A 288,358-nucleotide genomic window follows, 5' to 3' on the forward strand; every position below is an offset into this window, starting at 1 on the left:
TTTCTGAAAATTCTTAGTTTTTTGCTTTCTCTAACAGTTATCGTAAAAACCTTGGAGAAATCCTTTGACTAGGAAGAGCTGAGTGGAGTCTGGGCACCCTGCTGTCCCTTTCCTGTGTACTCTTCCATCCTGAGTCCTCAACGGTACTCATCCTTGTCTTCCTGCCATCCCATCGTAGACACTGGGGAGTCTGGACCTGCTGTTTCCTGTGAGGTCTCCATGCTAACATAGGTTAAAGGCTTCAAAATTCCATACAAAAGGAAAATGCCGGGTCTTTTTATTTGTCTTACCATAATGGATTTTTTTTCATCTTCATGTTTCTTTGTGTCTAAACTCTTCCTTCTCCTCCTCTTCCTCTTCTTGGATATAGTCTTTTGAATGGCAGCTTGTGGAGTTATTTATGCTAAGAGGTTTCTTCTCTACCAAGCACTCAGATGAAATTAGAAATCAGACAAGTTTGCTTCACCAAGCAGCTACTTTACCTCGCTTCTAATTAGCAACATGACATGTATTTTGCAGAGATTTGTTAAGTCAGAAAGGGAAAGAAAACATTTCAAAAAGCCATTCATGAACTTTTTCTCCAACACCTTCAACCGGGTTAATTTGTAGTAATGTTTTTCAGCTTCAGTTAATTTGCACAAAGGCACATCAGTTGTCATTTGTACTAATGAGATGCTATTCATAGCAGCCTGTTTTTATTCACACTTTTCACAATGTGCAGTTATGTATTTGCTTTGTGTTTATTTGATTAGCATTTGTCTCTGTTACTAAATTATTAAAGCCTCTGTTGAGGGCCATGCCTGTTCATCTCGGTAAACCTAGTATGTACTAAAGCCTAGGGTGCAGCACGTCCATGCAATTTATGAAGTGCATCCCCCCCAATCACTTCTGCTCTTTATGCACATTTTCAGTTAAGAGTCTATTATTTACATAATTATTGGATGTAATTTTGTAGCTTTTGCATTAAATATTTTAAGACATATAGCTATTTATCTGTATGATTTGTTTGCTCACTTTTTTGTTTTATTTTGTTTTTTAAAGACATGATGCCACTGCACACCCAGCCTTCAACTCTGTAGCCATGCTAACTCAAGATTTTCTGATCACTGCTTCCCAAATACTGTGATTACAGGCGTGTACCACAATGCCTAGTCATGTGGGGTTTTCCATGCTTTTTTTTTTTTTTTAAATTAGCAGATAGGTGCTGGGGACTGAACCCAGGATTTTGCATTCTAGGTAAGTGCTACAGAGTTAAACTACATCTCCAGCCCTGAGGTCTTGCTATTGAGATCAGCCTAGTCAGTAATTATTTGACTTTGAAAAATATCAACTAGATGTTTTAGCAGTTAGTTTCCTCAATGGTAAAACAGTCCAAAGACCCCTTTTCTAATCGCTCCTTCTGATCCCCTCCAAAGCAAATGGCGAACCTTCAAGGGACTTGTGGTATAAAAGTCATTGATATAAAATGGGTTAACAATGGTGGCTTACCCTGTGGCTACCCTCATTGCATCAATGAAGGTCTGTTAAAAAGGAGAACTGGGCTATGCGATGAAATCCAGGTTCACCTCTGATTTAAAAAGGAGCTGTAGCTCTCATTTTCCACCAAAGATGAAGAAACTCTTCTTGCAAAGACATTAAATCCTGGTGGAAGGATGGCTGAGCAGCTGAGTGAGAAGAGCGAGAACTCAGACAAGATGCTCCAACGCCCGCTGCAACAAAGCAGACGGTGGTGGTTTGGGAGCATTTTGGAAGGAGATAAATACATCAGCAAAGATATAATAAAGAGTTGCTTCTCAATGATTGATAAAATAATTACAATCATTAATAAAGGCCCCAAACTCTAAAGAACAATCCTGTCTTAGAAGACCGGAAGGACAAATAGCAAAGCACCTCCAGCTCTGCTGACGTGTAACAAGGAAGCCTCGTTTATGTGTATGCTCACAGTTTGTTTAATCCTTTCATTCAATTATTCTGTTATCTTAGTATATGACAGCATTGTCAGCATCAAAATTCATTTCAGTAATTTTTCCAAATATTTCTCTTTCAATGAAAAATTCCCGAGATTGAAACGAAAGCTTCTAAGTGCTGCTATTTGGGATACCTGGATAGGAGGACTTCACTTCACCGCCACAACCAAGGCTTTCAAAACTTGCACCAATGAAACCCTTTCCCACATAGGTTATTTCTCCAGGTGACTTCCATATTCTTTCTTTTCAAAAAGAAACAGAAATTACTGTATCAATGCTGAGCACTCTTAGATTAGAGTCTTTTACTAAGAGAAACCCCACTCATAATGTTTGGAGAGAAAAAAAATCCCCTTTTTCCAATAAGAAAAACAGCTAGAAAATTCTCTGCCTTTATATTTATGTATTGATGTGAGTCCAGCTACAGAAGATGTCAATGGGACACAATGACTCATGTTCACTAATTACCAATTAAAGCAGGACAGTTTATTACCTCTCAAACGATGGTTATGATGAGTTGAGAATAAATGCCAAGGAAGTAAAAAATATAGAGACACAGTTGCCATTGTGAATTATTCAGAGCTCAGGACCAACAAGTTATTGCTACTTGATGCTTTTGTAAATCCTCTCTAACACAACTCCATTAATTTGAAGTTTGGGGTGGTTTGAAGTCTGGGTTAGGATTTATTCTTCTATTCGTTTTGAATACGAGGTTTGAAAGACAAGGAAGTGTTTGAACAATGAGAATAATTTAGAGAGCCTGGGCTCTTTGCTGCCTTCCTTTATTAATAAATAACAAACGCCGTCATTGTCTTTTTAATCAAAGTAAAGAAGAAAATGGAGAAACGTCTTTTCAACCATGAAGCAGAAATAAAACAATGGCACGAACACCATGCAGAAGGAGAGAAGAGAGGAAGAAGAGAGCAAGATCAAAGAAGTGGTCTTTGATCACAAGAGAGAAGTGCTGACCCATGACTATAGATGTGCTGGTAAATGTTTAACAATTACAACCTTTGCTGACTTTGGTGCTGTAGTTTCCTGTGTATTGGATGATTTCAAGCTATCAGTTCAACGTTATTGAGTGGATAACACAAAAACTAAACACAGCACACATAACCCCAGTGACATAGGTCATAGTGGATGCTATTTCAACAGTAAAATACTAAAAACCCAAGGATGCATGAAAGATATTAAGATGTGGTAAATTGAAGCATTTTTAAAATTCATCGAGTGGTATTGTTTTACATTTATGACATTTAATTTAAGAAATACAGTTGTTTTAAACTATTTTTAAATTAAAAAATTTATAGTAATGATTGTGCTTCACACATTGTGAATCTGAAGTCTGAACTGTATCATAGTACAAAAGAGAAATTAACAAGACACATTACAATTTCTAATTCCTAATCTTACCATTCTTTTGTTTTCTTTATGTGTTGTGCATGTAGGTTAAAGTGTCATTTCAGGAGCTTTGACCCACATCCCTGGAGATAGGATCTCTCATTGGCCTGGACCTCACCAGTATGCTAGGCTAGCTAGCTGGCCAGTGAAGTACAGGGATTTGACTGTTTATCTCTCCCCAGCACTGGGATTATAGGTGCATGTCACCATGGTTGGCTTTTTATTAGGTTCTAGGGATTGAATTCAGGTCCTCATGCTTGTAAGGCAATCTGTCTCCCCCACCCAAGAACCTTTGCATTCTTAAAGGACACTGAATGCAGTATCAGAACTTCATAGTTTTTATTACATCATTTGAGCCAAATCTGAACCAAGAACCTTGCATTGGTGCTTTCTTTACCTTTCTCCTCTAGTGTTGAGGAACAAGTTTCTTATGTTGAGGAATTTAACCTGCTGGGAACCTTACAAAAGCTTTAAAGAAGTTGCTTCCCACTAACGCTTATTTCCATCCGTGTTTGCTTGCTGGGGTGTGTTCTATTTGGACAACTGGTTCTGTTTATTTTGTGTTGTTAATCCTCCCCATATAAGCTTCATTCTCTGTGTTAGTACTCTGTGCACCTCTCTTTCAGATTATATCGAGCAAGAGTTTGTCTTCAGAATCTTGAATAAAAAGAAGAGGAATACGTGATAGCTAGGGTACCAAAGAGGTGCCCCCACATGTATCACTGGAAAAACTTGTAGTATATTCATGTGTTGAGAGTAAAGAACCAGCACGTGGAAATGGAAGAGGAGCTGTTTGGGTTGAAGGGGCCCTAGTTCACTCACTGAAGTCTAACAGATTTTGAAAATCAAGATTAAGAGCAAATTTTGGAATTGATCTAGGTTTGTGGGGTCCTTTGTAGAGCCCATGGAACAGAAGAAAAGGGTTGTGAGGGGTGTGAAGGGTATGTGAGGGGCCTGACAGTGATCCAAATAGTGGACCATAGGCATTTGGGCTTGAGATAAGACAAGCAAGAATGAATCACTACGGGTTGTGGGAAAGAAAAGCAGGAACAGCTGGGAATAAGTAAAGGGAAGAAACACAGTCTGTGGAAGGCGAGTAGGATGTTGCTAGAGCACAGAGTTCTTAAGATTTCTGAGGAATCAGGTTATTGTCTTGAGAGTTGTTAGCTGAAGTGGAATCAGGATAAATTTCATGGAAAATGAGGTGAAATCATTGGATTTCTATGTCAGGGAGGTCATCTGCAGGATAAAGATGAGGAGCGTAGCATCCACCGATTACGTTTGCTGTGTTTCAACAGAAAGTTGGATTAGACCCTGAGTAAAACTTACCTAGTCCTAGAATTAGGTTAAATAGAAGAGGGTATTTTCAAGAAGACTGTTCATTTTCTTCGGGATTTTTATCTGCTCGCCGTGGCTTTTAAGAGAACATGAAGCAACTGGAGCTGCAGAGGCTCTAGCGTTAAGAAAGCAGCCCAGAGGCCCTGAGACACAGAGCACATGGAGGGCACCATCCTTGCTGTGCACGAATCCTCCCTTTAATGTCTGTACAGTCAGGGAAAATGATGTGTGTGTGTGTGTGTGTGTGTGTGTGTGTGTGTGTGTGTGTGTGTTGCATGTAGTTGTTCTTTATGTGTATGTGTACATACACATGTGGGTACACATCATTTGTGTCTGTGTATGTGTGGAGGCTAACAGTTGACTTTGCATGTCTTAATTGTTTTTTACTGTTTTTTCGTTTGTTTGTTTTTGTTTTTGAGACAAGATCCTGGAACTCATTAACTAGGTTAAATTGATGGGTCATTGAATTTAAAGATTAATTTCATTTATCTCCACTCCCATCCAGAGCTGGGTAACAGGCATAACTATGCCTAGGTTATAAGTGGGTGTTAGTGGTCCAAACTCAGGAACTCATGGTTTGTTTAAAAGCTTAAATGAGCCAGGCGGCGGTGGTGCATGCCTTTAATCCCAGCAGAGGCAGATGGATCTCTATGAGTTTGAGGCCAGCCTGGGCTACAGAGTGAGTTCCAGGATAGGCTCCAAAGCTACACAGAGAAACCCTGTCTTGAAAAACCAGAAAAAAGAAAAAGCTTAAGTGCATGTGTAGTGTATAGTTTATGTATGTGTGTACCTGTCTGTGCAGGTGTGTATGAATGTTGTGGGGGGGTGGGTAAGATGCGGATGCCAGGTGTCTTTCTCTATCATTTTCCAACTTACCTTCTGAAACAGGGGATCTCACTGAGTGAACCTTGAGCTGACCAATTTCAAAAGACAAGCTGGCCTGTGAGCTCCAAGAATCCTCGTTTCTGCTTCCTTGGTGCTAAGATTATAGGTGTGGACAAACACTTTAATGACTGAATCATTTACCCAGCCCCAAGTTCATTAATTTAAAACAATGTCTGTGTTTCAGTGATGGCTGATAAAACTACTCAAATTTCAGTAGTCAGCTTTTATGAGCTGGGAGCTCACTTATCCCTACTGGATCCTGGATTCACTCTTCTTCCAAAGTTTAACTTCTAGAATAAAGCAAAATATCCAACTAAGTTTGGAAGAATAAAAAAAAATCAGAGATTAATCTCTCATTATCTAGATAAAAATCAAGATGATTATAGACTTGTATAGAAAAACCCTGAATTCAGAATGACACCGTAAAAGACATGGTTTTGAGAGCAAAAAGCAGCCGTGCTGGAAGTAGCCAGAATGGCTTTATCCACCACATGATACTTTCTTGTCATATCCACAAGCTCTGTGTGACCAGATGGGGTGAGGAGAAAATGTTGAGAAAAGGCCCAAACTCAATGTTGTGACAGGGAACCTGGCTTTCATCAAGAGTGTTACTATAAAACCTACAAGACCAGATGGTGAGGCTCAGTTGCTTGTTAAGAATGTTTGCTGACTTGCCAGGACAAAATATACCACGCAGCCAGCATAGTGTGAAGGGCCAGTGTGTAGGCCAGAAGTCCTGTCCCAATACTACTGTGGATATTTAGATGAGCTTTGAAACACAGATAGTCAAACAGAAACACCATAAGAGGATTACAAGAATCCTGAGCTGGAACTGGACTTTCAAAACTGTTACTAAACAAATCCATTTTCTGTCTAAGTACCCTGCCTCAATCATTTCATCATAGTAGCAGAAAACGATCGAGCACAGTGGGTAACTTTCTTAACATTGCAAAGGTTGTCTTTCTTCATTTGCAAACAGAATAAACTTGGTCATTAAATTTTGAGTTAACTAAAGGGTTACTTGAATAATACTAATTGCCAGGTTTGAGATTTTCTTTTCTCTCTCAATCATTGGAATAGGGGCAGGAAGCCAAGGAAGACTTACTGAAAAGAAGTTACAATTTTGAGGCTCCTCTGATTCCTAACAATGGCTACATTTGTTCTGTTTGCAAATGAAGAAAGTCTACCTTTGCAAGGTTGAGAGTTATCAGTTGTTATTAGATCCTTTTCTGCCACTATAATTGAATATTTGAACCAGGATACCCAGAAAGAAAAGACATTTCTTTAGTTCACTGTTTTGAAGATTAAAAGTCCAAATATGGTACTGACTCCAGAAATAGGGCCCCTGGACAAATCATTCCACTGTGTGGTATTACAGCAGGAAAGATACCACAAAGCAGAAGATGGAGACAAAGTATAGGGAAGTGGCCAAGCTTGCCATCTTCTGCTAGGTCCTTCCAGTCCTAACCATCCCCACATGGGCCCCAAACTTCCAACCCATGAAGTCTTGGGCCAAAAAAAACACATCAAAACTGTAGAGAGAACTCTGTGGCATTGTCAGAACGCCTGTTACTCCACTCAAACTCAAATTACTTAATTCTGGAACATGCTGTCTTGTCTAAAGTGGCTGGCTGCTTTCATACATTATGATTTATTTCATTGTATTTCCTGTTTTCTTGCAAGATTATGAGCGTCATGAAAGAAGAGATCATATCTGCATTGTGATACAATTAGCAACAAGTGCTCTTAACTGCTGAGCCATCTTCCAAGTCTCAGCATTTGCATACATTTTTATTTTCATTTATCCATTGATTTTCTTATATCTTCTTTTCTCATGCTGTCTGTATAGTAAGGCTGACCTCATGGAATGACTTGGAAATGCTGCTGCCTTATCTAGTTTTGTGAAAGACTTGTATAATTTCAACACTATTTCTTCTTTAAATTTTCAATACAATATGCCAGTACCACTATGTTAACCTTGAAATTATTGTTTGAGAATGTTTTTAGTTAAGAATTCAAGTGTTGTACCCTTATTTAGGAATTTTGAAGATTGATGAGCAGTTAGGAATTTCTACTGAATACCTATTGCCGTCAGTTGTATTATCTCTCTTGCTTGATAATGTGGCAAATTACCATGGTTGACTTTTGCATCTTATGCCAAATTTGGTGACCTAAAGCAAACCAAATTTGGTTGTGTGTATTATCTTTTTCAACTATTACAAATTTGTTTGATCATATTTTGGTAAGGAGTTTGTATTTTGGCTCACAAGGAAGAGTGGGCTGTCTTATATTTTTGTAATCACTCACTGTAGCCTTGGTGTTGGGATTATACTGGCACCCTGATACGATGAGAAAGACAGCAGCTTTTCTGAAAGACAATCATGGCAGAGTCTAGCTCAGTCGGTAGAGCATGAGACCCTTAATCTCAGGGTCGTGGGTTCGAGCCCCATGTTGGGCACCAGTTGTAGCACGAACCTTAAAAGTTCTTATTAATAAAACCAAACGCATGGCCAGTTTTTGGGGTGAATGCTGGAATATCAGAGAAACAGAACAAGCCACAGCCACCTCACCTTGCCAATTCCTCAGCTGATCCTGTTTCCTCAGACTGGAAGTCTCTGTGTCCTTATCCAAATAGATCTCAGCTGAACTTCTCCTAAAGGCCTAAAAGCTTAACCAGCCCTAGTTTTTGGTTCTCACGCCCTTAATATTTCTGCTTTCTGCCATCACTTCTTGGGATTAAGGGTGTGAGTCATCATGCCTGGCTGTTTCCAGTGTGGCTTTAAACTCACAGAGATCCGGATGGATCTCTGCCTCCCAAGTGGATAGGATTAAAGGCGTGTGTGCCACCATTTTCTGGCCTCTATATCTAGTGACTGTTCTGTTCTCTGACCCCAGATAAGTTTATTTGGGTACACAATATTTTGGGGAACTGCCCCGGCCAGCAGGGTCTTCAACGGGGACCTAAAGGGAGGGCGGGCAAATGAGAGGGACAAGAGACACAAAGAATGAGAGCAAGACAGGATGTCTGATCAAGCTCCAAAATTTTATTTTTCTCTCAAGGCATACATAGGTAGGCAAAGGGGGTTGCAAGCAGGAAGGGACTTAATTATGGGCTGTTCGGCCAGCAGGAAAGTTGCTCTGAAGGTTATCTATCTACCCTTGTCTAACTGCCTAATTGCTTAACTGCAGCTCATTCACTTGATATCTGAGAAGAGGTTCTGGTATCTGTGGGAAGAGGTTCTGGTGCTATGGAGACTTAAACAAGGCCTAGATCTAAGAAAAGAGGAGAGAAGCCTAAATATGGCAGCATGTGTGTTAAAGGTCGCTTAGGCTTACGGCTCCGGTCAGGGAACACAATATCACCACAGCTAAATCTTGGGCTTTTGCAAGGCAGGAGTTTTGAAACATAGACTAGTCTGACTGCTGTGTTGTTTACTGGGAGTCTCCTTTGTGGCAAGCCCTGAATGTCTGCCTCTTCCCACAATTAGAAATCCTTCTGAGTCTCTTAGGTATTGGGGCTGCTTTCCTCTTGGTTTCTGTATTTCTTGGTGCATTGATGTGGTCTCAATCTCTGGGGCACTGCACACAAATCAAGAAAGCTTGCTAGCTCAATGCTGGGTCACAGGCGAGATTCACTTCTACACTTTGCTATCTCTGGGGTCTCAGTCCTTCACACCCTCACTGATGCTTTATGCATAATGTTCTTGAAGTGACATCAGGTGTCCTTGTAATTCTTGGTGGAGGCACTAGTGTAACATAACCCCTTTGGTCATATGTGCAGGTCAATAATGTCCAAAGTTATCTTCATGAGGAAATAATTTAATGGCAACCATAAAGCAATCTATTCTATATCAGATTCACAAACAAGTTGGAGGTGACTCATTCATGAATTCTATACAAGAATTCTTGAAGGAGTTGACATGCCATTGTGGGTGTGTGTAGGGGGATGTTTTACAAGGTCCTGCCCCTAGCTGAAGAGGTAAAGGCAATCAATGCCTTCTGAGAGAGAGAGAGAGAGAGAGAGAGAGAGAGAGAGAGAGAGAGAGAGAGAGAGAGAATCAATGTTCTTGGAGGATGAACCCTCTGATAGGTTATCCAGTTCCAAGTTGGTAGCCTAAACACAAGTACATACAAGCAATATGAAATGGACTCAGTAGAACATGTGTTGTGTGTGTTGTGTGTGTGTGTGTGTGCACATGCTCATGCAGGTGTGTAACAATAATCACTAAAGAAGAAGTGGTTGTGAAATTGAGAAGGAGTTGTAGAAGGGCAGCTTGGAAATTATGTAATGATGGTATTCATGTCTGATACTCTCAAAAAGAAAAAAAAATAAATTCTTGAAGGAGTCTAGAGACACTGTTGAGCCCTGAAACCAGTCCTGTGAAATCTAACTCTAGGCTGATCTGTCCTGAGAAAAGCCCCTAAAGCAGTGGTTCTCAAACTGTGGGTCACAACCCCCTGGGGGGTCACATATCAGATATCCTGCATATCAGATATTTACATTACGACTCATAACAGTAGCAAAATTCCAGTTATGAAGTAGCAAGGAAAATAGTTGTATGTCTGGGGATCACTACAACATGAGGAACTGTAGTAAGGGGTCACAGTATTAGGAAGGCTGAGAACCACTGGAATAGAGTAATTAACCTAATTTGATTGGATTTCTATTCCTAGCACTTAAATGCAACGCCAGTGTGATTGCGAAGAGGCAAACTTGTTGATGAATGCTAAAATCATGACAAGATGTTTGAGTTTAAAAAACAAAACAGGATAAATCAACTAATACATCTTTACATTCTAGAGACAAGTAGCAATGAAACAATTTACCAATAGACATAAGACAATAAATGTATAACCAGATTCAAAAATATTTAAGTCCATGCAGTAATGACAGATATCAGGCAAGGATTTGATGTTGATGAGATGTTATCCTCTAATTTTATTTAAATCAATTGCAAATAACCTTGTTACTTTGCTTGTGTTTAGAAGCCAAATAAGATACTGACTGGGCTGTGGATCAGATTTAGATTGATTCTTCTTTTTTAGAGGCGGAAATTGAAGATTTGAAAAAAAAAGGAGCAGCTATATTTGAGTACTACTTTTTCAACAGTAAAATAATTATTAAAATCAGATTTTTGAAAGCACCAAAGATAGCAGAGCTATCCCGTTGTATTTGCTGTTACATATAAAACAGATGCACACAGGGTACCAAATCTCTGCTTTTCTCTGCTATAATAAATCACTTTGAATTATAAATCTCAAATATTGAGGACCAGAGGAGAAACCACCTTTATCCATAACCTCTCTGCCATACCCTCCAGCAAAGCATATGAGAGATGCTAACATTAGGGATTAGCCAGTTGTCCTCCATATCCCAGCTTGGTTGTCTTCAGCATGCGATCTGTCATACCCTCTGTTTTATTCATTGCTAATGGCCTGAAGTTTTGCATGTAAAGAAAAAGCATTATTTTGTTTGAGATCTAGGATTCAGATCGAATAAAGCCATGTATATTGTACATTCTAGTTAATTCAATTTTTACACAAATAGGCTGGTCTGAAATTCAGCTGATAGCATGATCAACATACAAGAGTACTCCTAAGAAAATGGGAGTCACATCTTTTCAGTCTTATGGGTAACAGCTTTTAAACCAGGGTGTTTCAAAGAAGCAATAATAATAAGATAGACCAGCACATTATTAATATCTTAAACAGTAATGTGTGTGTTCTTGTTTTTTATTTTTTGTTAATTTCATACATGCATACAGTGTGTTTAGATCACATCCATCTGCTCCACTTCCTTCCTTCCACTCCTCCCCCACACACATCCCCACATTGCCTTCTCAAGTTAATGTCTTCTTTGTTTTTTATAACCCAGTGATTCCAATTATATTGCCCAAACGTGCCTGGGTATAGAGCTATTGACTGGCTGTAGAGCATGAGCAACCTACCATGGAGTCACATTCCTGAAGAAAATGGACTTTCCCTCCACTGCAACTATCAGCTGCAAATAGTTCCTTGGCCATGGTGGACACTCATGAGTATTTCCTCCATCCATATTGGAGTGTCAATCTTGTGCATGGCTTGATTTTTGTGCAGTCTTGTTCAGGCAACCACAGCTGCTGTGAGGTGATGAATGCATGGGCTCTGGGATGTCCAGAAGACCTTGTTTCACAGTTTTCCTCTTCTATTTCTGACTCCTTTTTCTCTGATGTTCTGTGAGCCTTGAGGGAAGGGGTGTGGTATATATATGTCCCACTTAGGATTAAACATTCTATAATCATTTGCACTTCTCTGTACTTTGAACAATTGATAACTGTTATTCACTGCAAAAAAAGAAGCATCTCTAATGAAGGCTGAGAACTGAACTAATCTATAGGTATAGAGATATGTATTTAGAAGGCAGTTCAATACTATGTCCATTTAGCAAAATAATAGTAGTAGATTCTCTTTTAGCACCTATGACTCCCCAGCGCCCAGCCTAGGATTCATGATCAGGTTTATGTACCAGGCATGAATTCATTCCTATAGAGTGGGCCTTAGACTCAATCAGAAAGTTGTTACTTTTTAACATCAGTGCAGTATTCCACTAATGGGCGAATCTTACTAAGCTGGTTGTTACCACAGCTTGCAAGGTTTACCACTGGATAAGTATACTGATGACTTTTCTCCCCAAGCAGCCTCCATAGTACCTTCTAACACCATGAAATGAGGGATGAAGATTTCAAGACAGTATCAGGTTGATTTCTTCAAATTCTATGACCAAAATGTGTAGTGTCTTCAGCAATCAGAGTTTGCCATTATGCCCTTGGTTCTTTAAGTTGTGGTGAAGTTGCATTTACCCAACTACACTTGTGCATGGAGTCACATCATTGTCATCTTGTCAAGAACAGATTGCAACCAAGGAATGATTATCCATAGTGTATAGTAATGGTGGAGTGGGTTTGGGTTAATGATATTGGATATTCTTTAGCTTAGATAGCTATGCATCAGAGAATGGGTAATTTCTGCTTCAATCCTTCTGCCAAGCTGGGAGTACTGGTGGTACAAGTAGAGGCTGAAGTCATGCTACCTGGTACTCAATCATCACCAAAGACAGTCATGACACTAGCTAAGAACTCGCATTTGTTACATAATCTCCTGAGATCAGATGAAATTGGTTGTGTCAGGGTAGTTAGTATACAGTCACAGACCACATTAAGTCTCAGCTTTCAGTTTTTAAAGGAGTTGGTTGGAAGGATGGTGTGAGTTCTAATGACTCTTCCGCAGTGATTGTCTAGTCACCCATAGGTCTGGAAATTGTGACTCTACTGAGAAAACATCCTTTAAACATTTAATTTATACTAATTTAGGATTGAGACACTGAGACAAAAAATGCTACAGATGCTTTCTGTAGCATGTCAGGATGTGTTCTTGTTAAACAAACATTGACTTTGCCTATGCCCACTGGAGATGGGCTTTGAGAGTGTAAAGACTCTGCACCACGTCCAGTTCACTCTTTCTGCTTCATGCTTGAGGTTCTTGGAGCTCTCAGCTTTCTGTTCCTGCCACCATGACCTCTTGTCGCCATCACAGACTCTGATCCTTCTGCAACTGTAAGCTGAAATAAACACTCTATTAACTTGCCTTTGGTCATGGTGTTTTATCACAGCAACAGAAAAGCAGACTAGTACAATTAGCTCCTCTTTAAGGGCCATCAATCACTTATCTGACCCAACATGAACACCACTTGGATCAGCTCAGATTCTAAGCCCTGCCCAGATATGTTAACCAGGCCATTATCAACCCTTAGTCCTGTAAATCAGGTTTTGTGTTTGAATTTTGTTGTACAGAAGTTAATATAGTAGATTATACAACCCAGTGGACAAAAATGTTATGTTCTAAAAAATAATTTTAATATAATATAAAAATATCACATGCTTAAATATATTTATGACATGATAAAAATTTAGTTTAGACTAGTTAAGACTAAATTATTTTAATTCCCTCAGTAATTCCATCATGCTACTTTCTATGAATTATATCTGAAGAAATTAAGATTCAGAGAAGGTTTGCTACTTGCCTGAAATCACCTCAGTAGAATAGGTAAAGCTATGTTTCAAATCTAGTAATTCTGAGTTTGGATCCAAACTCTGTGTTCATCTTACCTGTTATTCTCCTGTATGACAAGCATAAGTATCTTAGTTATTATGTGTTGAATTGAATTTTACATCCAACCTCTTAGAGAAACTCAGTGAGGCAATGGACAGGCTGAAAAACCAGGTATGCAGTAGCTGTTTGAAACAGTACACTAAATCTCTCCAAATCTGTCTTTTATTTTTCCTGTTTAAAATTGCAAATAAAAAGATTAATTTTAGAGCTCCATTGGTAAATACACTAAGAAAAACAATTCAAATTTATATTAAGCATGAGTACAATATCTTAACAAAATAACATTTTAAAAGATCATAGATAGTTAATTTATCTACTCAAAATATTTAATAAATTTGAAGTAAGAAAATGAATCTTAATTTTTTATTAAAGTAATAATTCTGAAGAAATTTTATGAAAAGAATCTGGCAACTAATAATTCATTCTGATGTTCTTAAATAAGTCTTCCCTACTGTTCAGACAAATAAACAACAAACAAAAAACAGCCCTAAACACCTAAATCTGTTTATGATACAACAACTAGCCTTCTTGTCCAAAAAGAATTTTGATCAAGCTGGGGGTCATTGAAAACATTTTAGAAGATAGCTTTTAAGGAAGCTGAATCAGAGACAAAGGAGATTTAATCAATAGACTGTCTGTAAATGTATCATATTAGGCTCTCTCTGAGTAATTAGCAAAAATTTAAATTTTGGATCAAGTTTTGAAGGAACACATAATAGGAGTCAACTGGTTATGTAAAACCTAATGCAATAATCTGAAATGAGAAGTTCTTATGGTCAAATAACCAAAATTCTATGACATCTCCATATTGGATTTTGTCTACAAATGGCATGTCTCTGTTGTAGCGAATGTTTGTCTTTTAGAATATATTCTTTCTCTGTGTGTATCTCTTTCTCTCTCTCTTTCTATCTCTCTGTCTTTCTGTCTGCCTCTGTCCCCACATCCCCCAATCTCTCTGGCCGGGCAATTATTCTACAGGTAAACTACTCTTCCCTAAGTCCCAGAATATTCTCTTTACTCCTCAACATGCCTTAAAGCCTTCCATCAGGATGGCTACCTCCTATTTGTAAATATTTATAAATTCAATCTCACGTTTTGCCAGTTAAGCCAGTGCTTAAGTAAAACACAGCACCTGTGTACGGATGTTACATAATTGAGTATAAAGCCTAGTGAATAAGATTGTTTACATTTTCTCTGCCATTCTACCAGAGCAGCTTACCAATGTAAGGATTTTAAAAAATCCTTTAAAGTTATGGATTAAAATAGACTCATCATGTGTAATAATTGATTAGTGTCCTTTGACTGTCTTGGGTGATTCATTGGAAGGCCAGATGGGGTTTTCTCATGTGAGCTGATCAGCATCTTGCTGAAGATGGGAGGAACGCCTTGTCAGACTGCCCTTTGGAGTTCTTTCTGTCTAGTGTGCAGTCTTGTGAACTCCAGACTGCTTGAGATCTCCAGCCTCCTACTGTCTCCTTGGCTCCGGTAGACTCCCAGGTTGGATTTTTTTCTTCTTGAATTTTATAAAATGTTACCTAGGATCTAAACTAGGGCAATTGTGAGAATCACCTAATTTGTTTTTTTCTCCTATGGATCACTGTCCTGTGCAATCTCTGTTTTGGGTGATACTTGTTGCTCTTTCTTGGCCCTGAGAACGATGTAATTGAGTGAATAATTTGCACTATTGTTATTGTCCATAGCAACACTGATAACAGAACGTGTATTTTAAAAACAAGACATTTTCTTGTTTCTCTGAAGCCGTAATTAAACCAACAGATGACATTTTAGAATTTCAAAATTGCATTGTATAGAGCAGAGAAAATGTATAATTGATAATTATGCTCAAAGTGATGTGTAATTTAGGATTTTTGTAGTTTTAGTTCTCTTCAAACTTAAAAGTTGCAAATATGGGCAAATTTTACAAGTTGGCTTTATTTAACATATGTTCCTAGAGAAACTTTCTATATGAAAATGAATCTTTGCCTGTAATAAATGTGACTACTACTACTACTAAGAGAGAAAGAAGAATGTTTTCCTCAGCCAGGACAATGGAGTTTCTATAGGACTTACATCTCTAAGGGCTTCTATAGGACTTACATCTATAGCTTCATCTTCTTAAGGCTAATTAAGATAATGCTTATAGATTATATGTCCAGCATTGTTGCTACTTAGAAGAAGCAAACTTAGCTTTGTCATCCACCCAGAAAGCATGATTTGTAAAGAGCATACACTGGCCAATTCCATTATCACTGTGCTATTTCTGCCTCTCTGAGGCTCATGACAGAATCTTGATTTCTTAGAGAGATTTTTATAAATTAATAGCCAAGTATCAACTTTTAGAAGCCAGAAAACAAGCAAGGGGCACACACACACGTGCATGAGCATGCTCGCAAACATGAAAGATCTTAAGCGGGGAAGTGGGGTTGGTAGGGCACAGGGAATACGATATGGGGAGGGCTTAAGGTATCTAGAACAGAGAATGGAATTGAAAGGAGACAACTAACACTAAGGAGCTTTAAAAAATATAGAAACCTACTGTTTTATAAACTCAGGAACTCAAACAGGACTGGAACCTGGAGGCAGGAGCTGATGCAGAGGCCATGGAGCAGTGCTGTTTACTGGGTTGCTCCTCATGGCTTGCTCAGCTTGCTTTCTTATAGAACCGGGGACCACCAGCCCAGGGATGGCACCACCAACAATGGGCTGGGCTCTCTCCTATCGATCATTAATTAAGAAAACACCATACAGGCCTGCCTAAGAGATGATCTCAGGGAGGCATTTTCTTATTTGAGGTTCCCTCCTCTCAGATGACTTTAGCTTGTGTCAAGTTGACATAGACCTCTCCAGCACAGGTACCCTACCCAGACGGTTAGTGTTCCTCCTAGAAGCCATAAATTATAAAATGAAGATCCCAGTGCCAGGTGTGGGATCTTGTTCACCAGGGAAGTCACAGAGACCTCCAAAACAGTACAGGTTCTTGGTTGCTTACCAGACCTTGATGGAACGATCTTGTTGAGGAAGACACCACAGACTTTAGTTGTGCAACATGGAGAAATTAAGCTGATGTTGAACTAGAAGTTTGTTTCATTGTGCCAGAAGGTGATATGCAGGCTGCTCAGGGAGAAAAGTCATCAGTACACTTACACAGTGTGAGCTACAATAATGACCAACCAGGAAAGTTATGCTCATCGATGCACTAGTGGTATGAGTATCATGTGGATAACCTAACAATTTCAAAAAGTGAATTAAAGGTCTACTTCAGAGGAGGCAACTCTTGGCCAGGAGTCTGAGGCTAGTGAGGGGTTCAAAAGCCCAAGGGGAGAACCTACTAGTATTATTTTGCTAAGTGAACACAATATTGAGCTGTCTTCTAAATACTGATCTCTCTACCCATAGATTAGTTCAGCTCCCAGTCCTCATCGGAGAAGCATCTTTTCACAGTGGGCAGTAGTTAATAGAGAGATTCAGAATTGGTCAAAGGTCAGAGGGTAAGTGACAGTGGAGTGCTCACCCTTGAATAGGTATCTATATACCTTCCATGCCAAGGGTCAGGGAGCATCATGGGAGAGGCGGCAGAAAGTCTGTAAAGCCTCGAGGTCACCAAGCACTGCTGCAAACCAAAGCCTTGCGCTCAGGAACCCACAGCAGCGGTTGCTTCCTGAACAGAACTTGCACCTTCCAGCATGGGAGAGGGACACAGGGCTGCACCCCTAGATGAGTGGAGACTCAGGGGGCAGTAGTGAGTTTTCTTGAGTATGTAGTTCCTAGTAGGTTACACATGCTCCAGCAGATGATACCACATCCTTCCATATGTATGCAGCATTAATAAGAATAAGGGCTTGAAACAGAGATAGAGATAGGCATTGGAGGGGTGTGGAGGGACTGAATGTGATCACAACCCATTGTTTCTACCTATAAAATCTGAAATAATAAATACAAAAGTCAATTAAGGAAACAGTGGGTCACTTGTTTCCTTGTAGGAAATGGAGCACAACCTGGAGTTCAACACACTGGGGGTGGGGGTGGGGGTCCATTCTTACTAATCCCCATCGTCTTCCTAAGGAATGAATACTTTGAAGATTCACCCATGGATTTCTCTTTAAAACCGTCAGTATCTTGACATGCTTCTGACCGATCCATTCTCATTATTTGATATTCTTGGTAGAAAATTGCATCTTTGGCTGCAATTAACAGAAACTATAGCTTTCTTGAAGGAAATGGTATGTAGTCACGGAATGTGTCATGGCAAGCCACACCTAGGCAGGAAATTTCAACCAGGGAATAAGAAACCATAAAGGCTAGTGCTTCTGGACCCCTCTCTGCCTACCATAAGCATTCTTCATCTGCACTGACCTCCTTTCCCTCTAAGTAATCATTGAGAGGAAATTAGCACTCCAAAAAGCAATTTGCATGTGATAGGTTGAATAAAGGTAAGTCCCCAAATCTAATTCAGAATTCCCAAAGGACAGAAGATGAGTGGCCAATTTGTTCTGTTCATTAATGGTTCAAAGGAAAGATGAAATTGATATGTAGAAACCATCCCTGTGAATTAGTGTTTCACCATTTTAAACCCACATTAATTGCTCCAAAAGTGGCTGAATGATGCTTGTTGGGATGCCAAAGAAAGAAGCACTGATACCACAAAGATCAAGTCAGAGCATTGACTAAGGGAGTTTACATATCCTTGTGGTATGCAGTGGGAGGAGAGGGTTGCTCTACTTCGTTCTGTCTTAAGGAAGACAGACAAGAAAGGGGTTTACAGGATGCTTTAAGGAATTTGATTCAAGGCCAGGACTAGTTTCTTTCAGTGTTTTCCTCAAGACCCAGATACCTTTATTAACTGTTGGGAATGATGAAGGTCACAATTTGAGCTCAAACCTGATGGGGGAAAAATTGCAGATGGCCAAGTCAGAGAGTTGATCAAGACATTCTGTGCTTTTCGTGCTTTTCAGGAAGGATACAGAAGGTAGGTAGAGGAAACTAAGGCACCCCACAGTTAACATCTACACAAGGAACAGTTTCTAAAGAAGAGAAAAATCATTGTGAAATATGTGTATATCTGAGTGGAGACGTATTAATAGAAAGGGGAAATTGTATGACCAGTTTGAAATTTAAATCACAATATTGCTGTGCAATAAGAACAAAAATTCAGTGTGGTTCAAGGGCTTGGGATGCCAGACGTGGCAGGCTTTAGACTGTGTTTCATCCTCCAGAAGGCCCAGCCTACCCCACTTGGTGCCCCACTGCAGAGGAACTTTTGTGGGCCCGCACAGCTGGTTTTTGTGTTCAACAGTGATTTCCCAATCTTGGATTTAAATGTCATGACATAAAGCTTTTTTCCTTCCTCAAGAATGTTTTGCTTCTGTGAAAATAATTTTAATGACAATTGCATATTTCAAACCAAACTTTGTTTTTTGATTGGCTGAGCTTTATACGTAAGATCAATTTCTTCAAAGTGCCAAAGGACAACCAGCTCGTTGATGTAAGTGGGCAAAGGAACAATTGTGGCCAAATTTACTAACAAGTGGAAGGTTCTGGTGGTGATCCTTCATCTCCAAGTGTAACTCAGCTGCATTTCATGTCCAAAGGAGCTGGACTTTCTTTCCACCATTTAAATAATAGCTTTCATCTTTGTCATAACTATACAGAGGTTAATACTTTAGTCTTTATTATTTATTTTGCCTTCCTCTTGAATGACAGTCAGAGCGCAGGATTTAAGTGTAAGGCAAAGCCTATGCTGGCTCCCCATGGGAGTCCCTACCCTTTTGGAGGAGGGATTGGAAGGTGGGTCAAGGGGGAAAGGCAAATTTCTAAATGGTCTTAGTAAATAAAAAACACAGGAGTGAAAGCCTTACAGAGATCAGGGAAATAAGGAAAGCCACCAGCCAACCTTACCTCACCAACTATGCGAGCTACTTCCTGCCTTACCCACGCCTTTATTGCCTTGCTGTTCTGCCTTCTCATTGGCTATTTTAGCCCAGCTACCTCACTTCCTTGTCACTGCCTGTCTGTACGGACCTCCAGGTCTCTATGGTTGGTACTGGGATTAAAGGCGTGTGTCACCACACTTGGCTCTGTTCCCTAGTATGGCCTTGAACATACAGAGACCCTGCCTGATAAGTGATCAGATTAAGGGCGTGTGCTGACTGACTTCTTGTTTACTTAAAATGGCTGGCCTTTCCCCCTTGATCTCTAGGCAAGCTTTATTAAAGCACAATAAAATATCACCACATTTCAGCACAAATAAAATATCACCACAGGCTAGGGAGGGGGAGGGGGAGGAGGGATGAGAGGGGAATCTGTGAATAAAAAAAATGTCTTAAATACAAACAATTTTTAAAACGTTTAAGGCAAAGCTTATATTAAGAATATAGAGGCCAAAACAGTGTCTTCCAGACACAACAACATTAATGCACATGAACTCACAGGGACTATGGCGGTGCACACCAGACCCATACAGGTTCAAACCAGATGGGGTCTCAGCACTGAGAGGGAGAAGTGGATATGAACTCCTACCTATAACTAACAGGCTATTTCCAATTGATACCCACTGGTAAAGGAAAAATCGGTCAATGGAGTGCCATTGGGTCCATTAACCACATTTCAAGGCCAGTTTCACAATCAGGAGTAGCTAGCCAGCATAAAGAGAACTCTGTGGTATTTTTATAGATTTTTTTTTTTGTCTCACTTTTCTTTGTTTGAGAATTTTCCTTTTTGTATTACTGGTTTTTTTGCTTGCTTATTTTGATTTCTGTTTTTGTGTTTTTTTTTTTAATGTGTGTTTCTTTTTTTGTTTGTTTTTTAAAGACAGAGAAAGAACAGAGAGTTGTATGAATAGAGAAGTGCGGAAGATCTGGGAGCAATTGGGGGAGGAGAAAAATGTATTGTGTGGAAAAAATTAATAATAGAAAAGAATATAGAGATTATCAATACAGTAAATCCTCAGACCACTCCCACACGTCTTTGGCTACCCGAAGCTGTGTCCCTTCATTCTGCTCTTTCTTCTGTGGATAGTATTAACTGTCGAATGTCCAACACACCTCTTCCTTTCTGGATGAAGTTTCCCCTCCTCTGCCTCTTCCTCTCCCCTCCCTCCCTTTTCCCTCCCTTTCTCCCTCATCATTTTTTCCTACCTCTCCCTTTGCCTCCCTCTCTCCCCTCTTTACTCCTCTTCCTCTCTATTTTCTTTCTCTCTCTCATTAAACAGATTTTAAATCTAGAGACATGTTGAATGAATGTAGCCACAGCTGTACATTTATGGTAAAAATATATTAAATGTTCATGGGTTTTAAGTTCAGTAATAAAGAACTGGACTCTGGGTCACTCTTGTAGATGAGAAATTATATCTTAAAAGCTTTAAAAAATAAGAACATAATAAATTGATGCTGCCTTTGGGGGATTTTGCTCTAATGGACTTGAAAAAAATAACTCTTCAATTTAAAAGCCATTAAACATTTGATGAGATTTAAAAATGATATTCAATCAAGCATAGTTCTTAATGGAGAAGACAAATGGTAAAATATTTAGTTTGTTAAGAGTGAACTAAATACAGAAGTTACTTTACTTTCCATTCCTCGATATATTTATGCATTTATAGAGAGAGACTCATGTTTGTTCCATCGATTCGAATAATGGTGTTTGGGGCTGTTGACATTAATCTTTACTTACAAGTTCTATTTTTCAAGTCAGGCTCAATGTCATTAAAAACTTCGTAGTTGTCCCAATTTGGAGTCCACAAACTTGTAAGAAATCCTTGGTTTTGTGAAATAATAGTGCTGTTTGTCCATAATAATTAAGACATTTCTGACAGATAGCCAGCAACAAGCCCCTTAGTACACAGTCTGAGAATTTAAGGCACTGGTTGCTTTCAGTCTGTACTAACTTGGGACGTTCCCATTTCCTAACTATCTTACTTTCTTTTCCTAATATCTTTCATATGTAGCTCCTATTACAGGTAGGGACAGCATCAGCTCATCACAGGGTGCTATTGGCATGATAATGTGACAAGTTGTCATTAATCCATGATGCCTCCTAAGGATTGAAACTTATTTGGCATCTCTGCCTCTGGCAATAACATTGTGGCAATAAAAGCTTCCTGTACACATTTCCAAATGTCCTTTGGGGAGCAAGACACTCCCAGATGGAGATGGAAGTCTCTGAGGAGGGAGAACTAATTTTTACAAATGTGTCGGCTGGTTAACCACTTACAGGTAGATGGTTTCTAGAGCATTCGTAAATTACAGCCAGGTTTACTCCCCTCCCCGCCCCCTGCAAAGTAATTCAGGCTAATTCTTCTACCACAACCTTGCTATAACCTTTATAGCACAAACAGAATGTCTTTCACAATCTTTTTTTTTTTTTTTTTTTTGAGACAGGGTTTCTTTCACAATCTTAAGGTCTGGGCAAATGAAATCAGGGCACACACACACACACACACACACACACACACACACACACGCACGTGCATGTGCATGGACATCAGCTTTTTTTGGTGCTGCCTAAATTTCTTCAGAAAAAGGATACACTGTAAATTTTTGAGTTGCTGAGTTATAAATACACAAAACTCTTAGGCTTCCTCATTCAGTAAATACAGAATTGTTTAAAACAAAAGAAATCATAATAAAAATAAAACACGCTACTACTTCTCTCATCTTAAGGGACAGTCCCATGTAGAAACCGGGTGAATACAGAGAATAGGAGGAAAACAGAATGACCTAAGGGAAAATATAAGCACGTTAGCTCAACAAGGCTGTATTCCAACTAGTAGTGGAAAAAGCTGCCTGCAAAGGTTTACTTTTAAAATGTGAAAATGAATTTTCTGTTCATCTTTCAGACATCATTACCTAGAAGTTATGTAACAAAAATATGAAAGAAATTACAGACTTATGAACCATAAAATATAGTCTATAGTGTTTAGTAACTTTCTAGTAAAATTTTTTTACAGATTTCTCAAGGAACCCAACTCTTACACACGTGCCTACAGATAAAATAATAAGAAGAAAGCATTGGAAAACTTACCATTAACTATGGTTTAAAGAAATATGGCCAGATACCTCATCAGAGCAATATCAGGAAAATCGTTAATAATGATATGAAAATAATAAGTGATATGTCCAAACTGTCGGTAAAATTACTGTTTGAGCATATCACCTATTAATTATTTTCACCTATTAATGGTATAGGCTGCAAAGCAAATTAGTTTTCCTCACTCCCCGAATATCATTCCTTCAACAAGACAGATTTCTCCAATGTACATGATTCTTTATTCATGGTCAGGAGATTTATGGATTACTTTTCACTTTGAGTAAAGTGTTTTTATCTTGTCTTAGCTAAAACCTTTGGGGGCTTTTGCCTTGTCTTTTTGTGTCTTGTTTTGTCCTGGTTGTCTGAAGTCTCTTGGAGGCCTGCTCTTTTCTGAAGATGAAACAGAGAGAGAGTGGATCTCGGGGAGAGGGGAGGTTGTAGAATTCTGGGAAGAGGGGAGGGAGGGTAAACTGTGGCCAGGATATATTGTATGAGAGAAGAATCAATTTTCAATGAAAACTTAAAACAGTTACTGTGATATTATGTACTGGAACACGTAGCTCACTATGATTTATAGTTGTGGCAAGATTAAACTATGAAGTCATCAATGAGACTGCCAAATGTCTCAAATGGAAACCAAGGGGTGGGATAGGAGGGTATCTCATGGTACTGGCTTCCCAACGTTTACCATAGGAGGAAACGACAAGTCTCAAAGTGACCAAAGGAATAAGTGACCATGTACTGGGGACTTCTGGTCTGAGAGTCCCACTGTCTCCATTGACAAGGATAAGTCAAAACTTCCAGTGAAGTTGGTTGCCATTTATTTGTTGATTTGAAGGTTATCTAACTCATAAAAAAAAAAAAACCCAAATCCACATTTTAAATGGCATAGATATAAAGTTTACTTTTTTGAGGTTATTTGACTTTCTTAAAGTTTAAACTGAAGGGAATCTCAGGCAGGGCTTGCTTTTGGAGCTCTCTTACTATGATGAGCCCTTGAGTCACTACCATGGTTCTCCTCCTTCTGTCTTCCGGGTTGGTTCTCTCTAAACACTAGTGAGATGTTCAGGGTCTGTCCACAAGTGAAAACATCCTTACTTAAAAATTTTCTTTATTTTTTTTTGAGATTATAATATGATTACATCATATTCTGCTCCCTTTCCTCCTTCCAAACCTCTCCCACACCCCTCCTTGTTCTTTTTCAGATTCATGACCTATTTTTTTCATTAACTGTTACATACATATTTGTGCATATTTTAGAACATGAAATATGAAATGCTAGCAAATATTCCTTAATTTATTCTTTGGTAATAAATGTTTGCCTCTTTTTGTGGCATTGAATTAAGATAACATAATCCTAAACTCATGAAAATATTCTTTGGGGGGGATCCAACGAATTGGCAAGTCACTCTTCTGGGTACATTCATGTGTTTTCATAGAGGCTACCTTGAGTCAGGGCACGTAAGCTAAGCTCAGATACAGATATCATCTACTCTAGAGACAACTCAGATGTTTCTATGATCTTAACCAATGCATCACTAGGAAATAATACAAAACACTGGTTTTCTTTTTTTTTTTTTTTTGGTTTTTCGAGACAGGGTTTCTCTGTGTAGCTTTGCGCCTTTCCTGGAACTCACTTGGTAGCCCAGGCTGGCCTCGAACTCACAGAGATCCGCCTGCCTCTGCCTCCCGAGTGCTGGGATTAAAGGCGTGCGCCACCACCGCCCGGCCAAAACACTGGTTTTCTTTTATGCTGTTTGAATTTGAAATTATGGAGGAGGGGTTAAGGAAAAGCATTCAGAGCAACAAAAAGCAGAGTATTCATTTCTCTTTCATAACATGAACCAGAACCAAATAGCTGGAAGCTTATTTTGAATCTGAGGCAGATAATGTATCCTATAACCAGCTATTTTTTCTCTGCAGTGTATGTTCAATGAAGATAAGTCCTGTGAATAATTATCTGACTCCATAAAATCCATTAGGCCAGAGTCCAATAGGTACCACAGCTGTGCTAGGGCCCAGATAATAGAGAGCAAAGAGAGTTTGGAGCTTCTCCCATCATCTGTCTCTACCACGAATGCGCAGTGAAGAAAAGAAGACCTAAAATGAGGTATTCTCAGCTTCTCTGGGTCAGCCAGGAGACCACCAGGTCACAGGAACCAATAGGAGTCATATAAGAAAAAGACCACTAGGACCTTTCTAGGTTGTATATCATCAGTGCTCCTAACCACTGAGCCACCTCTCCATCCCCTTTCTCCAATTCTTTTAAAATGCATTTTAAATTAAAATATAGTTATATCACTTTCCCATCCCCTTTCCTCTCCACAACCCCTCCAAAGACCTCTTCTTCTAACTCCTTTCATGACCCCTTCTCATTCTTTCATTGATAACATCTTTTCCTTTGATTATCATTGTTATGTGTGTGTATGTATGCATGTATGTGTATATGTGTGTGTGTGTATGTGTGTAAGCATGCACAAATACATAAATACAACCTGCTGACATGGTTTTTGTTAGTTGAATATATATTGTTTCAGGGATGACCACCTTGTATTGGATAACCAACTATGGGCTTCATGCCTAGGAGAAGCTAATTCTCCCTTTCCCAGGAGTCATTATTTGCCTGTAGTTCTCTGTCCAGTGGTGAAACACCATGAAATTTTCTCTCTTCCTTGTTAACATGTCCATTGTTAGCACCATTGTTCTGGTCTTGTTAATTCTGCTATTTCTAGAACAGACTGTTTCAGAGCTGACTTCCTGGTATTCTGGATCTTACTCTTCTGGGCCTTCTGTCATGTTCCCTGAGCTGTGACAGAGGTACATCCATTGAGGCTGAACTCCCCACAATCCATTGATCTCTGTATTGTGTCAAGTTCTTGCTTTTTCTGATGGTCTCCATTTGCTGTGAAGAGAAACATATATAGATCTTTTATTTTTATAGTATATATTCTGATTATGGCTTCCTCATCCACAGCTTCTCCCAGACCCACCCCACCCCACCCCATACTCACCCAAATCCACACCCTTTTTTGGCCCTTCTCAGAAAACAAACAGGCATCTAAAAAAAGAAAAAAAAAGTCTGTTTTGTTTTGGGGGAATGTTTGTATTATCCTGATCAGCCATTTGAAAGGAGTTTTCTCATGCCTGGTACTGGGGTTTTTGTGAGCTTGTGGTTCTGGTGGTTTGTTTGTCTGTGGTTCTTGTAGAAAGCATCGTGTTGTGTATAATTTTATATTTTTTGTATAATCTCTTGTCTGCTTCCCATCTCTTCTTCGGAGTACTGGAATTACAGACACTTTGCTGCTTATCCATCTTGTCCATGGGCTCTGCTGATTCAAACTACGGTCCTTATTCTTTTATCGACCGAACCACCCACCTCTCCATTCTCTGTTCATCTTTTGACTTGATTATGGCCAAGCAGATTCTCTACTCAGACGTTTGTCTTTTGGGATATGCTCTTGCTTTCCAATGCAGTACTGTACACTGGATCAAGTGATTGTGTGGACACACAGTTACTTCTGGCTGTAAGGCAAGCCATAACAAGGACAGATAACAGCTTAGCACAAATGTTAACTTAAGTTTTCGAAGAAGTGTGCATCGCAGAGGGCTATGGAGAGATGGAGAGGAGAAAGACACGTGCTGCAATGTGATATTTACCCCCTCAGGATACTCAGGACATGCTTGCCGAGTACTTCCACATAAGCTGTGGCTGTGCATGTACTAGAAAAGATTAATAAAACATCACAACACTTGTTTTCTTGCTCACAGTACAGTGTTTGATGCCTCGCCCATACTGTTCTTCGCTTCTGTTTGCCCTGGTCACTGAAGGGCAGGAAGAGTGGGCATGACCAAAAGTCTGTAGGAGTCCAGTCGTGTTTGTGAGGGCCTCTATGATGGTGGACGTAGCAGCATTGTCCCATTCATTTCCCTCCAAAGAGCTGAGACCTACAATTACGTCTTTAGAATAATACTAGAAGTTCTTTTTTATTTTCTTCCACAGTTTAATAGAAATGGATAAAACAAGCAATGAGTAATAACTAAATGAAGGAAAACCACAATAACAACAAGGCTTTATCATCTGAGGCTCAGAGTGAAGTTTTATTTCTTTCTCTTATGGTGGATGCGATATAAAGGTGCTGAAAACAGCATGGGTACCTTCCCTGGTTAAGACATTAGCTAGATACAACCTGTCTGACTGCCCTTCACTGTATGGCAGAGGTCTACACACCCCATGTTCCAAACTTCAGTGATGGTTAGTCCCTAGCAGTTTAGTTCTTATTACCTTTAACTCTATTGAAAAGACTATCTAGGGATGCTGTACCTATAAGGAAAAAATTTACAACACAGTTCTCAGATCCCCTGAAGTTTTCATTATTTTTAGTCTATTCTTCTGTAATACATATTTTAATGCAAATCACCTCTTGTACGCTGGTAGTTCGGGGGATGATGTTAGCATAACCTATGAGACAGGTTGAGCAAAATGCAATTTTTCTTATTGGCTAAGTTTCTACAATTTAAAAAATAAAACTTTAGTGATATTTTCAGTAACATTTTAAAGAAAATTGGAAGTCTCTACTCAAGACTTGGTAAATGGCCTCATGAGCCATCAAATGGCACTCAGTGTGCTACCTTACCTAAAGAAACCCAAAGTGAAGGTTAGGGCCTGCAAAGACATTTCTCTGCATTGAAAAAAATAACAACAATTAAAAAAAGCCAACTCCAGTCATATTTCTACTTTGGATATAACTGGACCATATGAAGGAGGCTGTTTTAGGCCTACAATGCCAAAATGAAAGCCTTAGTTCAGGGTTGTAGGAGACAGACTCAGATGTGTTCAGATTCTAGGGTCAATGCGGATTGAATTCTGCTACTCTGAGCTTGGGATTGTTGGTTTTGTTAGTGCCTTGGTCAAAAAGAGGGTCATGATTTTGGGTTTAGTGTATGATTTGGCAAAATGTGAAACTCCATCTATCTGTTATGATACGGCAGAAATATCCCTGCCTAATACTGTCCTTGAACATCTGGATGACACTAAGTGCCACACACTTTCTCCTGAACATTTATACACATTAATTTATTGAATCCTCAGGACAACAATGAGGTTGGTTCTGCTACCATCTGTTTTGTTTTTACAAGTAAGGAAATGGAGGTCCTAACAGAATAAGTAAACAGTAGATTAATACTTTGAGAGGAAGTGAACTGGGCAACTGGGTGGTAGAGGGAGGTCCTCTCTCTTAATTTATGTCCAGAAAAGAGAAAACTTGAGAGTCTACTGAGAAACAGAATCTTATTAGAATGAGGCTACCGTGCAGATGATAGCACACAACCTTCCTGGTAAGAACTGCTACTTAAACTTTGCCATGTATGTTTATATGTCTAACCAATTTACTTTTCAACTCATTTGGGATACTTTTTCCTCTTTTCAAGCTTTTAATTAAGTCATTAATAGATTTTCCATTTGAAGCGATTCTGGGTGTGATGGTCTATAGTGTCTGCATAGATTCATGTCACTAACCTGATTATTCTGCTCACTTGGAGTTGGTTATTGGTAACCAGTTTTTTACCCTCTCCCTTCCTCTCTCCCATTTCTTTTCCTAGATTAGATTGCCTATTAAGATTAGTTGTTCACCAAGTCCAGGCCAAGAATGAAGATATGAAGACCCCATGTACCTCTCATGTACATTTTGGAAAGGCTTAGCTGTTTACTTCTCTATTGGTGAAATCATTCCATATAGAAAAACGGGAGCAGATGGATTTTTCATGTGAAGAGGCATTGCTTGTGAGCTGTCTCCAGCACAGACCCCAGGCACCATCAGAATGCAGCAGGTGGCATTATCCTCAGCTGCCTTTGTGTGAATCTGAAGACTAGTGGAAACTATTCTTGCCTTCATAATGAGTTCATAATGCAGCAAAGCAATCTAGGAGCTTACCATGTCACCCTTCACCCTCTTATTGTATTTTGGGGCTCTGGAAGGAGACTTCAGCATTGAGTTAGCATTTTATTTGAAATCTCATAATGAAGAGAGCATGTCTGAAATACTGGAAAATAATACTTGAGAGTTTATAAAGGAAGAAAAAGCTCATTGCTTTTTATAATTCTCTATTCTTCATTTATAACAAAAACACTTTTCTGATTCTTGTAATTTTTTTGATGCTTAGTGCTGAAAGTAATAGCCCTTATTTTAGAGCAAAATTGGATTTCAATGCTTTCTATTAGATGCAGATCAGTTTTTAGCAAGTGCAATTTAGTAAGACTGGGATTTATTTACTAAATTAGGACATTTGGATATGAGATTCTGGGCTTTCACAATTTAAATAATTTATATATACTAAAATTTAAAATAAAATATATGCATATCAATGTTCAGTATGTATAGAAGACATACTAATATAGAAAGCTCAGAGAATTCACAGTAGGCATAGTAATCAGCTAAAATAGCCATTGGTTGATTGATTCTGTAGGTAACAAGTTTTCTCTGACAGATTAGATAAGTGTCTATCCAAATCAAGTGAGGCCAAAGCTCCAGTAAATATTTGAGAACCCAGTCTATAAATGAAAATCTAATCAGAAGTTTTTGACTAAGAAAGGACATCTTAAATATCTATAGATAAAGTTTGTCATGATCATCAAATTGTTTTGTGATTGCAGAAACAGCCTCCACAGAAGCCCACCTAGATAGATCACAGATATGCCCAAGTCTATTATGAAAAGGAATGCAGGACGCTTCTTTTTGCAGGAATCCCACTTTTGGCTTCTGTGAACCGCACTACATAGAAGAAGGTAATGTTTCTGTTGGAATTCAGAAACCTGACGCTTGGTGGACTGAGACTGGAGAAGATTATTCTGCTTGCATGTGAAACCCAAAAGTGTTCTCCCCTAGTGAGGAAAGAAGGCTTCCAGATAGCTGAACCACTACATGAAAAAGACAGCTTGTTATGAGAGGGCCTGCTACAGTAGCCTTGAAAGTAGCCTTTATCCCCAAGACTTTATCCCATCCTGGTAGCTATACCTTGGTCAGAAGGCGAAGCCTAATGTCTCAGAGGCTGAAATAAGATCCAGCAGGCTGTTGCTTGACTAGCCCTCTACTACATAAATCCTCCTAGTTTTGTGCTCCTTCTCTCTCTCCTCTCTCTCTCTCTCTCTCTCTCTCTCTCTCTCTCTCTCTCTCTTCTCTCTCTCTCTCTCTTCAGATGTGTTTGTGATGTTTTTTTCTCAACTCAGCCCTAAAATATTGATTTTCCTCATGACTCTGTTCTTAGTCTCTTACTGTCTTTGGTCTTCAAATATTCCTGAGGCAATCTTACTCATTTGAATGGCTTTAAGGAACATCTCTGGTTCTTGTAAGCACAAAAGCCAAATTCAATTGAACGGAGAATCTACCCCTCAGTGTCTAAAGGAAAGCCACCTTCAGTGTGCAAAAGCAAGCTCTTCCTGTTCTGTCCCGTGTCTTCTCAACCTCTAGTCTTCCCAGACACAGAACATGGCATTGATTATTATCAAATGATCCCAATAAAAGATTCAGAAGGAATGTTCCCTGGAATTCCTGCTCCAATGTACTCTCTATGATGCAACTATTTATGGCATCAAATCATATATTTTGTGTTTTAAAAAAAGCTTTCAATGACTTTCCTATATCATTGTAATGAAGTCCACCTCTGTAACATGGTTTGTGTTCTTCCTCCATGATTTAATGGCCTCACAGTCAGATGAGAAGGACCCCTTTGTTGCTTGAGCATAGGTCCTGTTAAAGCACTGTTAGAACCTGGTGAAGGCACCATTAGTGCAAATGATAATCGTTTTAGGTTGTCATCAAAAACACTTCATCAGCTGTTCATTGTCTGTAAATATGCAAAGGTTCTGGGTAATGGGGCAATCTGACTCCCTAATTTTAGAAGCTTGATGCTCTGGCTGTCTTGCACAAAAGCACTACAGTCAAGTGGCCTGTTGGACTAACCTCATCCAAAACTGACTGTCAGGAATAGTACTCAGACATGTTGAGGAAACAACATGACAGTCGCTGCTGATCGTCCCTGATCCTCAATACAAGTCTCAGTGACTGTTCCCTGACCCTGAACCATTTCCTCCAAAGCTAGAAGGGGCAAAATTTTCCTTTGTGGTCTCCAGAGGGACTGCTCTGACAGGTGCTAAGAGGCAAGGATCAAATTGGTCTAGAACACAGATCTCATTGTCTGTGACCCATGCTAAGAGGCAAAGCCATGGTGCTGCTTCTTGCGCTATGTAAGACGATTGTTCAGGCTTACTTTTGAGTTATCTGGGAGAAGAGGCATACTGTTTCTCCTGGTGTTGTAAAACCAGTCTCTATAAATGGCTTCTTCCAAGTGGTCTTTACTTGCTTTAATAAGTGTGGCTTTGAGCTAGTAACATGAAGGAAGAAGCAGCAGCAGTTTCAGGGGCAGCGGAATGTCCATGGTAGGAAGAGTGATGGCTTAGCAGCAGAAGGCAGGCAGAGATATGAAAGGAGGAAGGCGGCCAGATGTTAGGCACCTGGAGAAGCAACAGAAGGACACTTTGAGAATGCCCTGGGGAGAAAGAAATAAATGGATGGCAAGCAAAGAAGAGAGCTGAAGCTGAAGAAAGCTAGAAGGAAGGAGCCAGAGATAATAATCCTCAGGCTCTGGTCTCCAAAAGAGTTCCAGAAAGCTGTCAAGTCTTTCTAGCCAAGGGTCTCAGATACCAGGCCAAAAGTTGTAATACTGACTGGTGTTGAGGCCCAAGAAATACCTTAGGTACGGCCCCCATAGACTCATGTGTTTGAATGTTTGACCCATAGGGAGTGGCACTATTAGGAGATGTGGCCTTGTGGGAGGAAGTGTGTCACTGTGGGGGTGGGCTTTGAGACCTTCTATGTTCAAGTTACTCCCAGTGTGACACACAATCACCTGCTGTCTGCAGATCAAGATGTAGAACACTCAGCTACCTCTTCATGTCTGCCTGTGTGCCGCCGTGTTTCCACCAGTGATGATAGTGGACTAAACCTCTGAAACTGTAAGCCAGTCCCAATTAAATGTTTTCCTTTATAAGAATGTTCTCGGTCATGGTGTCTCTTCACAGCAACAGAAACCCTAACTAAGACAAAGTCTCCAACAAACTCTGCCAGAACCAAGAAATGATTTCCATGATATCTCCCAAAGGGATATAATAATGGAAATCTGAAAGATGTGTGCATTGGTTAGACCTCTATTACCCGTCCATTAGCTAATATGTACTTGACAAACAGTTGGGCAAGAGGGACAAGACAGCCATTCTGAGAAGACAGAGATGAGCACGAAGGCCAAGTTGATGCTTTCTAATTTTATTATTATAAAATCACAGTGCCTTTTATGATCTAGAATTAGTAATTGTAATACCAATCAGGAGACACCAATATAGTGATCATATCCACAAAAAGAGTAGGGATGATTTTAAAAGTATCAATTTATATTAGAAAGCTTCCTTGAACAAAGGAAAGTCATAGTGCCTCTCTGACCTCTTGCAGCAGAGACAGATTGGTTCGCCCAGCTGTGTAGTGCTGACTATTGTCTTTTATTCATTTATTTAGTTTTGGTTTTTCGACAGGATTTCTCTGTGTAGCTTTGCACCTTTCCTGGATCTTGCTCTGTCGACCAGGCTGGCCTCGAACTCACAAAGATCCGCCTGCCTCTGCCTCCCGAGTGCTGGGATTAAAGGCACGTGCCACCACTGCCCAGCTGACTATGTCTTTTGACATTGTTTCCCTAATGGCAGCCAGCTTTGGCCAAGGTCACACATTTATCAGAGCATCTTGTTCAACTGACTGGTTGACTTGAGGTTGTCATTGTCTGGGCCACTTGACCCAATTCTTATAGGTGTCCGGTAAAATTAGGAGATGTTCATAGTCTTGGCTGAGGCCTTGCTTGAACACACCAGCAGATGTGTTCTTCCTCTGTCCGTCCTGGCTTGCTCCTCTCACTCAGCAGGCTTAAGTGCTAGGACCACCTTACACTTCATGTACACTAATCTTCCTTTCAGTTTCTGTAACTCGAATCCAAAGTTCTAGATGGTCAATCTGAGAGATCAAATATGGCTTATTCAGTGCCATGGGGGAAGAAGTAATGTTAGGGATGGAGGTAAGCACTGGAATGTGTGAGAGGAGATAGATTGACTCAGAAAGTTTAGCTTTCCCTCAGTGGAAATGTTTAACTCACTTGGATGACCCGTGGGTCCTATGAGAAAAAAGCTCTCCTTTGCCCTCCAATACTTTACCACTTTTTCATAAGTACTTTATCATTCAAGGCTTTTTCAGAGCAGGGGCAGACATTGGTTCTCACTAATTACCACAAAATCTTTACTCTCTGCTTAACGTCTAGGGCATCCTGAGAGTTTGCTGATAAGTTTTAAGTAATAATAATTTAATATTGATAAACAAAATGAAGTTGTTGCTTTTTTTAAAAAAAATTGGCTTCTGCCTGTGCATGCCTTTAAATTTATCCCTCAGCCTGGTTCTTCCATGTTACAACTTTTTAAAAAAATCAAATTTGATATTGAGATGTTATTAAAAACACTTTAAAGTCTGGGTAGATATATAATCCCTGTATTTTCTATATCATATTTTTACTTAGCTGTCTATGCATTTGCACTTAGTAAACCCATTGTGATTCAGAAAGCGAGTGCACAAAAGCCTACTTGTCCCAAGGGCTGACCAGACTGCTGGAGTTTGAAATATTATCATTATTGGAAACAAGTCTACCCAGTGTGCTTTTGCTCTTTGTTATGTTTTATTGTGTTTACATCCTTTACAAATTGGCAGTCAATTTAGGAGCTAATTAGACTAATGTTTCTTAATTAGAATACTTGATTAATAACAAAAACTCATATTTATACTCACCATGTAACAGGAAACCTAGAGCGCTATAGTCGTATTTAGTCTGAAAGTGCTTAACAGTAAAGTAAAATCGTATGGGATGTGGTCACTCATGCCAGCCCACTGAGCCTTCCTCGACAGTTTACGACCATGGCCCATTTCTGTTGCTGTTGGGATTGCTTTAGTTGGTCAGTGGCATGGTGAGTTTGCTTCTCACTCACTCGATAGGAGGAGAGAAGCTCAAAGAACCAAGAAACACATCAAAGTAGGATGGATTAACTAAACATACCCTAGTTACTTGGAGAAGAGGAGGCAGAGAGTGCCTATAAACATTCAAATAAGAGTCTAGATTGCGAGTGGATAGGGAGGCTGGCGAGAGGACTCAATGGAGAAAGGTGCTTGCTGCCCCGCTGCCTGATGACCTCAGTTTGATCTCTGGCGACCACATAGAGCTGACATCTGCAGATTGTTCTCTTGTCCTCTGATGTCCACACCTATGCAGGATTTGCAGGACACACACACACACACACACACACACACGCGCGCGCGCACACACACACTTGTGCACACACATGTACCTACACATGCACACACAAATAAATAAGCAAAAAAAAAAAAAAATTAAAGAATGGACATGAACAAGTTTCTCATTCTGTGCGGAACAGGGAGCTGCCAGGAGGGACCAAATTAGAAACTTGTCTCTCTTGCACATTGACTGAGTACCCACGCTGACTTCTGGCAGGGTGCTGTCCCTGCGGCCCCCTGTAGTCAACACTGGAGACTCTCCTGGAAACTGGCCATCGCTGGCCTAAGGCTGGTGCTGGCAGAGGAGTAGACGGGAGAAAGCCTGTGCAGTCCTGGTACCTGCGCCTGCGGCAAACTAAGCCAGTTTTCTGGCTTGGATTTTAAACGATTATTTCAATATATTGGGAGTGCGAACGCTCGTATGCTGCTTCACTGAGTTATGTTTTCCAAACAATCTGCCTAAAAATCTTGGCATTTAAATAAGAGATTGCCTGAAGGAATATAACTCTATGCTCCTGTTGATAGCACGTTTAGCAAAATTATCTGTGGAGAATGGAACTTTACTCATCCTCCCAAAAGATCAGTGCCATACCCGAACTGTTGTGAATGACCAGACTTCTGTTTTTCTGTATTCATTTATACAATGCAACGAAAACCATACACGTCTCCCCTGTGTACTTCCCCCTGAGGCAAGGCTCCTCACAGCTGAGCTATCCCCACTGCATCTCACAGGAAGGGAGGGGAGACCAGGAGGGACAGGCAATGAGTGGGCACATGATGGTGTCAAGAGGCCAGGGCCTCTGCCTAGATTAGGGGCCTGTGGAGCCAGTACAGCTATACATTCATTTATCAGGTTTTTAAATTAAAAAATGCTGTTTGAAGGACGTGGTGACTGGCAACACATTGCTATGGTTTGAAAATATGCCTTACCAGTAATTATTTTATGCACGTAGGGAACACAATTTGGATGCATCCAGTTCTGCCATTTGTTAGATATGATAGAAATCCATGATTTGATGCCAATTAACTTAACACATATGTAACCATGTCCCAGCTTCCTGAGTTCTGCACCTTTGAAATAAGCAACCATGGAACTATATTGATTTATTTACAAGTAAAATTGTTTTTGTAAACACTCATAGATTTCATTGGGCTTTGGTGTTTTTGTTGGACACAGAGAAAAGTCCTTCAACTAAGGAAGACAAAGTTGATTTAGGATTTCAATGTGAGCAATGAAAGCCACAGATCTGTCTTGTATTATTCATATCTAAAATGCAATACCACTTAAACAACAGATCACATAAAATCCAGTGACTATATTGCAAAAAGCACTTTAAGGGGTATCAAAAATCAAGTAGCTGAAATATTTTAATGTAAATAAACTGTCAGAAAGTACAGGGGTGCTGTGCTGGGAGTGGAAGTCACTGTACTGGCAGGCCAGAGCAGCTTCAGGGGCAAAATTTCAGTCTGGTTTTCATGGAAGACAAAACCAGAACAGCAAAGGGCACCTCTCTCTCTCTCTCTCTCTCTCTCTCTCTCTCTCTCTCTCTCTCTCTCTCTCTCTCTCTCTCTCCTTCCTTCCCTTCCTCCCTCTCTCTTCCTCTCCCTCCCTCTTCCTCTCCCTCTCTCCCTCTTCCTGTCTCTCCTCCCCTCCCTCCCTTTCTCTTTCTCTGTGTATGTGTGTATACATGTGTAAGTTCTCTTCTGCTACAAACTCTATTAAAACAAAAGAACACAAACGCCAAACAACTTAAGATGTATATCTTTAAAAGGCAGAAATTGCTGCATACAATGGGCAAACCCCAAATAAATGATTTAAGTGAAGAAGAAGCTAGCTCTCTCTCATAACAAAGAAGGTTCAATTAGAGAATTTCTCAATTGTTTGGGCAAATATTTAATGTGTTATTAGAGTCCCAGGATCCTATATTCTCATGCCCTGTCTTCAAGGCTTGTAAAGACTAGATCCAGTCTGAGCTACCTTGTTTTCCAGGGTGTCTATTGAATGGCAGGCATCACATCTGAGTTTTAGGCCCTGAGTAAGAAGAGGGAAAGCACAAAAGTGATTTGTCCTTTCTAGCGGAACAAACTTTTCAGAAGTCTCATGCAACACTCACGCATGCGCATCTGTCTTTTATTTTTGCTTGGAACTAAGTCATGTGACTATATCATGTAAGGATGCAGGGCTGATCACGGAGAAACATAGTGGTTTTCTGGGTAGCAATTTACACCTCGAAAAATATTTGACAAAAACTGATAGTCTCTGTTTTAGACAGGGAATAAAGAAATGGACAATGTCTTCACTGACAATTTTACAGATAATTCAGTATGGCTTTTGCAGAAATACATTATTATAAGCAAGAAAAGGACGTGTTGTGCTCATAAAATATTGGCAAATGTTCATTACATTAGCCTAGGTCTCAGGATTTCTTCAAGAGAGTAAAGGTCGTAGCTCCAGAGAATTCAATAGGTATTTCATAGCAGGGACCGACCTATTTTTTAAATATGTTAAATTTCTAATTAAGAAACTATAAAAGTATTTTTAAATCAAATTAAATTTTTTTATTTGAGTGACTTAAATGATGCATAATATTATTTTTCTTTGACCACCCAACAGACAATAACTACACAAAATGGTTGGTTGTTTCTCTATAACTTAGTTATGGAAAAAGGCTTTGCAAATATTTAATGTAGACACCAGAAGTAATTTTAGGTCTAACACAGATTGATTTGAGTGCCGTTCCTTGAACTGGAAGACCATAGTTATTTCCAAGGTCTCCAGGGGACCTTGTATTTTCATGTTCACCTCTGTCTTTGGGCACCTGCTTCTACCAGTTGGATTTTTATATATCTTGTTCTTTGTCCATACAATATGGATCCTGAGATGGGGCTTGAATGCTTTTATATTAGTGTGAATGAACTATATCACATATATATGAGCAGATTTTAAGAGTTGATAGTGTTAGGATGAAAAGTCACGTAGCCACCAAACTTCTGAGTATGTTTTCTTGAGAATATCATTCCCATTTATGCTCACATTAATCCTTACTAACCACAAAACAACCTTGCTGGCTTCTCTGAATTCGAATACAGTGTGATGAAGCTGTCCCTGTCCCTAACCTCCTTGATATACTCATAATGCAATAACGCACAGTAGGCTCACTGCTATGATCTCATGTGCATACTGTGACTGCATTTGGTTGTCTCTGGTCTATGGTTTGCTTTTAGGATTGTAACAGTGAAAGCTAAAGAGTTTGGCAAGATGAAATGAAATGATAAATATAAAAAAACCCAAAATACTGTGTCTGCAAAATCTGTGAATGGCAGTCTTTAATAATGGCTAGGCATTATCATTGCACAACCTTCAACTGATATACTTTTTCTCACTGAGAAAAATACTCCTCCAGAGTAGAATGGTTTTAATTTAAATACAGAAGCATCCAGAATAGGAATTTAGGGGATGAGGTTAAGATAAGGATAGGCAATTGGGTTCTTCTTGGAGGTAGGTCAGTTCTTGTAACTGTGAAGTGGAAGGCTGAGGCTGGTCATGCAGGTGAGTGCTGAGTGCCAAACAGTGGTCAATGAATCCTACAGAAGAAAGACGTCATCTTCTCTTCTCAAATGTCAAACCCTCACCGAGCTAATTGGTCATAGTTTACACTGAGTTTCACAGCCTATCTGAGCAGTAAAACTGTGGGCACACCCCATATCCTGTATCCATCTGTCCTTTTGTTCTTCACCTTATTGTCTTCATCATTTTTTCCTTATCCAGACCTTCTTTTCTCCCTTTAGAAACTGTAAACCTGTTTAAACCTTTTATATTAATTGATCATGATTGGAGAACTGTAGTAATTACCTGTTCCTTAGGAACTATTACTTGCATTGGATAGATGATCATTTTCAGCTTTAAGAGCAGACAAACAATATTTGTCTGGACCTTCATATTTTGTTGTACTGAATGGATTTTCATTTTAAGAATACCATCCTTCTTAAATTATGCACACAAACCTGAATATTTTGCCCACCAGGCCATCTATGTTTGCCTCCATATAACTTTTCAAGTTAGTAAACAACCACCCCTCCACGATTTACTGTATGCCAGACACTGGGACAGATGCCTCCGATTAAATAAGACTCGGTTCCCTCCCTCAAGGAACACGTAGTACATCTGGAGAAGCAGCCCATAAAACTCACAAGACACAATGGAAATAATGGTCTAAAACATGTACAAATTCCCTGTGGCCTGTTCTCTTAAAGGGCTTGAAAGGTACATGCTCAGGCACAGGTAAGCAATGTTGCCCCTGATTTCTGAGTAGCTGTCTAAATTCTAGTGAAAGACATCTCATAATGCTTTTCAGAAGAAAGGCAGCAGTAAAATCATTGGTGATACTTCTCTGAATCCCATTAAAAAGCAATATTTTCTATGCTTTGAAGATTATTATAGTGCATTTTTGTCGCATATTCTAGATTCACTATATGACACTTATTCAAAATAGAGCAGTATCACTTTGAAGCAAAGCATTCCTTCCCTGATAATGATGACTAATGTTTCATTTAAAATGTCATTTCAGATGTAAGAGTCAAATTCCTGGACTCAAAGAGGCAAAGGTAACAGGACTTTCTGTAAAAGCACATGAGTGCAGAAAAATGAGAATTCCCTGTTTTTTTGTTTTTGTTTTTGTTTTTCCTATGAAGGAGGAGACAATTTCTTTGGTTTCTCACTGGTAGCCTGGCAAGAGAAATAGATTATATGGCCTTGAGAGGTCCTTAGTCCTTCCCCAGAAGAATAAAACACCCTTTTTATTGTAACCTTGGGAATGTGTGAAAGAAGGTGACCTCCTTTGCCCTCAAGAATATCTATCCCTGTACTTGAAATATTCACATACCCTGTAACCTCAGCTAAGATCACATGTTAGTGTGGAGAAAGCACGTAAGGATTGAAAAAGGTTTCATATTATTTTTATGTCTATTTGCATTTTAACTTATTCAGAAATATCAATTTCCTTCTCCGTGGAAAAGCAGATGCAAGAGCAGAATATAGGGGGAAAGTCATTGTTTGTATATGACCTGCAGGGTCTCCAAAACTGTGCTTCTCTGACTTGTTGACAAAAGCAGCTTCCCAGAGCCTGTGAACAACTTTGAGGATAAGACAAGAGGAAGTAAAGTGGGGATGTGATGTGTAGCAAGCAGAGGACTACGAGCATTTGCCATGTTGATAATAATGGGGGTGGTGAGGTGAAATGACCTGTAGAAGAGAATACTGACTTGACAGGATGGGAAATGACTGAGAAATTGGAGACCCATGTCATAGAAGAGAGTTAGGTCAATGAAAATGCTTGAAGTTAATAGACCTCTTAGGTTTTTTTTTTTTTTAAAGAAATTTGTAGTCTTTAATGTACGTGTTTAAATCAATAATATATTTGTGTTTCAAGTGTTTAAAAGGCTCATAAAGACACAGCATGAAAATGTTCCTTCCATCACTGTTCTCAGCCACTTAACCACAATCCCAGGAACAGCTGATGTCACAAGTTCTTGTGTATTCTTCCAGATATATTTTAAGCATATAATATGTCTACGACTGTTCTCTTTCTTTAACTATATGGAGGAGTTCCCAAGCCTGTGTTAACATGTTTATCATTAAGCCAACTGACAATGCCATGCTTTCCCAGTGCAGGTAGCTCAGACCATGAGAATTGGTCAAAATGTCAATGTCCTTTTTTGAAAGATGGAAAGGAAAATAGATCAATGCATGCAGTTGCTCAGATAAAGGTCATTATTGTTATTTGCATTGTATAAATGTTCCACAATTGCCCCCATCTCAAATTACTGGTCATACATTAAAATAATGGAGGCATACTGAATAAGAGGGTAAAAATTCAGTAGTAATATGATCTCAGTAAAGAATATCCCTTAGAGATACATTAGTTTTACACTTTATTACATAGAGTTGTTGCATTATTGGATGGTATTCAATTTTGAACTTTCAGGAAATTATTTTCAAAGTTGAGTTGAAAAGTAAACAAGTAGCCTTTAACTATTGATTTCTTATTACTAAGTCTATGGCATAGCCTGTCTCTCATTTACATTATAATGTGTCAAGGTGAAAAACTGCTTATTTTTCTGTTTAATGCTTAGAATATAATACTCTATAGACATGTGCTGAACAAATGAATTGTCTTATAAATAAATCACCCAGATCATCAATTATTGGTTTAATTCTCATATCTCACAACAGTAACTATTTCCATTTGAGCTCTGATTAAAATAAAGAGCTGGCATAATAATTCAGGTCCTAGAATTGTTGTCTCAACAGTGCATGACTCTGAGGTGGCAGTCTTAGGTGGGTTTTGTTAGGCTAAAGTTTAATGCAAACAAGTCATGAGCCTGAAGTTTTTTTTCTACTTTTAATTGCCCTACCTTCATTTTACAGAACAAACATCTACATATCCAGAAAAGAAAAAATGAAACAAGAGATTCACCAATTTAAGCCATTTTAAGACACAATGCTTTAACTCCATGGAGGTGGCATCTCCAATGTGCTTGTATTAGAGGGTTTGAGATGTATTAATTAATTGACCTTAAACGACGAGTCAATAAGCATAGCTCACATACTCAGCAAACAATGTGAGCATTTACAAATTAAAACAAGCTTCTGAAGAATTGTTCCTTAAGCACTATGGTTTCTGGGTTAGGGAAAAGAGAACAACATGCCTTGCTTTGTTATCAGGAGACTTTTATATTTGACATTATAAAGCAAGAGAAGCAAATGGCTTAAAAGGGTGAAAAGCCAATCTACCATGATGGATGACATTTGGAAGCTGATGTTATCATTTGCAATTTAAAATTCAGAAATGATAAAGCACAATCAAAGGGTCTTATTGAAATGTATGCATTTATCTGGGAAAACTAGACAGAGGGCTTTGAATTTGAAAGTTTATTCCTGCCCATTTCCACTCATATTTTATAAAATGTTTCTACATTCTACACACACAAAATGTATGTCCACTTTAAGAATATAAACAAGATTGCACACCTCTAGCCCACCAAAACAAAAGAGAGAGGGGGTCCAAATTAACAGAATCAGAAGCAAACAGGAAACATTACAAAAGATACCAAGAAAAATCAGAATACTGTAATGAATTCTCTAAAAACATGTATTCCATTAAGGTGGAAAATCTGAAAGAAGTAGATGACTTTCTAGATTCAGCCAAGCCACCAAAATTAAACCAAGAAAATATTAATACCTAAAGATACCCATAATAAATTGAAATAGTAATATAAAGTCTTCTAGCTAAAAAAAAAAATTCAGGACCAAATAGATTGACAGCAGAATTCTACCACTTTCAAAGAAGATCTACAGCCAGTCCTTCTTTAACTATTCAAAAGAAAGAAAGGAAGGAAGAAGGAAGGGAGGAAGGAAGGAAGGAAGGAAAGAAGGAAGGAAGGGGGAGGGAGAGGAGGGGGGAAGGGAAAAGGAGGGAGGGAGGGAGAGAAGCACTCCAAAGCTCTTTCTATGAAGCCAGTATCCCTGTAATACCAAAACAAGGTAAAGATACACAGAAAAGAAAACTACAGGCCAATATCCTTGATGAATATAGATTTTAAAATGCTCAAGAAAATGCTTGCAAACAGAATACAGACATACATAAAAAAAGATTTACACCATGACCAAGTTGGCTTTATCCCTAAAATGCAGGGATGGTTCAACATACACCAGTCAACAAACTCAATAAACCACAAAATGGACTTAAAAACAAAAATCTCATGATCATTTCAACAGATATCAAAAAAGCCTTTGGGGGGAAAAAACCTCAATGTCTTCATGATAACAGTTCTAGAGAAAGTGAGACTAGAGGAAACATGCTTCAACATAATAAAAGCTATAAATGAGAAACCCACAGCTAACATCATCCTATAGAAAAACTTAAAGCAATTTCCCCTAACTCAGGAATGAGACAGAAAAATCTATTAATCTCACTCATTTCCAATACTGCGCTCAAAGCACTAGCTAGAGCAATAAAGCAAGAGAAGATTAGAAGGATACAAAGAAGGAGGAAGAAATCACACTATCCTTTTTTTCAGATGGCATAACTATACATTAGAGATCCCCAAAATTCTACCAGAAAACATCTAGAAATTATGAACAGTTTTAGCACCATGGAAGGATAAAATATCAGCTATCAAGAATCAATAGGTCTTCTACACACCAACAAAAACATACAGAGAAGGGAGACATGGATACACTTTCTTTATTCAGTGTCCTCAAAGAAAATAAAATCTCTAGGAATAAAGTTAAGCAAGGAAGTGAATGACCTCTACAATGAAACTTTAAACTTCTAAGGAAATGGAGAAAGATACTAGAAAATGGAATGGCATCCCATGCTTAATGTTGATGGAATTAATATTGTGAAAATAATTATTTTACTGAAAGCTATTTATAGATTCAATGCAATCCCGATAAAATCCCCATCTCATTCTTCACAAAATAGAAGAAAAAACCTATTCTAGTATTCATTTAGAAACACAAAAGGTTCCGGATACAACAAACAATCCTGGGAGAAAGAAACAGTGTTGGAGGGCTTGCCATTCTAGACCTTAAGCTATATTGGGCAGAGTAACAACAAAGTGAGTAAGATAACAAGGATGTCTGAAACAGTTCTAAGGAATCACACTATTAACTAACTACCTAAAAACACCTATAATGTATGTACATCTATTAATGTACATATTATATGCATACATGCTATAGATAAAGTATACATATAGTAAATGAAATATGTATATTAATATACATATATTAAATGATAATTTCCTAACAAGGTGACAGTGTTCTCACTGAGAGTCAAAGACCATCTAATAAGAACCCAAACAGCAGGCATGAGAATTCTTTTGAGTCGTTGGTCAGGATGGTTCAAGAAACTATCAAAGCCATTTTCTGACCTTTCTACCATGGTTGAGATTTCTTGAGCATGCATCATGTGATTCTCTCTGTTGGTCATTTGTTTGCTCTATTCCTAATTAAAAATTGAGAAAAGTGAAAGAGGGGAGAAGTTGACCAATGGACACTAAGTGCTAATGTGCTATTGCCTAGTAGAATAACTTTTAATAAGTATTGTACTTAAAAATCTAGACAAAAGTATATTTGATATTGTCACCATGAAATAGTGATAGATATGGCTAAGTTTACTCTGATGTGACCATTACACAACATGTACATTTATTTAAATACAAGATGCTGCCCATTAATATATATAATGTTGTTTTAACCCATCAGCTAAAAATCAAAATAACATTGAAAATGAAATAAAAAGCAGAATATCAGAGGGCTTTGTTCTCCTGGTGTCATCCCTTCTGGCTCTTATAATGTGTCTGCCTCCTCTTCTTGTGGGCTCCCTGAGCTCTGAAGGGAGGGAATTTATGGAGACATCATGTCTGGCTGTGGGTCTCTGTATTTGTTTCCATCTGCTGCAGGAGGAAGCTGCCTGATGATGGCTGAGCAAGGTACTGATCAATGTCATTAGCAGAATGTCATTAGAAATCCTTTTATTGCTGTATTGTTTTTGGTTTTGTTTTTTAGAACAATAGTATTTGGGTTTACCCTAGGTCCCTGGGATACACAGTCTCAGGTTCTTGGTCACCTAAACAGTATTGGTTATGAGTTCCATTTCATGGAGTGGGCCTTAAGTCAAATTAGATGTTGGTTGGTTACTCTCACAAATTTCGTTCCACCTTTGCTGTAGCGTATCTTGCAGGCAGAACACCAGGGTAAATCAAAGGTTTTGTAGCTGGATTGGTGTTTATGTTTCTCATATTGTAGCCTTCAGAGTACCTTTCAAAACCAAAGAGACTAGAACATAGAGGTGAGCGTTCTATGTAGGCAGAAGCTTGGCCTACTCATGTTCAATGAATTGTGTAGATGTTGTCTTCATCCATGGGGCACCACTGTCAATTTTTCGAGAGCAATGTATTGTCTTGGCAACCTTCTGGGTTGTTTGTGAATTTCCATGGGACCCCTTTTCTCAACAACTCGATTGGATGTAACCCAGTACCAGTACTGGAAACTTTGTTTGGTAACAAGAGATGGCCACTTGGGACTCCAACTCCCCCATTATTTGGTGACTTCATTAGGATCATTTTTATATTTTTTAAGAAGTTTTCACTGCACTAGATTTCCATACCACCTCTCAAATGCCCCTCTATTCTAACTGTCTCTACCCACATTCCAGTCCCCTCCACTCCAATCCTCCTGTAAAATCTATTTTCCCCTTCCACAGAGATCCATGTGACCTTCTAGTCCAGTGTTTCTCAATCTTCCTAATGCTGAGGCCTTTTAATACAGTTCTCATGTTATGGTGATCCCCTAACCATAAAATTATTTTTGTTGCTCCTTCATAACTGCAATTTTGCTCTTGTTAATGTGGTGGTTTTAAAAGGTATGGCTCCATTAGGTTCATGTGCTTGAATGCTTGGCCCATAGGGAATGGTACTATAAGGTATGACCTTGTTGGAGTAGGTGTGGCCTTGTTGGAGGAAGTGCGTCACTGTAGGGGTGGGCTTTGAGGTCTTATATGCTCAAGCTAGGCCTAGTATTGCAGTCTCTTGCTGCCTGTGGTTCATGATGTAGCACTCGCAGCTCCTTCTCCAGCACCATGCCTGTCTGCATGCTGTCATGCTTCTTGCCATGATGATAATGGGCTAAACTTCTGAAACTGTAAGCCAGCTCTAATGAAATGTTTTCCCCTATAAGAGTTGCCATGGTCATGATGTCTCTTCATAGCAGTAAAATCCTAACTAAGACAATTATGAATAACAATGTAAATATTTTTGGAGATAGAAGTTTGACAAAAAATAGGAATGCACAGCTTGAGAACCACTGCCTTATTTCCTTCCTCTGTACCACCTAACCTCTCGAGGTCTATGAATTATTGTTTGGTTGTCCTTTGCTTAATGACTAATGTCCACCTATAAGTGAATACATATGATATTTATCTTCATAGTTTTGGGTTTCCTCATTCAGGATGATTTTTTTCCTAGTCCCATCCATTTGACTGCAAATTTCATGATGTCATTTGAACAGTTGAGTAATACTCCATTGTGTAAATGGACCACACTTTCTTTATTCATTCTTTTGTTGAGGGACATCTAAGTTGTTCCCATTTCCGGCTATGGTGAACAGAGCAGCATGAACTCTCAGAGACTGAAGCAGCAAGGACAGGGCCTGCACACTGCATCAGGTCTTCTGTGTGTATTTATGGTTTTCAGCTTAGTGTTTTTAATGGGGCTCCTGAGTGTGTGAATGAGTTGGTCTCCGATTCTTAGTCTTTCTCTTAGGCTCTTTTCCTTCTGTTTGTTTGCCTTGTCTAACATCAATGTGATGGTTTTTGTTTTACATTATTACACTTGTTTTGTTTTGTTGTCATCTAGTAGAAGCCTGTTCTTTTCTAACAGAGGATAGAAAGAGCAGATCTGGATGGGAAGGAAGGTGGAGAGGAACTGGGAGGAGCAGAGAGAGATAAAACTAATCAGTATATATTATGAGAGAAGACTCTATTTTCAATAAAAGGGGAAAATAAAAATTTAAAAGTAACATTAATCACATGAAAGTAAATGAAAATACGCTCAGTATATACTGGGGATTCTGCTGTGGGTCAGTAAATATATCATGCTATGTGGTTATACATAAGTCTTCTGGAAAGGGACCCTATCTGGTGATGCCAAGAGATATTTTCAGTAAAATCTTATCAGAATATACCCAGTTTTATTTCTTCATAAATAAACTCTTTGCCTACTTCTGACCATTCTCTTCACTTTTTGTGAAGGAATCTAGGACTGTTCAGGGAAACATAATAGGCATCAGTTCTTGGGGGATTTATTAAGGCAACTCCATGTAGTTAAAAGGGAGGTTTATTTTATTTTGGGGTAACTTACAAGTAAGGGGATAGATTACAGGATCCAGGAGAGGTGAAGTGCAGTCCAGCAGTGTTCTCTGGATAACTCTGCTCGGTTTATCATCTAGCATCCAGGATCACCAGGAACCAAGAGTGCTGGCACATCCAGATCTCAGGTTTTAAGGGCTCCTGTCTCTGCCCCGCCTCAGGGGAGGTCATAGGCATGACAGTTACCAGAAGCCTCGCTGGGGGTAGTACTTCCAGGTCAAAGCTGGAACAGCTACCCACTACAATCAACAGTGTTGGGTTTATGTCTTTCCTGGTCTGGATTTGACAAATTGACAATTCTAGTCTTTTGTGAAAGATTGGATTGCACTGTGCTCTTTGTTCAGCTTTCTTGTAGTTACTCTCAGATGAACAGAGCAAAATATTCTCTTTCTTCCTTCTTTACAAATGCTGCAAGAAAAAGCACCCAGTGATTTGTACGATTGGCAACTGCAACCATTGCTCTGGGCAGATTGAAAAAAAAATATGAAGAAAGAAAAAAATCCTCTTGTTCTCCTTAACATAATCCAGAAGTGGTTGTTCACCTGCCTTACGGTCAGGGCATGGATTTCTCTGCTACTCTGTGATCTAATTCAGAACAGAAACAGCTGCTGTATTTCAAATGATTTATAAAAAATAACTGATTGCAGTAGATACCATCTGACATCAGTGGAATCATCAATAAGCAGTTACCAGTCTACTCAGTTAAAGACATTTCACCTCAATGTACAGATACATAAATCCTTAATTCCTTCTTCCTTCCTTCTTTCCTTCCTTCTTTCTTTCCTTCCTTCTTTCCTTCCTTCCTTCTTTCCTTCATTCCTTCCTTCCTTCGTTCCTTCCTTCCTTCGTTCCTTCCTTCCTTTCCAGAAACTATCATCATTCCCTATTGGACAGTAATTATCAACAGTCATTTAGCAAACACATGGATGTGGCCAATGTTTAAATTCTTCTGACTAATCCCTGATAAATAATCCTGTGCAAGAGACTAGCTATCTTTTAAAAAAGATTCCTCTTCTGTGGCTATGGTAGACAAGGACTTTTGAAGAGACCTCATGAACATTCTCAGGAGAATCTTGTAGAATTTCCCAACCCACAGACTAGCTCTTACTCTATTGGTTTCCAATGACAGGCTTTTGCCTTGAAACTTCTAGAAATGATTGATGCAGGAAGCTACAAGACTGAATAGTAAACAACATGAGGCTGAATCTTCTTTAAAATTTGTTGAAGAAATTGGAGCTCATTTATAGAGGCAGATATGAACATTAAACTATCAGATGGGAGACTTGAGGGTACAGTTCAGTTGACAGTGTGTTTACATAGTGTCCTACTTAGGATTTCTATTGCTAGGAAGAGACACTATGACCACAGCAGCTCTCATAAAGAAAAACATCTAATTGTGGTGGCTTGCTTACAGTTCAGAGCTTTAGTCCATTATTGTCATGGCGGGAAGCAAGGCAGCATGTAGGCAAACATGGTGCTGGAGCTGAAAGTCCTTACAACTTGATCCTAAGGCAACAAGAAGTGAACTGTCTCACTGAGCATGGCTTGAGAATATATGAGACATCAAAGCCCACCTCCATAGTGGAACACTTTCTCCAAGACCACACCTACTCCAACAAGGCCACTTTCTAATAGTGCTACTCCCTTGTGGACCATTTTCTCTCAAACCACCACACCTAGCATGTGCAAAATCCTGGGTTCAATCCCTAGGACCACGTAAAACAGAGCATAGTGGTAAATACCGGTAATTCTAGCATTGATGACAAGTTACAGCTCAGGTTGGACTATATGAAACATGGTCATCTATCTTTCATCTATCTATCTATTTATCTATCTTTCTTTCTATCTATCTGTCTATCTATCTATCTATCTATCTATCTATTCTCTATAATCAATCAATCTTCTATTTCTCCATAATCTATCAATCTATCTTCTATTTCTCTATACTCTATCTATCTATCTATCTATCTATCTATCTATCTATCTATCTATCTATCTATCTATCTATCATCTGTCTATCTATCCACCTATCATTTATCTATCTATCATCTATCTATATATCTATCTGTATTTTAGAAGTCATTCAAGGCCTGAATTGCAAGTCTTCAAAGTCTACTATCACATTTTTATAAAATGTTCCTGGCCCTTTCCTCCAGATAGAGTATCATTTCCATTCATTGGGATCATACTGAGCTTTGCCATTCTGCCCATGACTTTGAAGGAATCTTAGTGCATCACTTTGGTATCAGACTCCTTTCCTTTCTATTCAGACTATAGGTTTTTTCACCTTAACAAAAGAATGCCTTCTTGACTGTTGTTCACAAGTGTCCACTCCATGTTTCATTATACCTGGTTTTAATCCTAATAAAATAAAAATCTGGTTGTGTGAGCCTCTTGCCTGACAATCACCAATGTCTTGCTGTGCAAGAAGTCTCCCATCCCATGTTCCTTAACCAGGTTAGCTCATCTATATACTAGCAAGAGGCCAATTGACAAGTATGCATATCTTGTTTATATCTGCATTTACAGGATACAGTACAGAATCTGATAAATAGTGGCACTAAATTAAATATTAATTCAACAAATGAATGATAGTCTAGTTATTAATTGAGACTGATTTTTCTGACAGCAAGTGAAGCTTTGGGCAGCACATCACTCTTTTTAGTAAAATTTCTTTTTTTTAAAACTTCTCTTCACAGTAGGAAGCCATGTGTATATGGCAAGATAAACTCTGCTGCTGGCCACTTAAGATAAGAGGAGATCTTGTGATGCTGAACTTGTGTTAGTTAATTGCCCAGGAGAAGTTGGACTTTGTTCTTTTGTTTAAGTGGGTCAATAGATTTGTTTATACTGTGGTGAAGATACACATTTGTAGTTAATCACTGAAAGCTATCATCAAGCAACTGCTAACGGAAAACAGAGCAATCAGATTAAATCAATAAGGATGACTAAGAGCAATTGCAGGAAGAGGTGACATTGACTTTATGTTGCGTGACCTGTTTCAGGCCACTGTATCTTTGGTTTAAATATATTTGCTGTAACCATGCTGTGATTGGTACTTTGGGACTCCTATAAATAGAATAGCTTTCCATGCTCCATCCATCCTTTCCCTCCTTTCTTTCCTTTCTTATTTCGTTCCTCCCTTTAACGTTTTATTTTAATGCAAAGACCATGAGCTTTGAAGTCATGTGGTTGGTCCTGGGTTTTAGTCTTACATACAGTGTATGGATAAAATCACTAGGCTTTCATCATGTCTTGGCAGGGCTTGCTCAGTCTCCTGCAAGGCTGTCAAGTTGGATGAGTATTAGTATCTTTCTTATGTGCCATACCATCATGTTCCTTTTACCTACTTCCTGGATTCTTTTGTCCTGGTTTTCTGATCTATAAGACCTGTAGAGGCTTACTTTAATTTCTAGTTTATCAAACAGATAGAATATTAAATTGCATGTTATCCAGAATTATATTATTCAGATAAATGTAAATATTTCTTAAATATCTCAGTGATTAGTAAAATACCAATGTTTCTAATTTTATTATGAAGAGTCTATTTCCATTGACTGGAGTTTAGAATCTTTCTTTACTATGTCACATGTGTACAGCTAATTATTTTCTAGTTAGATATTGTGGTCTTAACTTAGCAGAGTTCATCTAGAATTATGCTGAGCCAAAATAGAGATGTAATTGTGGTTGGAAAGGAGGTAAATGGCAAAGATAATAAAGCCATTGATAATGTAATCTAATGAGAAGATGTGTTCTCAAAGATCCTGGGTGAATAACACTTTTCTGATTAGTTATATGTAAGGTTTATAACTTATAATTCCTGATCCTCAATTTTTCGACTTATACTATTGAATACATGTCAAGCCAGATATTTTTATTCAAATGAGGTATGCATGTGTAAAGTTTCTTCTAAGAGAGAAAAGCATTCTAGATAAATAAATAAAATTTCATTTTTGTAATTTACTTTATTGATCTGGCTCACTAAATCTTAATGGAAATAATTACAAGGACTGTCAACAAGCTCACACTTGGTTCTGATCTCTTCCAGATGTTGACATTAGGGCTCCTGTGAGTTAGACAGTGACAAAAGAAAAAGCTCCTGACACAAGGTTCACAGTGAAATGGAATGCGGAAACAGTCAGGTGTAAGAAAAAAATAATTATATAAATAAATAAAAATTTTTATATATAAATATTTGACAAATGACTATGACATAAAGAAAACAGAAGAACATGAAAGGTATTCACTATAGGTTATATTCTTCTTGTCTTATTATCAGAAACAGAAGACATAAAAATAAATGGCAAACAAGCATATGATTAGAGAAAGATAATTTAAGTAAACATATTATGAATAAGGTTTTGATTAAAATAATTTATATAGTGATGTTTTCAATCTTATTTAAAGATTAAAAAACTTTTAAGTAGGATAAACACTGAAGATCATTATTATTGCTCAGGTGGGTCAATGAGACACAAAAAGTGGTTCTGTCTAGGTGTACTGTAACACAGAGCTCATCTTTTGTATCTCTTAAAGTATAACATTTGAGAAAGTGGCAAAAAAGAGAAATGGATATCAATTGCATGCCCATTCTAATCGAGAAGTCTATACAGAAGCATAATAAAGCAGTTGCGAAGAAAAGGCTGTTTGAGAAGAGTAAGCTAATCACATTGTCTAATAGTTGCACAAAACTGAATGTTTTTTATGTTGTTCAGTTCTTGTATTTGTTACATTGTCAGCATTATGAGAGCAGTACGCTCCAAATGGGTGCTTGCACAGTAGTAATTTGAAATACAGTTTTCATTGTTCTAGCTTTAAGTCATAGAACAACTAGCACACTGAATGGTAGATGTACTCATCAAAAGGATGAATGAGAATATATTATTATTTTGATTTTGTATACTTTCGTCTCTCCTAATCCATGTCTACCTTGAGTCCCAGAGTGTGACCTAGTGTGCAAGCAGGGTCTTTGCAGGTGTAGTTAGTTAAGATGAAGTCATCCTCCATAAGAATAGACCAATGACGTCTACGAAAGAGAGAGGACACAGATATAAATATGGAGAAAGATGAGTTAAAGATGCAACAGAGGACCACTGTTATGTCAAGAAGCCATGGAATGCTGGGAATTGCATGGGACAGGTTCTTCCTCAGAGCCTACTCAGGGAATCAACCCTGCCAAAATCTTACATATTCATCATATTTTATTATGGGACAAACACCTACGAGAATCAATTTAGAAGAGAGAGGCTTGTTTTGGATAACTGATTCAGAAGTTAATCAGTCCACAGTCAGACAGTTCATTGGGCACTTGTGATAAGGGAGAGAATCATGGAGGAGGGAGTTGCACAGCATAACTACTTACCTCATGGAGGTCCGATGGAGGAAGGGGAAGGTTAGGAGTGAGGGAGAGGGAAGAGAGGAAAGGGAGGGAGGGAGGAGGGGAGAGAGAAAGAGAAACAGACACACAGAGAGACAGGCATAAGATTTATCCTTCCATGATATTTTTAATGACATATTTCCTCCAAATAGGCTCAGATTCTAAATTTCACATTTCTCTCCCTCAAACAGTGCTATTAACTCAGAAAAAAGACTTTTGAACATGAACCCATGGAGGACACTTCTGCACAAGCTATAAGATCTGGATTTCAGACTTACAGTATCCAGATCTGTGAGATGGTAGATGGATGGCTTTCAGCTGCTTAGCTACTTGCAGAAGCATAGGAAGTCAATGAGCAGTTGCTGAACCACATCCAGGAATCTCATGGTTAATAGGACACAAATCACTTCTATGTTCATTATCTACTGTTACATCTTATGTTTTTTAGGATTAATTTTAAAACTCATTTTTGGGTGCTACAATCTCATTTGGATGACCCTTTCTGTATTATTTCATAAATTGCACTTGCTGAAGTGGAAGCCAAAATGGAAATATAGTCAGGGGTGGAGCTTTTAAATTGATAACACCTAACCTATGTTTAAAAAAATATTTTAAAGAAGATATCCTACTGAAAATTTTAGAGCATACCTGAACATAAATACTCACACCCCACTTTATCTACCTTGTAAGTTAGATACACTTCATATCAGGTAACAACTATATTTGGCTCAGTTAATGATTTCAACAGTGACCTAAGAAGTTGGCCAGTGACGTTGGGATGTTTTATTACCATTAATGAAGGAGATATGTTTGCTGCTATCACAGCTTTACTATTTTCCTTGTGTAAAACCATTAATTTGGCATTATTAGCCTCTTCTGGAAATAGTTTTTCTGAATTGTCTATCCCTTCCAACAGATCCAATGCAATAGAGGCTGGAGAAGTACCTGCCTCTCTGCAAGCTCAGCTTTTAAAGGCAAAAACCACAAGGTTACATCATTTATGGGTGCTAGTATGGGTACAATTCTGATTGGCTCGCTTCTAGGGACTTTCTAGAAATCATAGCTTAATTTTACTTCTAAGGGGGTGGTTATCCACCACCATTTCTCATTGGCTGCCCCCAGGTGGGGACATTTCTATGGTCAGTTACCCTGGAAACCAGGGTTGGAACATTCTTTGGTCAAACAGTTACCTAGGGAACCAGGGAGAGGACATTCCATAGTCTGGCAGTCATTACCTTGTGACTACCTTGTGACTCTGTACTTTTACATTTCCTGGTTTCTGGAATCTGGACTGACTGGTTTCAGTAACTCATGGCCAATTCCAGTAACTCATGGCCTGTATCTAAAAGGAGAAATCTTAGGCCTTAGTTTTAGGGTGAAAGCATTTTGGTCTTATTTCTAAGATGGCTCATTTTCATCTCACACTGAGAATTTGGTGTCTGAATACATCCTGTACCAGCTCCTGGGGGACTGCTCTCCCTTACGCTGTCTCTGCCCTGTACCTAATACAATGTAAAATCTACACCAATAAGTATTACATAATCCTGTCTAGAGAATTACAACAAGAGAAAAAAGGTCTGCCTAGATGTATTTTTTTTTTCATATATTTTTATTCTGCAGGTGTTTTAACCCAAGAATGCCTGAACCCACTGATGGCAGAACTACAGGTACTGGAACCAGCAGCTGTGGCAGGCTGGCTGTTCTTATACGCTGTACAAGTTTGGAAAATTAGATTTGAGCCCCAATGAGACCAATGATACTCCATTCTGTTTTTAAGATGAAACCATTACAGGGAAATTTCGTCATTCATGATGACTCTGTATGAAAAGATTTTCTATCCGTGCAGCCGGGGTTGAGGGAAAAACGGACAGGAAAAAAAAAAAAAAATCAAGTCTCCATGATACCATCCGAGGCTTCAGCTGCAGGTATAGCCAAAACAGCCTCTCTTTTTGGTTCCTATTAGCTTGAAAAGCAACCCCTCACTCTCTCTAGCCTAAATTAGTTTGAGTTGAGTTGTCTCACTTGGAAACAGAACAGGTTAAAATCAGCTCAGAATGAGAAAATAAAATGGCCATTCATGGGGCTGGAATGGCAAACGGATGCAGATAAAGCCAGCTCTGGAAAGTCGGGAGAATGTAACCACAGGGCACACTACAGCATCAATGTGTCATAGTAACCCCTTCTTTCATGAGAGTGGTTGTCTGAAATCCTATCAGCATGAATAAACAGCTCCTCTTCTTGCAGGAGGATTGAAGTCGCTTTGACCTAGCAAAGCAGCTCAATTCACAGCCCAGGAGCCAAGCTTGCAATGTAGACATTATGCATGCAACATCCCACAGCTGCCTTCTTTGTGATGTGGCCAGAAGCAGATATCGGCCCCCTTGACCTGGTCCTTCTTTGCTTTGAGTCTACTTTGTTTCATTTATTCTGCAATCTCCTTTTATAACAGCTTCTCTTTTCATTTGATGAGATGACTCAGGCTTCACTTCACAAAGTGTTCTCTCTCTCTCTACAGAATGGGTGCATTTGATTTCACCCAAGTTCAATTTGTTACTAGTTGTATCTGGTTGACTAGCATGGGAAACCAAAGGGGTATAATGATTATGTTCCTCTTCCCCATTTTAATTTCTCCATTCAAATTCATTTCATAATTAGTGGTCTGGCCATTTATTCATCTCAAAGTTTATCTGATGGGGAATTTGAACTTTAAAGCAAATGTAAAGCTAGGCTCCATAGCATAGCTACCCAGAGATGGATGTCTGGAAAAATTGGTTGCCACAGCTGGTATCTTCTGTATCAGTGGGAGCTTTTTAGAATTGGAGTCTAAGAATGAATTACTAGCTTGGCTAATTGAAATTTACATTTAATTAGGATCACTAGGGAAGCACATGTACAACAAAATTTGAGCTGCATTTTCTGGCTCATCCCCGAGGTTTCCATGGGGCTCCTTGGAGAACTTAGAGGGTAGGCCCATTAGCCCTTCCCTTATGAAAGCCAGCCTTCAGTATACTGTGTTTTATTCCACTTTCCTGTAATTCTCCCTTTAAAGTAAAATATACCACGTGAACAACTGCTATATTAAATAAAATAATATTTCATTGTGAATGAGCTTATCAGACTTTGCATAGGATATTGAGCTGTTTTTGAGTGAGACTGAACAAAGAAGACTCTCACTAAGGAAAAGATAGGAACTGGAACAGAGTTCCCTACTCAATGTCGTCTTTTGCTCATCTTTACTGAGAAAGATTCTGTCTGGAGCCATTGCTTTGGTGACACACATCTAGAGTCCTAAAATACGTCTAAACAATAGAATCAAGAAGTAGGCTTCTTGGAGGTTAGTTTGCATAAGAACCAAGGGGCTCAACAAAATAATGCCTTGAGAGGAGGAAAAGCGAAGCTGATAATTTTCATGAAGAAAATAATGTTTTCACACACACAAAAATAGTGTTTTGGTGCACAAAGTGTGATGGCAATAGAACAGCATGGTGGCTGCTATTAGAATTCTTTTTTTACTACGTTGTCGTGTGTGTGTGTGTGTGTGTGTGTGTGTGTGTGTGTGTGTGTGGGCACAGGGGTGCCATGATGTATATGTGGAAATCAGAGGATGACTTGGGGGAGCTGTCTTTCCCTTTTCCCTCTACCATTTGGGTCCTGGAGATCAAATGCATGTCCTCCACCTTGGTGACATTCACCTTTGTTAGCCATCTCGCTTGCCCATGTCCTGTAGAGAGAAAGACAAAAACATAAAGAAATAACTATCTAAAAACAAAATGTGCTGTCTCTCTAGTCTTGGATAATTATTAAGATGTAAGGGTCCTGAAGCCCCTTCATTATGGTATCATATAAAAGGGGAAGAGTCTCATCTGGCCACAGACTACCCACCCATGTGACAAATGTTCTCCTGTACTTTCCTGTTGATGCCTAGCTGGGTATAGGTAATGTCCACTAACAAGTTTATGGGCTTTGGTGTGAAGGAGTGGAGACAGGAGGCTTGAGAGGTCATCAAGACATAAAAGTCACCAGCAGCCAGTAGCCTACAGTGGCCATGAGGCTTCTATTAAACACAAAGGAAATACCATGAACTCCTATGGTAAGAACAGGGAGTTTTGTGTAGAAGCAGGAGTTGGTAGGATTGTAGTTTACATATCAATGCAGCCTCATTTGTATCCACAGGAAAGTGAGGGACAGAGAATTTTTAACAAGAAATTTTCTTGTAATTCAAAATTATGATCTCCTCCCCATTCTTTCTTACTGTTTCCAATAGAGATGCATTGTAAGTCAAGTAAACTTGGATGAGTAATCTTCACAAAAGTTTATAATGAATGTCACAGTTAAGAAATGGGGTTTTTGTACACTTCGAACAGTACCATTCAATAAATATATTTAATCTGAAATTACCCCTAAATTCTCAGTATTCCTAAAAAGGAACAAGACAAGAAGGCAACTGCCTTCCTCTTTTTCAACCCCCACTGCCACCCAAGAGCTCTTAGCTCATGTGTGGTCTTTATATGGCATTTGTCTGGGTTTGATTAAGTCACAAATAAACAATTTCATTTTAATTGTTATCAAAGGTATTTAATGCCTTTGTATCCTGGGAATATAAACATAGTGAAATTGTGATTTTAATTTGCAATGCTTACATCAAAGAATTTTTTTTGTTGTTCTTGCTTAACATGAAAGATCATTATTTAATAATATTTAAACAGTTATGTTGAAGCAAAGGTTTTGTAAATTGTTTCTTAATGAAACTCCAGGTTCTCAGACTCCATGTTCCAATGAGGAAAATTTCCTTATTTTATAGAGTCCAAAAATTCTACAGGGGTTCATAAAAAAATTCAACATCAGGGTTCTTAACCACCTCTCTCTGCCTCTTACTTAGAGCACTAAGTCATACTTTCTGGAATTCAGTCATTTTACTGTGAGCCACTTTTGCCTAATAAATCCATATATCTCCAGGAAAATTTTTAACCATGGGATTGAAAACCATAAGTGATAGCAGATATCCCATTGCACTAGGCATGTCTTGTTATCTAATTCTGTGGCTATTATTAGGGATCCTTACAAAGGGCATACTTGAACTTCAAGTTCAAAGCTAATGTTAAAATCTGCTACCGTTCCATAACACATCTTTCCACCTAAAAGAAAGTACCAGCCCTGACTCCAGATGATGTTTTTATTGCTTTGACCCCAGTCAGCACCTTATTTTGAGCCTTGAGAAGAAGTAGGTATGGTTCTTATTTGATGGGTCTCCTGACAAAAGTATAGAAGTCCAATTGGTATCATATTGGTAATGGATCAGGTCCTGTGCATTGAAAGCAGCTTCACTTGAAGTTGAAAAGTGAGGAGAAAGGAAGGGCCAAGTGCAGAGGGAGGACAGGAGTAAAGGAGTGTAAGGGGAAGAGGAGTCTAAGGGGTAGAGGAGGACAAGGTAGAGGAGGACAAGATAGAGGAGGACAAGGATAGAGGAGGACAAGATAGAGGAGGACAAGAGTAAAGGAGTGTAAGGGGAAGAGGAGGACAAGGGTAGAGGAGGACAAGGTAGAGGAGCACAAGGGTAGATGAGGGGAATGCCAGAGAAAGGAAAGTTGTAGAGGGGACCAGGGGAAGGGGGTGCACTAGGCTAGGGGAAGGAAGCGGTGCAGAGGAAGGAGAAGGGATAAGGGAGAACCCGGGTTATTGGACGGAAAAGGAGTAGAGGAAGGATGACGGGCAGAGGAAGGCCAAGGTATGGGAGGGCAGAGTAGAGGACAAAGGGTCGTTGAGGGCAAGGTGTGGAGCACGTTCTGCTTCTCCTTTAGAGTTCCCGAGCCTGGCTGTCACAGCGGCTGAGCTTGTACCGTTGTGATCAGGAGCTGCTCTTACTTCCTGTTGCCACAACTGACTTATTCCTATTATATTTATTTGGGAAATGAATAATAAAAATTAAGAATCAAGAAAGATAGCTTCTTTCTGGGCTCTCAGGAATATAAACCTATGTTTAACATTTTACTCTTTAGAAATACTACTTAGAAAAGGTCATTGAGCATGTCTGTTTATTTGCTTCTTTAGGGAGCAAAATCATGTCACTTGTTAGATCTTGTGAGAATCTATCAAATATGCACTTTATCAAGTTCTCTAAGGAACATTTTAGAAATGCTTTTGCTTTGCTTAGTGGGAGCCTGTCACGTAGTAGGATAAATATGCGCCGAACAAAGATGTTGAAATGTTCTGCCGAGGAAGCATAGCTGTAATCATGGTCAAAGACTATTTATAGAACACTTATACTTCCTAAATACAGAGATCATTGCAACTTCATAAGTAGAGATCTTCTGATGTCATGAACCTATGACATATACAACAACCTATGACATATACAGTCGTGGGTGCTGTCCTGGGTGGGTTTTGTTAACTTGACATAAACCAGAGTTATCTGAGAAGAGAAACATTAATTAAGAACCTGTCTCTGGAATCTAGTGTGGTGGCGCACGCCTTTAATATCAGCCCTCTGGGAGGCAGAGACAGGCAGACCTCTATGAGTTTGAGGCTAATCTGGTTTTCATAGTGAGTTCCAGGCCAGCCAAGCCTACACAGTGAGACCTTGTCTCAAAGATAACAACCACAACAAGAAAGCAAACAAACACAAGAAAATGCCTCCATCAGATTTGTTTGTAGTCATATCTGTGGGGCATTTCCTTGATTAATGACTGACATGGAAAAGCCCATCTCACTCTATAAGGTGACACCTTTGGCCAGGCTCCTAAGTGGTATAAAAAAAGCAAGCTGAGCAAGCCATAGAGAGAAAGCTAGTAAGTATCTTTTCTCCATGGTTTCAGCCTTGATGTCAATTTCTGCCTCCCGGTTCCTATCTTGAGTTCCTGCCCTGACTTCATTCAGCTGTGGATTGTGACCTGGGAGTTATAAGACGAAGGAAATTCTTTCCTCTCCAAGTTCCTTTTGGCCATGGTGCTTTTCACAGCAATAAAAACCGAACGAAAACCAGTGGATTTATAAAGTTAATTTTCACCTACATTTGTTTGTCAGATGCCTTTACAGAACTATTATAGCATTCAGATTTTTCTTAGTAAAGCATGATTTGAACCTCCCAATAATTAGGAATATTTGGTGAAACACAAAGGTAGCTCCATTTCTCAAATGAATGTCTCATGGACCATATAGAGTGGGAGCTCATCTGGTTATTTCCCTCACCTTAAGTTTTTAGTTTGAGATGCTTTGTAATATCAACAAGTTACATTAATATATTATGTGTTGATATTTACTGTATGAGGGATGATATCAAAAGATAGTTACATTCAACATTAAGACCTTTAACATAATCAAAGCGTGTGATGTTTTTTCTTTATTAGCACAAAAACATTTTTTTTTTGGTTAAGAAGATCCTGTTGTGATGATACTTGGGTTTTTTTTTAAAGATGTTCTGAATCATATTTAACTTGAGAGATCTATTTGGTTGCTTATAATGAAGCATGGATGAATATAAATTGGGAAAAAAAATAAACGAAACTGGTACCAGGACTTTATTAAGCAACTTCACTAGCTACAAATAAACTTTTTTTTACATTAAGAACACAATTTTATATATAAAAATCACATCTTCTATACAGACTATAGGCATGGATTTTCACAACCACACATTTACTAAAGTATTAATGAACAGATCCTAAAAAGAGAAGGCACAGGTCTGACTCCCTCTGGTGAATTCCTGGGATCCATGAAGGAAACATCACCAGCTCTACACATTCTCTTTCTCCAAAAATGAAGCAAGTCAACACAAATACATACAGGCAGCAATCATGAGATGGAAACATATTATGGAATTTGGTTTTCCTATTTTTCTCATCAGAATTTCCAGAGAGGAGGTAGCTATTAGGAATTTTCCAGAACTCCATCCATGCTCAGACTATGACAGACTCTGTGTTGGAAAGACTGGGTATTTATTTAGGAATACCGGAATGGTTGTAGTCTTTGAAAGCTGATTTAGGAACCACACTTAGATCTCATAGCTCATATTCTAGGTTTTTCAGTTTCAGTTCCTGAAAACCAACTTATCAATACAATCTGCTTCAGCAACTGTCTCTGGCATGGGCTTTACCCCAGAGACCACTTTCTGTCCCCAGCATCATCCTCCAATATGGGAAGAAGCCCTCAGGACTAGACGGTATTTACCTTACATTCTTTTCTCCCTCACTAAAGAGTTCCTTTCATCAAATATTCTACAGTGACATAGATGACTACTTGTAATTCATAAAATAATTTTAAGGTGTTAATGATAGGGAGTGGGATGATGGGTTTATTTGATTCCTCTTTCAAAGGAAAAGACACTGAATTTTAGAACAGCTCTGGTCTTGAGTTAGAAGGCACTCCCACTTTCCAAGAGAAGTTTTGAAGGTGTGCCATGTTTTTGGTTGTCTCAACAACTGGGTGATACTATTTCCAGAAATAATCAGTAGAATTTAGTCCTCCAGCATGCAATTATAGGAAAAAATTGAATTTGGTAGCATTCACCTAATGAAGATATTTGTTTGGTTTTTCAAATGACTTTTGGAATGTTTCTTGAAAAGCATCTGTAGACTTAGTGTGAAACAGTATTTTCTTCATAAAGGGACCTAAACTACAGATTTTATAAGTAGTCTTAGTATAGGACAGTGATCTCAGAGCTCACAGCAGCCCAACTGAAAAAGATTGGGAGGAATCATGTATAATATTGCCAGAATAAATGAAGCAATGTAGAACATATCCATTTAAAATTTAAAATCCTTAGGTAAATAAGAATTTTAGTGTAAGCATTTCTGATGAACTAGATAGGAAACTCAATAACATGTATCTGAGATATGAATTTCACTGCTATTCTATATTTTACTTGGCAACTGTAATCATTAAAAAGAAATAATCAAGAATGGAAGAAATTAGGAAACAATGTTCATAAATAGAGTCTAATCCTAAAATAGATTATAATTTTGTTTCTAATCTGACCACCATTGTAGACTGGTTGGGAGTTTCCTGTTGCACATGGAGAAGAGAAAAAGATGAGTGTTGTTACTGGTTTTGCTGAGAAGCAAACCATATTGGAATCACCTTTTGCCAATGGAGCTTCTGTGATTCTTATAGATCCAGGCAGTCCATCTTATTTCATATTATCTAAACTTCAAAAGCGTGGGTTAGAGAAATAACTTTCCATAGAAATCTTACCTTTAAAGTAGAAATGACCTACCATTACAAAATACTGTGTTGGAATTTCAGCACTGAAAATAATGAATGGAAATAATAAATGTGAATTTAGTCTTCCAGTGAATAAAGAAGTTGGTAAACTAGGTGATATCTGATACTTTCAAATAGTATAACCGATGAACAAGCTGGGAAGTAGAGTTGTGAGAACTCAGTGACTTTCTAAAGCATATAATCCATAAGATTGCTTAAGTGACATTTTTAGAAGAAATATGATTTCCGCTAAAAATTTAAATCCAAATTGGAGCAACTAAATCATGCTAAAACAAAGCAAAGCAAAAAAAAAAAATGACAATGAGCTAAGGCTAGTCATGATGTGCCCTTTTTCTTTAGGATAAGTTTGATGTTTAAGAAGATACAATATAATTACACATACCACTGACAATTTTGACTCATACAGATGTATGATCAGAATTAAGAACTACAAAATTGTATCACAATTAAAATAAAAGTTACACAATTTGCAATTAACACCTGTTACAAATTCTATAGAATATTTTATTATCATCATTGCGAAAACAAACAATTTGGAACGTTATTTTAAACTGTACATTACACAGGAGCCACCAGTAAGTTATGGCAAATAGAGCATTCACACCATGGTTTCACTGAAAACTAGTGTAAAAGACTAAAATATAGCAAAATAAAATGCTTTAGAGATTTTATTTAGCGTCTCCTGAGGGACAGACACTATGTGTTATTTTCTCTTAGCTGTTCAGGATGCAAGCACTTGACCTACTCATCTCCTCTTTGGTTGACCAACCAAAGAAAAGTTCGAAGATTGTGTTGCTAAATATTTGTAAAATGGAACTAAAAACTAACAAAAACATGCATTTCCTGAGACTTCCAATTCTCTAGTCTGTAATTCTAACAGGTAGGAACATGGACAGGTGGCATCGCCAAAAAACACCTCAGAACTTTAGAAGACTCAAATAGCTTTGAGTGAAGATGTGTATACGTTCAAACATATATATTCAAATTCATATTCGATCATGTCTCTTGAGGGTAACTGACAGTATAAATAGAGAGCACTACTGCTGGGTGATTCTAGTTTCTGCTGGTCTCACTTCTTATTGGTTTTATAATGATTTTTCTCCCCTTAAACATTCAAATACTTGATCTATATTCAAACCTAATAACAGAGGAAAGATTGATTTCAAGAGTTTAAAACTGCAATAAAACAAGTTTGGCTGATTGGTTGCAACTTCGACTGTGTGTGTGTGTGTGTGTGTGTGTGTGTGTGAGAGAGAGAGAGAGAGAGAGAGAGAGAGAGAGAGAGAGAGAGAGAGAGAGAGAGAGAGACTGAGAGAGAGAGAGAAGAAAAGAGAAGAAGAGAAGAGAGAGAGTGACTCTGTGTGTATGTGTCTTGCCACATATTTTACACTCGGATACATTCTCTGTTGGGTGGTGTTCTGTGAAATGTGAGTTTTCCCTATATGGTAACATTGAGGTTACCATACAGAATTTCCTAAGGCTTTTAAAGGATGCCTCCTCATTCTCTGTGCTCCCATGACTGTGTAGTAAGAAGGAGACATAACTGGTAATGGCAGAAGTATTTGCTATATTGGTCCTTCAGAGTAACTTACAGGAAAACAAACGTAAAAATGATTTTATTGAGTATTTTCACTCATTCCTCTCACTCCTTGGATTTACTGCCATGGGTTGAGTAAGACTTGGATTTTAGATTTTTTTTTTTTTGCTTTGTGGGACTTGTAACATAAAGTTGTCTTAAAGTGCCAGTGAAACAAAAAGTGCAGCAAGACATAGCTACACTGGAAGCCTGTGTGTAGCCCTTGTGCTCCCTGGTCTCTAGAAAGACAAAGCAGAACAAAAAGCCTGATTGGATTGCATACCATCACTTATCTATGAAAGACCCACAGTCTGCTCCATGAATGTGCTTGATAGCAGGGCCAATGACCAGAAGACAGCCAAAGGCACCTTATCTCTACTTCTCTTTCCCGGAAATCCCTTCTAGTGACCTCTCTCATGGTTTATTTCTATCTTAGTCCTTCTTAGAAGTTAAGGCAAGTCCATTTATCTCAGTGCCTACTACCTAGGAACTAACTGTATATCTACATGGAAATCCTAAGTTCAGATTGAAAGTACCTTTTCTCTAACAAAGTTCTGTGTTGATATCATTAATGGCAAAATCCACAAAACAAACAAACAAACAAACAAACCCCCCTTTCCTAGTTAAGAAATTTCAGTCTAATGCTTCATTATGTTAATTCTTCCCAGTACCCACATAACAAATATCACAAAGTTGGCTATGTGCGTACACTGCAGGAAAGCATCCAAATTTAAGAAAATACAACACAGTTAGTTCTACATTGCATCCATTTTTTTGTTAACAGATTAAGATTCTCTTTTTGTCATATTATAAGCTAAACAATTGTGTCAACGCAACTGTGCTTGGTTATAGATGCTCATGAGGCATCAAAATTGGGGAGTCAGAGAACGAACTGATTCCAAAAGCAGTTTTATAGAGTATAATGTCAATAATCGACTAGAAAGAGTTCCTATTTATCTGCACAAGAAGATCAAGTGAAATAGATAATAGACTTGCAAAGGATAAAGGGGGAAGTATACTTTGTGAATATTAAGTCCTAAGCTGTAATGTTTTTATAAAAATATTTTATATGATGAACTACTTCATTTTCAAATGTTTTGTAACATTTCCCATACATTGCTAAAGGATGTTATTTTTATTTTATTATTCCGATTTTTGAGATAGGATCTCACTATGTAGCCCAGGACAACCTTGAGCTCAAAGTATAGCCCAGGCTACTCTTGAAGAAGTATTGATTCTCCTTCTTCTCAAGTTCTGGGATTATGGGCACATACTACCATACCTGGCTCTTGGATTCATTTTTAAATTAAATTATTTACTAATATCAGTGCTTTTATTTGAAGACAATTATCCTATGTTTTCATATAATGTGTGTATTTGTGTATATCAGTATCAGCTTGCTTGAACCAGAGTATGTGTGACAAAATACACACACAACTGGAATTATAAACATATCTGCTGTACACATAGGCATGTTACTTATTCTAAAAAGAGACCACATTTTTCACAAACATTCTATTGAGTGTAGACTTTTTTTTCCACTCTGTAGTTGTTAGAAAGTGCTGTTTTCTGATAAAGAGTAATTATTCTTTGAATCAACTCTTGGTTATTTACAATATTGAGAAATAAACTTTAAATCAATTCCTTATCTATGTCAAAGAAACTAACTCATTTGTCTTCCATTCAAATTAATTAAAAGCCAAGGGAGTGCTTTCATTTCTCCAGGAGTTTGATATGCATGGAAATGCATTGTCCCAGGAAACTATTAAGGTTTGATTATTTCTATATGTGAAGATAATATAATTCATAATTTTAGGAACTTAAGAAATTGTATAGATTTTTGCAAATCCCTCACATTATTCCTGTAAAACAAAGAGAAGGGGGAGTTGTGCCCTTTGAAGATTGTTTTTGGAGTTGTCAAATACTACTAGACACAGGAGGATACAACAAAGTGTGTTAACATTGTTATTACCAAAAGTGATACCACAGAAACTTTGTACGAAACTTCAGACCATTGGCCTTTTTCTCACCTCAAGCAGGATGGAACTTGGACTGCTGACTGTAGATGAGTCTGTAGAGATCATACATATTGAAAGAATTTGTAAAGGAACTTTAGGGATTATGGATATAGTCTCAAAAACATTATTTGGACTCCCTCTGCATTCTTTCATTTTCTTCTAAGGTATAAACACAAATAAAGCTTCCTTAGAACTTTTTTCATAATCTGGGTTTTAGAATTATGCATTGGAATCCCAATTTTATAGGAGAGTCTCATGTTCTTTCTTTTGGTTATTTAAGAAAAATTAAAATTATTAAGAGAAATTTTTATAGATTTAAAATTTTTTTTCAGATTAACACACAACTGTAGCTTGACATTTGCAGGGCATTATTATTCCAGACTGTTGAATTAAAATAGTAGCTGTCTCTGCATACAGTCTTCTTCTTCTTGTCTTCTTCTTTTTAAAATATAGAGTTGATGCTCATAGTCCTTCCAAAAATCGTTTTGTACGATAGTCCTAGCTGCCTCACACAGAAATACTCTGAAACATCATTGTTTCCATAGAACACAAAAATCACTAATGACTGCCAATATTACTGATACAGGGAAACTGATTTGATGCATATTTTCTATGACCAAGAATTAGCTATGATCACTCAATTGCAGATGACTATGGAATATTTTATCAAGTCTCACAAAACACATTTCAGTACAACAATGTAATACACATTATGTCGGGCATTCAATCGCTTTGAGACCCGTATAGCATCTATTAGAAAGAGCGAGCAAGAGAGAGGGAGTGGAAAGGGTAGAGGGTATAAATAGTATAGGAGCCCGAGGTTGAAACTAGAAAATGCAATCAAGTAAACACTCATGAGTCACATATCACAAACATTAATCTTGAAAAACAAAATTCACTGTTCTTTTCTATTCCTAACACTAGTAGTAGATTTTGCTCACCAAATGGGAAATGACATATTTATAGTAATGCAGAATATGGTTACAATCACTGAAGACATGGTTTACCCTCTTTTCCCACTCACTACCAGCCCTAATTCCTTCAGAGGCTCAGCAGAATAGGAAAATCAGAGGGTGTATTTGATAATACGTCTAATACAATGAGGCTTCTCTATCTTACTCATGGACACACCAAAGAGTAATATCAAGTGTTGGCTTCTCCTTCATCAAAGACATAGTTGAGTTTTATGACAGTGCTGATAAAATCACCAAGTTCTACAAAATCAGCAGTGACAATATTGATGCCACTCTCTCCCGGCTTCTGGGTGCGGACCCACTGCATCATGGCAGGAAGCGCTCTGAGAAAGGAAACAAAAAGAGAAGTTAAATAAGGCATGGTGCATCATTCAAGGTCGATGGCTGTTGCATCATTCAAGTTCGATGGCTGTCCAATTTACTAACTTAAATATCTCAAATACTAGCACAGGTGGTAGAAAATGATCAAATCAACTACAGTGAATTCTTGAGTCCTTTAAAATTTTATTCGTGTGTGTGTGTGTGTGTGTGTGTGTGTGTGTGTGTGTGTATGCATATGCATATGCATACATCACAGTGTACTTGTGGAGGTCAGAGGATAACTTGTAGGAATTAGCTTCCCTCCTTCCACAGTGTAAGTGCCAAGGATGAGACACAGGTTCCTTGACAGCTAGTGCTTTTACCTGTTGTGCCGTTTTCCTGACCCTGAGTTCTTTTTTTGTTTGTTTGTTTGTTTTGATTTTCGTTTTTTTCCAGACAGAGTTTCTCTGTGTAGTTTTGGTGCCTGTCCTGGATCTCGCTCTGTAGACCAGGCTGGCCTCTAATTCGCAGAGATCCGCCTGGCTGCCTCCTGAGTGCTAAGATTCAAGGCGTGTGCCACCACCACCTGGCAACCCTGAGTTCTTAACTTGTGTATATAATTTGAATAAGAGATCTTTACCATATTGGTTTATATTGGACTCTTCAGCTTTGGAGCTCTAAGAAACTGTTCTAGTTTACAGTGGATCTTGAATTTCTCCTCTGGTTTTACACGCTATAATTTCCTACCTTACAGAGCTATGGGATGATGAGGTGAGAAATGAACACTTGTACTTAACAAATATTTATTATATATCCATTGTTTTTGGGAAATGCATTGAGTTGTTGTAAATACCCACAAAACAAATGTCTCTGCCTTTAAAAAGTTCATGGTGTGGTGATAAGCAGGTGAGCAAGAAGAAAGTTCCAATATACAGTATATAGTATAATCAATATATAGTATAATCAATGCCCTTCCAACCCATTCACTGAGCACTTAGTACTTACAAGTTCCCATTGTAAGCACTTGAAACATTCAAGAGAACAAAAGAGAAAAATCTCAGCTTAGATAGGGTCAACTAGTTGGCTCAGCAGTTAAGAGTGCTTGTAGCCAAGTCTGATGAGCTAGGTTTGGTCCTTGGGACCCACATGGGGGAAGGCAAGAACTGACTCCTGAATATTGTTCTCTGACATGTGCACTGTGGTGTACATATCATCTCTTGAACACATATGTAACAAATAAACAAATTAATATAGGAAAATGTAAGATTATATTCTAATAAACAAAAACATACAACAAATGATAAACTTAAGTAAATTACATAGTTTGATGAGAGGAAACAGATGCTATAAAATAAAAAAGAAATGAAGATACAGTATAAAGCTGAGAAAGGGCAGTTTATTAGACCTCACTGGTGAGGGGATATTTGTGAAAAAAATTTCTTTAAACAAAAGTTAGTCACATGGCTATGTAGAAAAAGCATCCTAGCTACTGACCCGCCCGAAAGGAGCAGGCTAACTAAACTTGGAAAGGAAATAGGAGAATGGTTAAAGATAAAGTGAGGATTGTGAGAGAAGAGTGGTGTTTCCTGCAAGGAATGGGTATCAGTTACTTCACATAACACTGTGACAAAATAATGGCAAAAGCAGTTGGAGGTTTTCTTTCCTAGTGGAGAAGACAAGACAGTGGGGGAATGGAAAGCTGGTCACATCGGGTCCGCAGTCAGGAAGCAGAGACAGGTAAGTGCTGGTGCTCATCGAGATATCCTGCTCATTTCATCCTTTGTGTCCCTGCTAGATACCCAGGAACATATTTCGGGTGAGTCTTTCTTCCTCAGTTAAACTTCTCCAGAAAAGTCACACAGAAATACCCAAAGGTTTGACTCCTAGGTTGTTCTAAAATCCAGTCAAATTGACAATGAGGAATGACTATCAAAAGTCCACCCGTGTCAACCTGATACCAAAATACAATAGTTTTCTTTAAATTATTTTTTTATTGTTTTTGAGATTATAATATAATTACAACAACTACGACCAATCAAAATGTGATGTTGTAGAGCTCAGTTCCAGTGGATACATCTATAAAACAACTCTGGTACCCAAGGCTCAGGGATCTTTGTGGAAGTAGGGGCAGGAAGATTGTAAAAGGCTGAAGATCAGTGCGTTAGCTGTGAGATTGTTCATCTTAGGACTGTCAGAAACCACACCCATAAAGTCTCACCAACATGACTGCCTAAACATGAGCTGAACAATGATAATAAGCATGCTAAAGTAGATGGGAGAAAGCCCCTAAGGCCTCAACACTACACTAAGAACTACATCATTTTTAAATTACTAAATTCCACCCCTCTTCTCTATGGGCTCAGAGACATTTCATAATTTTAAACATGTTCAATCTAACTTCAAAATTCCCATATTTTTAACAGGCAGGATCAATACCACTCAAAGCCAAATGTCTCTTCTGGGATTCAAAACCATCTCTTAACTGAGCACTCTGGAAAAAAAATGTAAACAAGTAAGTTATATTCTTCCAATATTCAATGTCACAAAGTAAGCATTCCTATTAAAAATGGATGGACAGGAGAATAACAAAGAAAGACCTGCCCAAAGCAAACACAAAATCCAACAGAGTAAACACCAAATCTAGCTACTCTGTCAAACATCTGAAGTGTGCGGTGTCACCAAAGGTCTTGCAGACTAACCTGTCTGGCACCTGGAATACATGTAGCCTTCCCTGGACCCTGTTCCACTCCGTGATTTCTTTGGCAGATATCCTACAGTCCTGGCATCTCCAACATCAGGAGTTATCCATTGTGACTTAGACGTCAAAGCAGCTTCTTCCAACAAACTCTCAAGACCTCTTTGTGGAAAATCGAATTTTGTCACAGATTTTTGGAGCCTTAGCAGCTTCCTGGAGCTTCCTTTCCAACCTCCATTCCCCATACTTTTTGCATTTTGAATGCCTGTAAAATCATCACTCCGTGAATGATGCTGCCAGATTCTACTGCCGGGTCAAGATGTAGTCTGGCCCTTTTACCATAGGTGTAAGGGTCTCTGGACACTTTAGTGGCTGAACTTTGGGGAAAACAAATTCCTAAATGGTTGTTTTGGAGCAGAGAATCCCTTTGTTGGTGTGGCTAATTGAGTCTCTCTCTTCCCAAATGAAGGTTCTTTTCTTTCTGACATTTGTTTGTTTGAAATCTGAGGCCTTGGTTGGTTGGTATCTTGCTCTCAAGGCAACTCTCCATTCTCCCATTCAAAACTCAAGTTTTCTCTTTGTTTGCTTCCCTTCCTACTGTAAAACTAGGTAAGCTCAGTGAGCAATAGCCACGCCACAGCCTGAAAGCCATGTTGTTAGGAAACATCTCCCTCGGTGGTGGTAAAATCAAAAGCACACAGATGCACATACCAGAAGTCAACTTGTGCCTCTGCAGCAACTGACCTTCAAAAATGGCATGAAGAACATGAGTTGGAGAAAAGATGGGCTTTAAAATAAGTGGTTCTAGAAACTGGGTCTTTATAAACAGAAGAATGAAGTCAGATCTCTATCTCTCCACAGTTATATAAAAATTAGGAGGAGCTGGATTAAAAATGCAAATATAACTTGTAACTATGAGACTACTAGAATAAAATATAGTTGGAGCACATCAAGACATTAGAATACAGGGCTTTCAGAAATGAGATCATATCTTTCCTTTTTTACAAGTGAAAACAGAAAAATGAGACTAAACAAAACTTAAAAGCTCTTCACAGCTAAGAAAACAGTCAACAGAGCAAAGACAACCTGCAGAACAGGAGAATATGCTTGTGCAGTGTATAATTAACGGTTGATTAATATCCAAATTACATAAAGAGCTGAGACTACTCAGTAGAGAAAGCAAATAAAGTATCACTCAACAAATAATCTAATCTAAAAGTAGACATTTTCTCAAAAGAAAATGTAAATAGCTGGCTTATGTATATGAAGTTTGCAGTATCATCTGCTGTTAAGAAGATGCAGATCATAACAAAAATAAAATCACTTTAGTTAGATTAGCTGTTATCCAAACGAGGTGGGCTTAGGGATGATCTCTGTGGTAGTATGTTTAGAATATGTGAAACACTGTGATCAGCGTACACACACACACACACACACACACACAAGATAAAAAATGATTGTGAGGATACAGGTACAAGGAAATCCTTGCACATTTTGGATCATAAATTAACAGAGCCATTGTAGAAAGCAATAGATATTTTCCTAAAAAATTAGAAATAGAATAAAAAATATATAATTGTATAGCCAAGGCAATAAAATAAGTGTATCAAAATAACATCTGTACTTACATGTTAAAACTCCACCATTAAGAAAAGTCAACAAATAGTAACAACTTAATGTCTATCCACAGATGAATAGATGTACTTAAAGGAATATTATCCAGCCGTAAAATGAATAAAGTGCTGGTATTTGCAACAACATGGATGGAACTGGAGATTGCTACATTAGATGAGCCAGAAACAAACAAAAAAAAGACAAATATCATGTGAATTCACTTACATGTGGAATCTAAAAAGTTTTGCCTCTTAGAAGTTGGGAGTAGACTGGTGGTTACAATGCCTAGGAAAAATTCAAAACTGAGATTATGAAGAAAGGTTGGTAAACAGGTTGGTAGTGAGATAGAAGTCCTGTGTTCTCGGAACACACAGAGAAAAGTAAGACAAAAACTTGTCTTTAAACAAATGGTGATGATAACATACTATATATTTGTAGAAGAAGCTGGAATAAGTTATGTTGAATGTTTTTCCCTACAAAAGAAGGATCAGTGTTTGAGGAGATCAATGTATTTGCCCTGGTTTGAACATTACACACTATGCCTATAATGAAATATCAGCTGGTGGTCCATAATTATGTATAAGCATGCATCAATTAAGAAAAAAATGATGAGCTCTTAGGATAATCAAGACAGAAACAATGTATCCTGCTTTGGAATAGCAGCAATGTGTCTTTGAACTAGTGACAAACGACAGTTTGTGTGGGATTAGATGTAGACAGGAGAAAGAGGTCATGGATTATACTAGATTCCTAACAAAATTTAGATGTGTAGATGCTATTTACTATCTTGAAAGATCAGGATGATGTCTTTCTGTCACAAGAGTTAAGTTCAGAGTCAGATACCAATGTGACTGCAGAATGCATGAATTGAGACCTCAAGTAGTCATTAACAAAAGCTCTGATAATGGGCACAGACACCAGACTGAGCATCATTTGGTGAGGATGCCATGTGTTGATACTTCTCCAGATACTGGAAAACATATCCATACAACTGAATCCATTGGAGCAAACTTTAATGAATAGCCTTTGGCTACAGTAAGGCTTTGGACCATACCTTAAAATTCTGATACATATTCCTTAATCTCTGCATCATCCCATTAGAAACCCATCAAGATGGATACAGTTGCTTCTCAAAGGCTCTCAGAGGCTCACTGCCTCCAAAAACAGACCAGTAGGTGGGGAAATTTGTTTCACACAACAACAGTTACAAAAGGTTTTCACCTTAACCACTCTGGATCTCTGGAACAAAGACACATGAGCATTTTTGCTCATTGGAAAGGCACTGTGCTGATGTGTGTGTGGCCCCTCAGATTTGGACCCCATCAGTCTCTTTTGGATTACCTGAAGCAGATGAAGTGTCCCTGCTGTGAATACAGCATCACCCTTGCATTTTACAAAAGGCAAACACACACACACACACACACACACACACACACACACATGCATATGTGTATATATCTGGGGAAGGATGTCATGAGCAGAGTGTATTTCTCAGGAGAATCCTTCCTCAACAGCTAACTCACCTACAGAGGAGAGAGGAAGAGTAAGCAACCAATGCCAAATCCAGTGTTGACTATGTTTACCTAACTGTGGAGATTGTTCCCCAGATGTTGGGTACCAGGTCACCGGAGGCTAATGAGCACCCAACTATCCATCTTGGAACCATGACCATTGCAGACAGCCTCAGACGCCCTCACTACTCTGTGATTAACTTCTTAGTGCCTGAATTTAGACCTAATTGTTACCCCTATGGAGAGAGGCCAGAAAACACAAGACAGCTCTTTTCCTTTTTTGGAAATGTATAATAGATCGCTTTGTGGATTAATGGAACATTTTTTTGGAATAGCTTATAGTCCTCAAATGAAATACAAGTATTACATTGGAAATATTATTTTGCCAAGTTATGAGCATATTTCTGTTTTCTATGCATACATACTTTCTAACAGTCAATATGATACCAAAACCAAAACAAACAATTATGCCAAGTTGACTCTCAAATAGACAGTTGTGAGTAGTTATGTTAAGGCCCAGCACACTTGATTAAACTGGCAAATAGCACTGAACATTTATATGGAGTGGTGTTTCTCTTATGATTGCTCTTCTAGGTCCTAACTGATTAACTTTTCCTGTTTCCTTCCTCCTTGGTGACATTTTAATATCACAGACAGAATGTCTATTTATTTATCTGTCTGTGTTCATACTATTTATATATTTATGATATATAAATATATAAAAGTAAAAAAAGTTGTAATTTGCTTCATCAGGAATCAATTTTTGCCCCTTGGAGGTAATATTGCCATAGAGAGTGTACAATGTACAGCTAAGTGATAAGTAGACAGGTTTACTTAGCATCAAAGAGGTAGTTAGAATGAACCAACAAGTCTCTTCTGGCAGAAATAAAATAGCAACGTTGAATAGCATTGGGTTTTGTTAGTTAAGAGATGTAGTAAGAAGCCAGTCCAGGCTCCTAAACAACTGAAATTTGTTTCTCATAGTCTGGGGTCTGGAAGGGTGTGCTGGCAGTTTTGGTGGCTAGCAGGGACTCATTCCTTCAGAGAACTTTCGGGCTTCTGATTAAATTTTTTTTTTTTTCTGTTACGAAGAATTCTTACATTCTCTGCTTCATTACTTAGTCAATTCACTCATCTTTTAGATGAAAGTTTAGATGACATTTCTTCAAAACAGTAGTCAGAAGTGAATGTGTCTACACATTTAATCGGCAACAAGTGCCTGCCCCCGTAACGAAATTGCCAGCAATCTGAGCCATGAAGACTGTTTTCACACTGCAGCATTCCTGGCGCCTGGCATAGGGTCTGGCATGAACTGAGCAGTCAATAGGCATTTGATAAACTTGCAAACAAAAGATCTGCTTCTGAAGTATAGGCAGAACACAGCCCATGAAGTCACCGTTCAGTTCCCTAGTGGGTACTGTCACGAGTACTAGTTCTGATTCATTGCTCTTTTGGGGGAATAAAAGTATTGCTGAGAAAATTATTGAAGAATTTTGCAGTTTCTCTTCTTAGCAAGTCTTGCATGTGGATTTTCTAACTGATCAATCAACTTTAAGTGCCTTCCCCCATCTACAGGAAGTGCCAAGTGATTCTGGGTGACAGCGAAGGTTGTAGTCATCACCTTCCCTTTAAGAATGATGCATATTGCTTCCTGAGACTTAGAGGCCGGCCCCCAGCTCCCATCTTGCCCAGGACTTCCCTTCTGAAGCACAGGTGAGTGCCCTAGCTTGCCCCCAACCCCATCCCTGGGCACCAGCCGCTCTGGGGAAGACTTGCCCAACTTGGCCCCAGGTTCTGGTCACAGGGCAGGTTCCCTTCTAGCCCCACCGGGAAGGATCCCCTTCTCCAAGACCCCTGGCAGACCCTGCAGTCTCCACGCCCTGCCCCCACCCCCATCTGCCTGAGCCCCAAGCTTCTTCCTGAGACTTAGAGGCCGGCCCCCAGCTCCCAGCTCCCATCTTGCCCCGGACTTCCCTTCTGAAGCACAGGTGAGTCCCCTAACTTGCCCCCAACCCCATCCCTGGGCACCAGCCACTCGGGAAGACCTGTCCAACTTGGCCCCAGGTTCTGGTCACCGGGCAAGTTCCCTTCTAGCCCCACTGGGAAGGATCCCCTTCTCCAAGACCCCTGACAGACCCTGCAGTCTCCACGCCCTGACCCCACACCCATCCACTCTAGCCCCAAGCCTCTTCTTGAGACTTAGAGGCTGGCCCCCAGCTCCCATCTTGCCCCGGATTTCCCATCTGGAGGAGAGAGAGAGAGAGAGAGAGAGAGAGAGAGAGAGAGAGAGAGAAGAGCACCCATCCTCCCCCGGACTTCCCTTCTGAACAAGAGCTTCCATCCTGCCCCGGACTTCCAATTTGGACAAGAGAGCTCCCATCTGGACAAGAGAGAGAGACTTCCTGAATCTGTCAGCTCTGTCTGAACCAAGTGTGCGGATAAGGCCAAGAACGAACCACAAGGAGATGGGCAGACGTCAAGGCAGAAACACATACAACAAAATGAATAGCAATACACCATCACCAGGCCCTAGCCCTCCTCCAACACCTAGACCTGAACATCAGAAATTGGAAGAAGCAGAAGAAAATAGCCTTATGAATGTCATCATGAAGAAGCTAGAGGCTCGTGTAGAGGAAAAGACAAAAAAAATGTGAAGAACGCTGTAAACAACTAGAGGAAAGGGCAAACAAATTAGAAGAAATCAAAAAAGTCCTGGAAGAGAACAATAAAATACTGAAAGAAAATCAAGAAAAATCAATGAAACAAATGAAGGAAACAGTCCAAGACCTGAAAAGGGAAATAGAAAAAATGAAGAAGACACAAACAGAGGGAATGCTGGAAATAGAAAATCTGAGAAAACGATTGGGAACTTCAGATGCAAGTATAATCAACAGAATGCAAGAGATGGAAGAGAGAATCTCTAGCGTTGAAGATACAATAGAAGAAATAGATTCATCAGTCAAAGAAAACACTAAAGTCAACAAAGTCATGAACCAAAATGTCCAAGAAATTTGGGACACCATGAAAAGACCAAACCTACGAATAATAGGGGTAGAAGAAGGAGAAGAATACCAACTCAAGGGCACAGAAAATATATTCAACAAGATCATAGAAGAAAACTTTCCCAACTTAAAGAAGGAAATGCCTATGAAGATACAGGAAACCTATAGAACACCAAACAGACTAGACCCCCAAAAAAGTCCCCTCGCCACATAATAATTAAACAATTAAACATACAGAACAAAGAAAGAATATTAAGAGCAGCAAAGGAAAAAGGCCAAGTGACATATAAAGGCAAACCTATCAGAATAAGACCCGATTTCTCAATGGAGACTTTGAAAGCCAGAAGGTCCTGGACAGATGTAATGCAGACACTAAGAGACCATGGATGTCAGCCTAGACTAATATACCCAGCAAAACTTTCAATCATCATAGATGGAGTGAACAAGACATTCCATGACAAAACCAGATTTAAACAATATTTATCCACAAACCCAGCCCTACAGAAAGCACTAGAAGGAAAATTCCAACCTAAGGAAGTCAGATACACCCTTGAAAACACAGGCAATAGATAAAGCCACAGCAGTAAACCCCAACGAAGAAAAGTACACACACATCACCACCAAAAAATAACAGGAATGAACAATCACTGGACATTAATATCCCTCAATATCAATGGACTTAATTCACCTATAAAAAGACATAGGCTTACAGAATGGATACGAAAGCAGGACCCATCTTTCTGCTGCATACAAGAAACACATCTCAAATTCAAAGATAGACACTACCTAAAAATAAAAGGCTGGGAAAAGACTTTCCAATCAAACGGTCTTAAGAAACAAGCGAGTGTAGCCATCCTGATATCCAGCAAAATAGACTTCAAACTAAAATCAATCAAAAGAGATCAAGAAGGGCATTACATACTCATCACAGGAAAGATCCACCAAGATGAAGTCTCAATTCTGAACATTTATGCCCCAAACACAAGGACACCCACATATGTAAAAGAAACATTATTAAAGCTTAAATCACATATAAAACCCCACACATTAATAGTGGGAGACCTCAACACCCCACTTTCACCACTGGACAGATCCCCCAAATCGAAACTTAACAGAGAAATAAAGGACTTAATTGATGTCATGACTCAAATGGACTTAATCGACATCTACAGAACATTCCATCTTAACAAAAAAGAATATACCTTCTTCTCAGCACCCCATGGAACCTTCTCTAAAATCGACCACATACTTGGTCACAAAACAAATCTAAACAGATACAAAACAATTGGAATAACCTCCTGTGTTCTATCAGACCACCATGGTCTAAAGTTGGATTTCAACAACAACAAAAACTGCAGAAAACCTACAATCTCATGGAAACTGAACAATATCCAACTGAATCACCAATGGGTTAAGGAAGAAATAAAGAAAGAAATTAAAGACTTCCTAGAGATCAACGAAAATGAAGACACCACATATCCAAACCTATGGGACACTATGAAAGCAGTACTAAGAGGGAAATTCATAGCACTAAACGCCCACATAAATAAGCTGGAGAAATCTCACACTAGTGACTTAACAGCACACCTGAAAGTTCTAGAACAGGAAGAAGCAAAGTCTCCCAGGAAAAATAGATGCCAGGAAATTATCAAAGTGAGAGCTGAAATCAATAAAATAGAAACAAAGAGAACAATACAAAAAATTAATGAAACAAAGAGTTGTTTCTTTGAGAAAATCAACAAGATAGACAAGCCCTTATCCAAACTAACCAAAAGACAGAGAGAGAGCATCCAAATCAACAAAATCAGAAATGAAAAGGGGGACATAACAACAGACATTGAGGAAATCGAGAGAATCATCAGGTCATACTTCAAAAACCTCTATTCCACAAAACTGGAAAACCTAAAAGAAATGGATACCACATACCTAAATTAAATCAAGACCAGATAAACTATTTAAATAGTCCAATAACCCCTAATGAAATAGAAACAGTCATTAAAAGTCTCCCAACCAAAAAAAGCCCAGGACCAGATGGTTTCAGTGCAGAATTCTACCAGATCTTCAAAGAAGAGTTAATACCAATACTCTCTAAATTGTTCCATACAATAGAAACAGAAGGAACATTACCAAACTCCTTCTATGAGGCTACAATTACCCTGATTCCCAAACCAAACAAGGATACAACAAAGAAAGAGAACTACAGACCGATCTCCCTCATGAACATTGATGCCAAAATACTCAATAAAATACTGGCAAACAGACTCCAAGAACACATCAAAACAATTATCCACCATGATCAAGTAGGATTCATTCCAGGGATGCAAGGATGGTTCAACATATGAAAGTCTGTCAATGTGATACACCATATAAACAAACTCAAAGAAAAAAACCACATGATCATCTCACTAGATGCTGAAAAGGCATTTGACAAAATCCAACACCCCTTCATGATAAAGGTCTTGGAGCGATCAGGAATACAGGGAACATACCTAAACATAATAAAGGCAATTTACAGCAAGCCAACAGCCAACATCAAATTAAATGGAGAGAAACTCAAAGCAATTCCACTAAAATCAGGAATGAGGCAAGGCTGTCCGCTCTCCCCATACTTATTCAATATAGTACTTGAAGTTCTAGCCAGAGCAATAAGACAACATAAGGAGATTAAGGGGATACAAATTGGAAAGGAAGAAGTCAAGCTTTCCCTATTTGCAGATGACATGATAGTATACTTGAGCAACCCCAAAGATTCCACCAAGGAACTGATACAACTTATAAACACCTTCAGCAACATAGCAGGATACAAGATCAACTCAAAAAAATCAGTAGCCATCCTATATACAATGGACAAAGAAGCTGAGAAGGAAATCAGAGATACATCACCCTTTACTATAGCCACAAATGACATAAAATACCTTGGGGTAACACTAACCAAGCAAGTGAAGGACCTATATGACAAGAACTTTAAGTCCCTGGAAAAAGAAATTGAAGAAGATGTCAGAAAATGGAAAGATCTCTCATGCTCATGGATAGGCAGAACTAACATAGTAAAAATGGCAATCTTACCAAAAGCAATCTACAGATTCAATGCAATCCCCATCAAAATACCAACACAATTCTTCACAGACCTGGAAAGAATAATACTCAACTTCATATGGAAAAACAAAAAACCCAGGATAGCCAAAAGAATCCTGTACAATAAAACAACCTCTGGAGGCATCACGATCCCTGACTTCAAGCTGTACTATAGAGCTACAGTAATAAAAACAGCTTGGTACTGGCATAAAAACCGACATGTGGACCAATGGAATTGAATTGAAGACCCTGACATTAATCCGCACACCTATGAACAAATAATTTTTGACAAAGAAGCCAAAAGTGCACAATGGAAAAAAGAAAGCATCTTCAACAAATGGTGCTGGCAAAACTGGATATCAACATGTAGAAGGCTGCAAATAGATCCACATCTATCACCGTGCACAAAACTTAAGTCCAAGTGGATCAAGGACCTCAACATAAATCCAGCTACTCTGAACCTGCTAGAAGAGAAAGTAGGAAGTAGTCTTGAACACATTGGCATAGGAGACCACTTTCTAAATAGAACACCAGTAGCACAGACACTGAGAGAAACAATCAATCAATGGGACCTCTTGAAACTGAGAAGCTTTTGTAGGGCAAAGGATACGGTCAACAAAGCAAAGCGACAGCCTACAGAATGGGAAAAGATATTCACCAATCCCACATCTGACAGAGGACTGATATCCAGAATATATAAGGAACTCAAGAAATTAGACATCAAAATGCCCAACAGTCCAATTAAGAAATGGGCTATAGAACTAAACGGAGAATTCTCAACAGAGGAAACTCAAATGGCTGAAAGACATTTAAGGAATTGCTCAGCATCCCTAATCATCAGGGAAATGCAAATCAAAACAACTCTGAGATACCACCTTACGCCTGTCAGAATGACTAAGATCAAAAAACACTGAAGACACCTTATGCTGGAGAGGATGTGGAGCTAGGGGAAGTCTCCTCCACTGCTGGTGGGAATGCAAGCTTGTACAACCACTTTGGAAATCAATATGGCGCTTTCTTAGAAAATTGGGAATCCATCTCCCCCAAGATCCAGCTATACCACTCTTGGGCATATACCCACGGAATGCTCAACCACACCACAAGAGCACTTGTTCAGCTATGTTCATATCAGCATTGTTTGTAATAGCCAGAACATGGAAACAACCTAGATGCCCTTCAACTGAAGAATGGATAAACAAAATGTGGTACATATACACAATGGAATACTACTCAGCAGAGAAAAACAATGACATCATGAGGTTTGCAGACAAATGGATGGATCTAGAAAAAATCATCCTGAGTGAGGTATCCCAGACTCAGAAAGACAAACATGGTATGTACTCACTCATAACAGGATACTAGATGTGGAACAAGGATGACTGGACTGCTACTCACAACACCAGGCAGGCTACCTGGAAAACAGGACCCCAAGAAAGACACAGGGATCGCCCAATGACAGAGAAATGGAATGAGATCTACATGAACAGCCTGGACATGAGTGGGGGTAGTGAAGGGCGAGGGTCGAGGGAAAGAGAGCTTGGGTGAGTGGGAGATCCCAGCTGGATCAACAACAGAGATGGAGAACAAGGAATAGGAGACCATGGTAAATGAAGACCACATGAGAATAGGAAGAAACAAAGTGCTAGAGAGGCCCACAGAAATCCACAAAGATACCCCCACAACAGACTGCTGGCAATGGTCGAGAGACAGTCCGAACTGACCTACTCTGGTGATGGGATGGCCAAACACCCTAATTGTCGTGCTAGAAACCTCATCCAACTACTGAGGGATCTGGATGCAGAGATCCATGACTAGGCCCCAGGTGGATCTCTGGGAGTCCAATTAGCGAGAATGAGGAGGGTTTATATGAGAGAATTGTTGAGACTAAGGTCGGATAAAGCACAGAGACAAATAGCCAAACAAACGGAAACACATGAAATATGAACCAATGGCTGAGGGGTCACCAACTGGATCAGGCCCTCTGAGTGGGTGAGACAGTTGATTGGCCTGATCTCTTTGGGAGGCATCCAGGCAGTGGGACCGGGTCCTGTGCTCATTGCATGAGTCAGCTGTTTGAAACCTGGGGCCTATGCAGGGTCCCTTGGCTCAGCCTGGGAGGAGGGGACTGGACCTACCTGGACTGAGTCCACTAGGTTGATCTCAGTCTGTGGGGAAGGCTTTGCCCTGGAGGAGATTGGAATGGGGGGCGGGCTAGGGGGAAGGTGAGGGGGGCAGGAGGGGGGAGAACAAGGGAATCTGTGGCTGATATGTAGAGCTTAATTGCATTGCAAAATAAAAATTTAAAAAAAATTAAAGTTAAAAAAAAAAGAATGATGCATATTAATTGCACCTGCCAATTTTTCAAATTTATTTAACATACTCATTATACTTACTAGTTATCAGCCTTTCTGTTTAACTAGAATTTAATTCATTAGAAATGTACTAGGAGTCCACATTGAACTCATATTCAAGGATGCATGCATGTGTGTATGGTACACTTTCACAACTCTATTTTATACATGGTACTTCCATTATTCCTCTAAACTACTGCATTTTGTGACTATGAATAAATAACGATATCATTATAGCTAATAAACTAATTGTGCCTTTTGTAAATTTTATTTGAATGTTTCAGCAATGTTTCCTTTACTGGATGACAACAGTTCCCCAAGACAATGCACTGATTTTTATAGGAATCTTCAGTGCACTTGAGATATGATTTGCTGAGAACACTGAACATGTCAGGGACTTGTTGCTATCTGCTGGCATCAGCCTCTCCTGATAGCTAGAGGCCTTGTCCCTCAGCAGAGTTCAAAACAATGCCAGGTTTCCTTCTCTTCATTAAAATTAAGTCTAAAAAATTTTAAATGTGACTTCCTGTCAACTTGGCCAGTTCTAAAGGTTTGGCGATTTCATTTCAAACATAAAGAACAAAAAGATAAAGCAAAAGAGACTCTTGGCCTGAAGGCTGGCACTTTGTGCATGGAAGCACATGGTGGTCCCAACAGGGGCTTTATGTCTCAGGTTACACAAGGGTGGGCCTTCAAAATAACTCCAGGTAAACAGGTAAATCTGATAAATCATAAAATCCACAAACTCAGCCTGATGCGCATGTGCGCGCACACACCACACACACACACACACACACACACACACACACACATGCACACATGCACACACATGCATACAGATGGCCAGAAGCAGCATATCTGATTAAAGCTTGATAAAAATAACTGATTTAAATTATTTCCCTAAAATTGCACTCTGAGAAAAATTGTATAGTATAAGCATGGCTCTTTCCTTCCAATCCATTCACTGAGCACCTAGTACTTACATGTTCCCATGGTAAGTAAGCACATGAAACATTCATGATAACAAGTGTCAGCTAGTGGACTCCACAGTTACAAGTGCTTGTGGCCATATCTGATGACCTAAGTTTGATCCTTGTCCTGTTAAAGACTATCATCTCAACTGGAGAGATAGAGAAAGGAGAGAGAGGGGAGAAAGAGGGGAGTACTACAATTGTATTTCTGGTCCCAATTAACCTCAGTTGTAAAATAGAAGTGATAGTACACTGAGTTTTGCATACACTCATACCCTCCCAGGATGAGGCCCTTGACAGGGCACCTCAGATGCAGTTCAGGGTTGTTAACACCACTTAGCCACAACAGATGTGTTCTGAGCCCTGCAAGATACAGGCAAAAAGCTACAGCCACACTAGAGACGGGTGGGGGGTAGTGGTGGGGGGATGGAGTGTTGGGGTTGGGGTGGGGCACAGGAATTAATCAAATGTCAACCTTCTCCAAAAGGTATGAGCAGCTTAAGATTTCCAAGGGGAAGTCTCCAAGTCTTTGGAAGTTTAAGAGCTATTTCTAAACTGATCCCCATGCTCAGAAAGTAGCTAGCTTAGTTCTGTGTTTGTGTTGTTTGTTTAACAGAAAGCAACGAAATCGAAGCAACATACGATACGCCATCCATTTCCCTTGATGATGGCAACAGCAGCCCATGTTGTTGTAGCTAGGAAAACTGTTAAAAATCCATTTTCAATTAAAATAAGATCACATAAAGTACAAGAAAAATGAGAGTTCAGAAAATGTACTGTGTCCTCAGGCTCATTGCTCACTCCCAGAAAAGCGTTTCAGAATGAGTCACAGCCTGGAGAGGAGATAGAATGTGAGCACAGCCAGCCCTCTGATGGGGCCTCCTGGTGTGCAAGAACTCTTGTGTCTGTTAATTTTTCAAGGGAATGAAGCAAGCAAGAAAGCTTTACCAATTCTAAACAAAGAGCCCTTTCAATATATTAATAAGATTAGATGGCCAGAAGACAGACAATAGTTTTTCTTTCAATTGTAGAACCTCAATATAACGAACAGTTCTGCGTGGGATCAAGTGTTCTCAATTCACACCCTCTTCTTCGATACTAGCAGCCCCCAACTCAATGCCACTGCGCTGCACCAGGAATTTGAACTCTCAGTCTGTCTCTAAACACTCCAGTCCAATCTGCCCAGAGGTAGTGAGTGGAACTGATCACCTTATCACAGTGTTTTGTGTATTATACTCTGTACATCTCAATGTTCCTGGCATACCCTTTTAAAGATGAGCATGATTACTAAATCCATATCAGGTGTTCAACTGAAAAAAAGCCATACATATCCCTTAATGGTATCTATTACTAGAAACCTACCCAAGGCTACTGAAGTCATGGATCTTGAAGGAGCACCTGTAACTGCCACTTTGCTAAGCCAGCAGAATCCATAAATACACTCTAAATATCTGTCTTTATACCCACAGATGTCTGTAGTCCTCATCCCCTCATCAAGGAAACTTTTCTTTGCAAATCCACTGTAGCTAGAGTTTTCCTGCCTGGCCCACAGTCAGGACAAATCTCTCTCACCTGCCAGTCCCACAGCCGCTTAGACCCAACCAAGTAAACACAGAGACTTATATTGCTTACAAACTGTATGGTCGTGGCAGGCTTCTTGCTAACTGTTTTTACAGCTTAAATTAATCCATTTCTATAAATCTATACCTTGCCACGTGGCTCATGGCTTACTGGCATCTTCACATACTGTTTGTCATCGAGGCAGCTGGCAGTGTCTCTGATTCAGCCTTCCACTTCCCAGCTTTATTCTCTTCCTTGTCCCTCCTATACTTCCTGCCTAGCCACTGGCCAATCAGTGTTTTATTTATTGACCAATCAGAGCAACACATTTGACATACAGACCATCCCACAGCGATCCACAACAAATCAAAACGGACTGTAGAGGAGCCCAGTCCCAGTGGATACATCTACGACACAACTTCTGTCCCTCAGGCTCAGGGATCATTGCAGCAGAGAGTGCAGAAAAACATGTAAGAGCCAGAGGATCAGGGGAGTTTGCTGTGAGACTGTGTTCTAGTAATCAACTTGACTGCTAAAGAGGAGGTGAACAAGTACAACAACAGTAGACACACTAGTGTGGATGGAGGAAAGCCCAGGATGGCTCAGCCCTAGACAAAGAACTACGAGTAACAAAGAGATGCTGAGAGTGGGAGAAAAAAGTCTTCCTCAGGGAGGAGGGCACCAACTGCTTGTTCAATACCAAATGGACCGTCCTGAGAACACACCTACAAGTGACATTCTAGAGACTGGACAGGTAATATATAAGAATTTACAAGTATATACATATGCATACATGCATGTAACAACAAATAATGGAAAATGAGGCCATGAATTTGGTAGAGAGCAAAGAGTGACTTGTGGGAGGGTTGGGAAGGAGGCACGGGGAGGGGAAAATGATGTAATTATATTGTCTCAAAAAATTAAAAAGTAACAAAGAAATCAACTTTCTAAAATTTCACATTCCTCAGAGAAAATGCTAACAGGCAGAAATGAACACAAGCCAAATTTAATTTGATCATAATAACCCAGGTGCTAATGAGTTAGTGTGTCTGGGGGCCCATGCAGTCACGGAAGATCCTAAAGGTGATTTCCTTAGCCTTCTCTCTTCTAGTAAGTGACACCTGCAGATGAAAAGGATCGAATGAAGTCATCTTTTCTGAAAGAAAATAATATCCACCAAGTGTTTATTTATAATTTCCTCTTGACAACAGTCTTAGAAAATTGCCCTTAGAAAACAGTCCAGGAGATAAAATTTTAACTCAGTTTAAGTTAGAAAACTATTTTATGTTGTGTGATTTGTTGTCTATATATTAGGAAATTATGCTGCCAGACACTTCTTAAATTGACCAATTTTTCATTTTCAGCAACACAGACATTCTTAAGGTCTATAATAATATGTGACAAGTATGTCAAACCATAGAGGTGCCATATCTGTGCCTTATTTGGTAACACATTTGCCTTCTTCCTGTATATTACCTCATTACCACATTCGGAAATATGATAAAGACTGCCTCGTTTAAAAATACCTTAATGCAGTTATAATCGCCGACTACAATCTCTACAAAATTTTTTCCTAAGTTTACTTCTGTGGGGGAAATGCCTCATGAGAAATGAGAAGATATTCCCAAGACAAAAAGTTTCACTGGTCAAATTTTCATTAGTTTAGGAAGTGTTGAAGCTCCTTTAATATCTGAAACACACACAACAATGCATGAAGCCTATTATTATATTAGAGATATTTAGATATTCTGTAGAACTTATTTTCATGTCTTCATATAGTGTTCCCCAAACTTACATGATCCAAGAGCATTCCTCCATCTTCCACTTCTAACACATCACTAACACGCTTGTACATATGTACACAGACACACAGACACACACACACTCATAAGCCAGCACTAGGCACCTAAACAATACTGTATTTTTGTATTCCTGGTCAGCATTATTTTCAAGGGCTTGAGATCACCATATATTTCAGGATCTTTGGATCTGTACAGCTGATTGAATCTGGCCTTCTTACTTTTGGATCACTCCTACTCTTGGAAGGTTCTTTTTGACAATTAAATAATCCAACGTGGGTTTACACAGAACAAGTCTATTCTTCTTTAACATGGTATTCTTTTAAATTCTGAAATTTAGTATCGCTTATTTCTATCAAATATAACTTTCCTATACTGTTCTAAAACCCCACAATATCCTTTCTGTAAGTAAATCTGAGAACATGCTCTGTCCATCCTTCTGACTATTCCACTTTATCTATAGTTCCTCAAAATGGTACATAAGCTGATCCAGTTGTCTCCCAGGGATGTAGAAAATAGCAAGGTGTTTCCGTCTTCACTCTGTCCTCTTATTACTCACAATGGGACATTTAACTTCCAAATATACACCTGAGGCAGAAAGTTGTTTGGTGTGTACTCTGTTCAGTATAAATTAGTCTTACTCTTTTGAAACATGGCTTGTCGCACTTTTTTAACATTAAAGTTACACTTGAACAGTTCCATCGTGTACATTCTAGATGATGATTACCCAGGTTTCTTATTTCTCCATAGTGTTGCATGGTTCTCAATGCCCTATAAATAAAGATTCAAGCCCCCATTACCTTCATTTAACACTCAACATTTCTCAATCATTCCATTGCTATTTTTCTCCTGTCAGTATAATTTCTCATGAGCACCCAAGGCTGGTTTTAGCTGCAATGAGAGGGAAGCATAGAAAGTAAGCAACTCCACTCTTTGGAGAGTCAACATAAGCCTTCTACCTTATGACTTCTTCTAGCTCATCCAAGCAGAACTGTAAGAAAAGCCATCAGTGGGAGCCTAAGGCTATGAGTGCTTAAAAACTGGAGAACAGTAATGGATTAGGAATACAGAAATTGTAACCCATGGACAGCGTCTCCAGCTGTTAGTAGTGATGGTGTGTCAGAGGGTAATAGCCACCCAGCTAAGCATCCCTTGGCTGCTTTTGAGTGTTGATGCCAGTGAACAAAGAGAAATGGTGTAATTATCATTTTTTTCTACAAAAACTGGAATCACACGTTTATTTTAATATTTGGTTATAGAACTATCCAGTTGCTTGGTTGAGTCTATACTTATCAAATACAGAAACCGGGTTTACAAGGTGCTGTAAAGACCATAATGTTGTCTTTCTTCAGGCTGCTGCTCACTTCAGCCTTAATGAAATCGTTAATTAAGAATCTATTGATTCCATTTCTTCCTACATAGATTATGCTATGAAATGGAAACATTTGGACAATGTGAGTGTGTTTCAGGGAAGTGTTTGACATTGTGGTCCTAAAAGAACTTTTGATTAATTAATTTCATTTAATTTTACTTCCTAAATTAAGTCTTTTCCCCCAAAACTGATGTATAATGCTATGGAAATGACTGTAAAAGAAAAGGTAAAGTAAATTATGTTGCATAACAAACCATACTCAATCCTAGGTAATTTAAGAGAAGATTTTCAGGGAAAGGTCTTTAGACATTGTTGGATTGATTGTGGACAGAAGGAAGACACTGACTACAGATAGAACCAGAGGAATTTAGGAGGAGTCCATGGCAATTCCAGGACACACATTCCTAACAAGACTAACAACATAGTTATTTAGGTTTCTCCTGCTCTTTTTCTCAAATAATTTTTTATTTAAAAAAATATTTTCTTTTTTTTTACATACCAACCCCTGTTCCCCTTCCTCCCCTTCTTCCGTTCCCCCTCTACCTCTCACTATCCAACCCCCATCTCCTCTGCATAGAGGGTGAGGCCTCCCTTGGGTAATCAACACAGGCTGGCATACCAAGTTGGGGACAGACCTACCCCCTCTCCACTGCATCAAGGCTGAGTAAGGCATAGTACCATAGGGAATAGGCTCTAAAAAGCCAGTTTGTGTACACAGGATAAGTTGTGGTCCTATTGCCAGGGGACTCACAAACACATCAAACCACACAACTTTCACCCATTTTCAGAGGGCTTTGTGTGGTCCCATGAAGGCTCCCCAGCTGCCAGTCCAGAGTCCATGAGCTCCCACTAGCTTGGGTCAGCTGTTTCTGTGGTTTTTCCCATCATGATTCTGACCTCCTTGCTCCTATAATCCTTCTTCCCTCACTTCAACTGAACTCCAGGATCTTGGCCAAGTGTTTGGTTGTGGGTCTCTGCATCGGCTTTCATCAGTCATTGGATGTAGGTTCTATGATGACAGTTAGGGTAGATACCAATCTCAGTGCAGGGGAAGACTAGTTCAAGAACCCTCTCCACCATTGCTATGAGTCTTAGTTGGGGGCAGTCTTGTGATTCCCTGGGGTTTTACCTAGCTGCAAATTTCTCCCCATTCCCTTAATGGTATTTTCTGTCAATATATCTTTTTCATTGCTCCGTCTCTCCGTCTCTCCTCCCAACTTGGCCATCTGGAGCCCTCATGTTCCCACCTCCCATCCTCTCTCCTCTATTCCTCACTCCCAGTTTACCCAGGAGGTCTTAACCCTTTCTTCTTTCTAGGACAATCCATGTGTGTCCCTCTTAGTGTCCTACTCTTTACCTAGCTTCTCTGGGGTTGTAGATTGTAGCCTGGTTATCCTTTGCTTTGCGTCTAATATTCACTTATGAGTGATTACATACCATATTTGTCTTTTTGAGTCTGTGTTACCTCACTCAGGATGATTTTTTTCTAGTTCTGTCCATTTGCCTACAAATTTCATGATGACGTTTTGTTTTGTTTTTACTTTTGCGTCATACTTCATTGTGTATATGTACCACATTTTCTTTATTCATTCCTCAGCTGAAGGGCATCTAGGTTGTTCTCACTTTTTTGCTATTATGAATAATTCTGCTGTGAACATCGTTGAGCAAATGTCCTTGTGGTGTGGCCGAGCATCTTTTGGGTATATGCCCAGGAGTAGTACTGCTGGGTCTTGAGGTGGGTTGATTTCCAATTTTCTGAGATAACGCCATACTGATTTCCAGAGTGGCTGTACAAGACTGCATTCCCACCAGCAGTGGAGAAGTGCTCTCCTTTCTCCACATCCTCTCTAATATAAGCTGTCATCAGTGTTTTTGATCTTAGCCATTCTGACAGGTGTAAGATGATATCTCAGAGGCCAGGCAGTGGTGGGGCACACATCTTTAATCCTAGCACTTGGGAGGCAGAGCCAGGCAGGCAGATCTCTGTGAGTTTGAGGCCAGTCTGGTCTATAGAGCGAGAGCCAGGAAAAGCACCAAAACTTTAATAAGAAACCCTGTCTCAAAAAACAAAAAACAAAAAACAAACAAACAAAAAGATCGTATCTCAGAGTTATGATGATAAATATCAATCTATTTCCATTGTTCTATGTGTAGATATCCAGTTATGCCAGCACCATTTATTGAAGATGCTTTCTTTTTTCCATTATATAATTTTGGCTTCTTTGTCAAAAATCAGGTGTCTGTAAGTGTGTGGATTAATGCCAGGGTCTTTGATTTGACTGCATTGATCAACATGTCTGTTTTTATGCCAATATCAAGCTGTTTTTTTATTACTATAGCTCTATAGTAGAGCTTGAAGTCAGGTATAGTGAGTGATAGATGCATCTGGAAGTCCCTCTATTGTACAGGACTATTTTGGCTATCCTGGGTCTTTTGTTTTTCCATATTGAGTTGTTTTTGGTTCCATATTGTTCTTTTACGGTGTGTGAAGAATTGCATTGGACTTTTGATGGGGATTGCATTGAACCTGTAGATTGCTTTTGGTAAGACTGCCATTTTTACAATGTTGATCCTACCTATCTAAGAACATGGGGGAACTTCCCATTTTCTGATATCTTCTTCCATTTCTTTCTTCAAAGACTTAAAATTCTTGTCATACAGGTTCTTCACTTGTAGTGGGTAGCCATTCCAGCTTTGATCTGGAATTTCCAACCCCCCATTGAGACTTCGGCAACTGTCACGCCTACAAGGCGGTGCCAAGGGAGGCGCCTGGGAACCCGAGATCTGGATCGGCGAGCGCTCGCTCAGTTCCAGGACCCTGGATGGTGGAGGTGGGCCAAGCAGAGCTCCAGAGAACACCGCTGGACTGCGATACACCTTCCCCAGACCCCGCAACCTACCTATCCCTTAATTTGTAAGTTACGCCATTAAATAAATCTCCTTTTAACTACGTGGAGTGGCCTTAATAATTTCACCAATATTCACTTTTACTTATTTGTGGCTATTGTAAAGGATGATGTTTCTCTGATTTTTTTTCTCAGCCTATTTGTCACTTGTATATAGGAGGGCTACTGATTTTTTTTAGTTAATCTTGTATCATGCCACATTACTGAAAGTGTTTATTAGCTGTAGGAGTTCCTTGGTAGAATTATTGGGGTCACTTATGTATACTATCATATTGTCTGCAAACAGTGAAAGTTTGACTTTTTCCTTGCCAATTTGTATCCCTTTGATCTTCTTTTGTTGTCTTATTGCTCTAGCTAGAACTTTGAGTACTATATTGAATAGATATGGGGAGAGTGGACTTGTTCCTGGTTTTAGTGGAATCGCTTTGAGTTTTTCCCCATTTAGTTTGATGTTGGCTGTTGGCTTGCTGTATATTACCTTTATTATGTTTAGGTATCCCTGATCTCTCCAAGACCTTTATCATGAAGGGGTGCTGGATTTTGTTAAAGGCTTTTATAGCATCTGATGAGATAATGATGTTTTTTTCTTTTAGTTTATTTATATGGTGGATTACATTGAAAGATTTTCATATGTTGTTCATATGGTCAAAGAACCATCCCTGCATCTCTGGGATGAAGCCTTCTTGATCATGGTGGATGATTGTTTTTGATGTATTCTTGGATTTGGTTTGCTAGTATTTTATTGAGAATTTTTGCATCAATGTTCTTGAGGGAAATTGGTCGGTAATTCTTTTTCCTAGTTGCATATTTATGTGGTTTGGGTATCATGGTAACTATAGCCACGTAAAAAAGAGTTTGGCAATGTTCCTTCTGTTTCTATTGTTTGGAACAATTTCAGGAGTATTGATATTAGCTCTTCTTTTAAATTCTGGTAGAATTCTGTACTGAAACCATCTGGCCCTGGGCTTTTTTTTTTTTTTTTTTTTGATTGGGAGACTTTTGATGACTGCTTTTATTTCCTTAAGGGTTATAGTTCTATTTAAATTGTTTATCTTGTCTGAGTTTAATTTTGACATGTGTCACCTATTCAAAAAATTGTCCATTTCTTTTACATTTTCCAATTTTGTGGAGTATAGGTTTTTGAAGTATTATCTATTGATTCTCTGAATTTCCTCAGTGTCTGTTATGTCCCCCTTTTCATTTCTGATTTTGTTAATTTGTATATCCTCTCTCTACTTTTTGGTTAGTTTGGATAAGAGTTTGTCTATCTTGTTGATTTTCTTAAAGAACCAGCTCTTTGTTTCATTGATTCTTTGTATTGTTCTCTTTGTTTCTATTTCATTGATTTCAGCCCTCAGTTTGATTATTTCCTGTCGTCTACTCCTCCTGGGTGAGTTTGCTTTTTGTTCTAGAGCTTTCAGTTGTGCTGTTAAGTCACTAGTGTGAGATTTCTCCAACTTCTTTATGTGGGCATTTAGTGCTATGAATTTTCCTCTTAGCACTGCTTTCATAGCATCCCATAAGTTTGGGTATGTGGTATATTCATTTGCATTGATCTCTAGGAAGTCTTTAATTTCTTTCTTTATTTCTTCTTTGACCCAGTGGTGATTCAATTAAGCACTATTCAGTTTCCATGAGTTTGTAGGCTTTCTAAATTTTGTGTTGTTGTTGAATTCTAACTTTAAGCCATGGTGGTCCAATAAGATACAGAGGGTTGTTCCTATTTTTTTTTTTTTTGTATCTGTTGAGATTTGTTTTGTTACTGAGTATGTGGTCAATTTTGGAGAAGGTTCCATGGAGTGCTGAAAAGAATGTATATTCTTTTGTGTTTGGGTGAAATATTCTATAGATATCTGTTAGGTCCATTCGAGTCATAACATCTATTAGTTCCCTTATTTCTCTGTTAAGTTACTGTCTGGTAGTCTTGTTCAGTGGTGAGAGAGGGGTGTTGAAGTCTCCCACTATAAATGTGTGGGTTTGATGTATGATTTGAGCTTTAGTAATGATTCTTTTACAAATGTAGGTGCCCTTGTATTTGGGGTATAAATGTTCAGAGTTGAGATTGCCTCTTGAGGGATTTTTCCTGTGATGAATATGAAATGCCCTTCTTCATCTTGAAGTCTATTTTGTTAGATATTAGGATAGCTACACCAGCTTGTTTCTTAAGTCCATTTGATTGGAAAGTTTTTTCCCATCCCTTTACTCTGAGGTAGTGTCTGTCTTTGAGGTAGAGGTGTGTTTTTTGTATGTAGCAGAAGGATGGATCCTGTTTTTGTATCCATTGAGTCTTTTTTATAAGCAAATCGAGTCCATTGATATTAAGGGATATTAATGACGAATGATTGTTAATTCCTTTCATTTTTTTGGTAGTAGTAGTAGTAGTGTGTGTGTGTGTGTGCTTTTCCCTTCTTTGGGGTTTGCCTGTGTTTTGTGGATGCAGCCAACTTCCTTGGGTTGGAGTTTTCTTTACAGTACTTTCTGTAGGGCTGGATTTGTGGATATGTGATGTTTAAATCTGATTTTGTCATGGAATATTTTATTTTCTCCATCTACGGTGATTAAAAGCTTTGCTCAATATAGTGGTCTGGGCTGGATCCGTGGTCTCTTAGTATCTGCAGCACATCTATCCAGGACTTTCTGGCTTTCAGAGTTTCCACTGAGAAGCCAGGTGTAATTCTAATAAGTCTGCCTGTATATGTTACTGGACTTTTTCCTTTGCTGCTCTTAATATTCTTTCTTTATTCTGTACGTTTTCGTGTTTTGACTATTATGTGGTGAGGGGACTTTTTTTGTGGTTCAGTCTATTTGGTGTTCTGTATGCTTCTTGTACCTTCATAGGCATGTCTTTCTTTAGGTTGGGAAAGTTTTCTTGTATAATTTTGTTGAATATATTTTCTATGCCTTTGAGCTGGAATTATTCTTCTTCTATCCCTATTATTCTTAGGTTTGGTTTTTTCATGGTGTCCCAGGTTTCTTGGATGTTTTGTGTTAAGAATTTGCTGGATTTAATATTTTCTTTGACTGATGAATCTATTTCCTCTTTCTTATCCTCAATGCCTGAGATTCTCTCTCCCATCTCTTGTATATGTTGGTTATGCTTGCCTCTGTGGTTTCTTTTCGTTTACTCAGATTTTTCCTTTTCCTGAATTTCCTCAGTTTGTGTTTTCTCTATTGCCTCTGTTTCAATTATGAAATCTTGAACTATTTCCTTCGCCTGTTTGATTGTTTTTTTCTTGGGTGTCTTGACTTTCTTTAAGAGATTTCTTGATTTTGTCCATTTTTTTGTTTGTCTTTTTCTTCATTTCTTTAAAGGAATTTTCATTTCCTCTTTTAGGGCTTCTATCATCTTCATAAAAGTTGTTTTTAAGGTCTTCTTCTTCTTGGTCATCTGCTTTGGGATGTTCAGGTCTTGCTGTTGTTGGATCACTAGGTTCTGGTGGTACCACATTGCTCTTTATGTTGTTTAATGCATTCTTACACTGCCGTGTACCCATTTCTTCCTTTAATCCGAACACATTGGCCTCCAGGTCACTCTTCCTCCAATCGGTGCAGGTGGGGCCTCTGGTTCCCGTGGTTGCTCTTCTTCCCAATCAGTCCAGGAGGGGGCAGATGGCTCCGGTGGTCACTGTTGCCAATCCATGCAGGGTGGGTATATGGCTCTGGTCTCCTGTTCTTTTTCAACTTTTAGTTTGAAAATACAGTAAAGTATTTCTGGTTGTGTGTTTATGCATTGTATGTGTACATTACAGACATGGTGTACAGGTTTGGGAGCTTTAACTTCCAAAATTCTGAGAGTCATACCCTGAATTTCATCAACTGCATTCACTGTTTTTGGTTCTATTCTCATGGTCCTGCTTCCAGCAATACCATTCTGATACAATCAGGAGCTTTCTTACTGAGGGAATGAGGAGAAAGAATAGCATTCAGCATTATTCACCATATAACACGTAAATTTTAAACACGTGTTTTCTTAGCATTCTAAGATCAGTTAACACGATATTATGAAAGGTTCTAGTTAAATAACTTATGATGAAATTGCAAAATTATCTTAGGAAAAAAAATCACCATATACTGGTTTCATTCATTAACATGAACTGTAAAAAACAGCTTGTTTTGTTTTAGACTGAAAAAAACACGCTTAAAACTCCAGTTTAGACTAGAAGATTTTCTTTCAAGAGCCGGTGTTCACGTTTGAAAAGCACTCACCAACGGAGGTGGGTAAGATAACAGTACTGGTGGCCGCCACTGTCTTTGTAGGCTTCTCAGAATCAGTTGCTCATCACCTGATCAGATCTGCCCTTGGAAAGGCCAGACCAGGGGGCTCTTCTTCCAAGGCATTAGGTTTCTCTGACAGGAAACTGTTTTAAGAGATTCTGCTATTTTCAAGGGAAGGGATTAATAAATACTTTCAAAGTAAAAGTTAAAGCCAGCATGATGGAACCTAAATAATTGTGTTGCTAATTTTATTAGGAACTCCTAACCCACTGGACACCATTAAGTAGAAATCATTTGAAAATACCCTCAAGTGTGTGGCTTTTTTAGATACTAATTATAGAATGTATTTTATAGCTGGTCTTATTCCTGGCATTCAGTTCCATTTTCGGAGATAAAAGGCTTTGAAACAATAATAAAAAGACAAGAAATCTTTATTAATGCTATGCTAAAATAAAGTGCTCTAAATAAATATAAAATATGTTGCTGACAAAACCTCTAGCTGGTTCTTACTGTTTCAGATGACAAATGATGCTTCATAATGCTGATTTACTTGTCTTAGTCACATTAATGCCTTTGGAGCTAGCTAAATTAGGAAAAAACAAAAACAAAAGCCACCATCAGTAGGATATACAAAATTGACTTAAGAATTCTGGATACTTGACTTGAAACTTGGCTGTTCATTATCAGGCTACTCAAGTAATACAAAACCACCAATATCTGAAAGGGAACATGGTTGTTCTTGACTAGGCAAAGACAGGTTTGAAACCAAGACTGTGAGTCTGCTTGAATTGTGTCTGCAGCTCATGGAAGCCTTTCTGTGCAACATGCAGAATGGAAATTCTTCGCTCTAGCCTAGTGTTACGAGGAAGTGAAGTCTTAATTGTGATGGTTAACTCACTTGAAAATTGTAAAGCACCTACAAATTTGATACACGTAGTTTTATTACCTGGGATTATGAAAACTGGAAAATGCTTCTGCCTGTAAACTGTCTCTTTCACTTATAAATGGGTTGGATTGCAATTGGATTTTGTTATTGATTTTACTCACTCTGTCTGATTATGCATTAAGAGGCCATGAAAAATGGTAGAGGAAATAGTCAAGGTCATAGTTAAGGTCATAGTTAGAAAGTTTTCATTATTCTTTTTGTATTTGGTGGATTCTCCCTCATGTTGTTAAAAATATAAATGAAGATAGGGATATCTAGTTCATATTTCACCTACAGGCTGTAAACTAGTTCAGTACATGCTAAGGTGCCAAATAACTACTGGGTTGCAAAGGTATTGTTAGACATAGTCATGTTCTCTCTCTCTCTTATTATTTTGCTGTTTCTCTTTTGTTTGTGGACACAGGGTCTCACTATGTAGCCCTAGCTGGCCTAGAACTCGATACTGCAGGTAGACCAGGCAAACCTCAAACTTTTAGAGTTCCTCCTGTGCTCCTGCCCAGGTACCCAGTGCTAGGATTACAGGCATGTGATGTGCTACTAAATCTGGCTCCACCATATATTTTTGTTCAAGATACGGGTTCACAAATGCTCTTCAATGTGGAGTTTCCGCCATCCACAAGAACACCTTATTTCAGCTACTGAAGTAAGTCTAGTGCACACTTGCCACTTCATCTGTCTCTTCAAACAAAAATCCAGGGGAGCTGGATAAGGATTTCCTTCCGGAATGAGTGCATGGACAGCATGTACTATTCCACAGAGTCTTCCACTGACTTGAGCTACAGTCATAATGGCTCAGGTAGATTAGCACACTTTAGAATCCTTTTAGCTCCCAATGCCACAGTTTCCATTCAATCTTGGTGGGAGAAATGAGCTGTGTTAGTTAGTAGGGACTCTGCTATAGGTGCTGAAGTTTGAGCCTACAAGAGAATGTGGAATAAAATACTAATGTTTCTAGTTTCAATTTGAAAGATTGAATGCTTCTCAGGAAAATAGTGTTGGTTACAGTATTTAAAAAGAAACTACTCTTTTAAAACACGTACTAAAAATGGTACAGGAAATTTGGGCCCCAAAGCTGTTGGAGTGAAAAGGTAGGTTGATGGAGATGAATGTTCACAAACTATGTTTTCTTGGATTTGTAATCAGTAAATATCTTTCAAACTAAAATGAGATGTCTAGAATGCTTTGTAAATTTAATGTGGATACTCTATTGCAAGCTTCAAGATCTCATTATTTATCTTGGTTTATTATTACAATATGTTCAATCAATAAGACTATTAGAGAAAGAAATTTCCAATAGAAACAAAACCTCCAAATGCAGCATAAATATGAATGCAAGTCAATAAGATGATTCATTCCAAATACAACCATGTAAGAATTTTTAATGTACTTTTTTATTTTGATAATCTGAAATTTTTTACTTATATTAAGAATATTAACCAATGGTATTTCCTTTTATTATCATTTTTAAAATGATGTAGGAAGGATAATGTTTAGACAAAAGGAAAGGTGATCAATGGGTATCCTGGAAACCTATATGTTCTCAAAACTTGGAAACCAGCAACTTCAAATTTCAGTACTTACCTGAATATAAGCATAGAATAACCACACTTTCTGTTTACTAGAAGAATGTGGTAGTTTAATGATAACTACCACACCATGCCTGTCAAAGGTGTTACAATGTCACATGAGCTACAGTATTCTCAGAACTCACCCCAGCTACCTTCATTCTTGCTTGTTTTGGGACCATACTCATTTTCTAGGCTGCTAAATATACAGTGACAGAAAGAAAATTCTATATATCACAATGAGAACAGAAAGTTGGACTAGAAACATTAAAATCATGCCTCTTTCTTTAAATGAAAGCACTGTCCTTTTTCAGACAGCTTGAAGATTTTATGATTATTTGAAATCTAGTTGTTTTGCTTCAAAAATGTCTGTTACATAAACAGAAAAAAATCAATCCAAGTACAAACCAAATATCTCCATGTACCCGACAAATATTTTGAAAATGATGGCCAAAGGAAAATCAGTTGTTTATATACAAAGCAAGTCTCTCTTTGGGGGTAAAATAAATGGCCAACTCAATTCTAAAGTTAAGTCAAGGTTTATAGTCCCAACAGGAGGTTTCATGATGTACCACCACAAAAATTACTAAACTCAGTTTGAATCCGCATCCTAAGTTTTGGATTGAAATAATTTAAAACTGTCACATAGTGTCTAGACGGAGAACATTTTTAGTTGCAATGAAAATTCAATATGCTTTAACCTGGAGAAAATAAAACATGGTGTCAGCTAACGGTGAATGCTGACATTTTTCTGATCCTAATGAAAATGTTGTTATGTTTCTATGTCGAGACACAGCCATATTAAAACATTTCTCCCTAAAGCTCAACCATTATATTTGCTATTCACCGGGCAAATGTTTTCATGAATTGTGTGATTTACTTAAGCTAAATTCAACAATCTGTTTGCTTGAAAAGACTTTGTTTTCCATCTTAGGCATCTACTTCACTTTTAGATAAGCAAGAAAAACTATATTACCGTGGTTACAATACATAATATAGTTTGCCTTCATGTATTTGCTGTAGGTTTTAAATGCAATCAGTGATTCTCCATTTGTTGTAAAACATTATCTTAAACCTAATAAAAAATTTTCGTAAACTGATCTCCAGAATTAACGGGAATGTTTTAAAGGAATGATTTCAGATAGACTTCTAAAACATGGATGATAAATTGTCTAGTAACCATAGACAGACACAAAAGGGAAAGAGATAACCTGCCCAATATTGTATTGGCATAGTTGATCAAAAGACTAAGTGCCAAGTCAACCAGAAGAAATACAATGTATTTCTAGAAAAAAACAAACATGCTCAATAATTAAAGTTTCTGATTTTGTGAACTCTTATTCAAATAAAAGAAAGACATTTTACAAGTTTCTGTCACTTTTTCTACAGCAAAGCAAAAATTTAAATTTCAAATGACCAAGTCATCAATTAAAGAAATATTAGATGCCAGAATGAAAATTCATTTTCATCTATCATTTAGGGGAGCAGATATTCTACAGGTTTTATATGTAGAATAATTGTTAACTTAGGATTGTAATTTTAATTCACTGCTGTGCCTAGAAATTATTTTAGATATGAAACAAGAAAAAGCAGCTGATGCCTGTGACTGTCATCAATTGACAACATATCATTTATGTACATGGAATTCACAGTGATGGCTAAAAAGATAAAATTTATAAATTTCTACTGGAAGTGTCTTCATTCAAATCTTCAACCTTTTAGAAAAAGTTTCCTAAGATGTACGGAGTAAGCCATGCTTTTAAAAATCTTAATTCTCTTTTCCTTCAGATAATTGATTACTGTATCTATACTGCATTACATTAATATAGTGGATAATTCATTGGTTCAATACATGCAAAGTGCCCACCGGCTTTGGCACTGACTATAAGGAGTTAAAGGTGCATCCAAGTAGACTGTTGTCTGTCCTTGCATAACTCACAATCTGGTGGCCTCTGTGTGCAGCACTCACAAAATATTCAGACACTTAAGGTAGTCATTATGAATTGCAGTGGTAGGCACAGAAGAAGGCTAAATAGCTTGGTGAGATTTTATATCAGGGTGATTTTTAAACCACTGAGTTCAAAAAGGCTACTGATTTGGGGGGTATTTTCCTTTCTATGTTTGAAGAGCAGAGGCAAGTCAACACTGGATTTTTTTTTTTCTCAAAATGAGATGTTTTGTGTATGTGGACGCTTTCCTTGAGAGCCTCTAATTTGCATCATTGCCTAGATCTGTTTACTAGTATGATGGTGGAACTTGAGAGCGAAGCTGTTTAGAGAGCATCTGTCCAGACTTTTACATGTGGAAACTGATCACGGCATTGAATTAGAAGCTTCCCGCTGTATGGTTTTCACCCAGCAGTAGAGTTACAATCCTGCCCAGGAGGCATTCTTCTTGACTGTGTCGCACAGGGGCCATTTTGCCTAATGTTAGCTACTGCAATGCAATAAAGCAGTAGCTGAAAGGGCAACATGACAGGAAGTCCTACAGAATAGTCATGCAGTCACAGCTGCACTCTGAATGCAATCTCTTATTCTGCTCAAGCCACTGGCATCATTATGCGTTTGGCCAAATGAGTTTTCACTATGTTATGCAAACATACATACTTACGTATATACATACACGCATAGTATTTTTTCCAAATTAGTAAAGCTGCAAACTTTAAAAGATTTTTACTTAAATCCTACTAACACCCATATTTATTTTTTGCTTTGTATTTATTTTACTCAGTATAAACAAATGGATATTTTAATAAGCTATTTTTAAGGTAATTTTAAGTGTAAAGAAAAATTATATAGTACAGAGAGTGTCCATATATCCCTTCATTGGTTTTTCTAGAAGTACCATCTTCCATCAATATGGTACATTTCATACTTTGATAAGTCCATCACTGTTCATTATCATTAACTGAAGTCCGTGATTTACATCAGATTCTGTTCTGTGTTAAACAGTTCTATGGGTTTTGTCAAATACACAGTGCCCTGAATCTGTTATTATTTTATCATTGTTTCACTGTCCTCAAACTGCTTTGTTCTCCCCTACTCATCTCTCATGCCTTACACCACTGCCAACCATCAGTCTTTTACCGTCTCTGTAATGTATAATATGTGTTCTATATGATAGACATGTGCATAATATAAAATTTATCATATTATTTTTAAGTGATGAGCCCAGCAGCATTAAGTATATTCAAGTTTTTCTGTGGCTAGTGCCACTGTCTATAGTAGTTTTTTTTAATATTTAAAAATTAATTTTTTCAATTAAAAAATAATACTGAGGAGATGGCTTAAGATTAAAGTGTTTATCACACAGCACGAAGATTGGAGTTTGAACCTAAATTCTGGGTGGCTGTGGTGGCACACATTTAATGCCAGCACTTGGAAGAAGGAGATATGGAAGTCTCAGAGCATGCTAACTGGTTGGACTAGCCCTATCAGTGAGTTCTGGGTTCATTTGGGAGACCCTGCCTAAATAAGTAAGGTGGAGAGTGATTGAGGACATCTCCTATTGTCAACTTCCACACACGTACACATACATGTGCATGTATGCCCCACACATTTTACCACACATGGAAAACACACACACACACACACACACACATGCACACAAATAAACAAGAACAATAAATAAAATTTGAATGCGATATAATGAGAAGTATATACTATGTAACCTTTTTAGCATGGCTTGCTTCACTTATCAATGTGCATTTAAAATTTCTTAGTGCCTGTTTGTAGCACATTGATGTTTATCATTAAGTAATCTTCCATTATGTGGATGTAATAGTTTATCCACAAGCCCCAGAAGGATGCCCTGTTGATCTGTTTGCTTTTATGTTTTGGCAGTTAAGAATAAACCTTCCATTAGACAAATTCACATAGATTCTGCATGGACTTATACTTCCTCTTATTTTGGTAAATATTCGAAGTGTATCTGGTAAGTCTAATATCAAAATGACTGTTCTATTTTACATCTCTGGCAGGAGAGAATAAGGGTTTTTGGTAGAACATTTAGTTTCGTCCAAGTTTTGGACTTTAGCCATTCTGACCTAGTATATCTTGTTTTAATAAATATTTTATAACTCTCCAGATTAAAATGCTGGAGAGATAGAACAACAAAAATGGCTTAGAAAAAGACACCTTTTCATCTAGTAAGATGATCTTTAGCTCATCACTGAAAATGCTTGTTGTCTGCTAGAATTGTTCTGCTCTGGAAATGGGCTAAATCAGCTCATAGTTCTGCAGAAACTTCTGACTCCCAGGCAAAGGACGGCTTTTCCAACGTCTGAAGTCTTACAGCCTCCTACCACCTTGTGTATTCCTCTTCCCTCCTTCCCTTCCTTCCTTTCTCCCTTCTCTTTCTTCGTTTCATTTTTCTTCCCTGGTATCTTCACATCTTATGTCACAGAAATGACAAAAAAATGTATTTAAGTAGGAAACCATAAAATAAATGCTTGTAGTTGCTTGCAGAACTGATGTGTGGTTCTGTAGTTAATTTATGAGGTAGCATGCTTTCTGCACCTATGATGACAAAGGAGTTTTCAGCTATGACAACATGTATTTTCTGGAAAATGTATCACCACCCCCAGCCGATGCAATGCTGTATATATTAGGTGACTGATAGTCTCTAAAATGCATGTGAATTGAATAAAAAGGCACAAAGAAATCTATAGTTGACCTATGAATGGCAAAGAAGAGAGTCTTCCCTTGAAATCGAAGAGAATAAGCCATGTCTTTTAGAGAAAACATGGAAATACCAAGCTACAGAAAGTCTTCCAAGGGTCATGAAAAGTTAGAGGACCTAAGAATATCGGATAATGGCCATGTATCCAAAAATTAGCTCTGCTCATTCAGTATCAGGATCTGAAATACATCAAAATTACCAGCTGACTATAATGAGACTTACTCATTTGACAAGCTCTGCCAGCCAACAGGAGGTACCAGAAGTTTACACCATTATGTTATGTTTTTGTTATATTGCAATATGCTATTACCTGGATACAGCTCCCTCTTGATCAAGCTTTAAAAACCATCAACCTGGTATTGGCTCTCCTCTCCTGTCTTGATGACCCTGATTCTTTCATTTCTTTAGTCTGTGCTTTATGCTTATTCACTGAAAATGAAAGGTATGTATTTAATTTCAGCCTAGTGATTATCAGAATTAAGGTATGTATAAGAGAGCCCTGTTTATTGGAACACCCCCAACTTCTGTTTATGGAATCACCCCACTCATCCAAGGTTATGTACATTTCTGGTATTTGTTTGACCATCTTTTTTCCACCTGTACTTCTTCCCATTTTATTTATTTATTCATTCATTTGTTTATTTATTTATTCATTCATTCATTCATTTTTTTCATGATACAAAGATATAAAAGCAGGGAACATAATTTTAAAATATCGAACCCTAGCTCCATCTTGCTAAGGATTCTATACATTTTCATGGGATTCTTTCTTCTTAGAGCTTGAGATGAATTCTCAGAAAAAAGAAGTTTCCAAGATATAGAGGAATTAGGCAGCTTAAAATATTGTAAAACCATGCTTTAGAGAATAAAATGGGGGGTGATATAGGCATATAACATGAATTAGAGAACTCAGGTTGTTTCTATCCATAAATAGGGTTAAGGACATTTTCCTGGGGGTATTACTCATCCTGGAACAGTTGGTGTGAGCAAGGGCCCAAAGAGCTCCATGAAGCAGAACATTTGTCTTCCTAAAAAACTTATCTGCATATCTTGCACAATTATAAACATGCTACCAAATCTTTCACTTTGTGAATTCCTTTATAGAGCTTTGTTGCTATTTATTTGGTTTGTTTGTATAATTTGGGACTGATAATATAACATGTTTTTTTGTCTATTTTTTTAGGTACAAAGCTCTATTAAAAATTAAAAAAATTTACAATGAACAAAATTCAGTAAACTATATTTTAAAATATTACTTGTGCCAATGATTTGGAAATACATTAAATGGGCTTATGGTATGTTTTATAACTATCAAAGAAGTCCCAAATCCTTAGAACAGATTTTTTTTTAATAAATCTTGTTCTAACCATTAGATTTTTTTAATTTTCTAGGAAAAAATCAGTGGAAGGTACTCAACATAAGGAACCACATGACACATGCTAGAAGTTGCAAATGCAAGGAAGGGTCTGGAGATGACTTGGGGTACAGTGCCAGAGGCACATATTTCATAACACAGGGCAGAAGCTGTAAAGCCAGTGGAAGCTGCAGAACCCAGTAGAAGCTGAAGGACTTATACCAGATAAGGCATCCAGGAGCTAGGAGTTCTATAGTACTCAGATGAAGCTGTGGACTCAAGGAAGATATCAGTGCTAATGAAGGGTAAGGTGCCCAGGCATATGGTTTCCACAAGTGGCAGAAGCTGAAAACCCCCAAGGGTGTGTGTGTGTGCTGGAGCTGACCTAGGGTAGGTTGTCCAGATATACAGAATCCCAGAACAGGGTAGGAAGGCTGTCGAAACAGGTATTGGGTTAGAGCTAAACAGTAGTGTGTTTGGACACAGACAGCCACACCAACTGTATGTAGTACAGGTAAGGAAAAGCCAGGAGTGTGCTGACCCTTGGATGATGCATGTTACTGCAGATGATGGTGAACTCTCAGAGGGGGATGATAAAACTTGCAGCATTAAATACACGTCCCACAGAACAAATGACAGTTCAGCCCTACAACAACTTAATCCTCTCCTAAACATTGGAAACACCTTCACCAAAAGAAGAAAGGTGACTTAAATTAAAAAAGAAAGAAAGAAAGAAAGAAAAACTCAGCCAATAAACTACAAATACACAAATCCTAGCAAAGAAACAAAACAACACAGAAAACCAGGACATCATGTCTAATCCCAAAATTGCTAATCTTGTAGTAATAGATGTTGACGAGAACAGCTTGGAAGAGCTTCCAAACAAATAATTCAGGATATATTTGTGTTCAAACAACTCAGAGAAGTCATGGTGTACAAGAGTACAAGAGCAAAGAGTCTAATAGAATTCAAGAGATGAAATAGAATTCAATAAAGACACTGAGTTGAAAAAGAAAATCCAAACTGAAAAGATGCTGGAAGTGAAAGACTCAATAAGCTAAATGCAAAGCTCAGTGGAAGTTCTCACCAATGGAATGGAGCATGTGGAGAACTGGTTTCAGGCCTCAAAGAAATTTGATCATTTAGAGAAGGTCAATGACATTTTTTTTTTTTTTAAAGAACAGAATAGAGGCCAACTTGGGAACACCATGACAATAAGAAGTTTGTGTGTATTTGTACATTTGGTTGCATTTTTTAAATTTTAATTATGTGTATGTGTGCATATTTATATGTTTATTTTTCTAAGTGTGTGTGTGTGTGTGTGTGTGTGTGTGTGTGTGTGTGTGTGTGTGTGTGTGTTTGGGTATGTGTATGTGGATGCAGGTATCTGCTGAGGCCAGAGGTGTCAGATATCCTTTCCTGGAGCTGGAGTTTCAAGTAACTGTGAGCCTCTTGACATGGGTGCTGGGGATCAAACTTGGGTCCTCCAGAAAAGTAGTCTTAAATATATATGTACTTAAATAGATACATATATATTTTAAAAATACATTTTAAATGTCAGACTAAAAGGTGACAGGATCTCTAGGATGCTGTAACCCATTGTTTCAGTGGTGCATACACCTTTCCTGGTTACTGCTCCCCACATGTTGCCATTCTGTAGCCATGTGATTTTATTAGCACCACACTGCCCATTCTACTGGGCAGTGTTTATCTTCTCATTGCAGAACAAAACATCTGACAAAACCAACTTAAGGAGAGAAGGTTCAGTTTTGTCTCATGGTTAGAGTGGGGTAGAGTCCATCCAGGAGGGTATGGTGACAGGGGCAGAAGGCCACTTGTCACATTGTGTCCAGTCAGAAGACAGAGACTGAAAAGTGCAGTGGGCTGGAGAGATGGCTCAGAGGTTAAGAGCACTGACTGTTCTTCCAGAGGTCCTGAGTTCGATTCCCAGCAACCACATGGTGGCTCACAACCATCTGTAACGAGATCTTGTGCCCTCTTCTGGCCTGCAGTCATACATGCTGTATACGAAATAAATAAATAAATCTTTAAAAAAAAAAAAAAGAAAAGAAAAGTGCAGTGCTCTGCTAACTTCTTCCAAGCTCAGGCACGAGTGCGGGCCCAGGCTCAAGCCCCAAACACTGGACTTAACTGCTTTCGCACACTCCTCTGTGAGACTGTTGGCTCTTTGGCTTCTCCCTTCTACCAGTGGGTCATGGCTTTCTCTGGGCCCCTCCTCAGGCTTTTGACACACCATCATCTGAACTGTCACTGTCAGCAGATTTGGTGAGTCAATTGGGATTTCTTAAAGGTAGAAATTAGTTAAAACAGAGTTTTTTTTCCCCACATTAAAAAATAATGGGAAACATTATTACAATGGAAGGAGTTTGGTCTCTGATTGATAATATGATTGATGGTCTGAAAATGGAACAATTAATGAAAGGATAATTAACTTGAATGGAATTGATGTAATGTCAATTATAAACATTATTGATTTGATCGTTTTTATTTTATCTCTAAAAAAAGTTGATTTGTGTGAGTGCCAAGTTGGTTGATATGAGTGTCAAGATACAAGTCTTAGAAAAACTTATTAAAACAGATCGTAGAGATATTCAGACCCAGACAGAGGAATTTAAAGGAGAACCAATCTCAGCATTGTATTATAAGGTTACATAGAAACAGCCTGAGGCTTTCAAATAGTCAACCTTAACTTATCCAGTAACCTTACATGAACTTGCAAATGATAGATATCTGCAAGACTGTAAGAGCTGAATGGACTCCTGTGCAAATGTTAGATTTAAGGAAATTCAAAGAAGCAATAGTCTCATGTGGTATGCCTTCACCTTTTGTGAAGAAGATATTAAACTCATGATCAACTTGTAATAGAATTATCCCTCATGACTGGAGAGATTTGGTTACAGCAGTCTTAGAGGCTAGTCCCTAATTACAATGGAGGACCTGGTGGAAGAATGAGGCTAAGACCATTTAACAACAAAGTAGGGCTAGAGGTATGGAAATTTCCCTAGATCAACTTCTTGGAGTGGGTGATTTATGCTGATACACAAAGACAATCTTTATAAGGATGACCATACCCTAGCTTCATGCTGCAAAGCAGCATTAAATGCTTGGGACAGAATTGAAGAAGTAGGAAAGAAAATTGAATCATTTATTAAAGTTATACAGGGCCCAAAAGAAACCTTCACTGATTTCTTACAAAGACTGACTTCAGCAGTAAATCGATGGATACCAGATTCTGAAGCTAGACAAGTAATAATTGAATCTCTGGCTTTTGAAAATGCTAATACACAATGCAAAAGGGCAATTAGGCCATTAAAGGCAAGATCAGCACCCTTGGAGGAATGGATCTGAGATACAGTCAGTATTGAATCTCATGACCATGATGATGCTTGGATAGGAGAGGTGATTTCCAGAGGCTTGAAGAAAAAGAGCAATGTCAAATATTTCAATTGTTGTAAACAATGTCACCTAAAAAGGGACTGTAAACAGGGCATTCCCAGAGACAATGTTTTTTCAAGGAATGATTCCAATAGAACACCCCTCCCTTCTGGATTATACAGAAGATGTAGCAAAGGCGAACACTGAACTAATGAATGTAGGTCAACAAGGGATAGACAAGGTAATCCCTTGTCTTTTGCCTTTGGAAAATGCTGTGAGGGACCTCTCACAGGCTCCCATGTCAAATTCCATTCAGTCTTTTTCTGTCATCATGGAAGAAACTCCCTCCCAGAGAAATTAAAGAACATAATGCCTATTGTAAAAAACCATACTGCTCTGGATGATAAAACAGCTATAGAAGAGAACAAAAAGGAGAAACCATGAATCAAAATTGATAAAGATTAGATTTGAAAACTCCCCAAAATCAGGGTTGTGGAAGGGTTTTGTTTTTGTCTTTTCAGGAAAGTAAAAACAACCATCTTGAGGAATTTAAAGACCTTTGGACAAATAAGCATTCAAAGAAGAAGGGAGAACTGCCTGGAAATAATTACCAATATAAGAAATATCTGACTTAATGCAATATCTGAAGTCTCCAAAAAGATGATGGCATCTTACAATGATGATTACACATGGACTATGATAATGCCACTAAGCTGACAAACACTACCTAAAGATCAGCTTTGAACTACAAATTGTTCAGAACAATTTCAAGATGACTAGCTGAGATGATCTAGCCTCACAGACTACTCTATCCATGACTTGAGACAAACCCTGCACTTTCCCATTATATAGAGGCTGAACAACAAATGATACAGCTCTCTCTCCCAGGACTTGACAATTAACCCAAAATTTTTTCAGGATCCTCTAAAGATGCTGTCACCCCTAGACAGTAGGAAGTAATTTTAAGAACATGACGCTCACATTCCCAGAGGTGGGGTGGGTGGTTTTTGGTCATTAAATGAATTATAGACATTTGTCATTGTTTTGGTTGGTTGATTACAAGTTGTTATTGGTAATGGTCAGGAAAAAAACTAAACAAAGGAGATTAGATTCAGGGTTCTTGTTTGAAAAAAAAGAAAAAGATAAAGAAAAAAAGAGGATAAGATATGATAAGGTAAAAGGTAGATTATTGAATCTACTCTAAAAAGGAAAAAGGAAGAATATGGATATGATAAGATAAAAAGATAGATTATTGAAATTACTTTTAAAAAGCAACTACTGATTTTAAATATTTTATATTGGATTGGATTTTTGTATATTGTATACAAATTGCATACATTGCTATTGTTGAGATTATTTTTGTTGGAACACACTGTATAAACATTTCTACTCTTGTTCAAGGTATTGTTTGTACCTATACAGTTCATTTAACAATGTAATAAAAATTACTAGTTCTTGAAAGTTATTATTACAAACTATTTAGGATAAAAAATGCAGGTTACTAGTTAGTCATCTATTACAATCAAACTTGTAGTCATGTTAGTTATGTTTTCAAGGTAAAACAGAGATATATTTTAGATAGACAGGTTATCTTCAAACACTTCAGAGATCTACAGAATTTAATAACATAGATTTTTTTTTATGACAATGAGACATGTCTGCTCCTGGCAGCACCAATCTACTTCATAGAAGATGATGGGCACCGAAGAAACTCCATATGGAGTTTACTTTCTTTGTGGCAAAAGTTAGCTACTGGGCAAGAAATCACCCTTACCTCAACTGCTGACAGTATGCTGTCCAAAGTGGACAAGCAGGACACAAAAGAAAGGACCATCAAACTTTGCCATGACACAGTAGAACAGCCCTTCAAAAAATCCTGCTTCACAGATTATAGAATATGCAACAATAGGGTTCAATGCATTTCCAAGTCTCAGCTATGCCCTATTGTAGACTTGATAAAATAAGAGAGTTCAGACTCATTCACAAGAGGAGTCACATAGTGAAAGGAACTATGAGCCTGAGAAGCCAAGGGCCTCAATTCTAGGTCTAGTTCTACAGAACTACTTTCTGGTTTCTGATCCTCGACTTTTATAGTTCATAATTATTCTATTAGTGTGATTATGATCCTTTGCAGCTCTTAAGACCCATGGTTCTCGTAGTACTGGACTTATAGATTGTTTCTTTTCCCATCTAATGCATGACATTTCTTATTTATTATTCTGATGAGCAAGAAATATTAAATGATAATAACAGTACCAACTATATATTTTAATGACAAATGGACTTAACTAAGATGCTAAGTTGTAGTTTGTATTATTTGTCAATTAATTTATGCCACTCAACTTCTTTGCTTTACTTTTCTGCTTTGAAATATATGACAGATGATGTGTATTCATTTTTTGAGGAAATGTTTGAAAAAAGATACAAAATTAATTACAATATTCATGGTGATCATTTAATTTAAGATCTAGGTCATTGGAGCTTACTAATGTATTGTAGCTTTAACACATGTGGTAATATGGCCTGTTGTTACCTGCTGCTTTTCGTGGCTCTGAATTATCCCTCCAAACCCTATTCTCCAGCTTGGCAGCATTAGGAGGTTGAAGGTGATATAACAATTCAAAGTAAGGTTTGTAAAAGGAAGTTAAGCAATTGGGGGCATATTGAGACCCCCTCTGTGTACATGTGTGTGTTTATGTGTAAAGATGTGTGTGAGCATGTGTGTGCATGCATGCATGTATGTAGAGGGTAGTTATGTGTGCATGTGTGTGAGTATATGTGTATGTGTGTATGTGTGTGTGTGTGTGTGTGTGTGTGTGTGTGTGTGTGTGCTTCCTAACTGTCATTAAGTGAGCAGCTTTGCTCTACCATGTGCCCTATGCCATGATGTTATGTTTCAACTTTAGTCCAAGATCAATGGACCCAAACTTCCTTATAAATTGATAGTCCCAGGTGCATTATTACAGTTCACAGAGAACTGACACACCAACACTGGCCAGATCCAAAAATTTTAATGAGCTTTGCTTATAGTAAAACTACTCATAATATGGACAATATCTACCAGCACTCTCTCCCTGTGGCCATGCATTACTGAAATTACAAAATAAAGGTTTGCATCTCCTTTCAAGGGCTTCAGCATGCCAGAGATTATATTATCTGATTTTTATTAAAACTTTTTATTTTATCTGTAAAGTCCCTGCATAAATCTGGGTTTAAGATCCATTACACACCTTGGACATGCATAAATACCCTTTTCTATGTCACATATTCTGTAAATTACAGATACTATTTCTTTGACCTCAAAGCTTCTTTTCATTCAACTAGAAATTTTCTACTCACTTTAGTTCTCAATTTAAGAGCTGCTTCTCTGTGAGATGTTCCCGAAAGTCCTAATTCACAGGAACAGGAACAGTTTCTTACTTAACCTTAATTCACTCAGCAACATGTGGCAGCTTCTGACAGGGCAGATGCTCTCACAGAGAAATGAGTGAGAGAGAATCATCCTGAATTACATCTTGGCCATTTTTCTCTATGTATTTGGAATAAAAGTAGCAACACAAGCAACTTTTCCCTATCCAGAATTCTTCATAGTAAATTCTGAACATTTTAAGGCCCAATTTCCCCCTTGGGTTATCGAAGTCAAAATAAAGCATGCATGAGAACTATTGGCAGCTCAAGATTCTTGTTTACAGACATTTAAATGAGACAGATGTTGAAACAATTTTTAAAACAAATCATTCTCTCTGAAGTAAAGAATTACTTTTTTATGTTTCAGGCATTTTTTAGAAGAGTTCTAAATGGATGGATTTAATTAGAAGAAAGTCCTGCATCTCAGCACTAGCCATAGACTGTTTCCCAAAATTGGATTTATTTGATGTCAAATCCCCAGATGAAAAACTTTGGAGTAAAAGAAAGCATGATTCAGGGACAATGCACATCACAGCTGAGGAGATATAAGAGAAGTTTAGAATAATCCTCACAATACAATGAACTTTTATTTAATTACATTTTTGCATTAAAAAAAAACCTCTCAGACAAAATCAGTATCTTGAACACTCAGCTTATAAGACAAACACAAGAAAATAAGAAAATTTCTATCATGATTTTAAATAAACTTTCCTGAGAATGGTGTAAGGTCAATAGTTTTATTATTAGCATTTTTATTCATGCAGCAAATAGTTAATGAATACTGACTCTATGCCAAGAATTGTTGTAAGCATTAGGAATACATGAGTCAGCAAAAGGGATACACTGACTTCAGTGGGTTTGCTTTGTTTGTTTTTGGTAGAGTTTGAGTTTTATTTAAGGAAAATAAATAATAAACAAATAACCAGGTGATAACATAAAGCTGTGTTATAAACAGCACTCTTTGGGTCAGCAGTGGCTGAATATGTGTCTACTTCTAAATTTGTTCTAGCTTTGGACTCACAAGTAGAAAGATTGATAGAGAAATCTTCCCTCTGGGCCGAAGCACTACTTCATGTCTCTCTACATCTGAGTTATTACTGAATTGTCTTCCCTTGCCCCAGAACTTGAATTTCTCTAGAGACAGATTGTATTTCTTTTATCTTTGTATCTTCAGTGCCGGTGATATATGTTTCTTCTTCAAATAGCCGACGTTGGCTTGTGAAAAATCATATTCCTTCCATCTTTTCTATTTTCTTTCAAAATTTGGCACTTTCTGTTTTTTTTTCTACCACTTTCCTTTTGCGCAAACTTAAAATGACCATTGTCACAAATCCATCCACTTCTTTTTGAATTCTAATGTTTCCCCTAAGCTTTTTGATGTTTCAAGTCACCTTTGCAGTCTATTCCATTCTGCACTGTAGGGAACAGGACCGATATATCCAGGGGGTTTTATGATCACTCTGGCCTGAATGTCCCACTAACTTCTCAAAATCCCTATGTTTCCATTGATGTATTGTTCTCCCCTTCACCCAATATTTATGATCTCAGTGAATGGTGTCATCGTGACTGAGGTAGGAACCTATATTTATTTTGACTCTTTTAACTTATCTCCCTGGACTCCGTAAAACATGAATTAAATTTCTGTATGTTCTACACCACCGATCTATTTATAGTTTCTAGCTACCTCTTCAAATCCTTATGACTAACACTCATTTCTGTTCACCATCCTGTGACTTCTCAGTGGGTACCACAGTCTTTCAGTGGTAATCATGCATGAACCACCTGCTACCTATCTACATCCTTGAGACAAAGATATAGGATGTTTTTGTTTCACTGGAGATCTGGGTCTGCAAAATCTTCTCTTGCCTCTTTGCATGTGGTATAATCCCATTTGAAATTATTCATTCTACTGCAGGGTGATGTTTCTGAATCCAAATATGATTTATTGTATTCTTAAGTTTAACCTTCCATTCATTTGCCGCTCCTCTCAATAATGCTGCTGCTCTTTTAATGGGAAATACAAGGAAGAGGGTTTTTTTTTATTATTATATGCACTCCCTTTCTGTTTCTAGAATAAACTCTTGCTCTAATCTCAAAAGCTAAATTTCAGTAGCAGAAAGACTTACAATTTTCTGAATAAACTGTGTAACTTCTTACCTCCAGGCACTTGAATTTCTCTGGAATTGAAGAAGTATCATTAAAATACATATAAACATGTGCCATGCTTCTGATATCCCAACCACGTCCGTGAATAGTCCTAGACAAAATTCACCATACCATAATTTCTTCCCTCTTGTGATGGGGGGGGGATGTCTTTCTGTATGCTGTGAAAATGTGTTGCTCTGATTGGTTGATAAATAAAATGCTGGTTGGCCAGTAGACAGGCAGGAAGTATAGGCAGGATAAGCAGACAAGGAGAATTCTGGGAAGAGGAAGGCTGAGTTAGGAGAGGCCAGCCAGCTGTCCAGGGAGCAACATGTAATGGCACACAGGTAAAGCCAGAAAACATGGCAACATATTAACAGAAATGGATTGAATTTAAGATATAAGAGCTAGCTAGCAAAAGGCTTGAGCCATGGCCATGCAGTTATAATTAATATAAGCCTCTCTGTGTTTACTTGGGGGACATGAGTGGGAGAGACTTGTCCTGACTTCCCACGGCCCAGGACACAGGAAAACTCCAGCTACACTCTTGAAACACTGGACTGCCACCAGGCCTCATTCTACTAAGAGAGTCTCTCAGATCTATGACAGGGAGAAAAGAATGCCATGGAGTCTTATGTATCAATTCTCCTAACCCAAAGTCAGACTATGTAATGTAAATAATTCTCATGTCTTTAGGCATCAGATTTTAAAATGAACAGAGTTACAAAGAATGTCATGCCACCTGGAATGACACCTTTTTTAACAGAAAGGGGATGATACATTCTAGAACACATCTGCTTTGCTTGATTATCTTTGCAACTATAGACTTTTCTGAAATGGTGAGATTATAGTTCGTATTTACTCCAAGCTTTCTGTTTAATGTTCCAACCTTTACTTGAACCCTGTCTGTCTGGGGTTATCATATTCTACTCAAATCCCTTTCTAGTAGAGACTCTCAGTACTAGCTGTGGGAACTAAAAGACTGTTCTAGGGATTTTTTTTTTCTCTAGTGCATTGAACTAGAACACATTCAAAGGAGAGAAGCACTGCTTCATTCATCTAATAATGTTTTGTTTTCTGTCCTATTCAAGAGGCTTAGCTACAACAGTGGGTTCCACATAAAACAAAACTGGTTCAACATGTGTGGGCACCGGAGAATGCAGCTTATGCTGAGATTTGGTACATGTAAGAAGAAGAAAACATTTGGTACATCAGAAGAAGAAAACATTTCCCAAAAAATATCAGAGACTGCTTATTTCCATTTGATATGTCTTTTTTGGCATCATTTTTAATTTATATGACACTGTTACATAAACAGACCATTTGTCTTTGCTATTCAGTCTCTTCTCCAAAAGAATATGGGCATCTTGGACCAGTGAAATGGCTCAGCAGGTAAACACACTTAACATCTTGAGCATGAGTCCTAGAACCTATATTAGAAAGAGAGAAACAGGGGGCTGGAGAGATGACTCAGAGGTTAAGAGCACTAGCTACTCTTCCAAAGGTTCTGAGTTCAATTCCCAGCAACCACATGGTGGCTCACAAACATCTGTAATGAGATCTGCTGCCTTCTTCTGGCCTGCAGGCATACCGTATAGATAGTAAATAAATAAATAAATAAATAAATAAATAAATAAATAAATAAATAAATAAAAAAAAATATTTTAAAAAAAGAAAGAGAGAAACAGCACACACAAATGTTGTCCACTAATCCCCACATGCCTACTGTGACATATAGGCACTCTAGCATCCATGTGCCCTCATTTAGACACATACCGTATACGTGCACATACAGCATATATCCACAATGATGATGCTAAATAATGATAAATACCTGAGAAACTTGTCCCTCAGTAATTTACATCAATAATGGATGTTGCTGCTAATGGGTGGTGTTATGCCAGTGGCATAAATGGTTGTGATCATAGGACACCTTGGTTCGAGGGAAAATTTTACAATGTGGTTTTGGAATAATATTTTGCATGTGTAGATGGAGGAATATGGATACTGATAGTTGCCAGGTACACTTATTACTGTCTTTGGGGATATTTCTTTTGCTTATTATTTAATTAATACAAAAATTAAGATTATCATCAAAAGTAATTTCTCAAGTTATGTGTGTGGATTTATTTTATAAAAATGAGAATAAATGACCCTATAGAGCATCATGTTTAACATCAAAGCCTTCTTACCAGTCATTCTCAGAGATAGGAGACACAGTTCTGTCTATGTCTCTGCTGATGTGTTGAAGTGGTAAGGACTCACTAAACCATGGTCCAGAGGGTCCACAGAGGGATTGGAGAAGTCATGCATGCCAAAGCCCTCCATTAGCTGCTGTAATTAGCTACACAATTACACCAGTCACACCAAATTGTCACCCACGGTGACAGGGATCTTACTAGTGACTTAATGACATGTTTTCAGTTTTACTATGACAACCATGCTTATTCAAACAAGCTTGCCCTAACCCTGAGATGCTGTGATGGCTGATGTAGTTAAACACTAGAAATACAATTAATGAAGAAAGCGTATTTCTCATAAAAGTTATTTGTCAGCGTTATCCAGTTACAACTTCTCAACAGTTTCTTGAAGTACAAGTATCTAAACCATTTTTTAAATTGTGGTTAGTCTTTTCCTCTTAAAATATTGCAATACAGTTATCAGAAAAACACTAGAGAGTGAATTTTAGAAAAATGTTTTCAACTAAAATTATTATGATTATTTAGGGGATCATCAGCCAAATATGAATTTTGCCAGATTCTAATTTTAATTCTCACTTCTTAAGACTTGTAAGTCTTTGAGTTTGTAACTTACTATTTTTGTTAGTGTCTGTAATAGATGGCCTGCACACCAAAAAAGAAAAGCCTTAATAACTCTTAGAGCCATTATAGAGGATAATAACTGAGATGCCACTCTTGTTTTCTAGTACCAGGCTATAGTCCATCCACACTTCTCAGATCTGACCTGCCATTTAAGCTCATATTGGGCTCCAGATCAACTGTAGAACCCCCACAGAGGGAGCTTGAATGTGTGTAGGTTGTAAAGTCTCCTTGACAATTCAAATATACAGAATCACTATGATAGTCTTGCTTATATCTCTAAGAATAATAACAATCAAATAAAAATAATAAATAAAATTGAAATCTGTAATATTGGGGTTAGAGAGAAACAAAAGCCTGAGACATCTATTATATCCATATAATATCTGACAGTATAATTGTTCTGTATGCTATCTATTGAAAATGTTAAATATGCTAGATTAAAGTAGGGTTCTATCCTATGTAAACTTTATTATACCCAATAATAAAAACATTTTCTAGGAAAGTGTGTTTTCAAAAACAATTTTTTTCTCCTTTAATTGGTAGAGCACTATTCAGTGTTCAACAGAAATATGTTGTTAATGGTAATAATAGTTAATATTTACCAAGTCTTAACTCTGTAGTTACAGAATGAAACACCTGTTTGAGAATTCCTTTATACCTCACAATAGTCATGTAATTAGGTGTAGTTTATCTCCATGTCAAAAGGGAAGAGTTGAGAATTGGGGAGAGTAAGAAATCTTCCTAAGGTTACACTCTGTGATAGCTGAATACTCTGGGATAGTTATACCATACTGGAACATAAACTTATGACACAAGATGAATGCAAGACAAATGGCCTCCTTTACTTACAAGAAGAAGGTAAACAAATGGATATTTTCCCCTCTCTTCCAGAAGCTACATTTCAGGGTTGTCAGTTAATACATACCTCTGTAGTTCACTTAAAATTTAAAATTCTAAATGTTATGTAAGTAATGACATCAATGGGCATTACACTTAATGTATTGTGTTGGTATTGAAATAACTGTCATAAATTTAGTAGGCTATTCTTGAATCACCAGAATTTTCACAGACAAAAGCTGGAAGTAGAGATGGAGATAGCTGCTGTTTGGACAAGCCACCCAAATCACATGTGGTTTTATGCCAGTGACATTTAGTAAAGATAACTGAAGGTAAGAATCTGAAAATTGAATGGTCTTTTCCCTTATCTTTGAAACACTGGACATTTTGGATAAAAATAAATGAATAGCCTCAGAGCTGTTTCACCTATTGTGGAATGCTATTCATTGGCCAGGACTTTCAAGTTTTGTTTGTTTGTTTTTCATTTAAAACACTCAAATTTGGAAGTAAGTGCAAATATGTACCTCTCTTTCATTTTGAATTTGTTATCAAATATGTGAGACTTTCATATTCCTGCTTTGGTTACCTTTAGGAAAGAATCACATAATTTCACATCGTTGTCATAAGCAAAACAATGCAAGAGCAAAACAAAAACAAAAGTATTCTATGGGGGATAAGAAACTACAGGCTCTAGACACTGCCAGCCGCTGCTGTGAGAAGCAAGGTGTGAAGGCAGAAATGGGAAAAAGTACCAAGCCACTTGGCTAAACGTAAATAAGAATTATGGGTTAGTTTAAATGTAAGAGCTAGTCAGTAATAAGCTTGAGCTAATGGCCATACAGTTCGTAAATAATATAAGCCTCTGAGTGTTTACTTGGGTCTGAGTGGCTGTGGGACTGGTGGGTGAGAGAGATTTGTCCTGACCACAGGCAGACTGGGACACAGGAAAACTTCAGCTATAAATGGCGCCAGAACGTGGGGCATGAATTTCAACCTAAAACCTGACTGAGAAAGAAGATTCTAAAATGGAGCTAAAAACAGCTTCCTGGTTGTCTCTCTCAAGTTAGTGGCAGCCTGCGGGCCTGAGCTACTCTATGGCAGATTCATGGCATGCAGGCTTGACCTACGCCACGTTGCACAGAGGTGTCTCCAAGCTGTGCACTATGCTGCGTAGTGGATATAGTTCTTGCTAGTTAAAAAAAAAAAAAAAAGGTTTCTGGGCTACATGCTGCTTTGATAGAGGCATAGACTCATTGCCTCCCAGAGTCTGGCAGTGACCATGGTTCCCCCAAAGCTGCTGGTGAATGTTCCACCATGTTGAAAAGCTGAGGTGAGTGGAGCCAGCAGCTCATCTTAGACTGCTGCAGTTTAAAGCAATAGATTCACAGTAAGACAGATTCAGATGGGATAAACCTCTAAACAGTTTACAATGTGTATAAAAATGTACGTAGGCTTGGAAGAGAAAAAAAAAGTAATGTATGCAGTTATATAAAGAAATAGATAGTTTAAAAAATAAAGTCTTTAAAGAGAAAGTAAAAGTAATATAAAAAATAAGCCATGTAAAGATGTATATCACAGAAAATCTGGATTGTATTGTCTTTGGGATTTTTAACTGCAGAAAGACATTTGATTGTAAAGGCAGCTCAGTTAAACCAATATGTATATTTTAAAGGTACCTTGACTTCAAAATTTGGGTCTAAGGGTATGTTGCTTTGGAAAGGAGGCTCTGCTTTTGTTTCCATAGAAAGCAAGAGGCTATGGATTTGTTCCAGATTAAGATACATGAGGTTTGACCAGCCAAGAACCCCTGAAAGATCTCCGATGACACTATGGCCCAGATGATCCAGCATCCAGAACCATTTCAAGTCAACTGGCTCAGAAAATATAGCCTCACAGACTACTCCATAATCCTAAAATTTTCTTTGTGTCCCCATAAAAATACAGTGCCCTCATCCAGCAGGAAGTATTATGAGAAGCTATGCCCAAATTCCTAAATATACCAAGGTGGCTTTGGAGATGGAATTGGCTCACTCCTTCTCTAAACCCAAGCATATTGCTAAAAAAAAAAAAAAGTTGAGAGATTCTTCTGTCCCATATCAGAAGAGCCCTCTGGTGTGGGACAGAGAAAAACCAATATTTGTATTTAAAGCAGGTTGATTATAAATGTGATCTCTTTCTAAAGAAGAAAAAGGGATATGATATAGATATGATAGGATGAAAGAGTAGATTAATGAACCTACTTTTAAAGAGCAACAACTTGTTTAAAAATGTTTTACATTGCTATAGATTTTAGTTTATTGATACAAATTTAGAGTTGATTTTGTTATACTGTATATATATATATATATATATATATATATATATATATATTTCTACTCTTGTTTGAGGTATTATGTTTATGTAAGTCATTTAGATTGTAATGGATAATTAAGAAATACAGATTAACAATTAGTCTTCTATGATAATCAAACTTATAGTCATGTTAAGTTTTCTAGGTATACATAGATATGTTTTAGATAGATAGGTAATCTTCAAACACTTCAAAGTCCTACAGAATATGGCATTTAAAATGTTCTAAAAATTTAGAGTTTCTGGACAGTGAGACATGTCTGCTCCTGGCAGCACTGATTTACTTCTGAGAGAAGGATGGGCATCAAAGACACTCTATATGGAGTTTATCTTCTTCTTGGCAAAAATAGCCATTTGGGCAAGAAACTCTTCTTGCCTGGACTGCTTGGTTAACTGGACATGCAGGACCCATAGGAAGGTGACCACTAAACTTTGAGAGGCAAAATGGTCCTTAGGTTCCTGCTTCACAGAGGATACTGCCAGACATTCTACAGGACACAGAGAGAAGTGACTGAGGGACTCTAGGACTATGGGCTGAAGACAGATGCCCCAATTTTACAGGGGCACTTCGGATGACTGTCCAGGCTGCCAGCTGTCTCTGTCTACTCTCACAAGACTCCTGAAAGTTGTTTGCATCCTTCTTCCATTTCTCAGGAAATATATCCTTCTGAAGTCTTTGATGTAGTTGAAGACTAGATAGTCATAATTTCCTTAGTTATGATAAAAGATAAATTAGACATGAAACCTTAGACTCACAAATATAGGATAGATAGGATATCTTCTTTAATTTTGCCAAATACAAATAGACTAGATATTATAACTATAATTCTTGCTTGATAATTGTTTTGTTATCTGTAATTTTACTATGTTAAAGTTAAAACCTTCCTTTTTGAAAAAAAGAAATGGGGAAGTGCTGGGGATATCTTTCTGTATGCTGTGAATGTGTTGCTCTGATTGATTTATAAATAAAATGCTGATTGGCTAGTAGCCAGGCAGGAAGTATAGTATAGGTGGGATAAGCAGAGAAGAGAATTCTGGGAAGTGGAAGGCTGAGTCAGGAGACACTGTCAGCCGCCACCATGAGAAGCAAGATGTGAAGGCAGAAATGGGAAAAGATACCAAGCCACGTGGCTAAACATAAATAAGAATTATGAGTTAATTTAAATGTAAGAGCTAGTCAGTAATAAGCTTGAGCTAATGGCCATACAGTTCGTGAATAAAATCAACAACAAAAACAGCAACAATAAAAAAACTACAGGCTGTCAATTCAGATGGGCATATGTTTGAATCCTACTTCTTCTGTCTGAGATGCTGTGTGAAATTGGGTGAGTTGGATTAATTCATTTTCCACATGTAAAATAAAAATGAAAGTATTTGAATAATGAGTTGTTTGGTGGACTATGATGGGATAATATGTAATGTATTACTTCTATTAATTCAAAATGTGTTATTTTCAATCCCAGTCATTTCATCATACAGTTAAGAATATTTTCTGAAAGTTGTACTAATTTAATCTTGGGTTTATGAATGTCATCTTTTATTTTTACAGCAGTGCAGTAATTTAAATTAAGAAATATTTCTAAGTTAGTTTGTAAATGGAGGTATTTCATTTCCCTTTCTGCCTCCATTTTCCTAGAATCTGAAGTTGCTGGTCAACCAAGGCTACATGTAAATCATTATAACCCTCATAGCTCAAGGAGAGAAAGAAGGAAAACTTATTTTTTTTGTTCATTATTAATCAGTAATGAAATGCCAGTAACATATCCTATCTACTGAAACATTGTTGTTCATACATGTTTAATTGGTTGTATCTTCTTCTTTGGGTAAAGATTCAAATGAGAGTAATGATTAATGTTTAGATACATGAGTAGAATTCTGTTATAAACTGTGTCATTCATATTTTCAAATAAACCACTATTTTCTAATCAAGTTATGGAATCAGCCCAGGGGCCTGCTAATGGAGGAATGGATGAAGAAAATGTTCTAAATACATACAAAGATGTGTTATTCTTCTACAGAGAAGAATGAAATTATACCATGTACAGGAAAATGAATAGGACTAGAAACCACTGTGTTGATGGAATAAGACAGTCTTTATAAAGAAAAATATTGTTTGTTTGCCTCTCAGATATGGAATCTAGACTTAAACAAAAATGACCTGAAAGTAGAGAACCATAGTGACCAGCAGAGAGTTGAGAGTTGGTACAAGAGAGGGGAATTAGGGGTTAGTGAATATGTTCAAAGTATTTTATATGCATGAAAAATGTAATGTTTTCATAGAGATGCATATTCCAACAATAAAATAATAAATGGACTTTATGTAAAGAATGAAATTTAAAACAAAATTGCTGTTGTTACCACTGACTCTGAGTACTGATATGAAAAGAGAGGGCAACACTTGGTTGATACCTTTAAGTGCATGAATTAAGAAATCGAGAGCACATAAAATGAGCTGCCTCTTCCAGCCTGCATAGTTAGAGGGTCTATAACAACACTGTATTGAAAACCTCAGTAACTGCCTGATTGTGCTTTACTATAGCACAAACTGCAGTAGGCTGAAAGGAACTGTCAGGAGTCTGTGCTCTCACTAGAGGGAAGGCTCTCAGATGATAGCAATTGTGTCTTAGTCCTTTGCAAGCAAGGAACATTGCATTGTATAGTAAAACTCTGTGCCTCTGTGAGGAGTGAATGGGGGTGGGGTGGGGGAGGTGGGATGGAGCAGGAGGAGGGGAGGGAGGGGGAACTGCAGTTGGTATGTAAAATGAAAAAGAGTTAAATGCAAAATGGAGAAATTGATTCAAGTTATACAAATAATTGCATAAACAAAGAGAGACATTTATAAGAATCTAGACTTTTTTTCTTGTTTTTTTATTCTATGAAGTATTGCTCTAAAGTAAGTATTTTTTTAGATAGTTTATCCCACAAACTTGCTCATGAAGACGATTGCTCATTTATCCCTTCCGTGACAGGATGACTCAAAATCTTTCCATGACTCCTCTACTAAAATCAACGTCACGGGCTGTTCATGAGTCTCACAAGAAAAAAACAAAACAAAACAAAACCTGATCTCATTATTGTTCCCTTGGATTTTTCTCTCTCTCATCTACTTTGCTCACCCACCTTATTTATTGAACTTGACTCTGAATGAGTTTAGGTTGTTTCAAAAACCAATTCTAAAGAAGGCCTCTACCCCCAGTAGAATTATTCCAGAATTGCTACAGTACCACTTATATAGATGAGTAAATTCCAAAGATGACTAATTCGAAGGTGTCAGTAGACTCTAAAAATGTGTAAGTTCTGTCATACTTGTTTAGGCAGAAAGCAAACCATACAGATAATTCTGTTGTTTCTCTACCTCCTGAGCTGCTGGCTCCATCTACTTCACATGCAAAGGAAGTAGACTTTTGGGATAGAGTAAGCGAAGCTGACTGATCTTTTGCTCAGAGGCAACACTCCGTGAGTCTGCCTTCCTCTGGGCAGGAGGCATTTGGAACCTCAGAAGATGATTTCCACCATCATGATTTGGAAAGAGACTTCTAGAATCTACTGCTTTGATGCCACAGATGCTTTAGAACTTCCTGCCATTCACAAGACACTTCCCACAAGAAATTACGATGTCCAAAATAATTTTGCTAAAGCTGAGAGACTGTTCTAGGCTGAGAATCCTGCTGCCCAATCTCGTAATACTACAGTCAATGCATAAATACATATACAGATTTTTCTCTCTTATTGAAAGAGGAGCCTTTTTTTCTTCTCGTTACTCTTTGGCCACTTAGAATGTCTCCTTGCCTTAGGCTCCTTTACCAATGAATACTAAATTATCAAAGAGGTTGCCTGGAGATGCACTTGACATCTTAAATGTCTAATTGGCAGGGAAATTAAAGCAACTTAAAACGTGTGTGTTTCTCAGAGAGAGGTGGTATTCCCACCCTGTGTTATTAGATCTCACAGACAGTCGGGGCCAGAAGGGCAGGGACTTCCAGCATTACTGGTTTTGCCAAGTTTTTGTAAAATTATCCGTTCTCACCGTGAAACTGGGAAACAGGGAGAGAAAACTGGTACAGAGGTCAGCCATATTTGTTAAAAGTTGTTTCTCAGCTGTTTTTCAGAGGTCCCAACAGTGACTCCCTTGTTGTCAAGTTAATTCAATAAGAGCATTTACTCCATTTGCTGTGTGCTGTTAGCCAAAGAACACATTTTAGCAGAGAAACTACGTAAAAAGACTGGCAGGTCTAAAAGTGTATTTTTTCCCCATCTCAGATTACTACACCAAAATATGCGCCACAATGTTATCATATTATCAAGGAATTTACTGAATTTTGTGGTTGAAAATCTTTTTACAGAATGGCTTTGCTTTTGCCTCCCTTACGTAGACTGTCACCAATAAGCACAAGAAGTGCTGGATGGAGCTTTTAGACATTCACGGACATCCCACTTGTTGGTACAGCTTGAAACATTTTATTTGGAAATGTTTTCAAAATTAGGTTCAGTTTTTGTTGTTGTTTTAAGCACAGGGAGGGGTGTGTGTGTGTGTGTGTGTGTTTATGTGTGATGCATGTTTGTATGTCTGTGCAAATGTGTGTACACGTGTGTGTACATACATGAATCTATATGTGGCTGGCCAGAGGTTTACATTGGGTGTCTTTCTTTATTACCCTCCAACTTATATTTTGAGATCATGTCTATTGTGGAGCTTAGTCCTCCAGCCTGGCCTGTCAGCAAACTTGCCAGTACCCTCCTAGGTCTGCCTGCCCAACACTGGGGCTACAGCTGTGTGCCACCACATCACACCTGGGTTTTTATGTGGGACCTGAATTCAAGAACTCTATCCTGTGAACCATTTCAACAGCCCATAAAAGGATGTTTTAAAATACAATTTCTGGTGGCCAATAATGGGATAAGAACATTTAAGAAGAGATATACATCATACTAAATATTGAAATACTTAAGAGCAAAAACCAAGAAGTTTTAAAGAAAGAAAAATGGCAGGAAAGGTCAAAATGTAATTGTCCTAAGATATGGAGAAAACATTCTTGTCGTCTGTCCTTTCAGTCCCTACAGAATATTTCATCCACAGGTTACAATTTTAGTACTTAGCTGCAAACTATGTCTTGTACAATTCTATAATTATGTATCTTATATAAACTCACATGTTGAAGAGATCGTCCTATAAAACAAGGACAAAGATTCTGAGGCAAAATTTTATAAGGATAATACATCATTCCTCTCTTGTCCTTACTACAAGTGCCTAGCACATCCTCAGCACTTTCCTATTGGCTGAGCAGTCAGTTTAATATGTCAATAGATTCTTCTTTCTGTCCTTAGATATCCTGAGGCATCCAGGGGAACCACTCTGGATTACACTGAAATAGAGACATCTGAATTCTCAAAGTCGTAGCTTGAATGCTATCTTAGTCACCAAGTGACTGCACCCCCTTGTCCCCCATAAATGAGTTCTGTCTAGATTTTTAACAGGAGTCATAGACAAATAAGATGCTGAAAGTATCAGAGAGATAAACTACACAGCGTCGAAAGCAAAATGTAACTTTCATAATTACTTTCTCCTATTCCCAATGAAATACCTCTGGGAAACTTACTAAAAGAAAAGTTAATATCCAGAGTAAGATAAAAGAGTATGAATGCATCTTCTAGGGCATGAATATAGTAGGAGAGAAAGTACAGGCACACTTTTAGGAGCTAGTTATCTCTGTCTTCAACTGAGAGGCAGGGACACAGTTCTGGGAAATTCGTCTTCTCGTCATGAGCAGCAAGAAATGTAACTGTATATGTATTGAAAGAAGGCCAGTTTAATGCTTATTTCCATTACTTCTCTCACCCCTTCTAGTATGCTTTCATACACACACACACACACACACACACACACACACACACACACACACACTATGTATATATATATATATATATATATATATTCAGTCTCCAGATAACTACCCTGTATGAGTACGAGTAGAGAATGGTATACCATTGAGACAGTTTTTTTTCTCTCTCTCCACATACCTTGTGCAGTGGAAACATCAAAATGTTACTGCCCGTGGCTCATAGCATTAAAGAACCACTCATGGTTCTTCAGCTAGAAGAGATAAGAGTTCTTGGCTCTATCTTATTTGGGGGCTACTTGCCTGTGGGAATGTGGATGAAGTGTTGAAGAGTAAGTATACAACTACAGTGAATTGTGTGTGTGCGTGCCGGCATATCAAAGCTTCCTGTCAAATACAGCAAGACAGAAACGCCTGTGGCAGTCAGTTGTTCCTGAATGGCAACAGAGTCAAATTCCTTACACCATCCTTTAATGGCCAACCAGTAAGTGGGGGACAAGAATAGAATGAACTCATCAGGCCACTGAGAAACAGTGTCATCATATCTCTTAAATTTCCATATGGTTTCTACGGACAGTGAAGGTATATTGAACTATGAACTACCATCAGGTTGCTATGATTCTGTTCATTATAACCTACATATTATAAGTGTTTTATTTGAATAAAAAAAGCAACCTGAAGAAAACACTGAGAAAACAAACCACAAAATGGAAAGATCTGTGTTCATAAATAGCACTTGATAGTATTATATGTCATTTATTTTCTTGCCTGGGTTATAGTCAAGCCTATGTTAAATAATATAGGCAATGTCTTTCCTGTTTGGCATTCGGACAAGTCCACACTGTGGACCCAGTAGCATACTGTCTGGATCTCACACTCATTTCCAAAGGGCAGCTCGTGCTTTTAGCATTTGCTAATGAAATCACACATTACAGTCTTGTCGCCGCCCACCTCTCCTCTCAGACAGGATGTCACAGCCTCTGTGACAACCTGTAAGCTGTTCTGCTTTTAACAGCCGAGAGCACAGGGAAGTAAGTGATGAGGGGGTGGGAGGAAAAAATACTTTAAGGCAAAAATTCAAGCTCTGCTTATGATTTTTTTTTAAAAAAATCAATTACAACAAGTAACTCCCCAGCTATTCTTCTCTAATTATTTTTAGTACTTTAAAGTAAGTTAATCAATAAGAGGCTATAGTCACAGACAGAACAAAAGCTGGAGAACCTGTGTTTTGATCAATAAAGCCAAACATTAAAGCCTGTAGACAACTCCTGTGGTATTTTCTTCTAAAAATCCTCCCAGCTCTGATACGTTGGAAAATTGTTCCTATTCCCAGCTTTTGATTATTGGTGTTATATTGAAGTTATTGCAGAAGATAACATGTTCTCAGCTGCATGGGTGCGTTAAAAGCTGAGCTGTCCTTGCCTGGAGTGCTATTAGCGCGTTCCAGGCTTCTGGGATGCTTCGCCATGTGGGGATGCTGAGAGCAGTTCCTAATTGTCTCGTCTTTTGGCAGCAAGGATTTGGCTCACTTCACCTCACACAACTGAACACTTAGACTTTAAAAAGTAGATCAGTCACTCGGAGTTGTGTGTGATAACACTCAATGTATCTGAGTAGAGCAGGGCATCCATTTACCTCCTAACATTTACTCGTCTCTGGTATAAAGGGTGGCAAAACAATTGGGGTTAGATTATGACAGTGTGTAGGTGCCTCATCAGCATAAATCACCCCAGTCTCCTAAAAACTTGATACATTTCCCTTCCACCTTCTGCCTCTTCATGCCCTGAGAGAGTTGGAAAACCTTGAAGAAAAGTTGGAATACTCCTGAGCTCCAAAAGGTATCTTACAAAGAGTCATGCTTTCACATTTCTCCCCCGTATTCAGCTTCCAATCTCCACTACCCAAGAATCTTTATACTTCTTCAAAATCAATTTCCACAGTTGTCCAATGAGTAGGGATAGACTTTAGATCACAGAGGAGGTGAAATTATCCTCAGTATGGCTCAAATGGAAGAGCTTTCATTTTTAGTAGGTCATCTGTAGTCTACAGTATAATTAACTCTGATTTCTCTCGTTATCAGAGTGGTCTAGGCCTTTGGAATAGACATAGCCCCAGTTGCTTCAAGAAGAAAAAAATGTAGCAAAGACAAAGGTTTGCAGGAAACCTCCCTCACAGTAGAACTTCCAGGCCAAATGAAAACGGCAGAAGTAACAAAGCAGCAGCCCTGGCAGCTGGATGGTGACTTGCATAGGTCACTTTACTCTCTTCTTGTACACGAACAATCTCTCAGAATATCATCCTCAGACAAGGTCACTCTGGGGTCATGATAAAGAAAGACTTTTCAAGCCTATTTCACATAAGAACAAAAACAAGGCCTGTGTGCCATAAGCAAATAACTAAGTACTCAGCTCTCTTGACCAAAATGAGTGACTGTGATTTTTGTTACCAATCAGTTTCATTTTTTCTGGTTTACAGATAAGGCTTATTGAGATGGCCAGTTGTGGAACTGTCCTTGCTTTCTAACAACACTGATCTAGACAGAGCCTTCCCCAGGATTGCCCATCCCATCCTGTAAGTCCTTTGTAGCATCCTCTTAGTGGATGTTTCGTGGTCCCTCTTGTGACACGTTCCCCCCACTGCAACAGGTAATAACCCCAGCGTGCCCAGCTATATATTGAAACGGAGAAATCTTCTCTAAAGGGCAATTACAGAACCCTTTTGCCCTTTCACACTCCAGCTTAAATTTTACTTCTTGCTAGAATGAATTTGTCACACCTTGGATGAATTTTCAATTGAATGGGCTTGTGATCCACCTTAGGAGCTCTGTCTACACAAAGTAGAAAGGAAGAGATGTTCTGAAGATCTGAAGGCCTCTTCTTTATGGCTCAGAATGTGACCCGAGGGCCAGAGATCTGATTCTCTTGAATCAGACATCTTGCTTTTCTACCAGTAATAAATCACAAATAAATAAAATAAAAGCCCAAATAAATCTCCTTAACACCATACTTTCAGAGTGAAGTGCACAACAGCTGTATTAAAACTTACTTGATGAAATATCTGTGCTCCCTGGAGAATAACTTATCTTCATTATTCTCTCTGTACCCCCATTGACCTACTTCCTCTCAGTCTTTTGTGATCTCTATATATCTCTATAGCCAGCCTATATATATCTATATACAGAGAGACTTATAGTTATATACTAGGCTAGTTCTTTTTCTGTGTTGAACTCAATTGCCCCCAGAAATTCCACATAAGAAAAATGGGATCTGTCAAGGATTTCTAAAGCATGCAGCAACTCTCTATCACATGCCATACTCTCTCTTTCCACCTCCTTCTCTCATATCCACAAATACACTTAATATAAATTGAATGAATCCAACTTCCCAACAGTTTGGAATCCCTTCCAGTCTTTGGCTTTGCTGACATGGACAATGAAAGGTGTCTATGACTGCTTGCATATCATTGGCTGAATGGAAGAGAAAGAGATTTTATGCATACTCTGCTTTCAGAATTTCTTAGGTTAAAGTTGTTAAATTGAAGAGATTTGGAGATAACTCTTCCTTCCTTCCAAACCACAGCAAGACCCATGCTGAAGTCACTCTATGTCACAGAGTCTTAAGATGAGATGTTTTCCAACAACAACAGCAGCAACAGCAACAACAACAATTTCTTTCTCCCTTTTCTCCTTCTCTTCCCACTTCCTCCTCTTCATATTGCTTGAAATCATCTTAGGGGACAAGTGGGATGCATAGAATCATAATATTAATTGATGTAGTGGAAATACTGAGCTTGAAAATTACTAAGCTCTTGGAATGAGAGTAAATGTGATTTCTAGCAGAGGGGAACAAGGATAGCTCAGAGGAATCATTTTCTTGTGCTTATATCTTCATAACAACTCTGGGATTTATGCATAAAGGTCCCACTTTTCAGTGGCATAAGAGAGCTAGTGTCAATAGGAATGGCTAAATTTTGGAAATCACTTACAGGTGTTTCATCTGAGTGACAGACCCAACAAACAGGAACTTAAATTTGGATCTTCTGAGTAAAGGGATTATGATCAGTTTATGGGAGAACTACCTGAGTCTACAGAGGAGGACCCTCGTGGATCTAGAGATTGGCTCTTTCCAGATTAGTGGCTTGCTAAAGTACAGCCATGAGCAACACTACTCAAAGTGAATACATTTTTATGGCCTCACCGCAGTCTTAAAAATGACAATCTTTGAGTCACAGACTATTGAATCAGTCTCTGAGGGAGGCATCCAGAAATTTGCATTTTAACAATGTCACTATAAACATGTTCCAGACTGCCAAGCTCTGAGCTGGGGAAGGATTGCTTTCTGGAACTTCCTTTTGATTTCTACACTAGACTCCTTTCACTGGTTCAGAAAAGCTAACATCTGAACTGAACACAGCACTGGCTTCAGTACCAACATACATTATTTCATTTTTTTCTGACCTTCAATTTCTTAACATATATTTGGGACTAGTAATGTGATACTAACCATATTTCATATATGAAATGAATCTTTGATGCCTTTCTACAGTGCCACTAATGTTCTTGTTCCTCAGACATAAGCAACCGAAGAGACACCATTGTCCTTCTGCTAAATAGAAAATCTATTACTAGTTGCTCTACTAGTCTGCTGAGCTATCTGATGGCAAGTCCTAGGGGAGGGAAGACAATAAGCTGCGTTTCATGTGGTTAACGCTGCCTCATGTCACTTTGCAGCTAACTTGGAATCATTCTCAGACTCAGCCTCTTGGTAAGGCTTTTCTTGGCTCCCAAATGCTGCTATGATGTCTGATATTGGAGCTGAATAGCTTCCAGACAATAAACTGTAAATAGAACAGCAGGAGGCTCACAAGCTTGTTTGAATTCCCACCGGACAAGAAAGATGAGTTGACTGGCTTCCCAGCACAGAACCAGAGAGCTCAGAGAAGATAAGCTCAGAAAACATTGATGCCCGAGTCATCAGGCTCCACATTGGGTCTAGCACCACAGGCATCACTGGTCCAGGACACTACATTATGTGCAGATTGACAACCAGCTTATCCATCCCTGGTGGTTTCTGCACCATGATGCTTTCTGGCCTTCCCTGGACTTCTTATTCCTCCTCTGCCCATTATACTTCCATGGGAGGCGTTGAAGGACTCTGTTCTGGAACCTAGACACTTGGGTTTTAATCTCACTGCTGCTGCCTGGTGGTTCTACGACCTTGAGCAACCACTTTAGGGTTCATTTCAGTCTCAACTTTCTTACTAAGTCAGAAGAGGCCAAATTGGAAATGGATACAAGGCAAGGAGGAACTAGTCATCTCTGAGTTCCCCTCCTGTTCGGTTCTCCATCAGCCATTTCCAGTGGCCCTGTGCCAGAATCCTATGTCACTCACCTCAGGCCTCCTTTCCTCATGGCTTTGCCCACCCCACATTTGAATGCCCTTTCTACCCCAGCATTTGTTTCCCAGTCTAAACACATACTGTACTAACACACATCTAGTGCTAAGCTGTACAGATTTACTAGAATAAGCATGGAAACGAGGGTAAAATAGACCCACACAATAATCCTCATTTATTAATTATGGCATTTTTAAAGACTTGCTTATTTTTGTTTTATATTTATGGAGGTGGTCTGCCTGTGTATATATATGTGTACCACATGCATGCAGTGCTCAAAGTCAGGACAGGATAACAGGATCCTCTGGAACTGAAGTTACAGATGTTTGTGAGTTGCTGGTGGGTGCTGAGTATCAAACTCAAGTGCTCTGAAAGAGCAACTAGAGCTTTTCATAGCTGAGTCCTCTCTCATACCTTAATTATGGGAAATTTGTTGTGAAAATTTTTGAGTTAAGTACTAGAAATCTAGTCTCAAATTTTCATCGCTAATGGATTCACTATTACCTACTTTCTATTTCCTTTATTTCCCTTCTTCTTTCTTTTGCCTTTATTTTCTTTGTGTGTGTGTGTGTGTGTGTTTTTTTTTTTTTTAGATTGAGTTCTCAATATTTAGCCCACATTGGCCACAGATTAATGACATCCTTCCTCTGCCTTCCAAATGCTGTGGTTATGAATATGTATCACGGTATCCAGCTACTAGTACCTGGGTTGGTAGCCTGTGAAGAGTGAATGGACGCAGTTGATGCAGAGCATCCACAGTTCCTGGCACATTACAAGAGCTCAGTAACTGCAGGTGCCTTCTCCGTGTTTGCCCAGTTGGGTAATATGGTACATACAACAGCAACCTGGATCCTCTACATCACAGTCAGGGAAATGACTGTCGACTGGGATTTGGTGAACAGAGATGCCCATGTTATGCTTCTAAGGCATACTGTTCACCTAGAATGATGCTAGAGTGTTTCTCAGGATCCCAATGGGCAGCACAGCAAGTAGAACTGAAGTCACTCTAGGCTAACATCTCTTACTCAGATTTCTCTTCCCAGCACTTGCTGTTTCCACCTTTGAATAAGTGGAGATGAGTGTAGCATCAATTTTTCCCTTTTTCAGACAACCTACATATCTGAGTTATTTTCATCCCCGAGGTTCCGTTCTTATCTGACCACTCAATTTCCTTTTAATACAACATTGATTAAACTTAATTATAAAATCTTCCCTTCGGTTTCCTGAGACCAGTCTTTCATGTTCTTTGTTTTCCACCTTATTATGGGTCTATTTTTCTCATGAACTTTATTGATGTATAAAGCATAATTAACACATTTCATTTTATCTGTAAAGTTATTCCAAGACAACCTTAGTGCTATTCTCAGTGTGACTAAATTTTGGAGAGTTTTTTTTTTTTTTTTTGACAATTGATCTTTGACTTCCTAACTCCTAGAGAATTAGAAAATTTGCAATTTGAAAAATATTTCTCTCTATTCTTAAGATGTATTTTTCTCTTAGTCTCTTACCAGTTGTGTAATCCCAGACTTCATTTCTCAAGTACCTGAGCCATCTTCTTGAAATGCAATACTCAAGCACCCTTACCGCCTCCATCTGTATGGAAGTATAAGAATCTAATTCCCCTAAGCACCAATTAGCAAACTTAGATGGCCCAATAATAGTAGGTAACCTAATTCCCTTATGTTTCACGGTCCATTGAAATCACTCTATAGTGCTCAACTCTATTTTACACAAGATGTTCTATATCTGTGCTCTGTGCTTTCTATTTCCTCAGCTTGGGTAACCACCCCCTAAATGTCTTTGCCTGTCACAATGACATTCTGTCTTTAAAGCCAATCAAAACATTTACAGGCACTAGGCATTATTCCTGTAAATCTATAGATTTTGACTCTAATTCTCTTACTATTATGCAATTCGTATTTAGGTCATGCATATTCTTCTATTTCAAATTTATTTGATATGTGACAGTAACAATAGTATCTTACCTTACCGATTTTAATACACTTCACACTACTTAATATATTTCATTCCTCAGAGCCTTCAATAAATAAATACTAAATTGAACCTAGTCACTTGAATATACTGCCTAATTTGGTTTGGATATTACCAGTTAATGAAAACTGAACAGAATTGCAGTCATGTTTTAGAGCTTCACAATAGCAGGGGGATAATGCAGTGTGGTGACTTTAAGACTCTCTACTGCCACATACTTGAACTACAGTGTTCAGAGAAGAATAAGATTGCAAACAGGAATTAATAGACACAGAAGCTTGGGCTTAAGTCTTGGATCTACACTTTCTTAGTTGTGCTATGAAGGGAAGTTGTCTAACACTTCTAATACTCAGTTCTTGCATTTTAAAGATGGAATAGCAGTAGTGCCTACATCTGAGAGATTTTATGAATGTCAAATCAAATAATACATGTTAAACAGTTTAGTATAACACCCTATAGAGGTCTCCTTAAGATAACTGACAATAATATGGTATGATTATTACAATCATACAGTGTGTTGGACAGTATGAATTTACTTAAAAAGATATATTGTCTCCTAAAAATCTGACAAGTGATATTTGCTTTTAAAAAAAGCAGGAGTTTAATAAACTTCCATATATTAGGAAAGGAATTGACTCAAGATGCACACCTTCTTTTTAAGAATGTGTGAATTCCGTGGGGGTGAGGTGTAAAAGCTGGTGTTTGGGAAATAGATTAAAAATAGGTCTTTAAGAAATGAAAACCTGTGTCTTTTGGCATTGCTGAAGTGGCAGAAAACACATCTGTAGTTTTTAGAATTGATGGCCAGATTGAAAGTTGAGGTCCTTAGGTCCAGGCTGTGTTTAGTTTCCCTGAATACCAACCACAATTTCAACCACTGGCTTCTCTGGTCAGGTGCTTGGGGTTTCATTAACCAAAAATATTAGAAAGGATTACTGTAGAAGAAAAAAAAAAGTTAGGGATTCAGCGCAAACTTCAAAATTATCAGATGTGGATTCTTAAGTCCCAGCACTGATGATTGCCTGGTGACTTTTTCTTTGATCACGGAAATGTTCATTGAGTCTTTTGGTTCTAACATGGAACTTTTGGGATGAATAGTGTTGGCACAATAGAATAGTTGAAAAAAACATCAGTCTATTTTTATGCTTCTTCACTTGATCTGAAGAAAAGGCAACAAAGCTCTCCCTTCACTAACTCTTTTAGAGGGAGGCAAATTGCCTTTGGTAGCCAGTAGTCAAGGCCAGAAAGTCACTTTTTCCTCTCAGTCTCTGTCCAGAAAGCTAGAATGTTGCCCTCCTACCCCAAAGGTAACAAAGCAGAAACCCAGATTTCACATTAACACCACATTCAATCCAGCAATGCAAATGTAAAATGCAGGTGATTCTAGTGTGTGGAAGATGAAGCTCTGCTGGAGAATGCTCATAAGACTAGTATGGTGGCCAGGTTACAAGGCAGATAGATTTGCAAGCTATTGTCAAGTCGTTAGTATGATCTTAGGGGCCAAAATTTGGTTCTACTCTAGGATCCTCTTTTTTTAAATCCTTTTTTCCCATTTCTTTCTCTTTTTTTTTGAAGTGAAATTAGAATTCATTATGGTTATAATTTCGATTTAAGTAAGGGTGGTAGAGGTGGGGAAGGGCCTCAGCAAATGATACTCAAGGCTGGGTAAAGAGCTCAAAAAGAACGAGTCACAACTCTAGGGTCTTCCTATCTAGTTTTAAAACTTGCTTCCTGCCTTTTCCCGTGCTTATCTTTCTCTTTTGGTGATATCACTCTACTATTCCAGATATATGTCTCAAGCAAGTGAGAGGTACTGAGTTAGAACAGATGGCTGAAGACAGTTCTTCACAATCAATTTCATGGGCTTCTAGCAAGTATTATTATCTCAAAAAAAGTATGTAGAAAACACTATTAGTTAAATTTAAATAGGATTCTTCAAGATATTCGCAAATGTCTTTTATATGGTAATATACATTGTGACTCTGGGGAGAGCTGTGTAAAATATAATTTTCAGTACTTTCCTAACATTTTTTAACCTCCCCAAGCCCTCCTTTACAGTATCATACTAGAGCAGAAATAGCCAGAAAGCAGTTTAAATATGACTTAGAAGCATCCAAATTACATAAAATGCTATTAAAAAGGTAAATGAAAGCCATTCACTCTGTGAGTGTGTTCTTCTTCATGGGTTTTTCAACGTGGAAAACCATGGAATGGCTCCTGGCCAAAAGGCAAAACATTCTTGTAATATAGGTAAACGTTTATGTAAATAGAGCCTTGTATATTGAAATGGGTATGCTCTTGTGAACTTGAAGAAATCGTAGGAAGACTTGTGCCATGCCTAGAATATAAAAGTTAAAGATACAGTTTCTTCCTTTCAAGATGGAGGGAGAATGGCAAGAAATGGGATCAGTTCACAATGGAGATTGCTATGTTTCCTCATCATCTCCAATGGGATCCTTGGGTTTCTTCAAAACATGGAGACTTTATGGGATACAATTACCAAAATAGCACATTTCTTATATGTACGTAAGTCCCTTGCTTGCTAATTTGGGAGAGGTCAAGTAGCCATTTATCAGATCAGTTAGTGTTGGTGGAAAGTAGGGCTATTAGATAAAAATCTTTCTTGATTTGGTGATACTTTGATGGAACTCAGTGAGTTTAGCCTTAGTCATCTAGAGAAGAATGTAGACTTCCACGAGCAGTTAGAATGTAAAGGAAGGAAAGTGGTGAGAACAAGAGGGAGGGGAGGAAGAGTAGATCCCACCAGACGGTATTTGACTGAGATACAGAGTTATGTACATATCATCAGGGGAGATATCTCAGAGGAAGACTTAAAATTAATGACAAAATATCACTTTTTCAATTATGTATATCACAGTGATTATGCGATTTCTCTTATATCCATAGATCTTCAGTAATATCCAAAAATTCTGTAGAAACTGAGCCTGGAGCAATGGGACACATGGACAGATCATGTGAGATCACTGACGTATCAAATAATGCAGCAGTAATGAGGTTTCAAGTCTTAAGAGAAGAGGAAACAATACAGGAAACAACATGAAAGGGCATGCAGTGCTATAGGTATGAAATGGAAGTTTTGCAATTGCATTTAAATCTCAAAGTATGTGGAGATCTAAGCTAGTACATGAACAACAGAAGAAAGTTATGGTTCTGCAAGGAAGACTACTTCCACTCTGGTGATCTGTGGCTCTCACTATCTATAAGGGCCAATAGCTCCAAATCAGTTGGCTTGTAATTTTAATGCTCAATTACTGCATCTATTTGCATGCTTTAAGTGGCTTTTAAACTTTAACTGCATAGTCTCCTTCTCCTACCCAAGACTTTTTAGTTTCTGCCTTGGTGAATGGTCCTCCATTCTGCTTGTCAATCAAAACCCTCATCCTTTCTTCTCTCATTCTTAGCACAGAGCTAACCAGTCACTTTATGAGCCTATCCTTTATTGCACATCATCCTCTTCCAAGTTTTCCTTACTTCCTCACTTAGTGTGGACTAGCTTACTAAAACTGGTCTAAACCACTTACCTTATCTTGCAGTCTGCATCAATTATTATCTAAATGACACTTCTGATCACTTAACTGTCAGACACCAACAGCTAGCTCTCTCCCATTGACTTGATAAAGTTCTCTGCAGCTTAGGTATAATAACTGTTTCAACTATCTCCTTGTCTTCTAAAGATTCTCCCACTGTCGTTGTCCACACGACATCATATTCCACAGGGTCACCTACACTATTATTGCTAGAAAGATTTTTCTCCTCATTTTCTTTTCCACACAAGACTTTGACTCTAACCAAATCATCCATCCCCTGTCTCATCAGCACAATTTGAACTATTAATTAAAAGATTAAAATACATTGTATAAAAAGAATGTGGGTACTCTCTTCTTATGTTAACATTACTTAATATTTTAACTAAAATAAAAAACATGCATGGTTCTGGATGTTGTTATTCACATTAGAGGAAGTTACAGAGATCTTTGGTCATGTCTCAAATTATACCTTACCAGAGATCATGACTGTACATTGTTAGCCAGTCTTGACCAATGGCATGTTCTCTCATGGGAGAACAATCCTTCTTAAAAAGGCAGAATATGTAATTTATAGGGCATAAGATGTGGCTTGAGAATGGGGTCTGAGTATGTGTTTCATCATTCACTGGTGAAGCCTAAGGGAAAGAATTATATTTTCCTAGACCTATTTTTTTTCTAATCTGTAAGATAATTTCTACTTCTTGTAGTTGTCATATATCAAATGGCATTCAGTATACAAAAAGGCTGCAAACAGCAAACAAAGCAAGAGCCATCTAATATATGGAATGCTACACAGATACATAAAGAAGTGTTATAATCAGGGGCTAGACTTGTCGCTGGATTCAGAATATATATTCTTATACATAGATATGTAGCACAGAAAATATGTTAAAGTTCTATGGATATGACCTTCTTTGGGAAAGATATACTTGCTGAACTTATCAAGTTAAGATGAATTAATCCAGGCAGACCCTAATTCAGTACCATTTTATACATATTAGAAAAGAGGCACACAGGGAAAGACCATGTAAAGAAGAAGGTGCAGTTGGTGATATTTCTATAAACCGAGGAACAAGAACTGTCAGCCATCAGCAGAATCTTGGGAAGCCTGTTGTCTTAAGTCACTCAGTTGTGGTACTGTGTTACCCTAGCAAACTAATATACATTGGTAGAATTTTAGTTCCATAACTTTGGCTTTCCATAAGTTGAGTTTAGACTACTAGATAATTCTTCTTACTTTCTGAAGGGCACTTACCTTTCTGTGATGGTTTCTCTGAGGCCACTTGCCACACCCTTGACCACAGTGCTTGCTTTGGGTGTCAGCACCACCTGAGATATAAAAAACGAACCCTTCTTTCTTCTCTCCGTGATGGATGCCTGAAGAAACTGGATCAATTTCTCGGGGTCTGTTGTGTTTGCCCAGGGTGCTGGCATCATCTGCCCAGGCCAGAGAAAGGGCACTTCCAATGCCACTGGACTGTGGTAGAAGACCAATACTTGATAGTCCTTCTCCCATAGGTACTTTAGACTCACTTCCTGGGCAAAAATAGCTGGGCACATTTTGTTTCCGTAGATGTCTTTCAGCATTTGGACCAGTTTTTCATGGTGATATTTCTGCATCCCATAAAAATGGTTGAAGTCCAAGAATATTACCTCTTTGTGGTGGTCTGTGAGAAATGCATTGATCTCTTCAAGACCCTCATTGACTTTGGCACTGAATAAGCCATGAGCAAAGTACAGTTCATTGTCTGGGTCTCTGGGCTTGGTGGAAATTCGCAGGTCAAAGTAGCGGATTCCAGCTCCTAGCTGACCAGTGAAGTTCATCGTTTGAGTGGCTAACCATTTCCTCATCAGCTTCTTGGCCACAGTTCCAAACACGGAAACAAAGTTCTGGACAGTTTCTGGCTGCTCAGGGCCTACTGGAGAAGCTTCATCAATGTAGAAGCTGAAGGAATCATGGGACCCTGGGAGAACAAGAAGGCATAATGTGGTTAATTTCCAGTCTTTAAGGTGCTTTTATACGGTGTTTTGTCATTGTAGCAAGAGAACCAATACACCAGTTCCTTTTGTTCTAAGCCTATAAGGATTGTCTCATTGAACAAAGTCCTGTGTACAGGTGGACAATCTGAGTGTGAATTCTCACCCCACACATTTGGGAGAGCAGAGGAGAGGTGATAAGATGAAGGAAGGAGAAGTAAGAAGATAGTACCATTAACTTCACTTTCGATCTTGTGCTTGGCCAGTTCTGGACTAAGATGAGAGCAAATGCTTTTTTCATACTGAATAAACAATGGGACTTCTTGGACATCAATACAAGTTACACTTACTGTGCTTAAAAATTAACCCATAGACCCATTCCTCAAAGACATTTTCTCTCAACAGAAAAGCCTCTCTGTGGAATTGATTTTCAAATTTTTAAGAATTCCTTCCATCAGAAAACAAGAAGTATTTGTTTAGTTATTTATCTGAGGAAGTTATAAATGTCAAACAATCATATGCAATGACATGTTTATTATTTGCTTATAAGTACAAAGTACTATTGGCATGTGATCAGGACCTATAAAGAAAATGATCTCAAGGTTGGGTTTTATCCTTCTCATCTTCCTTGTAGATTTTGGTCATGATTATTGAATGATTGAAATGGAATTCATGCATCCTGAATACTTCACACACCAGAAAAGGCAGATGGGCTTCCAATTGTGACACGCTTTCTTTCACCTTGTCCCTGAGCCATTGTTCCCCATCTGTCACTTAGCTTTCTCTTGATTCATTTTGTTGCCTTGATTCTGACATAGGCCTCACAAAGAACTGATTGTTTTTGTAGATCTTTGAATTCTCCAATCTAAAACTTAGACACACAAACATACAGGCATGCATGCACGCATGCATGCTCTCTATGGTCTCTATTCTCTCTCTCTCTCTCTCTCTGTCTCTCTCTCTCTCTCTCTCTCTCTCTAATCTAATCTAATCTAATTTAATTTTATGGAGGCAACATCTCAGGGCATTTGTCAAATAGTATACTTGGCACATTTTTCCAGGGATGCAATATTAATCCTGCCTGAATTCTATACCTGTACCTGTGTGTGATCAGTCTCCATGCATGTGTATAACCATTAATCTTTGCAGAGCTGAAACTATACATAGACAGAAGTCAGAGCATATCAACTTTGGATACTATAGAACATTCTGTGATAAAATAATTTGTAAATTTACTTTAATATTCAGAAAATTGTGACCTTTAAGGTTTAGAACAGAGAGCATTTCAGAGTTTTTAGACTTTTTAAACAATAGAAGGTAATCCAAACAAACTGAAACGCCATGTTGAATTTAATCTCAAGCTGTGTGATCTATTTATCTTTAGTTGATGGTATGGGAAGAAAATGTCAGCCATTTCTGAGTAAATAATATTGGAAGTTTGGATCTGTCACTAGCAAATTTTAATAGGTATTTAAGTTTCAGAATATTGATTTATTAGTAGCTATTTATCTGATTCCTGATCTAAGTGAAGAAGCTGAACAAACTGTACTATAGATCAATCTATACAGAGAAATGTAAGAAGAATTATAATTGAATGATGTAAGATCAAAATAGTTAAATAATCATGTCCATCCTAGAAAAGTCAGAAAAGGTTCCTCAAGAAACAAGGTGGAAATATTGGATACTTCTCCAAGACTAGGAAAGATATTAATTAGAATCAGGCAGAACGAAAAGTCAATATAGCTAGATTTCTTATTCTATAAATGAGCTTTTTGGGTGGGTTTTTTTTTGCTATTTTTAAATTTTCATTAGTATATATTAGTTATACATAGTAATGAGTTTCATTTTATTTTGACATTTTCATACATGTATGTAGTGTATTTTGATCATATCCATTTCCCTTCTTGCCCCCTTACTCTTTCATATATCTCCTTCTTCCCTACTAGCCTTCAAATGTCATGACCTCCTTCTTTCCTCTCTTTTATATATTTTTAATATACATGTGTCCCACTGCATTTATTACAGCTGCTTATAGCATCATAAATAAAGATCATTCACACCTAACTAGAGGCTACAGGACGGAAAAAATGTCTCTACATCCCCCAACAACCATTAACTGCATTTCTATCCTCAGGGAAGGGTAGCCCCATTACCTCATTCTTCTTCAAGACTTTTTATTACTACTTTAGTTACACCTTTCTATCATGGACTACATAGTAAATATATTTTAATATGAAAACAATCAATTGTGAAAATCATGTGAAAATTAAAAAAAATGGTTTTAAAATTATGTTGTTTGTTGGCCTTCAAGGAAAGTATGTCATTGAGGTCAAAAGAAGAGAACATTAACAATTAAAAAAAAAACAGTTAAAATTACACTGAAAGAAACAACTGATGTTCTTGCCAATGTTCCTTTTAAGCTAGGTGGCTCCATGGCATATAAAGAGCAACTGTTGGGGGTGGTGTACTAGGACTGCTTCATTCTGTAGGTATTATTTGGGAAAAGAGTTAAATCAGTTCATACAAAGGACAGTCCATGCATTGGTGTGGAGGTAAATAACCTAAACTGGGTTTTCTCCAAAGGAAATAGCTTAATGACTTTAAATTCTATTTAGAATGATCTTTCCCAATGCCAATGTTTTCACTGAGCTCTTTTCTATTGGTTTGACCTTAAAAATAGAAGCCATACTTTATGACCACTGAAAAAGAGACAGAAAAAAGTTGTCCTACCCTTGTCTCTTTAAAACAGGAAGAGCTCTCCTCCTTTGTCGATCATCTGTAGTCTGTGATCTAATCTTTTGTTCTGTGCTGTCTTTGTGTTCCCGGACTCCTGACATCTGTCGTACTTGACCTCAGACTAACAACCTGAACCTAAAGCAACTCTTGCTGTTTGGGGCTGGCTTTGTCCTGTCTTCTCAGCATAGGGCTGACACCCCCCTACAAATGCAGACGTCTCCACATACCTGGGTTTGCTCTGGCCCTTAGGAATTCACCTCTAAGAGGCTGTTCTCTCACATCTTTCAAAATCGACAGTTTGATTAATTTCTCCATTTGACAACTTCTTTCCTCAGTCAAGCAGCATGGTCGTAACACTTCTTAGGTAGCCCTTAAGGCACTTGCCCTAATTTTTAGGCTTTGTTACCTTTGAATGTAGCCATTTAATGTCCTATCTTTTTCTTGAAGAGTTGCTTTAGCAACATTCTCCAAATTTTGCTTTTGGTATAGTCTTTGCTATATTCTGGGTAATTTATTTTATATTTTATTTTCTGGATACTTATATATAATCAAGTAGATGTTCATTCTTATTTTTATTTTATCTTAATTTAAATCAGAGAATACTCATACCATGTATAATTATTTTATTTGAGACAGGATCATGTAACCCAGGATATGCTGGAGCTCCGTATGTCTCTCATGCTGACATCGAACTCAGCTTCCTGAGTTTTGGGATTACAGGAGTTCACCATTATGCTCATATTATAATTTCCATCTTTTATTATTATTATTATTATTATTATTATTATTATTATTATTATTATTTGGTTTTTGAGACAAGGTTTCTCTGTGTAGCTTTGGAGCCTGTCCTGGAACTCGTTTTGTAGACCAGGCTGGCCTTAAACTCACAGAGATCTGCCTGCCCCTGCCTACCAAGTGCTGGGATTAAAAGCATGTGCCACTGCTGTCTGGCTCCATCTTTTAATATGTAGTCACTTTTATTTTATTTGGTGACTTTCCATGTACAGTTGGGAAGAATGTTTATTCTGTTGCTACTGAGTGTACTCTAAATGTTTATCAGGTTGATTTGGTGGATAATTTTGCTCAAATCTTTCATATTCCTATTAATTTTCTATTTTCTTAATTACTAAGAAAAGTTTTAAAATCAATCATAATAATTTATTATTATTATTACTATTATTATTATTATTGTCAGTAAGAATGGTCCTCATAGGATCATATATTTGAATACTTAGACAACAGGGAGTGGTATAATTTGAGAAGGATTAGGAGGTGTGACTTCGTTGGAGTAGATATGGCTTTGTTGGAGGTAGTGTGCCACTAGGGATGGGCTTTGCAGTTTCAGAAGCCCAAGCCAGTCCCAATGGCTCACTGTTCTTCCTGCTGTTTGTGGATGCTGATGTAGAACTCTCAGCTCCTCCAGCATCATGTCTGCCTGTATGTTGCCGTGTTCCCCGCCAGGACAATAATGGACTAAACCTCTGAAACTGCAAGCCAGCCCCAATTAAATGCTTTCTTTTATAAGAATTGCCATGGTCATGGTGTCTCTGAACAGCAATAGAACATTGACTAAGACAGTCTTTTTTTTTCTTTCTAGGTTTTGAAACTTTGTTAATAGGCATTTATAAATATTGTACCTTCTGAATGCATTAATCTTTCCAACATGCCTCCTCTCCCTTGGTTATATCCTTAGTGCTAGATGTTAGGTCAGCATGACATTTTTGCTTTTTCCTTTTAGCATCCTCCTGTCTTTACATGGAAGGGGGGTTCTTGCATATAACACATTCCTTGGAGTTGGCTCTATATCTAATCAAACAATGTCTGCTCTTGAATGGGATTGCCTCAGTGAGACAAATGAGTTATTTTGCTACAATTTTACTATTGACCCATCTGTTCCTCATCCCTGGTTTTAATCTGTTCCTTTATTCCTTTGGATTAATTAAGTTTCCTAATATTCCATCTTATCTCCTGGCTTACTGAACTTTACTATTCATATTTATTAAAGTTTTTAATTTCTGGTATGATAAGCAACATATCCATATGATGATTAAAAATATCACTTAAAAAGTTCTTTTCACAGAGATCTGCCTGGCTCTGCCTCCCGAGTACCAAAACAACACAGAGAAATCCTATCTCAAAAAGCTAAAAAAAAAAAAAAAAGTTCTTTTCACATTTGAAACAAACATTATAAGAAAAAACTAAGTAACTATTCTATAAGCCTAAGTAAAATAGCTTTCTGTAGTTTAACTGTACTGGATGATTATCAAGGTTTATACGTGGTTGTTTGACAAATAACAGTGATGTGTAAAATCTGGCATCAAAATATACTAGTTCTAAGCTGGATACTCTAAGAAATTCATTCATTTAAATAAGTCTTTGATTAAAATACACTAGGCAATGTAATGTGCTATAGGCAACATTGAAGGAGATGTTGGAAGAGTAGGGCCAAGATTCGTGGCTTAACACTGGAGAGTTATCAGGTCATTAGTCATTGATATGGCTTTTATTTTCTGTGTTAATTAAAATACTTCAAAAGATTATTATAAGGAGTGGGTGACTACCATAATAGGACTATAAATAAATACTATATAGTACCATAAAGATAACAGTAATTGAAGTTTAAATTGCTGCTTGTTTTTATATTGTTATAACTAGGGAAACATCCGTCCATTTAAGACTAAGCACATGTTATTTTCACAAGTATACACAAGGTGACTGTACAAGCTCATAGGGATGGAGGGATGGGAAATACTGAATTTTCAGAATTCAAGTTTGGAAATATTTATTGGGAATTAGAGTCCTAGACAACATGTGTCCAAGGTTCACAAGTGTAAAACAAAAGAAAAAATTACCCCATTTATTGTTGTTTTGAACAACATTTGATGACTCACATCCATTATATTAATAAAATTGGTGTATGATATAGACTAATTTCTAGTGCTCTTCCTTCAATATACATCCAGTATTATTTATGCAAAATCTTCCAGATGAACTTTTGGTTGCCATCTGTGTTTGACCATAGCTTCATTTCAAACAAAATTATGAGTTCAATATGCATTGAAGATGTATCAAGTCAACTTCAGCAAGTCAAAGTCTGAAAGGTGTGTAACCATTCAGTTCCAATAGCCACAGCTTTACCATTAAATCCAGGCTCTGTCAGTGTCACAGTAAAAATCTCATCCATCTTTACCCTTGCAGAGCACTGAGCTTGCTTGCAACTGCCCAGGACATAAGACTCCATCTTCACTTCCGTTCTTCCGAGAATCCTGCTTCTGGCAGCAATTTTCCTGGGTACTTGATAACCTGATTGTTATATAATCACAGAAGCAACACTACAGTGATAGGGAAGCATGAATGTCATCTTCCTCTATGAACCAAACATAACTCCTGGGTGAAGATATCAAAAGGTGGACTTTTGTGATCATTTTCCGGGACAGAACAAAGGTGATTGCCTCCATGCTCCATGAGAAAGGCAATCTGGAATGAAGTTTTCCCTTTTGTCTTTCCAAAATGTAAGTCCAAATCCTAACTTCATTTCTTCCTGTGTGAGGAAGCCCTGTTAGCAATCATGGTGGACTTTCCTTCCCTCAGCTTCACAGCTCATCTGTCTACAACAACTTCTAATTGTCACTGGGTGTTGGATGTCACTACTAGAACTTGATTATCACCTTTTCCTCTATCATTGTATCTTACTCTCCACCTTAAACTTTCCATCTATACACACTTGATTTTAAACCAGGCTGAAAGTTTTGCAAAAATAATACAAAACGTATTAAAAAGGTACCTTTTAAATCTCTGGGCTCATTCCAACATCCAGCAACATAAGCACAAAAGTATTTTATCTATATCAATTGGTCAAAATGGTTTGCAAAGGAAATACTACAGAAGTGAAAAAACTACATCTATTAATAATCACTTTTACATGTTAGGCCAGGCTGGGCCACTTTGCACAGCATCATCAGGCCTTCTTCCTCTTACTGAATTTGACTGGACCATCTCAGGTGATCAGTTGGTGAAGACTAGTGTGGCTTTCTCTTTGTCAACTCTGGTCCCTTCTCTTACTGAGATAAGGCTAATGAGTACTGTAGCCTACATGAAACCTTAAGAACATTGCAGATGACTGTGAAGGACAACCTGCCTGTCACCTCTGTGACACATAGAGGTGTGTGTCACATACCTCTGGCCACAGAGCCTGATAGGCACAGGGCTAATGCCACACACACAAAAAAAATCAGCATATTCTGTTCAGCCATTCTGAGACACTTGATGCTGGTATATGTCTTAAAATATTTAACTTTTCACTAGTATATGTAGTAAGACAGGCCCATAGGGTAGTGGAAATTGGCTCAGACCAGTTGTCAAGGCATGCACATAACATACTTCCTTATGGGCCAACCTGGAGTCTGCCTGAGGGCCTAGCAGCAGGCGCTGTCAGAGGTCCTGATCAGGCCCAGCCACTGTGGGATGACCACACAATGTCACCAGATCTGACACAGCCTGGGTGCTGGGAGGAGGGTATATAAGGCTTTCCCCATTAGTGAATAAATGAGTCTGCTGTTCGCCTTTCACCTGACTCCCGTGTCTGTGCCATTGACGCTGTGCCGCCTTCTCACCCCCTCCCCTGAGAGACCTGTGAGGACACAGAAACACCTAGTATCTTCTTCTTTCCTTGCTGTTGTCCCCTCTCAATCTCTCTCATTTTCTCTTGTTCTTCCAGATCCAAATTAAAAGTGTATTTAAACTATGACCTTAAGTTTCTCAATTCCTTTTGGTGATCTCATCCAAGTTTTAGTTTCTTTGTCTTTCTATGGATGATTTAAAAATTAACACCATTTACTTTGGTCTGAATTCCAGAGCCCCCATCTTTTTAGGAAAGTAAATTTTTATTGTTTTATTTATATCTTGAATTTAAATGTCCCAAACAGAGCTCAGTGTGCTTCTAGACCTGTCCTTCCCTGTTTCTACCAGCAATATGTAATTATCACACCAAGTTCTGGTTTTTCCTTGAGTTTGTCTTCAACTTTTGTTTACTGTCTCTCAAGCCACACAGTCTTCAAGTTGCATTATGTTGAAGTAATTACTGTTTTAAAATAAATATCCTCTCTCAGAGCTGTTTCTTTCTTTTCATCCCAGTACAAGCAGCCTGGTGTCTTGTATAGATCACTAAAACAGCTCTCAAGTACCACTTTGACCAAGATTAGCAGGTTCCCAATCATCCCTGCTGTCACAGTTCAGACTTCCTCCTCAAATGTTAGCCTGCCTCAGTCTCCAGACTGGATTTAATCTGAGAGAAAAAGGTATATGGTTCCAGCCCTTCATTCATCATCAAGTTCCCCCTGCTTTCCATCTTTCCACTAATAGACTTTGTGACCCAGTAATTTACTCTGTATCCAGCTCCCCTAATGAAAGTGTTTGCTTTTATAATGCCCTGCTCCCTGAGGATTCAGACATGCCATCACTGAAGGCTAGACTGATCACTAGACCCTGGTCTGTTGAAAAACTGTTCCTCGGTGCTCCTTCAGTACCAGTTTCTGGAGTGCTAAACAGCTGCTTCAGTCCCTGAGTCCTTCTCCTAAATCCCTAAATACCACCCTCTCTGATGCTGCCCACCTGAATGAGAGCACAGAGGACACTGACCTCAATGCACTGCCCTCTCAACAGGTAACATGCCCGAAAACACTAATTTACTTCTTTTATCAATGTAACAATGGGGAGAAAGTAAACATATTACAAAATAATATTCATACTCAAATTACTTTTCTTCAGTGTAGAAGGTAATTGAGACTCTCTATTTGTGACTATGTGTGTTCAACCCCACAGGAAAAAAAAATTAAAATCTTTCAAAAGTAATTACTTTTTTCTCACCTGGCAGTCTATAATTAATCTCATTAATTTTTTTTGTTTATCGCACTTATTAAACCAATCAGTTGTTTGTGTTTTTGGAAGACTGTGACTAAAACCTTAAATGGGAAGGATTATTTCTCATTTCTGACACATGCTCTTAACTTAATCTTCCAGTCTATGACTGGGTCTTGGATTAAAAAAAAAGATATATTTTTTTTGTCAACAAAGATAATGAACATGTATCACATATCAAATACTTGTAGAATCAAACAAATAATTAATAGACAGAGTTGTAATTTAACGTGCACACTTCATCTGAAAGAATAGGTGCATGGAAAATGAATTTTTAAATATTAAACCTGACCTATCTAGTAAAGCACTGAGGTGAATCCTTTTGCAATGGAAAAGCCAACATTAGCGTGCTTCAACTTTAATGTTTCTTTGGGCAAGTCTGTAAGTTCATTTGTTTGAATCCTTCTTTAGCCCACCCCAGAGACCATAAGTGAAAGAGGTAGATTGTCTTACTTTGGTATTTTGGCCCAGGGTTCCAGATGCTAAATTTGGAAGTCCTCTTACACTGATGTCTCCCAGGAGTAAGGATGCTCAATATTCATTGAGAAGGTGATACACTTCCTGGATCCTTTTTGCTAAGCCAATAGATGAGCTCATGGCAAATCATTTAAGAACAATGGCTCCCAGTCAAGGAGCAGAAAACTTCCATCCTTGCTGCCACCTATCAGTTCTCCCATGCATTTGAATTTCTCTTTCAAAATTTCAACAGATCTATAAGAAAAGCCATAGAAAGACTCCAAGAAATAGAACATTACTAAGTTACTTCCAACTTCCTGCAAAGCAGCCATCGCAGACCTCTCCCTTTCCAGTGCAACATGCTCACCCCTGGCACTGCTCGGCGTTAACTCAAATGGACTCACGCCCTGAAGCTTTGCTCTGCAGTGCACTGCTAACCTGATAATAACACATCACAACCCTCTAACCCAGAATCGCAACACTGGGAAAAAGACCTTTTACAAAGGGAAGATACTGGGACTTGGAGAAAATCTATATTGAATTACCAAAACCTAATAGCACCATTTGCCAGATAGTGCAAAGTAGGAACAGACCTCTGCACTTGAGCCCCCTGCAGCAGTGATATTTAGCCAAGGGTGATTTTGATTCAGGGGTATTTGAACACCTAAGGAGATATTCTGGTTGTTACAATACAAAGGGGCTGCTGTTAGCATATGATGAGTAAAGGAGGCCGATAAACATCACATAATACCTAAGGAGCCTCTATAACTAAGAATGATATGGTTTAAGACATCACTAGTAACCAAGTAGAGACAGCTTGCCCTAGTGAAAACCTTACAGGCAGATAATTCCAGAGTCCACCAGTACTCTGAATTAGTCCTCTCTGCCTGCAATGCCCACCTTTTCCTCCACATAGCTTATCTCACACGTGCTTTCCACCATGCTGTTCTACACTGAAGCTGTTCTATGTGCACACAGCAACAGGACTCTGACATACAAGGGATCGCTTTTGACTATGATTGAAACTCAGTAGAATACATAGTTTTGGGACTTAGTTCACCCAACTACTTGTGTCTTCTTGTTGTTGTTTTTGCTTCTGAATGTCTTTTGATTGTTCTGGCTGATTTCCAAGTGAATAAATCTTCCAGGCTAAAATAAAGTCATTGATCTCTATTTCTACTCCAAAAGCTCCTATGTAGCACAAGTTTTGCTGGAGAATATTTATCTAACTCTTTAAAAATCATTAAACTGAGCACCTAGTGGACACATGATACTGTAATGGGTATCGAGTATGTGGCTATGAATAGGCAGGGATTGGGAGAAAGATTAACAAAACAAAGGTGGGTAAGAAGGGGAAGGGGCGGTGGCGCACGCTGTTAATCCCAGCACTCAGGAGGCAGAGGCAGATGGATCTCTGTGAGTTTGAGGCCAGCTTGGTCTGCAGAGCAAGATCCAGGACAGGCACCAAAACTACATGGAGAAACCCTGTCTTGAAAAAAAAAAAAAGAAAGAAAGAAAGAAAGAAAGAAAAAGAAAAGAAAAAGAGAAGGGGTAGGGTTATTAATTCTATCAAGTGTTTCCAGTGACTCACTTGCTCCCTCCTCTGAAGAACTGAGCATTTGATAGGTAATTACTGAACATCTGTTATATATCACGCATTAGGAAGTAAAATAGTATACAAGCATTATCTGGATCTTTCCTTATGGCGTTTATATTACAGTGAGGAGAAACAGGCAGGGAAATCATTATTACCACAAAATATGATAAATACTATGATAAACTGCACATGACACCTTCAGATAAAACAGTAGTTCAGTCCTGAGTGGAATGTCACCTTCTAGAGGAAATTACTAGCAAATGTGAAGGGTGAGAACAAAACCTCAAATAAATGCAACCATTTAGACAATACTTCACCAATGTTAATGCACATCTGATTCACGTGGGAGCTTGTTAAAATCTGACTAATTGGTCTTGGGTGAGACATGAGATTCTGCACTTCTAAAAGCTCCCATATATTGTGAATACCATGCCCCAGCCACCACTCTTGGAATAGTGAGCTATCAAGATATTTCTTTGCTAATCAGCTGCCTGTGAAATGGTCTTTTCTCCTGAATCCTGTCTCTTGTGCATTCTAATTTTCAGTATCTATAGTGTCAGGGACAGATATATGCAAGCATACATGGACACACATCAACTCAGATAATTACATGTATACAGATACCTGCACACATACACACATGAATAGAAATACCAGCATGCATACACAAACATGCATACATGTTAATGTACATATTTTTGCATATGTGACCTGAGTTATGTCTATATGAGAGACTTCCAAGTTTGGATGGTATTATAATGTTCATGATGTGGGTTATTTATTAAATACTGTATCAAAAATGAGAACTGGGCTGATTATTTTCAGTTAATGAAACATTAGTATGTTTCTATAATCAACTTTTATTTTGGTAAACTTTATGAAACCATTTTTTGATACTCACAAGAGTTCTGGCAGTTGATTCTATATCTCCTAACGGAGCATCTAAACTCAGGGCCATAAACCTCAGAACAAGGTGTAGTGTGTATCCCTCTCACTCTTGAGACCATTAAACTGCATTATCTTTCAAGTATTTTTATTTCCAGATTCAGAATGATTCCCCTTCCAGATGCAGTGAGTCAGGGAGAAGAATGAATCAATGATGACTAAATAATAAAGTGCAGGGTGAAGATTTGTCTGCGAAAGAAATCTAACAAACAGAGAGGAAAATGGCACATTTATCAATAATTGGTCTTGACAATTTTGGCATAGCTCAAAGGGGAATTCAAAAAGGACCTGACTCCAAGGGAATGATTTGGAAGAGAACCACCTGGTTCCTTGTGGCATTCTGCTCTACCTCAACCTCCAAGGTCCTGGGCAGCTTAAGAAGGGTGGAATGTCTGAACCTAAAAGAGATGCCTGCTTTATTTATAATAAAACCCATAGAAATCTGTTTGTCACAGAAGGTGTCTGGTTCTGCCCCAGAATTGTTCGATAAAATTAAAAGAAAAGGTATTTTCTGTCGTTTTTGGTAGTGATTATCCAGGGTGGACCTCTCTCCTCAGCACCAGCCACACTTGACTTCTTTCTCCATCTTGAACACACTAAGTTCATTCCCACTTAGTTTTGCCCTTGGGATCCCCATTGCCTCTTAACCTTCATATTCAAGTCTCAACTTAGACTCTGTGTCTTTAAATAAAGCACTGTCTCCAAAGCGTCTAACTTATCCAACCCTTTGTTCTTTGTCTGTAAGACATGACTGAGTCATGTTTTCTTCCCAGCATTTATAGCTAACTCAAAGCTTAATTTTTGATTGCTTGTTTTCTGTCACCCACATAGATACTGAATTCCTTGAGAATAAGAATGGATCTGTCTTGCTTATTATTGCATTTCCCAACAAAGCCCAGTGATTGGCATGTGAGAGACATTTAATGACTATTTATTAATAGATACACAATAACTATTACATGAAATAGTATCTTTCTCTGTAACAGTATCATCTGTAATAGTATCATCTCTGTTCATCTCAATTTCCTCATCTATCAATGGGACTGATAAAACCATTTATGATGGTTATAAAATAAATCAACTGGTAAATACAAAAGATTATTCCCTAAGAAAATAATTGAGAAGCATTAGCTTTACTATCACTCTGGGTCAGTGTTTCTACCTTTAACATGGAGCCCTGAGATTTTGGCACATAAGTGGCTTTCACCAAATATTAGCTAAACGGAGGAAAGAATGCACCCGCAGTGCACTGAAAGACTGTAAATGTCCATGGCTACGATAAAATTTTAGAATTATACAAAGAAAACATTGGTACTGGTTCCAGGGTAGTATGGAGAGATAATTTGTTGCACGCTCTTCTCCCTTTTCATTCCTTAGAGCACAAGCTGCTTTTTTCTGTGCTAGATGTCACAGTAGCAAACCTCTCTATCTGGAAAGGCTCTCCCTGTGCTCATGCACTCCAGGTTCTCACTGTGAGTGCTGGCTCCTCTAATGTCCAGAGCTGTCACCAACAGCTTCTCCTCCACTCAAGACTCTGAAGGGTCCTCAAGTACAGGGCAGCCTAATGCAGAACACCTCTTCCCCAAACACTGTGTTCTTATGACAGGGAGCACCAACTGCACACCATTCAGCAGCCATTGAGGGAGAAGCAGAGGAGGTTCACCTTCCCATTTGGTGAACACACACGCTAAGAGAAAGAGGTGTAGGGTTGTGTACTTGCCAGGAAGTCAGCCCAGGCTTCCTCCTTCTTCTTTAGTAGCTGATTTTATAAGATGCTGAATAAAAAAAAAAAAGTCATGTCTTTCACTATCAGTACAGAGTTTGGGGTAACCTCAGTATCTATGGCTAAAAGAGCCGCTCTGATTGCCTAGGCATAGAATGAATGCTCTAGAGGAAGGAAGGGAAAATGTTCACTAAAGCTAAACCCATATCACTAAAACCACCTGTTCTGAAATGAAGCAAAACAAAGCATCCTATTGAGTTTTTTCCCCATAAGATGAAAACAACTCTGGAAACATGTAAACAGTCCAGTTATTAAATTCTTAGATTTGAGAGCCAGAAAGCCTCTGAAGTCCAACTATTTATTTATTTTTGTCTTGCGTGTCCGGCACTATTTATTTTTCTTTTATGAATAATGAAACCCTAAAATAACACACATTACCCTTAGTCGTGTTTGTGCTACAGAAAAGAAGAAAGTCTCCTTGAAATACAAGCCTTTGACTCTCTCATGAGCTCACAAAATGCCACTTCTTGCCAAAGGCTGGGTCTTTTTCCTTATCGAAGAAGTATTTGGGGTTTGGGGATTTTTCCTTTGCTTTCCTTCCTGTCTTCCATTCTCTTCCCATCCTTGAGATTTGAGATGTAGCTGTGCAGAGAACGTCGTGTCTTTGACTGTCTTTTTCTCCTACACCCCTCACACTTTCCAACTTTGCAGCAGGCTAATGACCAACATTTGTCAGATGACTGCACACATATAGAATGCTTTCTAAATCCCGAAACATGGGAACCACACCTGGGTCTATCACAAGTTGATTCTGCACAGCATTGCCTTGATGCTAGAGGATGCTTCGTCTCATCAATCTGATAGAATATGCATATATTCTCAAAATACTCTCAAACATATATGTTATAAATTGTTGGGTAATTATTGCACTGGGATTGCTCAGGTATAGTATTAATCATGGATGTAAACAGACAGGAACACAGCAAATGCATTAGATAACATCTTCAATGCTTTCCCATAGTGTTACATTGTCTTCAAATAGTCTAAAGGACTGCCCTCTGTAACACACACTGATAATGGAAGTTTTTTCCTTCCTTCCTCCTTCCCTCCCTCTTTCCCTCCCTCCCTCCTTCCCCCTCCCTCCTTCCCTCCTTCCTTTCTCTCTCTCTCTCTCTCTCTCTCTCTCTCTCTCTCTCTCTCTCTCTCTTTCTTTCAACACTTATTCATTCACTTTCATGTACATGTGGAGGTCAAAGAATATTTCGTTAGAGTCAGTTTTCTTCTTGTCCTATGAGGGTTCTGGGGCTCAAACTCCAGTGTTCAGGCTTGGCACCAAGCACCTTACCCACTGGGGTGTCTTTCTGGTCTGCCCACCCATGTCTCTCTCTCCTATGTCCCTTCCCTCCCTTTCTCTTTATCTCTTTATTTCTCTGTCTCTCTGTCTTTCTGTCTCTTTAGTACTATTTTTCCCTCTCTCTAAGATTTTTTATTTTACAAGAATATCTGTTCTATACTGTCCTCTGGTAGAGTTTATCCAGACTGGATTTAAAAATGTGGTCAAATATATGTAGCATGTTCTAACTCTTCTGTGGAATATTTAGGAAAAAAAGGAAAAGGAAACAATGTGTGCTGTAGTGGGTAGCCATTCCAGCTTTGATCTGGAAGTTCCAATCCCCATTGAGACTTCGGAAACTGTCACGCCTACAAGACGGGGCCAGCGGAGGCGCCTGGAGACCTGAGATCTGGATGGGTCAACGCTCTCTCTGTTCCTGGACCCTGGACAGTGGAAGTGGGCCAAGCAGAGCTCCAGAGAACACCACTGGACTGCGATACACCTTCCCCAGACCCCGCGACCTACCTATCCCTTAATTTGTAAGTTACACCATTAAATAACTCTCCTTTTAACTACGTGGAGTGGCCTTAATAATTTCACCAATAGTGTGCTGCATGAATCTCCCATGAAATGTATTTTTTTTTCTAATGATACAAGGTTCAGATGGAAGCAAAGCAAAATAAAAATATAATAAGAGAGAACCATGCCAATTTGTTGGACCACGCTGGTTAGAGTTTATGGTTAATTTGGGAGTTAGCACTCAGCCATACAATACTGCAAATAATTAAAGCCTGTTTCCTGGTTATGAGTTATTTATTTTATACTTACACAATACAGATTGCAAGGGAATGAGCCTGAGAATAGATTAGAAGTCCCAAATCCTGTGGGACATAAGGAAGGCATTGCTGTGAGTGGACTCATTTTCAGGCACAGGGCAAGCAAAGTAAAAGGAAACATTTGTGGGGTTTTGTTTTGCTTTTTTTTTTTTTATATCTTGAGACAAATTCCTGCTATGTAGTCCAGGATGCCCTGGAGCTCACTATGTAGATTAAACCTTAAACTCACAGAGATCCTCCTGTGCATTACCAGACCTGGTCCAGGAAATAATAGAAGCAAGTGTTTTTGTTTTATACTGAACTTTGACAAATTAGTTCAAATCAAGTGAATAAATATATATTTAACACTTGCAGTGTGAAACAAGATACACTAATAAGATATGCCGAAAGTCTCTGGCCCCAGTAAACTCATGCCCAATAAACTTTTGAATATTTTTAAAAGCATAGATGTGTCTTTATAAGGAACTTGAAATAAGAAGTTATGATAAATTCTGGTGGGAGACAATCACTTCATTTTTCTATTATTCATTTCTAACAGTCAATGGATTTTGGCTGTGGAAGGTTTAAGCTAACTGGATTAGCTTCTTGCTGAAATTTTTTCCATTTCTATAATTAATTCAGGCAATACTTGTCATGACTATGTGTTGAAAGGGCTTTCAAACTCCTAGTATAATTTTCAATTCTCCATATGCTGAAAAGTATTGATTTTTTTGTACTTTACAACATGAAAAGTCATATTTATTTTTTAAAAGTCTCTTGCTTCAAGAGAAATGCATGAAAACATTTTAAAGTATTTATTTTAGAAATACACAGCTGGGCTACTCAAGAAATAAAGAAAAATCTCATGTTTTGTTTGGTTAAACCAAATCCAGAATTTACTAGGGTAAGCTGTTCTTGAAGTTGAATGTCCTAAGGACATTTATTGATTTAAGAACAATGGGCTTTGTATTTTTCTAGGCATAGAGGAGCAAGGCCTTGGATGGAGTACAGTATTCACATGAAGTCATGACCCTCTGAGGTCCAGACAATAGCCTCATGCTTCATTACAGCTCAGTGACAGTGTGGTTTGCCTGTCACAAAGGGAGTTTTAAAAGCTGTTTGTCTATTTTGGTCATGGCTTTGCATTCATGTGAGCCAGGAAGAGAGTGAAAAAAAAAGGAAAGTGATCTGACTCCAGAGGCCGTGCTATTCACTGGCATTGCATTGGGGATATTTTATTTCTTAACTTGGGCGGTGATGATGAGTATGATTCTTACATTTTTGTATATGTTTCTAATATCTTCATGTCAAAGGGAAGAGAGGTAGTCTATAACAAGCAAAAGCAAAAGTGGTCATTATTTTTAAAATTTGAAAATATTTAGAATATTGATAAGAGGTTACACATGACTAAAATGGAAGTCCCCAACCCCAAGCATTTTCTATGATTTTCAAAAAGAATGTTTCAATCTAAGAAATCTAAGAAGTTCTATATTTCATGGAGAGATGCTTTAAATCTAATCACGAACTGTAGACATTGTATGTGCTGAGCCCATTAGTGATTCATTTCCAGAAGACCTTGGCTAAACTTGACCAATACCATAACAACTCTTTAGAATACCACTGTAGGGCCATGTGCTTTGGTACAGCTTCTAATATAACATCTATCACGGGTCCAGGTTAGAAAATTCACACATAGTTCTTTGGTGCTGATGGGACTTACTAGCTTATTGATGAGTTTCATTTGACCATTCCAGTCACACTGACTTTGATCACGTCTGGATTCCTAGAGCATTCATCAAGCATCTTAATCAATTAGATACTTAGTTCCATGTTCCATTTCATGGTCACATAAATTACTTCCTCAATGCTAATCAACATTTCCAAAGAAGAAATTCATCTTCAGTCACTGCCAAGCAAATTTAGAACCAGGAAGGATGTTGTTATCTTCTTGAAATCTCACTTCTCAAATTCTAAGTATCCAGTCCTATGAAGTGTATCCAAAGTATCAGCAAAAAAAACAGACTGTTCGACCCAGTTAGGGTAAATGAAATAAGGATATTTATAACACAACCATGTGCATGGGGTATAAGCAACACATATTGTGGGGCACCTCAAAGCTACTTACAGTTGAATCATTAAGCACTCCGCAGTCACAAAGCATAAGAGTAAGTAAGGAATATCACCAGAAACTGGAAGGAACATGTTGCAGTGGAGGGGCTATGAGGGCAATGAGGACTCAGTAAGGAGACTGAGACGTTAGAGAGAGGGCTCAGAAAGAATTAATACTCAACCTCTCTTTACCGTATTCATCTGGGGACTCTCCACTGCTAAAAACCCATCGACGGACCAGAGAACAATAAAAGCCCATTAGAAACTCCAGAACACTTTGGTGGGATCAATGGACAAGCGAAAGCAAAGAGAGTTGGGAGAGCAGAAACCAGGTGACAGCTAGAACAAAGAGCTTGTGCTGGAATCCACATTTCCTAACTCTTTAACCCAAACGTAACCCCTCTACTGCTCAGAAAAGATACCTGATGACTTAAGCTTGACTGAATGAAAACTTCCCAATAAGAATAAAGGCATGGGCAGCATCTACTGTTGAGTCAGAGCCCAGTGAGGGTGGATCTGCTTGCAGCATTAGAATCAGGTCCAAAAGCTGTACTCAGGAGCAGATGGAAGCCAGTGCCGTTCCCAGGGCCAAGTAAGTGAAATGTTCCAAACACCCAGACCCACTCAGTATCCTCTTGCTAAACAGTGACACAACTCAGCATATGGTATGCTGGACACTGTGTGAAGTAGAGGACCGTAGCCAAAGACAGATTTGGTCTGGTTTAAAAGAAATGGGCTAGTTTTAAGAATTTAGGAGGTAGCTTTGTGAAGTATCTTTCCATGGAAGAGATTCAGCAGGTTGAAAGAGCTACAGAGTCCTAGCTACCTTTTCCCTAAAGGATAAGATCCCTGGTCTTGTCAGGTGTGCAGTGGAGCTCTGAAAGGCAGAGGTGAATCCACAACACTTTCTGTGCTTGAGGTAAATCCCCTACTTCTCCACTACTATGAGCCCCAAGGTGTATAAAGTGAGGAGTTTTCCTATTGTGGGGATGAACAGCTCATGACAAAAGGGGAGATACCATATCAATTAATCTAGCATGAAGAAAGATACTTACTTCCAAGGACCAGTCATGGACATGACAAGAACAACAACAGTGGGTATGTTCCACCATAACCTAATAGATGTCATCTGCTCCCCTACCAAGTATAAGGCTAATACTAATATAATTATTTTTCCTCTGGTGAACATATCTCAGTAGGATGTGATAATCAAATGAAAATAGCATTTTAATAATGTATAGCTCCTGGGAAATGCTCCTCCATTGCTGGTGGGAGTGCAAACTTGTACAGCCACTTTGGAAATCAATATGGAGGTTTCTCAGAAAATTAGGAATCATTTTGCCTCAAGACCCAGCTATTCCACTCTTGGGCATATACCCAAAGGATGCTCAATCATGCCACAAGGACACTTGCTCAACTATGTTCATAGCAGTGCTATTTGTAATAACCAGAACCTGGAAACAACCTAGATGCCCCTCAACTGAAGAATGGAAAAAGAAAATGTGGTGCATTTATACAGCAGAGTATTTAACTCAGCTGTTAAAAACAATGACTTCAGGAAATTTGAAAGTAAATGGACTGAACTAAAAAAAAAAAAATCACCCTGAGTGAGGTAACCTAGACCCGGAAAGACAAACATGGCATGTACTCATTCATAAGTGGATATTAGCTGTAAAGTAAAGAATAACCAAGCTACAATCCACAGTGCCAGGATGGCCCAAGGGAAACAGGGACACATGGATTTCCTTGGGAAGGGGAAATAGAAAAGATCTCCTGGGTAGACTGGGGAAACATGAGAGATTGAGTTGGGAGTGGGTGGGTGGAGGGGGAGAGTAATGAAAGAGACATCTTGATGGGGGTGCATTTTGGGGTCAGGTAGAAACTGGGTGCAAGGAAAAGTCCCGTGAATGTACAAGGACGACCCCAGCTAAGACTCCTAGCAGTAGTGGAGAGGATGCCTGAACTGGCCATCTCCTGTAATCAGATTTGTAACTACCCCAATTGTCATCAGAGAGCCTTCATCCAGTGACTGATGGAAACAGGTACAGAGATCCACAGCCAAGCATTGGGCCAAGATCAGGGAACCCTGTTGAAGAGAGGGAGGAAGGATTGTATGAGCCTGGGGGATCAAGGTCATCACAAGGAAACCCACAGAAACAAGTAACCTAGGCTCATAGGAGCTTACAGACTCTGGACTGACAGACAGCCAGGGATCCTGCATCAGACCTACCTAGGCTCTCTACATATGTGTGATAGTTGTGTAACTTGATCTACCTGTGGGACTCCTAGTGATGGGAGCTGTAACTGGCTTCCAGGAACCTATTCCTCATACTGAATTGCCTTGCCTAGCCTTAATACAAGGAGAGGAGCATAGTCCTACCTCAACTTGATAGGCCATTCTTTGTTGACACCCATGGGAGGCCTGCCTCTTTCTGAAAAGAAACAGAGGAGGAATGGATTGGGGAAGGAGCAGGAGGGTTAGGTGGAGGAGGAAATAAGAGGAGAGGAGGGAGGGGAAACTGGATCGGAATGTAAAAATCAGTGAAATTTAATTAATAAAAAAATACTTAACCTTAAAAAATATATGTCTTCTGTATGTGACAACTACTGTTTTATCCATTCTGGACTAAGAGTTCCAAGAGTGCACACCTATGTCTGCCCTTAGGAAGGTGATTCTCTGGGAGTCCCCTACTAAAGCCAGGATTACAGTTTCTCCACTGTAGCTTGGTAGAAAAGGTGAAGAGCTGTGACTTCAGAGAAGTCCCTGCGTAGTTTCTGGATCAGCTTTCTCTTCCCCACCTCAGGAATTACAAGCTGGACACAGATAACAGTACTTGACTCATACCAAGAGAACAGAGACAGTTCTATATGATCAGACAATGGAAAAGAACTCCCTTGACTTTTTTTTCCCACTCAGCTGAGCAGGAAGATAGAATTGGTGACTGAAGAATAGTCAGGTAACCATTCCTCTGAGAAGTCACGGGAGAACTTTCAAAGGAGGAAAATAAACTCGTGGAATAGAACCTTCTTATCAACTGCTCTTTGATTAGCAGGTAATTGCTGTGTTGTGTGATATTTTGTTTGTGTTCTGACAAATAAAGTTTGCCAGGAGATCGGAAGGTGGAGCTAGCCACTAGTTAACCATAGAGGTCTGGAAGTCTGTATAGAGAGGAGACAGGAAGTGACAAGGCAGGGCAGAGACAGGATCTCGGCCCTTTTTGTGGGAGGATTCTGAGAGATAGGAAGTGACTGTGGCTGTTCTTCTGCTTCTCTGATCTTTCAGCTTTCACCCCGATATCTGACTCCTGGTTTTTATTGGTAAGACTAATTAGGATCACACTTCATTGTTGCAAATAAGTCTGTTGACCTTTTCCCTGACAATCAAGATGGCATTGCTGTGACAAAGCTAAGCCATGGCACAGGTCTATCCTGCGCAAACCTGTGAGTATGGGACTTTTCCAAGGTAACCGAGATACAAGATGTATGAGTGACTTTTCTATTCCTGTGATGAACGCCATAACCTAGGCATCTTGTAGAAGAAAGTTTATTCGGGCTTTTAATTCCAGAGGGTTGTATCCATGATGGCAGAGCAGAGGTACAACAGCTGGAGCCAGGGGCTAAGAATTTACATCTTGAACCACAAGCAACAAGCAGAGAGAGTGAACTGGAAATGCTGCCCATCTTTAAATTCTTATTCCTCCAAGAAGGTCGCTCCTTCTAAACCTTCCAAACAGCACTAGCAATAGGGGAGCAACTATTCAGACTTCTGAGCCTACAGAAGACATTCTCATTCAAACCATCCCACGTTAATAAGGAAACCATGGATGTCTTCAGAGAAGAAGATTGTCAACAGTGGGGGCCGGTGTGGTATGTGTTTAGGATTGGCTTAGTACACTAAGTTTGATTTCTGAGGCTTAGAAACATGGGCTAGAGGAAAGGAAACATCAGGTATTGTTTCACTCACTGCCCACAGAATAGAATTATCTATGTATTTGTTCTGATAATTCAGCTGGCATATTGAAACATTTGAAATCAAAATCCAGCAACAAATCCCACAAAATGTAACTTTATTAGCAGGGAGAAAAATTGTTCAAGGTAATGGATATCTATTCCTTTCAAACCACAATACCAAAAGTAGCAGCATTATGTTCTAGAATTGAATGCAAGTTGCATAGCATATACCCTTAGGGAATCCTAATTTTATTGAGTATTTGAAAGAAGGAAATCTATTTTTTATCTAAAACTCTTCCTTTCTGTTGGAGGACATTTGATTGCACTGTGACACTCCTAGACAGTGCTAATAAAGTTAACTTTGATCTGGGGGTGGGGTCAGCTTGTAGCTGACTGGAATTAGCCACATGGAAGCCTGGAATATGGATAGGGAAGATGAAGAGAAAGAAGAAGAGAGGGACTTGGAATTCACGTCCTCTCTTAGGCACTGGCTGAGTCTCTGGTAAGAAAAGAAAGGTCAACTGGTCGCTCCTCCTCTGCCTCTTTGATCTATAAGGTTTTCACCCCAATATGTGACTCTGGAGTTTTTATTGGTAAAACACAATTTAGCAAAGCACAACATTTTGGTCTAACATAGTGAAACTTTACTTTCATACACAAACACAGTTACGTTAAGGAAAATAGAACAAATTTTGTTTTTCTTTTGTTTGTAATATGAAACAGAACAAGATACTATGGATGACATGCCAATCCACTGGGCTCCAATCTTCATATGTAGCCACTAGAATTACTTGAGTTGAGAAATCTAAGAAATTATGGCGAAATCAACCTCATCTAAAAGCAGAAATAAAGTTAGTAGAATGAGCTTGTAAAGTGTTTTAAAAACTTAGAAATCACACACAAAAATAAATGAAAACATATAAGACTCAAATTAATTTGGGGGACAGACTTTACTCAATATTGAATAATTTTCCAGCATCATACTAAGTACTGAGCTCAATATAAAGCCGAATAGTGTCCTATCTCCCTGCAAGTTCTCAGATTACTAATTAAACTAGGTTAAAAGTTGCTAAAGTAGAAGTCATATCTGGCCTATGATTTATCTGTTTATACTTCCACACTGCATTCCACACCACATCCTGGCTCATAACTGAACTTGCTCATGAATTGTCCTAATCATTTGCCATCCCATTGGGGACACTGAATTGTTTATCACGTCTTGAAAGTACACAACCCAAAATGTTTTGTCATTTCCTATGACTCACAACCAAATTGTGATCAAGTACACCTCAAAGGTGGCACTACGTATCTTGTATGTAGTGAGAAGTAGGAGGCTGAAGAAAGACTACAGCTATGTAACAGCCAATAAGGAGATAGTCACGGAGGACACAGCTATTGGTTGGTGGTCTGTGGAGTTCTTTTGTTATTTAATTCCCTCTTTTCATTCTGTGTAGATTAGACATATGGAATTTGAGATGTTTTTGTAGAGTCAGTGGATAGAAGGAATTAACCATTTTTTAAAGGAGAATACCTTTCAAATGATGGGGTTTTAAATCACAACAAATTGTGATTTAAAATCATAAGTACTTGAAATACTAGCATCACAAACTGAATAGATAATTTGAGAGGTTTCATAGAGCATAGTATTTTTATTCCTGTGAAATAGCATATCAAGCTATGCTCTCAGGCAAATCTCCACAATATCAGGAGAGTTGAGGTTTCGGGAAAACAAAGAGAGAGTTTCTGATCCATGCTTATTATAAATTTATTTTAGAAGTTTTAAATTATATTTATTTACTTATTTGTGTGTTATGCTTACCTGTGCATACACAAATGAAGGCTAGAGGTTGAGTTGAGATATCTTTCTCTTATGTTATCCACCTCACTTTTTGAGATGGTCAATCGCTCAACCCGAAGCTCATCCTTTTATCATTTCAGATAGGTCTCCCAGCCATCAAGTCCTAGTGTGTGCTTCTGTACTCCCCTCCCCCACCAGTGCTGAAGTCACAACTATGTACTGCCATACCCAGCTTTAACATGGATACCAGAGAACCAAAATTAGATCTTCATGCTTGGGCAGCAAGCCCATCACCCAATGATCTGTCATCTTCCCAGGCCTATCATGAAATAATTTTTAAGAAATACTGAAACTGTCCAATATAGCAGTGAAAATCCTGTTTCCTAGAATAGCATAATCTTATCATCCATCAATAATTCTGTATGAACAACCATATGGGAAAAATAACATGGGACTTAGAAACTAATTGTCTCCTTCCATTACTCTGAACATGGATGACAAGGTAGATTGCTTAACCTGAGTGCCTTGGTTTCTTTAGGCGAAATGGTATACCCTACTTAGTAGGCTTAAAAGAGGATCAGATGAGGTAATACATGGAAGTTACTTAGCACAGTGCTTAAGTAACAAATAATTAACTGTCATGATTATGACTGCTTGGATGTTTTTTTTCTCTCTGTTTTTGTTGCACCAAGCTTCCCAAATAAACATTGTGTCACAGTTACGTGATAGTTTCATTTTTTCTTTTCCACGTTAAACTCTTTCATTTTTTAATTTTAATTATTCTGTCACATATGTTTTATTGCTACAATATGTCTCAAACCTTTAAAAATATATGAGGTATAAATTTTTAAAAGACTGCAACTGTACTTGTATTACATGAGCGTTTTTAAAACATACATTTGTATATTCATTTATTTATATAAATATGTGTGTGTGTGTGTGTGTGTGTGTGTGTGTGTGTGTGTGTGTGAATACAACATATGAGAGTCAGTTTTTTCCTTCCTCTATGTGAGTCCCAAGAAATTTACTCACTCAGGTTTGATGGCTGATCTCTTTATTCGCTAGGGCATCTCCCTGGCTTCAATATGAGTTTTAAATGGATTATTTTCTATAGTCATTCTACGAGAATTAACATCTTCATGTTTATTGATTACAAGACCTAGAACTGAAGGAATAAAGAACTTGCCCATGTCCCCAAAATTCAACTTCTATGAGTTCGATCTATTAGGTTTAGTAAACTCTTATTCCCAAATACCTTATCTCATCTTTTAGAATCACTTGGCCATTATAAAATCTTAGTGTGATGTTGACAGTGATTCAAATGATCCGTCAGTGAAAATCCAGTGTTCCTCACCCTTCTGAAGCAGCCACCATCAGATGTCACAGGAAGCAAGATTGTAACAATAAGGAAAGCATAGGGTAAAAAGGAGGTTCCAAGGAACTAAGTTTCCTCCCCTGCTCCTTGCCCTGGCAGCCAGCAGCCAGGCTAAACCTTCTATGCTAGACTTCTGCCCACCTGCCCTTATGAGCACATGAAACCCTCTGCTTACCAGCAAGTGGCCACACTTCAAATTCTTAGAAGAAATTATCGGTGCTGTCCTAAAGAAATTATCATTAGGGATAATAATAATAATCAGGGACATAGGACCCAGATATAAAATGACAAGATTTCTTCATTTTTAGTCTTTCTCCACTCCTTATTTTCTTCCAAGTGTTTCTGCATTGTCCTCATGAGAACGTCTTTCAGGGAGCTTATCTTTGCAACCAGATATGGCCAGAACACTCCATTGTGTGAAGCTAAAGGCAACAGAATCCTACAGTTCATGATGCTGGCAGATTGGGACTCTTCCCTACTGTGATCCCTCTGTTCTTTCCACCAAATCTAGCCCACCAGCAGACCTTTGGTACCCGTCTGCTCTCCCACTATGAGCAGAACACACTGCCAGCAACAGTGTCTGATCTCTGAATTTGTAAGATTTTTTTCCCCCTGGTACACATAAATAGAAAAATATGCTTAATAGAAGGTCTCCAAATGCTATTCAGAATGTGTCAAATTCTTTCCCACTTATACTGTTATTTGTTTATTCTTTTTATGCAATTTATTCTCAGTCCCATCTTGCTCAATTCTTAATTGCTTTTTAAAGATTGTGTTCTGGACCATGTCTGACTAATTAAAAAGTAAGGAATTTGAGGATAGTTAGGGCCAATTAATTACATTTGTTACAATAATCTGAGTAGTCTGTAGAATATTATAGTGTTTAGTAGCTGCTTAAAAATACTACTTCATAGCCAGGCGGTGGTGGTGCATGCCTTTAATCCCAGCACTCGGGAGGCAGAGGCAGGCGGATCTCTGTGAGTTCGAGGCCAGCCTGGTCTACAAAGTGAGTTCCAGGGAAGGCGCAAAGCTACACAGAGAAACCTTGTCTCAAAAAACCAAAAAAAAAAAAAAAATGCTGCTTCATAGGAAACAGATGAGTAGAAATTTTAAATGCATTCACAATCTGGTTCCAGTTGATTGCAAATAAAATATTCAAGCTCAAATGAATCAGGTGCCTTTAAAAATGTTTTTAGAAGGTAAACCATTGAGATCATGTGCTCTAATTACTCATTAATGAAACAACTTTGATATATCAGCATACTGTTCCTTCAAGTATTTGCTATTATTTCTGATATCAGTTACAAAAGGATAAACAATCTAGATTCTCCTAGATACAGATATTTTTCTAATAAATAGAAGGGTACTACTTCAATCTTGATTTTAGTGTTGTTTCTGTATGTGATCGCTGATATATACATATTGTAGTTTTTAATCTGTTAGAGCTAACAGAAAAAATATACATAGCTGTTTAGCTGCATTTAGGATTTCAGTTCTAAATAAACACCAACAGCCATTTGATCAGCCTGCCCCTATATCACAACTTCCTTCTCCCCATCCATTCATGCCCATGTGCCTTCTTCTTTTTCTCAGTCCTGGAAACATCTCTGAAGTATGAGTTACATCTCCATGATGAACATGGTAGTGAAGAGGTAGACCTGGCAGCAGTAGGAACCAGCTGACTCCTAGCTTCCCTGTGTACCACACTCTTGGGCCTTGGGAAGTTCGTTTACATACCTCAATAGGATAGGTTCCTTTTTCTTTTCTTTCCCCTTCTGTTAAAATGCCCTTGGTTAATCCTGGAGTTTCTCTCTTCCATAGGGTATGTCTTGGGATATATTTTTCCAATATATTGTTGAGGATTTTCTTCAGACTTTATTGACTGATACAATAATTTGGGGCAAATTGCACTTCTCTGCACTGACTCTTCTGCCTCCCAATGCCTGAGTTCTCTTTGTTCATTTCAGGCCTTCTTTTTTGTCCTTTAAAGTTTACACTTTCATTCATAAAGGTCTTTTCATGGATATACTTCCAGATATTTTCTAGCTTTGTTTGCTATGAAATATGGCATTTTTATTTCTGTCTCTCTAATGTGTGTGCTCCTTTTTCCAACTATACTAGCTGATCCTGTTACACCTGCTGACAGCAGTCTCTTTGTCTTACTTCTAAGCTTAGATAGAAGCCTTTTTGATTGCTAAATATGATGCAAGAATTAGGCATGCTATAGATATATCTTATCTGCTCAAAGAATCTACCTGCTTTTCTTAGTTTGCTAAAAGATGATGGTTTTTTTTTAATTATGAATGAGAGTTGAATTTTATTAGTTGTTTTCCTGTATCTGGGAGATGATTAATTTCATCTTTTACTGCTGTATATCTTAGTGTGGTGAATGGCACTAACACAATTTCTAATTTTAAATTATTCTCACATTTTTGTCGTGAGTCCCATCTGATTCTGATTTATTATATTAATTTCTTCCCATTCTCTCAGAACATTTATATTAAGTATGGGTTATGTGTTTCTTGATAGATTGGTGGAGTATGATTAGAAGTAGTCTGGTTTAAATGGATTTTTCAGTTAGTGCTGATTTTCAAAGACTTGGGGTTTGTGCTTAATCATTAAGGTTTCTGGGATTTTCTATTTCTAATTGAGTCATTTTCAGTAATTTCTGTTTTTCAAACATATTGATATAAAGCAGTTCTTGGAATTCTAAAAGTCTACTGCATCAGTAGTTACGATTCTGCATTCCTGGAATTATCTTGATCATTTCTCTTTCTATTTCATTTCATTTCCATTCCATACTTGTATGCTTAGTAATAAATTGATTTTCAATATTTAGCTTTCGGTATTCTGTTGATAGTTCACCAATTTTCCTTTCCTCTTTTTTGTTTGGATTTTACTTTTCTCCATACTTATTAAGGCATTATTAACAAATAAAATTGCATATATTAAAATATACAATCATATACTTTGGCATGCATGTACTATATTGTGAAATGATACTATAATAAGGTAATTAGCATATACCTTACACCACAGGCTCTCCCACTCTTTCTTATCCCTTCCTTTCTTCCTTTCTTTCTTCCTTCCTTCCTTCCTTTATCTCTCTCTTTCTTCTTTCTGCTCTCTCTCTCTCTCTCTCTCTCTCTCTCTCTCTCTCTCTCTGTGTATGTGTGTGTGTGTGTGTGTGTGTGTGTGTGTGCTGAGAATACTTGGGATCTACACTTTTAGCAAACATCCTTCATACAACACAGTTGTCTAACCAGCACTAACTTTTACCTTCATTTAGTCCTAAGAACTCACCTTGCAAAACTCAGAATTTTTGTTCCCTGTACCTACCTCCTCCATTTCTCCTCCCCTGTCCTTTAGCAGTAAATTCATAATATTCAAGATATACTTCACTTTCTTTTTATATTTCTAACTTTATGGGTTAACTGGTTTTCTTATAAATTCTTATTTTTCCTTTCTATTATGGGCATAAGGGACCGACTTTCATTCTTAAAGATCAATTTTGCTTAATATCATGAGTTTTGATATCTGTCTACTCTTACAGACCATTGCTTTTTGTTTTACTGAGAAAATATTGTAGATGTTATTTTCTTAAATTAAAACTAGTTATTTTTCTGTATTTCCATATTCTCATTTTTGGCACTGTAAATAGGATTATTTAATGTATGAAACACTTATTAGAGAAATATAATCCAGAACACATTGTAAAAGAAATTAAAGATCTAACAGTATGGAACTGAGAATAAGCTTCATAAAAGAGCTTCACAAACTAAATATATATAATTAATAGATACAAATAATTAACATGTAAATGTATTCCAAGTAAGCATGAGAAGAATGAGTATCCTTTTGTTGTTGGAAAGACATACCTATCAAAAACTTTTATTGCCATAAATTCTTATGTTTTTATAATTTCCTAACTGCATGATCTAACACATGAGAATTATGATAACCAATACAAAATATATCATAACTAAAATTATAAATTCTGATATTAAAATGTAATAAGCCTTTATTTTTTGCATTTTGGGGCAATTTTCATAGGTACATGTAGCTTTGGGGTAATAAGAATTTTGTGATGAATTGTTCATTTACCCACTAAATGACATCAACTTTTAATAACAATGCCATTAATGTTGCAGTCCAGTATGTGATACTAATGTAGCCATAATGCCTTTCTTTGGTGAGAATTTACTTAGTATGTTTTCAATCTTTTCTTTTCAATTTCAATGTGCTGTCATATCTTAGGTGAGTCCATCAAGAAGATTGTAAAAGTACATTCATTTTTATTGATCTTTTTCCCTTAAATTTAATAAAACTTTTAGGTTCATAGAAAAATTCAAGAAGGTTGAGAGATTTCCCATGTATTCCTGGCTACAACACAAACATAGGGCACACCAATCAACATTCCTTACTAGAGTAGTAACTGGTTTCAATTAAGAACCCACACCAATACATTATTATACACCCACAATTACCAGCATGGCAAGATATGCTATGTTGTTGTAAGAAGTGGCCCTCACATGTCAGTGGCAAGTAATAGTTGTCTAATTGGACTGAAGATCTGCTGAACACAAGGAAAATCACGCCTTGTACTAGAAAACTAGCCAGATCCTTGGGGCTTGGACCTTAGAAAAGAATCTACTACTACCACTTTGCTAGAGCAGCATAATTCCTTACTACATTCTAAATCTTATTCTTATACTCACAGATAAGGGTAGCTACCATCATCAAAGAAACTTCTCTTTATAGCAAACAGAGATCACCACAGAAAAACACAACTGGACACAATGCAGAGATCAATGGACCATGGGAAGCCCAGCCCTAAGGAATACCTCTGCATCACAGAAGAGGGTGAGGAAAGATAATAAGAGTGAGAATACCAGGAAATATGCTGGGAAATGTCTTTCCTAGAAATGGCTGAATAAACAACACTAGAACATTGACGATATCAATAGATATGTTAAGGTTGAAGGAGAAAGTTTTCATGAAGCTCCACCCCTAGACAAAGAACTACAGGAAACTCTTGACTGCTAGAAGAAGGATAATTAGGAGGACCTCAGTTCAAATCCCCAGAATCCAGTCAGAGCCACAAGTGCTTATAATCACAGTGTTGAGGGGAAGTGGGTGGTTGAGGCCAATGCTGGCTTACTCAGGGAGTTCACTGGTCAGTCACCTAACCAGTGTAGCAAGTGCATCTTACAAAATAAAGTCAACAACTATAGAGGAAAAGACATCACATCTTCCTTTGGGTTCTGCATACAGGCCTGGCATCATTCTCTCTCTCTGTCTCTCTGTCTCTCTTTGTGTGTCTCTGTGTCTCTGTGTCTCTCTCTCTTCTCTCTCTCTCTCACACACACACACTCAACACACACACACACACACACACACACACACACACACACACACACACAGAATGTCTCCTTCTACCTCACAGGGTATTCTTGTCCAGAAGTTTTTAGCCCTCCATTTAAAGTTTTTCTTCTCTTCCCAAATCATAGTTTCTATTAGAGTTTACAGTTCATATTCAGTTAGATGCATGTATATTCTTATTAATTTCTTTGCTCACTATTTTAGAGGTAGTTTATTTGATGAAGGTATTTGAGTGGTTGTTCTAAAAATGTCTTGCTTTATTCTCACTGAATAATAATTCATCTATGTGAAGAATTTTAGGATGACTATTTTTAGCATCCACATTTTGAAGATACATTTCACTCTTGTCATTAGTGACTCTAATAAACATTCTGATAAACAATATTATTCTTTGTAAAACACATCAGTGTTTCCTTTCTGTTGTTATTAATACCATTATCTTTTTTTTTCCTAATTTTTTTATAATAAATTTCCATGTTGATTTTTTTTTTATTCCTTCTTTTAGGACTCATAGAAGCTCTTCAAAAGGAGGACTCACCTTAATCAAATCTGTAAAATATCAGTGATGATTTTATTGTATGTTACTTATTTTCTGTCTTGTCTAATTTTCTTCTAGAACTCCACTAGCTTTAATGTGGGCTTTCTTAATCTAATCTCTATGCTGTTTGGCCTCTTATTCCCTGTATCAGTCCCTTTCCCTTTGTGTTATGAGCTGGTTAATTTTCCCAGCTCTGTCTTCTAGTTCATAACACTTCCTCAGCTGTTTCTAACCTGCTGTTTACCCAGTCATTAGATTTTAAGCTCTGTGAAGACCACTCTTCTAAGTATGTAGGTATATATATATATATATATATATATATATATATTTCCATATTGTCCTTGACATCTGGTAATTTCCCCTTTCTTTTCAGCATCTAAACTTTATTTTCATTTAGTAACTTTATATTTTGTAAATTTCTCTTTCAGATGGTTCGTATTCTAACTCAAAATTTATGAAAGATAATTCCGTAATCAGACTTGTTTCTGCCATCTCATAATTGTGGGAGATGATGTTTAGGTGAATTTTGGAGCTTTTTATTAGGGAGTCATTTTGTGTAAGCATTATTCTTCCTAAGAAAACTTTGACCACCTTTCCTAAGGTAGGGTTTTAAGATATCCTGAAATAGTTTGGCATTTCTTCATTTACCCATCCATCCCAATAACATCATACACATTTTTAAAAAAAAGTGTTGCTAAGTTATCAGCCTAGGTTTGACGTACCACTTACCAAGCACAATCTCTGACTATATTGAAGGCATGTGAGAAGCATTGACAACAACAACAAAAATACATTAAAACTCAAAGCATAAGAGCTAAATCTGTGAGTCAGTGGTAGAGCTTAAGGTTAAGCTTCAACCCTAAGCCTCACCAAAGCAAACATAAATCAACATCTTGCCCTTTCCCCAAGTCACATCGTGAATATTACTTCTCTTTCTTAGGGAAGCACCCATTCAAGGTTGAGTTGGGGTTCTAAATTCTTCTTCTCCACCTTCCTTAGTACCTCTTTGCATCGGCGAGCTAGTAAATTATCATTATGACTATATTAAAAACGTAAGTTTTATCCTTCTCCCTATACTTGTTTCACAAAATATCCTGGCTTAAGCAGAGGCCTCTTCTGGCTTTCAAATCTTTTTCTGCCTGTAGAAGAAAAGAATTTCTGTATCTCTTACCATAGAACTATTGGCTATTGATAAACTCTGAGAATGAGGGAATCACTCTTTTTACATATGTAAAGCCCACTGCTGAGCCTACCAGACTCTAACAGGTAGCACCAAATCCATGAACACACAAATAGCCTTGTTTAATCTCAGTTGATTAACAAAAAAATAATATGGAAAGTGAAGGAGAGATTTATGGAAAGGTGAGAATATTGAGCAGGATGATAGGAAAGTGGTAGGCTGTGGCAGTACTTTCCTATTGGCACCGCTGGTCCACAAATAATGACATGGAGACTTATTATTAATTATGAATGCTCAGACTTATATTTTTAATCTACTCATATTTTTTAGTCTACATTCTGACACATGGCTCGTTACCTCATCTCTGTACTGCACATCCTGCTTTCTCCACCTCCACGTCTGGCTGGTGACTTCACCTTTCTTCTTCCCAGAGTTCTCTCTCTGCCTATACCCTCTGCTAGCTATTGGCCATTCACCTTTTTTTCTTATACCAATCACAGCAGTGCATCTTCACACAGTATACAAATATCCCACAGCAGTAGGTGAGAGCAGATAATGTGCATTGTATATGTATGTGAAATGTTTAAAAATAATTTAATTAATTTAAAAAACTTACAGCACTCAGAGGAGCCCTCACTTGTCCCCTGACAAGTGAACTTTCAAGGAGGTCAGAAATAGATGAAGCTAAAAGCTAGTAGAAGAGGACAAAAGTTGCATTGCTATAAGGAGGGAGATAATTAATTCAGCACTTGGAAGTAATTTATTGTAGATGAGTGCATGGAGGGAGGAAGAGTTGAAAGGAGGAGAGAAGGAGAGACAGAGGGAAGGGAGAAGGGTGAGGAAAAGGGGAAGAGGAAAAGAGAAGGAACTAGTGAAATTCTCTCACATTGCTTTTGCAATGTGCCTGGCCTGATGGAATTGGAAAGATCTGTTGAACAAGGTATGTACCAAGTGACTTAAGGAACCCCCTTGTGGCTTTGTATTTTGTAGGTGTTAGATTTCCATGTTATATAATTTGGGCTCCAAATCAATGGTTATATGTTAATATGATTTCAAGTAATAAATGAAGGCACAAGTCAGTTTGGGAATGACTGCTATGGATATGCGGGGGGCGAGTTGGGGAAATAAATGTCCTTTTACCACCACCAACAACAAAACAAACAAAAATAAAAACCAAGAAAATGACATAAGGAAGTAGGATGAGATAGAAGTGAATGGATAGACTTTATATCTGAGACTGTAAGAGAACATCTGTTCATATCCAAACAGCCAAAAACCTATAAAATTATTTGAAGATTTTTGATGTTATACTTTTATTTTTCATATTCTCATATATTTCAGTGGTAGAGCACTTGCCAGGCATTTGCAAAGTTCTGGGTTCAACTCCATAAGTACCCAGAAAAATATTATTATCCAGAAAGAGTTATTCATGAATATAATAGCAAACACTGACAAAGTATTTCACTTCCCACCACTGTTTATGATCTTGACAACATTCATGTATATGTATATGTGAAAGGAAAAATATATGAAAGCAAAGTAAAGCAAATGCCACAGATGTGCTTAACGTCAAGTTGATAACACATTTTCCTATGATCTAAAACATATAGGCAAACTACAGAATCATTACTGTATAGATTTGAATATCTATTTTTCTACTTGCTAGATGTGCAAGCTTGAGCAAATTGCTTACTGTCTCTGTTCTCTACTTCCTTCACATGGTGACCATACAACTACTTATCTCCCGGAATTCTTAATATAGAAAAGAGTTTTATTTTTAAGACATTGTGAACAATTTTTTGTATATAACAAATGCCTTTTAAATAAATCTAAATACATAGTAAAGTTTCTTAATTTGCTTTCATGGGAGAATAAATCTCACAAACATAGACAATATGAGATTATAAACCAAAGAAATAGAATCAGAAATAGTTGCTGTGTCTGTAGTTTTCCAAGGTAAAGTATATAAACAGTATTAATTCCATTTAGAAATAGATGCTGTTGAAATATCAAAAAAAAATAAACAAACAAATAAATATATACTTGCATATTTTCAAAATTCCTGGATTATAGGAGAGAAGATTCAGGTAAAAAAAAAAAAAACAAAAACCCAAAGCCTCCACTGTGTGGTTGAATTTTGCTTTTTTTTTATATATAGTTTTCTATCTGCATGTGTGTCTTAATGACACACGTGTATCTAGTGTCCTGTGAAACCAGAAGAAGGCATTGGTTCCACTAGAACTGGAGGCACAGACCATTGAGAGCTGCCATGTGGGTGCTGGGAACTGCCAGGCCCTCAGGAAAAGCAGCCAGAGCTCTTAACTGCTGAGCCATCTCTCCAGTCCTTGGTTAAATTTTCATTTGCATCTTTGTCTGAGTCTTTCCCACTGCAGACTTAACATAAAAAAAGGTGAAGAGAGAATTCCTTGATGCAATGTGTGCTGACTGAAGAGGGAAATCACTAAGTGAGCTGCTCCTTCCTTCATTTCTCTCCTGGACACTTTCAAGAGAAATAGAGTAGGACTTCCCAAATTGAGAACATAAATTACTGAAGTAATTTTTAAGAAATGAAGTATTTAACATAAAATCATCTTTACAAATGTATTACTAAGTCTGGAGACTTGGCTCAGCTATTTAAAATGCTTGTTCCACAATCACAAGAATTGGAATTCAGCCCCTAGTATCTGTTAATCAGGAATCTGGCAAACAGACACCTGTAACCCAGTGCTGAAGTATCCAATGCTTTCCTCTGGCCTTCACGCACACAACATCAAATGCAATCGCGCGCGCGCACACACACACACACACACACACACACACTAAAACAAATCTTTTAAGAAATTATTGCCATATGAAAAAGAGATGAGTTACAATACTAAGTAAAATATTGATACTTTAGTCATTTGCTCCCCCAATGCATCAAAACACTTCTATTTCCTGCTTATCAAACTGATTTTAGGACCAACTTTTCTCTCAACTTCATGATGACCATCAGATAATCAAAAGGTCTTCTCCTGCTAACATGTAAGCAGTGTTCTCTGCTGAGAAGCTCATTCGAAAATGATCAAGAGACACCTGGCCAGTACACAGAATTCCAGTATTAGAGAGGAGGTAACCAATGCCAACTTTTTTGGTTGCAGCCATCCGTCTATATACCTGTAGAAGTTTCATCCCTTACTGGTAATGTTTTGTGCTAGGTTTGGTTTTCTTGTTAAAGTTTGTATTTAATTGTAAGTAAAATGGTTATAGGTAGAAATGTTGGCCTAGTCTCTGATTTGAAAGGGAATGAGGAAAACTGATGTTTATTTATGCACCCTTCTCTAAGTATGTGTTAGAGAGTGTGTTCAGAGTTTGTAGAGATAAAACACATGCTTTGCCCACACACACACACACACACACACACACACACACACATTCCTGATACAAGACTTTAAAATTCTTATATTGTACATAGTTGTGACTTTGTCATTAACTTACAAGTTTATTCAAACCACACAGTTACTGTCATGATGAATTTATCTTAAATTTCATGCCACGGTGGATCACTTTATAGAGTTCTAGAAATTACACAACATGCATTGTGAGGAAAAATATTCCCTAGATGTTATAGTAAATGGCTTCCTCTCTGTCTATATATTATACCTCTTTGTTCTTCACTCAAACAGAAAAACAGCAGAACAAAATCATTTTGTTTTGTTTCATTTTTTCCAGGACAAATGTGGACTACTTTATATTAAAACCCACAGAGGGAAGCCTCGTGAACCAAGTTGTCTTGCTGTCCTGTTCCCTGTGAATCTCTAATAGAGACATTTGAATGTAAAAAGACTTTGACTTCAGAATGCAGATGGCATTGTGTTTAGACATAGAGGAAAGCAATAACACTGTGATCACATCCAGGTTCATCTTATACTCTCACAACTGGTCCATGAGGAGCAGCAGAAGCCAGGCAAGGGGAAAGAGGACAGGTAAGGAGAGAAGACAGAAGTGAGCATCTTCTTATCTTGTAGGTACATTGTCTTTTCCAACTACTGTGTCCACTGATAAGGAGCCCAGATTTGTGTGATTCTCTGCCTCTAGTTGAGGCAAATTATTTGCCCTTACAGTACAAAGCAGATTAAGTTTGTTTAGGAGGTCTCCAGGCATCCTCTTCCTATGATGTAATTCAAAATAAAATATGTTTTAATACATAAATCATCATTCTTACACTTATGCTAAAAGTAGAGGACTATTTTCTAAATGAGTCAGTTATGAAACTCTAGTAAGTGTGCAGAGCTGGGGAGCTCTGACTTCTTTAGATGAGGCTGTGTTCTGATGACCGGCATGGATTTGCTCTAAACGATTAAAAAAAAAAGCAAGAAGGGAATAGACAGGAGAGGGCAGGAAAGGAAAGGGAGAGAAAAGATGTATCAAGTAGAGGCTGGTTGTTTTTTATTTATTTGATAGAGTCCTAAAGTTTTGTTATAGACCGATCCTCCAGAAACAGCACTGAAACTCCCCCTTTCCCAAGTCAAATCTCCCAGGGAAGAACGAGTAAGAGGGCCATGTCTGTGGTGGTTTGAAAGAAAATGGCCTCCAAAGGGAGTGGCACTATTAGGAGGTGTGGTCTTGTTGGAGACTATGGGGATAGGTTTGAGGTCTCTTTTGCTCAAGCTTCCCTCAGTGTGACTGTCAGTCGACTTCCTGTTGGCTGCAAGATGTAGGCTATCAGCTTCAGCACTATGTCTGCCTGCACACCGCCGTGCTCCCTGTCATGATGATAATGAACTGAACCTCTGAAACTGTAAGCCAGCCCCACCTAAATGTTTTCTTTATAAGAGTTGCTGGGGTTATGGGCTTTCTTCACAGCAATAAAAACCCTAGACTAAGACAATGTCCCAAGAGGGAAAGTCCCATGTCCCAAGAAGGAAGGTGCTGTATCGCAAAAGGAAATTCCACATCCCCAAAGGGAAGGAACTATGTCCCAAAAGGGAAGGAGTCATGTCCCAAGAGAGAAGGCTCCAAGTCTGTGATGCCTAGGTGCCCAGTAAAATCCCTCAGTGAGTAATAGATAGTTACCAAATAAATGAAAAGGAACGTGAAGAATCTAAATGTTTTTCAGATAATGCAACCAACAGATGAGAATAAAAACATACTGAATGAATTGTTTCACCTCAACAAATAGCCAAGCTCTACTGCTTTTAATAATTCACTCAGCTGACCTGTTTGCAGGTTGAACGAACACTGTGTTTTCTCTTCCGGTGAAGACACACAAGGCCGCCTGCTCTGTCACTCTGACTCGCCTCGTTTCTCAGCCCAGACCATTCCGGAATGTCACAGGGAGCTTGACCTTATTTTCAAGGTCCTGGGCAGTGAATTGGTGCTGAATGTGTGTGTGTGTGTGTGTGTGTGTGTGTGTGTGTGTGTGTGTGTGTGTATTTGGGGGTCAGCTAACCTTCATAGAGTCCAGTTTTCTGTACTATAAGGTGGCATGTAAGGTGTGTCTTCTTTGCCTTTATGGCTGTTTCTCTACTGGAATCAGACCAGGATGCATACTGGACTCTACTGCTTGTCAGCCAGAAAACCTTGGACAAATCTTAATTCCTAATAACCTCAAAGCCTCTATCTCAAGTGAAAATAATCACAGGAACCTCATCCCTTGTACAAGGATTATTTGACTCTAAGTTCCCAATGATCATCCCTGGAATATGTTAAGTGTCCATTTAAAGATCTTCATTCTTCTAACCATTAGGCACCCAAATCCTGCTGAAGGAAAAGCCAGAAAAACACTGACAACGGCTTCTCTAAAGCCCTCAGTGTCCCACTCAGTCATTGCCAAAATATCCCTTAGCCCAGTCTCCAATACGAGAGTGTCCAGATTAGTTTCTCAGTAACCTCTGAGAGCTTTATAGATTTTTCCATGTTTGTACTGGCACAGGAGGAAAAAAAGACCTGAGCTCTTTTGCTCTTTCTTCTGTTACTGACTCACAAAGACGACACTAGAAATCGGGACATAAAGTACGAATCCCAAGAACAAACACAGGGGCATGAATCCAACCCCACTCGTCTCAGCTGATCTAATCAGCACCTTCACAGTTGGGAGAGCAAATTGTTGCATTGCCTATCCAGTTATACATTAAAACCTCATGAATCAGTTCTTGAAATGCACAGAAACAAAACCATGCAATGACTCTTCTCCCTTGAGCTAATCCGATTTTCCCTCATCTTCTAATCTATGTCTCTTAAATGCTCCAGGGAGGGAAGTAAAAAAAAGAATGGGTTGGTCGTGCAGCTGTGATGTGGTAGGAGCTTATGAGAGTCAAAGTATAGGAGCATTTCGGCAGGAGTGGGCAGGCACCCTAGTCGTGTTCAGCAGCAGAGCCACAACCATTGCCTCCCAGTGGGATGCTCAGGGGAACTGGGAAATGTGCAGGTAGCAGATGATAAAGATCCTGGAGGTTTCATGATCAAAGCTGTAAAACTTCATGATTCTCGACTTTTCCTTGCTCATTTCCATTGCCCTTGTTGGCTTTTACTCATGATGCTATATTTCATACATAGATTTGAGTTCTGCATAAGATTTCAAGCAAATTAATTTATTACTGTACTCATCAAATGTTGATTTAAATAATCTATGTGTCATACATTGTACTAGGTGTTGGTGGTAAGATGGCTATCAGAGGAAGACATGCTCCTTCTTGGTGAAAAATAAGATGAGCATTGATTATGGATAACTGTTCCCAGCAGAAGGATCAAATATAGGCTTGAGGAGGGGGCAGGGACCTGGACTTGTGACAGACAGCAGCCTGAATTCTCCCTACATTTTCTTCCCTCAATTGCATTTCTTTGCCCAGAGCACAATAAACACTGAAGTCAGACAGCCAATGCTGATGTTTGAAATCTTTAGAATATGAACATGATCAGTGTGGTGACTTACAGGCTCTCAAGTATCTGCGGTTCTCCAGGGAAAATTTTGATCTGGACTTGAGAATGTTGATAGTTGGTAATAGTATGATGGAAAGTAAGGGGCAGGCATTGCCCTGGAAAGCAGGGCATAGGCTAATAAGCACTTGCATAGAAGTAAACCTTGTGCAAATATGGGCTGTATGCAATGGATCCCGAAAACTGCTGCCTGGAGCTGCTATTAGCGTGGACAGGAGAAGAGCAGTAAAATCAAGGGCGCGTTGAAAATGTTGCTGGGCCTGAGGATCAAGATTTGGGTTCAAGTCTCTGTTATTGGCTTGAATAATCATTAAAAGCCTTCACTGATCTCTATAACTCTGATTTGTGTGGGACAAGACATTTTAGATTAGGTAGAACTTCCAAAAGCACTAATTCTCAGAAAAGAGGAAATAATAATTGGCAAAAATGAGCTCTATTGTGAAAATCTTTAGAATGCTGGATACAGTTTGGAAATTAAGATTCATAAAGACTAAAGATGCTGGGGTTCGGATGAGAAATAGGCAGAAAAGGAAACTCTCCTATGAAGAGGCAAGACCCAATACTCAACATCGAAATGAAATGGAACTTTCATGTGCTCCCTGCTGGATGGTGTCTCTGCACCTGACAACCTGTCCAGTCTGTGGATACAGGTGAGGAGAACGTGTCATGTCTGTTCTGCATGGGCAACATCTATTCTGAATAGATGACATACACATATTTTGAATTCTACACTTGCTTAGATTCGTAAATGTCAACCCTGAAAGTTACCTTGGCAATTAACATAGCAGTTCCTATGATATGTGTCAGTGAATGCCATCCATGTAAACACTCACTAATGCCAAGCAATGTAATACTGTTTAAAGCAATAGATTCCTTTTTATAAAATCCAGTTAAGTTCAGAACCTGTCTGTTCCTCTTATTATGTGATCTTAATGTCTAAGGCACTTAATATCTATGCCTGGGTTACCTCATCTCAAAGCAATCACTTCTGAGATAAGTACACCCACAAAGTTACTACAGAGTTTACTCCTTAATATGCACCACAAATGCTGTCCTTACAGCATTTACTGCTACTGCTCTCCTTACAGAGTCTGGAAAGTTCTTAGCACTTCTGTATGAAGGCATCAGAAGATATTCCACTAGAATAAACCCCACAATTACACCCTTCCAATATAACCCACCAGGATGCAAAACCGCAATCCTGCACCACTACTGCTCCTAAACACAAGGCATGTGTGAAGCAGAAGAGCACTGAGCACCTGATCCAAAGCTTGAAAAAAAAATTAAATATCCTAAAACAGCTCTGTGTGTCCACAGGCTCCTTCAGCACTGATTTTTCAAGAATCCTGCAGGCAGATGGCTCTGCAAGCCTGACAACTGGAGTTCAATCACCCGAACTAGCTTTAAAAAACTGGGTTGCACGCTTGCAATCCTAGAGCCCTGATAGTGAGATGGGAGATGAGCAAAGGCCAGCTAACTGGGGTATGCAGTGCAGCATAAACAACCAAAGTCCTGACTCACAAGGGTGGAGAACAATAAAAGACTCCTGAAAGTTGTTCCCTGACCTTGATTTAAGAAAGAAAAAGAAAGTCCACTAAAGGTCCATTTTTGTTGCTTAAATTTCATGTATTCTGTATTTTTAAATACTTCACATAACCTAAAGAAAGTATCAATTCAACAGAAAATGCCCCCTTAATTACTTACACAATTTTATTCACTTATGTATAATATGGATTAACCCATTCACAGGATCCTGGGGAATAATGCAAAATCTGAACTCTTGTCTTAAACATTAACCCTCACCCTTTCCAACTTTCAAAATTCTGTTTCTCCCCTTATCTTTCACTTCATAAACTTATACTAGTGGAAAATTTAAAAGACAATTAAAATGGAAGGCATCACCCTTTAGGGAGAGATTTTATAGTCTGGACACCATGTGATAGACTACTATACATGAAAATATAGAGTATGGGATACTGAGACATCAGTTCTGCTGAAACCCACAGCTCCAGAGAAGCTAGCTAACAAGAAGGACCCTAAGAGGGATGCATAGATCGCCCTACAAAGGAGAAATAGATAAGATCTACATGAGCAAACTGGGGCTGAGGGGTGGCAATGGAGGATAAGGAATGGGGAATGAGAACATAAGGGAACGGGAGGTTCGAGCTCAGAGTGGGAGAGCAAGGAATGAGATATTATAATAAATGGAGACATTTTGGGGACAGGGAGAAACAGGATATTAGGAAAGTTCCCAGGAACCCACAAGGATGACCCCCACCTTAGACTACTAGCAATAGTCGAGAGGGTGTCTGAATTGGCCTACTCTGGTAATCAGATTGGTGAATACCCTCACTGTCATCATAGAGCTTTCATCTGATAACTGATGGAAGCAGATACAGAGATCCACTGTCGGGTGTCAGGCCAAGCTCCAGGAGTCCAGTTGATGACAGAGAGGAGGGATTCTATGAGCAAGGGACATCAAGATCATGATGGGGAAACGTACAGAGATGGCCAGGCCAAACTAGTAGAAACTCATGAATTATGGACCAATAGCCATGGAGCCACTATGGGACAGGACAAGGTCCTCTGGATAGGTGAGACAGTTGTTTAGCTTGAACTGTTTAGGAGGCCCTCTGGCAGTGGGATCAGGATATGTCCTTGGTGCATGAGCGGGCCTTTTGGAGCCCAGTGCCTATGCTGAGACACCTTGCATAGCTTTGGTGCAGGGGGGGAGGGCCTTGGACCTGCCTCAACTGAATGTACCAGGCTCTGCTGTCTCCCCATGGGAGGCCTTGACTTGGAGGAGGTGGGAATGGAGGATGGGTTGGGGAGGGAAGACTGGGGGTGAAAGGAGGGTGGAGAGGGGACTCTGTGGTTGGTATGTAAAATAAATAGAAAAGTCTTAATAATAAAAAAGAAAAAAACAATAAAAAATAAAACAATAGAGTGTGAGATACTGAGACATCAGGTCTGCTGAAATGGTTGTGGATTTGCATAAACTAATGGACAAGCAGAGAGAGGCTATGGTTACAACAATTTCTCAGGTAAATTGTGATGGGATGTAGCAAGTAAATATTATAAATAAATAAGTCCACTAGAGATATAATTTTAGTTATAAAATATTAAATATTTGAGAATTCCAATGTGATAGAGTCTCGGGGGTAATGTGGAATCATTTGAAGAAGACATCCATGCAGCGGTGATGCTTAAGCAGGAATTGGACCATTGAGAGGAAATCACGAATGCACACACAGCAAACTCATGGGCCTTGGAATAGGATGGAGTTTAGTAAGTCCAAGAAATAAAAGGAAGCCAATGTGGCCAAATCCACATGATGAGAGAGTCATCATAGGGCAGACCGAAGTCCTGTCTGGTTTTTAAAACAAGGTGACTTTATTTGAGAGTTAGGCAACAAGACTTGGGAGTTTATTCAAGAATTAGGGATAACTATCAGAGATCTTGGATCACAAGAATGGCACAGTCTAGTTTGTCTTTTCAAAAATATACCTTTTCTACATTTGGTAGAAGGTATTTTATGGAATGCACAGAACGGATGAGAAGATTAACTTTTGCTTTGTGTTGAATCTAGATTTGTCTTCCACCTGGACACAGGTTGTCCAGTCTACTTTCTGACTTCACTCGTAGTTATGGATAGTACTTGTCATGAGAATGTGAGGAAAGTAATGTATGTAATCTCTTCTTCATTTTTTTTTTTTTTTGGAAAGAAATAACTCACCCAGATGTGTGATTTTTTTTTCTTTATTCCTGAAGTTGGCTGGAAAGGTAGTCTCTACAGAAGTTGTTACAAAAATCCAGTTTGTGTGGAACACAGCTGCTGCCAGTTTAGAATATTTGTATCACACTTGAGGGAAATTAAATTGCTTACTTTTAAGAATGGTTGACTTTTTTTATTTCCGCAATATAGTCAGTTTATCTTAATTATGACAATGCAATGAAAGGAGCATATTAATACAGTATTTCTACTAGACAAGCCCAAAGTTGTTAACGCAGGCAATGTCTTAGTCATTGTTCTACTGCTGTGAAGAGACACCATAACCAAGGCAACTTCTGATGAGATAAAGCATTTAATTAGGGGATTTCTTACAATTTTAGAACGTTAGTCCATTATCATCAGGGTATAGTGGTAGGGAGGTATGGGACTGAGAGCTACATCCTGAGCCATAGCAGGCTGACAGGAGAGAAAGGGAGAGAGAGAGACAGACAGACAGAGAGAGACAGAGAGAGAGAGAGAGACAGACAGAGACAGAGACAGAGACAGAGAGAGACTGGGCCTGATGTGGACTTTTGAAATCTCAATGCCTACTCCCAGTGACACACCTCCTCCAACAAGGCCAAACCTTCTAATTCTTCCCAAATAGTTCTACTAAATGGTGACTAAACATCCAAATACATGAGCCTATGGAAGACATTCTCATTGAAACTACCACTTTTAGTACTTAATCTATGATAAAGACAGTATCATCACAACTTATCTATGCCATTTACAATTACAATGTAAGGACAACTAAATGTTTGCCTTTCAAATCAAAGGTTGTCATTAATCCCTCCACTTATCAAAATCTGCTTATTAAGGTCAATTGGGAGGTTGTGAATTTTCACGTTTTACTGCAGGAGAGGGCCTGTGTTTACCAAGCTCAGCAGAGGAAAGCAGCACAGTTGGTGGTGTGAAGTAGTTGTTAGGGAACTTTCCTGATGTTCTATTTTTAGACAAGGGAGACAGGTGTTCTGGACCTCCTGTGAGCTCTACAAAGCACACTGGCATTTCTTATTGCATGAATCAAGAGTGAATATTTGCCCACAAGAAATCAAACATTGCTAGAGAGTAACTCATCAAAGGTTGTTCCTATTTTTCTCTGGAGCAAAGGCTACTACTTTCCTATCTAATGTTAATTTTCTTTTCAAATTAGTATAAGAGCCTCAATTTTTAAGGTGGATTATACTAGATAAAAGACTAAGCATTGCTTTCAGGTAGGGACCTCTGTGTGAAAAGTTCTGTCCAATGAAATGTAAGTTACGTGTTGTCTGAATTTTAGGAGACATCAATCTAAATGCCTCAGGAAGTTATCTGACGGAAGAAAACCTTCCCTTTACTTGTTATTTGGAATGTAACTGTAGTGTCTGATGAAGTGACTTTGACGTGAATGCCATGCACTAACAATTCCAAATTATCAAGAAAGAATTTCAGCACCTGAAGATACCACAGCAATAGCATTCAAGACTATTCTCTGTGCATCTTTTAGGTGTGAGGAATAAAATATGTTATTTAAGCTGTTATAATTTAGATTTTTATCCCCTGGTAATATGTAATGAAACTTAATCCCAAAATGACAATCTCTCGTACCAATACCTCAAGATCCTACTAGGTTTTTTTTTCCCCCTAAACTGGTCATTTGTCAAATACTAACTTTTCCAGAGACAGCCCCATTGGATCATTTCTTTTCATACATTCACTCAAGTTAACCAGGAAGGCAAAATCTGGAAAATAAAAAGTAAAAACTAGACTAGCAGGAGGGCCCAGTGGGTAGAAATATTTGATGACCTGAATTTGATCCCAGAGGTTCACATATTGGAAGAAGACAACATCCTGCATATTGTTATCTGACCCCCATACATGTTCCACGGCAAATGTGTGCACATAGACACACATGTACACATATGTGCACACACAACACATACAACTACTCCTGGATATTTATCTGAATGATTCCAGTTTAACACATACCAGATACTTACAATCAAAGTTTATTGGAACACTTTTCACAATAGCTAAGCTACAGAACCAACCTAGGTGTCCAACAGCAGAGAAAAAATGGTTAGGAAAATGTGGTCCATTTAAACAATGGATTGATTTTTCAGACATAAAGATGGATGAAATCATGTAGTTTTCATGGAAATGGGTGAAGCTGGAGACAATCAAACTAAGCAAATTAAGCCAGTCTTGGAAAGAAAACCATAGTATAGCTTCTTTCATTTGTGGTTCCTGATTTTAAATAGTCATACAGAATCCTGTGTGAGTATAAGTAGAAGTGTCTAGGAGAACAGAGGGACTAAGAGGTGGAGGAACCTGAAAAGGAGTGTAGGAAGGTCTGAGGAGATATGCTCAACGCATAGTATATATCTACAAGTTTAAAATTGCAGTAAAATACCTTATCTTATAGTGTTAAAGAGTTGAAAAGTGTTGATATTAACATGTTTTCCAATATATAAATGTTAAAACATGAGGACATTAATCCTGATAATGAGTTAGGCAAAATCTATGTCAACCTACAATGAAGAATTTGAACTCAAGTAAACGAAGAGGACTAATTCCATGTAAGAACTTCCAGCAAAAGAGAGACATTCAAGGAATTTGTGATTTTCAAAGAACACATTACCTATGTTATGAATGAAGCAAATCATAGTTGTTCCTGACACACTGAGCAGTTTATTGAAAACTGAATATGTATTGAAGTAAAATCACATCAACATATGTTTACTTATAATTGTGTTTATGGTGGGCAGAGAACATATTGGGCCCTAATAATTCAATAATTATAAATAATGATCTTGGAAGCTGTGACAAGAAAATGCCTCACTTCTGTTAAAGTTATACAGACATATTGTTTATACTGCATGTATTATATATTGCTGTACATGTACTATGTTTATATTTTGATACAAATAACATTCCTACTATATTAATGTACATAATGTTATTTCAGTAATTGTCTGAAATTATTGGGGTCAAAGTATTTCCAGTTTCACATTTTTCAAGTTTTGGCTATGTGACAATATATCTGTCAACAATAGAGTTGATACACAGTGGGTGACCTTGTCAGACTACAGTGAAACTGAAAACCTCCTTTTACTGCATGACGCCAGATATTTCAAAAATATCACCGTAGCACAAGTTGTTACTATTGTGGCTGTGGTGTTGCCAGTTTAAAAAAAACACAATGTTGCAAGTTCCAAAACAGAATAGCACACACAACTATGTATGATACCTAATATTTGATATTGATATTGACCATACTACTGCATTAGACATTTGCTATTCTGAAATGTGTTATTCTAGGAGCACTCTTACTTATTAAACTAGAAAAGAATTCGCAGTGTTAAGTGCCTCATACATCATAGGTTTTTGAGTATCTCTACAACATCGAAGGCCATATTAGGTGATAGATCCATGCAGGTGTGTGAGCACACTATGATGTACACAGTGATGACAGTGACTAATGACTCATCTTTCTGAACGTATCAATATCTCATCATTAGTGATGCGGGACTACAGTGAGATATCTTGGAGATCATAACATGCTTCATATGCACTTGTCTGAAAGTAATTTCATGAAGTATTTTTAATGACTTTATGCATGGAATGTCTCATGGTGTGGAATTTCCCACTTGTGATGTCAACTTGGTGTTTGAAACACTTCAGATTTTATAATACATTGGGCACCATATCTTCAGACTAGGGATGCTCAACATACAGTTGACATATACAATCAGTTACCTCAGAACATGAAAGTCAGTAAGCGTTTACTTGTAGTCACTGTACAGCATGGAAGGTAGAACTACTATGCAGACACTTGACTAGAAAGCTGGAAAGGATGAGCAATCTGAGGGAGGAAGTCTGAACTAGGTCTCCTCCTCAAAGACATAAAATATATTGATAAAACCAACTGATTACCCTTTTTGACAAGCGCTTTAGAGCAGGTTGGGTGAAGTACAGACAGAACAGAACCAGATAGAGGTATCAGGACAATCTGCAACTGTGCTAAAAAAGAAACCCACATTTGTCTGAGAACTCATGGTTATTATTTAGCATCATTTAGCTTTATTCTTAACCCTATTCTGGTTGGCTACTTTTCCCAAACTGTGTTGACATCTCATGAGTACATTTTATCTTTTCATTCCGTTAGTTGGAATACTCTTGAAATGTAAAAAAAAAAAAAAATCAATAAAGTAAAAAAATGGTTTGAGGGTATAGTTTCTTCTTGAGTTATTTTAGTTGTGCCTGGATCAGGTTTTGTACTTAAGTTTTACCCAATAAATGGTGACTTTAATTGGAGGTGAACAGTGATGGCAATAATTGTGTAGTATTTCTTACATAATATTTAATAGGTTAGTATTTCTTATTTTAAATGTGGCTCCTTTCTGAGCATGGGTGTCTCCCTCAGATTAGAGTTTATTCACATACGTCTCCAAATGTACTAAATGTTTTTCTTATAATTTTAACACTATATATATATATATATATATGTATATATGTATTATCTGTGTGTGTGTGTGTGTGTGTGTGTGTGTGTGTGTGTGTGTATGTGCACGTAGGGGCACTCATACATGCCACAGCTATCCATGTTGCGGTCAGAGGACTACTTACAGGAGTGGATTCTCTCCTTCCACCCTGTGGGTTCTGTGGCCCAATCCCAGGCTTGGCCTCAAGCACCTTCAGCCATATTGCCAACTCCTTAATCTTTCTTAGGAATAATGGAACAATGGTATGATAGCCAATTGTGTCTCAGAATGGAAGAGTCAGGTCAAAAGAAAAATTTCTAATTTTACCTTAACTTGGAATATCAAGAGACACTGAGTCAAAATTTGGTTTAGATTGGAGAAATTCATTTAGAGCATCTTGGATAGTACCAGCCCATGTTTTCTAGCTGGTAGTACATCAACTTTGTCTTCCAAGAATGACCCGTTTATCTGTAACTGAGCTAAATCCTTGGTGAACTACAAGCCTATGGTGGTTGTACAACAATGTCCCCCACTGGTTCAAGTATTTAAATACTTGGTCCCCAGTTGGTCCCACTGTTTGAGGAGATGATGTGGCCTTGCTGGGGGAAGTGTGTCACTGGAGGTGGGCTTTGAGGGTCCATAGCCTCACCCCACTACATAGTCACTCTCTCTACTTCATATTTGTAGTTGAAGATGTGACCTCTCTTTCTGCTCTTCTTGCTCTTGGCCCCTGGGTCCATGCATCCCCTCCATGGTGGACTCTTACCTCTCCAGAGCTGTAATTCCCAAATAAACTCTCTCTCCTGTAAGTTACTCTTGGGTCATGACATTTAATCACAGGCAAAGAAAAGCAACTGACAGAGAGCCCATTTCTTACTTTGTTCTTGTTACTTCTACAAATGTCCCATGTAATGCAATACCAGTGAGGCCATGGCATGTGCTGCAAACTAATAAGACATGCGCTAATACAGGAAAGCACACCTTAGGCAGCAGTTCTGTGGCTATAGATAATAATGCAAATTATCAAATGGCCAGTTCCATTTTAAATAGCTACCATGGACTGAAGTCCATTAACTGCGTGTAAAAGCAAATTACTCCTTGCGAAGTTGTGCCAAAGTTATTTATGAGCTTTTAGATTAGGGTGGCATACAGTAAGCTCCTTAGAAGGATTTGCTCTTAGTATGAATTTTTATTTTGGCGAACTTTAGAGTACGTTATGGTGTTGCTCTGTTTTAAAGAAGAAAAACCGAGGAAGAATAATAATTGGCTCATGCTCTCGAGGTGAAAGAGAGAGCTTATTTGATGAACTTCTGTCAATACAGACAGCTGGAAACAATGTGTAAATATGTAAATATGGTCTCTGGAAGTATCTCCAGAAAAATTCTTCACTAATGAGAATCTAAATCCACTGCCCTGAGCAGAATATGCTTTTTATATGAAAATGCTGAACAGAGTCAACAAGGGGGAAGGTCGATTTTGATTTGTGGCTTTGAAGATCCTGCTGACTGAATTTATAACAAAGCCTGTTCATTGCGTTGCAGGGAGTAAGTCCTGGTGACACAGTATTTTCAAGTACTAATTTATTATATGCAGTGTGGAGGTTCTCTCATTATGAAGGGCACATAAGTCAGACCATTTTGGCTCCCACAACAGGAATTGTACTGATGGGGATGTGTGTATGCCACTGTCACACATGGTGAGACAAAGAAAACTCAACAACACCTTACAGGTATGACAGCAAGCAAAACATTCAGAGGTAAAGGATTATGCATGCCTTCTAGACTTCTATGGGAACACAGCAATCTGCCACCCAGTCTCCTCACTTGGAAACAGATTCTAAAATGTCTAAATTGGGCCATCATAGTCTTCTCTGAGGAAGAGATCAGTGATGTAAAATTACCAAAAAAGTGCCAGGTAGTGGCAGGTATAGTGGATAGGAGGAATAAGAAGGTGAAATTAAATCCAAACCAATCCCAGCATTAATGTCTTGATGAGTGGACAGGGAGTGCCTCTGCTTGGTCCCTTCCCATCTGAGAACAGACATCTAGAGGCCATTGCAAGGTCTCTTTAGCTTTGGAAGACAGATTGGTTGTCAATCATATTCATGCCAAAGTAATTAGCAGGTAATGGAAGACATGGCTTTGATTCAGCTGGATGTTCACTTAAAAATTGATTGGGTGGTTGTGTAACTCAGCTACTTACCTCCAAAAAAAGTACCTTCACATGGGTGTTTCCTACTGACAAATGGAACCTGTGTAAAAATCCCCATGGAATGACTAAGCACTAGTTTCAACTGAAAAAGCCTTTTCATTTGGAAGCTAATCTTCTGTAAAAATGCTAAATTAACTATATAATTTCTTTATTGTGAATGTAGTTGGGGCTACATTGTAGGGGTTCTGTAATAATTGTTCAATACTTGAAAAAGCTATTAATGTTTAGAAGTAACTTCCACCTACATGCCACCCATGCCCAAAGTTCTTATGCAATGGTTGTATATCTGGGGGTGGAGGTCAGAAAACTTCATGCAGGGTGGTTTGAAAATTAGGCTGGAGAATGGTTCTATTAACCTTTAGTACTTGTAAAACTCTTACCCAGTTCCTGGTTCATGTCTGATTATGAATCAATTTGGTTGTGTTAATAGAGCTGTTGCCCTTTTCTTCTCTTTGCTAAGCATTACAAGTTACCAGAAAAGCAGGCTGTGAAAGAGATGGTCATTAGCCAGTGTTAAAGAGTCAATGGTAATTGAAGTGAATGAAGAAAAACAATTTGGGCAAAAAGGACAAGGACAAAATATCTTTAAAAGCTAAGGGCAAGCCTCCAGGCAATGTTTTCTTTGGGAGGCATTGGCTACCTGTATTCTGTCATTTTCAGGGCCCTAAAACCAGCTGGATTCAGTGAAGGGATGGAAGGAAAGAAGGGCATAAGGTATGGTACTGAGAAACAGGGCCAATACACTTAGAGACCTTGTTTAATAACTGCACATTAGAATTAAGAGTCAGAACCATGGAATACTTATGATTAAAATAGCCTCTTATTCTAAACCACATGGATGGTCCTGCTTGAGAGGTTGTTGCAAACCACCACTAAAGGGGGACGGCGTATCTAAATGGCCCAAAGACCACAGCAGGAGGAGAAGGAAGCCATAACATTTTTCTCTGCAAATGGACCTGAAAATATGTCAGCACAAAGCTGTAATTTCTTCTTGTATCTGCTGAGGTAAGGCTGACAAATACAGCTAGCATAAACCTCCAAACCTGGGAGGCGAACAGTTATCTCATTAAGGCAAAGCCCATTAACTTTCCATCATCATCTGGCCACATGCTGGGCTATGAATAAATTAAGTGCAGAATCAGAAGCGTTCTTCCTGTTGTAGGTGGACGTGCACGCTGCCAGTGAAAATGCCACCAATCATTCATACACCCAAACTGTAGAAGACAAAGAAGGAGAAAGAGAGATGCTTGTCCTCGGGCCCAGTGCAGCTGTAACCAAGGCCATAAAAGGTGGAACATGGTGTTCATGGATCACATTTTTCGACAGTTCCAGGCTCATAACAGACATCAAGGATTCTGTGGGATCAATGCGTCTAGCAAGGTGCTCTTGACTGGCACACAAAGCCCATTTTCCCTGACAGATTCAAGTCAGGCAAACTGCTAAAAAGAAGAAAACCTGCCCTTGAACAGACTGAGGCTACAGATAAGCTCGGGGCATACTGACTTAGTAGAGCCTTCTAATTCTCCACATCCCAAAAAAGCTACACACACACACACACATACACACACACACACACACACACACACACACACACACACACACAGAGAGAGAGAGAGAGAGAGAGAGAGAGAGAGAGAGAGAGAGAGAGAGAGAGAGAGAGAGAGAGAGAGAGAGATTATTCTTTGACAATTTTCTGGGAATTGATGATGATAGGCTTCCAAAAATAGAGAAAATAGGATGTTAGAGTCAGACAAAGACATACAACTTCTCATGTTATAAACTATACAGAGCTGGTATATAGGCTCGGGTTAGCCTGCACTGAGCCTCTCAGGAAAAGTTAACAAGTTGGTAAGTGTAATATCTCTCCAAATTTAAATCCCATCCTTATTTCCTTAACTTCTCAATCATCCAAGTCAGGAGTCATGCTGTCATGCTTTTATCATTTTTTTTTTTTTTTTTGGTTTTTTGAAAAAAGAGTTTCTCTGTGTAACTTTGTGGCTTTCCTGGAACTCACTCTGTAGCCCAGGCTGGCCTCGAACTCACAGCGATCTGCTTGCCTCTGCCTCCCAAGTGCTGGGATTAAAGGTGTGCACCACCACTGCCCGGCTGCACTTATCATTTTTATTTGTCAAGAAACAAAAACTAGCATATGACTTTTAAAAGAGCTAGTTAGTAATGGATGGATGAATAAGAAAGTGAATGAATGTTTCTACCTTGCTTTCAATGAGAGAAGAAGAAAAAGAAAAACATCGACCTTCCAAATACTTTAGTTTGAAAGTTTTCAAAAACTAGGAGTATGCTTGAAGGTGTGGCACTTGCCCGGCATGTTCAAAGTCATGGATTTGTTTCTTAGTGCTGTAAAAATAAATAAATGAGTAGATAGATGTTGAATTAGCATAGTAGTTTGTTTTCTATTGCTCTCATAAAGACTATGACCAAAGCAACATGGTAAAGAGGTGTTATTAGTTTATATGTCCCTATAACTGGCCCTCATTGAGAGAAGCCAAGACAAGAACTAATGACAGAAACCCAGAGACAGGAAATGAAGCAGAGGCCATGAAGTAATTCTGCTCACTGGCTTGCTATCCATGGCTTGCTCAGCCTGCTTTCTTATACAACCTAGGACTACTTGCCAAAGGATGTACTGATCATCATGGCACTGGGACCTCTCAATTAAATACAAAATGTCCCACAGAGCTACCTACAGGTCAATGGTGATGTAGGTGTTTTCTAAAGTGAGTTTATTACTTCCCAGATGACCCAATCTTGTGTCAAGTTGGAAACAGACTAACCAGCACAGACTGGCAAATGATAAGTAGATAGCTAAAGCTAGGGATGCTGTTATACATGGTTATTAATTCAGTGCTCCCCTAAAAGAATTCATTTCAGTTAGACCCAAATTCACTCCTACTTTCTATACCTGTAAAGTTTTCTTTCCACTAAAACCATTATAGTTCCTCACTCAGGGAATTCTTAGGACATTTTTTTCCCTGTCCATGACTTAGCCTCTAAACTCCTGTTGTGTGTATTGTCTTCATTTTCATGATACATTTTTTCATGTATCCTCATTGTTTTATGCATTACATTATTTATTATCATTTAACTCCTTATGAGTAACTTCACTCCTATCAATAATATAATCTAGTTCAGCAGGGCGGTGGTGGCGCACACCTTTAATCCCAGCACTCAGGAGGCAGAGCCAGGCAGATCTCTGTGAGTTCGAGGCCAGCCTGGATTACCAAGTGAGTTCCAGGAAAGGTGAAAAGCTACACAGAGAAACCCTGTCTCGAAAAACCAAAAAAAAAAAAAAATACATACATATAATCTAGTTCTTATAAATAGGAAAAAGATTACATTCATGGATAGCTTCATAACAATCTTCATGAATGCTTTTCATATCATATATCAGAAAATTTTAAATGAATGATTAAAGACTGATGGTACTGATATTAAGAAGCAGAAATCTTTGAGGATAGGCATACTGCTAAAGTTTTAGGAGACTTTCCAGGTGTCTAAACCAATCACAATTCTTTTACTGTTTGTTATCAGTACTATCAAATAGTTTTATGCTCACATGTGAAAATAAATTCTTATTGAGTGATGCTTTTCAATGGTCCTATTAAAGACCCAGAGGGGACTGAGATTTTGTGCAAGTAGTTTATTTTAGAGATGATCCCAATAGCACAAGGAAGGAGGTATGGAAATAAAGCTGGGAGAGAAATGAAACCAATACAAGGTTCTCTAATGAACAGGTTTTAAGACAGAGTCTGGCTGTTACATATTAAGGACACATGTGACGTGCAATAGATCATCCCCACAGCTGTCTCATTTGGGAATTAAAGAGGTTGTAATATTTACCTCAGTTTCATTTTGTCATTGGTTAAGGCTAACTTCCTATCCCTATTCAATCATAGAGTCTTACACTGAAAAATCTGCTGGGCCATGCATGGTAAGCATCAAGTGTTGAGGACATTGAGTAATCCTTCCTCTTCCAGAGGAAAGGTGCTTACATGGACTACTTTCATCATTTCAATTCTAAAGAAGTGGTCCATGAATGTCTTGGGAGAAGTAAAAACGAGAGCAAAAATATGCAGATACTTCCACATATAGATGCTGAAGGGAAAAACATGACTGTACAACTGTGAAACATCTTCTTTCATTCTTCAAACCTGCCCTTGCTTTCAGCTTGAGTTTTTTCCAGACCCAAGATCCTGAGAAATCTGGCGAAAGTAAGGATGGAGGTCAAGCTTAGATGATGCTGTTTTAAAAGACTGACATAAAGAGCAGAAAACCTGCTGGGTTTCTGACAAGGTAGAATGGGTAGCAAATTAACATTTATAGCATCCCAGACACTAGAGCTTCCAGCTGGGCAGCTGTTATATCATCTCCAAACAAGCGTCTACACTCTATATTTCAAAGGTCTCCAAAAGAAAGGACTTGAGGTTTTAATTAGCAAGTTTCAATCAACTGAGAATTAAAATGTAACCTTACATCCATCAATAACTTCAAGATGAAGTTCCACGGGTAGAAGCTGAAGAAAGTGTCTATTAGGGGAGCCGCTCAAAGTTTGCATATCTTTTGCAAGCCCAACATGACAAAAGCAGGCTAGAAGTTTCTCCCAAAGACACACCTAACTTCAGGTCTCCACTGGAAAAGAGAAACGATTTCTTTGTTTCCCCATTTTTCTGTCACTTTCTCAGAACATGCCGCTGGTTAGAAATTTTGATCCATCTGGATGCAGGCTTCCCTGGTCCTTGGGTGGTCTCTGATGACTGTATGAAGATCCTTCTGCATAAGGCACAGGGAGAGGGGTTGAAGATACCCAGCTATTCTCCTCTCCCTAGTCAGGAGATCCACAGACAGAGATGAACAAACAGGGGTGTGAGAAGAACAGAGAGGATCTGGGTTGTGGCACAGACATTGAAAAGGATGGAAACAGGAAAAAGAATCACAAGGAACAAAAGGCTGTCTAACAAAGTGGGCTGTGGGGAGCTCTCTCTATTATGAACTAATGACCCAAGAGTATGAGCCTGCACCTTCATCTCTGGTCTAGAGATGACCTCACAGTGTTCACATCAGATGGAGTTTAGAAACAAAACGTTCTTTTGGTACATGGCAAATGCATGATTTTACCCTAGAGTACATTCATCATAAGGTACTAAAGGCCCCCCAAGGCTTTCCCACACTATTATATAGCAAGTGACATCTCAGTTAAAAGGATAGATAAACAGACAGATGATAGATAGATAGACAGAGAGACAGATAGATAGATGATAGATAGATAGACACAGACAGACAGATAGATGATAGATAGGCAGGTGATAGATAGATAGATGATAGATAGAGAGATAGAGAGATAGATAGATAGATAGATAGATAGATAGATAGATAGATAGATAGATAGATAGATAGACAGATTAAAAGATAGATAGATAGAAAGATAGCAAAGAAAATGTATGTATGTGTAGAATAGGGGCTTGGGAGATGCCTTAGAGGTTAAGAGCATGTAATGCTCTTGTGGAGAATCCAAGGTCCATTCCTGGAACACCTGTCAGGCATCTCTCAACCACTTGCCACTCTACCTCCAACAGATCAATATCCTCTTCTGGCCTCCATGGCACCTGTGCCCACACCCAGACACACACGCATACCACAATTCAAAATAAAATAAATCTTTAAAAAAAGAAATATGCAAAATAAATATCACATAGCAATTGCCTGCCAGTGTGATACAAAGCTATCTATTTGAGGAGGAAGGTCATAATTCATGATGACAGGTGGTTAAGTTCCTATGATTGCAAAACAAATACAAAACTGTCCCTGATGTCCACAATGTCATTCAAAGCAGGAAGGATGGGTACAAACAACTGTGACAACCAAGTTAAACTGTTCAAAGGCTTATGCAAAAAGAAAAAAGTCCTGTAGTGTTGGGGACATTTGATGAACATTTCCAAATATAAGTAAGGTGCTTGTTTCATCTAGTAGAGAAGAGATCTTTTTATTTTACGTTGGGTATCTTCCTCTAATTTGGGGATCAGCAGATGACCTGATAACTCACCTAACTGGGCATAGCATTGGGGAATTCACCTTGAGAACCAGCTCTCCTGGGCTTCTTTGGCGTGCAGCTCTTGGTGCTTTATTCTAGAGCATCCCAATAGCAATTTTCCTTAATATAATCAACTGACTCAGTGAACAGTAAGATAAAATGTCATTTTTTCTTGTTGGTCCTTATATATCTCAAAGGCTTTCCTGACCCTCAGAGTATATTTACCCAACTCTCAGTTGAGGCCAATTTCATGACCGTATTGAGAAGCACTGAGATTCTGTGTGCCATACTGTCAGCCAAGTATTGCTTCTCAAGGGCATCACTTTCCTAATTGAAACAAAACCAAGAACACTATCTTAATTTATTTTCTTGTTGCCATGATAAAATGTCCTAACACAGCACCTTAAAAGAGAAAGTGTCAGTTCTTGCTTGAGCTTCACATTGCAGTCCATCATGGTGGGGAAGTCTAGGAGAGAAGACCTTGAAGCTGTTGTTTGCTTGCTAGTGCTCAGATCATGTTCTCCGTTTTGCATAGTCTGGAACTCCCTGCCTAGGGAATGGTACCACTCACAAATATTATGGGCATTCCCAAATCAATTAACCAATATTTAACCTGTAGGCATGGCTGAGACCATTTGCTGGATGTTTCTAGAATTCTGTCAAGCTGACCATTAACACTAAATGTAAACCTGAGGCTGGAGGAAGAGGTGCTGGGGGCTGGGGGTGGTGGTGAGGGGAGAGGAGGACGACTGAGCTCTGATTTTCCCTTGCCAAGCCATCTTCCTAAATTTTGATAGATTGATTCCTGCTATGTGGCTTGTACCAACTTTGTACCACCTTCCCTTCCTTCTCTTTAGTTCAGTAGTGTCAGGATTTCAAAAGCATCGACCTTTACTAAATACTACAGAAGTGCAAAAAAGTGATTTTCAAGCAGTCTACATAAAATACACGATGGAGAGCTGTTTAGCTTTTGGCCAAATTTAGAAGATACATTGAAATGATCTAGACTTTATAGGTATTATTAGGGCTTTCATCTCAGGCAAACCAACCCCCCCCACACACACACACCAACCCTCACAACACGCACAAGCATGTGCTATAGTGTAAAGGGCTTTTGTATCTGCTGTTAAGGTGTTGGGCCACAGCCTCCAGAAAAAAACATCTAGTGCAAATTCAGATTCTATCCGTACATTTCAAAACCGTACAAGCATACACAAAGGCAGCATTGCACACCCAAGCTTCCCCACGCCTCAAGAACACTCCTGTACAGTCTACTTCAAGGTCAGTGTGGGCAGAGACATATTTATTTGAACAATGGTGACTGATTTTCTTGAAGATTGCTGGCAATCTCAGCTATTACCAGGAATTTAAAAGCATTTATAATTAAAGGAACAAAATTCTGAAGAGATGGCTCAGCGGGTAAAACTGCATTCGAAGACCAAAGCTCTGTGTTATATCCCCTCATGAATGGAATTTGATCACCAGGACACACAGTGAAAGCACAGGACGAACGTCTACAAGTTGTGCTGTGGCATCCACACTTGTGCCACGGCATATGCTTGCACATTTTCACATGCACAAATCACACACACTCATGCACACAAGCACACACACACCACCACCACCACCATCAACAAGCTAGTAAAACAAGAGCACAATTCTAAAGCATGCATAGCTACCTCCAAACTCAAAAACTCTGGACAATTCAATCTTCTTCCTTTTTGTGTTCTTTTTCTTTAGCATTAAGTAAGCGTTTACAGTCTATTTATGGTGCACAACACACCTTTCAAAGCCTGCATGTATTGTAGGATATCTAAATCAAACAAAGTACCATGCATTATGTTACTTACCACTTTTTTATGGTGAGAACACCTGAAGTCTATTATCTAAGCATTTTCTTTGTAGGTGTTCCTCTCTTTACAAAGGGATTATGTACTGATAAATTAATCTAAGTTGAAAATGTTATAAATTAAAAACATTAATTATTTTTGCTTTTTAAATGTTTAATTAAAGTATAATTAACATATAATTCAGTGCATATATTTGGAAAAGTATAGAATTCAGTGAAATTTTACTTATACACATGGGCACATATACATACTTATGGACTTATTGAGATAGGATAATGAACATAGCTATCATCTTCAAAGGTTTCTTGTGTTCTCTTGTAAGACCTCCTTTCCTCTGACAGCCATTAAAAATGAAGAGTGAGCACAGACCTGAGTAAAGTCCTGATTTTTGGTCACAGATTCCACCTTCCAGTTGTGTCTTCGCATGATGGAAAGAAATATATCTCTCTAGATTGTCTTTATTAGAGCACAATTACCATTTGCATGGGCTGAGTTTTAGTGACCCAATTAGCTCTCAAATGCACTACCTTCTAAGATTGTCATCTTGGAGATTATTTTTCCACATATCAACAGAACAGGGGGGAGTCACAAACACCCAGACATAGCATTTAACATTTATTTATGTATTTGGAGAGGACTATGCATGTTCTGTGGCACATGCGTAGTGGTCAGAGGACAACTTGTTGTTATGTAGAGTTGGATAAATGTGGTCAGAAATGCTGAGGGAGTGGCTCAGTTTTAAATTGGATAGTCAAGGTAGACATGGTAATTAAAGTTACATTAAGCAAAGATCTGAAGGGATGTAAGATGTGTCTGTGTAAATAGGTAATGAATAATTGCTTATCACATTCAAGACTCATAGAATTCTGGTATCTTAAATACCGTCTGCTTCTGTGGAAGCTATTGGAATTCTGTTTAAAATCTTAGTACAACCCACTTGGCAAATGGAAACATAATTCTCGATTGTATTTCATTAAATCCTGTTGCTCCAAACATCCTATGTTATGAAATATGTATGTGAAATGGCTAATATTCTAAAAGAGACAAGAACAGGATGGAAAACTATTTGTGAGTGAAGAATAAAATAAACATACACACTGGTAAACACACACACACACACACACACACACACACACACACATTTTCCAACTCTGGAATTGTCTTTTGCCTTTTGATTTGATCCTATCAACTGAATGTTCTTGTGCCCTCAAACAATATGCGAAAGCCCAATCCTTGAAGAGAGAGCATTTGAAGGAAAGTCACTGGGGCTGTTGCTTAATGTTTGAGATCAGAACCCTCTTGACCAAGGTTTGCATCCTTGGGAAAGGTATGCATGTCCTGGACAGAGCAAAAAGGTGCCCATGAGCTAGGAAGCAATGGCCATGAGCTAGGAATCAGACTCTTATCAAACACCAAATCTACCAGTGCCATAATCTTGAAATTGGGAGCCTCCAGAACTGTAGGAAACTAAAATTTATCATATATAAGATATTCTGTTTATGGTATTTTGTTATACCAGAATGGATTTAGGTAGTTAAGGAAGATTACTTTCCTACTGTTTTCTTTCTCAGAGAAATGCTGGTACATGACAGTACATTAACTCTGGTGGGAAAACACAATTACTTAGCCCAGATGAATCCATGAGGCATAAGTGTGTTCTATAAAATTATATATTTGGGGATTATTTTAAACCATTTTTAAAAACTAACAAAAACTTCAAGTCAATGTAAACACTTTATAATTCAATTTATTAGGTAATCAAATTAACAAACTGTTGACATCTATATGTCCTGGAATCTGTTCCTGTCCAAGAGAATAACCTAATTGCATTAGAGGAAAACATGCATTTCAACGATTGAAATAGGTATAGAGTGCAATATGATGCTTCTGTACCTTGGAGATGGCAAGTTACTCAAAGAAACCAATAATATGTCTTGATCAAGAAAGTTTCCAGTGTCTGATTAGAACCATATCACCCCTGGAATGGCCAACCTGTGAAAGAACGCATTCCCGGGAAGCCATGTCTCACATTGATTACTGGGGGACCATTCCTACTCAAGGTAGTTGCACGTCCTAGAACTCCATTCTCTGAAAAATGAGGCAATATCCAAAATTTTGCCCTTTAAATTATTCCACATGAATTCCTTTTCACTTGTTTTTGACTTGGAAATTTCCTATAAGATCTGGCCTTTTAAGCCTGGAATGTGCAGGAAAGCTCCCAGTATAGCATCTCACATTCTAGAACAGGGCTCTGGAGGAAGGACACTGAAGATACACAAGACTAGGTTTTTCCATTTCATACACTAAGATGTTTCAGCTTATTCTCCCTACCACCACCAAAAAATGTGTATAGTTGTGAGAAAACAGTTATAAACCATAACAATACCATGCTGCTGTTAGTGCAAAGGGAAACTGTATAGATATGTGGGGGAAAGAAAAAAACAAACAAACAGCAACAACAAAAACAGCATGTTCAGCTCAGGGAAATCAACTATCACTGTGCAAGATGTGTCTGAGACACAACAGAAATTTAAATGAGCTACATGGGAGTTGTCACTGATGTAGTGTTTAACTGCCATGTGAAGATCATTTTTCCTCTTCCTCTTGACAAAGTCAATAACGATGAAGATTAGTTAGGTTAGAGAGAGTTAGGAGGTGACCAATATAATGCCAATAAAACAAATCAAGTTGACTCAAATAACCTGAAGAATCAACAATTCAATAATTAAAGAACTAAATATAGATGGAATAAAAGACACAAGGAACAGCTTGAGAAATAAGTAGATAAAAACAGAAAAGTTGAAAATAAAATCAGAATTACTGAAAATACCATTGTAGTGTAATAGCAAGAAGAAACGAAACTAGAGCATGAAAGATGTGACATATCATCTACAATGATGACCAGACATTTGTCAGTAGCAAAGAAAGTGGATTAAAAATAAAGAAGCTTAATGATTTTCATCCCACAAATGTTAATTGAATGCCAATCCTATACCAGGAATTCTATCATGTGTTGAAATCAAGATCTGGATGAAACAGTGATTTATAGTGAGCAGCCAGGGAGAGGGTTGTATCATTTCACACTAATAGCAAACACCCCTGGAAATCTTTTGTTAACACTATGAAGGAAAGCCAAAGCAGAAAGAATAGACTAGATTTTTTTTAAGTGGGGAGAGGATTTCAGAAGAAAAGCTTAAAGGCATCTGTTTTAAATAAATGGCATTTATTTTTAGGCACTACAAACACGTTTAAAAGAAAATTGTCTCTATTAGACAAATACTTTATATAGAAATTGGACAGAGTTAGCTACAGACATGTAATAACACTACAATTTAGCTGTATATTTCTAAGTTAATAGATATATTAATATTTAGAGCATATACTCCTATAATTTATTTCCTTAAGGCAAAAGCAACTATGTTTTCAAATGGCTAAACAGAAGAAGAATAAAAAGCTGTAAATTTCCCTTTCACTTTTGAGGGGTGAGAGGGCTTTTCACCCAGGTCCAAGGCTGCACCAAGCATCTGGCAAAGAAGGACAAATGGCAGCCAGTGGATCTCCAGCAACTGTAGTGTTTGAACAGGTTAGAAGGACTCATGTCCTGACTCTTCCCAATGTAAATGGCAATAGACCAGACAAGAGTGAAAACAAACCAGTCTCTAGAATTTCAGAGACGCTACCAAAATGTCATTCACAGAAAAGCAGCGGAGTCACGCTATAGTTAGATTTAGATCCCACTGCTGTAAACAGAGATGGCAGATCAATGACAAAACATAGAACCATAAATAATGCCACAACAGTGAAAGCCACAGTAAAAGTCCCATCCAATCTTGCTAATTCTGCAAGAATGCTAAATTCATATGGAAAATATGTGTAGGTCTTGTCAACTAGTGTCATACTGCTCAAATCCTGTCTGTTTACCAATATCTAGGTAATGCTTCTAAAACTTCATGTTTGTGAGTCTGATAACAAGTTTTCATAGACCTGGCTTCAAGACTGCCAACTAGCCATATCTCTAACCACTTTAGAAAGTTCTACTCCATTCCATCAGAGACACTGCCATACAATAATTTCTCAGTTTATCTACATGTTCTGTCAACATCATCAATCAACACTGGTGAGGTACCTATTAAAGTCACACCTCTTCCCACCAGCTTCTTTTGTACCCAAGCAAATTGTATGTATTTACTGAACGTGTATTCTGTGCCTGCCATTGAGCCCAAGTATCATGAAAGACAAGAAAAAGAGGAATTCTGCATGACAAACACCAACCTAGCAAGGAACTAATTACAGAGTCCAACATATTGCACCAGGAAGAGCCTCAGATCAAGGTCACATGCAACAAAATACTTACCTGTGCATTACAAACTGAAAACAAACCTATTTCACTTTCAACAAAAACACGTGCAATACAGAACATAAAATAATTATCCCCAGTCTCCACTAAGATGCTCTTCTGTGAACGCCTTGTTTCTGCTCTGCATTGTAAACATTTCGGAGACAAAGAATTTCTAACATTTACCACACTGGTGTCCACATTGTGAATTTTCAAAAGCATTGGCTGAGTTTTGTGTCCAGCCTTTTTTCTGCTTTAACTGTATATAAACTGTTCAAAGCACAAATGAACAGGTGCTCAGATGTTCAGCTGGTTTTGATGAGTAACACTACAAATGTGCTCCTCACCTGAAGGCATATGAGCATCATTAGGTCTACTGCTTTTAAAGCGGAGGAAACTTTAGTGTGAGAAAAGGAGATGCTAACATGAAAATCCCAGGTTCTATTACCAACACTAGTGCTTAGAGCAGAGTGTTGACACTGATGAAAACCAATGTATCACTTCTGCACTGGTACCATTGTGACTTTGGTGAGCAGAAAAATAGTGCCTTTCCACAAACATAATTGTATCTAGTAAGCCATTGGTACTCTGAAAGAATGGAGAGACTCATTGCCATATTGTGACAGAGTTGCTACATAGTTATAAAATATAGTTTTATCTGAAGTAGTAATAATTGGTTTTCCTGTATTGTTATCAAGTGGGTTACAGTTTGCCCTTTGTTAAGTGTTTTATTTTTAATTCTTGTTAAGGTGCGGGGTTTTGATTGTTTGGGGATCATCTTTTTCTTCTTGTTGCTGTTATTGGTAAATATTTCCTGTCTCAGATCAAAGAGTTTATAGAATGTTCTGTTATCCAAACCAACATAAGGTAAGTTTTTATATGTATATTTCATCAGCAAATGCTAATATTCTTAGTAGTGTTGAATCTCTGTCCTATAAAATATGTTGTTGGAGCTGAAGAGATGGACCAGAGATTAAGAGCACTTTGGACTTTTCTTTCAAAGGATCTGGGTTCAGTTCTCGGCACCCACATGGCAGCTCACAGCTGTCTATAACTCTAGTCTCAGGGAATTTTACAACCTCTTCTGGCTTATCTGGGCAGTAGACACACATGTAGCACACAGACATGCATGCAGGTAAAACACCTAGACATATAAAAAATAAATAATACATGTTGTTTTCCAAAATTTATCTGGCCTAGCTCCCAAGAATGAAATGAATAATAAAATTATAGAATACATTTTGGTATTATATTAGTTTAAAATATTTTCTCTAGATATTGGGATGGACTTCATACACTGACTTAGTACACAAAATTTAAAGTGAATATTAGCATAGTATCAATGGGGATGGAGGAAGGAGAATCTTGAACTACAAATTATGAAAATGTCATAACAAAATTTATATTTTGTTCTATTACTATCTGCTAATGAAAAATAAGTCACCAAGAAGAATGTAACACATAATTGAAATAATTCTTCTTCCCCTCTCTCTTCCTCTCTCTCTTACATCCTATTTAAAGTCAGGAAATTATCTCTCCCACTCAAAATAACATGCAAAACGGGAGGAAGACCAATAACTTGTGAGGTAGTAATCCCTCACTGAGTCTCTGTGCTGTTTCATGCACATTTGGAGTTGTTTGTTTTTTTCTCCTCTGGTATGTGGGCTACAAAGCTACAGGATTTTTTTCTTTCCCAGAGCTAAGGTTGTAGAAGCACTTGCTGTCACTCCTTCACTTGTTAACCTACATAGACATTTCTAAGTTTCCCCTTACTTTGCAGCATGTCAGAGGTCTCTGATCATCTTTCAAATGATTCAGTGAGAAGACAACCCCGAGAGACCCAGAGAAACGGTGACACCTGCAAAAGAGCCAGTAGGGTGACTTGAACTTTGGCAGGAGAAGTAGCTTCTCCCATTCCCCATCATATGGGTCAGTCCAATGCTGAGGTGGAAATCCATCATATTCCACAGCCATTTTAGTTCTCACAGTGGGGACTCATTAGAAATTGAGCTGTGGTGATTCGGTCCTAGACATCTATGCTTTGGAGTAACAAAGTCAATTTTAATTTAGGTATTAAATCTACTCAAGAAGCAGGTGTGTTGTCGCTGATAGCTTTGTTCTATCCAAAGTCTTGAGGAATGCATGCCATTAACCTGTTTCTGTAGCCTGAGAGAGCCTCAAGAACACATAGGCACTCAAGCTAACTTTACCACAGGATATCCAATCCAGGCACATCCCGGTAAGACAGCAACTACTAGAGTCATCAAACTCAAGAAAGCCCAAAATAAAATGTTTACATACATCAACAATATAGAGTTGCTTCCAGTCTGGTTCACGCGAAAAGTCCAGAGTCACATTCTTATAATCCATTCTGTCTAAAGATGTCTTTGACATTTCATCTCTTTCCAGTTACAAGGGGAACAGAAAGAGTGCAAAAATCAAAAGTCAGATTGTAAGGTAGGTAGGGAGACAGGTAATGGTCAGAGGAACAGTTGAAATGTGCTTGTGATACCTGTAGGATGCTACAACAAGCCACGACATGAGCCACTGGGCAGTTCTGTGGTTGCTGGTTTAGCCAAGCTAGAGTTTTTGTGACTTTGAAAGAATATTTTTAGTAGAATGAGAAAGTACTAACAACATTTATTTCAGTAGGAAAATTAATGGAAACTAAATTGGAAACAATGCATCAAAACTCTAAGCAAAATTATCTTTGAGAAACATTTATATGAAATGCTTATCCAACATCTTTTATAACCAGTTGTAAAGGACCATCCATCCACTCATCCATTCATCTCACTTATCTTTGTCAGTTATGGCTGCTATAACCAAGTGCCACACAGTAACATAAAACGACAAAATGTTATTTCTGATAGTCCAGAGGCTAGAAACCTGAGATTAGAGTGCCAGCAAGGTTAGGTTCCTAGGAGGTCCTTCTGCTTGCAGACCACCAGTTTACCTTGTTCGTGTGGCCTAAAGGAGGCAAGAGAACTCTTGGGATCCTTTTTAAAAAGGACACAAATCTCATGTAAGGATTTCACTCTCATGATCTGAGGCTTTCCCAAAGGTCTCTTCCCTTGATGTCATCACATCAAGGGTTCATGTTTCAGCATGTACATGGGGGGAAACATAAATATGTTATCCATAATACCACATCAAAAGAATATGCTTTAGTCTATTGTATCTATTGGAAACAGTTTGAGGTTCTGATGTTTCTGCACTTTCCGTCTCTAATCCAGTTTGTGTGTTCTTAAGCATCTGCACACACAAGACTCTACATTTCCCTTGGTGCCAAACACTGTAACACAAAAGGCTTGCATTCCTGACGAGCAGGTATCTGACTCATTTGCTAATATCTTCTCTACGCTTTCTTGTGCTGTGCATTGGCATTGATCACTACTAATGTAGTATATATTATAATATTCACAATATATAAGGCAGTAGTGTAATGTAATTTGTTTTTCTATTGAAAGTGGTGTACAGCTTTAAAAATGTTCAGAACTCACTGAATTCATTTAATAGGAGTATAATCTTAAGAGGTTTTTAATAGTTTAAGGAAATACTGTTTTCTGAACATGACACACCAGTTGCACACACACACTCACAGCAGTTGTAACAGCATGAAGACTTGTGCAAGATTAAGTCAGACAAGATCCAAGCATGGATGGGAGAGGGGAGTCTGAAATCCCACCCCTATCTAAGGAGCTATTGGTAACTGGTAGTGCCAGGAGAGAGAGAGTTAGTTCTCTTTAATGACATTACCTCTGAAAGATGGGCCATGCTCCCATGGATGACTGCATACCCAAGAGTATACAAGGAGCACAAACTGTACTCAATGGGTTTAAAATAATGAGAACACAGAGTTGGGTGGATATGGAATACACATGAGTTGAATGAATATGATCAAAAGGTAATGTATGAGATTCTCAAACAACTAATATAAAAACATTTACAAGTTGTATTTATTTATAGTCTTTACTTTCAAAAGCTTCAGCCTCTACTGGTCATTGTTTCTTACTCAGTAGTTTGAAGGTATTCCAAACCAGAGGATTTTCATCTTATGCTGTGGGGAATTCTCTAATATTATCCCTTTAAATGTCATTTCTCTATGCATTCTTCCTTGTGAGTCAGTAGCATGAATGTTGGACTTTCTGGATCCATTTTTTCTTTTTTTTAAATAAATATTTTTATTTCATAATTAATTTATTTTTACATATCAGCCACTGATTCCCCTGTCCTCCCTCCTCCCACCCCCAGCCTTCCCCCCCAATTCACCCCCCATTCCCACCTCCTCCAAGGCAAGGTCTCCTCTGGGGAGTCAGCAGAGCCTGGTAGACTCAGTTGAGGCAGGTCTAGTCCCCTCCTCCCTACACCAAGGCTGAGCAAAGTGTCTCAGCATAGGCCCTAGGAATGGATTCATTTTTTCATGTCTCCCAATCTTTCCTTCATAGTTTGAATTTCCACATCTTTGTACTACATTATTCTGATTTGTCATTCTCTCTTTAGCTGGTTTTTTTTTTTCTTTTTTTTTCTTTTTTTTTTTTTTTTTGGTTTTTCGAGACAGGGTTTCTCTGTGTAGCTTTGCGCCTTTCCTGGGACTCACTTGGTAGTCCAGGCTGGCCTCGAACTCACAGAGATCCGCCTGGCTCTGCCTCCCGAGTTCTGGGATTAAAGGCGTGCGCCACCACCGCCCGGCTCTGTTTTTTTTTTTTTCTAATCAATGTGTGTCCTTTTGTTTTCTTTTTAATACCATAGTCATGTCACTAAATCCTACAAGTCATAATGATAATTTTCAAATTTTCTTTTGATTCATTATTATTTGTTTATTGTATTATTGTACATTGTATTATCCACCATATTTACTTTAGTGTTCCCATATCCCATTCCTTATCTCTGAAACAATTTTAAAAGTGTTTAAAGCATTTCTGATTATTCAGTTATTCATATTTTGTGGGACATGGGTAGCGCAGCTTGATCTAGCTAGATCATGTTTTTCACCATTTTAACTTTTCCAAATCGTGGAGTCATCTCCTGTGCCAGCCTGAAGCAATCCACGGAGGCTCAGCACCAGCTGTGCAGTGCTCAGCTGTGAAGGAAACTCAGCTCGGAAGACAGCTCAGTTCCCACTTCTCAGATTCCCCTCTCACTTTTAGCATTTCTACTGACAATCATTTTCAGATGCCATTTAAATAATTGCATGGGGTTTTCATGATTTTGAAACAGAGGCTCAACACATGTTAAATTTTCAGTCCATTCTCTTGAATAAAAAACAGCTCACTGGCCCTTCTGTTGGCCTTGTTTTCAATCAAGGGATGAACCAGAGGAATATATATTTTTTTTTAATATGGTTGAGTAAGGAAGTGACAGAGACAGCCAGTCACTGCATTTTCTGAGATGATGTTCCAGGCAGGCATGGGGACAGGGAGCATGTGCCTGTGGGAAGAGCCCTGCACTGACCATTGCCAACATCTATTTTTAGCCCTGTTCTGACTTTTGAAATTGCTTGAGGAAAAAGCTGCCATCTCCTCTCGCTTATTGATGCTCCTCACTAATCTTCCCCTTCAAATCAATTTGGAAATACACTTCTGTTATGAAATTGGCCAGGAGATCATAAGCCCTAAGTATTCTGAACTTATAAAATAGGCTCTCAAATAAAAGAATTGGCCAATTATGCTTTTTTTTTTCATTTCTCACCTTATCCTTGTGCAAACACAAAAGGAAACCCATTTCTTTCATCTCTGTCCCTAGATCTCATTAAGCACACTAAAGAAAGTATTGCTGACTTTCCTATGTACCTTTTCAACTTCCTGAAATGTTGTCATCAGCAAATAAATTAAAATCTTACAAAATTTTGAACTTAGCATTCTATGTAAATGTCTCATAAAACATGATAAAAGTGTGAAATTATTTCTGGAGGATTTCATAAAAATATGCTTAAATGTGTGAAAAGTGAGGGTAAAAAATACTTAAAATGTGCAGAAAATTAACAAATGACTCTAGCAGTATTAGAAGAAAAAAACACATGTAACACAAAAATGTATCATAATTACAGTTTCATAAAACAGTGGTTTTAAAATGCCATCAATGAAATAATAGGTGAGAAAAAATATTAGTATATGCCTTCATCCATGCCATCCTCATTTGTGCTGATGACATTCTCATTAGTTGTCTTAGTAATATGAGTCACAAACTTGCCTCTTGTATTCTTTTATCCAAATGAGGCATCTTAGGCTCTTCAGAGCTTATCCACAGTATCCCCTGCTTAAATGTCTTGTTTCTTTGCGGGGGAGGGGGAGGCTGAGAATAACAGAACAAATGGTGAAAATGGGCCAATTAAAAATTACTTTGGAAAGAACCAAGGAGCCAGATGGTGGTGGCATACACCTTTAATCCCAGCACTCCAGAGGCAGAAGCAGACGGATCTCTGTGAGTTTGAGGCCAGCCTGGTCTATAGAGCGAGTTCCAGGACAGCCAGAGCTACACAGAGAAACTCTCTCTCAAAAAAACCAAAAAAGAAAAAGAAAAAAGCAAGAACCAAGGAGGTTCTTTCCTTTCTAATATACCTAGTTAAAGAAAATGGGTCATGAAATAAAACCAGAAGTCATAAATCTGAGATAAAGGAATGTAGGGATGGGTGTGGGATTGACAGGAATGGAAGGGAGACCTAAGAAGATAGGCAAAGTAATCAGAATGTTTGTTACATACACATGTGTGAAACTATCAAAGAACAAAATTAATAAACAAAAACTGTAGAGAATCGGTGGGGTCCTGTTTATTGGTTTTATATGTGACACTACCACCAGCTTTGTGCTGATGCTTCTGGCAGTTCAGGTGCCATGTAATAACACATGCTGTGGTGCAAGTTTAAGAAATACGGCAGATTAAATATGCAAGTTTTTCTCTATCTCTTTCCCAAGGGGGAGAGAGAGAGAGAGAGAGAGAGAGAGAGAGAGAGAGAGAGAGAAGTGATAAACATTTTTAAAAAGTGTGCAAGGATCCCAGGAGGCTTAGCTTTGGAAAACAGGAAGGGGATAACAAGAGAGTGGTAGTGATTGAAAACAAAACCCTGATGTTGAATATAGGTGAAAAAAAATGATCATCAGTTCATGAATCCTAGAAAAGTCTCAAATTTGGACTCACCACGAAGATCAGCTTTAGAAGTATGAAGATGCAATGAAGTAAACAGGGAGCTAGAACTATGACCTAAAACATGGAGCTAGAACTATGACCTAAAACAGGGAGCTAGAACTATGACCTAGAACAGGGAGCTAGAACTATGACCCAGAACAGGGAGCTAGAACTGTGACCTGGGACACAGAGCTAGAACTGTGACCCAGAACAGGGAGCTAAAACTATGACCTAGAACAGGGAGCCTGAGCCTGACAGGGAGCAGCCACACCCATTGGACTCTCCCTCCACCCCACATAATCAGGAAGGAGTTCCTGCACCAAAAATAGAGAACCAAGATTTGTCTGGAAACTTGATTCAGGAGGCACACATATAATCTGAAAAATTGGAGGTGGTAAATGTCACTAAATAGTAAAGATGCTCTTCTCCTGACCATGTTCTAAAACTTGAACAACCAAAAGACTAGAGTATTCTTTTACTTACGAGGAGAGGCATATGTCTCAGTATAAAAAGATAAATCTGCCACCTGACCCCAAGAATTAATAAGCTACATCCACAAGGGATCCTTACTCAGGTAAAACAGAGATGGACGGTAGTTAAAACAACAAACAGATTTTGATAAGTAACCACTCCGGCTGAGGAACAGAGACCTTACTGCAGAGCTGGACTCAATTCCAATGTGGGCAGTTAGGAATTAAGAGTCAAGGAGAAGGGACTCAGTGTATGGGACAGCAAAGGTGGGAGGGGCTGATGAGACATTAAAGAAAAGAGTCTTTCCTACACTGACTTAAGAGCATTCTTACGAAAGCTGTGCTATGTAGGCTTGACAACAATGGACACTAATGGTCAAAGCTTAGAGACCTCAGAATTACCTGACCAGAGCTGAATCCAGGAGAAACAGAGAGCTATTTGTCATTTCTATCAAATGGACACATAATTATAATCAAGCTGCAAAATAAATAGGAATGGTCATCCTGTAATCACAGGACACATGAATGAAACCTCCGACATGAAAGAAAGGGATCACAGAATGCAAGAAAAAGAATCTCCAAGAACACAGATGAATAAAATTTTTACAAAGAACCAGAAAGACCAAAGAAAATTCACAAGGAAGCAATATAAAATAATTTGAGTGTCAAAAGCATAAATTTATAGATTAAAAGAACCACCAATTATACATCAAAGCAAATAAATGAAATGATTGTCAGAGATCAAAACACTAGCTATAAACAGAAGATCTTGAGATTTCACAGATGCCATTCACAAATAAGCCAGATGCTGGGAGCCAGGGAAAAAAATGACATTTTTTTTTTATTTCTTAAAGGTAAACACTAGTGATAAAACACAATGTCTTAAGGCCTCCAAAATTTGAAAGTCAGGTCAGTTACAACTTAGAAATCTTTTTCTAGCTAATAAAGCAAACTATCCTAAACATAAAAGTGTTTTTTATATGCAAACCTTCAAAATTTAAATCCCAAATGAATCTTCATCTCTACTAAGGACATATCTTGAGAATAAGAAGTAATAGATTAGAATGGATGGTGCGGATATCAGAATGGGGATCCTGGGTTCAAATCCAGATTCCTCATCTAGTTGGCTGTGTGCTGCTGCAGGAGCTTTAACCTGGGGGACTTGACTTCCCCATTGGCTCTGTGGAATGCTAGTAGTACCTATCTTGGGACCAAATGGCTCACTGAATACACACATGTGAATAATGTCGACAAAATATGTCCATTGAGACCATCATTTTCTTTGCTAGTCCACACAAGCTGCAGATTTATTACCTGGCATGGAAGAAACTCTACACACCATCTGATAAAGTCGCCTAGGTAACAGCCTCAGACCTAGAGAGCAACCTGTACCAGGTTCAGGAATGAGGCATATAGAGAAAATGGGCCTGCTGCTCTGTTTGAAGCCATGAACATTTGGATAAATTATAACAGGTGAGTGACAAATTATTGTGAACATTTGGAACATCATGACCATATGCATAAAGAAAATTGTTTTAGAGTCAGTTCTTAAGATTTAGAACTTTAGGCACAACTGAATAAATCTAATCATAGTGTATTAGTTGGTGCAATGATTAAAAATAATGACCGCATCATAGGAATGTAAACAATGATTAATTTGTTATTTTAATTATGCTAAGGAAATGATGGAGGGTAAGAGGGAGAACTAAGACTTCAAATTGTATGCCAAGAAGTCAACAGGCACATCCTAAAGCTGACAAATCAGGAAGCATCAACATGAGATTATTACTTAGAGACATGGAAATTTATGTCAGGAGAAGTTGCTAAAAGCAATATCCAGAGAGTTTCCCTATAGGAAGGAATGGGAAACAGGAACATCTGTTTTCCACAGCAAGCCTTTGAACAATAAAGTTTTTGGCTATGATTTTTTAAAATAAATTAATTATAATGAATAAAGTAAAAACAAAAAATCCACAGTTATCAAAGTGAGTCCTGATAATTAAAAATGCACTCATTACTGAACCATTATCATGTGCCAAACATGTTAGATCCCAAGTGTGTTAAAATGCAAAAATAGTACTACACTTAACAAATTTGCAAAACAGAGAGATAAGTCAATGGAAAACTCCTAACCATATACAGTTTGATAGCTGTTTCCATAGAAGTATGAATAATGCATAAAAATCTGAACAGATGACAAATCGATTTGCTCTTCCTAGGCAAGTGACTAGATAATATAAATATGCATTGTAAAAGAGCACAAGGAAGAACATAAAACATGGCTTGTGAACTGGCAAACAATTGTACTCTTCATTCTGTGATTACAGTTTTTTCCATGACATTTGGTTTCTTGATAATAAAATTCTTCAGGAAATTTAAGATGATAACGAGTCATATACATTAAATTGTATGTGATGGACTGGGAAACAATTGTGTTATTTCAACTAACTTTCTTTGAAGGCCCTGAACAAGTAAAGCAGGCCCTTAAAAAAAACTGTTTTAGTATAGTTTTTATATAAAAAAAAGGACCTGAAATCTCACTTGAAGCTAGCCACATTCTGTTTCAGGGGAGACGCTGAGTGGTTTAAGGATGTTCTTTGAAATAATCAAAGATAGTTCTAGAAGATGTAGTATTTGCCAGAAATGTGTATGGTAGTTTGAAAGAAAATGGCGCCATAGGGAGTGGTACTATTAGAAGGTGTGGCTTTGTTTGAGTATGTGTGGCCTTATTGGAGGAAGTATGTCACTGTGGGGGTGAACTTTGAGGTCTCCTATGCTCAAGCTACACCCAGTGACAGAATTCACTTCTTGTTGCCTGTGGATCAAGATGTAGAACTCTCAGCTCCTTCTCCAGCACCATGTCTGTCTGCATGCTGCCATGTCCTGCTACCATGGTAATGGACTGAGCCTCTGAAACTGTAAGCCAATGAAATGTTTTCCATTATATGAGTTGCTGAGGTCATGGTGTCTCTTCACAGCAACAGAAACCCTGACTAAGACAGTGTGCTGGTGTTAGAGAGCTGATTGCTTTGAGCTTGGTCTCATGTGTCAGTACTTGGTGGATTCATTAGCTGACCAGCAGAGGAAAAACCACCATTGCAGAAGCTAATATAAATCTTATTTACATGCTTACTACAAAAGGATGATTGTTTCTCTCTATAAACAAAGCTATCATTTTTTGTTTTAAAGAAAAGAGAAAACCTTTCAGGATTTACTCAAATATTCACATCAAGTTAGTAAATATTATGAAGAGGCTATTGAGATGATGAGCTTCCCTACCTATCTCCTTAACATTCCATATGACATTTTATGCAGCTACTTTTAGATGTTTTAATTCCTAAAGCATTTTGTTTTATTGCCTAGAGAAATCTACAAATGACCCAAATTTCTGAATTGCTAGGAAGATCCTGTCTGGCATTAAAGATTAGCATGGAAATTATCCACGAAGAGGAAAATCCATTGCCAGATAATTGAGGATTAGCAGTGTCTCAAAGAGAATAAAGGAGGGACTCTGACTTCTCAGGCTTTAATGAATCAATTACAACTGCTGGGATTTTTAAAACACAACATAAAGTAACAACCAGCTCCCTCATGCAAATTGATAGCACGTTTACCCTCCTTTCTTGGTGACAAACCTGACAATATGATGCCTGAGCTGATAGAAACATTCAGCAATTAAGTTTACTTAATGGCAAATAAGTTATGTAGTAGATATTACAGACAAATTCACAGAAATAGCCTTGTCAGTTAGGATTACAGGAGTTGGGTTGCGTCTTTCTCCTGTATTTAAGAGGAGTATTTTAAGTGTTCTCCTTCTCTTGTTAATTTTAAACAAATGTATGCAGCTTTCCTCCTATTTTATGGGAATTGTGAAGCCCAGGATGACATTGTTACTTGGGCATGGACTTCTCTGTGTGTGCCATTAAGGCACAGTATTTAACAGATAACCAGGTAGGTCTTCTATGTCTATCTATCTATCTATCTATCTATCTATCTATCTATCTATCTATCTATCTATAGCCTGATAAGTAAAATTAATGGTATTTTCTATGTAGTGACACATGTTGAATAATGATTCATAGCATACAACATATTCTCATAGGAGGATGCCATATTTAAGAGGCTATGGGATATTTATTTATGTTCGTCTTGCCTCCTGGTTCATTTACTGAGATTGAAGTGTACAATTTTTTCTCATTGAGATGTAGGGTTTGTTATTCTTTGGGAAGCATTACTGAAGTAAATATCATATTTACTTCTTACCACTTCAGAAAAAAACGTGCAGTAAAAAAGTTTGAATAACGTCTTTGGACATTATCCTGAGAAAGGTCTATCAACACAGTGTTCCCAAGGCTAGTTTCTAAGAACTTGAATTGAATCCAGGTAGATTTCCATCATTTTAGAATGATTGTTGCTTTGCTCCAATGATTTGTATAATGGTATGACTTATGTTGAATATCTGCTTACCTTCTAGATGCTGGGAATTTTATATGTGCAAAGTTCAACTACACACATCCAAATAAAATTCCCTAAGTGCTGAGAGTCTAAGGGGATTTCCCACAGTGGAACATCTTACTTATGTTGCCATAACTTGTTGCTGAGAGAATTAAACACATCCTGTGTGACTCCATTGGGAACAGCCCACTGAAAGTTTGCATGTGGTTCCCCAGACTTTCCCTGGGTGTCTAATTTGCTCTGTATCCCTTCACAGTAGAAAAGCAAAGCTATGTGACTGATGCTGAGCCCTCTGGTCCTTCTGAGGACATCAGTGATATGGTTCCTGGAGACCACATGTTCTTATCATTCACATTCTACACAGGAGAAAAGTGAAGTACAGAGAGGTTAAGGGCACACAAAAGTTCTCATCAAGGCTTTCCACAAGGATCAAAAATTATTCTGCAGAATCATAGTATTAACACTTTCTTTCACTCTTCTTCAGTTATCAATAAGTCAGAGTCAATATTATGCATTTCTGACATGAATTTGTAGATAAGTCACTTCCTTTCCAAGGACCCGAATTCCTTATCTGCAAAGTTATCTGTATTATCTTAATACTGTCATTATTAAAATGAAATGAAACATGATTTAAATAATTTAGTTTAAAGCAAGGACTTCAGAAATGGTAGTTGCTACTGGTATTATCCAGGAATTTTTTCTTTATGTGAAATAGAGTTTAATCTAGATAGTAAATAAGAATTAAAAAAAAATACCAGTTTTTGTCACTGCTACAAAATGTCTGAGAAAGACAATTTAAATAAAGAAAGGTTTCTTTTGGCCCCCAGCTTCAGAGGTTTCTGTCCCTGGTCGGCTGGCTCTATTGCTCTGAGCCTGAGGTGAAGCAGGACATTATAATGAGAAGTGTGTGGTGATGCTGCAGGGCTACTGAACTCACGGTGGCCAGAAGGTAGAGAGAAGAAAAGATCCAAGTACAAGAGATTTTCTTTGAGGACTAGCAAGAGGAAGCCTTCAGAACATACCCCCATCCTAGTGACTATTTCTGCCAGCTAGCCGCCCCCCTCCACCGCCACCTGTTGGTTTCTGCCACTTCCCAAAGATGCCATCAGATTATTATTCTATCAGTGGAATAAACTGATGATGTCAGAGCCTTCATGATTCAGTCACTTCCAAAAAGATGACCAGCTGAATACCAGGGCTTTTTTTTTTAAATAAAAATTTCATAACTACAAACTCATTCTGTAATTGATCTATCAGATGAAAAGTCTATGAGCAACTTAAAGGATATAATTATAAGCAAAGAAAATTTCCATCCCAAACAGCTCTTGCTACATTATACAATACACCAACCAAAGAGGCCAACCAATTTTTAACGCCATGAGTTGCTAGGGGATCTATCAAACCCATCAGCCTGGTACTACAAAAAATAAGCAGGACTCTGGATATAGACTTACCACCAATTCCTATACCCGCTGAGAGAATTTGGGTTCACCTGTAACCATTTCTGTGAGTCAGAGTCCTCAATGTGCTAACAGGCCAATCACATTTTCCTGGCTTCACTTTCCAGGATGCTGCAAAGATTTAGGAACATGTTTTCCTCAGTTTCTTCATCTGTAGGGTACAAATCAAGATGCTTCTTCATGATTCCTAAGATTGCACCTTGCTATTACACCTGTATTCTGGGCTTTTTTTATTTTAATTTTTTCCCATTGTAGTTGCTTTAAAGCAATGCACATGTAGACATCAGCAGTCCTTTTGTAGAGGCTCCCCTGTATCTCACTTCAAGTTCTTACTTATCCACTGTAGCTTATCCTCTGCTTTTATCAAACTGCAACTGATCTAATTTATGAAGATGACAACAAAAGAAACACTAATTAAAAACCTTTTATCTCTTAGCAGCTTGCCTGCCTTTCTTCCTCCTCATGACCTAGGTCAGTATGGCCCCACACAAATAGCTGGGAAAATTACAGGCTCACTCACAAACCTTCTGAAGAGAGAGCTTGAAAAGAGTAGATACTCAAAGGCTGAGAAGCAGAAGCAATGACATGTGCTGTCTAAGGGCGAGGTTGGTAGCACTCGTAGCAATAAAAAGGCCTAAGAAATGCCTGACAAAATATAGTAATGACTACTATCCCAGCTTCCCACACAAAACAGTTTCGGGAGCCTCCTGTCACTAGTCTTCCAATGGATAGTAACTGAAAACAGGAAATACGTTATTTGACCGCTGGATTTCATGCAAAAACAGATACAATAAAAGCAATTCTCAATAATAGAACCATTTAATCAGAATTTATGAAGCCTACCATATATAGAGACTGTATCCGTTTCATAATCCCACAAAATTCTCTGCACCAACTTCAAAGCTTCATTAAGCTCACTTATTGATCACAGCTTTTAGAATTATTGTTATTGTGAGTGTACATGCACATGCACGATCTCACGTGTGCACACACAGGTGTGTGTTGGCGTGAGAGGCTAACGTTAGGAATTTAGTTTCACTCCTTCCACTTCAGGTTCTAGAGAGTAAACTCAGATCATCAGGAATGTCTTGCAAGCCCTTTTACCCATTAGCTGTCTTGACCTCCCCTTGTTCATAGTTTTGACGTGGCTGGGACTGGGAGGACCTAGTTTCAGATGGCGATTTTCAAGGTGGCTTGTGCTGCACATCCCTTCTCCTTCCCTTGGAACAGGCAGGTTGTCCAAGCAAATCTACTACAACAGTGACAAAAGGCATCTTTAATGTTTAGACTCTGAGTGGCGCAATGAATGAGTCAATGCCAAGCAGGTGAGTGTAAGTGTGGATAATTTGGGTCAATATTTCAATCCACAACCCAGCCATGAGACAAGACAGCCACTCAGAGGCTTTTTCATATCCCAGGGAATGCTCAAGTTTTAAAGAAAAGAAATTGGGTACCAGAAGAGTTAAATAATACCTTGAATACTACATCACATGTACCATGACCAATAGGATCCTCCTAAGGATTAGAAGGCTAAAAAGACTGAGTGACATGACCCATCATAAACAATGCTTGAGTGTTCAACTTAATTGACAAATCAAATAATGGAGATGATTTGCATATATTATGGATAAAACCTAATGTTTAATAATCATAGAAAACTGATTATCAAATTCTTTATCCATATAACTTTACTGATGCTTTGAACTTATTTTTAGTAAAATTCTGGGCAATTACTAAAGACAGTTGTGCCACCAGCAAGTTATGTTGTGTTTTGTTTCTCGGCAGGTGTACAGAGCTTCTGTGTGAATTTAATAGCCTATATTTAGACCCACTCTGTATTGACACACACTAATACAACCTGCACTTAAGGCCCAACAGAAATACACAATAAGTGTCCCTAACAAATAATTTATAAGTCTTTAGAGAAGAAGGCACTGCTATGGATGTTACCTAGCATTTGATCTGTCATTAAAACATAAAGTCACACAGCTGGCACCTAGGTTATGTATTCTTAATACTATACCTACAGTATTCTTCTTTTCTGTATGTCACTACTCCTTACAGTACTCACTGTTTAAAACACAATTAAGGCATCCAAAGCATATAAAATAGGAAGACCTTCACTGATTATTAGGATAGATTATCATAACATGTATTTACTGGGGCTAGATATCTTTCACTTAGACATCTCTCACAGCCTATTTTTCTCCATATAACCAATAACGTATAAGAAAGCATAACTAGACAAAGAGATATTGCTGATGCTAAATACATTAACAATAAAGAACAATGACAAGGAAAGGAAGATCAAAATTATAACTATTAGGTGACTTTAAATATTATAAAGAGTTATCCTGTGATTCAGTAATTTTGCTCTTAGGAATATGCTCAAAAGGAAAGCAATGACTCAGCCTATCTATCTATCTATCTATCTATCTATCTATCTATCTATATACTTTGTACATCATTATCACAGCAGCATTAGTTTAAAAAGTTAAAAGATAGACATGATTGAAGTGTTTACTGACAGATGAACTGATAAACAAAATGTGGCATGGGCATATGACACAGCAATGTTAGTGTTGAAGGAAACACAGATGCAGGCTACAGTGTGACAGTGCAGTACTAGTAGTTTGAAGGGAACTGGGACACAGGATTCAGTGTGGATAAAACTTCCAGACATGTTGTTGTGAGAAACAAGCCCCTCACAAAACAGCCAATGCAACGATTCCAATAATTTGAGGATTCTAAAGCAGCCTCATTCATACGGGAAGAAAGAATTGTGGTTGAGATATAGGGAACAAGGGGCAGTTGATTTTCAGTAGGTACAAAATCACATTTGCAACAATTAGAAAGTACTTGAGATAGATAATAGCTGCACAAAAACGTGACAAATAACAGTACACTTAAAATGTCCTAGAATGGTAAGATTTATTTGACCGTAGTAAAATCACATAACACTTAAATAATGCTGATATGTACAGTAGTAAGTACATGCATAAACTCCTATCTACTTGCCAATTGCTCCTTCAAAATACCTCATTATGATATATGATACAATATTCTAAATAACAGTCCTATATCACAAAAAGGTATTCAGTTGTGATGGTCCTAGCCATCTGGGAGAGAGAGAGAGAGAGAGAGAGAGAGAGAGAGAGAGAGAGAGAATGGGAGTAGAAGAGGGAGAACCAGAGTAAAAGGTAACTTTTAAAAATCATGTAAAACAGTTGAAATCAATATTGGTGTCATCTAAAGAAGGCAAATTCTGTGATAGAACTCTCATCCAATGACTGAGGGAACTGGATGCAGAGATCCACGGCCAGGCCCCAGGTGGAGCTCCGGGAGTCCAATCGGTGAGAGAGAGGAGGGATTGTATGAGCGAGAAAAAGCACCGGAACAAATAGCCAAACTAATGGAAACACATGAACTATGAATGAACTATGAACCAATAGCTGAGGAGCCCCTATGAAACTGGATCAGGCCCTCTGGATAAGTGAGACAGTTGATTAGCTTGAACTATTTGGGAGGCCCCTAGGCAGTGGGACTGGGACCTGTCCTTAGTGCATGAGCTGGCTGTTTGGAGCCTGGGGCCTATGCAGGGACACTTTGCTCAGCCTGGGTTAAGAGAGGAGGGGACTGGACCTGCCTCAACTGAATCTACCAGGCTGAACTGAATCCCCAGGGAAGTCCTTGCCCAGGAGAAGGTGGGAATGGGAGGTGGATTGGGGGGAAGGGGAGGGCGGGAGGAGGGAGGACAGGGGAATCTGTGGCTGATATGTAAAATTAAATTAATCATAAAATTTTAAAAAAAGAAAATTATCTCATAGGATCCTTGCACATCAGTGCCAGCCAGTATTTGCTGAAGGACGTAGCACACTACCTAGAATATAGGAAATAAAAATTCAATGCTAGTTCTATTTGATACTTTTTTTAATTGGGGAAAACAATTTAATGAAATTTCTTGCACTTAATTTTCTATAAAAACATTTACTCACAAGGTGCAATGCCGTGCTTCTTATGATTCTTGGCAAGTGTTATGGTGAAATCAAACTTGTTTAGGGAGACCTGAGCTGAAGCTTCGTCATATTATGGTCTGAGTATAGTAAAAAATATCCCTTTCTATGGGAAAAAAAATGTAGTTTTGCCCAAATATTAGCCAAGAAAAATTATCTGAAAGCAGTGTTTGGGGGAAGGTTGAAGCTCTCCATAAAAGAGCAATCAATTCCAGTCATCTCTTTGACATTATCTGAATGGACAGGAAGCAGAGGCTGGACAGCCCAAAGATCTAGGATAGAACCAAACACTACTGACCAAGAAAACATTATTCCTAACAATATTATGCTATATTTTTATATCAATGCCTAAACCAGTCATCATCAGAGAGGTTTCCTCCAGCAACTTATCTGAGCAGATACACAGACCCACAACCAAGCATTAGGCAGAACTCAGAGAACCCCATAAAAGAGATCGAAGAAGAATTGGAGGAGCCAGAGGGGCAAACATACCACAAGAAAACAGTCCACAAAATCAACTAACCAGGGCCCATAGGGACTCACACAGACTGAACTGATGATCACTGAGCCTGTATGGGTCTGAGCTAGGTCCTCTGCGTATATGCATATATGTTACAGTTGTATAGCTTGGTGTTCTTGTGGGACTCCTAACAGTGGGATCGGGAACCACCTCTAACTCTTTTACCTGCTCTTGGGACCCTTTTCCTCCTACTGGATTGCATCCTTCAGCCTTGATATGAGGGTCTGTGCCTAGTCTTACTGTAACTTTTTATCCCATGTGACGTTGATATCCCTGGGAAGCCTGCTCTTTTCTGAAGTGAAACTGGGGAAGAGTGGATCTGGGGGAGCGGGAGGGGAGAGCAGAGGGAGGGACTAGGAAGAGAGGAGGGAGGAAAAACTGTGGTTGGTATGTAATGTATGAGAGAAGAATAAATTAAAAAAAACCTAAAATCAACACAGTTTTATTAAAGACAAAAAAAAGCAATCAAAATGAAAACGCTATCTTCCAAGGTCAAGGACTAATATGTCTCCCATTGAAAGATTCTCCAAACTTCACATCACAACAGAGTCATTTTGATTAACATGGGACTTGATGCTTTACTGGGGGATTTGTGAGGCTAAAGTAGCTGCACCAAGTTTTAGGGGGTTTTTGTTTTGTTTTTCATTTATAACATTTGTTTTTTTCTCGTCTAACAACAAATGGTATAATGCCGTTTTGCAGCAGTGATGGGACACAAAGGAAAACACACTTCCTGGCTTAAAACATAAAGCAAATTTTTAATCTCACTCTCGCTGGAATTCAGTAGTCATGTTCGATTTGTTCATTGTAAAAAGAATTTGAGGAAATATCTAGGTCCATTTTAAAAGGTAAGGTAAAACATTAAAATATAGTAACAGTGTTTCTAAAAGAGGTTTTATCCACTTGAATGAGAACTATGCAAAAAAACGTAATCTATAATTGTTAGTGGAAAGAATTCTGAAAACAAAACAAAAAGCTAACAAGACCTAAATTTTAAAATTGGCTCTTGGAAACTTGATAGCTCTCTGTTTTCACCACAGAACATGTCTATGAGCTTGCACACTTATTCAGTTTTTACACCTGCAAAATGAGAACGACACTGACTCACAGGGTTGTGATAAAGACTAGACAATAAATACATTTGTTGAAATGAAAATAAATGTCTATTGGAATGTAGACCCTTGTTTTTTAATTATCTTATTTGTTAAGATCATATTATAATTATATTATTTTTCCCCTTCCCTCCTAATCCTCCCATATACCTCTCCTTGCTGTCCTTCAAAACCATGGCCTCTGTTTTATTAATTACTGTTACATACACACACACACACACACACACACACACACACACACACACACACACATATATATATATATATATATATATATATATATATATATATATATATATATATAAATTGCTCATTCTGTATAGAGGTATTTGTGTATATATGTTTTCAGAGCTGACCACAGGTCTCTGTTAAATGGTATCACAGGTTTATGATCACAGTGCTATGATGCATTAGCAATATCTCTGAAAGACTTTTATCTACACAAAGATGAAGACATGGCAGCAGGTAATCACACCTATGGAGCAAAACTAATTGTTGAGAGCCAGACCCATCCAAGGCTTTCTTAGAGGCCCAGAGGAACCTCGTTCTGTGTCCTAGCCCAAGACAAGACTCGGTAAGAACTTGTCTCAGACTGGGGAGAGAGCTTTGTAGAAGTTAAGGTTTTGGTTCCTGGTAACTTGGCTTTCTCCCATGAAGAGACTGGGTCCCAAGGCTGCCGTGTGCTTAGTCTCTGACATTCTTGAAATATTCTGTGTTCCTCTTATACAACATTGTTTGATTATCTTTCTGCTGACTTTGTTCCCATTTCTCCCCTAAAACTGAATAAGATGGTGTACTTCTTAAAAAACTTGCTTGGCATAGGCATAGCTTGTGCAAGAGCTCCTGACTGCAAACTTTTCTGTTTTCTTGCTGTCTCCTGGCCACTGCTCTGTCAGGAACCTGTGACTGAAGAACAACGTCCTGGGTCCAGGTCAACTCTTGACAGCTTCCATCAGCTCCTATAAAGTTACTGTACATAGTTTAGCAAGGTCTCCTACCTACACCAATAGCTTCTAAAAGAGCCAGTACAAAACAGAGATGTTCTTCTCCAGTATTGCCCTCTTGGGAACCTAAAATTAAAGATGAAGACACATAAAAAGTACAATAAAATTCTAAGCAACTGTCATCAGGCCTGGAAGGAAGCCATGAATGGAAGTGAAATTGTGTAAAACATGTGAAAGGCAGCGGGGGAGGCTCCCAAGCAAAGCACTGATTCAGGTTGAACCCCTCAGCCACAGGTTCCTCCTTTTCTCTACCCTTCTGGGACAAAAATAGAAAATGATCCCATAAAACTATCAAGTTGAAGGTAAAATGGTCCAGCTTTATCTAGATATTTGGAACTGTAAAAAAAAAATACTGACCTTCTCTAATATTTAATTGGATATCAGAGTTCATCTGACATGGACAGTGAATGTCTGAGAGGCAGAAGACCTGTAGGTGAGAATCCTCAACCATTATGACCATGTTCTATATTTCAATATACAAATGAGATACAAAAGTAGAGCTCTAAAAGAGAGCTTTTGTTTGTACTGATAATTCATATATTTCTATGGAAATTTACATAATGTCTCTGGTTTATTCTTTCAGGGGGTCTTTTTCTCCACAGATTTTTTTTAAACTATCTCCTCCAGTCAGTAGAAGGGAAATGCCTAATCTATCTTATTCACTTCCATTTTCAGCCTTTATCTCCAGCTGAGATATATTCAATTATTAATATATAAGTTACATATGAATGAATCCTGAATCCAAGTGATATTATGGGATTTACCGTCTCTATCCAAGTTGATAAATTGCCCACGGAATTCTATGCAGTGGGAATCCTCAGAAAGTCACAAACTCCAGAAGATGTTTTTGACAAGAGTTCAAAAGTTTTCCTATATTTTCCCCTCAGCCCTTCGCAGCAAGACACTTGAAGATGACAAAGTATTTTAGTGTAATATCACACGAAAGAAACTCACCTAAGAAGGTAATGTGATTTGGCCATGTTCAGTCAGTAAGACTGTGAGTGAACTAAGATGACAAATAAGATTGTTATCCTTATAGCTGGAAGCAAAGTTAAAGCTTTTCTAGCATTAGATACTGAAAGAATTATGGACACCAGAAACAAAACAGAACAAAACCGTACAGGACAAACCTGTAAGTTGTTAGAGCAACGCTTAACTTAATCTAACTGGGCAGGGTCTTTCATTTACTTCTTCTTCTTCTTCTTCTTCTTCTTCTTCTTCTTCTTCTTCTTCTTCTTCTTCTTCTTCTTCTTCTTCTTTTTCTTCTTCTTCTTCTTCTTCTTCTTCTTCTTCTTCTTCTTCTTCTTCTCCTCCTCCTCCTCCTCCTCCTCCTCCTCCTCCTCCTCCTCCTCCTCCTCCTCCTTCTCCCCCTTCTTTGTCTTCTTCTTTTGGTTTTCAAATGTGTTTAACAATGATACAAAATTTAAAGTGTCAAATATATTCACATTATCATAAATGGAATGCAAAACTTTTTCTTTCTTCCTTTCTTTCTTTCTTTCTTTTTTTTTTTTTTTTTGGTTTTTCGAGACAAAGTTTCTCTGTGTAGCTTTGTGCCTTTCCTGGATCTCGCTCTGTAGACCAGGCTGGCCTCGAACTCACAGAGATCCACCTGGCTCTGCCTGCTGAGTGCTGGGATTAAAGCAAAACTTTTTCATTACAAAAACACCTCAAACTATACCCATTAAATAGCTCCCCATACCCCATACCTTCCAGACCTTGGCAAGCATTTTTCTATTTCCACAAATTTAATTATTTCATATTTATGGAAGCATACAGTGTGCACATTTTTGTGAATAGTGAAGTCACTTAGCACAATGTTCTCAAAGTTCATTTATTGGGCAGGTTCATTTCAAGATCAGTTTCTAAGTATACAATATAAAGCATTAATGGTCTCAATTAAGTGAACATGATCTGATTTCAGAGAAACCCGTTCCCCCCTCCCCCCGCACACACACTTAGAGCTCAAATACTTAGGCTTAAAAGAGAACACCTATGAAGCAACTCCAAACCTTGAAGTAGTTCATTATAAAGTTAAACAAGCTGTCACTTAGATCATATGAGAGGGACAATGGGTTAGGGTGGCATTACGTATGGAAAAAAGCAGCAAAGATCACAATCACTACAGAGGGTGACAGTTGACATGTTTTGGGGTGCTGGTTCTCTCATCCAGTCAACAACTTTGTGGGCGTCTCTGAACTTTTAGCTTCTAGATTCCATAAAAGAATGTTGACCCACAAATAAAACACCTGCTGCTAAATGATTTTAAGGTAAATTTCAGAAGTTTATTTAAAATATGCAGAGCCTCAGTTTTGCAAGATGGAAAAACATTCTGTGGCTAGATGGAGTGATGCTTGCAGAAATGTGACTGAACAGAATGTTATGGAGCTACACATATAAGTGGGTTAAAAATGTAGAACTTTAGGTTACAGTTCTACTTTGCCATAATTATCAAAATAGAGAACTGTATTTATACACAAACTCGTATTCAAGTCTTGAAAAATGATTGCTGACTTAGAGGATATATTTTAGATGTGCAAGCTCACATTATTTTCCCTTTCATATTAATAGTACTGTGTATATATTTATATTTGCTTGTGTGATTATATCTTTGCACATGTATGTGCACAGGTGTTTGTGCATCTAAATGCCATAGGTTGATGTTGGATGTCTTCCTTGCTTTGACAACTCTTTTCCATATTTTTTGAAGCAGAGTTGTTGTGGAATATTATTTTAAGATGTGTTGCATTTGTTTATGCTGTGGAACACTTATTTTAATGAGGCAAAGATGTGTTGCATTCCTTTATGTTGCCTTTGTTTAACTCTGTGAAGCTGCATTACTGTGACTGTCTAAAACACCCGATTGGTCTAATAAAGAGCTGAACAGCCAATAGCAAGGCAAGAGAAATGACAGGAGGGGCTGTCAGGCAGAGAAAATAAATACAAGGAGAAAAAGAGGGAATCAAGAGAGATCAAGGAGCGAGAAAAGAGGGGAGCAGCTACCCAGCCACAGAGCCAGCCATGGAATAAGAGTGAAAGTAAGATTACAGGAGTAAGAAAGGCAAAAATCCCAGAGGGAAAAGGTAGATGGAATAATTTAAGTTAAGAAAAGCTGGCTAGAAATAAGCCAAGCTAAGGCCGGGCATTCATAAGAAAGAACAAGCCTCTGTGTGTATTTATTTGGGAGCTGGGTGATGCCCCCCCAAAGAATGAAGAGTAATAAAACAAACAACTACAGAGTCTCTCACTGAGCCTGGAGTTTACTGGTTTGACTAGGCTGACTAGCAGATGAGCTCTGAGTGTCTCCCAAACCCCTATAGCTAGAGTCACAAATATATGCAGCTGTGTCCTGCTTTTACATGAATAGTGGGAACCCTAACTTGGATATCCATGATTGTGATGAGCACAGTGCTAACTGAACTATGTCTCCAGCCCCCTTTATTAAAAATCATTATATAGATTTTTGAATAGCCATTTTACCTCCCCTGTGTAAAAGTGCTATACTAGAGCACACACAGAATTATTTTACTAGTTTCAACATTACATATTTTATATATTTCAATATATATGTATTTTGAATATCCAAGTGCATTAGTGTATGATTCCTTTTGAAGAAAACAATTACTGATGTTATCCTCTAACAGGAAGAAAAACAGAAGACACAGGTGTTAAAAGACTGTAAGTCATGTCCTCCCCTCAAAAAAAATAATGCTTATTGTAACATATATATGAGGAGATTCAGAGGTTATTCTGTGTGTGTGATTTTCAGTTCAATTTATTGACTTATAAATTTTTGATACTTTTAAATTGTTTAACATAACAGTTAATGCACACAAACACACACACACACACACACACACACACACACACACACACACAGATCAATGTCCTGAGGTACATACATGCACATTTATTGAATAGTTAAGAGAAAAATAAATCATTTATGTTTAAGTGACTGTCTGCATGAGTCACATGCCTCTATTTTTGAGCAATTCTCTGGAAAATGTTTGTTCTTACACCTTTAAGTGTCTCTCTCCCATCTTTTATTATATCAGCATATAATAAGCAAATACTGTTGCCAAATACTATGCCCTGTCACTCAATTGTTTAAACATTTCTTCATAATTTTTATTGGCATAAAGTTTGTGATAGGTAAGTTGACTTAGGGGAGAAACACTATTCATGTAATTTCAAATTCTCCTTCAAAAAGTCAGTTTTCTCCTTCAAGAACTTGGCTCAAGGCATTTGCATTAAGAGTATTTTCATCAGCATATTGAATTCAGAAGTAACCCAAGGCAACCTGTGAATAGGTAATAGAATGATGGTAGCTTGGAGTCTGCATACCTCTTATCGCAGGAGATCAGTCTCAAAAATTACTCCTGCTACTAACATGCCAAAATGTTGTTCTTAATCAAATAGCTTTGGAAATAACATTCAGGCTCTAGACTGAAATTTGTTTCTGCTGTATTTAATTTTCAGTTCACCTCTGACTGCTTAGAAATTGTTAAATGATTCTAGGTAGTTAAATACTAGTGAGACCTCATAAGAAATTAAAAGACCTAAGTTATAAATAGTAATGGGTAAATTCAATTTAATCAGTCTGTCAAGAATTTACATCACACATAACTCATTCATTGAGGCCTTATTAGGTGCCAAGCACTAGGCTAAATATATCATACTAATTACTCCAGGTCATTTACAGAAATAATCTTTTAAAAATAGATTCTTACCTCAATTTTGATAAAGAAATTGATGTTCAAAGAGGTTAAGTAACATGCCATAGACTACACAGAATGTGTGAGCCAAGGAACAGCCTCAAAGGATCTGGTTCAAATCTTATGGGAATTCAGAGTTGAAAGGTGAGCATCCAGGCTCTCTGTAGCTATTTCTGCTGCAGAAGATGACTTTTCTAGTTATGAGCCACATTAATAAAAGTTTCTTTTCTTAATTTTGATTTATGAAAATCTTCATTCTTTTAACCTTTATCATTTAGATGCTTTAATTTAGAAGTGCAGGATCCTGATGCTTTGTGTATCTAAAAAGAGATGGTTACATTCATATCTGATATAAACTTTTAACCTTAAGAGTTAGTCATCTGGTTTAAAACCCCCTTTCGTAGCCCTGAGACTACAGATGTACATTAACGTCTGCAGAGCACAGGACATGTCCAGTGTCTTTGCAGAAAGAGAGGAGAATACATCCAACGTTTCAGTCTTTTGATTGGCTATTCCAGCCAGCAAGAAACAAACAAACAAACAAAAAACAACTAGTTTCTATTGAGTCCAATATGAGGTGCATGTAGAAGCTACCAACCTAACATTCTCAGAGGGTTTTCTGAGATATAAAAATATAAATAAATAAAGCATGCAGGGGGCATGATCCTACTTCAGAGAATCTTGGCATATTAGAAAGACACCAAAGGAAGGTAAGAGAGATTACAAGCTTCTAGATAAAATTCCAGCTAGACTTCTAGTTAGAAATCTACACATAAATGCCCAGAGAAGAACAAACACACAAGGCTTGAGAGGCCCCAGGATCCATAACCTTGCTGGTAAGCACTTTTCCTTGTATGAATGTGGTATATGAAGATGGTGAGGAATTCTTGTTTTCAGACACATTGATATCAGCTCCAGTGCACAAGGGATGTGAAGATACTAGAATACAGTCGCATGAGGAACTGAAATAAAACTCTAGAAACTAGTTTTGACAACACTATCTCACAAGAAATGTTGAAAGGCACTCTTCAAATTCACATAAAAACCACCGCACAGAAACATTAACTGTGCAAGCATGTAGCTCAGTAGTAAATATCAAAAAACACAGATGAGTATAATAATCTAATGTTGGTAATGAGAGTTAAAGGGAAAAATGTAAGAATCATAGTTATTAAATACATTAGTGGTCAAATACATTAGTGGACACAAAATATAAGAAGATGTAATATGAGATTGTGTGGAGTGAGAAAAATTAAAAAAAATGGTTTTTATGTGGGATTGAAATTAGGTTACTACCATCTTTTTTTTTTTTAAATCTGAAACAGGGTTTCTTTATGTAGCCTTGACTGTCTTGGAACTCACTCTGTAGACCAGGCTGGCTTTCAACTCAAAGAGATCCACCTGCCTATGCCTCCCAAGTGCTGAGATTAAAGGCGTTCACCACCACCACTGGCAAGTTACTATCATCTTAAAACAGAGTGCTAAAACTGTGAACTGCTTCATATAATTCTTCTGATATCAACAAGTAAAGTACCTAGAAAAGGTCCACATGAAGGGAAAAAAGAACAGGTCTAGGATAAAAGTTATAAATAAATAATTGTGGTGGTTTGAAGTAAAATATCCCTCAAAGTAAGTGGCATTATTAGGAGGTGTGACCTTGTTGGAGTAGGTGTGGTCTTGTTGGAGGAAGTATGTCACTGTGGAGGTGGCCTTTGAGGTCTTATATATGCTCAAGCCATGCTCAGTAATACAGACCACTTCCTGTTGCCTGCACTCCAAGATGTAGGACACTCAGCTACTTCTCCAGCACCATGTCTGCCTGCACGCCACCATGTCACACCATGGATTAAACCTCTGAAAATCTAAGCCACCCGAGTTAAATGTTTTTCCTTTATAAGAGTTGCTGTGGTCATGGTGTCTCTCCACAGCAATAGAAACCCTAACTAAGATAATAATATATGATACATAATAACAGTACAAATTAAATATCTCCAATCTAAAATACTTGAAACTAAGACCCTAACAACTGTGTGGTTTTGAGTATTTTTGGAAATATTTGCATATATTTTACTGGCTGACTATCAATAATCTGAAATCTAAAATATTACAGCTTTTTGAACATCAGGTTGGCATCCAAAAAGTTTCAAATATTTTTATAGTATTTCTAATTGTAGATTCTCAGACTAAGAATGCTCATTTTAAAAGTGATTTCATATTTCACATCAAAAAGCAAATACATCAAATAGCTAGAAAATGAATTTTCAAACAATGAATTTGAACTATACTGTAATGCCTGAAACTATACTGTAATGCCTTTTAAGGAAGAAAACTTAAGTCACTTAATTATATACCTCAAGAAACTAAAACAAAACAAGACCAAAATTAGTATTAGGAAGGAATAGTAAATAATGAAGCAAAAATAAATAAAAGAGAGAATAGAAACAAGGCAACAAAACTGTTTTTTAAGAATAAAATTGCCAAACATTTCTCTCAGCCAAGAATAAATACAAAGACTCAATTAGAAATGAAAGAAAGGACATTACAACTGAAGCCACAAAAATAAAAAGGATGATAAGAGACCACTATGAAAATGCATACACCAACAAACACAAAAAGGATAAACAAAAATTGTAACATGTTATCTGCGAAGATGTTGAGATGGAGAAATATAATATCTGACTGTCCCTGTAATACAATGAAATTACAGCATCTTCAACAAATCGTATTTGGAAGGCCAGATATCCACATGCAGAAAAACAAAATTAGAGTTTTGTTTTACTCTGAACACAAAGATGAACTCAAAATGGGTTAAAGATTTAACATAAGAGCTAACACTATAAAAAGTAAAAGAAAACACAAGAGCTAACACTATAAAGACTAAAAAGGAAACTTTCATGTTCCTGGGCTTGGTGATAAACCTTTGGATGCAACACCAAAAAAAATATAGCATTAAAATAAAAAATATTCAAATTGGCCTGTGGCATATCTAGCTTCGGGTTCCAGATGAAAATCTACTATTATTCTAACTGAACACAGCAGTAAAACAACTCACAATGGCATATGTCCTTATCAGAGAAGCTTCTTCCTGAAGGAGATGGTATTTGACACAGAGACCCACATCGGTACAGTGTTTAGAGAGAGACTCAGGAGTGCCCAGCCCTGAATGGGGAGTGTTTATCACACCTCTCCCCTCAAGGCTCTGGGATCTATGTAGAAGAGAGAGAAAAGGGTTGTAGATCCAGAGGTGGTGGGAGATTTTAAGGAAACAGCATTTTCCATACACAACAGGATAGATGCACATCTGGACCTACAGAGGCTGTAATAGCGTGGACAAGACCTACCTGAGCTCAAGGCAGAGAAAAATACCAGCATGAAGGAAGCGAAGTGAGCGCCAAGTCTCACCACTCCACCAGAAAGCTACTCACAAATGATAACTGCTGGGAGAGGGGAAATCAGTTTCCTTCAATTACGTGACACTGGGTATATCATCCACACACCAGGGCTGGATCTTTGCTCAGAAGTCCCAAAATTTGTGAGCAACACAAATCAGACTTCCTATTTTTAGTGTTTTTTTTTTCTTTTCTTTTGTGTTTTCTATTTGTTGTGAGAGAAAAAGAACATGAAGCTAGGGAGGGAGGGTGAGATAGGGGAGGATCTGGGAGAAGTTTGGGGATGAGAAAGAATATGATGACTATGTACATTAAATTATCAAATAATGAGTGAAATACTCAAATCGCACTATACATAAACTTCAGTGTGACAAAGGAAATGACCAGAAGAATAATAGGCAGCTTATGAAATAGGAAAACACTTATAAATATTGTATCTGATGAGTTGTTAATATCCAGAATATGTGATGAAGTCCTACAAATGGATAACAAAGATAAAGAAGCAGCCAATTAAAAATCAGGCTAGGAGCTAGAATATACATTTTTCTAAGAAAAACAAAATGGCTAAGAGGAAAAAAACCACCATATGATCCAGAAGACCCACCTTTGGATATTTTCTACCAAGTAACTGAAATCAAAATCTTGAAACATATGTGTGTTTACTGGAGTATTGTTTACAACCTAAAAGCCCGTCAGTGGATAAAGGCGTAAGAAAAAAGTGGAAGAACGATATAAGTGTTCTATTTATTTAACTCTCAATAATAAGAAAATCCTGATGTGGTTTTCAGTAAGTGAACCTTGAGGACACTGCACTCAGTAAAATTGACCACTTACACAAAGACAGAAATGACATGACCCCACTTATTGGATGTATGCATAACCAAACCCCTAAAAGCAGATAATCTAAAGGTGTTTGCCAAGGTGATAGAGAAGGACAAGTGGGAAAATGCTGAAGTATGTGTTACGTAGTGCAGCAGCATTTAAAAAAAAATAGTGACTTACACATCTAGAAACACGTTTCAAGTAGTGGAGTCTCATGGGCCACACCAAACGCTACCGGAAGATCAGATGAGATTATGGGGACTGGGCAATCAGAATGGGGAAACATAAGTTTTGAACAATCATAATAGGAACAATTTTATTGTGGTGATGGGAGACAGTGAGATGAATGTGGGCTAGAGGAATTGTCACAACCTAAGTATGAAGAGGCTATATCTATGAGTACAATTCGGTAGATAGAGGCAGGTGTGGTGTTAAGTGGACTTTCTAAAAGGTGCGTTACTAATGTAATGCTTTGTGCTAATGAGAGTGATTGTGAACTACAACCTGCCTGCTCACAGTTACTCCACACTGTATAAAAGAGCAGTTTTTAGGGTGTGCTTTGTCCTGAGGGGCTCCATTTTAAAAGGAGCATTTGACTCCACTTTGAGTGAAAATGCAGAGAAAGGATGACTGTGTTATAGACACCACTACCTATCCAGTACCACCCATGAGACACAGACTGGTAAGTAACTTACCGCCAAAAATTAAAATGCGCCACTCAGAAGCTTGTTAAAGCAGACTGGGAACCTGTGAGCAGATGGACATACTAAAACTATAACGGAAGCATCAGTCTGAGAACTCATTAAATGTACTAGACTAACAAAAGGTACCGAACCTTCGTGTTGACCCCATAAAGAGGAGAAAAAAACTGACACTACCATTGCAATTCCCCCACTGACCCATAAGCTGATTACCCAGGGTGGACACCAAAGGAATTGTAGGCAGAAATTGTTCAACTGTCTCCTGGTAGTGACTCGATTCAGTCCCCATCAGTCCTATGCTGTGCCTTGTAGCATGAATTGTTAGAAGGTCTTATTCATAAAAACAAACCCTCAGCCAGATGATATTGGGTGAATGCTGAAAGATCAGAGAGACAGAATACACCACAGCTAACCTCACCTGGCCAACTTCTCGGCCGATCCTGTTTCCTCAGACTGAATGCCTCTGAATCCTCATCCGAATGGATCTTAGCTGAAATCCTGAAATCAGCTAAAAGCCTGAAAGCTTAACCAGGCTCTAGTTCCTGATCCTCATGCCTTATATACCTTTCTGCTTCTTGCCATCACTTCCTGGGATTAAAGGCGTGTGCCACCATGCCTGGCTGTTTCTAGTGTGGCTTTGAACTCATAGAGATCCAGATAGATCTCTACCTCCAGAATGCTAGGATTAAAGGTGTGTGTGCCACCATTTTCTGGCCTCTATGTCTATCTAGTGTCTGTTCTGTCCTCTGACCCCAGATAAGTTTATTAGGATGCACAATATATTGGGGAACACAATATATCACCACAGTACATCATCTTCAATGGTCCTGAACTTCTGTAGCTTGAATCATCCCTGAGAACAGAACTGGGCCTGCCACGCTACATCTTCCCTGTACCTCCGAACAGTTCTTTAACTGGATTTTTTTTAATGTCTGAAGCCTTCCCATCTAACAGGATCTTGACATCACCTTGATTAAATTTTTACTGGGAAAGGCCCAGGCTAGGTCATGGAAGGACTGTGTTTAAAGCTAACTTTGTACTGAGGCAGTTCTGGCCACCTTCTCGCTCCATATGACAACACAACTCAACATGGCTTGAATCATGCATTGAGGTAAGTTCCCGTTAACCCACCAAGGATATATCATGCACATCTTTTCCTTCACCGGCAAGCATGGAGGACACCAGGAAAGTTGAGTAGACAACTCGTCATCATAGCTCACTCCCCTCCTCAAAATAAAAAGTCTTCCATTGAAATGAGAAACTGAACTATCATTATATTGACCAAAGATGTTAAACATAATTGCTTCCTAAAACTTATTTCCCGGGAAGAATTACCCTGTGCAAAACACAATAAGAGCTAGCATTTTATATAGAGCAGTGTAAGGTTTGTCCACTCCCGGAATCTGTAATGAGTACAAGAACATAGCAAGAGTGTATCTAACAAAATTCATGGGTCATCTGTTTCAAAACCTAGCCCTTGGAGGTGACTAATCCTGGAAGCTTCTTGAGAAGGTTTAATCACCCTCCCCTGTCCCTCTGCCTGGCCTATCTTCCTCTCTTAATAGAGCATAATAAAAGCATATGGTGCCATAGAAAGCTTTTGGCAGTAGAATTCTATCTGAAATGTGTTAGGTTTTATTTTCCTTTTTCACTATTTCTCCTTCCTAGGGAGCATGTGGTTTAGATGCTTTTCTGGTCATTAACCTACTGAGGCTAATCATAACCCTACATAGACCAGAAAAGATAAGATGATATAGCATTTTAATACATTAAATCCTGCATAATTATATCAAGGACTTTGTGGTATTTCTAACATGGTAGAAAGCTCTTGGCTTTCCAAAAACGAATGTTTATTGGTAAGAAGCATTCTCTTTAGCAGTAGCAGGGAAATTTGTTTCAAGAAACAGTTTCCTCTCTTAAGTACCAATAATTAGATTGTGTGTGTGTGTGTGTGTGTGTGTGTGTGTGTGTGTGTAATTTCTGTGAAGGGCAAGACTACATTATTACTCTACATTTCAATACAGCGGTGCATTTAGGGATTATTTCAGCTCTATCAGATTATTTGGTTCTATTTACACTCACTCAGACTACTTGGTGAGAAAAATTTAGATCACATTTTTATTTTTACTCTGGACCTATATGTAAGAGTGATTGCACAGCACCATCCAGAGGTGTCCCTACAGGAAAAATCATGTATTTTTCTTTAAAAAGAAAGTGATACACACTCATACACATATACACACATGCAAGTATGCCTACGTATATATGTGCACACAGAAAGAAACTGAGCTAACAAAAAGACTAAAGAAGAGGAAAGAGTTCTATTCAACATGTTGTCCTCTGCCATCCCCCTTAAACTCATACTTGAATCATGGGACCAAATGCTAATAACTACAGATTAATAAATATGAGTTAGTCCAAAATATGGACAGGTTTGGGCAATGCCGGCCCCTGTGGCATCAGCAGTGATGCGGAATCAGCAGTGGTAGATGCCAGCATCAGCAGCTTCCACATAAGGATCTCAGCTCTCAGAACGTTTGATCCTTGTTAGACATTAACATTCTCAAATTTCAGCCTCTCAAGACACAAAAAATGACCACTCCCTAAATACTCCTCAAGAGAAGAAAGCAGAAAGCCTCGACTGTATGGTAGCCAGACTTTTGTGATTCCCGTGCAGCATGTTTAGAATCAATCCTAGGATGGTTACAACTAGTCAGAAATCCACTTAGGATGAATGGAAGTGGATTATCATGTCTCTGACTTTACTTTGCAGCTAACAGTACTTGAAGAGCACCCTCTTTTGTGTCAGTATGTATTCATATGTCTGTGTTTCTTTGCAAATAAGGGTTGTGAAATTATGCAATTTTCATATTCATATAGTGCATGACCTTCAACATTTATTTATTGTAATATTGGTTTTAGCATTTGAGAAGTGTGTGTATATGTGTGTGTGCACGCATGCGTGTGCACGTGCATGTGGATTATAAATGTTATCTATTTTAGAACATTTTAATTGTTAAGCAACTGATATTCAAACAAGGGAATTATATACACATTCATACATGTTTCTATCCCATGGAAACTGTGCTTTAAGTAAATGAGGTATGCCTTGCAAATATAAACAAAATTGACTATTTTATTTCTATCATACATCAATTTACTGTTCACCCATGCTTTTTATAGTTTCCTGACGATGACCATTTAGGAAATTTTATGTTTATAAAGTAAATTTTACTCAAGAGAAATATTGAAAATCCTACATCGTAGATAAAGTAAATAAACCTTCACCTCGTAAATATCACACAAGTCCTTATTTCTGTGAACAATAAGGAATGAGAACAAATTGATGCAGAACCAGTGTAGGGGTGTTCCTTTCCTTAAGCTGGCACTAGCATCCACCTGCATCACCAGATGGGCTGATCGTAAGTGCTGTTGATAGCCAATATCAATGAGCAGCAGGGCTTAAAGAAATGAGGGGGAAGGTTTTACATTTATCACAGTGGCCTAATCTGAACACTTAAATAGCAATTAAATAACATTTATTGCTCAAGGTTCATGATGAACTATAATGCCAGTTATCAGAAGTGTTCCCAGACTGAGCAATTAGCCTTGAATCAAATATGGAGCTCTGGCTTTAAGCTTGATTGAAAACTTGAACGCTCATGGATAGTTCAACAAAAAGCCTACTAGAAAGATGTATACTTAGGTTTGACTCTGCCACTCACATAATAAAGCTCCCTTTTAGCGGTGTACTAAAGTGTTTCTTAGACTGTAAATGTGTATGTGAATATGCTGGCTATCTTATTAAATTGTAGATTATGATTAAATAAGTTGGAAGAGTGGACTATAGACACTGTATTTCTACCATGAGTCTATGTATGACGATGCCGGTGTCCTGCCTGGACAGCCTTGAGTGACAAGGTCCTAGAAGATCATTAATAGAACACATTAAAATCACATGTGTATATGAGAAAACACTGTAAACAGTAAAGTATAATACACAAAACTTTGTGTTGGTTAACAATATTTGAGAATTCAATTCAAATCATCATGAAAAAGTTGTAGTAGAACAGATTAGTGCAGCTTTTATGTGCCAGTTTCAAAACTAACTTTTGAAATGCTCAATCCTCCAAATTCTCTTCGGTTTTTCTTAGAAAAATCAAGTCAAATGGGGAATTGGCAGGATAACACAGAGATATCCATTCTGAACAGTCGTGTTGTGTTTTGATTGATGAAAGATTTACTTCATATGACCATTCTGACCAAAAATACACGTGTTTTTAGAGATGTGTTCAAGTAGATTCTATGCGTGATTGACCCTATAGGTAGTTTCATTCAATTAAAATAGAAATAGAAAATTGCAAAGAGGAGAAAGGGGGCTGGAGAAAGGACTCTGAGGTGAAGAGTATGTACTGCTCTTATAGAGGGCCCAAGTTCAGTTCCCAGCATCTACGTTAGGAGACTCACAACTGCCTGTAACTCTAGTTCTGGGGGAATTCATCACTCTGGCTTTCAAGGGCATCTGTATTCACATGCACATACCGCTCCCCAGAAAAACACATGGGTGATTAAAAATAAAATAAAAGTCTGAAAAAAGTAAAGAAGAGGTAAGTTAACTCTAAGAGTGTTGGCAACATGAAAGGATTACCATGAGGCAAAAAGTTAAAACTGAACAAAGCCTTAAAGAGGTAGAGTACTTGCTATCACATGTGAGGCACCAGGTTCAGAACACACACACACACACACACACACACACACACAAAGCAAACAACAACATGAATACAAGCTAAAGTTCTTGGACAAGAAATCAATTATACAAGTGCTTAGTTTCCATAAAACTGTTCTTTTGTGCTGGTGTTCCAGTTTTCTAAGGGAAATAAAATTTACCCACATAATCACTGATTTATAAAGCATTCTTCTCTTTATCTAAACATAATCAACTACTCCCTGTTCAAGAGTACACACATTCTTTCTGACACTCCAGTCCTACATTTTGATCATTTCTTCCTTATTGGGCGATCAGTTTGACTATGGGTAAATGATTTTCATTATATATTGGACTTGTATAGCAGATCCCTCCCATAAGCCAAATCCTTCTCAGTATCTTATGCTTTGAACCAAAAAGGCACTTTATCACAGACCCTGATTATCAACACACTACACACTGCCATGACAAATCTCTTTTTAATGGTTGTAGAGGCACTGTGATTAGAATTAGAACTCTGCATCAAAGATGCCAAATAATTATCAGATTCACCTTATCCTGAATTTTATACTCTGTCTTCCTGCTTCCTTGATTTTTATCGTCTCTGACCTGCTTGTGGTGAGAGCCAGCATCATTCACATTCCAAATGCCAAAGTTTGGTTTCATCAGAGAGAAAAGAAATGAAAAGACTGAAATTTGAACAATTGCGTGTTCTGCCAATAATAAATTAAAAATAATTCACTAATACCAGTTACAAACAATCATTTATCACAGTCCACACCAAGTCATGAAAATTTTAAATACAGAACAGCACTGAGAGACTCGGTTCTGAAAGCATTCACGACACACCTGTTTGAGAAACATTCAAGGACACTAGAATTGCACACATGGTGGGGACTAGAGCATACACACACACACACACACAGAGAGAGAGAGAGAGAGAGAGAGAGAGAGAGAGAGAGAGAGAGAGAGAGAGAGAGAGAGAAACTGTTCTTTGCTATGATCTTAGGTAAGTGAGACAGCTGCCCCAAGTAGGTGGCCTCATAATTAGTTGGCTCTTCACCCTCTATAGGCTTCACCTAAGAAAACCTGAGGCTGTAGGACGACTGAGCAGCAGTTCCTCTCCACAGAAACACTTGCGTTGTGCACCAGACGTGGTTTTAAATGGTGGAGATAATTGCTTAATTCAAGCTGGAGCAACTGGCCAAGTAAACATGTAGCAGCCAGGAAGCTATTAGCATGATTTTAAGGCAATTATTCCATTAGTGTGTAATAGTCTCCAATTAGTCTGCTCTATCAAAATTTGAATGTCTTCTTTTTCTCCAGAAATTCTGTGTTATATGATGCAGAAAGGTACCAGACTCATTTTAGTCCCAGTTTTATAGTTAAGAATTTTGCAAAACCTATTTTTGTACAACTATATGGGTATTGGGGAAATATATATTTGGTGACATGGGATGTGTGTGTGTGTGTGTGTGTGTGTGTGTGTTTCACAGAAGTGTTGGTGTGAAAGTGCAAGGCTTTGTGGGCCATTTACTTTAAATCTTACACTAAAAGGGCTTAGGAATACAACAGAAAGACAGTTATCTTCCAAATTTCATCATCTTTATGTCTCTACCAGAGACAACAGAAAATTGAAGTCTCTGACTTCAAAGTTCCACTTAGTCCCACGAAATAGAAAAGGAAAATCACCCTGTTTCTGCAGATGCCTTACTTCTCACCTCAGTGAGAACTTGTTGCTTCTCAGTTATGCTCACATACATTGCAAAGTCCTTACCCCTGCATCGCTAAGAAATAGTCCATAACATTTCTTTTAGGGATTAGATCACTAAACAGGTTTTAGGTCATTTGCCTGCACTGAGTTTCTGGGTCTTGTTTTGTTTGGTTCTGAGGGGGAGGTTGCTTGTTTTTAGTCTATGAAGTGGGGATGGTAATCCCAGCACTGCCTACTTTGCAGAGTTTTTGGAAGAATGTGAGGTAGCAGACATGCATTGGCTTTGAAAATTGAAGTGTTACAGACATTTATGGTGAGACTCAAATGTAGCATCACACCATCCCTCAGAGCTGGTGCTATCCCAGGCATTTAACCTCCTTCCATCCCTAGAGACTCTCTTCCCAGAGACCTAGCATCTCGGTCCTTGCCCTTATTACCAGCTCAATGCCTGAAGCAGGTGGAACCACGTGAAACAACTGTCTAAGAAAACAAATAAAAAGCAAGAGAAGATGAGGATGCCGGTGGAAGTGAAAGTAGAATTTCACTGACAGAGTAGTGTGCTTTCTACTCCTTCAAAAGAGCAATCCCCTGTTTCAACCAGGAGAATGGAACTGATGCAGAGGGAAGCTGGGTTGTGCTTTCCCAAAGAGACACCTAGGCCCCTGGGAAGTCCTTTGGTGAGGAAGGACAAAGGGAGAGACAACCTTTTTCTGAGGACAGTGCTCTGCTCAGCCTGTGTCTGTCATTGCCACCAAACATCCACTCCAATTAAGTTACGTTGCTGGTGAGTCCCAGCGCTTGTTGGTTGGGCGCTTGGTATTTTTCCAGAAACCCATTTTATTTCTTGCTCCTCTCCTTATTTCTTAGGTTTCACTTCCACTCCGTTCCTCCCAACTCATCGTGCTTCCGTTGGGGGTTGTGGGGTGGGGGGAGGGCAGATCGGAGGAAACAGACCGACCAGAAGGTTGAACTTAATAACTCAGCTCTCCTCTGGGCAGGGGGTTGATTATCCATGAGTAATTTGCCCTCCAGCCTAGTCTTAGAAGAATCGGATGTGCATACCCTCAACTCATGTGCATAACCGAATTGCTAAAAAAATAGAGGCATTTCCCCAGCTGCCGCGCTTGTAAACTGTCCAGAAACAATCTTCCCTCTTAGAGACCTAAGTTAGGGACTACTGTGTGCTCTGACCCAGAAAGCTGGCCAGTGCTCTGGTCCAAACCGTGCATACCATGCTAATGCCTCTTGACGCCCCACACAACTACACCTGGCTGGTCCTAAGCTTCCTTTCTAGGCCACCAGCTCAGTCACCTTTCCGGGGGCAATCTGCTCATTATTGCCATCTCTACCTCTACGCTGCTGCTGCTCACGTGGATTTCACTGCCTGGCTTCTGTCTGGAGCAGCAAATGTGTGGTCTGCAAGGGTTTGCTCTCCTCACCTAGGAGCTCTACCTTAAGCAGCCCTGTGACCAGACTCCCTCCTCGCCCAAGCCAATTAGGAAATGCTTGCTTTCTGCTTCTTGCCCCCTTCAGCTCTGTGTCAAGGACAGCGATTATGCTGCCGCCGCCGCCGCCGCCACTGGTCCCTAAACTTTCATCACTCTTTAGAGAGCGCTTTGTCTCTTTAAAGGAGACTGGGTACGAATACTAATGATTCGGCTAGATTCTAACAGTGAAACTACCAAATCCTCCTAAGTCCACGCTGAGGAGGGACTCAGTGATGTTCAGGAGCCGAACTCCTAAGACAGCCAGCTTCTTCCCTTAGCGCACCATGGAACCACAGACTCAGAATCCTCATCTGCCTGGCTCCCAAACCCCTTGAATCTTCCGGGAAAACCATAGAAGGGAGCCCAGGGCGCGATCCTGGAACCACCTTCTCCCCTGACCCAGCCCTGCGAATACAGCCTTCTTCTGAAGCTCAGGAGAAGCAGTCACCTTGACTCCCGGTGCCAGGGTCCTTCAAGGTTTGGAGAACCCGGGTACCCCCCGCCCCCGACGAGCTTCCCTCCTGTGGGCACGAAGCAAGTTAGCACTGAGTGTAAGGTGAAGCAGGGCGGGGCAGGTGCAGCGGGTACCTACCTGGGATGGCTAAATTGGTGAGGGGGATGCTGTGGATGCTCTCAGGCAGAGTTGCCATCCAGTCGGCGAATTTCAGCTCGTTTTTCCCCTGAGAGGAGGCCATGGTGTCGATCTGCTTGCCGCCGCGCTGGTCCCCACACTCCTAGGCACAGACTGGCAGCTGCTGCCGCTAAGCCAATGTTTGCTTCGGCCCCGCTAGAGTTTACACTCTGCTCTGCGCCACACCCACAGGATGGCGCAGACACATGCTCATTTTAATAATTATTCAAAAACACCCCATGCTCTCTCCTTGCCTTCGCCAGACTCCACTGCCTGGGCTTTTGTTCCTGACGTCCGTGCTCAGCTCTCTGCTCTCTCCCCCTCCCTGCAAACTCCCTCCTCCCATCTCACCCCTCCTAGGTGGCTCTGCCTTTCCTTGCCATCCTGCAGCTCCCCATGGCTTCTTATTATTAGTCTTTTATCTTTTTAAAAACTTGGTTTTCCACGCTGCTTTGTCCCTGGTCTTTCTCTGTCCTTTGGTATGACTTTCTGGTCTTGTTTGCATGAAAGGCAGTCTTGCAGTTGAATCTAAAAATACTGGTAGACTTTGGGATGTTCTTGCCTCCTGAAGAGCAGACTCATCTTTGGCTCTCAGGACTTTCCATTCTTCCCAAAGAGTGTTCTTTTTCCTAAGCCACAACAGGTCACGCCTTCCCTCAGCCCTATTTGTACAAAATGGTGGTCTTTATTTAACATTTTGCCTAATTTTTTTGAGAAGCTGATACATGTGGTAAGCAGGCAGGGCAGTATATTCTACAGTATGGTTCTTAATTCCTGGTTCCAGACATTTCACAGTCAAGAAGAACGGCTGCAGGTTGTGAGGACTCCACTATTTCTGTAGAGTGATGTCCTTCGTTTCTTGGTTTCATGGCATTCAAGATAACATGAAAGTCTAATGCTGGAAGAAAACCACATCTCCCAACGACATGCTGTAATGACTGCCAGTAGCATTTGGTGGAATGTATTTGGCACCATTTGAAGTGATCTATGTAATTGTTTGGATTTTCACTCCTTGGCAGACTAGAGAGATGTGTCTCTCCAGAGAGAAATCACTCACGTGGCTCCAAAGAACTGTCTGGGTCCACCTGCTCCCAAGTGAGAAAGAGAGGGGAGATCAAGCCTTACGGATGTGATGAAACTGGCATTAGCCTGAATAGGACTATGTGAGTCGGACTGAACATGTGTGGGGCCTTTGCCACTCAAACAACGGATGGGCCGAAAGGGGCTTGTTTTCCTGTGGAGGGGTGTGTAAATTCTTTCCCCAGAGGAAATGTTATATTAAGTTGAAGAAACAAAAATCAAGGTAGGAGAGACAACACTATGAAACATGAGAATAACCATTTCAGTCCAGTAAACCCATTAGCATTTTAAAAGCCAGAGAGCCTTCTTATTTTGTGCAAGGATGCTGGGACCAAAACAAATTCCCATCTATCGAAATCACCGTCGGGGAGATAGAGGAGAGACACTGCTCAATTCTTTGGATCAAATTTTCTTTTTCTCCCCAGGGAAACTGTTCCCAGTGTCATGAGGACATGATAGGTCTATCTTTAGGGATGAGAATGAGATGTACTAGAACTTCTGCTCTGGGGATCCTTAATGGTCTCACTAACATAACAGATCCTCATATCCTTTTAGTTAGAATGAGAATCATCTCACTTTGAGCTTGTTGGCCAAAAGAGCTCTAAGCACCAGTTTTCTGGCTAATGCCAGTATTCTCAAGGCAGTGCTTTGGGGCAGCAAGTACATTCAGAACACAGAGACAGCTGCATTGTCTCTGAGAAAAGTCCATCAGTCCCTATTAGCCCAGGTTCCTCCATTATACAGTCCTGATAACTGAGAAATTTGTGGGGACATTTCCAGGAGAGAGTGTAGATGTTTGCTGAAATAGCAGGATCCGTATATTCACTTTTCTTTGTCTTTTTGAGGCTGTTCTAGCCTTTTAACATAGTCTTTCCAGGGTGGTAGATTAATTATGCAACCTGGGAAATATTGTTGTGTAAGATGTATTTGAAAAATACCCTCTATCCAAATGCATTGTGAGGATGTGTCCTGAAAACTTTAGGAAACAGTTTTTAAGAGATGATTGTTCTAATGTAGAATTGTCTCTTCCTCAAGAAACTTCAATGTTTGCTCTTAAGGCCTTCAACTGATTGGATGAAGTCAATATGTATGACAGCAGGTAATATGCTCTATTCAAATGATTAAAAACATTACCTCATCTACAAACATCTGTATATCCAACATCTACTGTAGTATTTGAACAAATAGCTAGTCATCATATCTCAGCCAAGTTGTGATGTACAAAGAAAGCCATCACACTCACTGGAAAATTAACACAGAGTTTGCTATCAATCCCCAGGTCTCTTTGGGATTCTATTCCCAAATTATTCTCTAATTCTGTTGCTGTTAAGAACTATCGCATGCATGGTAGCTAGAAATAAAAAGAGAAAAAGCATAGATACTTGTCTTGGATTTTTAATCATGCAAGCAAGTCAAGGTATGTCTCTGTATTCTTATACCCACAACATGGGGAATACTATTGAAGTTTCATTGTAGAGTTTCATAGTAATTTATTATTCTAGTTTCATTCTGTTGCTGTGATGAAGCACGATGACCAAACACAACTTGGGGTGGGGAGAGTTTATATCATCTTATACTTCCATGTCATGTTTATCTTTGAGGGAAGTCAAGGCAGGGAATCAGGGCAGAAACCTGAAGGTCACACTGCTTGCTCTTGCATGCAGTATTACCTCCGACCAGGGAGCACACAGCCAAGAGAGCACAGTAACAACCATGTGGGCTGCTGCTTGTTCTCTGGCTTGCTTCCCTTATAGACCTGTGGTTAGGCAGCTTTCGTAGACAACCAGGACTACCTGCCTGTGGGTGGTTCCACTCACAGTGGGCTAGGCTCGTCTTCATCGACATTTTTTTTTTAAATCTGCCATAGACGTGCCTACAGGCCTATATGATTTAGCTAATTCCTCAACCAAGATTTTTCCTCTCTGATGACTCTAGAGCTGTATGAAACTCACAGTTAAAACTACCTAGGACATCCACCTCTAAAAACCAAAGTCTTTTAAGCACAGGTGAAAAGAGTAAAGTGAGTTGAAGTAGCACCTTAAAGCACCCTTAAACCTCTTCATGCAATCAGCTGTCCATCAAACTCACATTATGCAGAGGACCTAAAAATCACTACTCCTCTCAACCATCTCCATACTTCCTGTTCCTTTTACCCATAAAAATACAGTAGCCACTTGCCTTATCTATACATTCAGTTCACAATCTCCCTTAATTGCTAAAATAAGTTTGTTTTTTTTTTAAGCTAAACCAATTTTGAATTGAGTTAGGAAAAATAAGAATTCTTAGAAGTCAGGAAACACTACAATACATTTCAGTCAGATAATGCCTCAGAAGAGAACATCTGCTTCAGGCAATTCAATCAAACTGTTTTTAAGACAGTGTTTGCAAATTAATATTTTTAGAGTCAAGCTTTAGAAATACATACACCAAAGGCAATAGCCTTTGTAAAATTAATAATAATGAACATGACTTTCTTTCTATTCTCTGTAACATCTAACTAAATATTCTATCCAAAGAAACTTACTGTGTCTGAATTACAAAATAATTGTTTCTATTTGAAGCTAAAACACAGTTTTTGCTCCACTATTTTAATACTACAGAGTTTTCTCTTTCTTTCTGCATCTACAGTTCATATGTCATCCAGAAAAACTAACTAAATCTCATAGGTTAGTTTAGTGACTGGAGTGATAAGCTATGAGATCTGGAGGCCTAGATTTTTAGTTAGGCTTTCACACGTGGCTGCTATCTGCCACTTGGTTTCCTGTAGTGAAGCATAAGGAAAGATGATTTGTCCCTAGAGATGGGAAAATATGATTTCTATGAAGCTGAAATTAAGAAAGGAAATTTAAATTTTCTGGAATAGAATGAGAGCTCAGAATACTGGAGTACCTTGTTATGCTTCTCACCCTTGTGTTTTTCTTCCTGCTCATGGTATACATGCTCTTCAGGCTTTTACCTGTCAAGATTCTTCCTATAAAACCAACTCCTCTTTGCAAATGTCCTTATCATGCATAAGTGGAAGTAATCTCTCCTTCCTCCTAACAGCCACCGGTGTGTGTTTATGGCTGTGATGTATCATCTTTCTGACTCCCTAGTTGGTCTTAAAGCATGATTAGGGCAGACATGGTGTTATTTAGTATTCTATAATGCCTGTCACAATGACTAAGATGTAAGAGTCCATTCTAATAATTAGTTTTAGTCACTAATTTCATAAATATTTATTGACTATTTCATATGTGCTCTGTCCTAGAGAAAGAAAATTGAGCATGAAGTCCCTGAACTCTTTGAAGTTTTTGAATACATGTTCGAGGGGAAAGGTGTTAAATGATACCTCAGTAGATGAATAAATAAGTGATGTAGATGGGTCTCTCACACTGCAAGGAAAATCTCCTTTAATATCTCTATTTTTATCCCTTCACCAAAGAGAAAAATATTATCAAAGGTTTAGATCCTATTGTTGAAAATACATCTTGAAAGAAAGATTGGTAGAGAAAAACACTTGGTTACTTTGACTCTTTATGTTCTTTTCCCCTATTTCTTCTCCTCATTGTTATCTTAATAAGTTAGTAGCTGCATTTGGAAATTACATTTGGTACTCTTCTCGATCTCCCAAGGACGATAATTACAAAATACATGGTTTCTCAAAGCACAGAGATTGGTGGAGCTAGGGATAGCCTGGAAAAGAAGAGAAAAATTGCTTCAGGTCAATGAACTAAATCAGCACAACATGAATCAGAAAAAGCTATTCTTGTCATTGACAAAAACTTACAATATCTGAATCAGTGATATTTGTATCTTCCGCAAGTCAAGAACAACTCAAATAACCACATAGCAATAAATAGATCAACAAATGTGGAGAATTGGTATATTATTCAGCTTTAAAAAGTCCGAATATCTGCTATAAAACAGAGGAAATTTGAAGAAAATATGCCAAAAAATAAATATTGTGTGATTCCACAAATCTGAGGTTTCTGATTAGTCAAATGTACAGAGACAGAAATAAGAATACTGGCTATCGAAGGCAGGGGCAACAAGGACTGAAGATTTATTGCTTGGTGGGTAGAACCTCACTTCAGGGTTCTTAAAAGATTCTGGAGATGATGTGTAGTGCAGTGGAAGCACATTGTGGTGAGTGTATTTGGAGCCATTCAAGGGTACACTTAAAATGTCTAGGATGCTGTTGACTGTTGGACAAAGCAATATGCTAATTTAATTGATTCTAAGAGACTCCATTGCTTGATGGTTCATCTTCCAGGAAATAGCTAGAAAGAGCATACTTAAAGTTGAGCAAATCCCATTTACTACCTGCTGCAGTGAGGCAGCATACCATCACAATAACCCAGAACAAAGCTACAGAGTGCACCTACATGCTGTATATGTTCCATAAAACGTTTGTGTTCAGCAGAAGAACTCCAAGGCCTTGCTGATAGTACTGGCACAATTCCTGATGCCAAGGAATATTCTCCTCTTCTCCTTAATAAGTAGGACACAGAGTAGTATAATTTATCTAGGGTTCCTCCATACTGACAGTGCTGAATTTCATTGTTAATGTTGACCTGTGCTTCCTATTGGTGACATTTTCACTTACACTTTATGGAAAGAAGAAGTTGATGCAATAATTTTTTATTATAGGTCATGGATACTCTTGCACAGGTATGACAGCAAAACCTTTTGTATGTTCTTGACATTCTCAAACAGTCTCACAGCTACAAGGAAGTGAAGATAATCCCTGCTTCAGAGTAACTCAGTCAGTTTTCATTTCCAGTCTCTTCTGGCACCCCTACTTCCAAAGCAGACATCTATGTCTAGAGTTGCCTGGCAGACGTAGTCTGTGTTTTGGGACACTTACTCACACCTTAGAGAAATACTATGAGAAGAAGAGTCTGATGATGAGATTTCAGTTTAGCCCTAGTCCCAGAACTACATATCAGCCCATGGAAGATGATGTCAGAAATTTGGATGTGATGTGAAGACATAAGCAGCCGGCTCTTCAGGGAACTCTGGGCAATGTTGGCAAAGGCTGAATTAGAGACTTGGACATTTTGTGCTTCTTCAATTTTCTAGCTACTGCTCTTCCATTACTTATGATCACAGCTTTTTTTTTTAAGTTTCATTTTTGTTTTAGATTTTTTTTTTTTGAGACAGCATCTCATGTAGTTCAGACTGGCCCCAACTTTGCTTGGTGGCTGAGGCTGGACTTGAACTCCTGATCCTACTCCTTCTCCCTCCCAAGCACTGATCCTATAGGTATGATCCACCATATGGCTGAGACTGTAGCACTAATAAAGATTTATTTAAACATTGGATGTTCATCTTGATTTGGTCATAATCTTTTCTTTAAAACTCTGTGGTGCTTCTCTTCATTGCTTTTCTTGTTGCTGTGAACAGACACCCTACAGGAAGGAACTGAAGGGAGGGAAGATATATTTTGGCTCATGAGTTAAGAATACAATCCAACATGGTATGAGAGGCATGCTGATGGAAGTGTGAGGGCATGGTGATGTCACATCTGTAGTTAGGAAGCATAGACATATATGGGGACGTAGAGATCACTTTCTTCATTGTTTCCTTTTGGTTTGATTCATGAGCCTAGACCATGGATAACGCCACCTACTTTCAGGATAAATCTTCCCTATTCAATATTTAGTTTCTTGGGAATTGAACTCCAAGACATTCCCAGAGATGTATTGTAGCTAGAGTTTTCCTGCCTGGCCCACAGTCAGGACAAATATCTCTCACCTGCCAGTCCCACAGCCGCTCAGACCCAACCAAGTAAACACAGAGACTTATATTGGTTACAAACTGTATGGCCGTGGCAGGCTTCTTGCTAACTTTTCTTACAGCTTAAATTAATCCATTTTTATAAATCTATACCTTGCCACATGGCTCGTGGCTTACCAGAATCTTCACATGCTGTTTGTCATCGTGGCGGCTGGCAGTGTCTCTCTGCCTCAGCCTTCCACTTCCCAGCTTTATTCTCCTCCTTGTCCCACCTATACTTCCTGCCTGGCCACTGGCCAATCAGTGATTTATTTATTGACCAATCAGCAACACATTTGACATACAGACCACCCCACAGCACTTCCCGTTTTCTTTTTTTTTTTAATTCAAAAAGGAAGGTTTTAACCTTAACAAAGTAAAATTACATATAATTTGGGAATTTGGGCATAGCTTCTCTTACTACTACCTGCTGGAGGGGGCGCTGTATCTTATGGGGACACAAAGAAAATTTTAGGATCATAGAGTAGTCCGTGAGGCTGTATCGTCTGAGCCAGTTGCCTTGAAATGGTTCTGGATGTTGGATCATCTGGGCCATGGTGTCATTGGAGACCTTTCAGGTGGTCTTGGCTGGTCAAACCTGATGTATCTTAATTTGGAACAAATCCATAGTCTCTGGCTTTCTGTGGAAACAAAAGCAGAGCCTCTTTTCCAAAGCAACACATCCTTACATCCAAATTTTGAAGTCAAGGTACCTTTAAAATATACATTTTGGTTTAACTCAACAGCTTTTATAATCAAATGTTTTTCTTCAGTTACGAATATCAAAGAGAACATAATCCAGATTCTCTGTGTGTTAGCTATCTTTGTGTGGCTTTTTTTTTATATTAGCTTGAGCCTATTGCTTTAAACTGCAGCCTTCTAAGCCTGAAATGGTGCTGGCGCTGTGGCTGCTGGCTCTGCCCACTTCAGCTTCCCAACATGGCAGTGGTACATTTTCCGCCAGCTCTGGGAGCCATCAGCTCTCAGAAATAGTGGGTCTATCTATGCTTCTATGAAAGCAGCCTGTAGCCCAGAAACCTCTTTTTTAGTTTTGTACTAGCAAAGGCTAAATCCACCACACAGCTTAATGTGCTACTTGCAGAGGCCTCATTCCCGCCATAATGCAGGTCAAATGCACATGTCAGGAACCCACCATAGTAGCTCAAACTGGCAGGCTGCCGCTAACTTGAGAGAGACAATTAGGAACTGTTTTTAGCTCTGTTTTAGAATCTTTTTTCTCAGGTTTTAGGTGGAAACTCTTGCCAACACGTTGGGTGCCATTTGTAGCTAGAGTTTTCCTGCCTGGCCCACGGTCAGGGCAAATCTCTCTCACCTGCCAGTCCCACAGCCACTCAGACCCAACCAAGTAAACACAGAGACTTATATTGGTTACAAACTGTATGGCCGTGGCAGGCTTCTTGCTAACTTTTCTTACAGCTTAAAGTAATCCATTTCTATAAATCTATACCTTGCACATGGCTCGTGGCTTACCAGCATCTTCACATGCTGTTTGTCATCGTGGCGGCTGGCAGTGTCTCTCTGCCTCAGCCTTCCACTTCCCAGCTTTATTCTCCTCCTTGTCTCACCTATACTTCCTGCTTGGCCACTGGCCAATCAGTGATTTATTTATTGACCAATCAGCACAGCAATGTATCTCATGGGTGATTCTAAACCCAGTCAAGTTGGCAATGAAGATTGTCATCATAGCCCTTACTCCTCAAATATGATTTTGAACCTGTTGCTTTCATAATATAATTAACAATATAAATATTAAAGATATTCCTTCTTACACCTGGGCTCAAATACTAAATATAACTATGCTTTACAGAAATCTTACTATGTGCTCTTTAAGAAAGTCAATATCATGTTATTTATAGCACCTACAATAGGTGACTATAGTATACCTGACAAACAGGTTTTGAAAATGAGAATAGAGAAAATGCTTCATTCTATTTTATAAAACTATTTATAGTTTCAAAAAATTGAGAATAAAATAGAGTAAAGTGCTGAGCTGAAACAGGGACAGTGTGGGAGAGCAATGAAAGAGCTACCATGATAGAGGGAGACATCATGGAGATAGGAAGAACCTTGGTGCTAGGGAAATTCCCAGGAATCCACAGGATGACCCCAGCTTAGACTACTGGCAATAGTGGAGAGGGTACCTGAACTGGCTTACCCCAGTAATCAGATCAGTGAATTCCCTACCTGTCATCATAGAGCCTTCATCCAGTAACTGATAGAAGCAGATGCAGAGATTCACAGCCAAGCACCAGGCCAAGCTCCAGGAGTCCAGTCAAAGAGAGAGAAGAAGGATTCTGTGAGCAAGAGGCATCAAGATCATCATGGGGAAACCTACAGAGACAACCAAACTAAGCTAGTAGGAACTCATGAACTTTAGACCAACAGCTGTGGGGCCTCCATGGGACTGGACTAGGCCCTCTGCATAAGTGAGACAGTTGTGTAGCTTGATCTGCTTAAGGGGCCCCTTGGCAGTAGGATCAGGATCCATCCCTGGTGCATGAGCTGACTTTTTAGAACCCGTTATCTATGATGAGACACCTCACCCAGTGTTGATGCAGTGGGAGGGGCTTGCACCTTCCTCAACTGAATGTACCAGGCTCTGCTGATTCCCCATGGGAGACCTTACATTTTCAAAGGAGGGAATGGGGGGTAGATTTAGGGGGGAGAATAGTAGGGGACAGGAGGAGGGAAGAGAGGGGAATCTGTGGTTGGTACATAAAATGAATAAAAAATTTCTTAATAAAAATAGGAGGTGGGAATGGGGGGTGGGCTGGAGGGAAGGTGAGGGGGGGCGGGAGGGGGGAGAACAAGGGAATCCGTGGCTGATATGTAGAACTGAATTGTATTGCAAAATAAAAATTAAAAAAAATAATAAAAAATAAATAAAATTAAATTAAATTAAAAAATATAGTTGGCATTTAGTATTGTTATTTTAAAATATTTTCATCACAGAAATTTTAAACAGCAAAATGGAAATAGTAGTTAAAATACCACTACAAGTTCACCACTCAGTTTCAAAAATAGCAGCTCATGAGCAAGTCTTCTATTTTCACATACTTGCCTTCCAAACTAGATTATTTACAATTCATATGGTATAGCATTAATGCCTAAAGTTTTTGTATTAATTATCATTTAATTTAATAATAAATCCAATTCAGAATTTCAAAATAAATAAAGCAATAATTTATTAAATTAACTCACCAATTTTTCTAGTATGGGAAATTAATTACCTAAATACAATCATTGTGAATTTTCAAATATTTTTACCTAACTTAGGCTAAATATAGGCTAAATACATGCAATTGTATTGTAAGGAAACTATAAATAGTAAATTAAACTTCACAAATATAGACTACCCTACATTTACACCCTTCAGTTACACTTTGGTGTGAATTATTAAAACTCACACTATCTTCTGTGTATCTAAGAATCCTAATAATCATATGCATTCTGAATCATCAAAACCATTCTCTTTTAAAATGATTGAATTATCTGTATGCTTATCACATTTAGTGTTATTTAAATATGAAAACATGTTTATTTTCTTTCTTTATTAAGAAATTTTTTATTCATTTTACATACCACCCACATTCTTCCGCTCCCACCCAGCCTTCTCCCCCAACCCACCCCCTGTTCCTAATAAGCAAAGCTAAGATGTGAACTTCATTCTTCATATAACACACCAAAGAAATATGACTGTTAAATCATTTTATTATATAGCACATCTATATGATGTACTATTTCTTTTTATATTCCATGTAAGAAATAATATAATTTCATCTAATTATTGAAGTCAGGTAGAAAACATCTGATAAAAACATAACGAGTACATTTGCAGATGTCTTCATAAATATATCTAAAGACAAATGGCATGTTTCTAAGAATTAGATATGTGTTGGAATAATAATCTTAATATTTTTGCTGAGTGTTAAATGGCTGTATTTGGAAACAAAGTGTCTTTTAAAGCATCCAAAGAAGAGCTTGTGTAGAAATGTGTCTTTAGACACACTGCAGAAGTTATTACAACGTTTATACCATATCAAAGAAGAAAGTATTATTGATATAAGGTGACTTAGGAGCTGATTTTCTGGCTGAAGCAAAGACAATTGTAGCTCTAAAGGAGATAAATGTCAAAATCTATCATAAGTCACAAAGCCACTGACAGAAAGCCCAAAAGGAGACTGCAATGCCTCAGTACCTCACTTCCCTGGCTGGGATGTTAGAATCATTCAAACACAGTGGAAGCCAATAGGAAAATGAGAAAATGGACCTAAAAGTTTCCTCTCATACATATTCTTATGAAATGAGGAAGTTATGGAGTTGCCTCCCTGAAATACAAAATTAGGAAGCATGTAGACAACAAGTTAGTCAGGAAAACACACGCATGGTGAAGGATATGGGACTGGAACATTACTCCATGTGAGTAATGATGATTTGCAAACAAGAGAGTCACAACACTAACAATTTTGTTAGAAATTTAACCATGAAATACTTAAACTTATGGTTAAGTAAGGTAGACATCTGTTAAGGGACAGCATATGTCAGTATATAACTAATGAAGAAGGAAATTTTAAATAATTTATAGCAGCTGAGCATGATGGCACACACAGTTCAATGAGATAGTGTTTTCCTGCAATCCCCAAGCCCTCGATTTGATCCTTAGCTTTGAAACACATACATATGTGCATAAAATTTTTATATCCCATACTTACACCCCACCACTGTCATAAATTGTGCAGAATTACAAGACTTAATTCTTCCAACATTATCACTGATGCTATCATTATCCAAGAGATATTACTCTTATTACCTGGTTAGTAACTGATTAGTACAGCTGAAAAAAGATACATCTGCTATTATGTGTATTCATACTGCTCTCTGTGTTATTCACAAGCATGAAAAAAATCTAAGCTGCCTCTCAGAGAAGAAGTTAATGGGTCTGCATTGGCTGAAGCTCATTATTATGGGTATAAAGGAGATAGACTGACCTTCACATAGGCAAAAACTATTTAAAATTAAATTATATTAAATAACTGTTGGAAATATAAACAATGAGATGTTGAGGATGCACATTTCCACAGACAACATTTTTAATGAGATTATTCGACAGGTAGATACATTAAAATGATTATAAAATGCAATAAATACATAATAACCAATTTAAAGTTATACATACAGATTTTATATGAACATTGTAAGGTAACATTAAGGTAATATTAGGTTTGAGACTAAGGATAAATTTAAGCATCTATCACTAACAATAGTTAATCTCTTTTAATTAGCTTATAAACAATGTCCTAAAACCTGTACTACAAGCCAAGAACTAGAAAAGGAAAGAGATACAACAATAGAAACAGTATTATATTGGCATAAAAATAGACACATTGATCAATGGAATAGTTGAGGGTTCACATGTAAACTCACTGTAGCCTCCTGATTTTTGACAAAGAAGCCAAAAATACATGTTGGAGAAAAGACAGCTAGCAAAGCCATATCTGGATGGAATGACAGAAGTCATAAAGCCAGCACAGCTGCTTGACAAAGATCCAGTAAAGCTGAGTCACATGATGGCTGCCATGCCACCTTTGGTTTTCATCTCCACCTTTTGCATACTTGAGAGATTTTTAATATTTGTACATTTGGGGATATTGGATTGATGGAAAATTTCATATGAATCATTTATGCCTTTTCCCAGGATTATTGCTTCTAAGCTTCCTCAATTGCTGTTCAGGACAGTCCTGAACATAATATTCCCCCACTTTTAGGGAGATATCCTTATCTACTTGGAGGTCTTCCTTACGCCTTGGAGGTTGTGACACATAAAGAAGCCAGAGGTCTCTTCATGAGGCTATGGGACATTCTTGAAACATCTGTTCCTGTACTCACACAGGAACAAGACATTCAAAACAAAGTAAACTCAAAAAGATCAACAAGATTTGGTGGGCTAGAGGAGTTGGCCAAAGTTCAGATTACAAGTCTCTTCCTACTGTACACTCAAACAATTACATGGCATACAATTCTGTCCTACATAGAGACATATTGATGAGCAAAGTATGGAGTGGAAACATGATAAAAATATGAGGCATCAGAACCTCCCTTTCTTAGAAAAGTTAGCTCATGCAAAGCCACTATGGTGACATATGACCAAGGAACAACAGAATGCTAAGATTAGACACATAGGCAAATTCTATAAGGCTATAAAATATAAATATTGTATTATGCCAGAATTTGAATAAAAACTGCAGCAGCTTTGGCCCAAGGATTTTTCTTGGGCACTCTGACCATTAAGAGTTAATAATACAGTGCTTGGGACACAGCAAAATGCCCAGGGTGGCTTGACAATTTTTGTTTTGGTCTAGTGTCCTTGAAGCAACCAAAGCTACCAGCCTGAGAACAGGCTGTCATATTCCTCTAGATTCTTAAAAACTGGGTTTTGGGTTAATGAGTAAGAATGATAACTCTGTTTACTAATGATGTCAAAACTTGAGGAAAAATATTGGAAATGATAACTCTGTTCTTTCATAGTTTATTAATGATGACTAAAAGATGAGCAAAAAGAAGTGAAACATATGTCCCAAAACAAAAATGATATGATCGATATTTTGGAACATCATGAATGTATCCTCAAGTACTAAATTCTGTATAAATAAAGAAGCACTGTGGCTGCTAGTCAGTCAGGCTGCAAGATTCTCCCGACCACTATGGCCTGGCTCACTTCCTTCCCCTGCTGACTCCTTATATCCTCTGCTGGGACCTGTCCAACCAGGGACAGCTCCTGTCAGAGTAGGACAAGCTGTACCAAGATGTGCTTCCTCTCTGTCCATCTCTCCTAAAACAAAACTAAGAAGTGTCCCATATCTGATTCCTCCTGTCACCTCTCTTGCATTCACCCATCTTCAGATCCTGCCCTCATCCAGTGCCAGACCCCGGCAGGCAGCATCTTCAACAAATGGTGCTAGTCCAGCTGGATAGCTACTTGTAAAAGAAGTAAAGCCGGATCCTTGTTTCCCACCCTAAATAAAACTCAACTCCAAATGGATTGAAGGCCTTAACAAAAGATCTGATTGTCTGAATTTGACAGCTGAGAGAGTAATGAATATGGTCACATAATAGGCACGGTAAAAGACTTTCTAAATGGGACCCCCAGAACAAAGGCATTAAGATCAATAATGGACAAAGGGAATGTACAAAACTAAAAATCTTCTTTATAACACAGGACACCATCATTTGATTGAAGAAGCAATATACAGAATGGTAAAAAAAAAAAATACTACCTATAATGAATTGAATGAGTACAGACCCCACAGGCTCATACATATAAATACTTGGTCCTTAGCTGGTAGAACAGTTTGGGAAGGATTAAGATATAGCTGTGATGGAGGAGGCATGTCATTCTGTTGTAGAATATTTGTACAGTGTGTGAAGATGTATTGCTGTGACTGGTGTAATAAAAAGCTGAACAGCCAATAGCTAGGTAGGAGATATAGGTGGTACTTTCTGAAAGAGAGAGAGAGGGAGAAAGAGAGAGAGAGAGAGAGAGAGAGAGAGAGAGAGAGAGAGAGAGAGAGAGAGAGAACTCTGGGAAGAAGAGAGACAGGGATGCCAGGGAACTCTGAAGAAGTTGGACATACGTTTAGGGAGCAGAGATAATTGAGCCACACGACAGAATATAAATTAACAGAGACAGATTCATTTAAGTTATAGGAGCTAGGCGGGAAAAAGTCTAAGCTAAGGCCAAGCTTTCATAATTAATAGTAAGTCTCTGTGTCATTATTTGTGGGTTGGTGAACCCAATAAGAAAGTACTACTACATTACTCATTTCCATTTATCTCTCTTTGTATATGCCTCTCTCTGCCTTATGTTTGTAGATCAAGATTAAGCTCGTAGCTATTGCTCCGGAGCTATGCCTGCCTGCCTGCTGCCATGGTCCCCTCCATGATGGTCATAGACTCTAGTCATCAGAAACTATAAGATCCAAATAAACTCTTCTATGAGTTGTCCTGGCCATGGTGTAACATCACAGCAATGGAAAAGTAACTAAGATACCAGCTATACATCAGACAGAGGGTTAGTTTCTAGAATAATCAAAGAATAAAAAGATAACCAAACCAATCCAAACAAAAATAAACAAACAGAAAATCTAAATATCAAGAAAGCAACCCAGTTATAATTGGGGGCATGAAATTAAATAGTTCTGAAAAGAAGAAATACAAATAAATGCCTAAGAATTTTTTGAATGTTCAACACCCTTAGCTATCAAGAAAATCCAATGAAAACATTATGGAGGGTTCATCATATTCCAATCAGAATAGCTAATATAAAAATTATGTCAAAAATGTTGGCATGGATGTGGGGAAATGGGAACTTATTCACTGCTGGTAAGAGTAAAAACTGGTGCAACCATTATGAAAATCAGTGTTGAAGTTCTTTAAAAAGCTAGAGTTAATATACTTAACATATTATCTACTTATACCACACCCTACCATATTACCAAAGGACTATATATATATTATAGATGGTGATTAATACAAAACTGGTCAGCAGGCATAAAATAAGAGATGGCAGAGTGTTCACCTCCAAGTGGAGTATCTGTATCACACTCCTTCTGCCCACGGTTCAGGCATCATTGTAGAAGAGTCAGAAGTAGTAGACATCTACAATAAAACTGTATTTGTCAGACACATCAAGACCATTGCACAACTCATTCACAGTGGCTGGGACTGAATTAATGCACAAGACCTGCACAAAACCAAGCCAGTCAATATACCAGCCTGGATGGGGGAGAATCTCATGAAATCCCACTCCTATCAGAGGGGCTATTGTATATCGATGACTGTTGATGGATTGCAGCCCCTGAGAGGCTACCCATGCTCTTGTAGATGGTTCTCCATCCACGCAAACACAAGCAGCACTATGTGAACTCAGTGGGTTTAAAAACAGGAGAGAGAGAGAGAGTACAAGAAGTTGGGAGATGGAAGTGGGGGGGTGCACAGGGGAGGAAGTGGAGCAGAGGGAAAAGGGGACGGATTTTATCAAAATAAATTATATGAGATTCTCAAACAAATTTTTAACTTTAATTTTTATTTTTTAAGATTATAGTATAACTACATCATTTTTAAAAATAAAAAAGAAAGAAATATGACAAAGATTACTATGAAATAAATTATGAGTTTCATTTTTGACCAATCAAAATAACAACAAAAATAGAAATTTGGAGATTATTCAGTTAACTCAACATTATTTAAAATTGATTAATTTAAGGTGATAAATTTAGCATGTCCAGACTTTTATTTGGTGCAATTGAGTAGCCTGTTCTTCTTTATGTTCTGTCGTTTGGAAACTTCAAACCTACTCACTGACAAAACACTCAAGTTCAACAGCCTGATTCATTCAGTTGTACAGATGTTTCTGCCCACGTTAGTAAGGCCCGGGTCTTTCTTCTTCCATTCAGATATTTTGAGCATATGTAACATTTCAAATCAAATCCAAGTTGTAAATTTTTGTGTCACCTGGGCCATATGGCAGGCTACAAAAGGGGTGGAGAGTAATGCTTTAAAAATAATGTTCAGCTAGAATCTGGGAGGGGAAGTCAGAAGGAGGCAGGTTCCAGATGCAAACTTTCCAGCATCTCTTGGGCCTCTCAGCAGCTGTGCTGGTAATGCCAGATGAACGAGTTCCCCTGGATATGTCTGCCGTTTTAGAATGTTCCCAAAGGAGGCGAGGCTCCTCCAATCCAGTCTGCAGGTGACCCCTTCAAGAATGAGAGGAACAGCTTGTGAGGAAAATCTGGGATATTTTTTTCCTTCAAGGTGACAGATGACCCTGAGGGAAAAGAAGCCACCTGGATGGGGAACATGAGGTCTCGAAGCTTCCTAGTTCAAATGAAAAGCATGATGGAGCAATCATGACGTCTAGCCTGTACAGACGGTCTGCCGTGGCTGGGAAAATGAATCCTCTGCCAGGCAGCGTTCAAAGTCAACTGAAATCACTGGTGACATGGAGCTGGCTAAAAAGTTGTTAAGACTTCCGTTTAGCAACAGTGACCTTTGAAGATGGAAATGAGATACATACAAAGAGTCAGGTGTGAATGCACAAGCCTGTAACCTCGGCACTCAAGTAGCTGAGATAGAGGGACTCAAGTTAGAAGCCAGACTGGACTACCTAGAAAGAACTTGTCTCAAAACAAACAAATGAACAAAAAACCTTTTTTAAAAAATGAGCTATGTAGGCATATACCCACATATTTCACTGTCAGAACTTGGATTGGACCTACACACTGACAAATTATGCTCGAGTTGTCTTCCATGGTGAGACCCAACCCTGTTTCCTGTAAGCTCTGGGTGAGTAGAGCCCTATGGAGCACTACTGTTTTCCAAACTGCACACCACTGTGCATTAGAAAGCGGTGATGGCCCTTGCGGTTTGAAAGCACTTTGGGTTTTGTAATGAAATTCAGAACAGTGAAATCTAAAGCTTGTGTTAGCTAATGCTCTCATTCTGCTTAGAAAGTACTTTTAAGGATCGTTTTCCTAAAGATTTGACCTAAGGGATTTGCCTGGGAAAATTAATAAAGAAATGGTAAGTTATTAGCATCACACACCTCATGATATTAATCTTTTTCTCCTTACAAATCTTTGCAATTCTATGTATACCAGAGTTTACAAAATAAAGAACACACGAACAACTCATGTTTTCAGAAAAAAAAATATTTCCAAAAAAGTGCTAGGAATATATATAATCCAAACTTGGTGATAGAGTGATCTAAACCAGAACACAGGCCCATGACTACAACTGAAATAGTTTTTAAATAACTCTTCCTCAAAACTCAAAGGACTAGTCTTAATATCTTTGTGTTAGAAATAATTGAACAAATTAAGTTTTCTTAGAGATATGTAGGTTTAAAATTACAATCTTGTGACTTTAAATTTATAAAGTTCTTCGCAATCATTTCTTTTTTATATACATTCATTTTATTTCTTTATCCTCCTCATTTGTCTGTGTCTAATATCATTCTGTGTAATAGTGGCATATGGAGAAAATAATGACTGTGGAAGGATGCTTTTCTCTTCTTGAGAAAATTAAATACTTGAAAAAATACTGTAAGAAAATTCACCTTCACTGACATAATAATTAAAGTAGAAATTATCAACGACATTTCACTCAGAGGCATAGACTGCTGGCCCACAAATATCATTGTGTAACAGTTACTGGATCCATAATATATACTACGGGAGCTAACATATGCAACATATTGTGTAATTGATTATTGTATAGTTTCTCGTGGGAATTAAGATATACTAACCAACTGAGGGGGTAAGCCTGTGCTGTGCTTAAACATATAGTTCAATTCAGAAAGCAATACAAAGGTCAGTTATTAAATACAGACCCACACAAATTCACTTACCATTTGTTTGACTGTAGCTGTGTTCTAAGTATTTCTTCTGTTGTACTAAATCTCCCCATCCCTTCCTTATGCAATTAGATCCCGTTAGCAGCCTCTAATACATGGTTTTCTAATGATTTAACTTTTGTTGTGGTCTCTACTCTTGATGTCAGGAGAAGGGATATGTAGGAGTCTGGAAATAGCATCAAGCTTCGAGTTAGACATTTTCCCAGAGTTTTACAGCATGGTTTACTGAAGGGTACCCTAGGTTCAATCCTCAATAATGAAAAAAAATTTAAATTAACTTATAGTAAGATGTACTCTTCACTAAATCTGATTCTTCATTCCAATTTTGATACCTTTTCAGATAATAATTTTTTCTATAGTAATTAAATTCCCAGCATATAGCCTGGGTATATAAATTTCATCTTTATATTTTCAAATAAGCCTTGTTTTCCCCTAGAACCTGCTGTTTCTTTTCTAACTGACAAGCATTGTGAATCTCTTGAACTATGTAAACGCAAATTGTTAAGGCCATTTCTGTGGTGGGTTAACATATTAAACAAAAAGTAACTAACTTCATCATAAGCCCCATCACATTCTCTGTAAAGAAGCCTCCCCCATGGTATAGAAAGCTCCGTGAAAAGGCTGGGTCTCTGCTCTTTGAGAGAGGTAAAGCAGATGGGCAGAGCAGGGCACAGAGCAGCAACAAGTAGGGAAAGGTGTGGTTGCACTTCAGTTCTTTCAACATAACCGAACTTGTGTCATTTTGAGTTCTGTATCACTACAGTAACTTAAGATTGAAACATGATAATACCATTCATGACCTTTTATACAAGCACTCATACGTGCATGTACAAAAAAAGTAGTTTAATATTTCTCTTTTTCCTATTGAGGATTGTATTTTCCTTTACATCGCCATTTTTTATTTTCTCATCTTTAGACCCATGGTAAAATTCAGTATGTCTATGCCCTCACCTCTCACACAACTTTTAATCACTTCTCACCCTACCTTTAAAGTATCATGTTTTCAAAGCACCATCCCTTCATTTCCAGAATTGAATAACCTTAAGGAACTCTAGTTAGCACTGAAGTTTTACGGATCGGGAGAGAGTAAAGGATGAAATCCAAGTTTAAAATAATATTGTTAAGTCTGTCAATGGAAGGAGAGTAACTCTAGAGAAGCATAATTTCTGTCTGATGAATACCTCTACACAGACTCTGGCCTCCAAAAGTATAGAAAGCAGAGCTAATTATAATTAATTTTATACTTCCACGTTTGAATCATGATTGTTTTATGTCAAGTGTGTTGGTCCTCAGCAAGAGGTATCAAAACAAAGCAGTAGCAAACATCTAGGATATTCAAATGGATATATATTTTTGACACTAAATTTAAAGACTTGACAGCAAAACTATATAATTAATAAATATTTCTCTTATACATTCCCTCTCTTTCCATGTAAAAACCTGCATGAAATTTTAGCAAGCTCTCCATTGAGATGGGCTAGTAATATTTAAAAGAGCACAAACATTAAATTTGGCCAGTCAAAATATGTTTTCAGTATAGATTTTAGGTGATCTGGATTTTCTAAAATCAATATAGTAATTTCTTTAAATGTTTTTTTTTCTGTTTCAAAAGAGTAGCAAAATCAATACGAACGATTTTCAGTTTTGAATGCTCTATAATGGGAAAAAGTGACCTCATAATATTTTCAAGTAGTTTGGTTGGGAAAATAGGTCTCTTTCTGTTTCTTCGTTTTAATTTCTTTTCCTGTTGCTGTGCTAAAGTTCCCTGACAAAATTCGCTCACTGGGAAGAAGGGCTCATTGCTGCTCACAGTTCAAGGATGCAGTCTGCCATGGCAGAGAACTAAAGGCAGCAAGAGTTTGAAGCATCCTGTCACATTGCATTCACAGCAGAGAACAATGAATGCTTCTACTCAGTGAGATGTCTTCTTTTTATTCACTCCAGAACCCTAGTCTTAGTAGTGGTACCACACAATTTTATTGTGGATATTACCTTCTCAACCTAATCAAGACAATTCCTCTCAGCCATTTCCAGACTCTAACAGGTATATCTGGAGGCTGACTTGTGATTATAAGTCCTGTCAAGTTGGCAACTAATATTAGATCTAATGCTCATGGTGGCTCCTAAAGAAGAATTGTTACCAATCAAGTTTGAGATAACTTCTTTTCTTTCAACCTATTCACAACCATCTCTTCTGAAGCTACTGCCTCTTTAATTTTGTGTACACGTATTGGGGAAGTTGAATAACTAATCATAGCCCCAAAGTCTTAGAAAATAAAATGCACTAGGTTATAATTACATCATTTCCACCCTTCCTTTTCTTCCCTGTAACCCTCCGATGTACTTCTCCTTGCTTGGTTTCAAATTCACAGCCTCCTATTCTTTAATTGTTACATATATATGTATATAGTATATACATATTTATAAATGTATAAACGCATACTGTTCAGTCTATACAATGTACTTGTATGTGTAAGTTTTCAGGATTGACCATTTGGTGTTGGAAAACCAATCAGTGTATGCGTGTTCTTCCCTAGAGACTATTTCTCCTGATCCCAGCATTCCTTAGTCGCCTGTAGTTTTGGGTTTTTTTTGGTTTTTGGTTTTTTTTCCTGTGTAGGGCTGAGGCCTTGTGAGCTTTCCTCCATCCACTTTAGTATGTCTATTGATATCATCATTTTCCAGCTTGTGTTTAACCAGGCATGTGGAGTAGGGGGTCCAGTTCTTTGGGCATATGTGAAGGAGTAGTATAGCTGGGTCATATGGTGGATTTATTTTTAGCATTTTGAGAGTTATCCACACTGATTTCCATAGTAGCTCCTCCAGTTTGATATCCCACCAACAGTGGATGGAGGCTCCCTTTCTCCCACACTCTCTCCAGCATTTGCTGTTGGTTGTATTGTTGATCTTTGCAGTTCTGACTGGGGTAAGATGAAATCTCAAAGTTGTTTCCATTTGCATTTCTAGGGACAACAAATGTCTATGAAGATATTTCTTAGTCATGTTGCTTTTGGGGTGCGGGGAGGTGGAGTCTGTTCAGGTCCTAGGCTCATTTTTTAAATGGCTCATTTGATTTTTTGATTCTTTATTAACCACAAACTTCTAGTTGTGTAAGTGACAAGCTTAGATAAAATTTAGGATCGAAAACAATTTGCATTTAGTTTGATATTATAGCCTAGACTTATTACTTATTCCAAGTAATTAGTATAATGAGACAATTCATTGGGCACCTAAAATTCCAAAGGAGCCTGTCATAAGTACTATTCATAGCAGCTTACCCTTGAACTTCCAATATCACAAAACATTGACAATGAAATAACATGTTATGAAAAAAAACCATATAAAAATGTGATCCACTTCAGGACAACAGACATTGGTCTATTTATCTAGCTACTGAGCTCAACCTCCATCGTTGATTATAACTACTTTGGAACTCACTTTTCTGCACCTGAATAATCAAAACTTGAAGTGATTGTTTCAGAGTTCTTCATTAACTATAACTGAGTCTCTTCTCCAGTGGTATCCCATTCTTTCAGTTTCCATAATTTCTTTTTCAAGGAACAGGATTTTATTGTTCTGTTTTTACAGAAAAAAAAACATGATGTTGAAAAATTTCACTGTGATTTTCTTAAATCCTAGGCTAGAAAATTTCCTTTTGGTTAAAAGAACTAGTTTAAAATTACCAGAAGAGTCTCCTTACACATTATCCAAAGAATTAAGTGTAATACTAGGTAGCAACAGTGCTAGCCTTTCAGTATACAATTCTGAGTAGTAATGTCTTATTCTCTTACAGGCATGTATACTTTACTCACAATGTCTCTAATGCCTGTGTTTTCCATCACAGCCTTAATGCAAGACGATTTCCAAGATGAACACTTTCACTTTGTTCTTCAAAGACAGCTAAGAATGAAGTGCAGAGCAAATTGTACAGACACTATGCTCTGGTCATTAAGTACTCAATAAATATCAGCAACTAGGAAGCACTTCCTTCTCCATCTCTAGAAGAAGGTAGTACTATTTTAAAAAAACATATTTAAGTGATATATACACAAAGAAAAATTGTATGTATTAATGGGGGTGTGATGTTTTGCTATCCCATACCCATTGTATAATGTTTAAATCATGTTAAACATACCTGCTTTATCAGATTTTTAACATTTATGTATGGAGAAAACATTCAGGATCACTTGTTCTAGCTTTTTAACACAGGCATCATGTTGCTGTTATCTGTAGTCATCCTGCTAAACAACAGCATACCCCAACCTCCTGCCTCTACTTAGTGTCTTTGAACTCATTGAGCATTCTTTCCCTCCTTCCATATCTTGACCTCTAGTAACCTTCAGTCTACTTTCTGCTTCTAGGAGGTCAATATTTTTAGATTCCATATATTAGTGAAATCTAAATTATCCTTCTTTACCTGGCTCATTTCCTAAGTTTTAGTCAACTGTTCCATTCACGCTGTTACAGAGGACAGAACTTCATCCTTTTGTATGGCTGAGTTGTGTTCTTTTTTGTGTGTGTACCAAATTTTCTTAGCCATTCATCATTTGGTAACAATTGTGTTAGATTCTCTATGAAGAGTATTTTGCCCTTTAAAGTCAACTGTGTTCTTTTTTTTTTTTTTTGCTGTTAAGATTGCATAGGCATTCCAATAATAACCCTAATTATATGATGAACATAGGCTGACTTTTGAGTGAACTCATGAGTAGAGTGAGTTCTTATACAAGTATAGATAAAGAAGTGATACGGCTTTTAAATTTTAAAAGAAACAATAAAAACAGTAACTGGAGCGCTGAGATGTTTTAGTGAGTAAAGGTACTTTCCACAAAGCCTAATGGCCAGAGCTCGATTCTTATGATACACCTAGTGGAAGAGGAATATGGACTCCAGCAAGCTTTCCAACGACTACCACATCAGTGTTATGACACTTGTATGTTCACAAACATACATATGAATACTCACACCTCCCCCCTACACACACACTCATACACTTAATGCAGTTTTAAAACTCAAAAAAGCAGCTGGATGGTGGTGGCAAATGCCTTTAATCCCAGCACTCGGGAGGCAGAGCCAGGCAGATCTTTGTGAGTTCAAAGCCAGCCTGGTCTACGGAGTGAGATTCAGGACAGGCACCAAAACTACACAGGGAAACCCTGTCTCGAAAAACAAAAACAAACAAAGAAACAAAAAACTCAAAAAAGCATCAGTGTAGTTAGTGGGGGGAATGAGATGGATTTTTAATATATATTAAGGAAATATCTGGTTCGCTTCTTTCAAAGAATAAGGCACTTCCTGTTGTGAGGTCTATGGTGCTTTCAGCCAAAACTGAAAACCGAGCACGGTATGGTATACTCTTTAGATTATAGTTCACTGGTCACCAGCACCAGCACCAGCACCACCGCAACCAAGGAAACCAGAGAGATGCTTCATCTCTCTCTTCTTCTGCACCCATGGCCTCCACTAATGAGGCTCCTGAGTAAAGCTACTTCTGGATGTTGTGTCCATTTTGCAAACTGATAGGGCTGTTTGGGATCTAAGAAAGAACGGGCTTCACAACATTCACTTATATTACATTTAATATTTTAAATCAGTTTTATAATTACTAATATAAATATTATATTCACAGAGTATCAACAGTGGATCTCATCCTATGGAGTTAATTAAATAACTATAAATTAACTCAGCTGATCTTCCCTGACTGGGTAACCTTGTAACTTAAATATTCACTTTAATTGCTAATGGGATGAGTTTTAATTCCTTAGAGTTATATTTTTATTATGAATCTCTCTATCTCTTCTTCCTCTTGATATAGAGTGTATAACTATAATTTTTCACTTAATTATGTTTATTATGCCAATCTACTGCAGACTTGATGAAAAGTGTTAAATAATGTATGGCATCAAGTGGGGAAAAACACATGATATTGAATGTAATTTTCAAAGAACTCTGCATTTTTAATGGAGAAAGGCTTACCTTTTGGTACTTCGTAGCACTTTATTGTACAATCTATTTTTCTGACTTCTTGGCATGTCTCCTCAGTTTCTGGAAATCAGACCAGACCCCACAGCAGCAATCCTTTAAAAGAAAATTTTTATTGACTATCATTCAATCAAGATAACTCTTCCCAGCATGCTAAAATATAATAATGCTTGCTGTATATACACAGCTGGCTGATGCTATAAGAAGTGAATTTCCCCTCATCTGATTAAACATCCTGTCTTCCTCTGTGGGGTTTCAATTCAGTATCGCTTACCCATTGATAAAACTAAGCATCCTTTGCTTTATGACCAAACTGGGCCTTGAATCATATAATAGTAGAATTAATCATTTCAACAAGTATGGCACAATTCAGTTCTGCAAATTTGTTCTTTAACAAATTTCTGCTGTAAAGTAGGAGCATTAATATAGGAGAGAAAAGCTTCTCACTGAGCTAAGTGATTGATAATGAAGAGCTTTCTTACTAAAGGAAAGGGGGAGTAATGCTTTCATTGAATAATAAAAAAGCTGGGGCCCATTTTCAGGAAGATCTTTTCCCTGAGTGACAAGACTTCCTTGGTTTCATGTACATATATGAGGCATCATGTACATATGCAGATCTCGTCATTGTGTGTATTAGATTTAAAAAAAAAAGGCAATGGTAAAATCTGGGGAGTCTGACAGACATTCTATCCTAAGATCCAAAATGTAGGCAATTTATCTCTCCCTAACCCCATAATGGCTCCCTCTATCAAGATATCTCTTTCATTGCTCTCTCTCTCCATCCCTCCCCCAACTTGGCCATCTTGATCCCTCATGTTCCCATCCCCCAACCCCTCCCTTCTACCCTCTTTCCTAGTTTACCCAGGAGATCTTAACTATTTCCCCTTCCTGTGACCCTCCATTTGTGTCTCTCTTAGGGTCTTCTTTTTTACCTAGCTCTTCTGAGGTTGTGGATTGTAGCCTGATTATCTTTTGCTTTGCATCTAATATCCACTTATGAGCAGGCACATACAGTGTTTGTCTTTCTGGGTCTGTGTTACCTCACTCAGGATGATAGTATTTCCTTATAAGACAAAAGGAAAGGAGAAATTCTTGGAAGCCTCTGTTAGTGGGCACTAATCCTGTTCGTAAGGATTCTGTTCTTGTGTCTTAATTCCACAAAGCCCCATTCCCAAATGATATGGAATTAGAGATGTGAGCTTGGAGAGAACACCAGCATTCAGAATATACCAACCCCTCTCTGTCTGTAATTTCCAATTGATATTTTAGGGCAAATAATGCACAAATACACACAATTAATATATATTACTGGTCTCTTGTATTTGAGGCTGCTGCAATTTGTAAACATACTATGTATTTGTAAAAAGTAAAGTCATGAACATGGTATAGAATAGGGGCAGTGACAAGACTATTCTGCTTCTTGATTATTTTTGATAGTTATTTAACTGTTTGTACTGTCTAAAATGTGCATAACTGAACCAAAAGAAAGAGGACCATCCCTGAATGTAAATAGTGTCTTCATAGGGCAGTGGAGAAAAATAATGAGTACAGAAAACAGTAAGGTTTATTAATTGTATCTATTGTGAATCATTTCAGATGCTGCATAGTTTAAGAAAGATTTGTTTCAATTCATTTCTTTCTCAAAATTAGCTCTTGTGTTTTATATTATATAGAGAAAATTACCATCACTTCTTGGGCATTTGAGATGGTCGCTATGATTTAATGAGGTTTTCTGGCACTTCCTCAGCCTCAAGCAAAATGTGAACCATCTTGACTTGCTTTCTTCGGCTCCTGATTTTGATCACCATATAGCAAGAGCTCCAAGAGATCCACAGTCCTTGAATGGCATGCCTCATGCAGCCATATGTAAACACTCTTGTAAAATGCAGCGAGTCCCAACCATGATGAGACAGAACAGGAAAAGGACACTTGTATGGTGATATTTTATTTGTATTAAAATGTTATTTGTATGTTAATAAATAAAGTTGCCTGGGGGTCAGAGCTATTAGCAAGCTATAGGAAAGCAGGGCAGTGGTGGCGTACGCTTGTAATCCCGGCACTTGGTAGGCAGAGCTAGGTAAGTCTCTGTGTGTTCAGGGATACTGCCAGCATTGGAGACACATGCCTTTAATTTCAATACCAATCATAGAAAACCTGGAGGCCTATGCAGACAGGCCATGATGAGGCGGTCATGTGGTTGGGTTTACAACCAATGAGAAGGCAGAACAGGAACTCTATATAAAGACTTTAACACAGGGGTAGCTCTGGTTCAGAGAGGTAGGACCACCGCAGGAGGAAGGGTAAGGTTTTAGCTCTTAGCTCTGACCTCTTGGCTTTCTTCTTTGCATTGGTTCTGTGTTTCTTATTTAGTAAGAAGGTTGATTACATCTACACACTTGCTTGTTCCAATGTCCCAGATTTGCAAACTCAACAGTAGCAGATTTTCCTTGAGTAATCTGAGCCCCAACAGCCAGAGCAACCAAAGTGTACTAACCAAAACATCCGAATGTTAGTCCCCACTCCTTCATTCTGTGGATGACCTTGAATGGATTTCAACCACATATATTACCCACTATCTGGAAATTTCTGAATATCAGATGAGACCAAATCATCAGAAGCCTGCTGCCACTGAAGTATGGATGTGTGCCAAGAAAAGAATGTGCAGTTAGAGCTTCCTGCCGCTTTTTGCAGTGTGTCAACTCTAAACATCACTTTCTGCCCTGCTATTGAAAGCGGTCTGTGAGATTTTAACAAGTCTATGTGTGACCACAAACACTAACGCCCCTCCTTCTATAACGACATTCTAGAGCTTCCTCCATGTTTACAACACCAAGGACTAGATGTTTATCATGATGTTCTTGATTCAGCTCAACTTCCGGACGCGCACGCGCACTGAGCCAGCTTAGGGAAAACAGCAACAATTAGTTGAGCCGGGCTTATTAATTGTTAATTTCATCTATTTTAGATAGCATTGATTGAGAATGTGATTTTCCAAGCAGAAGAGATTTCAAGTAGTTTTCCAATGTCCTTCAAAGAATTTTACGTAGCGTTAGTTTGTGGGCCATGCCCTGAAAACCTCTCAACAGAGAGAAGGCCTACACTGACTGGAAATGCTTCTCTGTGAACAACAGACAAAATGCCAGCCTCCTGTGCCAGTCTATGCCAAGGGCATCATTCTCCAGACGTCTGCTGGCAGACCAAAAGGAAAGCAGTGCCAAGAACTGGTTTCTGTTTGCTGGAGGCTACCGGACTTCAGAGTTCAGACGGACTGCCCAAGGCTGCTCTCCCCTCTAGCCTTTGAAGTATTCATGCCCCTTTGGTATCGGCAGAGCCTTCTGTGGGAGCTGAAGGGCTATTGCTTCTAGTGCCAGCTGCTCAGGCTGTTTAGCTGAACCTAAATCCTGCGTGTACCATTATATTCACATAACCTGTCCTTTCTGCACACCTCTGCAACCCGGTTACTGCACGGGGTGTGAGAACTGAGAATCTGTATCCCTTCATTATCATCTTTCTTCCTGACTATGGAATTTTATTAACGGATGCTATATGCTTTCATTGAAAAATACACACACACACACACACACACACACACACACACACATATTTTGCTTGCTCACAAAATAAAGGAGAAAGACGGCTCAGCAGTCATGAGCACTTGCTGTTCATCCAGAGGATCCAAGTTTAGTTCCCATCCCCCACACTGAATGACTCACAGTGGCCTGAAACTCCAGAACCAGTAGTCCCGACTCTTCTGGACTCCGTGGGCACCTGCGCATGCATGTAACACAAGTAATTAACAAAACAATCATTTTAAAAGTTAATTGGGCTTACTGCCTTAGCTGAAGTGAAACGCACATCCACTAAGCTGCACAGAATGTATGAGTCTTCACTGTGCAGCTGGTGTGTTTTAGAAATGTATCCTTTGCAGACACCATCTGATTTAGGGTACAGAATACATGACATGTGTCTTTGCACATTTCTATTTTTCTCTTCTTGTCCATGAATAAAAGTTCTGAATGACAGGGAATGTAAGTTTTTCAGATACTTTGGATTTTCTAAAGTGCTTGTAACAGCTTACACTCCCACCAACAGTATATCAAAATAAGCTTTGATGCAGTAAATCCTTTCATTTGCTGCCAATTTAGTTAGTGTATTATCTTATTGTGGTGCTAATTTATATTATCTTGATGGCTGATAATATTATCTTCTTATTTGCTTATTGGTTATTCGGGTATATTTATGAAACATCTAAATGTTTAATTCATGTGGCTTATTTTGGTCATATTAATTTTTTCTTTCTTCCTTTTTTATTTCTTCTTTGAGAATTTTGTACCCTGTCTTTTGATCAGTCATTCCTACTCAGCTCCCCCCGAGACCTGCTCTGCTGTCTTCCCTACCCACACAACGTTGTCCTTTGTTATTCAGCATTAAAATTATTTCTTTTATTTTTGAAATTATAATAGATATATTATTCCCCCTTTCCCATTACTCTCTGCAAACCCTTGCATCTACCCCTCCTTTCTCTCTTTCAAATTCGTGTTCTCTCTTTTCATGAATTGTTATGACGTCATGTGTGCTTTTACCTATTGGAGTCCCCAGTCTTTTACCACATATGTAAATGACAAGTATCTCCTTCCGGTGTGTGCGTGCTACTTTGTTCTCCTAATGACTGGCTGTTGTTGTTGTTGTGACTCAAAAGTACTTAATTCGCTATCCATTTTATCTGGACTTTGTTTTTTATGCCAGTATTTACACCCTGTTCCCTAAGATCATAAGATATACTTCTGATTCTTCCCAGAGATGATATCTTTCTCTTTTCTCAGTAAAACTGTATTCCACCTGTTGATCTCAAATGAATGTATTCTATAAGACAGAGATAATTTCTTCAATGTAAACATATAGTGCTGAATGACAGTTTAATGACAGCTTTGCCTATTCATCCCCTTACACACACACACACACAAACACACACACACACACACACACACACTCATAGATAGATAGATAGATAGATAGATAGATAGATACATACATACATACATACATACATACATATGTACACACATATATATGAGTCTACCCCTGAACTCTTAATTCTATGCCATTGGCCCATCTGTCTTTTCACACATAATACCATGTTGTCTTAATTTGACATTTGGTAGTATGAACTTATACCTTTATTCCTCAAAATGTATAAGCTATTTTAGATTTTTTCATTTCCATAGATTTTAATAACAATTCTAGCTAGAAGTGTGATTGAGGTTTATTAAGTTTGCCCATTTTGGGTAAAATGATGTCTTACAAAAGCCTCAAGCCCAGGCATGGTGGCTCATTCCTGTAATCTCAGTGTTCAAGAGATTGAGGAAGGAAGACCATAAGGCCCTATTGGGCTACAATAATGAGACACAGCATCAAATCAACTGTATCTTACAAATCACAAATATAGCACCACTGTCTACCTCTTTACTTTTATTTTAACTTCTTCATAAAACATCTTGTAACTTTTATTGCAGACATCTTAAACAGCTTTTATTAAGTTTAGTGTACAAGAACATGGATTTCAGTGTAGGTAATGTTTTATTTTAATTTTTTACTGTATTTCTTTTTTATTTTGGTTGACACATATAAATAAAGTTTATATAAAAATTCTGGGCTGATACTAATCCATAAAATTTGTTGATTTATTAATTGTAATAGTTTCTAACGTCTTTAGAGTTCTTATGTACAGAATCACATCATTTTTAAATAAAATCAGTTTCGTTTCCTTCATTCTTTGATGTCTTGCTCATTTTCACACTTTTTTCTTCTACTGAGTGGAATCTTTGAAACTATGTTGAATAGAAACACTAATAGTGAACATTTATGCTCCCATATTTAAGGTAAAGAGTGTAATACACTCTTAAGAATATGTCAAATTTAGGCTTTTGTACATGCTATCTATTACAATATGAAATCTGTCTTCTATTCCTAATTCCCTCACATGTGTATGTGTGTGTGTGTGTGTTATAAAATCATGACTTCTGTGAAATGCCTTTTTATATCTACAAAAGTGATGATATGTCTTCTGTATATTTTATTATGAAATAAATAATGATGACTTGCTTTTTGAGTATTAAGCTGTCAAAGCATTTCTGAAAAAAAAATGACACTCAAGAGGTATTGTTACTTTTGTATTTCTGTATTCCTTTTTCCTGTTTTTATTTAAGCATTTTACTGTCCTGATAATTTCATACACAACAGTGTACTTCCATCATTTTCACTTCTCCACCCCCTCCAATGTCTCCTGTGTCCCCCAACACCCTTTCATCCAAACTTAAAGCTTGAGGAAATTACATCATACATGTGCAAACTGGGGTTGAACACCCTAATTCACTTATTCTCTGCAGGTTAGCTACTGACGGGTTTCTGTAATAGTCTCCATCGGTGACAGAGATAAGCTTGTTGGATGAAGGTTGAGAACTTCACTTAACTGTGAGTATAAGGATAAGTCTTTGAAACGCAGTTAGGAATTGCATTGGTTTAGGAAGATGGAAATACTGGATTCTCTGTCAGGGTCTATTACCTCTCCAGCCATGGATACTTGACTAGGTCTACAGTACCAGGTATGAATTCCCTCCTACTGAGTAGGCTTTAAATCCAACTAGAGATCTTTTGCTTATCCCTGACTGAAAACTCTCACTATTACACCATTGGGGGTAACTTTCAGGACCTGCCATTTTTGCGAGCCATAGGCTTTACAGCTAGATAGGGCTATAGTTTGCTTTTCTCCTTTGGGAGCTTACATAGTACCTTCAGATACTGTGAAAGCTAGTCTCCAGGGAAGAGGCATCCTTACTGGTTTGAACCTGATTTCTCCAATTCCTGTGTAAAAAGGTGCAATGTCTTCAGTAGTAGGATCCTTCTTTCAAGTTCTGGAAGGAAACCAAGGGCAACGCAATAGCTTATGTTGTTTTACAGTCTTTTGGACACCCTTGACCCACAACTCACTGGGAGATTTCTTTCCTGACACTAATGACACTACGTTTAGGAATTTTGAATCTATATTGATGAAAGATAAATAAATGGTATTTTTCCTATAATATAATTTTCATCATCATGATTCTGCTGATTCCACAAAGTGAAGTGCAAAGCATTTGGATTTTTGTTTGTTTGGTTGGTTGGTTGGGTTTTTTTGGCTAGGAAATTTCCTCTGTGGAAACAAAATAAATTAGCCATTACAGCTGTTTAACTGAAGTTTTCTTTATGGGAAGTTTTATTACAGATTCAATTTCTTTGGCAAAAAAAAAAAAAAAAGCCTGTTCCAATCTTTACTTTGTATCAGTTTGGGCAAGTTGTATTTTTTTCTCTTTCATCTAAGTTTCTTATTTGTATACAATTATATTGTTGTCATCACTTTGCTGTATGTAGGAAAAATCTGCAGGACTAGATAGGAATATGGTTTTGCCTTGCTTTGGGGGTATAGTCTTTACAAAAGACCAGTTGTACAATGCAAGTCAAACTCCCTAAAAATGGTAGGAGAGATGGATGGTGCTGAGATTTGGTTTTTACATGTTCTTCTTCAGTGTTTGTATGTTGAAATCTTGGTCTCCACCTGAGGTGAGTAGACCATAAAATTGGCTGCAAACTTTAGTAGCAGCATAATTTGATGCTTTTATGAAGTAGTGGAAACCCTGAGAGAGGGCTTAGTTGGAGGAAATAGCTCACCTGAGTGGGAGTTTGCAAGGGAGTGGACCCGGAGGGTCTCCGTCCCTAGTCTCTTCCCCTTCTGCCTCCTGTCCTCTGTGAGTTGAATGGGTCTGCACGGTGGAGCTCTGCCTCTAGGTGCCCAAACCCAGAAGCAATGGAGCAGAGGGACTATGGACGAAAAACTGAACCAAAGCAAATATTTCTTGACTTAAGTTATTTTCTCAGGTATTTGCCACAGCAAAGGAAAATGATCAGCACAGAGGAAGAAAAAGCTAACAGAAAGCAAACTACGAAAAGGAATGTAGCAACTTTACAAAAGGTCAACAAACATTTACTGAAACAAATGTTGACTTGGTAAATACAGGTTCCCTGATGCTTGTCTTAGATGGATATATAGGTCCTCATTTATACCTATTTGGAATAGTTCTACATGAAAACATTCCATGCTCTTACCCCATAAAAATTTAGAATATTATATCTTCTAGTTCTGGATAGACTACACCCTGAATTGTATCTCGGGTGGGATTAAATCCCAAGTTCTCTTGTATATACTCTTGTTACATATAATCAAACTGATGTACACTTACATTAATAACTTTCTCAACATCATAGAGTTAGCGAAGAATGCTTTTAAAAAGATTAATCTAAAAATACACTTTCCCTTCCAAGAATCTGATCACATGATGACCCTTGTTTGTTTTAAATAGCATTTAAAATTTATCTCTAACCCTTAACTCTATTAAGGTGAACAGTTCAAAATATTTTTGCCATCTATGTATCAGAGGACTCTTCCTATATTGTGCCTGAACAATTGTCTCCCCTTGTATTTATTATGACAAAAATTCAAGCATGAAAATTGATTTCAAATTTACACTATTACACAGTCCTTAAAATGGCTACTAACCATTCTAACTGGTAAAAGATGAAATCTCAAAGTTGTTTTAATTTGCATCTCCATAATTGATAAAGATAATGGATTCTTTATTGCTTATTTTTATTTTTTTATTTGAGAATGCTTTGTTTATATCCATAGTCCGTTCTTCGATAATAGTTTAGAAAATAACCCAATTAGCATCTCACAGCTTCTTAAAACATAGCCCATTTTTAAACCAGGTCATTTGTTTTCTTGACTCTTTGTTTTTTGACTTTATATATTCTGGATATTAATGCTCTGTCAGATGTATGGCTGGCAAAGATTCCCTCCCTTGCTTACTTGTTCCCTTAGTTGTACAAAAGTGTTTTAATTTTATGATGCCCCACTTGTCAATGATTGGCCTTAATTCCTGGGAAAATGAAGTCCTGTTCAGAACATCCTTTCCTACACCTATATCTTGTAGAGAACTGCCTATGCTTTCTCCTAGAAGTTTCATTGTTTCAGGTTTCGCATTGAAGTCTCTGATCCATTTGGAGTTCATTTTTGTGCAAAGTGACAGATGTGGGCTTGATTTCATTCTTCTACATGTGGGCATCCTGCTTTCCCAGAACTCTTTGTTAAAGATGCTATTTGATCTCCAGTGTTTGTTTTTGGCACCTCTGTCCAGTGTAAGATGGCTACAGCGACATGTACTCACATTTGTTTTTGTGTCTACATGTCTGCTTTCATGCTAGTACATTACCGTTTTTATCACTTTAGTTCTGTAATATCATTAAGTGTCTATTGCTACTAACTTTCAAGAAGTTACTGTTTACTAATAACTAAGCTAAGCCCTGAGAAGGTCATGTTCTATTTCAGTAAGGGTATTTAGAGTAAGTCTCACTAGGAAGCATATAAGATTTCAAAGCTTTGAAGTTTTGAAGGTGATAAAGGATGAGCTACGCAGATCTTTGGTAAAAACTGTCCCAGGGAGGGGATTCCTGGCACACTGAAGACAGTACTGCCCATGGGAAGGAAGGAAGGGGGAACACTAAGAAAGGATGGTGACGAAGGAGCAGGCAAATCACACAGGCCACTTTATGGACTTTGACTTTTGTTTTCAGAGAAATGGAGAGCCACCCTGCTGCTTTTTATATTATATCCAAGTGTCGTGGATAGTGTCGTGTCAACTTGACACAAGCTAGAAATATATGAAAGAAGGGAACCTCACTTGAGAAAAATACCTTCATAAGATCCATCTATAGGGCATTTTCTTAATTAGTGATCAATGGGGAGGGGCCCAGAAGTGCCCATTGTGGGTGTGCCATCCTTGGGATGGTGGTCCTGAGTTATATAAGAAAGCCAGGTGAGCAAGCCATGATAAGCAAACTAGTAAGCAGTACTCCTCCATGGCCTCTGCATCAGCTCCTGTCTCTAGATTCCTACCCTGCTTGAGTTACTGTCCTGACTTCCTTCAATGATGAACAGTGATGTAGAAGTGTAAGCTGAATAAACCCTTTCCTCTCCAACTTGCTTTTGATCATGATGTTTCATCACAGCAATAGAAATCCTAAGTAATCATGGTGTCTCTTCACAGTGATAGGACACTGACTAAGACACCAAGAAATCATCACCAAGCCCAATATTGTTATTTCCTCTAAGAGTTTTGTCATTTACCTCTTCACTTAGATCTTAGATCCAACATTATTTTTTGTATGTAGTATGGATTAAAGGTCTAACTTCATTCTTTTACATATGAATATCTCCATCAGAGCCCAGTCCACGTAAACCAGCTTTTCTGTGCGCCCATGTGTTTGTTATTTTTCATTTTCTTGCGGTCCCAGTTGAAGCCAGGAAGAGCACAGCAAGTTTCACACTCCTTTTAAAAGGATTCTTAGGATTATTTAGACTTTCAAGATTCCATACACGTTTTAGGTTGTTTTTTCTAGTCCAAACACACCATTGTGATCTTGATATGGATTGAACTGAATTCAACTTTGGGTTGAATAGACATTTTAACAATATTAAAACTAATACAAAAATATAGGTTTTCCTTTATTTATACTCAATATAATTACACTCCAGAAATGTTTAATAATTTTCAATATGCAAGTCTTTGTCACTTTGGTAAAAATCTCATCCTAAATGTTTTGTTCTTCTTGAAATTATACATGGAAGAGTTCTCTTAATTGATATTTAATTGGTCATTGTTAGTTATATAGGTAATACAACTAAGTTTTCAGCCTACAACTTTAGCGAATTACTGTGTCATTGGTCATAACATGATGCGTGTCAGTGATGAGAGAGAGAAAGAGAAAGAGTGTGTGTGTCTGTACACGCATGTTTCTCTGTGTGTGTTTTAGGATTTTTTACATAGAAGATCATGTAACATGTGAACAAAGGTTGCTTTGTTTCTTCTCTCCCGACCTGGCTGGTCTGTTGTTTCACTTTCAGTTGTCATATTTTAATTGTCTAGTTGCTGTGACTATCACTTTATTCTTCATCCTAAAGGATGAAAAACTTTCAGTACTTTCTTATTGAGTGTGATATAATTGGGAGTTTTAATAAATAGCATTTATTATTTTGAGGCGGTTTCTTCCTATTTCCAGATTGTAGAATTTTATTTTAACCATAGGATAGTAGTGAATTTTTCAAATGCTTTTCTGCATCAGTTGAGATAATCATATACTTCTATTCTTTATACCACTAAAAGCATATATTGCGATGATAATTTTCATGCTAGGCAATTTTCTTGCACTTAATTTCAGTTTTCTTACCTGTAAAATGGATCTAATACTAATATTTACCTTCACTGTTGATAATGTTAAATAAATCATATATATAGCATGTATAGCTGAGCCTTGAGCATTCAGGATCAAAACTGGCAGCTACCATCAAAATATGGGTGATACTTTAAAGCAGGAACTAATGATAAACAATTGTTATTGAAAGCAAGCAGAGACAGCAAAACATACCTTTAAAATGCATTCAAACCTCCTTCTGTCTTTAACTATTATTCCCAAAACCAAACAAAAATGACAAACCCTTAGTGAATGATCTTGGGAGTCTCAGTCAATATCTGTAAGAACATCACATCTTTGCTTCCTTGTCCCATGGCTCCTAACCCAATGCTATTACTTCTGCCAGAAGGAGTGTGAGTTATCTGCTGTCTCACTCATGAATGTAGCATAGAAACAGGGGCAGTGAAAGAAGGATGCTCCATTAAGGTTTAGAAGTGAGAATGAAGGGTGGATATTGTAAAGCTCAGGAGGAAAATTCACTTGCCAATGTATCAGGCTGTTGCCAGCTGTAGCCAAAGGGAAGAAAAGTCCCCACACTTACCATTCATCGCAAGACCCCTGCATCCCAACATATTCAGTCTCCATCATTCCTTTCCTCCCTCATGCTCACCTGTCTCGAATCTTCTCTGTCATGCCTTCGTGAGACAGAAACAGTGCAGACAATAAGATGTAGCTCTGCTGTGGGAGAGACGTTAAACTGTTGGCCAAGTTCAAGACCTCAGGGCCAATTATTCCTGCTTTGCATTACCACAATGGAAGAAAGTGAATTTTTTAAGAATCAGAGTTTTTTTTCAAATTCTTTGAAACTAGGCTCAGTCATTCCAAGACTCAGTAGACTTAACTCTTTTATTATTTTATACCATCTGCTATTCATCCTGCCTTCTTAGCATCTCCTTCAAAGGTGTTCAACTTTCACTCAATAAGCATGGACTAGGGATAGTGCAGTCACCATTTCAAGTGTCTCCTCTCATAGAATTCATGTCCCAATGGGATATGCAGACAACAAATACTCTAAAATTATATAAAATGCAGTAAGACGGTTATGGTGTGTACCACAAAGGACGAACATTTAAAGTAACATTTGTATTTGTGACATGTTACATTGTCATAGGGTGTAGATTTCCTGCAGAGGGAAATGGGCATTCTGAAGAAAATACACCTACACACACACACACACACACACACACACACACACACACACATTTTCATAGCTTCAAAGAATTCAGTTTGTTAGCTACTGTGCATGTCAAAGTAGTACGTTTTCTTTCTCATCATCTTCTGTAATGACAAAGGAAGATCAGGTTTGAGCCTCACACCAGAATCTACCAGCACAGTCTCCAGAGCTATGTTGTCACACACTCTGTCATGCCTTCACAAAAGTTCCTTAGTGTTTGCTAACAGCCAATCTTCCTGTTCAGCCTGTAGACTAAATCTTAGATCTAATCAAGTTTCTGTTTCATTGACAAGTTGGTGTTTTCCTTTAGAAAGGTAGTTTTAATAGCAGCCCTGCAGACTTAAAAAGAAAACTAAATGCTCAGCTGGATAACTGCACCATGGTATGACATATGAAATGAAAGTAGTTCTGGAGAAAGAATTCATGATACATTAGAGAGGAAGATAATTAACCTTCTAAGAGGGTTCAATTGCCATGCCAGAGCCTTGGCCATTCAAGCATTCCTTGAAAGTATTTTTAAAGGGAACTTTCAAAGAAACAGATTAAGTAAAGCAACAGTAATAAGTTTAATGCCAAGAAAATCATTTTCCATCCTCCATAAGATCCATCAAAATTTTGAGGCTACCCCTCAGTCTTCTCTAGAAAATTACTGTTTCAGTAGAAGATTTTTTTATTTACCCCAACTCTTCAAGATCTCAGTGATTGGCTGTAGAAAAATGGGTTAATCTGCCTAATTATTGAATGACTAAGAAGTACTTTGAAAAATCCCATCATCAAAGATGCTATTTCAGTGAAAGGATCATTAGATTATATACAGTTGTGTAAGATGAAAGGATAATAATGAGAAGTGATGCAGCAGTTAATCAGGAAGGCTGTGAATGAATCCTTTCCCACTGTAATAGCTACTGTTAACAGGCATACTCACATGTTTTTTGGAAGGAGACTGAGCAGCTGAGCAGCCCTGAGCTTAGTCTTTCTCTTACTGGATGTTCTTGACACCAGGTCAACGTACATCTCTCTTACAGGTAACAATTGCTTCTGGAGACATATCAATAATGGCAATCATTTGCAGATCTCTGGGCTATTTTTCAAGTGTATCTCATTTACATCAGTAACAACACTTGGAAGTATTCATTATTGCTAGAAACTTCAGGATTTCTGGTCAGTGACCATTCACACCTGCAGAGTCTTGGAACTATGTACATATCTCCAGTCAACACAGTATGATGCCTGAGGAGTCTTTATTTTCTTACTGCTTTGTTTCCCTACATTTTTATCCCTCTAACATTTTGCACTTACATTTATAGGCTAGAAACAAGATAGAAAGCATCTCCAGGGTGATGGACATTTCCTTCTGTGTCATTTCAAATGCTCTAAAGCATTCTAGGGAACATTTTGTACATTGCTTTTTCTAACATGGTTAGCTTCAGAATTCAATAATACATAGAATATTGTGTTTCAAAGATAATACATTTTTATCTTTGGGGCATAGTGTTATTGAGACATTTTGAGAGCTGGGAAGTAATTAAAAGCTATTTAAGTTGACAGTATGGGAAAGAAATAAAAGTAAGTAAATTTTGACAGAAATATCTTTGTAATAGTCCTGATTTCTCTATACTGAGTATATTTCTTCTTTTTCCAACTGGTCCACCAGTATTTTCTTCATATAATATTCAGGTTCATTCTTAATATTTTCACCACATGGCCATGATGTATTATCAGAATTACATGGAGCTCAAGTGACTATGTCTTGTTCAATAGTACTACAGTCAACACAGTCCCCAGGGATTGTTGATTGACCTAATCCCAATATACTCATCTATTATCTTTGGAAAAGAGCAAATTGGATTGCCTCCCCCAACTCTGATACGAAGGTTTATGTTTGGTCTTACTGTAACTTGTTATGTCATGCTCAGTTGATATCCCTGGGAGAGCTGCACTTCTCTGAAGGGAAGCAGAGAAAGAGATGATCTGGAAGAGAAGCAAGGTGGGTGAGGCACTAGGAGGAGTGGGGGGAAGAATTGCAGTCGGGATATATTGCATGCAAGAAGACTAAAAAATAAATTTACAAACAGAGCAAAATTCACACATCTGGTTTTGTTCAGTCCTGATATTCTAGAGACTAGTTTGCAAGACTTAAGACCAATTAACCTGCAGACACAAGTCAGAATACATAGAACACAGCAGAGTTCAAAACAGTGTGGCATGAAGAAGCAGAACTACTGAGTACCCTCTTGGGTTTTCATTACAATGTTGGGGAGACAAACAATAGATATAGGTAATAAATAAAAATACTGTGGGATAGCAGGTAGTAAGATTAGTCTCGTAAGTCTCCATGACAAACACTACACACTCAGTAGGTTAAAATAACAAAGAGTTATTCTTTCTTCATGTGTAGGCTGGAAGTCCAAGATAAAGTGTCAAAGGCTCCTGCTTCTTCTTGAAGTCTTAATGGGAATCCACCTCTTGTTCTCAAAGCTTCCAGTGGTTTATGAATTCCTCAGTGGCCCTAGTTTTGCAACTAGAATACTCCAGCCTCGATTTCTCCTTTCATATAATAATCTTTTTGTGTGTTTTGCTTTCACCTTATATTTTTCCCTTATTTCAAAATGCAATTTTGGATTAGAGCCCACCATAATAACCTCAAATCAACTTGATTAGATCTAAGAAAAAATCCCCTATTTTCAAATAATATCACATTTATAGGTACTACAGGCTTAAGATGTCAACAACCCTTTATGAGGAAGTAACCCAACCCATAATAAACTCCACAAGAAAATGAAGCAGAGAATGGACGCAGATAGAAAGTGGAGAGGTCATATGTGGCATAAAAGTAGCCATGTCGTCCTGATTGAAAAGGAGACATGCATGTTAGGATCTGAATACAAGCAAACCACTTGTGGATGCAGGACAAGAGCGGGTTCAAAGGCTCTGTGGAACATACCATAGATGTTCAGAGAACTTCAAAGATATTCCAATGACAGAGGCAGAGCAAACAAGGAGTGAAGTAGCAGGAGACGAATTCTAAGAAGTAAAAGAAGGACGAGATTATGAAGAGTTTGCCTTCTACTCCATATGAAATGGGAAGCTTTGGGAAGTGCTGCTCAGAGGATGTCATAACCTGACTTGTATTTTATTTTAATTTAAGAAATATTTTTTATTCATTTTACATACCAACCACAGATCCCTCTCTCAGCCCTCCTCCCACTCCTCCTCTACTTCCTCTGCCTGACCTATCCCACCATCCTCTCCTCCAAAAGGGTAAGCCCTCCCACGGGGAGTCAGCAAAGCTTGGCACATTCAGTTGAGGCAGGACCAAGCCCATCTCCCCCACATCAAGGGTGAGCAAGGTGTCCCACCATAGGTAATGGGCTCCAGAAAGCCAGCTCATGCACCAGGGATAAATCCTGATCGCATTGCCAGAGGCTCCTCAAACAGACCCAGCTACAGAACTGTTTCCCATATGCAGAGGGTCTGCTCCAATCCCATGCAGGTTCCACAGCTGTCGGTCTAAAGTTCGTGAGTTCGGGCAAACTTGGGTCGGTTGTCCCTGCAGATTTCCCCTTCGTGATCTTGACCTGATCAAACCACCCCTCTTCCCTCTCTTCAACTGGAGTCTGGTACTTCGGCCTGGTGCCTGGCTGTGGATCTCTGCATCTGTTCCATCGGTTCCTGGATGAAGGCTCTATGATGACAGGATATTCACCAATCTGATTACCAGGGTAGGCCAGTTCAGGCACTCTCTCCACTATCAATAATAGTCTAATCTGGAGTCATCTTTGTGGATTCCTGGGAATTTCCCTAGCACCAGGCTTCTCTCTAACCCCATAATGTCTCCCTCTATCAAGATACCTCTTTCATTGCTCTCCCACTCTGTCCCTTTCCTAGCTCTACCATCCCATTCCTTTATGTTCTCATCCCCCATCTCTTCCCCTCGATTGTCCCTCTTATCCCCAATTTACTCATGGAGATCTCACCTATTTTCCCTTCCCAAGGCAATCCATGGGTCCCTCTTAGGGTCCTCTTTGTTACCAAGCTTCTCTGGAGCTGTGGGTTGTGGTCTGGTTATCATTTGCTTTACATCTAGTATCCACTTATGAGTGAGTATTGCAGAGGCATCACCATCTCTGACCCCAAGCTCTACTATAGAGCTTAGAGCTATAGTAACAAAAACATCTTGGTTTTGGCATAAAAACAGACACATAAATCAATGAAATCAAATTGAAGACTCTGACATTAATCCAAACACCTATGAACACCTGATTTTTGACAAAGAACTTGGCTTATATTCTTAACAAGACCTTTTTGCAAACTGCTGTAAACAGACTATAAAGTACCAGGGAAGAAGTGGTCCAGCTTAAAAACCTACTGGAATCATCCAGGTGAGAGACAATGAGGATAACAAGCTATTTCTAGTTAGTTTTTGAAGGTAGAATGCCTTGATTTGTTGACAGGTTGGTTTTGAGGTGTCAAAACAACAGGAAGTATCAGGGGTGAGAGAAGGTTTTGATGACAGCAATTGAAAATAAATATCCAGTAGCCAAGATGTGCAGAATATGGAATTAAGTGTGCTAGACGGATGGTACAGACATCATTAAGTGTGAAGCTTTAGGTGGTTTACATCAAGACATCTGCTGGAGATGCCTGAACAAGAAAAAGACAGCCTTGCTCTGCATCTCACCTTGGCAGGTACTGCTGTAAAACTGGCTTGTGTTGTACGGTCACCAGAACCCTGCATAAAAGTTTAAGTGGTTGGCTTAGGAAAATATCCTAGAGAAAAAGTGTCAGCATTACAATGTTTGCTCCTGATGCAATCTCAGGTTTCACCTATTTGTTAGTAAGTGGGTATTTATTATATAGTTTAGCATTTTACAGAACACAGCAGTCCTGATGTGGGAGAGGAAACTAGTTTGGGACAAAGTGTATTATGTTGAGTTTGACCAGGGCTCAAGGAATGGCAGCCATAAACATGAAGGCCTGTGCTTATCAGTGTTCTATAGCAAGAGTGGTTGTTCTATAATCAATAGTAATAATCACCTCCTCATGGGGAAGGGAATAAAGCAGAGTATGTGTATGGGACTTTGCTGTGGAGCTGAATTCAAGCATGAACTGCAAGGGGAAAATGATTTAGTTAGTTTACAGATTTCTCTCCATATGTTTTTATAGACTCATACAATCTGTTAATTCTATGATACTGCCATAGAAAGTTCTTGGGATCTTGGTTACGGTACAGAATCTGTCTCCATCATTGATTCCTGTGGCCTTCCCTCTATTCAACCTGCAGTCTACCAGAGAAACACTATTGTCATTTAGAGATGGATATCCATCTGAATTACATACACCTGGGTTGTTAGTGAATGCTGTAAAGCTTCAAGTGGCATTGCAAAATCAAACATCTTATGCAAAGCTCAACTTTTCCATGATAAAATGAAATATATACTTTTTACTCCTCCTCAAAAGTAGTCAGAAAATTTGTAAAAAAATTCAATGGATTTTTGCAGGGGTTAGGGGAAGAAATTGGTTCATGATTTTCTCACAATGTTACACTTTTCAGTCACTGAAATAAGGGTAGAATGCACATCCCTTGGCTTCCCAACCACTGTTTTGTATGTCCTAACCAATTAGCTGCCAGTTTGATGCTTGCCAATATTTTCAATATTTGCCATACTTTCTGTATCACTTTATAGCTTTGAAAAGAACATCACTAGGTGATTTATAATTCAGTTATCTAAGATCTTGAAGTAGTCTGGTAGCCATGCAAACACAGATAATCATGATATGATGTAAGGACCACAAATTTCAAAGTCAGGAAGATGCTTAAGAATCTAGTCTAGCCCAGGCTGGCCTCGAACTCGTGATCCTCTTGCCTCTGCCTCCTTCAGCAAATTCTACCGGCGTGTGCCACCACAACCAGCAGTGAGACCGAGACCTGTCCTTAAGTGCATGAGCTGGCTTTCTGGAGCCAGGGGCCTATGCTGGGACACTTTGCTCAGCCTAGGTGAAGGGAGGAGGGGACTGAACCTGCCTTGACTGAATCTACCAGGATGATCTGAATCCCCAGGGGAGTCCTTGCCCTGGAGGAGATGGGAATGGGGGGGGATGGATTGGAGGGAGGGCGGGGGCGGGGGGAGGAGGAAGGACAGGGAAATCCATGGCTAGTATGTAAAGTTTAATTATAAAATTTTAAAAAATAAAAATAAAGGAATCTAGTCTAGGGTGTTATATGACTTGGAGCTTCTAGTAGTTCCAGTTTCCTCATTTATAAAATGTGAATAGTAATGCACCAAAGACTTAGATTTCAGTTCATGCCATTTTAAGTTGGGAAGTGGTTCAATACAATTATAGGAAACAATGTCATGTTTAATATCTACATATATGATATAGAATGATTGAGTTAGACTAGTTAATTCATCCTCACCTTGCTTACCTACCATTTTTGCATTGAAATATTTTAAAGTTACACTATTATGCATCTGGGTATATACAATTCATTGCTATTAACTATAGTTACTCTACTGTATATAAGTTTTAAAAACAAGTTATTCCTGACTATTTGTTGTGGGGCTACATTTTCCAAACTGAAGCATCCACATTTTCCCTTGAAGGTAGGAGCAATGTTCATAAAACTCAGAAAGTAGATAAATCTTACAAAATTCAGGAAGCTCCTGAAACTTAAAAGATTCACAGGGTCCCTCCAATAAGCTACATATGAATAAATAAATACTGGGAGAAGGAACTCTCCCATTCACTGTGTTGCATGCATGTTATATAAGGATATTCTTTAATGCAAATTTCATTAGTACTCCCTTATTCTGGGGGGCTTTTTAGTGGTGTGCCTACATTTGAGTCACCTGTGCTTCTGTAAGCAACCTTTCACCTTATGACAAGGAAATAAGAGCCTGACTCAAGAGACTGTGGAACATGGTAGTCAACAAAATCAATCTGTGTGCTCTAGAAACAGATATAGTTAGTTACCTATCCCTCCTTGAAACAAAGGCCACATAGACAGTATGAGGGAAATTAGTTTCTGATAGACTGGCTCATATAAACCACTAGTCATCACTGACTGAGGTTCTTATGAATATCAGAAACAGCAAGAAAAAAGAGGTAGGAACCTGACTGTGTAAGTGAGGAATTGGGGATGAGTGGTGATGTTTGATGTCCACTTCACTTGTCCAGATAGGGATGTGTATAGCCAGAAGTTTTCTCCAGTCCTGTGGAATCTCTCCCACCTGCATCCCGCAGCAGCTTGGTCCCAAATAAACACACACAGGCTTATATTATTTTTAAACTATGGCCATGGCAGGCTTCTTGCTAGCTAGTTCTTATATCTTAAATTAATCATTTCTATAAATCTATACTTTGCCACATGGCTTGTGGCTTACTGGTACTTTACATCTTGCTTCTTATGGCAGCAGCTAGCAGCATCTCCTCTGTTCTGCCTTTCTCCTTCCTCTCACTTGTTGGAATGTCCCGCCTAACCTTTTTTTGCCTCACCATTGGCCAAACAGTTTTATTTATCAACCAATCAGAGCAACACATTCACAGCATACAGAACAACATTGCTCATCAGATGTGTTTGCAAGAAATTTTTTAAAAAGCATGATTCAGCAGGGACCTCTGGACTGGCATGGGGACTCTAGTGGCTTTACTGAGCCTGATGTAAGGATGAGATGTTTATGAAGTAGAAGAGGTTGATCTGAATGACTGGACCCACCATGTAAGTCATGAAGTACAAAAGTAACTAAAAGACAATGGGAGTAGGGAAGGACAGACAAAGGAGTCCATCTGGACTCATTCAACGGCAAATGACACAAAATTTATGTTAAACTGAAGTTCCTACTGAGGAGAAAATGATAGAAATCCAAACACTGTGCTAGTGCATTTCTGCTTTGAAGCTTGAGTCAGAGTTCACAGAAGACATAAATGATGAAACCGTGCAGGTAAAAAAAAAAAAATACTGTGTCGTCAGACATTTGGAGTCTCGGAATCTCTACATATTTATCCTAAATGAAAGTATACTGTGGGTGGAGATTGTTCATCCAACCCAGGACTCTTTCAACCTGACATGGCCAATGGGAAGTCAAGGGCCACAGTTCTAGGCCAGAGTATGTTAAAGTTGGGTGGCTAGCTTCAATGGCAGGTACAGTTGCCTAGAGTCACACAATACAACCGAAAATTTTACACTCCCAACTTTCTACTCCCAGGTGGTGCTGATGCTGGTGGAGCTGATGGTGATACTGCTGATATCGCTGCTTCTTCTTGTTCTTGTTCTTCTTGTTCTCGCTCTTGTTCTTCTTGTTCTTGTTCTTCTTGTTCTTGTTCTTGTTCTTCTTGTTCTTGTTCTTGTTCTTCTTGTTCTTGTTCTTCTTCTTCTTCTTCTTCTTCTTCTTCTTCTTCTTCTTCTTCTTCTTCTTCTTCTTCTTCTTCTTCTTCCTATCATTGTCTTTTTGAGAAAGTATCACTGAGTAATAATCAAGGTGGCCTGGAACTCCCATCTTCCCACTTTAACCTCCACGGTACCACAATTAGAGATGAGCACAGCTGTACCTGGTTTTCTACTGATGTCAACCATGAGTGTAACTACTGAGTTCTACAAATCCAAATGTCCTTAGAATCCACATACAGATAACAACGTATGGTATTTGTATTTCTGTGCCTGGCTTATGTTATTTAACACAGTATCCTCTTGTTCAAGTAGATATCAGGATTTCCTTGTCTGTATAGGTTCAAAACATTGTTGATATATGTTACATTCTGTTTTATATATGCTTTCAATGATGGACACTTACGCCGATTAACTATTACAAAGATATTGGAATGAATATACATGTCACAGACATACTCTCAACATATTGACTACAACTTTTAGATATATATTAGAAATATAATTATTAGAGTATATGATACTGCTATATAATTTTTTTTTTTGGTTTTTTGAAACAGGGTTTCTCTGTGTAGCTTTGTGCTTTTCCTGGAACTCACTTGGTAGCCCAGGCTGGCCTCAAACTCACAGAGAACTGCCTAGCTCTGCCTCCCAAGTGCTGGTATCAAAGGTGTGTACCACCACCACCTGGCTTTGCTATATAATTTTTGATAACCCTCTACACTGTTTTCATAATGGTTGTGCTGATTTACAGTGTCATCAACAAGAGACAAGCATTTCTTTCCTTCTGAGTATTTGTCAGTAAATATTCTTTTATCTTTTGCTTTTCTAATGAAAGCTGTTCTAATAGGTGTGACATGATATCTAATTACGAATTTAATCCTCATTTCCCCAAAGACTAAGGAAGCTTAGGATTTTTTTCATGTAGCATTTTCAAGTAACTGTTGACTGTTTGTATGTCTTCATTTGAGAAATACTTGTTTGGTTCCTTGTAGCACGAATCTTAAAAGGTCTTACTAATAAAATTAAACCTGGGAGCCAGGTATTGGGGTAAATGCTGGACGATCAGAGAAGCAGAACAAGCCACAGCCACCTCACCTTGCCAATTCCTCAGGTGATCCTGTTTCCTCAGAATGGAAGCCTCTGAGTCCTCATCCAGAATGAATCTCAGCTGAACTGTTGCTCAAAAGCCTAAAAGCTTAACCAGCTCTAGTTCCTCATCATCATGCCTTAAATACCTTTCTGCTTCCTGCCATCACTTCCTGGGATTAAAGGCTCTTGTTACCATGCCTAGTTGTTTCCAGTGTGGCTTTGAACTCACAGAGATCCAGAGGGATCTCTGCCTCTAGAATGCTAGGATTAAAGGCATGTGTGCCACCATTTTCTGGCTTCTATATATAGTGGCTATTCTGTTCTCTGAACTCAGATAAGTTTATTAGGGTGCACAATATTTTGGGGAACACAATATCACCACAGTTTCTTTTTTTATTTTTAAATTAAGTTACTTGATTATTATTTGTTTTGTCATCAAGGCATTTGTTTTCTTTACATATTTGGATTTTTAACTCCTTATGAAATGTATAGATGTCTCTTAGTTACTTTTCTATTGCTTGATAAAATAGCCTAATGAAAGTGACTTAAGGATGAAAATATTTATTTGGGTTACAATTCCTAGAGAGATACGGTCTATTGTAGTAGTAAAGACACAGCAAAGGGAGCAGGAATAGGACATGGGGCTAGACTATAAAGCCTCAAGGTCCACCTCCAGTGATGTACTTCCTCCATCATGACTCCACCTCCTAAAGGTTTTATAGCCTTCCCAAACAGTGCCACCAGTTAGGGATCTAGTGTTGAAATACAGGAGCTAATGGGAGACATTTCATATTCAAGCTACCATAGTATGTAAACATTTCCTCATATTCTAGGAATTGTCTTTTCACTCTGTCAATTATTTCTTATTTTAATTTGGGATTTGTTTGTTTTAGTTTGATGAACTCCTTTGTGTCTATTTTTGCTTCTTTTTTGGGGTAGGGTTGTATTTTTAAAAATCATTGCACAATTATATAATATACCAACAGTATACAATATTCTTCTTTTAGATGTGTTGCAGTTTCAAGGTTTACATGTAAATCTTTAATTTACTTTTAATTTCTTTTTATCTGTGGTATAAGATAATAATCAAATTTTATTCTGTTGCATGTTGAAATCCTATTTTCCTTACATCATTTGTTGAAGAGACTTTCTTTTCCCTGTTATGTGCTCTTAACATCTTGGTCAAAGCTAATTAACCATTAATTATCTTATATACAAAAAAACCTTAAAAATTCCACTGCAAACATGATAAGATGAATAAGTTGAGTCAGTAAAGCTGCAAGATACTATATCAACATACAAAGTTCAAAGCATTTATATTAATAATGAACTATCCAGAAAGAAAATTAAGAAAGTCATCCAAGTTACAACAAAAACAAAATTAAATTATGTGAAGGACTGAAAAAGCCATACTCTGAAAATGATTTTTTAAAAAAACTTATAGATAAAAAGATTAAAATACAAATAGATATCTGATGTTCACGGATTAGAAGATTTAATCTTGTGAAAATTCCCAAAGCAATTTACAGACTTAGTATATCTCTAAAAATTTCAATGTTATTTTTAATGGAAATTGAAAACACAACCCTTTAATTGACACAGAACTACAAATACCCCAAGTTTATAAAGCAAAAACAGTAATGTAAAACTCCATAAAGATATTTTAATTAAAGCAATGAATTAGTGGCATTAAGACAAACATATTGAACAATGGAAAAGGACAGAAAGGTCAGAACAAATCAAATACTTTGGGTAACTAATTGCAATGAAATATTTAAAATGTAAAGTATGTTCAGAGTAAATAGCAACTGCCTATTAATAATAATTGATATTATTATCAAAGGAAAACTGTAAAATGAAGCAGCTTTCAAGCTGACAGAGAGATTAGATATAGTTATAAAAATGATTTTTAAGCTGAAAATACAAACAAACAAATAAATAATAATGAATACAGATAGATAGAGGCTATTGTGTATAAAATAATTGACAAAAATAAAAATACTATACAATATTCAATATTTTCATAACTTGTTTCAGTTGGGGTATCACAGAAGAACACTGTCTGGGTAGTGTTCATAAAATCACTCTTGGATTTGAAAAAAAAAGTCTACATTACCACAACCAATATAAATGTAAAGTTGTGGAGCCCAGTCCCAAAGGCTACATCTACAATACAACTCTTATACCTAAAGTTCAGAGACCTTTAAGAAGGAAGAGGAGGTGTTAATCCCAAAGATTTGAGAAGACCACCAACCCAAATCATCATGGCCAAATTAATTAAAGCAAGTAATTAATTAAAGCAGGCTCTTTTATTTTGAACACAGGCTGACTCCCCCTAAGGCAGAGTTCAAGAGGTCAGCATTGAATATGAGGAAGACAATGTTTTTATTGCTCAGGGGTAGGGAGTTTCCAAATGAGGCATTTGACAGGCAAAATAGGTGGAGTTATAGGAGCAGAATATAATCATAACAAGTTAGTCATAATGACATCCTGAAACAAAGACATGATTGCAAGTGGTCATAACAAGACAGTCATAACAACAGGTAGTCATAACAACCCTTTGAAACAAAGACACGGTTGCTGTTTCCTGGGACAGGAAGTACAAAACCATTTGAAGTTGAGGTCACGGGTGGAGTATAGCCCAATCCTTGAGAAACAGATTGAGTCTAATTTGTCTTTACTATAAGATGGAAGCAGGCTGCTTCATCAGAGGCAGAAAGATTGTGAGAGTCAGAGGAACAAGGTGCTTGCTGCAAGACTGTGTCTCCTAGTACGTTAGAAGCTACACCCATAAAGTCTCACCAACACAACTACCTAAATTTGAGTTGAAAAAGGACAACAGACATGATAATATTGATGTGATGTCAGCGGAGGAGCCCAAAAGGCTTCAATCCTTAAACACAAAGAACTATAGGCAGCTAAGGAATGCTGAGAGTAGGAGAAACAGACTTCCTCAGGGAGGAGCACACCAATTGGCTGCCCAATAGCAAATAGCCAGCACTGAAAACATACATACAATTAGCATTATATAAACTGAGCGGGTTATACTTTGTGTGTGTGTAGGTCTGTCCATCTGTCTGTCTGTCTGTCTGTCTGTGTAAAACAATAATCATTTAAAAAAAAAAGAGGCTGTGAATTTGAAAGAAAGCAAAGATGAGTATATGGGAGAATTAGGAATGAGAGAAGGGAAGGAGAAATGATGTAATTATATTATAATCCCACAAAATAAAATAAATTTAAAAATATCTGTAAACCATTGCCTTTTCATGAAAGAATAGGAGAATTGTAGGTGATCCTTCAGAACATGAAATCCAGACAAACTTTCAAAATTCAAGTGTAATTCTCATTCTCATCATGGAAAATCTGAGCAAAGAATGGCCTCCCACCACCACCTCATTGTCCGTGGGGAGGACTAGACAAAGAATCTTCAGGTCCTATATGGCCAATGCTCTACTTGCAACATTTGATCTAAGTCGACATTCAAAAACGCTACAGTATTATTTCCAAACAAACAAAGATATTTTGTGGCCCTAGAGAGGTGGCTCAGCTTTCCAGACCACTTATTGTTATTGTAGTGGACCAGGGTTTGGTTCCCATCACCCACACTGTGTCAAGCTTCTGTAACTCCAGTTCCAGAGGATCTCACACCTTAGGGCCTCCAAGGATACTGCATGCACAGGGTGCACAGGCATACATGCAGGCAAGAGATCCCCAAATGAAATTTTTTAAAATATATTTTTATAGAAGATACTTTTGGGAATGGGGGCCCCTGTTCAATTCTTTTCATTCCAGCTTTTTTTTGTACAGTTTTTCTTTCCAGTTTAAATTCTTCCAGCTAAGGAAAACCTAGGGTTCACCCTGATTTCCCCTCTCAAGTAGGCGGTACTGTTTTCCTTTACAGTAGCACAATTGGCCAAGTTAATGAGGCCCTTGGGGGAGAGTTCATGGTTGCCATTGCTTCTCTCACTCCGGTTGCTGATTACAACCCAGCATCAAAGCTTCAGAGAATCTATTACCATATGTTCCATTTCCCTTTTTAGCACTGTTTGGGCTCTGTGTACAGAGGTAAGAGACAAGGTACTTCCTACAGCTAGGCTGCAGCAGTTTTTAGAAGACGATGAGCTATAACAAGAACACCGGGCTTTGTTAAAGACAACGTCTGAAGAGAACATTTGCACTCTTATGAGTAGCTATGTTTCAGCACACAATGATATATTCCTGTTACAAAGTTCAATCAGCTAGGCTAGGCAGGCAGAGTTCTTCTTGGTGAATTAAACTTGCCACTCACTCTGTCAGCGTCCATAATGTTAAGTATGCCTGTCAGGGTGTAGTTTTAAGGAAATCTCATACAGGTAAAATGTTTTCTTGGAGTTGGAGAAACAAAATAGATTGTGCAAGTTCTCTTCTTGTGTTTTTCTGGAGATGATTTTTCCAGCAGAGTTCACATGAACAAAGATTTTTTTCCCCCTGCAAGTCCCGTGCTCTGATGATGAAAGGAAGGAAGGGTTTATAGAATTAAATTCTTTTACGTGCTATCCCTTAAAGCATTAAAGAATTTATTTATAGCGTGTCATAAGAAATGCTTTACAAGTGTAGCCTGTGTTTATATTTCAATATGCTGGCCACCCCCACATGCCTTGTAATGTGATCAACTTACTGAAAAAGACGCATAAAGCAATATTTATCCCACAAGCAGGAGACTACAGATGCTTATAAATATTAACATCTCACTGCAGAAATATAATTAGTCCATGTCTTTTAAGTTTTTCTTCTTCTAAAAACTCTTAATACATTTTTTTCCAGTTTTTGGTTCTGATTCCCAAAGGAAAATTCCTAAAGCTTCCCCAGTTTCCTTAGCAACAGAATGAGGTATAAATTATGCTCCTATATTTCCTAACGTCTGTATCCAAGCAACATATTAAAGTGTCAAGTGATGAATGTTTAGTCTGCAGGTAAGTTTGACTTTACAGAACGGCATTAAGAGAAGGACGTAGAAAGGCTGAAAAGGCGAAAGTAAAATAAAATCACAGGAGAGAAGGACAATTTTCCACATAAGTTTTCTCTGTTCAATCAGAAATAAAAAGATAGTTAAGCCCTGAAGATCATGTTGAGGATGATGATAACGATGCTGAAGTCATGTTATGATATAGTTAATTGGAGTGGTTATAGTTAAGGTTAACTATACTATACTATTGATACACTTTATTAGATTGCCCTGTTGAAGTTCTAGGCCAAAGATAATTTATCAAAGTTTCCAGTGGTTTTCAAGTGTCAATGATTACTCTTTGACAAATGAAAGAGAAATCATAAATGCCAAAGCACTGATCCAGTGTGAGGAAGACAGTAGAACAGAGAATTCACTAGTCATGTCTGCAAACATAATACGTCAACTTTCTATAAGGGATGTCACATTACAGACTGTTTTATAATCTCAGTAAAATCCTTCTTCAGTGGGTCCAGTAACTTAGGGCATAGAGTAGAATTCCTGCCTGAAGATCTGTATTGAGTTCAAGTTAAACACTTCCCTTTGTCCCTGGAAAACATATTTTTACTTTCTTTAAGCCTTATCAGCTTTATCTTTAAATTGGAGACAAAAGGAGTCATTGTTTAATAGGTAAATTTTCAGTTCAAGAAGATAAAAGTATTCTATAAAGATGATGGTGATGTCTGCACCATGATGTTAATATGTTCTCTAGTTCTACTTTTGTTGTGATAAAATATCCTGACAGAAAGCAACAGGAGAGAAAAGGGTTCATTTGGGCTACAATTCAGAGTTAGAATCCTTCATTTGGGGGAGGTAAAGGTGGTATCTCAAGCAAATAGTCATATTAAATCCATAATAAATTTATCATTGATTGCCTGTTTAATTGTTCTCAGCTAGCTTTCTCCTCCCGTAAACTGTTCAGGACCCCCTGCCTAAGGAATGATGCTGTCTACAATGGGCTGGGTCTCCCTACGTCAATCAACAATCAAGACAATTGACCACAGGCATGTTAACAGACCAACATGATCTATACAATTCCTCTGTGAGACTCGCAGATGATTCTAGGTTGTATCAAGTTTACAAAGATAACTATAACAATGTATTTGATGACACATAAAATTATTAAAATTGCAAGATATATACATATACTTTAAACATATACACATACATATATATATATGTATATATATATACTGATCATCTTCTCCTAGCCTGTGTTGGCTTCCTTTCATGTCTTAGCCCCTAGTATCTCTTTTCACTGATTTGTATGTGTGTATTCTTTCTAATATCTTTATATTAGGCAAAGTCATCATAGAAATAAGAAATGAAAGTCTAAGCATGCCAAAGCCTTTTCCTAAAGTTTCATATAGGTACAGTGCTAAAAGGAAAGACTTTTTAATTTAACCAATAGTAGAAACAAATCTACAAAGTCACTAACTCTTTGACAGTTGAAATGACCAGCCGTTGGTAAAATGCAAAAACAAGTGTGATTTCTCTATTTTCCTGTCGTGCTCAGATGCAACTGGTACCCAGCAGCACCTCAGGGCTTAGGCTAGCTTTCGCTGGGGTCCTGTCATTCATTTCAGCTCTGTGTAGGTGATGACCCAGGAGCACTGTCTGCTCAAAGACATCATTCCTGACCTTGTAATGTATTGTTCTCTGTGGTCTTTGTACACTCTTGATAACTACCTGGATCCTTCTTCCAGCCCCATTCACTGCCTCTAGGCACTAAGCAATATAAATGTCTAGAACCAAAAGGAACCTTGGAAATCCTTCAGTCCGTAACCCCATTTCACCAATAAAAATATGAAGCATAACATAGCTAATTATCCGTAGTCATTCTCTTTGGCTCCAATTTTCTCTTTTTACAATTATTCAGCATCTCACTTTCCCATCTGCTTCTATTTTCTCACTATTTAATAGCCTCCTTCTGTCCTCAAATCCTTCTCTTTCAAGCTTAGAATCCCGGACCTCCCCACCTTTTCCAAGGCCTTCAACTCTATACCATGTATCCTACTGTGAAGAACCTCACGCCAAATTGAACCCCACCATCTGCTGTCTCTGTACCTCGCCCACACAAGTGGAATAAAGCCATTCCAGAGCAAAATGGTGATGGGACTTGTGGTCTCCCATCTCATTAGATTTTTATCACGGTTCAAAAATCCTTCTATTCTTCTAATCAACTCATTCCCCCTTCTGCACTCACTGATTATTTCACACTTTTCATGCTCAGCATAAACCCTGACTTCTTCGAATTTCTCCCCTCTTCTTAGGAAATTTCCTTGCCTCCTACAGTGGGCTAGAGACAGTAAAGCCACTTGTGATGGTTGATTGCCAAGTAGATGGGGTTTGGAGTCACCAAAGAGACATATACCTGAACATGTCTGTGAGGGCATTTCCAGAGAGGTTTATCTGAGATGGGAAGATCCACCATGGCTTTAGGCAGTGTAGTCCCTTGGGCTGGGATCCTGGACTAAATAAAAGGAAGAATGTGAAATGATCACCAATCTTTCTCCCC

The 288,358-nt window shown here is 38.3% G+C and overlaps 1 protein-coding gene and 1 long non-coding RNA gene across 2 annotated transcripts; one reads left to right on the forward strand and one right to left on the reverse strand.

The window, feature by feature from the left end:
- Positions 1–59,432: 59,432 nt before the first annotated feature.
- On the forward strand, positions 59,433–68,036 carry LOC131921695 (uncharacterized). Its single transcript, XR_009382069.1, has 3 exons — positions 59,433–59,591; positions 67,188–67,257; positions 67,944–68,036. It is a non-coding gene; the product is annotated as an uncharacterized LOC131921695 (long non-coding RNA).
- Plcxd3 (phosphatidylinositol specific phospholipase C X domain containing 3) lies at positions 63,254–234,884 on the reverse strand. Its single transcript, XM_059276422.1, has 3 exons — positions 234,576–234,884; positions 134,120–134,828; positions 63,254–65,543 (listed from the first exon to the last, which is right to left on the reverse strand). Exons 1-3 carry the CDS (start codon positions 234,676–234,678, stop codon positions 65,390–65,392), a joined length of 966 nt encoding a protein of 321 aa, XP_059132405.1. The 5' UTR covers positions 234,679–234,884; the 3' UTR covers positions 63,254–65,389.
- Between the last annotated feature and the right edge of the window lie 53,474 nt (positions 234,885–288,358).

The sequence above is a fragment of the Peromyscus eremicus genome, chromosome 11, assembly GCF_949786415.1.
Source record: "Peromyscus eremicus chromosome 11, PerEre_H2_v1, whole genome shotgun sequence".
Lineage (NCBI taxonomy): Eukaryota > Metazoa > Chordata > Mammalia > Rodentia > Cricetidae > Peromyscus > Peromyscus eremicus.

Bases quoted from the DNA above. Each gene is read 5' to 3' on its own strand.
- Plcxd3 (XM_059276422.1), bottom strand. From the start codon at position 234,678: ATGGCCTCCTCTCAGGGGAAAAACGAGCTGAAATTCGCCGACTGGATG. The intron at 134,829-234,575 runs GTAGGTACCCGC...TTGTTCTCCCAG, and splicing joins CACCAATTTAGCCATCCCAG to GGTCCCATGATTCCTTCAGC. The intron at 65,544-134,119 runs GTAAGTGCCCTT...TTCCTTTCTCAG, and splicing joins AGAGAAACCATCACAGAAAG to AGCGCTTCCTGCCATGATGC.